Source organism: Microtus pennsylvanicus, chromosome 7 (assembly GCF_037038515.1).
Source record: "Microtus pennsylvanicus isolate mMicPen1 chromosome 7, mMicPen1.hap1, whole genome shotgun sequence".
Lineage (NCBI taxonomy): Eukaryota > Metazoa > Chordata > Mammalia > Rodentia > Cricetidae > Microtus > Microtus pennsylvanicus.
The window spans coordinates 36,287,227-36,575,584 of NC_134585.1; the positions used below are offsets into that span (position 1 = coordinate 36,287,227).

General features: G+C 41.4%; 1 protein-coding gene across 1 annotated transcript; it reads left to right on the forward strand.

The window, feature by feature from the left end:
- The first annotated feature begins 52,971 nt into the window (after positions 1-52,971).
- Positions 52,972-233,962, forward strand: Prim2 (DNA primase subunit 2). Its single transcript, XM_075980517.1, has 14 exons — positions 52,972-53,125; positions 53,689-53,854; positions 55,571-55,674; positions 59,344-59,423; positions 61,022-61,142; positions 83,586-83,681; positions 86,695-86,832; positions 157,787-157,854; positions 175,910-175,982; positions 182,604-182,789; positions 208,568-208,694; positions 213,142-213,224; positions 224,242-224,310; positions 233,373-233,962. Exons 2-14 carry the CDS (start codon positions 53,701-53,703, stop codon positions 233,595-233,597), a joined length of 1,524 nt encoding a protein of 507 aa, XP_075836632.1. The 5' UTR covers positions 52,972-53,125; positions 53,689-53,700; the 3' UTR covers positions 233,598-233,962.
- The last annotated feature ends 54,396 nt before the right edge of the window (positions 233,963-288,358 follow it).

A 288,358-nucleotide genomic window follows, 5' to 3' on the forward strand; every position in this document is an offset into this window, starting at 1 on the left:
CCAAACAGCGCCACTCGCTATGAGTTCATGGGGGTCTATTGCAGTCAAACTACCACAGCGATATAGCTGGGTCACATGGAAGATCCCTTTTCAGCCCTTTGAAAAACCTTCACACTGGCTTCCAGAGGGACTGGAGTCATTTATGTTCCCACCAGTTGTACGTAAGGATTCCTTTGTCTGCATTCTTGCCTGCATTTGTTGTTGTTTTATTAATGCACGCTAATCACAAATAGTACTAGGTCTCATTATGGGACAGTCATTTGTGTATTTAGTATATTTTGACCACATGCCCTATTCTGTAGACTTTTCTGTCCTCCCTCCATTCCTGCTGATGTTTTTCTTCTTCTCAGATATTTCCTCTTCTGTTCTCCCCTTTCTCTCCCTCCCCCAACTCTCTCTCTGTGTGTGTGTGTGTGTTCCATTGAGGTTGATTAGGGTTTCCAACAATAGCATGGGTGACAATCATTTAGAGGAGCATGGCCAGCCTACCAGTGGATATACCTCCAAAGAAGAACTCTCTCTCCCAGCAAACATTAGCTCCCTATTGATACTCAGGGAAGAGGGGACCCTCGTGAGCCCCTCCCTTCCTCCATGTGCAATCTTGACAGGCCTTGTGTACGTTGTACATGTAACTACAGTTGCTGTGGGCTTTGGTGTGTTTTTCCAAGTTCATATGTGACACAAGTTATTCTAAGTCCATAAGGCACAGAAGTTATTCCCTGAAGATCTCTTGGGTGTTTTCACATTTATTTATTGACTGGTTGATTGACAGCCCCCCCCCCCCCCCGTGTGTGTGTGTGTGTGTGTGTGTGTGTGTGTGTAGGTACAAGGGTGCAGGTCTCCTCAGAGGCCAGAAGAGGGAGTGGGCCCCCCTAGGCCTATGGTGGCATGTGGTTGTGTGTCGTGGCCCGTAAGGGTCCAACATAAATTCTCTAATTCCCTAACCCGGCTGGGACGGAGTCGCGAGGAAAAGAACCGACACAGCTTACACCGTCATCATGGAAAAGGCCAGCTTGCCGGTTATTCTCCAAACATTTTATATACCCACACCAAATTGAGCGGGGAGGGGGAAAACCAATTACGCCATCACCTAGGCAACCAGGTGCCTGGGCTCAAGTCACATCCGCATCTAGCAGTCAGGTAGGCCCTGAATTAGCATCTCTATAAGACATCCTTCCAAATTACAAAAGGAAGGAAGCACCAAATATCTGAACTCTTAAGTCATCAGCTTCAGTCAAACATCTCTTCTCAGGTAATCCACATTTTAACAAAAGAAGCTAGGAGCAGGCATCCTGGCCTTTGTTAAGGGCGGAGACAGCTTGTCTGCAGAGCTCTGTGATCAGCTCAGACCAGGCTAATGGCTTTTGTGCCATATCGAAATATGGGCCCACAGTTGTGAACGGTCCTACTTGGGTGTTGAGAACTAAATTCAGGGCCTCTGGAAGGGCAGAGTGTGTCCTAACTGCTGATCCAGCTCTATAGCTCCGAAAGCCTCTTTTCTGTTCTGACAGGTTTTGTTTTGAAGTCTGTTCTCTCAGATATTAGGGTGATGTCACCTGCTCCTTCCTACTTCCATCTGCTTGGATACTTTTTACAACCTTTCATCCTGATGTGGGTGAGGCACATTTGATAGAGATGTGAATTCCTTGGAGGCAAAAAGTAGGTGGATCCTATTTTTGTCCAATCTGCTAGTTTGAATCTTTGGTTTTAGAACTGGGTCCATCAATTTTCTGTTAGCACGGAAAGGTGTGCATTAATTCTGTCATCCTGTTTGTTTTTGTAGTGCTTGGTATTTTCTGGTTCCCCATTTACTTACCTACTGTCCTGGCATTGCTATTTCCAGTAGCATTGAGGGTATGCTTATTGCTTTTTCTGTATTTTTGTCTGGAGAATCCCTTCCATTTTCTGTATTTTCTATAATGCTGACTTAGTAGCCATGAATTCCTTTAGTCTGTTTTTGTCATGGAATTTTTTCTTATATATCATATGTGTATATCTATATATCCATATTATCCCAGTAGATTTTCTTTAAAACACATTTTTACCCAAATGTGTATTGTTCATTTGCCTATGGCCCCAACTCCAAGTAGGTTTTTTTCATGTGACTTAGGATTAGAACTTTGTATTGGTCAGGAAAGAGTAATAACTAGGCACATCGCAAGTTAACACTGGAAACAGATGGTAGGAGCAATTTGAGACTGAGCCAAGCTCTTTGAGTTACAAAGCATCCTTCAGATTCATTTTGCTATTCATAGAGAACGATGAATCACACTATTAACTTACCTAATTGCCCTTAGCTGCAGCTATGAGGTTCAGCTCCACACTCCTTTAGCTTTCATTAAGAAACCATTTACATGAAATGCTGTGTTTTGGAGACACCCTATACTGAGTTAGTGACTTTCGTTCAATATTCATTGGCATTATTTGAAAATAACAGAGCTCATTGGATATACTTCCACTTGCCCAGTACATTTTTCTCTGTAGCTCTACTGTAAATGGTCTCTCTTCCCCTCACATTTGAAGCCATGTTATTGTGCTGTGAAAAAAGACAGGATTAGCTCAGAATAAAAATGAAAGAAAAATAATGAAAACATGTGAATTTGAGAGGCCGTAGACTAACTGCACAGAGCTTAAGTGCTTGGCCTCCAGAAACATTTATAGAATGGATTGACATGCCTGGGGACTGTAAATACGAACATTTTATAATAAGTAACTGTCCAAGCAACCTCTTCCTTTCCTTTTCTGATTCTAGAAAAAATATATTTCTCCCACATATTTTACTAACATTTTTTCTTTGTTATGAAAATTGGGTCAGTTGCGGAACAAGTCTTTTTCTGATCAGATCAGTTGTTCCAACACTTGCTTTGGTCTATAATGAGAGCTAGACTATCCCTAATCCACCAAATCAGGGCAGGCCAGTGGGCCAAACAGGATGTAGACTGTCTCAGGAAAAAAAATTGCTACTGCCAGGATATCAATATTTGGGCTGGAGAGATGACTCTGAGGTTAAGAGCACCTGCTGCTCTTCCAGGAGACCTGGGTTCAGTTCCCAGAACCTACATGGTAGCTTACAACTGTACATAGTTGCAGTCATTTCCAGAGGATCCAACACCCTCTTCTGTCCTCCAGGGAATTTCCTGCATGTCCAAACACCTGAATACATATAAGACCTCTTGGTCCTAGCCCTTTCGTACAGCCTAGAATGCTGGTGACCATTAGAATTACGCTCAATGTCTTTGTGTCTGCATTCCCACAACATTTTCCAATCACATACTACTAGCTCTTTATACATTGGTGGCCGGGCCAGAGACTGGTAGAGATGTTCCTATATAAGTATAATTATCGTATGTACAATGTCCCTGAAAATCATAAGCATATTACAAAATCCATAAGCCTGCAAAGATGTGGAAGAGTATACCATACCTACTTACAAGGATCATGAGAACATCAAGACAAATATGGGAGCTATAGAAGGAATAAGATGCCACCAGATTGGAATGGTCCCTAAGTAGAAGGATGGTATAATTTCTGTTTAGTTTACTGATACCATCTAGTGCCTAAAAAACAATTAATGAATTGTGTCTCCTCCAGTGTGGTAATCCATTACACAGTGCAAGGGTGCTCGAATGCTAAATGAATTACTTTAAAAGCAATTTATCACTCTATACATGAGAAAACTCATACACATTGAATATACAAGCATAGCAAATTCTGAGAGAGATGAACATTGGTGTAAGTACAACAGTAGCCTCTATGATGAGGCCAGTCTCCCCTTTGTCATCTAAAAATTTGCAGTGAAGATCGAAGCCTTCTCTGGGAAAAAACTTACTGTGGTGGTTTAGATGCGATGCCCCCTAATCTTGAGTATTTAAGTATTTGGCCCCTGATAAACTCTTCTCTAACACCTTGGTCATGGTGTTTTATTACAGACATAGAAAAGTAAAAAATGCAGTTACTTTTGGTAAAAAAGTAGTAGAAATGATCACACATCTTCTGCTCTTGAAGCCGTGCCCTGAGTGAACCATGTGCCGCCTCCTTTCCTCTAACCGTTACTCCTGGGTTTGTTACAACCCTTCACTTTGTGAACGAACTCAGATAGATTGTGTATTTCATTAGCCACAGTATTAGAAATGACAAAAAAAAATACTTTAAAACTGGTAAAAATGTGGTGGCCCATTCCTTTAATCCCAGCACGTGGGAAGCAGAGTCAGGAAGATCTCTGAGTTCAAGGCCAGCCTGGTCTGTAGAATGACTTCCAGGACAGCCAGGGCTATACAGAGAAACCCTGTCTCAAAAAAAAAAAAAAACCAAAACAAAACAAAAAAATTTTAAATCTTTGAGATTTGTATAAGTTTTATAACTTTACTATTTACAATATCATAAATTCGATAAATTAGGTAAATTGAAGTACTGTTAAGTATCAGATATAATATTTTAAGTCTTTTTTATTGGTTTTTGAGCCAGGATTTTTCTTTGTAGCCATGGTTATCCTGGAACTCGCTCTGTAGACCAAGCTGGTCTTGAACACCCAGAGATCTGCCCACCTCTGCTTCCCAAGTGCTGGGATTAAAGCATGCACCACCACCAGCTGGCTAAAGTTATGGTTTGATTGACTCTGAATTCTGTACTTTTGAATTACTGCAATAGAATTTTATTTTTATTTTATTGGATATTTTGGTAGCATGTGAGTCTGTACACCATGTGTGTAAATCATATTAGTCTTTCCCTTTCAGGACAAACTAAAAATACCCCACAGAGCCTACGTTCTTTCTGTGTTCAAACCTTATTCTGATGGTAAGTCTAGCTGTGATAAACATCACCTGTCTACCTGGTGTTGGACTCCTTCCTGCTGTTCAGTTACTCTACCCTGTTCATCTTCTTTTCTGAGAAAATCTTGCTATGAAGCCCAGGCTGGCCAGAGCTAACAATCCTCCCTCTTCTGCTTCCCAAGCGCTGCGATACAGACCGCCATATCTGCATGGACAAAGTAATTCTGCTAGAGATAATAAAGGTCTTGGAATTTTTTCTTGAAAAAGCAACTGCCTCACCTTTGTGGTTCTCCAGTTACCATGGCATGCTGTTTCTAAAACTAGACAACCTGCATTTCTCATGCCATGGTAACTGGAGAACCACAAAAGTGAGGCAGTTGCTTTTTCAAGAAAAAATTCCAAGACCTTAATAAATAAATAAATTTAATTAAAAAAAAGAGGAACGATTGGAAAATGTGTACAAAAACCTCTGTCAAATAATGAAATATCACAAAGCCATCTTAGTTTGCTTTCTTCTTTTAAAAAATTATTTTATTTATTTATTTTTCCCCTCCCTTTCTTCCTCCCAGTTCCTCCCTGTAGACGATTACAATGAAGTAGTCCCACGCTAGCCCAGAATGGAATATAATAAAGGGTTCTTTATTTAGGGGTAGACTCACAATCAACAATCCTCTGCAGGAGTGGGGAACAGGAACCAAACCCAGCAGCCAAGGAGACTACACAAAGTTCTACGTCTGTTTCTATAGTACATGTGGCCATGCCCAGAGTGTGCCAGGCTATTGGCTGAAGGAGTTTCCACAGTACCTCCCCACTTCCTCTCCCATGCAGATCCACCCCCTTTCTGTTTCTTACTAGAAAACAGGCTTCTAAGGGACAATAAAATAAGATAAAGCAAAACAACCACATTGGAATATAACAAAACAAAAGGGATTTGATAGAGACGTGTCTTGTAGGGCTGAGCGTTCCCAGGTCTCTCATTCTCTGCATATTGTCTGACCGGTTCTCTGCATTTGTTCCCATCTGCTGCAGGAAGAAGCTTCTCTGAATATGGCTGAGCAAGGCAATGATCTATGAGTATAGAAAATGTCATTAGGAGTATTTTTATCACTACATTTTAAACCAGTATTATTTGGTTTTACTCTAGGTCCCTGGCTATCTAGTCTCAAGTTCTTGGTCACTCAAGCAGTGTGGGTATGTGTTCTATCTCATGGAGTGGATCTTAAACCAAATCAGATATTGGTTGGTTAAGCTTTGTGCTGCCATTGCTCCAGCATATCTTGTAGGCAGGATACTATTGTCAAAGGATTTTTTTTTTTAAAACTTTATTTAACTTTATTTCATGCACATTGGTACAACAATGTCAGATTCTCTGGAACTGGAGTCACAGACAGCTGTGAGCTGCCATGTGGATGCTGGGAATTGAACCCGGGTCCTCTGGAAGAGCAGTCAGTGCTCTTAACCACTGAGCCATCTCACCAGCCCTGTCAAAGGATTTGTAGCTGGGTAGGTGTTGGTGTTTATCTTTCGTCTTTGGTCGTATGCAGAATAACTTCCCACGTCAAGAACACCAGCACGGAGGGGGGAAGTCTCTATGTAGGCACCAGCTCGACTTTTTTAAAAAAATATTTATTTATTTATTATGTATATAATATTCTGTCTGTGTGTCTGCCTGCAGGCCAGAAGAAGGCATCAGATCTCATTTCAGATGGTTGTGAACCACCATGTGGTTGCTGGGAATTGAACTCAGGACCTTTGGAAGAGCAGGCAATGCGCTTAACCGCTGAGCCGTCTCTCCAGCACCCCAGCTTGACTTTTTCATGTTCAATGATTTGTGTAGGTGTTGTCTTTAGCAACAGAGCCTTACCATCAGTTTCTGAAGATAACCTGTAGTTTTGGCAACTACGTAGGTTGATTCCAGGTTCTGGCTATTAAGAATAATGCTGCTATGAACATAGTTGAGGTAGACTGATTCACAGTTTCCTGAGAGCTTTCCATACTGATTTCTAAAGTGGCTGTGCAAATTTGCACTCCCACCAGCAATGGAGGATTATTCTCCTTAGTCTGCATCCTCTCCAGCATAAGCTATCATTGGTTTTTGATCCTCGCCATTCTGATAGGTGTAAGACGGTATATCAGAGCCATTTTGATTTGCATTTCCTTGATGGCTAAGGATAATAAACTGTTCCTTAAGTGTCTTTCAGCCATCTGAGATTCTTTTGTTGAGAATTCTCTGTTTAGAACTGTATCCCATTTTAATTGGATTATTCCTCATATGAATTTTTAAGGAAAAATGTTAATAACAGTTTAAGCTGATGGTAGACTACTCATGGCTACTCACAACTGCAGTCATGTGTATCCTACATCTGCTTTCTCTAGTTATGTCTTTTTAAGTGAGTTGCTTCATGACTTTGTGGCTCAATTGTTCAGTTTTCTTATCTCTGAAACGGAGATAATACTTCCACCTGCCATCGGATTATCCTGAGGACCAGTGATTGGTTTTGCTGAACAGTAGAGGACTGTCAGGAACCTAGTGTGATCTCACTGAGGGGAGTTACTCTGATTTATTTCTATTTCTAGATAATCCCAAGACTTGATCTTTTGTTACCTTCTTTTAATGTCATTCTGTGTTTTCTTTTCTTTTCTTTTCTTTTCTTCTTTTCTTGAGACAAAGTCTCATTCTGAAGTCACTATGTAGTTCAGGCTGGCCTCAAACACTTGCTCTTTCTCCTTGCCTTCGACCTCACATGACCTCAATTTTTCTTGAAGCAGAATTTCTGGAAGCCTTGTCTAAGCCTTCAAGGATTTCCATCCCTGTGGAAATCACCGTGTTGCAACAATTCTTTTCTGTTGATCTTTGCTAATGTCTCAGGAATGTACTGTTTTTCATTTCTCTCTTCCATGGTGTCCCCTGCCCTGACAATACCCAAGAGAACTAAGAGTAGCTGTTTTAGGAATCTGGGAAGTGAGGGAATATGAGTTTTACTTTTATTGGGGGTGGTGTGCTACAGATAAGATTTCAGAGAAAGCAGAACTTTTCTTTCAAAGTCTCAATTTCCTCTGAGCCAGGGCTTGGACCCACTGATGCCAAAATATAAAGCTGGCTCTTTAACTCTTTCTTATAGCCACTAAATTGTGCTTCGTCTGAAATGATTTATTTCTCTGCTACAAATAAACATTTAAAAGCAGCACAGAGTCAGCTGTGTGTGTCCTGCTCTTTGTTTTTCCCACTTAGTCTGCAAAGGAACCAAGAGCAAAGAAGTTTGCCCAACTGGACAGTGTAATTTCAGCCATGTTTGAAGCAGTTGCAAAGAAAGAGCCTACCGGACGTGGCACGCCAGACCAGAACGCTATCTCATGCTGAGAAGCTAGAAGCAACAGAAAAGTCTCGGGTGAGGTGTTAGTGGCACTTACCCTACTCTTTCCTCTGCTGTCTGACTGGGTCTTTGGCTCAATAGGCCAGAAACCCGGAGGACAATTACTCCAATTTATCACTGCCACTACTGGGTCCAACTCTGCATTTCTGAAACCTCTGCTGGCAGGAAAGAGGGCAAGATGACAGGAGCCTGAAGAACTGAGAGTGACCTAGCTGGTGAATCCCGTGTCACTCCCATGTCGCCCACCAACAGCTCCTGGATTTGGGAACCTGAAAGAAAAGCCTATGAATATTGATGATAATGCATGTGAATTGCTTCTAAGTTGTCCACAAACACGTTATTAAGCATACATTATAGTTTTTCTATATTAAGCATACATTATGTAGTATATATATATAATATATATATATATTATATATATAATCAAAGGTGAACTTTAGACTTAAAAGAACATTTGGATCCATTGATCAGGGTCAAAAATAGGTCATGGGCTCTAACGACCTAGAAATGTGAAGCATTCTGCTCATGAGGAGCCTTTTGTGTTGACTTAATACGTAACAAGCCACACACAAAGAGCGCGTATCTCTGGGGCACATTCTGGATTGGATCATCTAAACTGAGTTTGGCTGGGAGGCTAACCAAGGTAGCCCTTTTCTACATTCCTCTCATCTTCCTTCTGAGTCCATCATGGCTGAGAATATGAATAAGAAGAAAGATTGCAATATGCAAGGTCTCATAAGGACTAGACTTGGAGCTGGATCGTTCTTTTCTGCCTCATTCTACTGGTTAAGGCAAGTGAGTTCCAAGGCCAAGGCTACAGTCAAGGAGCCACGCCACCTAGGTCCATCTTCACGTGAGGTAATGGATGCTATGGCATATCACTGCTGTACTGTGTCTTCTTTACCATTTGTCCATTGATGGGCACCTCAGCTGACTCTATATATAACTTGCCTATATATAGACATATATACACCTTCCTAACAAGTAGAGCCATAATCAACAATATGCAGCTCTCTTAATTACATATTTACTTGTATTGCTTTGGGTATATAGCCAGAAGTATACAAGTGGGTCTTCTGGTATTGAGATCATTTCTAAAATGGGTGGACTACTATACAATGGCTCTCTACTTTCCTACAATCACACTGGAGTTTTTTTATATGCTCTTGCCATTAACCATTAAGGCTAGGGAGAGATGGAACCTCAATATTTTTTTTTTTAAAGACAGGGTCTCATTTAGTTCAAGTTGGTTTCAAACTGGCTCTGTGGCAGAGGATGACCTTGAACTTCTGATCCACTTTTCTCCATTTCCCAAGTGCTAGTATTATAGGTGTGCACTACCACACTTACGGTGCCTAGGACTGATCCCAGGGCCTTGGGCTTGCTAGACAAGCGCTCTACCGACTGAGCTGAACGCCCAGCCACTCAGTGCACTTTTGGTTTCCATTTTCCTGATGGCTAAAGACATTAACTTTCTTAAAGAGTTTATTGGTTACTGTTACTTGCTGCTAATTCTTTGTTGCTGCTTGTTCTTTTAGATAAGGTCTAACTTTGTATCTCAGGTTGGATTGGAATGTACTGTGTGTCCAGGCTAGCCTCAAACTTCTAAGGCCTGCCTACCTCAGCATCTTGAGTGCTAAAGTACTTAATTGATTTTCGAGACAGGGTTTCTCCGTACCTTTTGGTTCCTGTCCTGGAACTAGCTCTTGTAGACCAGGCTGGCCTCGACCTCACAGAGATCCACCTGCCTCTGCCTCCCAAGTGCTGGGATTAAAGGCGTGCGCCACCACCGCCCGGCTTAAAGTACTTAATTGAAATGTCTATTTTTCACATGTATTTATTGTACTCTTTGTTTTCTTGATGTCTAATTTTTTAAATTTTTTATACGGTCTGGACATTATTTTCCTGTAGAATGAAATATTTCTCTCTTTATGTGTGCGGTCTCTTCTCTTTGTTGGTTTCCTTGGCTCTGCAGAGGCTTTGAAAGGTCAGGTCATCACATGCTCATTCTTGCTCTTATGATCTGGGCTGTTAGAGTCGTTTTCAGAAAACTCCTGCTATGCCTTCAAGCTGAAATGGTTTCCCCTGTAGGCTTCAAAGTTTCAGGTATTACTTTAAGGTCTTTGATCAGTTTTGGACTGATTTTTCCACGGGGTGCAAGATTACGATCTGCTTTCATTCTTCTACACCCAAATCTCCAATTTTCCATTTGTCGAAGAGGCCATCCCTTCTCTAGTATACTGTTTGGTCTGTATCGAGAATCAGATGCCCCTGGCTGCATGGACTTATTTCTGGGTCCTCTCTTTCACTGGGTCCCAGTATGTCTTATCTTTCTGCCTGTAACATGTTGTGTTTGTTATTTTGTCTCTGCAGTAGAATTGGAAATTGGTTTTTATGATGCATCCAGCATTGTTCTGCCTACTTAAGATTGCTCTGGCTACTGAGGGTATTCTGGGAATGCACATGAATTTTAGGATTTTTTTTTCTAGTTCTGTGAAAAATGTTACTGGAATTTTGAGGCATAAATTATTTTTAAGTTCTAAATGCACAGTAAAAAAATTAGATTTTGGGGGCTGGAGAGATGGTTCAGAGGTTAAAAGCATTTCCTACTCTTCCAAAGGTCCTGAGTTCAATTCCCAGCAATCACATGGTGGCTCACAACCATCTGTAATGAGGTCTGGTGCCCTCTTCTGGCCTGTAGGCATACACGCAGAAAGAATATTGTCTACATAATAAATAAATAAATATTTTTTTTAAAATTAGATTTTTGTTACGTGTCTGAGTGTTTTGCCTGCAGGAATGTTTGTGTACCACATGCATGCCTAGTGTCCAAGGATGCCAGAAGAGGGCCTTGCATCCCAGGAACTGGTGCTACAGTCTTGTGGGTGCTGGGGATTGAAATAGGGTTCTGTGGAAGAGGAACAAGTGTTCTTAACCACTAAGCCATCTCAATAGTCCCCCCACCTTCTTGTGTGACTTCAAGTTACCATGAAGTTGGTCTCCCCAGCACATTTTCACCTCTGAGTTTCTGCTGAAGACATTGGCCTGATTGACAGGTTGCTATGGAAGCTTTCCCCTCCCCAGAAACTTCTCGTAACCCTAGAAGAGGAAAAAACATACAGTGAACCACAGCAGGTACCAATTCTCTGATGAGCACTAGGAAAGAGGCATGCCAGCCTAGCTCCCAGGGTCCAAGCTGGGCATGCTTTTGCTCTAGTCTCTAACAGGGCACTGGACACCAATGGGTCAGATGAGCAGATCCCCTTGAAGAGCACCAAGACAAGTTGTCTCATCAGAATGTGACTGTGGTCTTAGCAGACGTCCTTTGAAGTGAGAACTGCTGTGAGGTAATCCAGGAGTAGTCACTCTGTAATGTCCTAATTTTCCATTAGGTTTTGCATATTCAGTTTATCCTATGCTATGATCCCATTGTTCTTCACTTTATTGTTTTATTGATTCCATTTGTCCGAAGCAGAGAACAAGGAAGAAATACACTGACTTCTCCCTACACACCCTTCATTCAAAGCCTCCTATTGACTAAACTGACCCAGAAGTCAGACCCTGGAGGAAGTGCTTCTTTGTGACACAAAACAGGGCAGAGACCAGACTAGGACAGGGTACACCTATGCTGTCTCTGATGCTGCTTCTGCCTCACCCAGGCACCCTTACACGTGCATGCTGGTGACAGATAGCATTGTTACGACACCTGCACTGGAAGGTGCAAAGGGAGGCTACATTGCTTTCTCCTCTGTTTTGGTCCAGTCTTTCTGGCTTTGATGGTGTCCTTCCATGGTGTAGCTCCTAACATAATGCTAGTTCCACAGATCTGGGACTCAACCCATCTCATAGACCTCGTTGGGAGACACTGTCTTCTATTGCTGGCTTTGAGTGCTTTCATACTTCTTTGTTGATTCCCTTAATCCTGCCCCCGCCGGTATGAGTGCTTGGTTTAAAGGCTTTTCATTGGAGCACTTGGGTTGAACTCCAGAGCCTTGACTGATGCCGGACCTCATGCCTTCCTTCCTTTGCTCCTTGTGAGCATCACTCACCTCTTCCCTTCTGCCTACAACAGTGGAATGACACAGTCAAAAGTCCATGGCTCCAGTGGCAGGCATACAAGGCTCTCCTTTTGATTCAACTGCAGTAATTCCCTGAATTCTGTCTGGGAAAGGTTAAATAGCATCTTTTGTGAATCTCCATATTCTTGCTAGTAAAGTGGAAGTGGGTCTCATGATGGTTTGGTTTATGTAGGAAAATCAGCTCCTGCCCATGTATTCCAGGCCCCCATTGCTGTGCTGACCTAAAACAAGGCCTCACTAAACAGTCTTTCCTTTGTGTTCTGTTTTTCAATGGCATGAATCTCTTTTCTATTTGACTAAAGGAGATTAAGAGCCTTCAAATCATCCCTACTTACTTCTGGATGTTTCTTTAAACAATCTTTCTTTTATAGTCGTTCCAGGCTACTGCCCTGTCATTTTTCTTCTGCCCCAGTTCCCACATATTTATCTTCTGTTTTCAGGGCCACTTTTTTTTTTTTTTTGCCAAGGCTAAAGCTTTCCCAGTGTCATGGCCCATTTGTTGAATGCCAAGGGTGTGGACTTCTGTGCTCCTAAAGATTCTAGTCCTTGGAAGGCCTCCTCGTGACCTAGGTTTGTGGAACTGAATGGAGAACGGCCACCTTGGCTCTGGGTCATCTCAGTTCCAGATATCCTGGGCTTATGCCTAGAATCTGTCATGTCATCTCACACACACACATGTCACCACTCTCTGATTCATTTACCTAATTTACTAAATGTACCAACCATCACAGGATGAAAGGGGCAGGGGCATTCAGAAATCCAGATGTCATCTGGAGATGAGTCAGTGGTTAGTCCAGATGTAGAATAATTCCTACTGCCATGTATGGCATGCAATAGATTCTCAATAAATCTTAAATGCTGTTTTCATGAAAATGGGAAAACCCACATCCTGACATTCAGATAGCACAAATATAAATATTCATACTCATATCTTAGTTTGGGCTACTGTTTGTAGCTTTGCAGCTGATCTGATTCTGGAGTATTAGCACCTGGCCTTTGATCTGTTTTTTGTGCCTGCTCCCTTCTGCTTGAAGTGTGTAAATCTTAAGTGCTTGCTAAAAGGTTCAAAGCCTATGCAAAATTTGGTTGAAGAACTGAGTTCTGTGGCTGTGGCTGAGAATTGCTTTGGCATTTGTCTACTTTGAGGAGCTTAAGATAAGAGGTTTTGCTAAGGTGTAAATTGTATAACAACAAAAAAAAGCCTTTTGCAAAGTTACAGTCCATCAGTTCACCAGAAGCCGACTCCCCTGCAGCTACAAAGGCTAGAATCACCTTAGAGTGACCCTGTTTCTTCTGCGAACCCTCGTGAACTGAACGCCTCATACTGTTGGGTACACGGTGGTCGGTCACACAAAGATGGGGACCGGCCACCAAAGTCCAATAAACCAGAAGCAAACTTTATTCCAGGAAAAAAATTAAAATTAAAAAAATAAATCTCCATGGGGCACAAAAAGCTTATCAGCTAGCTGAGGCCACAGCCAGAGATGGATTTGTAAGGCTAAGGCCAACGCCGGTTTTTTAAAAACTCCTTTTATAGCAAACATTAGGCAATAACAAAAGAGTTTTTACAATCTCAAGGTAAAACTCAGATACAAATTGCCCTTCTTTTCAATTTCCATTATCAGAGTTTTTCAGTTAAACTAGTGTTTGTATTTAATTTATTATCTTCCCTGGTATTCCCAGGCGGTGTTTATTGAAGCCCTGTGCTCGACCCTTTGATGCTGCCAGTTTCACATAGCAGGGATAATGCGTAACCCAGAGGTCACGAATATCCACCTTCTCAAGGTTAACTTAGCTCATATCCGTCATTATTCATGGATGGCCAGGGTGTTATCTTAGGGCTCTCAGTTTGCAGAGAGATGCTTCGGCCTTGTAAACAGAGCTATGGGTTATGAAGCAGAGTAACCCACTGTTAATAGTTAATCCTTAAGGTGCTGAGAAAGCTGTGGATAGCCTGCTCTCATTCTCCTAGGCTTACAACTTTTTATTTTATTGTTTCTTCATTCTTATTTCTGGAATCTGCATTTCTATATTCTTATTTTTGGACTCTTCAGACACAACTATTGCTATGATGAAACACCATGACTGAAAGCAAGTTGGGGAAGAAAGGGTCTATTTGGCTTATCCTTACACATCCATAGTCCATTGCTGAAGGAAGTCATGACGGGAACTCAGACAGGATGAGCACCTGGAGACAGGAGCTGATGCAAGACCATGAAGGGGTCTGCGTACTGTCTTGCTGATCATAACTTGCTCAGTCTATTTATAGAACCCAGGACCGCCATCCCAGGGATGACCCCACCCACAACGGGCTGGGCCCTCTCGCATCAATCACTAATTAAGAAAATGCCCTACAGCTGGATCTTATGGAGGCATTTTTTTTTTACTGAGGCTCCATCCTCTCCGATAACTCTAGCTTGTTTCAAGTTGACATAAATTTAGCCGGCACAGATGGCCGTTCATTATGTTACCCAGACTACCCTGGAACTCGGGAGCTTAAGTGATTTCTTGTCTTAGCTTTCGGAATAGCTCCGACCACAGACAGGTTCAGCATGCTCTACCAGATGGTACAAGGTTTTCAAGGTTTCATTTATATGTCACTTCTTACTGGAAGCCTGGCTTGCTCCCCTTAGCAGGAAAGAATCTCTGCATAAACCAGGTTCCTAGGGCGGTTACAAAGTAGCCAAACAGGGTAGCTTGAAACAGCAGATGTTTATTCTCTCACCTTTCTGGAGGTTCAAAGTTTGAAATTAAGGTGCAGGACCCCTCTTGCCTTTATTAATGGAGTCTGTGTTGTCCCTTGGCTTGGCTTAGAGGTGTTGCACTCCAGCCTCTGGCTCTGCCCTAAGCAGACTGGTGTGTCCGTTTTCACACGATATTGTTACATAAGGATAATAGATCACCTGATTTCAACTTCATTATACCCATGACGACTATTTCTTAGAATAGCTTTTCTTTATTCTTTGACAATGTTATATTCTCACAAGATGTATCTTGATCATACTCACCCTCAACTCTCTCCACCCTTAGAACATCCCTCAACACATCTTCATCCTCCTCCCAGGGTTATGCACGCCCTTTGATTTGTATAGCCCACTGAGTTAAATGTGAGGGGACTTGCAATGTTAACTGAACTCCTTGCCTTGAGCTTGTGCCGGTCTCATGCAGGTACCCACAGCTGCAGTGAGGTCAGCCATGTAATGGGCATACAATGTCCAGAAGACAGCATATTACAGCACTCCTCCCCGTCGTCCAGCTCTTGCCTTCTTTCCACCTCCTGTCCTGCCACATTCCCTGAGCCTTTCAATGTGTGTGAGGCAGTGATGTTGTAGATGTCCCGTTTAGAGCTAACAACTCAATAGTTATTCTCAGAATGTTGACCTGTTATGGACTTCTGTTCTATTGCCCACTGTAGAAAGCGGTTTCTCAGTTAGTATTGAGAGCAATACTAATCTATAAATAAAGAACAAATACTTAGAAGTCAGTTTGACAACTTGTCCATGTAACAAAACAACAGTAGTAGATTCCTTACAACACCTTTGACCCCTGGAGCCAAGGGGTTTTGGCCAGGTTACAGTACCAGGCATGAATTCCCTCTGGCTGAGCACCCTCAAATCCAACCAGAAAGTGATTGGTTACCTGTATAATCTTCATGCCTCAATTGCAACAGCGTCACATCTTGCCAGGCATGTTGGTATTGTAGCATTCTGAGTCAAGGACTGAGAAAGACCACTGATGTCTTTTTCCCCCCATGGCCCTGCATAGCATCTTCCAGCACCGTGAAAGGTAGCTATCAGTGAACAAGTTATCCGGCCACTTCCAGTTTGATTTCTCTTGTAGTCAAAATTCATTGTATATTCAGCAAAATGTGTAGTCAAAATGTGATGTCTCATCTCTAGTTATAGATGGCGACCAAGAGCCTATGTTGTTTCGGGGAGTCTCTTGGGCCTCCCTGACCAGTACGCATGGGGAAATATTGCAAGATGTAGGATTAGAATTTCAACAGATGCTCTTGGGGGATACAATTCATTCCACAAGTTTTCCAGAAGTATTCTAAAATTTAGCAGGTACAGCATTACCTCTCCTTTGACAATTGTCACAAGTAGCTTATTTATCCTCCCCCACACAGTCCAAGAAAAGCAGCAATTCTGGGTTCCCTTTTGTGTCTCTGCTAACACTTAGTAAATGGCTGGGTTGGGACTCCCGCCTCCCTTTTCTGACTCATGGCCAATCTACAGTGATAACACGAGTTTTCTCCCTGGTATGTGCATCAAGAGTTATGCGTGTTTGCTGATCTCTGGGTGATCTTTTTTTTCCCTTAAAAAAGTATATATCAGAAAGATGGGTCTGACACACTGAAACAGCTGCTTACAGTCACTTCAAGTGGTTCAATATTTATTGAAATTGAACAGTGGGATTCATTCTACCAGGGAAGCAATCTTGTTTGTCTCTAGTTTATAGCTCCTTTTTCCTCTTTTATATTTTCAGCATCCTTCTGATGTCCTTGGTGACAGTTGCTATGGAAGTATTTTAGTGTTGCCTACAGTGTTGGATGGTGTGGTACCTGGAGCAGTCATCAATTCAGATTTATGATGATGCCTAAGCTGCAGCTTTAAGTTTTGTGCTAGCTTTCTGGTTTGGTAATTGGTTGTCAGTAGAGAGGCGATAAGCATTTATTTTTCACAGTATGACTTATCACATGAAATTTTTTTATTGTCTTGATGTGTTCCTTTTTGATAAACCCATGTAATCCATTTGATGCCAGCATGTTGAGGTGTGGTTTAAACCAGTGAAAGCTACAATATTGTGTGTGTGTGTGTGCATGTGTGTATAGTGTAGTGTATGCTTATGTGCACATCTGTACTTGTGTGTGCATCTGTGTTTGTGGTGTGTGTAGTGTAGTGTATACTTATGTGTATATCTGCATGTGTGTGTGTATGCGTTTGTGGTGTAGTGTATATTTATGTGCATATCTGCACATGTGTGAGCATGTGTGTGTGTATGTGTAGTGTAGTGTAAACTTATGTGCATATCTGCACTTGTGTGTGTGCATGTGTGTGTGGTGTGTGTGTCTGTGCTGTGTCATGTGTCTTCTTTGATCACACTCCACCTTATTTTTGGAAATATGATCTCTCATTGAGCCTGGATTCTGTCATTTCAGGGAGGCTGGTTGGCCAGTGAGGCCCAGAGTTCTCTGTCTCTGTCCCGGTTCTGGGGTGCAGGCACACATCTACATGCTCAGCTTTTTACATGAGCTCTGAGGATCTGAGCTCAGGCCTTCGTTCTGGCACAGCAAGCTCTCTAGCCACTGAGACATATCCCCAGTCCTAAGCTCAGCCTTTTAAAGATATATAGTTTAAAGAATGAGACTAAATAATGGATAGAATGCTGTGGAATAATCTTCCTCTACTCCTAGAATATGTATTACTCTTATTGGTTAGCCAAGAAGCTGATTGGCCTAGATCAAGGCAGGATAAGTTTAGGCAGGATAATAAAACTGAGCATACTGGGATGAAGAGAGAGAAAGAGAGAGAGAGAGAGAGAGAGAGAGAGAGAGAGAGAGAGAGAGAGAGAGAGAGAGAGATGTAGTAATAAGGAGCGGCGGCGCGGCTGCGTCCCCAACACCCCAGCCGCCTGCTCGGCTAGCTTTTGCGCCGAAATAACAACACACAAACTGTATTCATTTAAACACTGCTTTGGCCCATTCCTATCTAGCCTCTTCTAGGCTAATTCTCACATCCCGATCAACCCATCTCTAATAATCTGTGAGCACCGGTCTTACCGGGAAGATTCTAGCCTAAGTCCATCCTGGGTCGGAGCTGGGGCATGGCGTCTCTCTGAAGCGTCTGCTCCAGAGAGGAGAGCTGCAGAGTCTGCGCTCACTTCCTCTTCCTCCCAGCGTTTTGTTCTGTCTACTCCTCCCACCTATCTTCTAACCAATGAAATGGGCCAAGGCAGTTCCTTTATTAGCCAATGACCTTCCTCCATCAGAGAGAGAGACTTAAGTCAGTTGCCTAGGAAACAGAACATGTAGAAAATGAGGCAATGAGCCATGAACCACATGGCTACGCATAGTTAAGAAATATGAGTTAATTTACATGTAAGAGTTAGCTAGTAACAAGTCAGAGCTATCAGCCAAGCATTTCTAAGCAATATTAAACCTCGGAGTGGTTTTGAGAACTGGCGGATGGACAGAAATGCTCCATCTACAGCAGAAGAAAGGAAACTAAGTTGTCTGGAGTTTTATATCTAGTTTCTTCTATAACATGAGATTAGTAGTAGTCATATATGTCTCATGTACTTGATTGGATTGATATGACTAATGACTGTATTTGTAAGCTGTGCAATGCTATAACAGTGCTCAGAAGTAGCATTCTTTTTTTTCTTAATGATGATGTTTTTAATATATATCACACCTTAGCAACATTGTTTCTCAACCCTCTGCTCTGGTGAGACATTACTTTATACCCTTATTCTGAACTTCCTTGGGTGAGCTTACAATAATAATTATAGATAATAATCAAAGACTCAGCCATGGTTAAACCCTGGGAGACAGCTTGGTTATTTATATTCAAGCTTCCCATGCTTCCCCGCTGATGGACAGAGATAGCTTCTAATCATAGCTTTCTCTATATTGGGTCACTGCCACCACTGCTTTCCCCAACAAAGTAGTTAGCTATACAGGTGAGACACACAGTCACAGAGTGAGTTCTTTGTGTCCCATTGGAGCACTCTGACTCTAGAAGGGTACTTGGGACCTTTGGATTCTGGTCTCACAGGAGTGCTTTGACTCTAAGAAGGTACTTGGGACCTAAGCTTGTTCCTCCTTCTCAGAACACTGCCAAAAGCAATACAATCTACATTGGGGGATAGAACTGGTCTTGGTAAAGTGGCCCCAGAGACTACGAGCCCTCTGAGAGCAATTGTGTTGGAATATGTTGATCCTGAAGGTCAGGAGAGGTCCTGTGATCCAGGCAGCCATTCCCAGCTGTGCAAATGTCCAGAAAGACAAGTATAAGCAGAGTGGGATATGAATGAGCCTGGAGAATCATTGCCTCTCTTGTTGAAACAGAATTGAGACCCGACCACCTCCAGGGCCCATCTTTTAGACAAGGAGAGAAGACAGAAGTACCGGAAGATGTAAATATGGCAGATAGGCATCCACAACTTCAGGCCAAATTCTCTGACTTAGGAAGAAGAATAAGGGATGCCCCAGAGACTCAGTGGCTTGCTGGGGATTCTCACTGAGGATGACGTCAAAAGCGTGTGTTCAACAGCTAGAACTCAGCAGACCAGTACTGTCCACCTCACTCCATGTAACATGACCTTTATCTGGAGGAAATGCATTGCTGGGTATCCTTGACGTCAGGAGTCTTAGGTCAGTTCATTTCCAGGAGGTAGAAAAAGAGAGAAAATCAATTTTTTGATGCATTCTTCAGGTGAGTTTTTTTTAAAACCATGCCTGTGTTTTTAGAGTTTATGTATGATGGCTACTTAGTAACATTTCTAGGAGACATAGCATCCTTACTAACATCTAGAGCCTCAGTCCTGGCTCTGCCTTTCACTCAAGTGTCAATGGGAAGCATCCTCTTCTCCGGGTAAGACCTCAGTAGCCTCTACCGAATCACCACACTGCAGTATTTGCAAGGTCATCAGACTCTGTGTGTTTATCATCCCATCCTTCCACCGTTTTTTTTTTTTTCAGAAGAAGGGAGAAGTTTGATGTTAATTATTAGGCTAATAAGGATTTATTTATTAGGTTGATTTCTTGAATATCTTAATTTTTGAGACAGATGCTTGATTTGCAGTCTTGACCTCTCTCAATCCTCCTGCCTCATCCTCCTGAATGCTGGGAATAGATGCATATCACTGTAGCCAGCTCCAGGTTATTTATTCGATGGAACATCTCTCAGATGCACCTGTAGCCATGTTGGAATGTGCCTTCTATTTTGCTCCTATGAAAATGTTTGTGTTGTTCCCTCTTTGGTTTAATCACCACGCAGCTTTCATCGGTGGCTAACACGCAACCACAAGACGTAAAGGGGAGCCCATACAGGCGTGGGGATGTTGACAGTTCTCAGAATAATTTGGAATACGTTCAGTGATTGACAGGCTTTAGTTTGAACAATGGTCAGTTTGTTCCACAGATGCTCCAGAAGCTGATATCATTGCAACTGAATGGAATTTTTAATAAGTAATCCCTTGCTTGACAGCTCTAGGCATTTTTATGTTGTTGATTCTCTTGAAGAATTTTCAGTTTGCTCATTTGGAACATACTTTGTGAGTTAAATGCAGTGAGTTCCTAGACACTGAGTCATTTTCCAGATTTGAGTACATTTTTCCCCAACTGATGTTCCCCTGCTGGTATTTGTCCAGTTTCTCCAGTGGGCTGTCGGAATACACTTAGCTCCTCATTAACAAATAACAGGCTTCCTGTCCACGAGTAGGAAAATAGGATGAAGTCAGATAATTGATGTTTTAGATGATAAGCAGAGGAGAATTAAAATATGGGCAGTCAGAAACCTCGTTCTCAGATGCAAGATTATTATTAGAAGGAACCTGAATCAATGGCAGATCTAGGAACAAAAGGAAAACCTACAATTTTCGTGGTTTTAAGTAGGATACAGATCCTCTTTACCTTAAATATCATGTAAGTGTGGGATGAGTCAGTTTAAATCAAGAAACTAGGGCTTTGGCGGAGACAACGGCGGGTTCACATGTTTGAGTAATCTCCTCATCGAGTACTGGCCGCAAATTCAAGGTTCTTTCTCTCCTTAGAGTTCAGTATCAAGTCTGTTTCTGCTTCTAGGAAAACAAAACAAAACAGAAAACCTACAGAACCGAGAGTGACTATAACTCCCTTTGCTAAGGGGCTAGCAACATTAACTCTGAAAACACTAGAAGTTTCAGCTTTACCAAGTCAAATCATCAGCCAGACAAATAGTGCAGCTGCAGCTGCTTTATGGGGCTGACCAGAGTGACCGTGGAAAGCCACGCCCGAGTTTAGCTAAGCACAAATCACATAGATTTGATTCAACTGTGTGGCTAGTATATCTCACATGTGGTCTTCATGAATTCCCAAGGAGGGCGGGGGGAGGGGGAGAGCAATTTGTTGCCGTTGAGTTATTTGTCTTAGGTGTATGTACGTATGTGTGCTTGGGAGAGTGCGTGCATATGTGTACATGTGCACGTTAAAGCCAGAGGTTGATGTTTTTCCAGCCATGTTCCACCTTCTCCTCCTTCTCCTACTTTTTCTTCTTCTTGTTCTTCATCATCACCACCACCACCAAGACAAGGTCTTACTTTGTAGCCTTGACTACTCAGACCATGCTGGCTTTGAATTCATAGTGTTCTGCCTATGTTTGCCTTTGGAATGGGATCACAGGCACATGCCACCATGCCTGGCTCCGCATTATTTTTGAATACAGCAGCTCTCACTGAATTTGGAGCTTACTGACTTGGGTAGCAAGCCTCAGAGATCCTCCTGTCTTTGCCTCCCCACCACAGGGATTAAAGACATGTGCCACCCCCAGATTTTTATGTAGGTGCTGGGGATCTGAACTCAGGTCCAAAGCTTGCATGGCATGCACTTTATTGACAAAACCATCTCCCCAGCTCCTGGATTCTTTGTCTTAATTTTACATTTTACTTTGGGTGTGTATGTCCTTTGCTAGATGAACATTTTTACAGGTTACAAATTTTCTTTTCTTTTCTTTGTGTCAGTTTGTATTAATTTCTTTTCTTTAAAAACATTGAAAATTGCCCGGCAGTGGTGGCACACGCTTTTAATCCCAGCACTCAAGAGGCAGAGGCAGGCGGATCTCTGTGAGTTTGAGGACAAGCCTGGTCTACAAGAGCTAGTTCCAGGACAGCTAGAGCTGTTACACAGAGAAACCCTGTCTCGAAAAACCAAAAAAAAAAAAAAAAAGAAAGAAAGAAAAACCCAAAAGGACAAAAACAAAATAAAACAAGAAAGATGTGAACATAGACGTGCTTAACCTTTTTAACAGCTTTGTCTATGAAATGCAAATATCTGAAAATGTTTTTTTAAAGTAATCAGTACTCTACACATAAAATGAAAAAAAAGTAAAATCTATTATCCTCACTAGTTTACCAAGACATTGCTTTATATTATTGGTCGAAAGGTGGTGTTTGTGTGTGTGTGTGTGTGTATGCACACGCACATGCAAATACGAGCACATGCACACTCACATGAGCGTTTGTGTGTATGCTCACACTTGTGCATGCTTTGGAGCAGCTCTTGATGCCCAGAGGCTCAGTTTGCTTGAATCTTATCCTTCCTTCCTTCCTTCCTTCCTTCCTTCCTTCCTTCCTTCCTCCCTCCCTCCCTCCCTCCCTCCCTCATTGTCTTTGTCTCTTCTTTCCTTTGCTCATAAAATGTTCAGTGAAGCTAATCAGCTCTGGAAATGGAGGAAGGATTGCTGTACCACAGCAGAAAACATACAACTTCCAGAATTTTCTCAATCAGTCCCATAATACTGTGTAATAATCATCATACACTAAGCCCTCAAAAAAATCACCACTTAATTTAAGAACCTAAAAGCAGGCATTAATTTCTCACTGGTTTTAATGGGCACTGAATGCTTGAGAATCATTCTTAGCTTGATACTATCAAAATAATCTTGTTAATCATAAAAAGCTGTTGTCATTGGCTTCTCTCTTTAGTTAGACTTGTATATACTGCTTAGCAACTAACATCCTGGGAAAGCAGAGACGATTAAAAATAATCAAAAAAGGAGGCGAAGAGTTGTACGTAGATAAAGGCTAGATAGAGATCAAAGGAAAATGAAGTTCAGTTATGGAAAATGGAGAAGTTATGATTGTACTTAATTGTTGCAAGAGATCTGAGTGTCGTGAGAAACGAAGCCTTTGTCCTGCTGGCTGAACGGGAGGTCACTGTGCTGTATGTAGGAGCCGAGCTCACTGGAGCAGTCTACTCCTGTCTACCCAGCATTGTTCAGGCTTTGAAAACAGAATAAAGCATCCTGCTTTTGCAGTTTAAGCAAGGAGGATTTAGAAGAGCTCGGTGAGCCATGTTGAAGTTGTGTGGGTGGGTAGAAGATTTTATGTAAGCTGTTACTTCATCCACCACAGATAGGGAGGGATGGCATCTGCAGGGACCACCAGAAAGCACTTAATCACCATCCTTCCAAGTCAGGAAGGTAGCCAGAATACCAACTAGATGGTGCTCAAATTACTGTGGATAGTTCTGTGATCTGTGGAATCAAAGATTATAAAATGTTAGAACAAACAACCACAGCACTACCAATTGTAAGCCTTCTTGTTGGGACCACCAGCCCACAAATATCAACACAGAGAGCTACTATTAATTATGAAGGCTTGGCCTTATCACTAGCTCTTATAACTTAAATCAATCTGCTTCTATTAATCTACACTCTGCCACATGGCTCATTACCTCACCTCCGTTCTGCACGTTCTGCTCTTGAGTCTGCTTTCGACATCTGTGCACCTAGATTCTTCCTTCTCTTCCTCTTTCTCCCAGGAAGTCCTGCCTGTTTTCTCCTCTCCAGCTATTGGCCACTCAACACTTTATGAAACCAATCATAGCAACACATCTTCACAAGGTGTACAAATATTCTGTAATGCAACTGAATAGAAAACAGCATGTAATTCAGGCTTTAAGATACAAATAATCCATATGTTGAAAGAACTAATATGGCTTTTGAAATTTTGTGTCATCAAAATATCTTTACTTGGCCCCAAGGTGACCTTTAATCCCAGTTCTCAGTAGGCAGAGGCAGGCAGATCTCTGAGTTTGAGGCCAGCTGATCTACAGAGGGAGTTCCAGGACGGCCAAGGCTACAAATAGAAACCCTGTCTCAAAACATAACAACAACAACAACAATAACAAAATTCTTTGCTTAAAAGGTGGGAGTGGGGTGGGAAGAGTTTCCTCCCATCCAAAATCAACATTCTTAGTAGGAAATTAGATTATAATTAGTATTTTTAAATTTCTCTTTATTATTTTATATGTATGGGGGTTTTGCCTACATGTATATTACAACATGTGTGTCCTAGTGCCTAGGAAGGCCGGGGAGTTAGACCCCTTGGAACTGTAGTTATAGACAGCTGTGAGCTGCTGGGTGCTGGGAATTGAACTCGGGTCCTCTGGAGGAGCAACCAATACACTTAATGCCCGAACCATCTCTCTAGCCTTAGAGTACTTTTTTCTTCCTGAGCTTTAAATGATTTCTAATATATTAGTTAGTGGGGAATAACAAGACTACTCTTTACATTATTCTGCTAGTTAGCCTCAGTTGTCAGCTTGACGCAGCCCGGAGTTATCGGAGGAAGCCAGCAAGTAAGCAGCATCCCTGCATGGTTCCTGCCTCCAGGTTCCTTCCTGGAGGGATTGCTGCCTGGTTCTTTCAAAGGTGGACTGTACTCTGAAGCATAAAGGTAGTGAGCCCTCTTCTCCCAGGCTGCTGTTGGTGTTTATCACAGTGACAGACAGCCAACTAGGAAAATTATCATATTTTTGTTGAGATTTCCCCCACTTTTCCACATGTGAATTTTTAAGAATATCATGTTGAAAATAGAAAAATATAGATTAACCAAATCCGTCAAAGTAGTGATTTTGGAGACAACAGGCAAAAATGAAGCAAGAAAAATGAAATATCAATTCTTGAAGCAAAGAAAGCAAGACTTGAGTGTTTTCAGTGGTACCTTATGCATGCGAGGCACGAGCTCTTCCATCAAGATTCAGTCCATACACGAGAGACCAGGTAAGAGTAGGCCATACAGCTCCTCATGGTTTCCAGACTGCGTAAAGAACGATTTTTAACATAAAGTTCCCAGGTCCGTCATTAAGTGCACTGAAGCGAAAGTTGCCTTCTCTTCTCGCTCGTACTTGTGCAGTCAGCTTCCTAGGGACCACTCATCTCGCAGCAGCTTGGTGCCATTACTAAGGCAGGTCTGACAGAGCTCTGGAAAGATGGTTGCTCCAGTTAGCATTGCTTCACGTGCTCGGCTTGCCTGGTGCAGCTGCCGCTCTTCTCCGGTAGACGTCTGAGCGGGCAGCTGGGGCGCGGGCTCTGTTGGTTGGTGTCTTTGTAGACTTGAGCTTTCTCCCCATTCGTTAACCGGAATCCCCTTTCACTGCTATGAAAAGGCCAACTAAAATGTTCACAGGGATGGTGTCTGCAAAGGCAAGATTACAAACGCACCTACACGTCAACTAGGAAAATGAATTTATCTATGGTCACATAGTTGGATAGTCTACAACAGTGAGGGAGGGAAGTTAAAACCTAAATAGTTGGACCTCTGGCATCTGGCTGTCAACTCAGTGCTCAGGAAGCCAAGGGCGGCAGATTTCTGTGAGTTTGTCTTCAGTTTGGGCTGCATGGTACCTGTCAGGCCAATCAAGGCAACATAGAAAAACTCTGTCTCAAAAAAATTAAGAAAACAAAATCTGTAAACAGTTATATAAAAGAAAGGATTCAGTTAGAATCATAACAGAATTATCTTAATTTGTAAGTTGAAATGCTAGAACAATGACCATGAGGATATAATTTATATTTTTTTTCCGAATGCTTTTTTTTTTCAGATAGCATCTGAATTGGCTTGGAACTCACTACGTAGCCCAGGCTGGACCCAAACTCATGTTAACCCCCCTGCCCCGACCTCCTAAGTGCTGACTTTACAGGTCTGGCTCACTATGACTGGGTAGTTTATCCTTCTTTTTACATATCTCAAAGAAGTAAAAGGAGAATGTTAACCCTCCTGCCCCAACCTCCTAAGTGCTGACTTTACAGGTCTGACTCACTATGACTGGGTAGTTTATCCTTCTTTTTACATATCTCAAAGAAGTGAAAAAGTGAAAGGAGAATGGGGAGGAGCAGGTGGACGAGGAGGAGGAGAATAAGGGAAAACAGAGTGAGGAAGGAAGGGCAGACATGTGCCGGTCAATGTGGAAATACGGAGAGCAGGGCACACAGTTCCAGGAGGAACGCAGGCAGGCAGGAAGCCATGCGAGATTTTGGATGTTTTTGTTCCCTAACGACCTAACACATCAAAGGCTTGTCCCTCAGAATACGGCATTGTCAGGCTCAATGGAAGGATGATCGATTGCAAGGGGAGTGTCCTTGAGTGGCCATCAGAGCCCCGATCCCTTCTCTCTTCATTTCCCAGCCACCGTGGCATAACCACAACTCACTGCCTTGCATTGCCGGTCCAAACCCTAAGCCCGAATAAAACTTTCCCTTATAAAGTTGATGATACGTTATGTCAGAATGGAAGAATGCAAGCTCAGTCACCACTAGTGAGGTGCAATAGTAAGAGGGGAATGCTGGGAGGAGTAATCTGAGGTCAGACTGCTAGGAAGATGAGATGAAACAGAAAGGATGGAGAAGCAGGCTTTTAAATGGGCAGATTCAGCCTGTGTTATTAACCACCGTGTTCCACACTGTTCTAGGATACAGCCATTAACTAAGCAGCCATCAGTTCCTCTCTATGGAGCTTAGACCTCTGAGAGACAATTCTTTTCTGTGTCTAACTTTTCTCTGTGTAAACTTTCCAGCAAGGAACCCCAGAAGGAGAGAAACGGATTTGCTGAGCAAATCTGTGCTGAGTATTTTGTATATGTCACACAGTCCTGAATGATGGAGGTACAGGAGTCCCTGTCATCGAGGAATTCAAAAATCTTGGCTCTGAACAGTTCAGCATGTTGGGGGTATGCACAGGGTCTCCTCGAACCACAGACATGAAGGTGCAATGGTGGGGAATGTTGGAGCCTGCTTCTACTTGGGAATAGAACTAACTGGTGATATTCAAAGTTCACGGTGAGAATTCAGAGCAATCAATTCACTGGCATGCAGTAAAGATTCTGCTTGTGGAGTGCATGCAATATTAGCCTTGTAAGAGTGACATCTCAGACCGTCTTCTTTGTAGCATCATGTTGCTATTAAAACCCCATCCCATAAGAGCTAGCAGGCTGACCAACCCTGCAAGTACTCAGGCCCAGAACCAACATCCATCCCATCTTTGACCTGTTGGAGAATGAAGGGGTGTCACTCCTGTGGGTACAGGTGTAGCACGAATATTAAAAACCCAGAGATAGATATTGGGGTTCAACCTGAAGATCAAAAAAGCAAAGCAGCCAGGCAATGGTGGTACATGCCTTTAATCCCAGCACTCAGGAGGTAGAGGCAGGCAGACCTCTGTGAGTTCGAGGTCAGCCTGGTCTACAAGAGCTAGTTCCAGGACAGGCTCCAAAGCTACAGAGTAATCCTGTCTCAAAAAACAAAACAAACAAACAAAAAACAAACAAAGCAAAGCCACTGGCTCTTACCTCTATCTCAAACCTAAATGGCTATCCTGCCTCCACGAATCCTCAGAATGAGACTGAGTCTTAGACCTTGCTGCTCCCATTTTATATTCCTCTCTAGTGCTGGGATTAAAGTCATGCACCACTACCACCCAGCCTCTAAGGCTAACTAGTGTGGCTGCTGGGATTTGATCCATGGTGTCAAATATCTGACCACGGTGTGCCTAGGTCTTAATGTTCCCTTTTCCATCATGTCTTATAAGACCTGAAGAATACAGTAGGCAAAAGAGAAGTTGTGGGTGAGGGAGTAGCCTCAGCCATCAGAGGGGGTAGGTAGGTGTGCCTAAGCTGGGGATACCTGATTTTTTTATAAACCAAGATCAAAGACAGTCGCCATCAGCTTGGATCAAGAACTCTGAAGAACATCCCTCCCCTGACTGTGATAATTATAGATAATTATACTGATACCATACACTGAATTAAAAAAGAAATAGATCTATGTATTCACTCAGAGGTCATTTTTTTGTACTTTTCCATTGTTGTGTGTGTGTGTTTGGTACTGGAATAGGCAACGTGATAGGGACACTGTGATAGGAACAGTCTGAGGTGCCGACAGAAGTCAGTTCATTGTGTTTACAGTGTTTTCTGCTATCAAGGGAACAAACCTGTGCTCTGTAAAACCTGAAGCCCAGCTCACTAAAGCAGTGGCCCTAGAGGTTTGGCTTCCAAAACGTCTTTCAGTCATGGTTCCCAGCCCTGTTGTAGGAAGGACTCCAGCCTGTGAAGGTTTCCTGTGGTGGAAACCACACATCATAGCTGGGAAATCTTACATCATGCTTTCCAGACTTTTCCCTTTTCTAATTTGGGGAAACCTGCAGTTCTTGGTATAGGGAGACAGAAACCCCTGCTTCACACCCTTCTCGGTTTGCAGATGGGCAGTTGCTTTCCAACTGTGGGGATCTGGCTTAAAGATTTACCAGAGAGGCCTCTTTCTGAATTTTAAACAGAGGGACCTTCTGTAGGTCAGGAACCATCTTGGCATTTTAAAGTTTCTGGGAACTCATGACTTCTGTATCTCTCTACCCCAGGCAGCTACTCACACTTTGGAGAAGTATGTGATTAGATCGGGGCAAATTTCTCTGTGTATAGCATACTAGGGTTGGGAGTAGGTGTTTGTGTGTGTGTGTGTGTAAGCTAGAGAGAAATAAGGAGAACATTCTCACTTTTAAAAGACTGAGGCCTTGCTATGTTTCAGAAGAGAAAATAATATAGAATCCATGTCCTCAAGGACTTCACTGACAAGGGCATAGGACCAGTCAAAACATGAGAAATACTCACAGCAGAGTGTGCTCTTGTGGCAGTGTGACTGGGTGGAGACCTTCTGAATTGAGTCCCGAGGAGAAGACATGGTGAGGGAGGGCACAGGACTGAAGACAGCCTCCATGTATCAGCTGGTTTGTGGGCATAAAGGGGCTTCAGTATAGCTAGACCGGAAGAGGGTAGCAGATGAGGGCATACACTGGAAGCCCCTGCTCACCATGTTAAGAAGCATGAACAGCTGTCAGTGTTCCACAGTCCACAGAGGTGCCAAGGAATATTGAGTAAAATAGCCAACATTTAATACAACGTTTATTTCCATTTAAAACATATCATCACCACCACCACAACCTTCATTTCCTGTGTTTGGAAGTTTTGCCTACATGAGTCTCAGCAACATGTGTTCCTGGTGCCTGTGGAGGCCAGAAGAAGGAATTCTATCTCCTGGAACTGGAGTTACAGATGGTTGTGTGCTGCCATGTGGGTTCTGAGAACAAAACCTGGGTCCTCCGCCAGAACAGTTAGTGCTCTTAACTACTGAGCTGTCTCTGCAGCCCCAGGTGTGTGAAGCATTCTCACGGAAAGACCTTGGAAACGGTAGCACAGCAGGCCAAGAAAGATGAGAACTTGCCTGTACCCTAGAGAAGTCACTTGGGGGATTGTGTAGATATCTTTTTACATGCTTGGGATCACTTTCTATATAAGACGCTACTCTTTAATGTTATCTATCTGTAGCAATATTTTGTTTGTGTTTTATCAAATGAAGCTTGCTGAAGATCAGAGTGCAAAGCTAAATCATTGGAGGCCAGGGAGTGATGGCTCACACCTTTAATCCCAGGGCTTGGGAGGCGAAGTCAGAGGGATCTCTGTTAGTTCAAGGCCTTTCTGGGCTCCACAAGATTGAATCTGTCTCATTGAGAGTCCCCCATCAGTGCCTTGCCTTCTGGTGGATTGAACTCATGAATTCAAGTACCACCTGCTGCTGCTCTGACAAGGCCACCAGCATACAAGCTTTATAGTACTGTTGGACCCTAGAGTCCAATCACCGAGGAGGAGTTGTCCCAAGAGACCACCTCTTACACCACAGCTGATGTAAAAGCATGAGGATTTTATTAATTCTGTCATGACAGGGTCCTTCAGCATTAGAGGCCAGAAAGACCCCAGATAGCTGGTACAGGCTATGTTTAAAGGAAAAAGCCAAAGAAGCAAGGGACGTGTCTGGAGGGTTGTTCTTTGACTATTATGATTGGCTTATTTAAAAGGGCTATTACCAATAATTGGCTGGAGAATGGTTGCTAGGTAAAAGGAAACATCTGAGGGTCACTCTGACCCCTTTTCCAGGGGCTGAGTCAAATCAAGTCTCCGGGAGGCCTCCCACCTGGCATGTACATCAGGAACTGAGTCAACATCTTAAAGGTTATCTTGCCCCAATTTCTGGAGAACATTCACAAAGACTCAGGGAAATGGAAAGTTCCCAACATTTCAGTACATGCATGTGCAGCTGTTAGGTCCTTGGTTCCCAAGGGAGGGAGCACGGAGGTTGAGAGGGTTCAGAAATGGTTTCAGAATTGTCTTAAAGTTTTACAGTACCTCGCCTAGATTATTTTTAAAAAAAGTATTAATTTTGAAATAATTTCATATTCTCATAAGTGTTTCAAAGGCAGTATAAAGAGATGCTGACTATCGAATACTCAGTTTCCCAAATACTTACATCTTCCTTTCTCCCATAGGTCTGTTCCTTTCTTTTTAAAAAATATACCAGTTGTTATTATTTCAAGAGAAATTTGGAGTTGTCTGCTCGCTGGAATGGATAGCACTTCAATGCTGGACTTCTTTGCACAGTCCCAGGCAGAAGCATCACTGCGCTGGAGCAGAGGTTCTCTGGAGTCAGGGTGCTTACCTGGGGAAGTGGGAACCTGGGACCAAAGCAGTATGCTAACAGGGCAGTGCTCTTCCCCTGGAATTCTCAGCATCTTAGCTTGTGTGGGAGCAGCTGTGTCTACTACTTCCCATGAATCCTTACTCAGCCAGACATTGATAAATGGGCTAAGTCTAGTTCCTCATGAGGAAAAAGCCTTCTGTGACTTTGGCCAATTTTGACTCTGAGTTCCACCCAACATTTCCTGACATTACTCAAGACCAAGATGAGGGATGCGAAGATGTAAAACCCTGAGCTGAAACCTCTAGTCCTCACATATTGTCCAAGTAAAACATCAGCTCTACAACGATTAGCCTAGTCGCCCAAGACAGCCTCAGCCTTGCTCGTTCCTTTTGAAAACACGTCAGTGCTCTTTGTTCTACCATGTGCGGTTGCCTGTACGTATTTCTTAACATAGTGTACATTTCTGGGGAGTGGAACTGAGCTCAGGACCTTCCTGTGATGTTTTAAAGCATCTGCTCATCTGAACCTAATTCTTTTTTTTTTAAGGTTTATTTGTTTGTTACATTTACAGTGTTCTGCCTGCAGGCCAGAAGAAGGCACCAGATCTCACTACAGATGGTTGTGAGCCACCATTTGGTTGTTGAGAATTGAACTCAGGTCCTCTGGAAGAGCAGCCGGTGCTCTTGACCACCGAGCCATCTCCCCAGCCCCTGAACTTAATTCTTTGTCTTTGTCCTGGAGGAGCCCTGGTCACTCACAGTTTCAGCTGGTACTTTCATGCTTTAAGACTCTAGGATGCTTTGCAGCTGTCATCTAAATAGTTCCACTTTGGAGAAAGGGGTACCCTCATCCATTGCTGCTGGGAATGCAAACTTGTGCAACCACTCTGGAAAGCAGTGTGGCGGTTTCTCAGGAAATTCGGGATCAACCTACCCCTGGACCCAGCAATACCACTCTTGGGAATATACCCAAGAGAGGCCCTATCATACAACAAAAGTATATGCTCTACTATGTTCATAACAGCATTGTTTGTAATAGCCAGAACCTGGAAACAACCTAGATGCCCTTCAATGGAAGAATGGATGAAGAAAGTATGGAATATATACATATTAGAGTATTACTCAGCAGTAAAAAACAAGGACTTCTTGAATTTTGCGTACAAATGGATGGAAATAGAAAACACTATCCTGAGTGAGGTAAGCCAGACTCAAAAAGAGGAACATGGGATGTGCTCACTCATATTTGGTTTCTAGCCATAAATAAAGGACATTGAGCCTATAATTCGTGATCCTAGAGAAGCTAAATAAGAAGGTGAATCCAAAGACAAACATATAGGCATCCTCCTGAATATTAACCTTCATCAGGCGATGAAAGGAGACAGAGACAGAGACCCACATTGGAGCACCAGACAGAAATCTCAAGGTCCAAATCAGGAGCAAAAGGAGAGGGAGCACGAACAAGGAACTCAGGACCGCGAGGGGTGCACCCACACACTGAGACAATGGGGATGTTCTATCGGGAACTCATCAAGGCCAGCTGGCCTGGGTCTGAAAAAGCCTGGGATAAAACCGGACTTGCTGAACATAGCTGACAATGAGGACTACTGAGAACTCAAGAACAATGGCAATTGGTTTTTGATCCTACTGCACGTACTGGCTTTGGGGAAGCCTAGGCAGTTTGGATGCTCACCTTACTAAACCTGGATGGAGGTGGGTGGTCCTTGGACTTTCCACAGGGCAGGGAACCCTGATTGCTCTTTGAGCTGATGAGGGAGAGGGACTTGATTGGGGGAGGGGGAGGGAATTGGGAGGCGGTGGCGGGGAGGAGGCAGAAATCCTTAATAAATAAATAAATTAAAAAAATAAATAAATGGTTCCACTTCAGTGACTTATATTCATTGCAAATTCCAATGATATTTCCTACATATCCCATTCGTTAGGCGCCACAATGAGTTGTGTCCCACATCACATACATGAATTGAAATCCTAACCCTGGTGCCTCAGAATGCGAGTATCTTTGGAGATAATATTTAATAGGAAAGTTAGGATCAAAATGAAGTTGTATGGATGGGTCCTAGTCTAATATGATGAGTTGTCTTTTAAGAACCCTGAAAGTGACTACTCCTTCTAGTTTCTTGGGCATTTATTTGTTTGTTTGTTTGTTTTGTGGTAGAGTCTCACAGTATAGTTTTGGCTGGTCTGGAACTTACTGTGTAAATCAGGCTTGTCTTGAACTCCTAGAGATTCACCTGCTTCTGCCTTCCAAATGCTGGGCTAAAAGTGTGTGACACCAAGCCCAGCTAATGATTTCCTTGAAAAAAAACATATATTTATTTCATTTTATGTATATGTTTATTACCTTAATCATATGCACACACACTATATGTATGTAGGTGGTCTAGGAGGCCAAGAGAAGGCATTGGAACCCCCAAAACTGGAGTTATAGAAGGTTGTGGGTTCTTCTATGTGGATGCTGAGAACCAAACCTGGGCTCTTTGAAATAGCACCCTGTTAACTGCTGAGCTTCCTCCCTGGGACTTGATATCGTACTTCCAGAATCATAAAAAAGAAGAAAAAGGTCTGTTGTTTAATAACCCAGCACTTGCTATGGCAGCCCAGCTGGCTTCACGGTTACTGCCTGTGGGCTTCTCTATCTATCTGTGCTTTTCTGGTCCTTACTAACTTTCTCTTGGGCATAAGTGAGTGGAGGTCTCTTTCTGCTTTCTTTTAACCCCAATGTCAACCCTGCTATTATTCTTTAGTCCACTTCCATTTGACTCCTAACTTGATAACCTCAGTAAGTTTTCCTCAAAGCCAGTTTGTCCACAGACCTCAGTGTTTGGTTTCTCTTCTATGATGCTCTCTATGCGTGTCCTGAGTGACATTTGTACAGGATGATGGATTATTTGACCCTGGCTTTGCCCAGGTTATTGCTTCTGTAGGGTGCATTCTTTCTTCCTTCCTGTGAGTGATGTTAACTTGTGGATCTGACGGGTCATCTCACTTGACTCTGATCTTTCTTTACTGTCCTGGAACTCGCCACATAGTCCAGGCTGGCCTCAAACTCACAGAGATCCACCTGACTCTGCCTTCTGAGTACTGGGATTACTGAGTTCCGGGATTCTTGACTTCTCTGGTTTCAACCTCCAAAATGGTCTCTCTGCTTTTCTCTTATAGTTGTTATAGTTTAAAACATTACATTTATATTGAGTATCCCCTAGAACCAAAGAGGTACTGTTGTAGCAGTCTTGATCAGGGCCCTGTGGGAAGGCCCCTTATGGAAAACTATTTCCCTGGCCTGGTTGGAAACAACATTTTAAGCTACCCCAAACAGGAAAGAGTTAATCCTGTTGAGCCGGCCACAGCACTTCTCAGGAAGACAGGTTCATGCTAAATGGTTGGGAGGAATAATTATCCCTTTAGTGAAATACTGTATGTTTCCTTCCCTGAATCCCCCCATGCTCTGACACCACCCCTCTTTCTGGTGCAGGGGCTTACAGAACCTTGTCATGTAGCTTTGTAAATCCTTCTGCTTTTCTGAATTGATCAGAAAAAGCCTAACTTTCCCTTTTCTCCTTTCCGTCCCTCATGCTTTCTGTAAGCTTTGGAAGTTATACTCCTCTAAAGCGCCTGTCCCCATCACGTGATGCCCACCACGAGGCTTAACTCGAACAGCACCTGGCCTTTGCTCTTTCCCTACTCCTTCCTCCTCCAGGCAGCCATGGACACATAGAGCTTGCTTGTCCTAGGGATTTTCTTTTAGACTCTATTAAAATTGTCCTCTAGATTCCACCCGAGTCCACTCCTAATTTCTTTAATTAGCAAGACTAAGATCCTCAATGTAATGGTTTAAGTAAAATGCGGCAGGTTCCGGATTGGCAACTGGCAGTGGGCAGCGGGTCCCGAGACCATGGCGGGCCATGAAGGCAGCAGGGTCCCAGGCAGGAAGCCATGTGGCAGGTGAGATGGATAGACACACCATGCAGAGAAAGTGAGTATTTATTTAGTGGGTTATGGAAGGGAAGAGAAAAGGGGTGTTAGGGGAGAAGAGCAAAGAGAGGCACACAGAGAGAGAGAGAGAAACAGTGGGGGGAAAGGGGAAAAAGTGGGGATAGGGGAGAGAGACAGAAGCTGTCTCAGAGAGAGAGAGAGAGAGAGAGAGAGAGAGAGAGAGAGAGAGAGAGGGAGGGAGAGAGAGAGAGAGAGAGAGAGAGAGAGAGAGAGAGAGAGAGAGACTCAGAGTGGAAGCAGAAGAAAGATCCCCTTGCCTCAGTAGTTGATAGGGGGAGGGGAGTGGGAGGGGCTTGTCTCAGACAAGGAGGGCTTGACAGACCATTACACTCAAGAGTAAGTTGATATTTTTAGTTTTGCCTCAGACTTTTGTGCTCTGTGCTTTTAGCATTGTCCTGTTACTTTTTCAGATTCAAATCCAAAGTTAAGAAAATGATATTTAGTTTTATTAAGTATTCCAGGGAAAAAGAGAACAAGCATACACCAGACCTGTAAGGCATGAAGAAAACTCTCTGAGATCATCTGTTGGGAGGAGTTTTTCAATGTAGTTTTTTACTGTTATGAGTTCTGTTTTCACACATGTTAGTAAGCTCCTAAAGGGCCCAGATTTTATATATATATAAATATATTATATATATATAATATTCTGACTGTAGCACATAGTGATAACTTAAGAAATATCATAAAATCCACAAAAGCCAACTCCTAAAAGCACTCTAGCTGGAAAGTCTTCTTGAGTTATTTATCCAGTCTACTTTGCAGAGATGGTTTTGGCTTAGCCAAGAATCAACATTACAGCAACCCTGATCCACCCTCAGATGTGTGCTTTTGTGGACAATAAATTATATCATCAGGTTCTCCATGAGTGACCCTGAAAAACATGGGGGTCACCAATGTGTTTCACTGAGGATAGAGCGTTGAATTGAAAAATAAGAGTTCTATTTGGGAGAAGTTATCAGTGAATGCGTCTTAGAGAGCCAAGACATAAATGTATTGCCCTTAAACATTTGGACTTCAGATAAAACAAACCAGCTGTAATAGTTTCAAGTTTTTGTCTTGAGCAGTTGTGCTTGGATGTTGGACAGTCCTGAAAGCTATTAATCATAGTGTTGAAATGTGTTATTAAAAATTAAAGAGTTCGTTGTTGTTATGGAGATAAAATCCAGGGCCTCCTGGCCCAGCTCCTGTACTCTGGGGTTTTTGGTTTTTATTTTTTATTGTTATTGCCTGTTTGCTTGTTTTTTTTTTTCTTCTGAATAACTCTCTCACTGAATAGCACAAGTTGGATTTGGATTTGTGATTCTCCCGACTCAGTCTCCCAAATGCTGGAATTATAAGCTGATTAAAAAAAATATTACTGTTAATTACCCAGGTCATAATTTCATAGTATAATTGTGTCTAGCTAAAATGACATCAGACATCCAAAATAGATTAAAAATTGGTATTTTCTATCACCCCCTTATCCACATTTTAATAGTAAACTAGTTTTAGGACTCTGGATCTAAATCAGTGGTTTGGGGGTACAAGGCCTTAAAGTCTGTACCCAGCAAACCACACACACACACACACACACACACACACACTCCAATCCACAAAATAAAAATTTGGTATGAATAAACTAAAACTATCATATTATTATAACATTCGTAAAAGCAACAGATTCTCAAGAGTAGAGGAGTAGGGTCTTCAAAGCCAGCCTATTTAGTGAGACCTCGTTTTAAAACAAGACAAAGCAACAAACTAGTAATTTTTTTAAAAAAAGATTTATATTTTAAAAATTATGTGTATGGCTGTGTGTTTGTGTGAGTTGAATATAGGAGCCTACAGAGGCTAGAAGAATGCACTGGATGCCCTGGGCTGGATTTACAGTTAGTTGTCAGCTGCCTGAAATGTCTTCTGGAAATGAACTCAGGTCCTCTGTAAGAGCAGCACATACTTTTAACTGCTGAGAAATGTTTCCACCCCCTAAATTCATAATGTTTATAAATTAGCCAAATATTTCTAGAGGAAGTCCTGGCATAATATGTTGAAATGCCTAATTCACACTTTTCTTGACCCAGTTACTTCAATACAAACAGAGGAAAAGATGCAGAGATATATGTGGGTAGTTCCTGATTGCATTACAGTGTGTAATAGTGAAAATGTGAGCACAGGTTAAGGGCTCATTAGTAAGAAGTTGGCTAAAAAGCACATCCCTTAGAGTCATGCAGTAAAAGTCTTTGGAACCATTAATTAACACGGGGTCTACAGTGTGTTACCACATGAACAGAAGTAGATTTGAAATGGTTTGTAAAGTAGACTCACATGTGTGTATATATAATATTGAAGGACATATATAAATATATACACACATAGACATTAAGCCTTTATGTATACATACTGAAAAAAGCCACAATGAAAAGAACACAAAAATGTCAATAGTTATTTTTAAGTGTCAAGCTGTTTGTTTTTTACTTTATCATATTTTTATGCAACTTTGTTTTTTATACTAAATATATATGACACTCAGAATCTGAAAAAATGAAAGTTTTATTTTTTGTTGAGTAATATGAAAGTTGGATTACATATGTCTGTATGTATGGCCATTCTAGGTTATTTAACTCTTAAATTTTAAGTGCTCTCTTTATATCCATACTTGATTCATTAGCGCATATATATATATATATATATATATATATATATATATATATATATATATATATATGCTTTTTTAGGTTGGATTACCTAGAACTCACTATGGAGCTCAAGTGGGCCTCAAATTATAATCCTCCTTAGGACTGGACTGAGATTATAGCCCTTAATCACCAGATCTGACTTTATTAGCAAGTAATTTTGGCTTTTATATTTTCTCCAGAATTTTTCATGTACTTTATTAATTTAAAGGTAGATGTGGGATTTTAAATAGTACATTAAAATTGTGTGTTAAAAATAATGAAAAGCATTTATTGATCATTCACATGCAACTAAGATATAAATATACAAAATGTTTTTGGAATAAAGGTATAACTTTTATCTCTTGAAGGAATTCTATCAGAACTGATAATGTGGAATTCTCCTCTGTATGCTTTGATTACCATTAATATGTAAAGAAACTGCTTTGGACCTATAGCAGGGCAGAACTTATTTAGGCAGGGAAAACTAAATTGAATGCTGGGAAGAAGGCGGAGTCAGGGAGCTACTGCCCGAGACAGACGTGCTGAAACTTTTCTGGTAGGCTACGACTTCGTGGTGATGCACAGATTAATGAAGATGGGTTAAATTAAGATGTAAGAGTTAGCAAATAAGAAGCTAGAGCTGATGTGGGAGTGTCATATATCAATCTGTTGATTTCATTGGCTAAGCAATAAAGAAACTGCCAGGCCCATTGGATAGGCCCACCCTTAGGTGGGTGGAGTAAACAGAACAGAATGCCGGGAGGAAGAGGAAGTGAGCCCAGACCCGACAGCTCTCCTCTCCGGAGCAGATGCAGGAGAGACGCCATGCTCCAGGCTCCTGGGCAGACACACGCGATGAAGCTCTGAACTAGAATCTTCCCGGTAAGACCGGTGCTCACAGATTATTAGAGATGGGTTGATCGGTATATCAGAATTAGCCAGTAAGGGCTAGAGCTAATTGGCCAAGCAGTGATTAAATGAATACAGTGTCCGTGTAATTATTTCGGGGCATAAGCTAGCCGGGCAGGGCAGGCGGCTGGGGTGTTTGGGGACGCAGCCCCGCCGCCGCCGCCCCATATTACTACAAATGGCGCCCCACGTGATGGACTAAACCCACTTAAAAAACCTGAGAAGGCTTAAAAATAAGGGGGAGAGCGTTTAACACAGATTTTTACTGTTTGTTGGTGGCGTGCTGTAGAGAGATTTTCTGATTCGGCAACAGCAGCAGAAAAAACGCTGTGTCATTTTAAAGCACAGCTCCTTGGGGCTGTGCTGCCAGTGCAAACTCTGGCTTTATGTTTATGTTCCCGCTTGGGATCGGAAGGAGAGTGCTCTGAGACCATGACGATGACTCAGAGCTCCCGGCCTGCTCCTGGGCAGAAGGCAGAATCAGGCTTAGGCAGGCGGAAGAGCATGGCGGATTCCTGCCGCCATACAGGGACGTGTTTTCAGACTGTGCAGTGCTCTGTGCGTCAGATTTGGGTGTAACTTGGATGAAAAGAATTTCTGTGCTGCACGCTCAGTCTCAGAATTAAAGTGCTGAGTGCCGCTCCTACCTGGTAGCCCCAGAGCTAGCACAAAATGGTACGTCCTCCATTTTGAAATTTTCCTGACTCAGCAGCAGGAACAAACCTGTGTTGTTTTAAAATGCCGGCTTTCTGGGCCATCCTGCCAGGGCAAACTCTGACTGTTTGAGGCAGGAGGCCTGGCTACCGAGAGAGGACTTGAGTGTTGTCTGTTGTAGCTCGCTGGCTGGCAGGGACCTTGAAATGCCAGTTGTGGCTATAAACATGGCTACAGCCAGTACCTCAGCCATGAGGCTGGAAAGCTAAGGATCCAGCCGTCAAAGCCATGGCTTTAATTCTACTGATATTGCTTGCTAAATTAAGGACTCATGTGGTCAGAAACAGAGAGAGATACAGTAAAGAGATTCAAAGACAAAGAAAAATTTTAAATGATTTACAGTGTTAAAAATATATACAGACTAAAAGTTAAAATTCTTAAAGTAAACCTCTGTGACTTCAAGGTGTGGTAGCACACGCCTTTAATCCCAGTGCCTAGAAGGCAGAGACGAACAGATCTCTGTGAGTTCAAGGTGTAGTAGTGTACGCCTTTAATCCCAATGCCTGGGAGGCAGAGACAGGCGATCTCTGAGAGTTCAAAGACAGCCTGATCTACAGGTCAAAGATATACGCTCAAAAAGCAAAAAGTTAACCTAGGAATGTCACAGATTAGATTTTTAAGCGCCTAGTGATTTAAAGGCGCAAATCAAAAGTGCTCCTGGATAGTAAAAAATTGTAGATTCACAATAGGACAGATTCAGACCACTAAATGAGTCACACTGTTGGATGAATGTACGTAGGCTTGAGAGAGAGAAGAAAAAGAATATAGAGAATAAAGTTGATGATTAAAAAAAAAAGAGGTAAAGTCTTTAAAGAGACAGAGTACAGATAGTTAAGAGATTAAAAGAAATAAAGAAAAATAAGCTATGTAAAAATGGAAAATTCACAGAGAGTCTGGATTATGTACATTGTGTTTTCTTTAAAATTTTTGACTGTGAAGGAGCTAAGTACAGAGAGACATTTCATTATATGGGCTGCCAAGTGGAACCAGAACGGATATCATGAGGGTATGATTTCAGAATTTGGATCTAAGGACATGATGCTTTGGAAAGGAGTTTCTTATTTTGTTTTCACAGAGGATGAGACCCTGTTCATTTCTTCTATTCCGATTTGGTATGATGGACCACGTCCTCCTGAAGGTTTGCTGTGAACATCTTCAGAAAATTGCTTTGTTCAACTGCCAACTGAGATGAAACTAGCACACAGGTTATACCATGAAAGACCTAATTAACGACGCCCCCATTCAGCAGGAAGCAGTTTGGAGAGAAAAAACTGCACCCATGTTCTCAAAATATGGTTTATAAATGTTCTTTTACATTTAAAGGGGGAAATGATATAGGTATGAATAATTTGCATTAGTATGGATTTTAAGGTCAATTTTGTTATATGTATATGCATATTTCTGCTATTGATTAAGATATTGTGATTGTGTAGTTCATTTAAAAATGTAATGTATAATTAAGAAATATAGATTAGTGGATAATCATCAGTAATAGTCAAGCTTGTAGTCATGTTAGATTTTCTAGATATATAGAGATATATTTTAGATAGACATTCTTCATGCCTTTCAAAGATTACAGAATAGGACATTAAATGTTTTAATCACTGAGGACTTTTCATGACAATGAGACACTCTGCTCCTGGCAGCACCAATCTACTTCAAGAAGAAGATGGGCATCAAAGAGGATCCTTATGGAGTTTGATAGCCATTTGGGCAAGAAACTGCTCTTGCCTGGACTATTGCATAAACTGGACAAAGAGAACCCGCAGAGAGAGGATTGCTGAACTTCCCTAAGGTGAGATGATCTTTTGGGGTTCCTGATTCATGAAAGAGTCTGAGAGACATTCTGCAGGACACAACAGATAGTGACTGAACTGACTTTGAATTTTCCTGCTTTATGGAAATGTCTGTTGGATACCATGGGCCTGCAGGCTGAAGATGGATGCCCCAACGGTACAGAGGAACTTTGGGTGACTGTCCAGGCAGCGAGATGTCTCTGTCATTTCTAGAGTTTTAAAAGTTGCTTTTTTCTTGTTTGCTTAGGTAGTATTGTATCTTTCTGGAGTCTTTGATGGAGTTAAGAATAGTTAGTTATAGTTATAGTTTTCCTTAGTTATGATAAAGATTATTGTAATTTTTACTTGATAACTGTTTTGTTATATGTAATTTTGCTATGTTAAAGTTAAAGCCTTCCTTTTTTTGTTTAAACAGAAAAAGGGGAAGTGATGTGGGAGTGTCATATATCAATCTGTTGATTTCATTGGCTAAGCAATAAAGAAACTGCCAGGCCCATTGGATAGGCCCACCCTTAGGTGGGTGGAGTAAACAGAACAGAATGCCGGGAGGAAGAGGAAGTGAGCCCAGACCCGACAGCTCTCCTCTCCGGAGCAGATGCAGGAGAGACGCCATGCTCCAGGCTCCTGGGCAGACACACGCGATGAAGCTCTGAACTAGAATCTTCCTGGTAAGACCGGTGCTCACAGATTATTAGAGATGGGTTGATCGGTATATCAGAATTAGCCAGTAAGGGCTAGAGCTAATTGGCCAAGCAGTGATTAAATGAATACAGTGTCCGTGTAATTATTTCGGGGGCATAAGCTAGCCGGGCAGGCAGCTGGGGTTTTGGGGACATAGCCCCGCCGAGCTCCCTATTACTACATAGAGCTAATTGACCAAGCAGTGATTTAAATAATATGGTTTCTGTGTGATTATTTTGGGGCTAAGTGGCCGGGGAAAACAATAGGCCTCCTCCTTACAATAAACAAAAATGATGTTTCATCTTCAGTGTTTTGTAACTCTGTTGGTGTTATTGGGTGTCCTAAATAATCTTGAGTCACTTTGATACAGTGATTTTAAATAACATAGTTTTTCACAGAATAAAGCCTTCTGTCCGTAAGCTAATGCATAATAAAAGTTCAGCCATGAAAGCTCCAGTCCCTCAATAAAATAATCACTGATGTAGAAAGTAACTATCTTCTAAGAATATAGTTTTCTAAAATTACTATATGTGGTGGTTTGAAAGAAAATGCCCCCAAAGGGAGTGGCACTATTAGGAGGTGTGGCCTTGTTGGAAAATGGTATGTCACCGTGAGGGCAGGCTTTGAGTATCTTTTTCTCAGGCTTCTCTCAGTGGGATAGTCAGCCAACTTCCTGTTACCTGCAAATGCAGCAGCCTCAGCTCCAGCACCACATCTGCCTGTACATTGCCTGCGTGCTGCCATGGTCTCCTTCATAACCATAATGGACAGAACCCCTGAAGCTAGAAGCGAGTCACCTTTAATTGAATGTTTTCTTTATTAGAGTTACCATGCTCATGGTGTCTCTTCAGAGCAATGAACACCCTAAGACGATATTTGTTAAAATATATTGTTCAACTATATTTGTCGATAATCATTTTAAGTTACTATTTCATGTTTATACTATGAGTGACAGGGTTTACTGTCCATACATTTTATGATTAGGTTAGAAATTCTCAAGCTTGAGTTGAATACTGAGGGTAGTTGGAGTTGATGTGTATCTTTTTTGGCACTGTAATTGTTAGGGTAGTTTTTAATATGCCTTTTAGTTAATTTTTTCATCACTTGACAGAGGCACCTAAGAGAAAATTATTTATTAATCATACCCCAGGTTGAGGTAACATAGTTGTGGGTTTCTGGGCCCATGCTGGGGCGTGTGTATGGCAGAGAATGGGCGTCTTATTATGTAAATCAAAAAGGAGCAGAATCAGCAGTCAGGGCCAGACATAGCCCCTTAGGACACAAGCCCAGTAAGTCACCTCCTTCAGCAAGACAGGAACTTCTCCTATCTTTCAATGATGTATCTAAATTTTAATTTGTCAATGGATTAGATCTTCATCAGTTCAGGCCTTGCATGATCTAGTTGTCTTGGGAAAGTCCCCACAGCACACAACATACAACACACCTTTACTGTATAGCCCAATCAAATTGATAGCTAAGATTAACCATTATATATGTTTACAGTTAACATAACATATAAAAGTCAAATACATTTATAGGCTGCAATATTGTAAAAGCAACACAATATGCGTAACATTAGTTTGCTGGATGATATTTTACTAAAACTGAAGAATGCATATTGAGAATAATAATGAAACGATTTGGTATCTTTTTCACTTGAGGTTTTGCAGTCTGAGCACAGTAGATTATCATTTGAATGACTGTCATTACCATTGTTGGTTATTTATTTAAATGTATACAAAAGCAAATATAGGCCAATCAATATAGCTGTTTACCTGAAAACACAAGGGAAAAAAATCCAATTGAAAAAAAAATTCTCTCATTGTATATTTTGTCATATGTATACTGCTTGCACCTGTGGCAAGTTGGAATATCTAAAGACAGAGATCAAAGCAACACTTCTGCCTCTTAGGCTGGATGGACTGGTTGGGCCCTCTGGATTTCTGAACTATCTACCCATAAGAGCTCCTTTCCTACCACAAATTTCTATTTCAGCTACTGTGAATTTGCAGTTTCTTTACCAAAATATCAGTGATCACAACTGGCTCCAGTATTTGAGTTCCTCTGCATCGGTTTGCATTTCACCAGTGCCTTAGTTTTCTACCTGGGTTCATCTGCAAATTTCCAGACAAGCTTTGACTCGCTAAAAGAAAGGCTAAGAAACTGATGGTTTCTTTTTGAAAGCATTTTGGAATTGAAAATTACAGCTAGATAGAAACTATAGAGAATTAATTTTCTACACCCAAATTGGTGTTGATGACACAAGACAATGATCTAAAGGCATTTTGTTGGGTTATAGTGAAGGTTTGCTGGTTAAGAGACTGGCTAACTCTGTGGAGGACCCACATTAGTTCCCAGCACCCACATGGCAACTCATAACCTCTCTAACTCCAGTTCTATGGTATCTGATTCCCCCTTGGAATCTGACCTTCTTGGGCATCAAGCATGCATACGGCACACAGACACACAGACACACATGCAGGCAAAACACTCATGCATAGAAAAGTAAAATAACTAAAATAAAAAAAACCCATTTTGTCTTTAGACTCTTAAAATCAAGAATATTTAGACATTCTTATCAATATATTGAAAGCTAGACCTTCTCACTTTAGACAATCATCTGGCACTAAAGCAGTTGCTGTCATGGACAGGGGCTCCCACGTAGCACTATTTGGAAATAAAATAGCCTTCCTGATGACACAAGATATATTTTTTTTACTTAAACATTTAAAGCTTACCTTTATAAGTTAAGGAGAATGGACAGGAAAGAAGTGAACACGGTTAAATAGACTCCAGAGAGTTAATTGATCATATAAACAAAGTAGCCTTGAAAACTGTTATGTGTTTTGTAAATGCCAACATCATTATTATTAGAAAAATTATAGTTGGCAAAACCTGGGTTTAGTATTCTCTACCAAATGTTGGATTATATCTGCACAGCAGAAAGGAAATCCCACAGTGAGGGTTGTTAATCAGTGGGCGAAGTCCTCCTCTGCAGAAAGCCCAGCCCAGCCTCTTTCCATCACAAGTGTCCTCAGGAGAAGGCAGTCTTGGCTTTAAGAGTGGCTCATGTGGCCTAGGCAGTATGTGTGGATCAGGAAAAGTCAGCTTTGGTTGAGGAGGGGAAGGAGCCAGTGTCTGTGAAAAAGGCCAGAGCATTTGACTTGGATAGTTGCCCCAGCCTCATGGGTCACACAGGCTTGGAAAGAGAGTGGTGGGTGAGGAGCCCATGCAGGGAAGACCTTGAAGTACATACCACACACTTGGGAAGCATGGGCCTAAATTATTTAACCCCACGGGGAAATTCATTTTCACTGTAGAAGGAAGGAATTTTTTTACCTTGTGTATAATTACTGATGGGTGATGTTTCATTATTCAAAGATGAGAAGTTCAGTAGAGGTGATCCCACCCAAGTCAGGAAGGCAGGCAGGCCCCTTTCCTCTCTGCAGTCAGTACAGACCTTAACATTTACCCTTAACAGTTTATATTTATCAACGTTAGAAAGATTCCTTTTTAGTTCATGGCTTCTATCCCGTGAAAGATTAAGATCATTTCCCCATGAGGAGCACTAACTTTTACTTGTGATAATCAATCAGTCAAGTTGGAATGAAATCTTGGCATCATCACAGCGTCGTATTGATGCCTTCTTCAGTTTCCAAAGCTCAGCCAACCGAAGGAAAATATTTGCTTCAGGAGTTGCCACCGGAAAGCCAACAGCGAGAGTGAAAATACATCTTCGGGGAGGATTACATCATATGGCACACAAGAGCCCATCTGGACCCAGGGATGAATAGGAAGGAGTTCAGTTCAGTTCAGCGGGTCCCTGTGGAGTGTCTGCCTGTGCTAGGGGTGGGATCGAGGCAGAGTGCAAAACCCAGCGAGACTCTCTTTTCCATCTCAGGACCTTGTTGTTTAGGAACGAGACTTGTATTTAAAAATTAAGATATTCAGAGTAGTTTGACATCAAATAGCAGTTCAATGTTGCCAGTGTATGACTGGATTAATGTGAAATGACCCATTCACCTTAGAAGTTCTCCCTGGGGAGGTTACATGGGCAGTGCATCAAAAATGCCACTGGTTCATAAGGTAACACTGGATTCAAGGGTAGCTCTTAGATTTTGTTTTTAAAGGCAGGCTCCACCCCCCCACCCCCCCCCCCCCGCCAAGCCAATTCCTTTGAATGTCACTAAGATGATTTGAGGTAGATGTGTTTTGTACTGTGGGGTATTTATTAAACTTAAATAGAGAAAAGAGTTGTACTAAACATTTAGGAATGAATTGGAGTTACTAAAATCAGGCATTTCTCATATCCTTTGGATGCCGGCAGCACTATTGTAAGATGAATTCTTTCAAAAAGTTAATTCGGTCAGAGATGTGTAGTGTTTGGTGTTATGGTGCCTATGGCAATTATCTCTAAAACGTAGGGTTCAGAAACACTAATATTTAGAGTTATTTGTACTTGGCTAACCCAAAGGCAGAGAAAAAGATTCTGTATTCTTTTCCGTCTCTGATATCTAGAAATAATTCCTCCCCACCAAGTGAATAAGTTTAGTTGTTCCTGTGTTCAGGGCGAGGTTCATCTTATTTCACTATCCCCTTCACCAGAAAGATACTGGCTTAGCTTCAGGATTCTGTTCCCAGCAACACACTTTGCCAATCTGAGGGAGAAGGTTAAATTAATAAATGCATCTGCCTCCCGTACATACCTTCTATATGTAATCAGGGTGCTGAGAGGGTCCAGGCAGGATAAACTGTGTCTCAGAGGCTTAGGTGATCCCTATCAAGTCATGGCTGCAAGGTGTGTGTTTGAGTGTGTGTGTTTGTGTGTGTGTTCATGTCCATCCATCTGTGTGTTTGTGTATGTGTGGTGCTACTGGCAAGAGGAGGAAAGAATTCAGGTCAAGGTGGTGGCCTACTAAAAAGAATCTTTATGCTGTGTCTCCTAAAGGACTCAGAGACAAGACGGACAGATGGAGAGAAGGGATCACTAAATCAGAGAGAGCAGAAATGATTGCTCTGCAAGCCTCCCCACTGAAATCTCAGGAAGCCATTCTCTGAAGTATCACTTTCTTTTACAATATTATGAGATCTTCTTTGTGTCCACTAGGAAGAGAAGCCTGCCCCTTCTCCCGAGAGCAACCAGCGTCTTGAGTCGAATCATTGTCTACCCTTTAGTATGTATTCTTCAATATTACATTGATTAAATCCTTAAGATTTTATATAAATCCTAAATTGTATTGTTAGAGTTCAACACAAGGCAGGTGGCACCACTCAACACTGGCTAACTCAAACATTTGTGTGTGTGTGTGTGCTTGTGCATGTACGTGTGTGTGTGTGTGCGTGTGCGTGCGCATGTGCATGCACGTGTGTGTCTGAGAGGAATAGTTTGGGGACAGCCACAGAAGTCAGTTTGCTCTTGTTACTAGTCTGGTAGAGGGACAGGGGCTATTATCTGATCCAAAGCTGGAGAACCATTTAGTGTCAGCTTACTTGAGACAGGCACTGATGTGTTGAGGGACATAGACAGGCCTGCAGGGAGACACCTCAGGATATGCCAGACTGACCTCAATTCCTTCCCAATTTCCCAGGTCCTTTTGGGAATGAATCTAACTGTGAGCACGTAGCACAGAAAACTGTTTCTATAGCCTGTAAAGTCAGCGCCAGGGAGCAGGGATGCTGTGGTTTCTAGGTGACGAATGGGAAGTGAAGAATGCACAGCATATAAACGTATGTTCCAGTGTCCCGCTCCCATAGGCCTGAGAATCATTCATATTTCCATGCTTACTTCAGCTGTAGTTCATTTGGTAGCATTGTGTTTTATAAGTATATTTCACTGGGCAAAAATACCACAGTTCATTTACCCATTCCCCTAGCAGTGAACCGATTCTGGTGTTTTACTATTTTTTGATGTTCCTATGAATATGCTCGTTAGTGGTTTTTTTTGGAGGGGGGATGTTTAGGATCAAAATTTCTCTAGAAATCTACAGCACTTAGATTAGAATTCTTGAACCGGGCAATCACATTGAGATTGCCAGATGATATGAACTGGATTTTCAAAGTAGTTGCATGAGTTCATCTTTTCCTGAGGCCTGTGGGGGCCTTCTTGACACTGGATATTTTCAGACTTTGTGGTTGTACTGAGCATTTCCATGTCCTGAGTTGCTGGTGTGGTTTGACATGATCTCATATGTTGAGTCATCACTGTCTCCCCTGTCCTGGAAACACTTGTTCAGATTTCCCTCCATTCTTTTCTACTGTGCATTTGTTTATTTACCTACATCTTCGGAGACACAGCCTCAGCGCCTGCAGACTGACCTTCAACTCACTACGTGCGTGCTGGGGATTGAACCCAGGCCTTCATATCTGCCGGATAAGCATTCTGCCAGCTGTGGTGCATCCCTAACTTGATGGTGGGGACAGCCCCTGAGTTTTTCCTTATTAGTTGTATTTGGATAGTAACCCTGTGTTGGTTATAACTTGTCTAATTTTGTGGCTATGAAGATGCACCTATACTTATATTGAAACTTAAGTTCTTTATTCTAATATACCCCAAATAATCAATGAATCCTTTCCACATTCACCCTCATCATCTGCTCTTGGGACTTCTTCACTTTTAGCTGGTGTTTAGAAAGTGGTTGAAAGGTACACAACACAGAACTTGTCATTTTAAGTGTCCATACAGTGGCAGTGTATACATTTGAATTATCATGCAACCATCATCACTCCCCATCTCCAGACCTGCTTTATACTTTTCTTCTTTGCAGATTTACTGTATAGTTAGATGTGTGTGTCTATGCGTGGGCGTGTTCACGTGAGACCAGAGAAGGGGAGTGGCTCTCCTAGGCTAGTGTCACAGGCAGTTGTGGGTGGTCTAACACCCTGCTGGGAACTGAACCTGGACCCCTGCAAGAGCAATGCAAATTTTTTAAGATTTATTTTTATTATTTTGTTTGTCTGCATCTGTGCAGTGTCCATGTGCTTGGTGTCTGAGGAGACAGAGAGCCTCCATGTGGTTGCTGGGAACTGAGCCTGGGTTTTTCACAAGAACAAGAAGTGCCCTTAACTACTGAGCTGACTCTCCAGCCCAGCACACACTCTTAATTGATGAGACCCCCATCTCCAGACTCCTATGCTTTTTGTTAATCTCCCCCTTCTAGTTATGTGAGCTAGCTGTGTCATTCTGAATGACCTCCAACTCGTGGGTATACATCGTCCTAACACTTTAGTCTTCTAAATAGCAGAGACTCTGGTGCATGCCACTGTGCCTGTACCTTTAAGAACCTCTTTGGCGCACAAACATCACAAAGACCATGCATATATTTTTCTGAAAGTCTTATTATTTTGCCTTTCTGGAGTATCTTCAACTAGCTTGAGTTGATGTCAGTGGATAGTAAGAGGTAGACAATAAAATTCTTCTCCCACAGGCAGCCATTTGTCCCAGAGTAATTTAGAATTGCCCATCTTTTCTCCATTGACTAGAGGAGTGGGCCTGTCACAGGCTGGGCTTCTGGGTTCTCTATTCTGTTCAATTAATTTGCTTATTCCTGTTTCAGTAACACAGTATTTTAAATGCTATAAGATTATATCAATCTTTCCGTGGATTCACAGTCCAAAGGCTGTGGGATTCCTAATTTTCTTATCATCTTTGCTTCATATTCATATTTCTATCCAGCCTTTCCCAGACACTCTTTCTGGAATTTCTAAGACTCCACCAAGAACTGTTCATATTCCTCCTCTGGCTGACTTGTTTATTGCTTGGTTTATCTCACATAGTAATTCATATAATTATTTGTTCTTTTCTCTTTCCTACTAGACTATAAAATTTAAGAGGACAGAGATTGGAACTCTTTCATTGGAAAACACTTCTTGGCACTTAGTAGGGCTAACTGACGTTTCCAGAATAAAATTAGCCATCTTGGTATATGGAAGGGCGTTTCTTCCTCCCTGTACTACCTCTTAAGGGTATGTTCCCTCCGGCTCTCTTGACCTTCGCTGGCTAGACTAATGGAAGCAAAGGGAGAAAGAATGGGATGTTTGTTTTTAGATTTCTCTCATAGCCAAACCTCTCTGAAGTAGGAAATGAAGTCAGGAGGGTGGGGAGAGCAGAAGGTGGCCAAGTTCGCCTTCGTTTTTATGGGTCAGGCACCCTGCTGGAAAGGCTTCTTTTCCTGTACTTTCCACAGGGAGCAGCTCTGGCAGGGTGTAGTGATCAGAGATGCTCACTTCGTAAAGAACGTTTGTACACCCTGGGCTTTGGGGAAACACAGCCTAAAGTGGGGAAGAATGTAGATGCGCTCTGACTTACCAAGTATGGCAATGAAACTCTCTACTGTGTAGAGTGCCATAGAGCTGGAGTTCTGGAGTGGTGAAGTCAGCTCAGGGTGAATGCCATCTGGGTTGGACTGTCTGCAGCTGGTATTGTCCAGCACAGGCCCTGAGCGGAGCAGTGACGATTCATGGAAATTATGCTACGGAAGGTGCTCTGTGCTTTATTACAGGAGAAGCTGGGCAGCCAAGTCATTCTGAAAGGAATGTTATATAGTTTTCAGACGAGCACTTGCCGTCTCTAAGGTCAGAGGCGCATTCAATTCAAACCATCTGTTTCCTGCGAAGCCGAACCCAGATCTTTGCTCATAGTCTCGCCAGGACTCATCACCCAGCGATGACTTAGACATCCCTCCAGGACTCATCATCAATCTCCTCCCATAAATATTTATTGAAGGCTCTTGGGATCCAGGAGCCATGGTTCCAGAAGTGGCACGGCAGTCCCTGGTTTTGACTGCTTATGGTTTATCAAAAGTAAAATTGTGTTTGTGTATATATATATTTCTCCCGCTATGAGGTCGGCGTCTGTAGCTTTTTGAGAGTCCTGTTTGCCAGGACTCAGCATTATGTAATCCCTCATTGATGAAATGAATATACGAGAGTGTTCCTTCATTGAAAGCACATCTGAAATGTCCACATCCTTGTGTGTTACTGCTGTGGGGAAGTTGCCCTTTCCATTGCCCCTGGATACAGAAAACAGTTTTTACAGTGTGTAGTGACCCTCACTGATATTAGAAAATAACGATGTTGGTATAGCTGATAGACTCAGACTGCTTTGTTCTCTGAAATCAGATATAGGCTTTGAAGGGGCTGGGGTGAGGGCTCACCACTCAGGAGCACTCCTCTTCTGATGCCAGCCCTACAGGAGCCTGAACTTCAGTCCCGGGGGTCTGATGCCCTCTTCTGGCCTCTGTTGTCACTGCATGCAAGAGGTGCACATCCTTACAAGCTGACAAAACATCTATACACATAAATACATAAACTAAAAACAGGACTGGAGAGACAGCTCAGCCGTTAAAAGATAGGCTCACAACTAAAAACATAAATTAAAAACCAAGGAAAAACCCAGGTTTTTGATATGATGTAAAAACATCTATTACTGGGCTGGAAAGATGGCTCAGTGGTTAAGAGCATTGCCTGTTCTTCCAAAGGTCCTGAGTTCAATTCCCAGCAACTACATGGTGGCTCACAACCATCAGTAATGAGGTCTGGCGCCCTCTTCTGGCCTGCAGATATACACACAGACAGAATATTGTATGCATAATAAATATTTAAAAAAATCTATTACATGACATAATACAATTTTGGTAAGGTTAAATGTTTTTCTACTTCTTTATGAAATAGTCATACAATGACATTAGTTATCTCATATCCTAATTTTGAGATAGGCATTTAAGGGATCATATAAACTGATACATGAAGATAAGTAAAAGCGGCTGTCCAAAAAAGAGCTTAAAATCAACTAGCCTTGACATTCTTAACAAGCCACAAGTGATGGCTATGAACCGTTTGAAACAGGGCACAAAATTGACTCAGAGGTGCATTTCCCTTAGGAGACAATTCACCATATGTTTTAGTAGTTTATGTTCCCAAACCATGAAGACTGGTAGTAGAAGGAAATAAACACATAAAAAGTAAATCTGACATGGTGGCCCATGCTTTAAATTCTAGCACGGGGAGGCAGAAGCAGGTAGATCTTTGCCAGTTTTGCCAGGAAAATTCTCTTGCTGATAGCAATAAACATTTTCATACTTTATAACCGACTACTCCATTAGCTAATTTTGTAGTTTGTGTAAGATTTTTCTCTAATAAATTGATGTTTATTATATTTATAATATTCCCGATGATATTAATCTTTTGTGTTATATTTATGGCAAACCCTTTCTCACTGCACAATAATTTTGTGTAGCTTTTTAGTCGCACAATTTTGTTTTCCTAGTCAGAGCTCTAGATTTTTTTAAAAATTCGTTGTGACTTCACTTAGATTTCTGTGATACCCTTAGACTAGTCATGTAGTCATGTATACCTTCTCTGTTCTGTGCTTCAGTTTCTTTTTTACCCTTTAGAGGTAATTCACAGGTTGGACTTGGTGATGTCAATTGTGTATAAGCCACAGAGGGGAAATGTGTACTCCACTGTCGTATTAGTGGAATCAGGACAGCAAGACGGCTGGCAGAGGGACAGCTACCAGTTAGTCCATCTTCAGTGGGCATTTAGAAGCTTCAAAGTGTTCGACTATACTATGCATCTCAAACGACGACTTCAAGCCTCGTTTCCAGGGCCTCTGCCTGCGGCTTTTGTAAGGGAGACACGCCACCTAGGGGCCACGGCCTCGAACACTGTAGACCGCAGAGGTCTGCGGGGCTCTAAAGCTCCGCGGGAAGGATCCTTCCCATCCCGCCGGCTTCCCTGTGGTCCCCGAGCATTTCTGCTAAATCCTGCAAGTTTCTCCACTCCTTCGAGACCGTGCTCTGATGTTACCCTGCGAGGGGCCGCAGGAGAAACCGAGGGCACCGCACATGGATGCGCAAACGGACATTATTCTTGGAGCTGTTTTCTTAACAGAGAAATGAAGGCAGTATTGCTAACAGAATGAGGGGAAGTCCTAGAGTCCCCGGGACAAAGCCGACCCAGGCAGGCTCTCTCCATCTCTCCGTGCGAAAGCGCGGTGAGAGCGCGGCCCCCTGGATTTCAGTACTTAGTAACACGAACTCTGTCCGCAGTGTGCAAACGTTTGCATTGCAGCACCGAGTCCCAACGCTGTCTCCGTGCACCGAGGGACAGCTTAAGTTCTGGAAAACAAATGAACAGAATCCACAGACATTTGAATTTAAGATATTTAATGCCGGGCGTTGTGGCTCAGCCCATAACTCCTGCACTTGGGGCGCTGAGGCAGGAGGATCGCCATGAATTCCAGGTTATTCCTGGCTGCAGTGGGAGACCCTATCTCAGAAAGATCAAACCTCCGCAAGCAAAACGAAAAACAGAACAAAACTAAACACAAAAAACCAGCAATTAAAAAGTCCTTCTGCGAACAAAATGCACGAAACACGTTGCCCCTTAAGTCGCTCCCACGGATCCCGCGTTGCACTACGGTGGGCCGGACGCCAGGGGGTGGGACCTCTGCGCCACTCTTCCGCTTCCGGTCCCAAATGAACTCTCCCGCCACTGGGAGAGAGCAGCTGTCAGCGCGGTGTTTCCTCCAGTTTGATTGCTGGCTGGCTAACGAAAATCTTGCGGGTTTATTAGGGACGGAGAAAACGTGGAGTTGAAAGTTTGCAAGTTGACCTGGTGGGACCGAGTGACAGGTGATGGTTGGGGGGGGGGCTGAGGGGGTGGGAAGGGACGCGGCCCGGGAAGGCGCCGGAGCCTGGGCGGGAACTTGAGGTACTTTTGAATGTTCTGGAAGGCTGGATTCAAAGGCTAGATTTACAAGTCTGGTCCCCAGAGTTATAAGGTGAGGCATAAGTCTCTCCTCCAGGTAGAATCTACTTTTCTTTCCGTTGACTTAAGGACTGCCCCCAGTAGAACCCCATCTGGTCTTGAGTTCCCAGACGTCCGAGGGTGGCGACCCAAACCAAGTGAGAGGGCAGCATCACTTGACTTCCCTCTTGCTAAAAGGACCACTGGCACCTGCATCTCTCCCCGTTTAACTCCCCCGCTCACTCGCCTCCGTTATTACAGATGAATGTAGAAAATAGGGCCTCGCCTAGGTGTAATCGCTTTTAATGATCTGTGTATGCAGTATTGTATATATGTGTGTGTGTGTACGTACAATGTACGCACATGTCTATTTTGTTGTTTTCAACTCTCCCATCGTTTAAACATTTCCCCCATTACTTAAACATCTTTTTTTTTTCACTGCTTTCAGAAGGTAGCCAAGATGCAGTTCTCAGGAAGGATTCGGAAGAAGCTGCGCTTGGCAGGTGACCAGAGAAATGCTTGTTACCCTCACAGCCTTCAGTTTTACCTCCAGCCACCTTCTGAAAACATATCTTTGACAGAGTTCGAAAGCTTGGCTGTTGATAGACTTAAATGTAAGTGGCATTTAAATTCAAATATTTGTATTCTTGGGGTGCGCAGCTGTCACTGGTGGCAGCGAATGGAGGCAGTTGGTCTTTATTCGGCAGCCGGTTGGATTTGGTTTGCTGTGGAGGATTTGTTTCTTCGTCTGTTCGTGTTCACTGCGGAAGGCACATTGAGTACTACTGTGTCTGGAGGCAGGGACCTTGTGATGACTGTAAAGCAGTTCTCTGTTGAAACTGTATCTACTGTGGAGAGAGGGAGAGAGGGGGATGCAGAATAGAAGTCATGCATCCGATTCCCTTCTGCTTTGGTAGATGGAAAGATTAATGCTCCTGGAGCATAAAAGTGAGAGTAACTAGCTTAGTCTGATTAAGTAAGGCTTCTTAGGGGAGTTGGAATTTGGGCTGGTTCCTGAAGAAATGAGTAGAAGGTAGGAACTTTCCAGCCAAAGAAGTGTCTCTGCAAAGGCGTGGGGCTGTGAGCGAGAGCTGCGGTTTTCAGTGGCCAGTTCAGGGAGTAGTAGAAGTGTGGGGATCGGAAGGTGTATTAGACCGTGCAGGATCTGAGGGTGAGAAGGACGTGGCCACTCAACTGGAGGCCTCTTATCCTTTGTGTGAATGCAGAAAATGAACGAGCTCAACATGGACTGAGACAAATACTAGCACAGTCTTCAGAGTTTATGCTCCCTAATGTTCCTGCTGGAAGGACCAGGAGACGGATATACAGTTAGTTTTTCTTTGAGCAGCAGGGTATGAGCTGCTAACGCAGGAGACAGTGCTCATCACTGTCCAGAGTGAGTGACGGCAAGGGGACAATTGTCATAGGAAGCTTAACAGTGTCAGATGGCTCATAGTGAAGGTGGTGGCTGGAAGGCGTTCCTTGGCTTTGTCACTTAACGGGTGAAGTGGCAAGGGCCCAGTTAAGGTAGTGACGATGGCAATGATAGGAATGGAAAGACTGAGAGCCGGAAAGGAGTCGTGGTGACAGGATTTGTGAGTGGTTAGATGTGAGGAGTGAGTGAGCAGACGCAGGGGGGCTGATGGGCCTGCTGGGGTAGAAACTTCAGATGGAGATGGGGACGGCTGGAAGAGGATAGAGAAGTGGAGAGGATGCGGTTTGGACATCATAGCAGGAGGGAGCCAGAGGAACCTGGGTTTGTGTTCCGGAGGGAATGGAGAAGAGTCTCATTGCTGGTACTAAGGCCTGCCTCCAGGGAGTTTGTGAGGAAGGTTTGCGCGTGGCTTTAGTTGTGGCATCGGCTCAGGATGGCTCCTCTGCTCTGTCACCTCTGCGTCACCAGGGAAGGAAAGCCTATGTCTTGTTCTTTCTCCTCTCCTTCCCATCCTCCTCCTGTGCTGAGTCAAGGTGGACCGAAGACTCTAGACAGCAGAGCTTCTCTTCAGACGGGCACACAGGCCTTTTCACTTCTCAGTGTTGGTGGTGTGGCACAGCTGGAAGGATCATCCCCTGTTTTTCTGTCTTCTCTGGTTGAGACTCTCTGGTCTTAGATTATTTTCTATTTTCAGTGCATTGATGGGGTTTATCCTCTTACAAATGCAATTTATGTAATGTACTTACAGAAAACAAAATTGTTAATACTGTTATGGTCTAAGAACAAATGACTAGAGAATTGCTGTCCATAGGTTTTATCTTTAATTTATGTCTTTTTAAAATTATTTTGGACTTATACTCTCTCTTTTTTTTTTTTTAAAATCTTTCCCCACTAGTACTAAAAACAGTTGAGAATCTTGGTGTGAGCTACGTGAAAGGAACTGAACAATACCAGAGTAAGTTGGAGGCTGAACTTCGAAAACTCAAGTTTTCCTACAGAGTAAGTAACAGAAAGGCATGGAGGGAGAATGGTCCTTTCAGATTGTATATGCTTATGTTACTGAGTGTAAGTTATGGGAAAGGTCTTTTATTAGGCATAGGGTTTCATGAATGTAGTTCAGACCGTTTGGAAGAATAGTCTCTTGAGGTGACTGACATACAGTCCTCACCCTCAGGACTACCATCCTTCTGCCCTGTTCATTTCTCCTTGCAGTACTGTCCTGTGCATTGCACAGGGAGCTTAGTAGCATCCTTGCCTTTTACCCATGGCGGAAGATAGAGGTTGCCTGCATTCTGTGCCATACAGGGTTATGCACGCTGTTTCTTTCTGGTTACTCCAAGAGCTCAGACAGGGCCAGTTTAGAAGGCTTTCCAGAGGAGGGGCTGTTCCACAGTCTCAGCTTTCCTTGACCTTGTGATGTAGTCCGGGTTGGCCCTGCGCTATTGATCCTCAGCCTCTGGAGTGCTGAAGTAGCAGGTGTATAACACCGTATCTGATCTGGATCTGTGTCTTGCCAGATAGCATAACATTTTTATTTTGGGAGGATAATTGCCAACAGCAGGTTGATGGGTCGTCTTGGACAGAAGAGGACAGGAGCCTGGAATTATGAGAGTCTGAATTTATGAGAGATGGGACAATTGAAAAGATATTGGTGTAGACTGAAAAGATTTTAGTGGCTTTTCCCAGGGGGAAATCAGAGAGAGCAGTTACAGTACCCAGGTATCTACTTAGGACAATGTATTAGTTAATTCTTTATGAGTGCCACAGAATAGCTGATGGGATAATTTAAGGGAGGAGATGTTTTACTCGTGGTTTTAGAGGCCATCCTTCATCATAATGGTCCGGGCATGGCAGATTTCATAATGGTGCGAGTGTGCCGTTGTTCCTTACCTCTTGGGGCACACAGAAAGCAGAGAACACAGTCACAACCAGAAGTGGGTGTAGCCTCCTCCCCTAGTGACCTACTGCAGTCAGCGAGGTCCAGTGTCCAAAGGTTCTACAGCTGCCAGACTAACACCCCAGCTGGGGACCGAGTGTTGAAACGCTTGAGTCTGTGGCTGACACGTCGAACGACAGTGCTATTTTAAGGTGTGACATACAGTAAGAGAAGCTAGTCCTGGAACCAAGATGTTGAGATTTGTTCTAGACGTAACTTGGATACAACTGTCATAGTATCGTGTGGACTTCTTAGAGAAGGCATGTTTGGTGGGAGTACAGCTTCCGAGAAGGTTGGAATCAACACGACTAAGTGAGAATGCACTAGGGAAATACTTAGAGAAGGTAATATTAGGGGGACAGGATGAGGAGAATACCAGTTGGAGGAGTCTGGGAAGGAGATAAAGAAGACGCTTCATAAGAAATAAGTGATGAATTGGAATGGTAGTGTCACAGAAGCCAAAGGAGGTTGGCGTTTGAATGATAGTGGCCATATTAATAATGGCAACACAACAGATAACATCAGCTGTTTGTATTATGCTTATTTTGTGCTGAATTTGGCTGTAAGTATATTACTTATATTGGCCAATATAGTTTGTTTTTTGAACTGGGTACTGTTTCCATCCTATTTTATGATGAAGACATTGTTTTCTTATGCTTCATGCTCATACTGGTAAATGGTAGAGCCAGGATTTTTACTGGGGCATTTTGTTTTGTGATGGTATTTTTAATCCCAACAGTTTCAGGAACTTAGTCAGAATCATGTAAGATTAGTTGTACAGTGTACAGTGGAGTGAGCATCGGGCCCTTGGAGATGGGGCAGAAGTCAGAACAGTGGTAGCTGTTGGAGGAGAGTGGTGGTGAGGTGGTGTGGATGCTCATAAGATGTTTAGCTAAAATTGTCAGGGGGAAGTAGGATAGAATATAGATGTTTTAGGGAAAAGAAAAGATGCATATATATATATATATATATATACACACACACACACACACACACACAGATGTACTTAACACATGTGTGTTAATTTTATTTTTTATTTGTGTGAGTGATGTGTGCATGCATGCAGGTGTTCTCACCCGTTTTGCTGCATGTGGATTGGCCAGTGGCTAGAGACTGACACTAGAATGTCTTCCACAATCATTTTTCTACCACGGGCCATCAGAGGCAACAGCAAATAAGTTGGAGGTTTTAGTTATTGGACAAGGAAGGAGAGATGCTGTGTCCATGGAGATGGAAGGGAGGGCAACAGATGCTGTGTCCATGGAGATGGAAGGGAGGGCAACAGATGCTGTGTCCATGGAGATGGAAGGGAGGGCATCAGAAGCTTTGTCCATGGAGCTGGAAGGAAGATGCAGCCTAGCATGTGGATACACAATCTTAATGCTGTTGGGGAAGGCACCAAAATAGGGGCCCTGGTAGCTGGTGAAGACTGAAGCTGCTTTTCCAAGAAGTGAGGAAGGAGATGATTATGTATCAGTTGGCTTTGCTATCTATAGGATGTGCTGCTGATTGAATCTGGAATGTCTCCCATTGGCCCGAGTGTTAAAAAGCTTGGTCCTCAGCTTGGTGTATCTGAAGGGAGGTGAAATCTTTAAGAGGGGAGAGTGAGGCCTAGTGGGAGGTTTTGGTCGTCAAGGCATCTGCTGAAGGGCACAGAGAGACCCCATCTCCTCCACTCTTGGCTGATCCCTACCACTTCGGTGCAGTGAGCAGCTCTGCTTCAGCATCTGCTCCTCCCATGTTATGCTTTGCTGCAGACCTGACAGTAGCAGACTAAATGACTGTACTGCAGTCCTCACATCAGTGAGCCAAGAGTGAACCTTTCTCCTTTTGAATGGCTTATCCCTCCTATTTTATTAGAGTAACTGAAAAGCTGATGAACTTTGTTCTGAAAACTTGTATGACCTCTTAGTTCCTCAGTTTCCTCATCTTTCAAATAAGAGCACAGGAACCTTTATTACACAGTTTTAAGAGTGGTTTGTAGCCGGGCGGGGGTGGCTCACGCCTTTAATCCCAACACTCGGGAGGCAAAGGCAGGCGGATCTCTGTGAGTTCGCGGCCAGCCTGGTCTACAAGAGCTAGTTCCAGGACAGGAACCAAAAGTTACGGAGAAACCCTGTCTTGAAAAATCAAAAAAAAAAAAAAAAAAAAAAGAGTGGTTTGTACATTCAGAATGCCTTGAACAGTACCTATCTATTCCTAGTTAGTGCCAGGCATGGGTTCAGTCTTGCTAATTTGGGCTTGGATAAAATTCATTGGCATTGATCATTGTGTACTTCAGGTTAGAGACTGAATTTTATATTTTGCATTTCTGCAGTAAATTTTTTTCTTTAAAAGTTCTCGGAATTTGGAGATAGAACTTTGGAGTGTGGTTATATATTATAACTTAGAATTAAAATAATTTTTTCTCATACCTAGAACAGTTAAAATGAAAAGAGTTGGGGGTCGAGTTTTAGGACTGACTGAGAAGGTGGATACCCCGGAGTAAGCTGGGAAAATTAGGAGTGGTGATAGGAAGGAAGTAGTTGGGTCTAGCCCAGGAGCTTTCAATGAGACAGTGAGGTTCTCAGTTGTGCATGCTTGTAGTTGAAATACAGTGATAATTATCTGGCAAATCATGTTAAGAATTGTGTTTTGAAGCTTCTTTTACCATTGGCTGTGTTGAATCAGCATGTCTTTACACCCCTTCTCGTTCTGAGACATGAATTTATTTGTGTCGTTTTGTTTTGAAGGAGAACTTAGAAGATGAATATGAGCCACGCAGAAGGGACCATATTTCCCACTTTATTTTGCGCCTTGCATACTGCCAGTCGTGAGTATACCCTTGGTCCTCGCACTCAGATTTGATCTTGGGTTATAAACTGGTTCATGTGAAGTTGGCATGTTTCTGAACTAATAGGAACCCCAGAATGACATTGGGGGAACTAGCATGTCATAGGATGAACATCATTGTGCATTCTTTGAAATAAGTTGGTTTACTAGAAAATGCTGAAAAAATTATTGCAGATTTGCTGGATTAAACCATTTTTATCTGAATGGGAAAGGCTCTAAATTTTGGTATTTAAATTTATAAGGGATTTCATTAGGAAGAGGACTTTTGATACTTTTCCAAGGAAAAAACTGGTAATATTACTAAGAAACATTGATTCAAACATGCACTTGAATTTGATAGAAGTTTTCAAATGTGAGATTAAATTTCAGCTATTTTCATTTGGTAGCTGGTTTCTTGTAACTCAGTGCTGCCACCCAGAGGGAGAAGGAGCTAATTGCTTTTTTTAGTGTAACTTCCCCCCTCTTTCTAATTTTTGGTCAAATATCAGAGCTATGGTTGTTTCTTGTTATTATTACGTTATGGGTTGAGTTTGTTTTTTTTTTTTTTTTTTTTTTTTTTGGTTTTTCGAGATAGGGTTTCTCTGTGGCTTTGGAGCCTGTCCTGGAACTAGCTCTGTAGACCAGGCTGGTCTCGAACTCACAGAGATCCGCCTACATCTGGGTTGAGTATTTTGAATTACTTCTTCTCACAAGATCCTAAGTGATAGCATGTTTGCCTTAAAGCTTGAAACTTAGATTTTTGGCTTTATAGAAAACGTATGATCTACATAGTCACTAAATTGCTGGTAGTCTATGAAAGTCACCTCGAAAAAATCAAATTATACTTTACATGCAGTAGTTATTTTATAATGTAGCATGAATGCCAGCTCTGTGTTTGTCTTATGGATTAGTATATTTTTATTTTTAGCTTTAAAATATTGGAAGTTTAGGGTGGGGATATGGGGAGGGGGTGACCGAGAGGAGAGGGGGGAGGGGAAATTGTGGTTGTGGTTGGTTTATAAAATCAATGAAAAAATATTATTTAATAAAATAAAAGAAGCAAAACCAAAAAAAAATACTGGTTTACTGTGAAGCTTACCCTCTTAGTTGACAAAGTTTGCTCATGTTAACCTGTTCAGAGAAAAAAAAAAAGACTTTTAAGACTTTGGTGTTTACTTGCTATGGACAAAAGCACCTCAGAGAAAGGAGCACCTCACTTCTAGTGTAACGGCCTCTTTGAAAGTTACTTTAAATGCAGTGAGCTTTTTTTTTTTAAACTTTATTTAGTAATTGCACTGGTTTCCTCCAAATATCCTTTTTTGTGTGCTCCTGGGCCTCAGCCCGCATCCATGTGGAAGGTTATGGTTCTCACATTCCGTCTCAGGTGAGAGCGGGTGCACACAGGCGGTGACGCTGTGAACTTCTTCTCTTTACTTCAGAGAGGACGGTCTGCTCTTGACGGCTCTCTTGGTGTCTGACATGCCTTGAATATCCTGTCAGAAAATCTCTTGAATCTGATCATCATTGGGTTTTTTTTTATTGTTTTTATTGAGCCATCATTGGGTTTTTAACTTATATTCATTTCTGTTTCCCTTTCAGGGAAGATCTTAGACGATGGTTTATTCAACAAGAAATGGATCTGCTTCGATTTCGATTCAGCATTTTACCCAAGGATAAAGTTCAGAATTTCTTAAAGGACAGTCATTTGCATTTTGAGGCTGTAAGTGTGTCTATATAAAGATATATATATGTGTATATATATATATAAGTGTGTCTATATAAAGATATATATATGTATGTAAGTGTGTATATATAAAGATAGATATTTTTCTCTACTTTCTCCTCCCTTAGTTTTAGTGAGAATGCATCTTAGTATGTAGTCTATCTATACTTAGGGCAATCTTCATGCCTCTGCGTACTAAGTACTGGGATTGCAGGCATGCCACCATGGTTGACTTTTAAGTATATTTTTATAGTTATTTGAAATTGTTCCCCGGTTATCATCTCCTTTTCTTTTAAGTACCGATATTAGTAAGTTGATCCAGGCTCTTTATGTTCTTTTATTAGGTACCCGGCTCAAAGAATAGCTGACAGCAAGTGATACTTGAAAGCATGTGAGGTCTAGAGAAGGTTGTGTTTCAGTTTGAAAGTCAGCTGTTTGTAACTTCTGATTGGATAGTTTTCAGAAGTCACTTTTGCAGATGAATCTGAGTGAACTACATTTTGCAGTTATGTAAAACAAATGTTTGGGAAATTTAGCATGGAGAAATATTGTGGTCAGAAGTAGAAAATATGTCCCAGGTGGATCTGTGCTGCTGTGAAAGAAAGATTGTCAAGTGGTGTAGGTGGAAGGTCCCTGTCCTGTCTGCAGACTGCTGTGTCATGGCTTCTTACAGATCAGTGCCACCAAGAGGACAGAGGTGCTTGCTTCTTCAGAACTCATTCCTTCTCATTTACTGTTAAAGTTTTGGTCAAATTTGGTTGCATAAGGACGGTCAGCAAACATTTAGTGTCTGCTATGTGCTAGGGAGAGACTTTCTGTAGTTCCTTCTCTTATAAAGTCCCTGCGTGTGTGTGTAGGCCTGGAAGTCGGCACAGGATCAGTGGACCCAAGCCCAGCGCTTCTACTTTTTTTCTTTTAGCTTTGGTCCTTGGTGAAGTCTAGTATTGCTGTATCAACAGTTGATTTATCTTAAACAGTGATTTGTCTTACTTTTGGTCGTGTGTGTGTGTGTGTGTGTGTGTGTGTTTGTGCGTGGGATACGCAACTGAGTGTGGGTGCCCGTGGAGACTAGAGGCATTGCACTCCGGGCATCGTGAGCTGTCTGACTGGAAGGTGCTGGGAATCAAACCCGGGTCCTCTGCTGAACCATCTCTCTAGCCTCAGTTTATCTTTTCTTATTAGAAGTAATTTTGTTTTTTAAACTATTTTGAAATTGCTGGCTTTCTATTGGAAGATTGGAAGAAAAAAATGTCCTTGATCTTGTTTTTTATTCTAGAGTATCTGAACGCATTGCTCTATATGTTTTTAAAAAGTAATGTGTTTAGGAACTGGAGAGATAGTGAAGAGCATTTGCTGCTCTTGCAGAGGACCTGTGTTCGGTCCCAGCACTGACATAAGAGGCTCACAACTGCCCCCAAAACACCAATTCCATGGGATCTGTGCCCTTTTCTGGTCTCCTTGGGCACTAGGCATATATGTGGTCCATGTGTGTGTGTGTCTGTGTGTATATATATATATGTCCCTTTTACATTGAAATGTAGTGACTTCTGGCTGTGGGCTCTGTATCTGGATTCTACAAACTTTGTGTTAGAAGCTTTCTGTAAAATAATTATGTTTGTGCAGAAAAATGTGATGACTTTCTTGTCATTGTTTCCGAAGTAATATAGCTACTTACACCCCGCTTAAATTTATTGTGTTACAAGTAACCCAGTGGTAATGTGAGCGTAAGGGTGGGTATGTGTAGGTTATATGCAAGTAACCGCACTATATCTTCTTTCTTTTCCTTTTGAGACAGGGTTTCTCTGTAGCCCTAGCTATCCTGGAACTAGCTCTGTAGGGCCTTGAATTCTGAGAGCTGCCTGCCTCTGCCTTAGGCATGCACCACCACCATGGTGCATGCCTTTACTGTGTCCTTTTCTATACCCAAGCTTCTGCTGGGTTTGGTGTCTGTAGGGTGGTCCTGGGACCCATTTACTGGGATAACTTGGAAAGCTGCAGCCTGAAGCCCCAGATTCAGCTTGGCTCAATGCCAACTCCAGGTGCTAATGTTTCTTCTGAGACTCAAGGCTTCTGATCTGTAATCATGTGAAATTAATTTGATGTGCACAACAGTGTGAGTTCGTGTGTGAGTGCATGTGTGTGTGCGCGAAGGAGGGAGTGGCGGAGGTTGCACTTTCTCTCCTGTGGTCTGACCCTGGTAAGGAGGTACTTATATTCAGGTGTCGCAGACTAACTAACTTACCCCTCAGGTCCCTGTCAGCCTTTTACTTTAGGTTCATTCCTACACACGTGCATATTATCTTTAGTTTGCTCTGAAGACCTAGTTTGCATTTGAAAACTATTACCCCTAACCAGGGATTGGTATAGACTTGGGGCAGAACCAGGGTTTGAGAACAGTTATGAGCATTTGTCACCTGAGATGGTCTTCTAAGTGGAGACCACGCATCTTGCTGCTTTAGGTGAGGCACACGGAAACGCGAGGGTAGAGATCTACGGGGCTATCACAGTTTCCCGGCACACTGAGAGTCTACCTGGATTTGAAGTGCTTGTGTTCTTGTATGTATTTCTTTGTCTTAATTTCTCTAAGGCTACAGTATTTCCTTCTTCAGCCTCATCTGTAAGACAAGGTGCTTTTATATCAGGAGGAGCTACAGTAACATAAATTACATGCTTACTTTGATAGAGGAACATGTACGAGAATATGAGAAAGGTCTCATTAATTCTTTTGCACAGCCCTTTCTCTTAAATTTTGTTTTATTTAGAGTGCCATGCTGATGTTATTTTTTATTTTTATTTTTTTGCTGATGTTATTTTATTGGGTAAAAATCTGGAAAATGTAAACTGATTCCTGATCTTGTTTCTTACTCTGCACTTTTGATCCATGCAGTGTGGTGATTCTTTTGCTTTTTTGGTTTAAACTTGAGTTTCTAGTGGATAGCAGATTATGAATCTTTGTGACATAGGACATGAAAATGTACAAAAAGAGAAGAACTGGTGTGTTTTATCCTTTCCCTTAATAACGTGAATGTCAAATCAAATGTCTAAGAAGGATTAGAGGTGATGGAGTATTGTAGTCTCCGAGGATTATTTTGGGTTTCTCATAGCTGAGCTGATTGACTTAACCTTGAGTCATAGCACAGGGGACTGAGCATCCTTACACAGGTTCTCGCAGTCAGTAGGGAAAGATCAGCTCCTAGACGGAGGACCCTGTGCTATTGCACTCCAGAGCCAGATAAGTTTGTAATACACTTGGGTGTTTTTAAACTTCTTAAGAAAATTTATTTGACTTGCCAATGGATGTAAAGCCAGGGAACTTTATTACGGTAGCAGAAGTCAGGGACAGTAAAGATAGGAGAGTGTTCTGTGTGCCACAGACTAGATCTAATGCACCTTAGAAAGAGAGCTCGTGCTGTTCGCTTGCCTTTGTGCTCAAGGAGGTGAGAGTTTTTGGGAGAATGCGCATAAGGCAGTAATCTCATGGCTTGACCATCTCAAAACAAGTACACATGCAATTTTGAATGGTTTATTTTTGCTTAAAATGAATTTCTTAATCCCACACCTGGCACTTAGAATTTCTTGACTCTTATTTTGTATATCCTTTTATTTACTTATTTATTTTATTTCAGAAAATGTTTCATGTTACTTTAATGCATTTAAAAAATTTATTTTTTTGTATGTGTAAGCATGTGTGTAGGTACACATGGCGCAGCTCACATGTGAGGGTCAGAGGACAAACTTGAAGGAGTTGGTTCTCTATAACCTAAATCAATAACTTTCCTAGTGATTTCAGTGCAGAGCCCACAGAGCTCTGTTCCTTTTGTGCCTTTTGACACGGTGTGTCTTTGTGAGTACAAATCTAGTGATAAAATCGAGGTGGGACATGCAGATGTTGGAGAAGAGCAGGCAGGAGAATGCTTGCCTTTCTTTAAAAAGTGTTTTGAAAATTAATTTTTATTTTATGTGAGTATGTCTTCATGTATGTCTGTCCACCATGTGTGCAGTGCCTTCAGAGACCAGAAAAGGGCTACAGATCCCCAGGAACTGGAGTTATAGACAGTTCTTAACTATCATGTGGGTGCTGGGAATTGAACCTGTGTCCTTTGGAAGAGTAATCAGTGCTTGTAACTACTGGGTCATTGTGATAGTCCTTTTAAAAATTTTTTTAAATTTAATTAAAAAATTTTTGTATAATATGTTTTGGTTATATTCTTTACTTTTCCCATCCAACTTCATGTTCTTTCTTTCTCTTAAAAAGAGAAAAGAAAGCATACAAAAAAAAAAATCACACACAAAGCCCCCTTTCCTCAAAGCAACAATCAAAATCCCCACAAGGAGCCTGTTTGTGTTGACCACCTCCTCCTGAGCATGAGGCCTGCCCTGTGCTCTGTCACTCCTCGGAAGAAAACTGGCTTTTTCCTTCCAGCAGATATCAGTTGCAAAATAGCTTCTTGGTTAAGAGGTGGGGCTGTGTGCTAACTTCCCTTTCTCCTGTATGCTGGGGTGTACATTTATGTGCCGTGTATGCATGAGCTGGGAACTGACCGAGATCCTCTGCATTGACCATTTCTCCAGTCCCCAGTGTGTCCTTTCTGAAGACAACTCAGCTAACATAGTCCTTTTGTTTGCATAGTGGTCTGTAACATTGGATAATTATATAGAGCAATCTTATTTTATGTGTACTAACTGGGCAGACATACTGTCGATAACCTTTGTTTTGAAGAATAGGGAAAGTGTCTGCCAAACTCTCAGCTAGTTGAGACCTGTTTTTATATGTATGTAATTATGAAAAATCATGACAAGTAGTCCTTTTGGTAATATTTTAGAATTCATAGAATTTGGGTTTTCTTTTTAGAATTACAGAATTAGATTCTCTTCATAAGGTAGTTTTTAAACCTAGAGATTGCCAAAATGTAGAACTTCAAGCTGAATTAATTAATCTTGAAGACTAAAATTAACTTGTGAAAGTCACCTATTTTAACAGTTTTTATGTAGTTTTAAAATATAAAATTCCTAGAGTTACACGTTCGACAACTATGCCTACAACTTGGAAAATACGACTTTAAATTAGTTGAAGTTTCCTGCATACAAGGTAATGTGTATGTATATCTGTGCATAAAAGGATGAAATTAGCCTTACTGAATCTCATCGCTAGCATGAGATATTGTTCATGTTTTCTGAAGCTATTCTGAAATAGATACTGAAGTATATGACATGTTTGCATTTATAATCTTCATAGTCTTTTCCTTTTTCTCCAAGTGCCCTTAAAACTCAATCCTTTTTGGTTGAAGTCTTGTGTCATGGATTAGTCTGAAGTCTAGGTCAGACTGACTCCTTCTAGGTCATTTGGGTGAGACTACGAACCAGGGTCAGGGTCACGCTGTTGGGTGTGATGGTACACCCCCCAGCATAGAGGCAGAGTGGGGAGGAGAACAGCAGGTTGAGACCACCCTGGCTTACACTGAGTGCCAGGGCAGATAAAGTACACCGTGAGACTCTCAAAACAGTGAGAGTTAGGAATATGGCTAAGGGCTTGTAAAAAGTAGGGGCAGGTGAAGATTGTGTTTTCAGTGATCTTTTAGCTAAACTTGGTTACAGAGCACTAGGGTGTAGCTAATAGCTGCAACTATTGGCTTAGAGTTTGTGGTTTTGCTATACTTAGCCTCCAAAGGTGTGTGAGAACAGGCAGCTGTACCCTGTTTTGGTACACCTTCTACTTCTTTACCTGCTGCTGGATGCTAACGCAACTTTCAAGACTTAAGCCTTTCTCTTGCTGTTGATCCTCTTTGGCTTTGTTCTCTTGCTTATCTCTGTTAAGTCCACGATTTTCAGGTTCCAGTTTTGAGCAAGAGAATCCTGTTCTCTATTGGAACTTAACCTTTCACATACTTCAGCTTCTTTGGGTAATCTAATGGTTAAGATCACTTTGTCAATGTTAGGAAAAAAACTATATCCAAACTTGCATGGGGTCCTCATTTCCTAAAGAAAGATGCTAATGACTAAATAGAATCGCATCTGCTAAGACATGTAAGCAGAGGAAGCTAATCTCTGACAGCTAACGTTTACTGCGTCTACTGAGTACCAATCACTTAGCTAAACGCTTTATGGGCTTATATGGTTTAATCCTCCCAACAACTCCATGAGGAGCCTGAAGATAAGGGAGGCTAGAAGTCCCCGCAGCTCCCCCAGGCAGGCTAGTGGATATTTTGAGATATGTAAATCATTAAACACTTAGTAAATATGGATCAGATTTTTTTCTCACAGGTTGTCCTTACCTAGCACCAAAAAAGAAGTGACATTTAAAGTAACAGGGCTCATCAAAAAGAATACGCAAACACAGGTGTGAGATCAGAGATTCACATTAATGTTGGAAATTAAAGCATTAACTGTAATTTTGCTAAAATGCTTCCTTTTAACTAATAATTCTTGTCAGAATTAGAAGCTAAGTATATCAATATACCACAGGTACTTTCCCCAACCTTTGTTTCTATGTGTAACATCGTTGGGGAACCATACAACTTCGTTGTGTAGAATTTCATTTTGTGTGTGAATATGGGTGCGCGCGCGTGTGTGGAAGTCATAGATCAAAGATGGATGCCTTCATTTATTACGTTCCACGTTATTTTTGAGACAGGGTTTCTCACTGGTTCATCTAGCCTGGCGTACAGTCTGATGATAAGGAAATCTGTTTTAAATTATGGAAAAGAACAGAGGATGAGATTAGCTGGATAGAAGGGCAAGGGCATTGTTGGGGGATTTGAGGAGCATGACCAGATCTCTGTGCAGATAACCGCCATGGTGAGACTTGAGAATGCAAAGGAATGGAGAGCTGACGAGGCAGGTTATTTCAGAAGACGTGATTAGTGTCTTAGTATTATGTAGGTAAGGAGGGTTTGTGGACTGAAGAACTGAGAGCTTGAGTCTTGGTGGGCGTGGCCTGAAGACTGGCCCCAGATCTCGGTGCAGAAGATAAGGGTAGTGTGATGCTGTGTGATGCTGGTGGTAGTGGGGATGTAAAAGTAGGAGTGTATTCTTAGGCCAAGATGTGTGTTTGCTTGTGAAAATATTGCTTATGAATGCCAGTAGGCCCGTGGAGATGACAGTGACAGTTCAGAATGCTAGGCTGAGATTAGGAGGTCAAGGGCGAAAGCAGTGGAGCCAAAATCCCACACTGTTTGGGACTTAGAGGAAAGTTTTTGCTTGAAATTAAATGTTCTTATTTGATGAGGCTGAGCGTAGGGAAGTGAGAGGTGATGACACTCAGATTGAATGTATTTCTGACAGGTTTTTTCCCAAGAAGATGGACTTCAAGGAACCTACTTGTATTTCTTTCTTAGTTGCCAGGAACTATTGTGCTCGAGAAGTGTCATTTGGGGGAGCCAGAGTACCGCAGTTACCAGTGGTCTGTTTAGTATAGGAGAGAAAATAACGAGAGGAAGTTCATGCTCTGTAGCTGCATGTGTGTGTGCATGTGCATGTCCTTCTCCTTCCGTAGGAGATGGTTGGAAGGTTATTAAGCAGTAGTGAATTGAATGGAACGGTTAGTGTACATGTACCTCGAAGTTGAACGTTTTACACTTGCAGTTTGGTTGTGCTGTTGCTGATGTCTTAAGAAAGCGCTGTTCTCAGGTGAGTAGGATAAATGTTCGTCACATCACAGCCATAGTGCTCTAACCTAGCCTGCGGGTCCTTGTCTCAGTGAGGCTCGGGTTCAATACTCAGCAGTCCTTATAGTTCTTCTAGTCAGCCAACAGACTGATATTTTCCAAGCGCCTACAGTGGAGTATTGTAAATTGTGTTACAAGTATTGGCACTTGAGTAAGTGCTTAAAATAGTTTGGAAGTGTTTGGTTGATCAGTGAACACCAAAGCTTGGGCTTCTGAGTTCTTCCTCCTTCCCTCTCCCTCCCTTCTTTCTTCTCCCCACCCTTGCCCTTCCTCCTCTCCTCTACCCCTGCCTTCTCCTTCTTTAAGAATGCCAGTTGATTTTATTGTGCTTGAAGTTGACTCTGGAGAGTTGATACAAAAACTAAATCTGTTTTCCTCTAGAGTTTTCTATTAATTTGCCCAGATGGACAGAACTAGCCTAAATTTTATAAAATGCTAGATTTCAAGAAGTAAACATTAATTTTAAATTATATTTCTTGGTTTTTACTGTACATGCTGTAAAATTAGATAATTAATACAGTTTAAAGGAGATAATTAATCAAAATTAAGAGGAATTCTAATTGATGAATTCTGTTTCACCTTTTTAAAACTAAGAAGGATTTGCCTAAATTATGTAAAATGCTAATTAAAGGGCTTAATTTGTTAATCATCTTAGTTTGATTAGAGGCAGATGCTGATTACCTAAGTGGACCTTTCAGAGATGACTTCCATTATTTCTTTTTTTAAATTTTTAAAATTTTTTTATTTATTTATTTATTTAAGATTTCTGCCTCCTCCCTGCCACCGCCTCCCATTTCCCTCCCCCTTCCCCAATCAAGTCCCCCTCCCTGCCCGAAGAGCAATCAGGGTTCCCTGCCCTGTGGGAAGTCTAAGGACCACCCACCTCCATCCAGGTCTAGTAAGGTGAGCATCCAAACTGCCTAGGCTCCCACAAAGCCAGTACATGCAATAGGATCAACAAAAGTATATGCTCAACTATGTTCATAGCAGCATTGTTTGTAATAGCCAGAACCTGGAAAAAACCTAGATGCCCTTCAGTGGAAGAATGGATGAAGAAAGTATGGAATATATACATATTAGAGTACTACTCAGCAGTAAAAAACAATGACTTCTTGAATTTTGCATGCAAATGGACGGAAATAGAAAACACTATCCTGAGTGAGGTAAGCCAGACCCAAAAAGAGGACCATGGGATGTACTCACTCATATTTGGTTTTTAGCCATAAATAAAGGACATTGAGCCTATAATTTGGGATCCTAGAGAAGCTAAATAAGAAGGTGAACCCAAAGAAAAACATATAGGCATCCTCCTGAATATTAACCTTCATCAGGCGATGAAAGGAGACAGAGACAGAGACCCACATTGGAGCACTGGACTGAAATCTCAAGGTCCAAATTAGGAGCAGAAGGAGAGAGAGCACGAGCAAGGAACTCAGGACCGCGAGGGGTGCACCCACACACTGAGACAATGGGGATGTTCTATCGGGAACTCACCAAGGCCAGCTGGCCTGGGTCTGAAAAAGCATGGGATAAAACCGGACTTTTATTATTTCAAATCAACTTATCAAACCAATTAAGACATTAACTTAAGGAATAGCACATACAGTAAGTTACCTGTGTACTGACTATGAGTGTATGGTGTGGCAGGGTTATTCGCAAGTTCTGTGAAGCAAAGACTTGGAGGGTAAACTGCCATTTCCCTAGTCTCAGGTGGGGATGTAGAGTGCTGGCCTAGCATGCCCAGAGTTCAGGGTTCCTTCCCAGGCACCTTCTAAACTGGTGGGTGTTGTACATGCCTGTAATTCTAGTGAGGCCTGGGGTGTGTGTGTGAAGATATGGGGGCACGGCTGGAGGTGGGAGGGTCAAAGGGTCAACACCAGTCTGAGCTACAGAAACAGTTTGAGGTCAAATGGGATACATATAAGACCCTGTCAGGAAGAGCTGAATATTCTCTCTCTCTCTCTCTCTCTCTCTCTCTCTCTCTCTCTCTCTCAAAAACCAAGCTTATTGGATTTCATTAGATTTTCTAGTCTGACCTTTGTAAGTACTGTGGGACTCTGGTTTTCCTATTATAAGACAGAACAGCACAAAGAAGCAAAAGTCATTCTATACATGTTCATTGACAGTGTGCATAGAAGAGGAGGATGCACCATGCGTGCATTCCAGCCTGTCTTTACTGGTGGCCAAGTCATCTCTTACAAAGCAGAAAACAGGTGAGAGTCAATGTGAGCAGTGTCAGTCAAGGAAGCAGGACTGTGAGCCACACTCCAGGTTCCATAGTCTTGGGGTTGGATGCCACTGCTGTGCTGATCAGTTGTTTCTTCGTCCTGATTTGTTTTGCTCATCTGTATGGTAGAGAATACAGAAACATTAACTTGTCAGTTCGAAGGCCATAAAACAGTTTACAAAGCTCTTAGACGCGTGTCTGGTACACAAAGCATATAATAATCTATTATCCATCAACTATTATTTTTTATGGTTCTGACTTTTGCATAACATTTGGGTAACGTGTGTGTGTGTGTGTATGTATGTATGTATAGAACATTGGGTGGAATTCAGTGTGCACTTGAATCTTTTATATGTGCTACAGGTATGTGTATGATAAATTATAAGAACATCGGGAATATAAGCTAATAGAATTTGAAATCCTTCAATCTTCCAGTGACTGAGTATAGATTTTATTTTAACTCTCTCTTCTTTGCATATAGTGAGGGGGTTAAGGATGTATGTGGATGAGTTCTAGACTAATAGCTGGACAGCTGGAGGACCTTGATCATGAGCACTTTTAACTAGGGGACTTTAAGGGTACAAAGGGGGGGCTCATTTAAGGTCAGCTAGGCTTTTATTCTTAGATTATAAAGCAGGTTCCAGTAAGGTAGGATGAGGGTGGCAGAGTGTTACTGGTTCTTTTCTCCGGCAGCTTAGTAACCCATCCATCCAGCTGTCAGTTCTGTACCCAGGTGCCTGTTGAGTGTGTCCCTCTGTTCAGCGTCATCGCTGCTCTTGTAGTTTGGGCTAGTGTAATTAATTTCTCACCCAACCAATTATATACAATGAAGCGAGAGTGTGCATATCTGTTTAACCCCTTCACAGTCCAGTGTGTGTGTGTGTGTGTACACTTGTGGAGGCTAGAGCAGGGTGTTGAGTGTCCTGTTCTATGCCTCTGCACATCATTCCCTTGAGATAGCGCCTGGATTAGTCTGGGTTCTCGGGAGAGAATTTATGGACTGAATTTGTCCCCCCCATATGTATGTATGTATGTATGTATGTATGTATATATGTATATATATTTATTTATTTGAATTGTTTATAGCCTTCAGTCCAACCAATCCAACAATGGCTGGCTGTGAATGGAATCCAGTAGTTGCTCAATCCCATGAGGCTGGGCGTCTTTGCTGGTCTTCTGTAGATGCGGGAATCCTGAAGAAGCAGTCTTCAATGCCAGTGAAGGGATGGATGTTCTGGCAAGGCAAGGGCAAGCTGGCAAAGAAGGAAGCTTCCCCTTTTCTATTGTTCTTATACAGGTTTCCAGCAGAAGGTGGGACTCAGATTAAAGGTGTGTCTGCTTGCCTCAAGGTCTGGATTAAAGGCCTGTGTCTTCCTGTCACAAGAACCGGATCCCAAGTGTGGCCTCCATTTCTGCACTATAGCTCCTTCCAGATATAGTCAGGCTGGTAACCAAGAGTAGCCATCACAGAGCCTCTTGATGAACCTCTAGCTCCCTGGTGACAGCAAACCCAGGCATTCCTGTCTTCAACACCCATCCCCTAATAGTGTTGGTGTTATAGGTGCTTACAGGTCATAGGGCAATGGCTGGCTATTTTTATGTGGGTACCAGGATCTGATTGCAGGTCCTCAGGCTTGTACAGTGAGCGCTCTTGCCTGCAGTATATATACACATCGGACCTGTAAGGTTAAAATAAAAAAGCCTGTCAACATTATGAGACAGAGCACTTCCGAAGGTACTGTTGAGGTTTCTTTGTGTTGGCCATTTCTACAGCCCACGCATCTGACTTCTTCATCACTCTCTTTCAATTCTGTGCACTCCATAGCGACTGCTTTTAGTTTTGGAAATGTTTTGCTCCTTTGATCTTAAATATTCTTCCCTCTGTTTCACCTAATTCTGACTCATTACTCATGCCTTAATTTGCATAGGTTTTCTTTCAGGACACTTGTCTAAGATTGTCTTAGAAATCCGCTTTGTGCTTTTGAGTATTCTGTATTGCTCTGTCACAACTTTCCTGCCAGTGACATCTGTGTCTTCTGAGAGCATGAACCTTGTGTCTTACCTGTTATCAAACACAGTGTCCAACCTATAGGAAGTATGTAATATGTGCCCATTTACCGTAATGGGGATGGAGATGAGTTCCAAACATGTTTGTATTATGCTGATTAAACCTTGCTTATTACAGTCTGGGCCTTTCTGGTGGTCTCTCTCTGGGGGTCGTAATCTGGGCACAACAGTTCTGTTTTATGCAGGTTCCCTAGTTGTCAGTCCAGAGTCAGTGATCTCCCACTAGGTTGGGTCAGCTGATTCTGTGGATTTCCCCATCATGGTCTTGACCCCTTAGTTCATATTATTGCTCCTCCATCGCTTTGTTTGTTCTCTGGGAGCTCGGCCCAGTGGTTAGCTGTGGATCTCTGCATCTATAAAGAAATGTGGTACATTTACACAATGGAGTATTACTCAGTAATAGAAAACAATGACATCTTTAAATTTGCAAGCAAATGGATGGAACTAGACAAAACCATCCTGAGTGATGTAACCCAGACCCAGAAAGACAAATATAGTATGTACTCACTCATACGTGGATACCAGACATAAAGCAAACGATAACCAACCTACAGTCCACAGCCCCAGAGAAGCTAGCACCCTCTTCCAGAAACTCTTAGATGTCTTAAATTAACAAGAGTTATTGGATAGGGCTAGCTGGCTGTTTGGTAGCTGTCAGGTCCTTCCCTTTAGCTGGCTGCTCTTGACTGGAGAATTGTTCTGCGTTCTCCTTGACTGTTATCCTTGCTGTTTTGAACATGGAACAGTGACTCCGAGAAGTTTCCGTCTCACTGCAAGGTTCGTTGCAGCCGAGCCAGTGCTGAACGCCCTAAGTCCTGAGCCAGGAAGCCTTGCCTTGGGTTATGTCTGTTTCAGACATGTCACACCAGGTTTAGAAGACTCTGCTCTGTGCAGGCCAAGCCTCAGTGAGTCCAGGCGACCCAACTCACTCACTCTCCCTCAGGAAAGGACAGCCTTCCATGACTCTGCACACATCCTGTCATTGATGCCGTCCAGGGCTTGTGATTGGTGGGGCCAGAGTGTTTCATGTGTGGCTGTGGATGTGAGCATGAGCTTGCTACATGGTTCTTTTCTGTTTATATTAGCAGACTGTTTTGTATAAGTCTTGCTAAATGAGGTAGGAGATTCACAGTTATGTTGCATGTTATAGAAAATTTACATTAACATGTATATATAGTCTGGGAGACAATATTTTTAAGAAACAACAGGGGAAAATAATTTTGTTCTAGAATGCTTTATCTAGTCTGTGAGTTAAGGAAAGAGAAAAGAAGGTGTTTGTGTGTGCTGGGTTAATCTGGAGTGTAGCATCTCGCTAGCAGAAAGGAGGTAGAATTCTGACAGATGGTGTGTCATCCGTCACCTTCAAGTGCTTGAGGTATTAAAGTGTCAAATTGGGTCAGCAGATAGGACACCATTGTCAGGACAGTAAGACTGGTTCCTAATGTTTTCAGTGTCAGTGTGCACATTTGGACATCTCCAGTATACACTGTCTCCCCTTTGCCCAGGTACAAGACAGAGCTTCTGTTCTATCCATGGGAATTTGAGTACAGTGGAAATGCACATTTAGTAATTCCCAACTTATTAAAATAAATTGACAGAAACTTGATTTATTATAGTTGGTAAGAGAAAGCATTAACAGACTCATTTATTTTTCCTGGCCTTATTTTTCTGTGATCTTTTATTTCATTTTCTATTTTCGTGAATCAATATGGCCGCAGCAGAAATCTCAGTTGATGACACTTTCCATATTTCCTCCTATGTTAGTGAAGTGATACTCGTTAGTGTCCTGATAACTGGTGGGCTTGGGTGACTTCAGATATCATCATGCTTTTCATTAATCAGAATCTTGCTGTCTCTTGTCCAAGAAACTTGAAAATGACCAGCCTGCTCTATAGTTTAAAGACATAGAATCAAGTACAGTCCAACAGTTGTGTACTGGGTGTAGTTGTAAAGATGGGGAAAGAAAATTACTTTCTCTTTCTCTCTCTCTCTTTTTGGAAAACATTTGCCAGTTGGAACCTCAAAGAAGATTGAGTTTGGAAGGTTTTTAATTGTGCACCAAAAGGTTATTGCAGAAGATAGCATAAGGGAGCGTCATAAAGAGGAAAATGAGAAACTCAGTAACAGAAAATGGTGCGGAGAAACAGGCATCCTGCCAGTTGACTGAGATCTTGGAAGAGTTGGGAATTAAAGAAACAGTTACAGTTTTCAAAGACCTAATTTTATTAGTAAACGTGTGAGAATCAACTTCAAGTGACTTGCAAAGCATTCTACCTTTCACTTCAGTTTTCTCTTAAAATATTTATTACAAATTTAATGATATAAGATCAGAGAATTTGTTAATGAATAGTTTATATTAAACTATTGGGATAAAAATGGGGTAAAATGAATTATGATATTGCAGTTTAGTCTCTCAGCTCTTGACATGTGGTTAAATAAATATTCCCAAACAGGATAAAATGTGGGTGTGAGTGTGCAGGCAGGAGATCCAGTAACAGATGTAAATGGGCGCTCGAGCATCAGCTAAGTGGTTAAGAACACTTGTTGCTCTTTCAGAAGACCCAGGTTTGATTCTCAGCACCCAAAACCATTTGTAATTCCAGTTCCAGGGATTATGACTTCCTCTTGTGGCCTGTGTGGGCACATACATAACTACAGGCAAAACACTATATACATCAAATACTATAATAAATAAACATTAAAAACAGAATGTAAGTGGTCCCTTTCATCTACTGAGGAGCCAGGACAGTTATGCAAATAACACATTAGTAACTCAAAAGCATGCGCTTTCCATCAAGGGAACTTATAGGGAAATGCCCACTGTTCTTTACACAAATGCCCTGGTGGCCTTAAGCTGTGGAGTGAGTGAGTCTGTCTGTCTGTCTGTCTGTCTGTCTGTCTGTCTGTCTGTCTGTCTGTCTGTCTATCTATCTATCTATCTATCTATCTATCTATCTATCTATCTATCTACCTAGTCTGTGAGTATTTTGCCTGCATGTCTGTCTGCATCACCTGAGTGCCTGGTGCATGAGGAAGCTAGAAGAGGACTTGTGGAACTGGAGTTACAGAGTGTGTTACCATGTGGGTGCTGGGAATTGAACCCTGGTCCTGTGGAAGAACAGTCAGTGCTCTGAATGACTGAGCCACCTCTCCAGCTTTCTGCTCTTTCTAAACTCTCCTGAAGCTCCTTAGAATATTAGGTTGATTCACTTCTGCTTGATTTAAGCATTCTCAGTGTGAATAGAATTCTTTTTTAAAATTATTCTGCTTAGGTCTCACTAGGCTTCCTAAGTATATAGATGATGTCTTAGAGCTCGGAAAATTCACTGCCATCCTTACATTAAACTTCCTTTTCTTTTGACTGTCTGGGGTTCCAGTGAGATGCTTTATAGATTGCCTTAGTTTTATATCTCATTCTCAGTCTTTCATTTTCTTCTTTCTTCTTGCTAGCAGTGGTTATCTGCTGAGTTACAGATGGCTTCTTGTGAACCGTGATCTTCCAGTGTGATACCTCACTAGTCTGATTAGTTTGCCCTATGCTCAGTGAGATTTTAATTTTGAATATTGTGATTCATAGGAGTTTTTTTTTTTGAGGGGGGTGCTGGAGATTAGACCTCTGCACATACTAGGTACACACTCTACTATTGAGCTATACCTTGAGACTTTTTGGGCTACTTTTAAAATTTATTTTTCTTTTTTATTTATTATCCAAAATGTGTTTGTTGGCATTGTTTTTCACACACTCTGAATCGGGTGCTTTTGGTGCTCATGCTGGTTAGTTTTGGCCAATTTGACATCTATCCAGACATACCTGTGTCTGGCAAGCCTGTAGGCATGACTGTGGGAGACTGATGATTGGTGGGAGTGGGGCCACCCCTGGGCAGATGGCTCTGGGCTATATAAAAGGCAAGCTGAACAAGTCCTGGAAAAGCAAGGCAGAAAGCAACATCCTTCATGGTTCCTGTTTCTGTCTTTTCCAGCCTTGGGCTCCTGCTCTGGCGTCCCTTGATAATGGGCTGCAAGACGTAAGCCAAATAAACCTTTTTCTCCCCAAGTTGCTTTTAGTCAGAATGTTTTAGCAGAGCAACAGAAGGCAAACTAAAAAGCTTTTAGGCTCAAGAGATTGTTTTCAGCTCACTTGATTACTGGGACCCTGGCACACATTGCTCTTCTTGCTCCCCTTACCGCTTGTTCTCAGTCGGGCTCTCCTGTTTCGTGTGTGCCTGCTGTCATGTGCTGTTGGGTCCTAACTTCCTCGGAGGAAGGGGTGAAAAGGCGCGATGCAACGACCAGAGACCCAGGAGACAAGTAGGTTTACAGCAGACTCATTTAACAACAGGAAAAACTAGAACCCTCCCAGTACCCAGGCTGGGTGGCAGTTGATGGGCAGCATCTCATGCTCCTCTCTCATTGGCTAGACACCATCAGGACCTCTGACAGCACCTGCTGCTAGGCACTCAGGAAACACCACTTGGTTGCTCCTTATTGGCTAGGCACAGACAGGACCTTTGACAGCTCCAGGCAGACTCCAGGTTGGCTCCTTTTGGCCTAGTAGGCCCTAAGTTCCTGCAATCATGCAGTGTGCTTACTTTCTTACTTTTACCTTTTTGTGAATTTTCAGGGTGAATCTTATCTCCTCTGAGACAAGTTTTGGCTTCTGAGAATTTTTCCAGCCAGAGACTCATTCACAGTCATCTTCAGGCTCAGGACTGGTCTGCTCATACTGTATAAATGCCATGGTTTCTCTAGGTCTAGCACTTTGTTTTTCTAGAACTTTCCTTTTTCCTAATTGTCTCAGTGTTAAGGCAGCATGTTCTTTCCTCCTGGGATTGGTGATCAGTTGTAGTTTGTTCTTCCCCCAAGGGTCCTTTGGGGTCTCATTTTAATTGTGGAAAGGGTCCCCTTTGTTTAGCAGGCCCTAGTCCTCATCTATTGTCAACCTAGTGAGGCTGGGGACTCTGAAAAGAAGGGAGATGACCCTGTCTGTTGTCTTTAAGGAGAGTGTGGTTTTGTTTCTTCTGAAGTTAGGGTTGTTTGGCCTGGCACTCTAAAGTTTGTAGTTTCAAGATGCTCTTAAACCAGCACACTTTGTAATGGCTTGTCTAGGACTTTTGCTGTTGCAGTGGATACTGTGCTGAGTAACTCAAGATTAGGGCACTGCTTAATGGCCCGCTGGTCATTGTGCTGACCGGGTGTCGCCCTGGCGCTGGTCTCACCAACACCAAGCGTGAAGTGCCTGTGACTTGATGGCCCTCTGGAGCCCCTCTTCTAGCCCTTCTTCCACCCTCTCCCCCATCCCATCTATTAGGAGCAACAATTGTAGTGCTCACTCTGGGCCAGAGTGTTACTGCCTCTGAAACATGGCCCAGCTGTCTATCATATGGTCCTAGTGGAGCCAGGAGTGAAGGAGGAACGAAGATTTGTAAACCCTCTGACTATCACAAAAGCTCAGCAGCATCTCTGTGTACTTTGCTCCTGTAGAAAGTTGCCCAGAGAACTCCCAACGCTGTCCGGGAGTCAGAAGACAGCAAGAGTAGTGGCTTAAGGCATGGGGCCCAGGTTCCAGTGTAGATAACTTTGGCCCTGGTCCTAACTTGCTTCCCGACAGCTTTAGGCTCCCCCACTCCTCCTTGTGCACTTGCTCCAGTCTCCACCTTCCATCCTACTGTGTAGCATCTCTAGGTCTATCGCTACAGTGCCCACCTGAATGCCAGCAGCAGCTGAAGCTTAAAAAAAGATTTGAAACAAATGAAAGCGAATACCCTTTCAAATTGATATAAGTTAATAGGACAGTTATATTGCTTTAGTTGTTTAGCTGCTCATGTGTCTATTAGGCGTGGACGGGTGTTTCAGAGACAGAAATGCGTGTGAAGTCACAGAGGTGAAAGGCATGGCGTGCCACAGGAAGTGCAGCTAAGTTGGTTAACGTGTGAAGGAATACTTTTACTTAAGGATGCTGCTGTTTCATGGCATTGGCCCAGTCAAGGCTTCATAATAGTTAGCTTCCTTTGTGTGCATCTTTCTTAATTACTCCTTCTCTATCTCCATTCCTACCACGTCTTCTCATTCTAGGTTGTTTTACTCTGATTTGTTGTGCTCCTGGTCATCCCGATGTGTTCCTGGGGTAAAGACAATTTTATACTGAAGTTCTCACTGAGTCCTCTGCTGTTGCCTTTGTCCCTCCAACACAGCCAAGCTATTTTTGATGAATACAAAACCAAACCAAAGCCGGGCGGTGGTGGTGCACGCCTTTAATCCCAGCACTCGGGAGGCAGAGGCAGGTGGATCTCTGTGAGTTTGAGACCAGCCTGGTCTACAAGAGCTAGTTCCAGGATAGGCTCCAAAACCACAGAGAAACCCTGTCTCGAAAAACCAAAAAAAAATAAAAATAAAAATAACAAAACCAAACCAAGACAAACCATAAACTAAAACCATCTAGTGAAAATCTTGGTTCTGTTAGGAAGGCAGCATGCAGAGGTGCCAGCTGGGGGGTTGGAGGGGTGTGGGGTGGGAGGATGGGGAGTGTGGGGGAGATCCACCTTTAGGGGAAGAGCTACAAGCAATTCACATCTGCTGATAGAGGGAGAGTTAAGTCTTCCCCAGGGATGACCCTGCTGATTGATTATCCGAGACCAGGTGGCCAGCCCTAGAAATATACATGCAGGCAACACCGGACAGACCCAGCAGGTTGTGTTTATGTGCTTATTCATATATATGCATATGTAACAACAATGATTAAAGAAGGAGTTAAATTTGAGAGGGAGATTGGGGGGGTACATGGGAGGGCTAGGAGGGAGGAGAGGGCGCAAATGGTGTAATTATATTTTAATTAAAACAAAAACCTGTATACTTTGTCTCTATTGTTCTTTTTTAATGGTTCTACTCTATCAATTTTTACTTAGAATCTCTGATAGCAGAAAGCAGAAAGGCAAAACTTAATCTTGTTTTGCTCTTTCAGAGGGTGAGTATATTTTATGATTGCTGTAGGTAATCTCTTTAAGGAGAACTTGAGCAGATGAAACGTGCTCATATTTCCCAGGAGAGAACAGCAGAAAAGACGACCTGCGGGGTTATTTTGGAAATTTGAAATAATCAAGTCAAGTACTTTATACTAGCCAGTAAAGTTTTAGCTAGTCAGTTTGCATTTTTAGTGAGAATTTTCTGTCTTAAGTTTTCGTTGTAACTAAATAGATAACTAAATAGCCTAGGGTATGAATGACAGTGGGTGAACTTAAATATTTTATTAGCTTATTTTATTTTCTGTATTCAGCAGTTTTGTCTGCATTATGTTTCGTACCATATGTATATCTAGAGCCTGAAGAGGTCAAAAGGGATCATTGGATCCACTGCAACTGGAATAATGGATGATTGTGAGCCATAATGTGCGTGCTGGGAACCAGACCTGGGTCCTCTGCAAGAGCAGCATCTTCAGCTCCTGAGTGAATGTTTAATTCACTGAGGAAAATGTGATGTTTATTCATAACAGGAATGACATGGAATTTAGATAAAATGTATTTGATTACTTTGAAAGGGTGCATTACTTCTATCTTTTCTCACGTATTAGGGAGTGAGCTTAGTGCCTGTGGGTGCTGGCAAGAGCTGGCACAGGACTGAATCTTCATATTGTGTTCCTAATCCTATGAGTTCCAGTATAGGAAGATTAGAAAGCTTTCTTCTTTCTGGAGTATAGGTTTTGGTAAAGGAAGTCTTCTTCCATTCTTCAGTCACTTAATGTGGTTATTTTTTAAAGTTCTTGAGTTCATTTTTGGTTGTCTGTTTGGACAAGTCAAGTCTTTTGTAACCATGGTCTTGTTTCTTGAGGCCTCTGAACACTGCTGTGCGCTTCCCTGGCATTTTCTTTCTAAGCAGTTAAGAACTGTTCTGTTTGCTTCTGATATGTTTAGAAGCTAGCATCTTGTCAGGGCAAGAGCCTTACTGTGTGTTCAGTGATAGTGACACCAGTTTCTTTGTTGCTGTCACAAGCCACTATAAAAGAGCAGATTGGTGCACCTGTTCCTAACTTCAGTATGGCAATTTATTTTGGTGTAAAACAGCACAGCTAAGCAGTTGTTATTGTTAATGATGGCGACATCAGCATGCATATTAAATTTCAAATAAGTATAGGCGAAAGGAGGATTTAAAGTGGCTATTCACTCTTGGTCAGGGTCGACGTACCAGATATCAGTTCCCTCCTGTATAGCAGGCCTAAGTCCAGTCAGAAGCTGTTGGTTACCTTTTTAACAGTTACGCCACAGTTGCACCACAGGCCTGTATTGCCAGTCTGATTTTTATTGTGGCTCCGGAAATTTGTAGCAAATGGATGGAACTGAAACAAATTATACAGTGAGGTAACACAGATACACAAAGACATTTTTTGATTTGTGAGTTTGAATTTGGGTATTTGTAGAAACCTGGAAAGTAGGAAGGGGCCCTTATGGGGAACAAGAGGAAAGAGACTTAGGGAAGTGAGTTAGTAAGATACAGTGATGTGAAAAGGAAAAGGGAAATGACGGGGAGAGGACTAGAGCCAGGGCAACAGGCTGGGGTGAAGGGGGTGAGAATTCACACTCAGGATGTCTTCTTTCTTCCTTCCTTCCTTCCTTCCTTCCTTCCTTCCTTCCTTCCTTCCTTCCTTCCTTTCTCTTTTTTTTCCTCTTTTTTTTCTCTTTTTTTTTTCTTTTTCGGAGACTGTTTGGAGCCTGTCCTGGAACTAGCTCTTGTAGACTAGGCTGGCCTCAAACTCATAGAGATCCTCCTACCTCAGCCTCCTGAGTGCTGGGATTAAAAGCATGCGCCACCACTGCCCTGCTGATTTCTTTTTTTAATGGCTGCATAAAATTGCATTAAAATTTCACATTCCATTTGTCCGTTCATCTGGACATCTGGCTGTTCCTATTTCTATTACGATGAGAGCAGTGATGGCCATGGGTGGACATGTGCCTCTGTGGTACGATGTAGGTGTATGCTCAGGAGCAGCACAGCTGGATCACATGGTAGTTTTATTTCTCACTTCTTGAGGCACCTCCATGGTTTGTATTCCTGCTAGTAGTGAGTTAGGTCTCCCACATCCTTGTCACCATTTGTTTTCTTAATCTTACCACTGGAGAGGCTGACAGAATAGTTGAGTGAGGCCAGCCTGAGACACACAAGAAGACACGAGCAAACAGACAAATACATTTAAAGACTGGTGTTTGTTGCTTACTCATGAATGCTGGTTGCTTGTGCCTTACTGTTTGAGGTGTGTGCTACCACTGCTTCTGCTTCTGCAGAGGAGTGGTGATTTCATATGACGTAGACATTTCTCTCAGTACTCATGTGGGTTCCACTTTTATCTTCATTTCTGTACCTTTTTTTTTAAATTGGAAGAGATTTGTTTCGTCCTTTTAAAAGATTTTTTAAAAAATTATGCGTATAGGTGTTTTGCCTGCGTGTATGTCTGTGCATCACGTTTGTGCCTGCGAGGCCAGAATAGGATGTCAGATCCTCTGGAACTGGAGTTACAGAAGATTGTGAGCCACCATGAGGGTCCTAGGAAATGAATCCAGGTCCTCTGGAAGATCCGTCAGTGCTCTTTACTGCAGAGCCCTCTCTCCAGCCCCATCTTCTTTTTGTATAGCAGTTTAGAATTTTTATCTACCTAGAGTTGTCAGTCTTTTGATGAGGATATAATCAACACAAGATAGAAAAATGTTAGTGCCTTGAAAAGTAATATTTTAAGTTTATTGTATGCGACTAAAAATCTGAGAAATAAGCTAAACCATTATTAACTTTAATAGATACTTTAATAAATAGCAGGGTGTAACTCTTGATTTGGTTAGATAATGCTCACATTTAGTCTTTAGTAACTTGATTTTTATTTTAAAATTAGGATCTCAGGTTGTAGCTCAGGTTGGCCATGAACTCATGTCATGGTTCTCAGCCTCCCCATTTCTGAAATGGCAGGTTTTATGTCATGGCTTTAACCTGAACATTTATTTTTTATGGTTCTTTCCCTCTGATCATTGTACTTTCCTTCTCTGTTCTTATTTATTTTTAAAGACTATTTTATGTAGCCCATGCTCATCTTAAACTCATTAAGATAAGAGTGACCTTAAATTTCTGGTCCTCGTGCCTCCACCCCTGTGTGCTGGCATATAAGCATGTCTCCATGCCTGGGCTTATGAACTGCTAGGGACTGAACACAGCTCAGAAGGAAGCACCCCACCAACTGAGCTCCATCTATAGGCCCTTCGTTACTGCTCTTTTTATCTATCTCTTTAGATATTGGCAGGAAAAAACCTTAAAAAATATTAGAGTTAAATTTTCTTCCACATATTGCCTTCCCTAGGGTTAATAATGATTTAGCAATCATTGGAAATGACAAGATAATTAGTATATTAACTTGTTTTTATAAAAGTGTGGAATGTTCTCTACAGTAGGAAATGCTTTATTGGAACTGAAGAATATAAGTTTAAAAGGCTCATAAAATGTGTTTCCTCTTAGATAAGTGATGAAGAGAAGACTCTTCGAGAACAGGATATCACTGCATCCTCGCCAAGCCTAACTGGGGTTAAGTGGGAATCGGAGTCAGTTTATAAGGTATGTAAACATTTATAAAGCGTCATGCTTAGCTTTATCTGCATTTAAAAAATATTTATTTATTATATATACAGTGTTCTTCCTGAATGCCAGAAGAGGGTACTAGATTTCATTATAGATGGTTGTGAGCTACCAGGTGGTTGCTGGGAATTCAATTCAGAACCTCTGGAAGAGCAGCAGGTGCTCTTAACCTCTGAGCCATCTCTCCAGCCCTCTTTCCCTGCATTTTTAACTTACACATTTGGATAGCCCCTCCCACTTCATTGTGTGAATAGATTGTACTCAGGAGACACTCAGTGCTGGGCTACCCTCCACGCAGACATCCTCCTCACCCTTTTGGGGTTCTGGCTGCACCCCAGGCCATTCTGTTGAAGGAAAACCTTAGGGGCTTCGCTTGGGCTCCTGCATGTGCTCTGGGGCTGCCTCCTCTTTTCTATTTGGCTCTAATACTCTTTAATTGGTGCTTTGCTAGAAACTCCTGCAGTTTGACACAAGCTATAGTCATCAGAGAGGAAGGAACCTCAATTGAGAAAACAAAATGCCACCCTGAGCTCCAGCTGTAAGGCATTTTCTTAGTAATGAATCAGGGAGGGTCTAGCCCATTGAGAATGGTGCTATGCCTGGGCTGATGGTCCTGGGTTCTACAAGAAAGCAGGCTGAGTAAGTCATGGGAAACAAGTCAGCAAGCTGTACTCCTCCATGGCCGCTGCATCAGCTCCTACTTTTAGGTTCCTGCCCTGCTTGAGTTTCTGTCCTGACTTCCTTCAGTGATGAACAGCAGTATGGAAGTGCAAGCTGAATAAACCCTATGCTCCCCACCTTGCTCTTTGGTCGTGGTGGTGTCTCAGGAGTAGAAACCCTGAGTAAGACAGCTCTCTAGGCAGGTCTTGGGCTCTTCCACACACTTAGGCTTATGACTTTGTGTGGTCCCGTTGCATCTCAGCTCTGTACTGTGAGCCTATCGCTTTCCTATGGGGATGCCTTCCTGAACCTAGTCCAGCATCTTTGCTGGGTCATCTACATTTCTTCTGTCTTCTCAGCATAGAGACCTTCTTTATGTGAGCCGGCCAGATAACTTGGGAATAAGTAGTTGTGAAGGGGAAGAGGGAAATCTGAAATTAACTGAAAACTTGGTGACTGCCATCTCATAGTTGACCTTGGAAATGATGGACAGTCACAGTAGACTTGGAAGTACACCTTTCTTACTTACCCACTTACTTAATTTTATACACAGGTCCCTCCTTCCCCTTTTATTCAGTTTTTGTTTTTTATTTTTGGTTTTGAGGCAGTGTCTCAGCAAGTTGACCAAGCTGGCCTTACCCAGGCAGGACTTGAATTTGTGATCGTCCTCGTTCAGTCTCCTGAATTGCTTGGATTAAAGATTGAATGCACGACGAAGTCTTGCCTCCACATTAGCTGTCTGTACCTTTTTCTTTTTCTTCACACCGAGCCATCATCCAGCCTCCTCCCAAGCATAGTGTATGAGGATTGGGTCCTTGATTTACAGCACACATAGCCATTGCTGGACCATCACAGCATCTGCTGCTTCTGCCTGGGCATTTTTGTTTGCACTGTACTTACCATAGTAAGCTAGAGGCCTAGACTGTTACAGAAAAAAACACAGCGGGATTATTTAGCTTTTGTCTTCCTTCCTTTCCCCAGGTTTACAGATTTGGGTCCAGATGAATTTATTTCACTCACTAAATCATAAGCCAGTAGTAGACTAGAATAGATTCTAGGCTTGGACTAGAGCTTGCTTCCAAATGCCATCCTCTGCTCTTGCCTGCATTGCACTAACCCTTCTTCCCTATGCCTCTGCTGTGTCTCGTGTACCACCTGTTGCAAACCATAGCACACATGATGCCCTGTGGAGCTGTTTGATATTCCACAAGTCATTTTTCCTGTTCTTAAATAAATTACGAACTCTTTGGGGACAAGAACTATATTGTAGTCATGGAAAGCAGGACATTTGTCGCAGGCGTTCTAGTTAAAAGGCATATGATCACAGACTAGAGACGTAAGTGCCCTACCAGAGGATGCAGGTTTGGTTCCCAGAACTCATATTAGATAGCTCACAGTTGCCAATAAGTCCAGCTTCTGGGGACCCAACACCCTGTCTAGACTCTGGACAGTGTACTAACATGTGCTCATATCCATATACAAACACAACATATATACATAATTTAATAAAATGAAGTAAAAAGCATTTAAATGACACACGATCTGTTGTTCAGAGTGTGAGGTGTCATCATATGCACCAAACTGCAGCCAGGCAGATTTCAGTGTTGCCCAAGACTAGAAACATTTTCATTGCTTCATTTTCAAAAGAATAAAAAAAATATTTTCTAGGATGATGATTTTCACAGTCATCCAAGATCATGTGATGCTTATCTCTTAAATGGTGGGGTAATTCATAGGACTTAATCTTCATTTTATTTTAAAATAAATACTTAAATTCTTAGGGCAGATATTTAACAGCAAAACTGAAGGGTCATTATTTCAACTTCTTGGTGTTGAGAGAAACTCTTGACATATATTTCTCCAGTGAGGGAACAGAAGCTTAGATGAACAGATTGGGAATTAGCTTCAATTACAGCTAATTTTTAGCACTGGATATTTTTAAAGATAAAAATTAGAAGAGTACTATTTGACAACAAATTCTGAACCTGTCATGAGGTGACTATAACATGTCTAAAGACTTTGATGTAGAAGTTTAAAATTTTGTGGTTTATATTTCAGAAATTTGTAGGTTATAACTAAAAGGAAACATTCTTTTTTGACTCTTTTTAAATTATTGTTACTGTCTTTTGAAACATGTACTCTAAAACACTTTTTGTTTACGCCATTAATTCTTCCTAAATGTTAACTGTTTGGTTTTAAGGAATACGTTTTTTATTCTCTTTTCTTTTTGCAGCTTCTGGAACTAATGGGTTTTGTTTGAGTTAACGTTTGAAGCCTCAGGACCTGGTAATAATAGAAACTGATGTGTTTCCCTGTTTCCTTCTGAACCCAGATCCCCTTTGCTGATGCTCTGGACCTGTTCAGAGGAAGGAAGGTCTATTTGGAAGATGGATTTGCTTATGTGCCGCTTAAAGACATCGTGGCCATCATCCTGAACGAGTTCAGAGCCACGCTGTCTAAGGCTCTGGCAGTAAGTGTCCTCTATTATATCTTTATTTGACATCATTATAAATCCCTGGTGACTGTGTTTTGTGCTCCTTTACAGAGTAAGTTAATTTAATTTTCATAGTAACATTTTGATTGCCTGTGATATTGTGTTGTTAATTGTGGAATCCTAGGGTTCTAAAGTGTTAGTTGCCACACATGGTTTTCTTATTGCTTTTTCTGATAGTACTAATAGGTGACTGACTACTAATTATGGCAGCGGTTTCTGTAGGTTATCCATCAAATCATTTCTGCTTATAGATGGACTTTATATGTGGTCCTTAAAAGCAATGTGGCCGTTGGTGGAAATAACTCCTAGATTTCTGTTGTGAATTGCTATAGTTCTATCAGTAGAGGGCATTGTAGAAGCAAATTTTGGTTTTCTTATTTTGTGATGTTGGAAGTTGAAACCTAGGGCCTCGGCTCTCTAGGGAGTCATCTACTGCTGACCTGTGTGCCATCAGCCCTAGGAGAAAGTGCTTATATTTAGGTACTAAAAACAATGATAGGCTACTGCTGAGTAAAAAGCCCAGAATTACGTGACATTCGAAGAGCTATGTTGAGTAAATGACAGCATATTTAGTTTGTTGAAATCTTACTTCAGACTGATGACACTTGACTTTTAATCTAGGTCAGTTTCTTTTATGCTTTTTTGCTCTTAATGTGGAAGAGGACTTCAGGATCGAAGGGCGATCATGAAGCTGTAATGACAGTTGTGTAAGCATATGGTCAACTTTCTTTGTGAGGTAAAATTGTAGTGTTTCTGGTACAAATAATTCTTATTATTGACTCTCTAGGGTCACTTAAGCATGCATCATTCAGTTATTTGGGAAGGCTAAAATATCTACTATTTTTATTTGGTGAGGCAGCTTATGGAAACACCTAACTGGTTTTCCATGAAAATCTGTATGTGTGGGTGTGTGGTGTTAATAATGGAACCAAGGGCCTTGTGTGTGTGCTAACACATCGTCTACTCCTGAATTATACTCTCAGGTCTGAGTAGGTATTTAGCTGTTAATGTTCTTACTTCATCTAATTCCATGCTATATTATAAATATTTATTATGGTTAATGCTCATAAGTTGTTTCCCTGTGATTTACTCTGCCCCACAATGTGCTTATGAATAAGAATAGTGACTCCACCACTATGGACCTATTTGTTTATTGGTTGGCATTCTCTTTGTTCTGTGGTTCTTGTTTCAACCAGTTCTCTGTTTTGGATAGCATTTCTTTGTGTGAAATAGCTACATTCTTTTCAGGACAGTAGACAGCAGTGAATGCTGTCCACTAATGCTCCTGTTCTCCATAGTCACAGAGCCATCACTGTGCGTTTATTTTGCTTATAATTCCATATAACAGTCTACCTTTGAAGGATGTTAGGTCAGGAACTCCAGGAGGGAACCTGCACTCAGAAACTGAAACAAACCACAGGGAATGTTACTTGCTGAGCTAGCCTTCCTATAGCACCCAGGACCACCTGTCTAGTGGTAGCACCACTCTTAGTGAACTGAGCCCTCCACATCAATCATTTGTCAACAAAATGTACCACAGACGTGTTCACAGGCCAGCCTGGTGGGGCATTTTCTTAATCGAGATTCCATTTTCTAAAGTGATTCTATTTTGTGTCAAACTGACATACAACTAGCTAGCACAGTAAAATAAATTTATAGGGGATAGCACTCTTTTCTATAATAACATTAAATGTAAGTGGCTTCAACCCACTGTAGAAAGATGCAAACTCAGAGCTGGATGACAAAACAAGGCCTGACTATGTGCTGACTCCAAGAAAAGCAGGTAGCCAGGAAAGGCACCCAGATACTTAATAGCGAAGAAGGGAAATAAGCTAGCTACTTAGCAAACAGAAAATGTAAATAGGGTGCCATATCTAGTCTTACATAGACAAAGTAAGCCTCAAACCATAACTAATTAGAAGAAATAAAAGGGATAATGCATATTAAAAGAATCAAGAAAATAGAACAATTGCAAACATTTATTCATAAATTATTGGAGTCCCTAATTTTATAAAACAAACACAAAAAGATACAAAAGACCACATAGGTCCTGACACAATAATAATGGGATCTTGAATACTCCACTCTCAAGTTTAGATAGGTCTTCCAAATTAAAAATAAAGAAATTTCAGAGCTAAAATATACTATGAATGAATTGGACTTAACAGAGTAGTCCACCCAACAGATGAGGAATATACATTATAGATATAATAGGATAAAAGGGTAGATTCTTGATTCTACTCTGAAAAGAAAAAGGGAGGATATAGATATCATAAGAAAAAAGGTAGATTATTGAATTCTTTTTCCTATATTCTTACTCCAAAGATTGGGCACCAAATATAGCATGATTAATAAAAACCTAGAGACAGATATTGGGATTCAACCTGAAGACCAGAAAGGCAAAGCAGCTAGCCACTGGCTCTTACCTCTACCTCAGTTTGAAAATGGCAGTCTAGCCTCTAGGAATCCTCAGAATGAGATTGAGCCTGAAACTTGTTTCTTCCCATTTTATGTTCTTCTCTAGGGCTGGGATTAAAGGTTTGCGGCGCTACTGTCCAGCTTCTGTGGCCAACTAGTATGGCTATTGGGATTAAAGATGTGTACCACCACTACCTGATGTGTATGGCTGGTCAGTGCAGCTCTTTTACTCTCTGATCTTCAGGCAAGCTTTATTAAAATACAAATGAAATATCACTAGATTATATTTTTCTTAGCAAAACATGGAACCTTCTCTAAAATTTATCTCATAAGGTACAAATCAAATCTCAAAAATACAAAAAATTGAGATAGTCTATGTCTTCTATTAGACCATCATGCACTATGACTAAAAATTAACATTAAGAGAAACAACAGGGCTGGAGAGATGGCTCAGAGGGTAAGAGCATTGCCTGCTCTTCCAAAGCCCTGAGTTCGATTCCCAGCAACCACATGGTGGCTCACAACCATCTGTAATGAGGTCTGGTGCCCTCTTCTGGCCTGCAGGCATACATGCAGAAAGAATATTGTATACATAATAAATAAATAAAAATATTTAAAAAAAACAACAAAAACCATAAAATACTTGGAGACTAAACAGCAAACGTTTGAATGAATCCAAGAAATGAGAGAGGAAATTAAAACATTCCCAAAGACAAATGATAATGAAAATACATCCTGTTAGAACCTGCATGCCGCCAAGGCAGTCCTAAGAAGAAAGTTTATAGCAATAAGTTTTCATGTTAAAAAGATTTGAGAAATACCAAATAAATAACCCAGCAATGCACCGTAAGACTCTCCCGAAACAAGCAGATGGCCCTGCGCACAGTAGATGCCAAGAAATAATGATTAGAGAAGAAACTGAGTAAAAGAAAACTACACAAAGTCAGCCAAAGAAAGTGTTGGTTCTTTGAAAAAGTTAATAAGACAGACAGTCCTTAACTAACTGATAAAGAAAGAGGGGGAAGACGCAAATTGATCAAATTCGAGATCAAAAGGGTGCCGTTACTGCTGATCTGAATGGATTTCAGAATGTCATTAGAAATTACTATGAAATTAATAATCTGAAAAACTGGATAACCCAGAGTAGAAGAACTTTCCAAGGCATATTGTCTGCCAAAATTAATCCCTGAAGGTATAAAGAACTTAAGCAGCGAAATTGAAGCTTTTAACGAAGACTCCACTAAGCAGGGAAATTGAAACTTTTAACAAAGAGTCTACTTGAAGAAAAGCCCAAGACAAGATGGATTCACTGCTGAATTCTATCAAACTGGCAAGGAAGAACTCATACCAAATGGTTTTTATTATTACATTCAATTAAAGTATCGTATTCACTAGTGTACAATGGTAGCCATTATAAGATGGGAATTAAAAATGGGTATGAGAAGAATAGAAGCAGATGGTAGTCATTTCCTTTGCCATTTTAGTAGATCATCTTGTATATGCCTTCTTTGGAATCATTCCTGGAGAATGCTGGTGTTATTGCTGGGAAGGTGTTTGCAGCAGGGATGTACAACAGAAGTATTTGGGGGGAGAAAGGATTTTGGTGTTGGTTGTGTTGAACTTATGTAATTATGGGGCAGTGATAAATTTGGTTCGGAGTATGTATGTATACATGTATTATATATACGTATTGTATATATCCTCTATACTATATATTAATTAGTCATTATGTTGACATCATTGAATAACAACTAAAACTTAGCAAAAATATTTCTAGGTTTCTGATTCATTAAGTTCACTCACTGGAAACCAGTAAATGCATATTAAAGTTCTTTAAAATCCTAGAGTGCTCCGCACATGAGATGTACATTTAAAGGGGTAGACTTCTGTGAAAAATAGTATTTTAGGAAGTTTTTCTTTTTCTTTTGATTTTATTCTACAGTGCTTTACACAGTTTATATTTTGTCATGGAAATTGATAGGGAAACTTTGACGATTCACTTCTTTCTGGCCTTCTTTGGTTTCCAGAAAATGTTATTAGCATGGATAGCTGGTATTGTGTGAGAGGGTTTTAGAATTGTATGGTATCATCTGTGTATGGTCTTGGTCTTTTTCTTCAGATGTTAGAATACAACTGCTTAATAGAGACCATCTCAGATCAGTCTACTATAACTGGTTATTCTGTAGAGCGTGGGACGAACTGTAAGCATGTTTGTCTGTTCTGGAGGTGTCTGGTGAGGGCCTGCTTCTGGATTGGTGTGTGGTGATTATCTTGTTGTCTTCTCAGATGGTGTGTGTAGGGAGAGAGAAAGGACATGCTCTTGTGCCTTTTTATATAGGGGTTCATGAAGTCTTTATGACCTAATTGTTTTCCAAATGCCAGCAAGTCATTGTCTTATTTACTTTGTGTGATAGGGCTTAGCAGAATTCTGCCTCCTCCTTTTAACATACATGAGTGTAGTATTAGTTTCTTTTTTTAACATAATTTTTTTAACCGAATCTTTGGGTATTTCATATCAAGTACCCCAATTCCACTCATTTCCTAGTCCCTCCATATCTGCCCCCATCCTAGTAACCTCCCCCAAAAGTTAATTTAAAACAAAAAACAACCCCAACCCCCCAAACAAGCAAACAAAAACAAAAAAACCCAAAACAAAACCAAAACCAAAAAGCTCCCAAAAACCAAAAACCAAAAGCATCTTATTGACCCCTTGGGCAATACCTGCTCCTCTATCAGCCACAGTGCTCTGTGCATGAACCGTTCCACTCCTCTATGTTTCCTGCATCTCCATCATGTATCTGTCATAGTGGCATTTGAATTTGGTGTGTCATGCAGTATACCTTTTTGCCCAATCAGCCCACACAGCTTTTCTTGTGGGTGTTTGTCAGGATAGTTCAAGGCCTCTGGTACTTCAACTACAAGGTCTCAGATATCCTGCTGTTGCCCTGAGTCGTGGGGGATGCTGTGGCTTTGAATCCACAGGACCAGCCCCTTCTCATGCTTCAGCAGCTCCTAGATGGGGAAGATGTTGGGGTGAGCCAACTCAAAGTCCTGAATCTGTGCCCTGGTGGTCAGCCTGTTAGCTTTCCCAGATCCAAACCAATATAGCTGGCTCCCCCTTTGGCCGGGTGAGGAGCAGGGCCAGCTCTTCTTGCACCTGAGCCCCCAGGGCCAGCTGTCCCTGCTCTGCCTACACGAGGGGCAGGGCCAGTCCTTCCTCCCCACATACCACAATGCCATCTTAAAAATTATAATACTTTTACAAATTCTTTGAGAATGTCACCCATGTATACAGTGTATACATTTTCATATTCACTCCTCGATGTTTTCTTATATAAGAAGCTTTCTATTTTGTCTATGCATGTTTAATTGCAGAAATATGAATAGCTTCTAGCCTCATGGAGTCTGTCAGTAAAGGACACAGGTCTTTTGCTGCAGGTCTAATGTAGCATCTTGAGCTCAGTGCCTTTTCAGTAGTCTGGTGCCTTTCTTAGGCTCAACCAAACCTCTCGTCTGTATTGCTTTCTGGGATCACTCTCAAGCAGTGTTTCCACGAACATTTTAAATACTTCAGTGACTGTAGGGTAAAGATTATGCTGGAGTTAATTATCTCTAAAGGCCAATGCCATGTCTTATGAAGATTAGCTACCTAGATCTGATGAGTTGCCTGTGAGAACTGTATGTTTGGATGTGATTTTTTGTTGTTAAAAGAAATGAAATCAGGATGGATGCAGTTCAGCTGTGTACGCAATGAGAACAAAGCACCTGCTAATATGCGCCAGATGCCACGTGTAGAGCATTTCTGAGCTCCCAGGGACAGGTATTTCTGACTTCAGAAATCCGACTTTTGTGTTCACTTTTGTGCTTTTCTCTTTCTCCCTTACTCCTCGTGAAGTCAGACAATCCCACACTCCTTTGTAAGAGCTCCTGTTTCTGAGGTTATGTGTCCTATTAAGAGTTATAATTACCCATTTGAAAGCTCCAGTGCAGACTCTTAGGGAGTAATGAATAGTTTTCCACACTGTGCCTTGTTTCTCTTAAGTGTACCGACTAATGCGTATGTGAAACACAGATTTTATTCCCGTTGCCTACTTGTGATGAGAAAGTTTCAGCTGATTCAGTTGCTAGGAAACAGCCGATTACTGAAATAGTTTTGGGAGGGGGTACTTGCAAATCCAATTCTTCGACAGTTCTGCTCTCATGGAACAGAAATGTATTCAGCCACTACAAAGAAAGATGTATCACCTGTTGGGGTTTCAATTTAAAATCTTTCGCACAGGGGAGCTGTACTGTGAAAAGTGTTACAGGATTGATTAAGTGTTGAGGGTGTAATTTTAAAAGAGACTGGACATGAAAAGTAATGATTATGTTCCTGTATGACTGGGTTTCAGTTTTCCGATTCATCATTATGAGAGTAAGAAGAGCTAGAGAGGAGGAAATAAAACCTAGCACACATGGCACACTAGAATTAACATAAAAGAGCTGTATTAATTAAATCAACTTCATAAGATAGAAGTGGGATTGGTCATATAGTAGATTAAATCACCCACATGTCCTTCTTCACTTCGGTTGCTTAATCTGTGCCAGAGGAAGAATATTGAAAAGGAGTGTTTGGTCTTCTTTTATAACTGACAAATTTTTTTTGTAACTATAATTTTATGGTTTTGAACCTAAGGTCTTGTGCATACAAGGAAATCACTGTGCTACTGACTTTTCTCCCTAGCCCCTAGCCAAAGGATATTTATTTTATGTCAAGTCAGTAACTTTTCTTAAGTATTCAGTGTGTGAGGCCAAACCCCTGCTGGGGAGACAGTGTGCCTGGGCTTCCAGGACACAGCAGCAGGGGGGAGGGGCGGGGGAAGGGGAGAGGGGGAGCGATGTGAACAGCTGCTTGCATGGTCAAGTGAGAGAAGAGTGTGTATGAAGTAAAGAGACCACAAATATGATACAGTGACGAACTTGGTTTGAGACTTAGTTGCACAGAGGGCTTCAAAGATGTCAGCTTTGGTTTGAGTTTGGCTTTGTTTTTTGGAAAACAGATTAAAATGTTTCATACTAATTTTAAGTTTGTAAGCCATCCTGTAAAAATTTTGTGAAGTATCAGAATATGTGAAGATAGAACTATATAATTTATATTTTGATAGTATGGTATGTAACATTTAGAACTCATTAATTTCTTTCAAATATTTTCTTAAAATATCACAATATTTCTCTTCCTCCTTTCCTCCCTCCTCTTTCTCTCTTTCTTTCCTTCCTTCCTCCCTGTCTCCCCCTCACTTTCTTTTTCTGAGATAGGTTGTTACTGTGTAGTACAGGCTGTTCTCAACCTGTTATCTTCTTGCCTTAGCATCCTAAGTATGGGTATCACAGGCATGAATAACTCCACCAAACTTAATAGCATTAAATGACTATATTATCTATCACCGAAATATTATGAAATTGTTTATGTCTATGGTCTGCATGTTTGTACATGCACCATGTTCCAGAAGAGGCTCTTGGGTCCCTGTTACTGGATTTATAAATGGTTGTGAGCCACCATGCAGATGCCAGGAACCAAACCTGGGCTCCCAGCAAAAGCAGCCAGAGCTCTTTACCATTGAGCCATGGCCAGCCCCATCACGTATATTTTAGTAACTTACTTTTCCATCTCAATGACACTGGATGTCATCATTTCTACCAGTCACATGCAGTGTTGTATAAACTTCTTATCTAAACTTTGGTCTTTATTTTTGTATGTTCATGTAAATTTAGAGATTATTGAGTCAGAAAGTCTTTTTTGTTGCTTTTTGTTTGTGTATGTACAGGTTAGTGCATACGTGTGGAATCCAGGGGTTGATGTCAGGTGTCTTTTTCAATGACTCTCTACCTCATCTCTGAGACAGGATCTTTCACGGAACCCAGAGCTCACCAATTTGACTAAACTTGGTGGCCAACAAGCCCCAGGAGTCTCTTTTTTTTCTTTCTGCCTTTTCAAGGGCTAGGATTACAGGTGCATGCTGCCCTCCTGACTTTTTGTGTAGGTCTTGAAGTGGGGGCACTCTAAACTCTAGTCCTCATGCTTACACCACAAAGTTTTACCAACTGCTAGCCCAAGTTTAAGTAGTTTAATACACTTGATGCTTTCTGGAGCTACCTTTTCTTTTCTTAAAATTTTTCTTATTGAGCTCTACATTTTTCTCTGCTCCCCCCACCTCTCCCTCCCACTTCAACCCTACCCCACCAGAAATCACTTCCTTGCTTGCAGGAACTCATGAGGGTCCCATGCTCCGAGCAGCTACAAGTATAGAAAAACAAGTTGTTTAACTACAATAAGCAAAAGGTCATAGAAAGTTCAGGGTCTGAGGGTCTACAGCCCCCAACAGCTCCCTCTTTTCTATATAATTAGACCACGCCTGTCTTAGGTTACAGAAGCTCAAATTCACATCTTACCTGTCATCAGGAACACTTGCCTCCACACACAAGGCTTCTATCTTAGGTTGATTGTGACAGGCTCCTGTTTTACCCATCTCTGGCTCACTGGCCTTCTTGTAGCATGTTGACCCATACAGTGACTGGCTGTTTTGCTTTTCTAACCTTCAGTTTGAACCCCAATATCTGTCTCTGGGTTTTTATTAATCATGCTACATTGAAGAGTATGGATGTTGTCTTAGAGTGTAAGTGCTATACAGGTAGTTAGAGATTAGTGTAAGAGCAAGGGTACCGGCTGTAAATGTGCTGATGAGGATCATGGAATATGTGACCAGAGTCTGGAAGAGTTTGGGAAAGTGAAGAGTGCTCTCCAGGATGTGAGTGACTGTTAGGGAGATCTGCTGTGGCAAGGACTGAGATGCACCTGAGCTTCAGCTCAGAGAAGGAATATTAGCAGAGTAGAGATTGTTAGAAAGCAATTTTTCATATTTGCAAAAGATGATCACAGACAATATAAATTTGAAGGTGAATATGCCTAGTATAGTTGAGAACATAGATACAAAGAAATATATTGTTCCTTTCCCAACTTGGTGTTCTTAGTGTTTACTGTACAGCATTATATATTATAAAGTAATATTATAAAATAGTGCCTATTCATTGCATCTAAAATAAGAAATTGAGGAAGAAGTATTTTGTATTAATTTGTAATATAAAACATCGATCATATATAAGAGATTTTTTTTTAAGGTATAAGGCATCATTGCTTGAAGAGTTTTTTTTTTTTTAAGGAAAATTCTGTATGGTGAGAGCTATTTTCTGTTTTATTTTTTTAAGTTTAACTTATTTGCTCATTCTTTGATAGTTTCACATTATATACCCCAAATCTGCTCACCTCCTGGTTTCTCCATATCCTTCCCACCCCTCTGCAGCACCCCCCCCCAAAGAAAACAAAACACAGTAAGCAAGCTAGCAAACAAACAAACCAAACCTAAACAAAAGAAAAAAAACAAGAAAGCTCTTTGTTTCTCCTTCTTTCCTGCCTTTCCAACACCTATTCATTTGTCCTGGTGGCACTGGGGGCCTCTGTGTGTCATACAGTATAGCCTTTTGTCCTATCGGCTTTACTTGCAAATGTTCTGGTACACCATCTTCACTGTATCCTCACCAGAATTCCTCTGGCATATTCTGTGGTTACCCTAGTCTTGGAGATCTGCAGGTATTGTTCCACAGACCAGTCCCCTCACGAGCTCCAGCAGGTCCTATATGGGGTAGAGTCTAGGGTGGGCCAACCCAAGGCCTGGCTGTGGTAACTGAGCTGGGACTTTCCACCTCAGGTGATTGTAGTGTAGCATGAATACTTCATAGGAAAAACTTCTCCAGACAAAGGAGAATAGGAGGTATATAAATAAGTCTTCAACGTGAGTGGATACTAGTGTCATGGCAGTAAGATTCAGTGGGAAATAGCTAGATAGGGGACCATGAAAATGAAAAGAAATTTTAAGGAGGTAGTCCAAGGAGAGAAAGTTTGCATTAGTCAAAGTATTTTTTTTTTTAATTTAAAGAAGCCCAAGTCCAAATTTAAGAAAAAAAAGATGATTAAAGACTAAATTTAGAGTTGGTTGTATCTCCTGTGATCTTATGTTCTTATTAATTTCATCAACTGTTTCATAGTTGCCCCCGTGACCCATGCTCTATAAAGAACAACTTTGGTTTGAAACCCTTTCCATACTTTGGTTTTGCTATGTCCATGAGAGAGAGAGAGGTTTGTCTCTTCCTTTCCAGACATGGTCATCTTTTGTATTTCTGCTTAGACTGAATCTGTAGAGGAGAAGCCCTATATAGATGTTAGGCATGGGCACTCAGTGCTAGATTGTACTTTGAAGTGAATTGTAAGTGAAAGTTTGCATATTGGGAGTCAAAGAACAACAACTTTAGTTCTGGACACGTTTGCCTCACGGTGCCACACAAATGGACACCCGGATGACATCTGACGTGTAGCTGGAAGTCAACCCTAATGTTGAGAAAAGAAGAGAGTGTTGTTCAATGATGTGATGATGTTGGGTTGGACATAAAATAGGGTGAAAGGAGTTGAAGATATACGTCTAGGGGACATTCCTAAGTATGGAGTAGATGGAGGAAGTACAGCTGAAGAAATTGGAAAAGCAATGTGCTGGAAGGATGAAGTGAACTCGGGGTATAGTCTTTGAGAAGATGAAAAAAGTAGCCACTAGTCAGGCTTATTAAGTGCTGTAGAGGAGATGGAGAAGATGGAGCAGAGGCCATTGTGTCCTTGTGACTTTGGGGAAAGCTGTGGAGAAGGAACAAACCTTCTGTCAGGAGGTGACAACTGGAGTAGAGAGACATACTGCAGGGTGTCCACATTTCACTGTGTGCATTCGGAAAGTCAGTCAGGGAGTCTGGAACCAGGGGCACAGCCCTGGCTTTGTCACCTTGTTATGTTTGTCCATTTGGATAACTTCACTGATGTTTAGATTCTTTTGTTTTAATGATCTGACAGCTCTCTAGTGTGGAGAACTTGGGTGAATGTTTTGTGTTACAGTTTTAGTGTTCATTAAGCATTATTGTGTAAGCAGGTGCTAGTGAATCTGATCGTTTGTGGCATCTATTTTTGTTGTTGATGTGACTGTTCTTTGTAAGAATGGTTGTTGTTAATATTTTGACTGTCACATCTTAGACAGACTGTTAAAGAATAGGTATTTCTATTCTGTCTCTCCTCCCGTCTGTCCTAGCCTTTCTTATATACTCTGACTTCATTATTGCCAGAGGAGAAGGCTGAGTACCGACGGGCAGAGCCCCTGCCACTCCAGATTTCATTTTCCTGTAGTTCTGAAGTGCTGTCTTTTACATTTCCATTTTCTCTATTTAGAGAGCCGTCTCTTTGCAGGTGCGATGCTGATAGAATTTATCTGCTGAAAATGAAAGTCTGTGCTCTTGGATCTCTGGCTTCAAAATAATCATCTAGAGTACATACAAGATGTAAGAGGCAGATGAAAGATGCAGAGATGCCAGTCTTAATTTACAAGAGGTTCTTATCAGCAAGACTGGATCATGACTCATACCGTCTTCAAAATGTATCTGGCATTGTTATCTGAGCTATGATATTTCATCAGACATACAACTTGAACTTACAGAACTCTAGTTTTCTTGTTGAATTTATATAGGCAATAACAGATAGTAAATTCAAAAAGTATTTCTTATAAAAGCTTTACATTTGGGCTGGGGCGAAGGCTTTGTTGATACAGTGCTTGCAGTGCAGCCAGTACCCGAGTTCAGATCCCCAGGACGACGATCACAGTGCTGGTGCTGTGGGGACTGGCCAGATAGCCTAGCTCTAGGTTCACTGAGAAACCTACGCAAGTCATTAAGGAAGAGACGTGACGTCAACCTGTGGATCCACATGCGTGCATGCATATATCGACCTGTGGGTCCACGTGCATGTACACGCATGTGCATACACCACCCACATCTGCATCACAGGCACACAGATGCTTTACATTTTTTGGGTAATGTTTAAAAACGAATTCTATTTACCTTCAGTGATGTGGGAGTGTCATATATCAGTCTGTTGATTTCTTTGGCTAAGCAATAAAGAAACTGCTAGGCCCATTTGATAGGCCCACCCTTAGGTGGGTGGAGTAAACAGAACAGAACGCTGGGAGGAAGAGGAAGTGAGGTCACACTTGACAGTTCTCCTCTCGGGAGCAGACGCCTTCAGAGAGACGCCATGCTACCTGCTCCAGGGAAGACGCACGCCATGAAGCTCCGACCCAGGATGGACTTAGGCTAGAATCTTCCCGGTAAGCGCACCTAGGGGCGCTACACAGATGATTAGAAATGGGCTAAATTAATATGTGAGAATTAGCCTAGAAGAGGCTAGATAGAAGTGGGCCAAAGCAGTGTTTAAAAGAATACAGTGTCTGTGTAATTATTTCGGGGCATAAGCTAGCCGGGCAGGCGGCTGGGGTTTTGGGGACATAGCCCCGCTGCCGCTCCCCCTATTACTACACTTCAGCTTGTGGAAAATCTGAACATTATTGCATTTCATGGGAGCTTTAGTTAATGACCACCAGTGGTGGTCTCATTTAAATTTACTTCCTCTTAAATTAGTTTTTTAAATCACTGTTCCATAGATTTGAATGTAGTTACTCTTTATGCAAATGGAAGTTCCTTTCTGTTAGGTAGTTTTTATTGTGACTGAGTTACTTTCCCTTGGAGTGATGAAATAAGTTAATAAATGAAACTTAAAGAAGGAAAGGGTCTTTGGGCCCACAGAAGGCTTCAGTCCATCACAGTGGACAGTACATGGTAGCAGGCAGGGAAGGCATGGAATCAGAAGCAGGAGGCTGGCATAGTGCATCTATGCCCAAGAAGAGGGAGAATGGGGCCATAAAGCCCCAAGGCCTGCTCCTAGTGAGCCACTTCCTCCAACCAGGCTCCACTCCCTAAAGGTTCTGTAGTCTCCCCAAAGGGCACCACCAGCTGGGGACCAGCTGTGCAGACATGAGCTGTGGGGTCAAAGCACGATGGTGACAGAGTCCCAGGCAGCAGACACAATAAAGATGAGAACTGAAGCCCAGCCAGGTCAGCTTTTTCTCATCACATGCCCAGGGAAAAGTGGAAGTTGTCAAGGGTTTGGAATACCTAGCCTGATTTCCATCTTATTTTAATAATTTAACAAAGGTGTTTATAAAGTGAAAAAAATTAATATTCATTTTTTTCTCTTTAGGTAGTTATGTTGACTACTAAAATTTAGAATTTACTTTAGAGAGTTACTATTAAAAAAGACTTTAAAATAGCTTTGTTAGATCTGTCAAAGTTTCAACGGTGATAGTAATGTTTATACTTTTCCTGATGAATTATATTTTTCATGTTGTGTGGCTAGTATACAAATGACATTGTTTTATGCTAAATAAGTTTTTTTCCTAGATGCAGCAGAACTCTGTTTATACTGTGACCTTTTAGAATAAATTGGCAAGTATGTCAGGTTTGCCACGAGGTGGGACGGAAAATGCATTTTCAGGGAGATCGCTGGGCTGCCGCATTTACTTGAAATTTTAAGCAGTGAGATAAAAGACTTTATGTTGAAACATGAATGATGATTAATGAGCAGCATGTCACTCGGAATTCACTGCAGGTGCGGCGTTTCCATGTCAGCTCAGAGCAGCTCCTTGTAGCACAATGGAGGATTTTATAATAAGCACACAAGGTTAAGTGTGCCATGGTAATGGTGGAGCAAAGCAGTAAAAACTCGGCGTCTCTTTTCACTTTGAAATTGACTCCTTAGCCTGTGCAATGGCTGTTTTCCTATCTTCATTAATAGTTTATCTTTGTATTTTTCTGATGACCTATCGCCCTTAAAACATTCCAGGAGCTTCCGACTTAGGAGCTTCTTTTAACAACTTCTCTGTGCTTTCCTATGGCGCCTGTAGTTTTCTGTTACTTTTCAAGTCAGTTTACATATAAACTTCCTTCTGAGCATTGACCTGGACAGTTGAGGTACCTGCAGTGGGTCAGGAAGTTGAAGTTGGGAAGCTTGTGAGAAGCCCTGTCAGCATTCAGGGCGTGAGATGAAGTCATCATCAGTCTCTTGAGGTAGGTTTGTGTGAAGTGCTAACTGACCTGCACTGGGAAAAACCAAGGGAAGCTTCCTATTGTTTCAATACACATTTCTCGCTAACTTAACTTTGAGGGACCAAGGGCTGCCTGGTGGTTTCAGCCCTGAGAATAATAAGCACTGTGATTGCTATGATCAAGGCTAACTACCTGATCATCATGAGGTGGTAAATCGTTTGGTCAGTTCAGGAGCCTAAAAGGTTCCTCTGGTGAGTTGAGTAAGAACGCCCCATAGGCTTATATGTTTGAATGCTTAATCACCAGGGAGTATAACTGTTTGAAAGGATTAGAGAAGGATTAGGAGCTGTGGAGTAAGTATGGTGTTGATGGAGGAAACCTCAAACGCCCCCCTCCCCCACCATGGTCCAGCATGTCTTTCTCTGCTTGCTGTCAGTGGATCAGTATGTAACTCTCATCAGCTGCTCTGGCACCATGTATGCTGCCATGCTCCCATCATGCTTCCTACCATGATGATAATGAACTGTAAGCAATTGAAATGTAAGCAATCCCCCAACTGAGTGCTTCCTTTTAATAAGAGTTACTTTGGTCATGGTGTCTCTTCATAAGAGTAGAAGCCCTAAGACAGTTCTTATCTGAAGATGAAGGTATACCTTTTGATTCTATATCAAGTGCCTTTTATGTGTCTGCGTATGATGATGGAGAGTACATGCCTATAGGTGTGTGTGTGTGTGTGTGCGCGCGCGTGCGCTATGGCACACATGTGGAACTCAGAGGACAACTGGGAGTAGGTTCTCTCCTTTCAGCATAGGTCCTGGGAATTAAAACTCAGGTCCCCAGATTATATGGGAAATGCTTATATCCTCTGCATGATTTCACCAACCCCATTCCATTTTCTATGGTGAAATATCTCTATCTATCTATCTATCTATCTATCTATCTATCTATCTATCTATCTATCTATCTATCAGAGTCTATATGTAGCTTGGGCTGTCTTTGAATTTACTGTGTAGCTGGGGGTGACCTTGAATTTCTGGTTATTTGATTTGGATTGCAATCACTTTATTTATGCCACAGAATTATTTCTTACATTGTGGTTTAATCAGCATTAGATGCATGAAATGTCAGTCAAAGACCAGGCATCTCCAAGCACACGTAACATTTATTCAACACAGTTTAATGTCTCTTTGAAGAGTAGATAGATAATCCTCAAAGGGCGAAAATTATTAATAATCCAAGAGACAAGGAAGACTGTTGTAGGAGGCAGTATTCCCAGGGATCTGAGGGACAGAGTGGCAGAGATGTAAGAGTTGTCCTGTCTGTCTGAAGCCATGTATGTTGTCAGTAGTACATCTCTTCCTCAATGGTCAGGGCCACCATGGTAAAATAGGTGAGAAATCATACTGGCTTGCTTGTGCCTGGGCTCTGGGTGGTGTTAGGCCACATATTAGTTTGCAGTTATGAAGGTGTTTTAAAACTTATGTAGACAGCTAAAGCTCAGCCTTTATTTTCACATAAGAAATATAATAGTTATATATAAAAAGATAGGTAAATTAACTCATGTATAAATATTTACACAGATGTATACTTTACATATACCAAACTCCATAAAATTTAAATGTATAAGTCTCTAATTTATGAAAAAGAATATATCTGTGTAACTACCATCTAGAATAAAATGCAAACATTCCATCTTTTGTAAGTAACTTGTGTACTCTGCCTGAGGCAATCAGTGAGTGATCTTTTGGTGTTTATAGATTAGTTTTGCTTTTTTTTTTTAGGGTTTTATAAACAGAATTTTTCTTAGCCAGCTTCCTGAATAGTTCATTATTTTGTGTGTCTGATTCATTTCTGTATCTAAATAGTATTCCATTGTATGATTTCCCAAAATGAGGAAAGTATTTAAGCAAATACTTTAGAAGGAAGGTATATTGATGTCCTTAAAACTGTAAAGAAGATTCTCAGCATGACTGGTCCTCAAGGAAATGCAAATCAAGCCAAAGTTAGGTGCAGCTATCTATTGGGAATGGCTGAAGTTAAAAATACTCCCAGTCCTAGAGCTAAGAGTTGACAACACGTTATATGCTCTGTGATTGTCAGTGATTTCAAGCTTCCCAATGAAACCATGCTTCTCCATCACTGGGAGGAACCCAGTGATATGGCCTTGTAAAGATCTGGTGTTTGTCTTCAGCATTGTGATTGCTCTTGAGAGCATCAACTATAATGTATACCATCATGATGCCCTGGAAAGGTGGTGGAGCATCTTATGTGATTAAACATGCATTTACTATATAATGTAGCATTCTTATGCCTAGATATTTACTCAAAAGAAATGAAAATATGTGTTTGTAGCAGCTTTATTCTTAATAGCTTCAAACTGGAAGCAATGTAGTATTTCACCAACAGGGAATAGATAAAAACTTTCTGTTGGGTTTTAGAGTTTAGTTTATTTTTTATATTACTCTCATTTGTGTATGTGTGTCAGAGTGGATGCAAGTGTACCATGGTTTGTGTGTGGAGGTTAGATGACAGGCGTCTGGTATTAGTCCTTGCCTTTGCACCATGTGACACAGTGACACAGGTCTGGGGCTCTAAACTCAGGTCATCAGCTTGCCCAGCAAGTGCTATATTCACCCAAACCATTTCCCTGTCCTATTTTTTAATTTTTATGTTTCTTGTTCTCCAGGTTTGTTCATGGCTAATGTAGAAATGTCTAAAATTTTTAGAAATAGCAATATGGAAGAATCAGTAAATCAATACCCGTGTCTGTGTCATGACAAAACTATACTACGGTCCCACTCATTTACTAGACAACCCCCAAATCCCTCCAAAATCACCCCACAAACAAATAAGAAACCAGCAAGTTTTTGTGTGGTGTTTGTGATGTGGGACAAGTCAGAGGAAGCCGGCTGCAAATGTGCTGTGCTCCTGCTCTGGCTTTGAAGACATCTGCCTTCTGACGTGTGTTAGAACCGACGCCTAGGAAACAGGGTTTTGTGACAGCCTGGCGCAAATCAACAGAAACCATATTGCTTTAACTTTTCCTGGGATTTTTTTTTTGTTTGTTTTTGCAACAAAAATAATTTTATGTGGTTGGGGGTCTCCACAACATGAGGAGCTATAGTAAAGATTTGTAGTATTAGGAAGGTTGAAGACCATTGGTCTAGACTGACAAGGAGAAAATATCCATAAAGATGATGTCAGGCTAAAAAAGGCAGGCTTCCAAATTATACACATAAAACAATCCCATTAGCAGTAATACATTATTGCTTGAACATGCATGTATCAGAGAGAAAAGATCCAGGAAGATGCACATCAAATATTTCTTGCAGTTGTATCTTACAGATATAAAGACAATCTTTAGCTCCAATGTATTCTTTTTTTAATTGTTTTTATTCAGCTATATGTTTTTCTCTTCTCCCCTCCCTTCCTCTCCTTTCCCCTTCAACCCTCTCCCATGATCCCCATGCTCCCAATTTACTCAGTAGATCTTTTTCTACTTCGCATATACATTAGATCCATGTATATCTTTTTATTTTACTTTCCATGTAGATCCATGTATGTCTCTCTTAGGTTCTTCTTTGTTGTCTAGGTTCTCTGGGATTGTGATTTGTAGGCTGGTTTTCTTTGCTTTATGTCTAAAAAATACTTATGAGTGAGTGCATATTATATTTGTCTTTCTGGGTCTGAGTCACCTCACTCAATATGATGTTTTTTAGATCTGTCCATTTGCCTGCAAATTTCAAGATGTCATATTTTCCTGCTGTATAGTACTCCATTGTGTAAATATACCACATTTTTCTTATCCATTCTTCGGTTGAGAGGCATTTAGGTTGTTTGTAGGTTCTGGCTATGACAAACAATGCTGCCATGCTCTTAGTTTTGTGTGCTAAGTTTTGTTGTTGTTGTTGTTTTTAATTCTGAGTGTGTACCTGTGTGCATGTCTGTGAGAGTGTGTAGCTCGGAGGACAGCTCATGGAGGTAGTTTTTCCCTTCTGCCATGTGGGTGTGTGGGCTCAGGCAAATGTCACTACCCATGGAGCCGTCTTGCCAACCTTATGCTGTGTTCTGAACTTTTTTTCCAACTTTATACATTTCATAAATATTTGTGGAGATTTTTGAGAACAAATATGTCAAGATTACATTTTAAGGGAAAAAAAAACTTTCCTGGAATTGTATTTTAATTATTCTACTTCTCACCCTCATTGAATAGTGAGAATCTATATCGATATTGTTTGTGTTACAGTTTTTTTGGGATGTTGTAGTTCGTGTATAAAGGACATGATGCTGTCTTGTGTGAACACGCCAAGGGGATGAACCCTGCTCCCGCGTGAGTGCTTTCCTGCAGTGGTCAGGTGGACATGACTCATTGTGTGTTGCCTTGCATTAAGAATATTTTAATTTGAATTTACAAATGTAATTTGGGAGATTAACAGCAAGTTTCAAGCTGTTTTGAGTTAATTTAAATTTTGATGGGAGGCTCAGATAGTGATAATTTCCTAAGGGTATGCTAGGGACCCTGTGGCTGCTTAGACTGTAGAGAGCCTAGATTAAAACTAACTCATGGGGGAGGTAGTTGTAGTGGGCATGTGGCTTAATTTCAGGCATTTATAACTGCTTTTTCTTTAGTAATTCAATGTTTATTTATGCCCTGAAAGTAGTTAAAGTTTCTTTAATGGACAAAAAGTATTAATCCTTTCATTATCTTACTGAGGAAATACAATTTTTGAGGCAAGTTTATAAGAAATTGAATATGAATCAACACCAAGATGAAAGTTGTTATTTTGCCACCTTCATCCCTATCTTATTTCTGAAATCTAATCTAGGAAGACTAAAACTAACAAGCAGAAATGTAGTGTGGGATTGCTCTTGATGTCCCACTCTGTTTACATCATTCCTGTCTCCAGGCAGAGAGACTCTGGAGAAAGAAGCAATGAGGCTGTTGATAATCTTTGCCTAAAGCATTGATTCTCAGCTGTTTTCTTTGTATTTATTCAGATTTCTTCTCCCTGGGAAAGCACACTTATAAGTGTTATGGGGGCGGTGAGATTGTCTGGGGGGGACAACCTAATATTGTAATTTTTAATTTGGGTTTGGAGGGATGAACTGTGCCTGGCAGTGCAGCCTCTAATTGATTATTCACGCTTCCCTACAGAGGCTACGACTTTTCCCTAAAGTCTCTGTCAAGACTTTCTCCTAACGTTTTATTTGGAAATGACTTTAGACTAACACAGATGGTGGTAAACAGTACAGAACATTCCTTCAGTACACGTGGCTTTCCTCAGTCCCATCTTACGTAACTTTGGTGCTGTTAGTAGTAAGCTTTGTCCAGATCTCCCCAGGTTTCAGGTTTTCGTGTCATTTGCAATGGCTCATGTGACTATTCTGTGGCTCCTATTACTACTGCCATCAGCATATAGAGCTTTTGTCCACCCCAGAGGCTTACCACTTCATGGTAACACCCTCTCTCATCCTTGGAGCAGAGCCTGCTCTTTATCTTCATCATTGGGTTAAGGCCAGAGTGCTGTATCCGTGGGATCATGCTGTTGTTAGAGAAGGACAGATATTCAGAGGAAAGTCTTCAAAGGGCTACTGCATTCGTGACTCAACTCTGCATCTAATTAGGACAAATAGAGATTTATAACCAAAGAGCAATGGTGAGACTCAGTGGATCGATTATTATTGAGAGAAACTATCAAGGTTCGCAGTTGGTCTTCCTAGACCAGTTCACAGGATTCTTGCTAAGGACAGGTATTAGTGGTACAGTATTGAGAGCAGAAGATTTCTAGTAAACAGACCCAGCAGGATTCTAAGACTGGACGGAGTGTGTCAAAGGGTGGGGACCCTGTCAGAAAGAGCACTTAGAGGAGCCCTGCTCAGGCCGTGACAAGGAGAGCACTTAGTTACTGTCGTGGTCTGAACTGTGGCATGACCTTTCCTCAACAACTGTATGTTGAAGATCTAATGTTTTGTACCTCAGAATGTGATAACAGTTAGGACAAGGCCTGAAAGAGGATGATTAAGTTAAAATGAGATTCTGTGAAGGGGGTCCTGTTCTAATCTGAATGATGGTTTCTTAGGGAGACAGAGAGACCCAAGGCTGCAAGTGCAGAGGAAAGAAAGGCCATGTGAGAAGGTGGCTGTCTTCTTCTATTTACTCTTAAGAAATCCCAGTTCAGGAGCCTGGGGCATATAAGATCAAGTGCTGGCAGATTCTCGGTCTGCTGATAGTGCTTTTTACTATGCCTTTGTGTGGGTCCTTCTAGGGACCCTTTGTGAAGGGCACTAATGCCATTTATGAGGGCTCCATCCTTATGACCTAATGACTACTGGAGGTTTCTCTTCCTGCCCGTCAGTTCCTGAATAACCACTCTGAGGCTTAATACTAATTACAGAATGTTTGGCCAATGGCTCAGGCTTCTTACTGACTAGCTCTATTTCTGTTAATCTGTGTATTACCACGTAGCCTGCGGCTTACCGGTAATGCTCTGGTATCTTATTCCTCTAGCGATTGTTGGTGTTTTCTTGATTCTGTCTTCTTTTTCCCTGTATCTTTGCTTGGATTTTCCACCTGGCTCTATTCTGCCTGGCTATTGGCCAAATCAACTTCTTTATTAACCAATGATAATTAAAAACATATTCACAGCATACAGAAGGGCATCCCAAATCACTTCTACTACCAGTCACCACCTTGGGGAGGGGTTTAGGATTTCAGCAAATGAATTTTGTGAAGAAATATACATCCAGTTCATTGTAGCAGCCACCTACATGGTAATAAAGAGAGTTTCAGAAGATATCAAGCCAGCAAACACTGAACTTTGGCATGTGTCCTTAGAACTCTTTTTTACTTTTGTTTAAATTTACTTAGATTAGTTTATTTTATACACATGAGAGCCCTGGCTGCTTGATTGTCTGTACCATGTACATGCCTGGTGTCCTTGGAGGCCAGAGGAGGGCATCACAACCCTAGAACTTTAGTTTCAGGTGGTTGTAGGCCACCATGTATTCTGAGAATCAAACGTGGGTCCTCTGGAAGAGCAGCCAGGTTTCTTAACTCTGAGTCATCTCTCCAGCCCTGAGGACTCTGTTGTTTTATTGACATAGTCTTTGATCTTTTAGGTAGCATTATCAAACAAATAAAATATAGTATATAACCTTTTAGGAACATTTAAAAATAATCTAATTCTCCATCTGATGGTGTATTCTAGTTCATTTCATTTCATTGCTGACTAGCACTAAAAATATGTATGTATCTGCATGTTTGTGTGGAGTATGTGTATGGAGGTATAGTTGCTTGCAGAGGCCAGAGAGGGTTTCAGGTCCCCTGGAACTGGAGTTACAAGCCACCAGACTTGGATGCTGAGAACAGAACTGCAGTCCTCTCTAGAGCAATACACACTCTCTAACCTTAGAGCTGTTTCTCCAGCCCCCTGATAAGCATTTCTTCTGTGTGGATGTATAGTGTGGGTGTGTGCATTCATGTGTATATAATTTACTCTCTTGACTTGGCTGCTACTTCGTTTTGTGCATGAAATTGCCATGCCATGAATATTCTTCTTTCTCTAGATAGGAATGTCTTTATTTTACTAGGATGCTCTCTGAAGTAAGATTGAGTTCTGTGGTATCTGGAATGGTGAAGTGTTTAAATTTCTCCTGGCAATGTGTGTGAATTTCAGTTGCTCTGGATTCCCACCAGTGCTTAGTATTATTCATATATATTTAAATATTTATTTGTTATGTATACAATATTCTGTCTGTGTGTATGCCTGCAGGCCAGAAGAGGGCACCAGACCCCATTACAGATGGTTGTGAGCCACCATGTGGTTGGTTGCTGGGAATTGAACTCAGGACCTTTGAAAGAGCAGGTAATGCTCTTAACCTCTGAGCCATTTCTCCAGCCCCTTCATATATATTTAAAACAATATTTCTGTTTATGTTTGTTTTGTTTTTATTGAGCTGTAAATTTTCCCAGTCCCCTTCCCTTCTACCCTTTCCCCTTTTATCCTCTCTTGTGACTCCCACAATACCACTTCACTCAAGAGATCTTGTCTTTTGTTCCTTCCTATTTAGATTCATGTATGTCTCTTAGGGTCCTCTTTGTGGTCTAGTTTTCTGGAGTTGTGGCCTGTGGGCTGTTTTTTCTATGCTTTATGTCTAAAAGCCACTTATGAGTGAATAAATATTATATTTGTTTTTCTGGGTCTGGGTTACCTCACTTAATATGTTTTTTTCCCCCCTAGGTACATCCATTTGCCTACAAATTTCAGGATGTCATTATTATTATTATTTACCGCTGTGTAGTACTCCATTTTCTCTTTCCATTCTTTGGTTGAGGGGCAGATAGGTTGTTTCCAGTTTCTGGCTATTACAAATAATGCTGCTATGAACATAGTTGAGCACATGTCCTTGTGGTATGATCGGGCATCTTTTGGCAATATACCCAATAATGGTATTGCTAGGTAGATTGTTTCCTAATTTTCTGAGAAATTGCCATACTGATTTCTAATGCGTCTGTACAAGTTTGCATGCCCACACAATGGAGGAGCGTTCTCCTTACCTCTCATCCTCTCCAGCATAAACTGTCATCAGTGTTTTTGATTTTGGCCATTCTGACAAGTATAAGATAGAATCTCAGAGTTGTTTTGATTTGCATCTCTCTGATGGCTAAGGATGTTGAGCATTTTCTTTACTGTCTTTCAGTCCTTTGAGATTTGTCTGTTGAGAGTTCTCTGTTTAGGGCTGTACCCATTTTTTTTTTTGTTGTTGAATTATTATTATTTTTTTTTGATGCCAAGTTTCCTGAGTTCTTTGTATATTTTTGAGATTGGCCCTCTGTCCGATGTGGGGGTTGGTGAAGATCTTTTCCCAATCTGCAGGCTGCTGTTAAAACAGTTTTTCTTTGAAACTTTTGTAGGGTTATCTAATTGTGCTGCTGTCTTGTCATGGCTCTAAGCTGTTTCCATGGCTTTCATTTTTATTTCCTTAATGGTCAGCTTTCTGAGCAGCTTTTATTTGCTTGTTTACCATCTCTGTATCCTCACTGGTTGAAGGTATTGTTTCTTATTGGGCTCAAATTTAGAGCTTTGCAAGACTGAATCCCAGCCAGGACATTGAGGTTGGGGATGGGAATAAAAGTTATCATTCCTTGGGAGAATGGGAACATTTAGGGTATTGAAAATTATTAGTTGAGTCACAAATAGCTCTCTAAATAGAGCTCTGCAATTGGGGTCTCTCTTTGGTGTTGTGAATTTTTTTGGAAGAAAATCTGGTACTTGAGTGAGGCATTTATTTTTTACCAGACTGTCAAAATGCTGAGTGTTTCTCAAGGACAATGATAGGAAAACCAATTTCTACCCCTTTACACACTTGCTCATAGTATACTATGGCTTAGGTGGCAAGAAGCTAGTGAAAGCCAAAATCTGGAGCACACTGGATTAAAGTCTATCTATAAATAGGTAATGAAAACAGAAAGCAGTTTCTGTTATTCCTACTCTCTCCATATCTCTCTCTCTGTCTCTGCCTTGCTCCCCCCCACTTTGCCGTGTGTGTATGTGGGGTTGCGGCAGGGGCAGGGGAAAGGCTCTTATGTGTTGGGCTGGTCTTGAAGATTCTTATGCACCTTTGGTGAATGGTTTTATGTCAGCTTGACAGAAGCTAGAAAAGAGAACCTCAATTGAGAAAATGCCTTCACCAGATTGGCCTGTGGGCAAGCTACTGGTGCATTTACTTGATTGATGTGGGAAAGTCCAGCTTACTGTGGGCAATGCCACTTTTGGACTGGTGGTCTTGGTTCTATAAGAAGGTAGGCTGAGTAAGCCATGAGGAGCAGTAAGCCTGTAAGCTAAGCAACACTCCTTCATGGCTTCTGCTTGAGTTTCTGCTTCCAGGCTTCTGCACTGACTTCCTTGAGCTGGAAAACATAGGGTCTGATTCATAGGATTGTGAAGTACTTAGTGTAGTATACCATGACATATGTTGTTATCAGTATAGCCTTCTTTTATAATAACGGTATTGAAAATGCTTAAACCACAGAACAACATCTTCTGTTAGTTGAAAGCTGTGTACTTGGATGAAGTCTCAAGAAAACTCATAAAACTTTACCCCCTAACCTAGTTCTTTCTGTAACAGTAACCGACAAGTGATATAACCCCTGAGCTACGTACATATCAAGGAAGCCTCCTGACCCAACTAGTGCAATCAGTTTTAATTGTTGAGTAAAGGTAATCAAATCTAATCTAATCAGATCAAATCACTTTTAAGTTTTTCCTCCCAGTATACCTTTTTAACTGTTCTCCCTGACCAACCTCGCTTTCTGAAAACATGATGTTATTAGAACAAATTCCAGGGTCTCTGTTCTGCATGAAACTACCTATGGGCCTTAGGGGAGATTAAGCACACTAGAATATGAGACCCAGAATGTTCGGTGTTTTCTGTGTTCTGCTAACTGGCCAGATAGTGGAGGGGAAAGAAACTTTTGATAGCAAATAAATTTGTGTCAGCATTGCAGACTTCCCTGAGGTTTCCTAGTGACAGCAGAGGAACGCCAACAGCAGGCGCTGTGTTGTTTCTAGCTTCCTACTTTGCTGTCCTCTCCTGGGACACTAATCTTTTGCCTGCATTAATTACCCCATTCCTTGTAAACCTCTTCTTAAGCCTTATTTACATGGAATAACCATGTTGGAAATAGCATGATGGGGTGGAATGTTTAGCTTGGTTTTTAACAGTAAGATTGCTTAGCATGTGCCAGGCTCTGGGTTTGATCCTCAGCACCAAAATAAGACAGACAGTAAAATCAGCTTGATCAACCCTAATGGACTTTGAACCCCAAGAAGAGAACAAATAATGGGGCTACTGTACAAAGTGTCCTTGAGCAGTGCAGTGTCTGCTCCTGAGAATCTGGCTTGCAGGCCTGCGGAGCTTCGTGAGCTGCAGAGGAGTGGGTGTCACTGACGTGGCTGAACTTTGCCTCCACTTCACTTCAAAGACTTTCTTCTTCTTTTTTTTTTTTATTGAGAAAAGGAGGAAAAAAACCCCAAGTTTCCACCTCCTCCCAGCCTCCCATTTCCCTCCCCCTCCTCCCGCCCTTTTCCCCCTCCTCCCACCCTTCTCCCCCTCCTCCCACTCTTCTCTCCCTCCTCCCCACCCTTCTCCCCCTCCCCCCACTCCTTTCCCCCTCCCTCTCCAGTCCAAAGAGCAGTCAGGGTTCCCTGCCCTGTGGTAAGTCCTAGGTCCTCCCCCCTCCGTCCATATCTAGGAAGGTGAACATCCAAACTGGCTAGGCTCCCAGGTGCCCAAGCCGAGGTCCCCAGTTAGTTCCTTGGGCAGCTGAGGATAGGGAACCTGAAATGACCCTATCCTAGAGCAATACTGACGAATATCTTGCATATCACCATAGAACCTTCATCTGGTGATGGATGGAGATAGAGACAGAGACCCACACTGGAGCACTGGACTGACTCTTTCTTCTTTATTGCTGAATGAAAGTCTCCTTCTGCCAGGGCTGAAGACAGCCAGATATTAGCGAAAACGGTGGAAATATTGTATTCAGCAACTAGTGACAGCAGGGCAGAGCCGAGCTCCATTTAGACATGTGACAAGGTGGCTCATGCATTTTAAAGATAACTTACTCTTTTAGTGTGCCGATAAACTAGATAACATTTTTTGAGTGCTTACTCACCATTTAAAACATTAGGAATCTTTCAAATGTCTTGATAGATTTCTCTGCTGAGCATTTAGAAAATCAGATTTTGGGAAAATTCAACCATTTTTCATTAATAAAGTTACTCCTACCTCTGCCTTTGTTCAGCCCCCTCTTTTCTTCCTGTTGTCCCCTTTATGGGTTTTGCTCTTTTCTCTTATGCTTTAAATTTCAGAGCTTGCTGAGTTTGCCAGCAGCTATATTGACTGGGTTGTAATTTTTAAAACCATGGGAGCAGCATTATTTTGGTTGAAGGGCATTTAAATGAGTGAAGTGGTGAACAGACCACATCATATTATAAATCTTTATAAAGACCTTAAGTTTCTTCTAGGACACCATGTGATTTGTCAGTTGTCATCCTGTGTGAGTTACAGATATCATCAATCATGAGAGAGAAAAATTCCCATTTAAATGTTTGATCATTTGTCTTAAGAAAATGCAGTTTTCCATTTCTTTTAGAGTCAGAATCTTATAAGCAATAATGAGCTGGAGTCCCGCTGGCAGTGCTGAGCACTGGGGAGTGTTCGTGACTTGTCTTAGATACTGTTGCACAGCCCTCAGGGCCCCGAGCTCTGTCTGCACCAGGCTTCAGTGTGATGCGCAGAGGGATTGCAGTGGAACACCTTTTCCTTTGCTGCATTTTGGCTGAAGGTTCCTCTGCTTTTGTTTTGATAAATAGATCTTTTCTTGCTCTTGATGAGAACTTAAGTGAAAAAGTACAGTGGGCTTTTCTTCTATATGTTCTTCTATTTAATTGAATCACATAAACCCTGTGAGATCTGTCCATATATGTATCTTTAAGAAAAAATATTATTTTGTGAATTGCCTTTTACTTCCTTTAAGATTGTTTCTTGTTACTGGGGTGTGTATAGAAAATAGACACCTTATAATGAATAGCTTTTATAATCTTACCTGTCTAGCGTTAAAGGTTGTCTTGTGATGTCATTATTTTTCATTTGCTCTTAGTCTTTGGTTACTCTGTTCACTTGGCTGTTTTTGCTCAAGTTTTCTTCTAGGAAGCCATTTGAAGAGCATAGATGTGGAATGACTTCTATGCAGTGGTTGGCTCACAGAGGTGCAGAAATGTGCTGTTTCGTGGGACCCAAACTTTTTCAGGGTTGAAATTTTTGAGACTGAAGTGATTGAAAGATGTTTTATTTACTAGCAGCTACAAACATCCAGATTTTCTTGTTGATTTTAATATAGACAGTTCTTCTGTTCTTCCCCCCAGTGCTGGGATTGAATATGGAAGAATTTTAACATCAGTTCTTCTCCCGGTCTCACTCCATTTTTAAACGATATCTTTGGCTACTAGAAGAGGGGTTAGATTGTCTCCTAACAGCGTTATTAGTTGGCAAAAGGTTGGTTTTCAGCCTTGAAGCATCTTCTGTACAATGCTTTAAAATATAACATATTGATGGCAAGAGAAATACTTTGACTTGGTTTAGGATCACATTTGGTTATATATGTTGATTTCCTGTAAACATGTGGGTATGAGTATTCACCTGTGCTTTTGAGTTGAGTTTCCTCAGTGTTTCAAGGATCTCCCATGTTCTTACTAATCTAGTCTTCATGAAATCTCTCAACATCAAGGGCATACTGATGAAGTTTGAATCACTGCCAACTACCAAGATTTTGCCACAGCCGTATTTACTTACAAAACTAATTTGCATCCTAGAAGCCTTGTTTAATTGTGCTTTGTGAAGTTCACTTTATGTTGAATCTTTCTATTATCAAAATTCCTGAGGAAAAATCTTGAAGTAAGGCCTTTCTATTTTCTTCTAAGGCAAAATCCCAATCATACTTCTATGGTGGTTTGAATGAGAATGACCACTGTAGGCTCATGTATTGGAGTTCTTGATCCCCTTTAAGGACTAGGACGTGCGGCCTTATTGAAGGAAGGGTGTCACTGGGGGTGGGATTGAGGTTTCAAAAGCCCACACCATTCCTAGTTAGTGTGCCCTCCTGCGTCTCTCTGACTCTTTGTTTCTCTTTTTCTGCCTTGTGCTCGTGGATCAGATGTTCAGCCCTCAGCTCCAGTGCCATGCCTGCCTCCCTGCATCCATGTTCCCCACCATGATGGTCATGGACTCTGATCCTGGAATTGGAGCTTTAAATCAAATGCTTTCTTTTATAAGTTGCCTTGGTCCGGGTGTTTTTTCCACAAAAAGACACATAGATGGGGTTTGGGGGCAGAAGAGGAGAAAAGGAGAGAAAGATATATCTTTGGGATTGTACGCTTGCGTGCATGCGTGTGTGTGTGTGTGTGTGTGTGTGTGAGTGTGAGAGGGGGGGGGATGTTGGGGAGGAGGGATTGATAACCTCTGTTCTATCCCAACAACTTAGTTGTTTGTAATGCCTTTTCTCTGGCCTTATAGTCCTCACTTATTCTCTCTGTGAGAGAAGGATCACACATTATCCTTAGTATATTTTCTCATTTGCTTAATGAAAGGGAATTTACTGTGAAAGACCTCCCAGTCATGTTGCTTTCCCTGCTGCTTGCTGGCCCTGAAACTGCCCACCACCCCCCTGTTGCCATGACTCTGCACAGATCTCTGTGATGCGTTTTTAACCATGTCAGCCATGATGTTGGCGACTCAACCATGCTGAGGAAAAAAGGAAGATGGGATGAGAAGGAATGGCAGAATATAATTATTTGATAAGTCACCAAGACCAGTCTCACCTCATTACATATTCTTGCAAAATAATTACTTTCAATGACAGGATCTCTCTCGTGTAGCCCAGGCTGTCCTCGACCTTTTTGTGTAGCTGAGGATGGTCATAAACTCTAACCCTCCCGCTTCTACCTTCCACATGCAAGGAGTACTGTGTCAGTTTATTTCATTTATTTTTATTTTTATTCATATTGTCTCCCCAGACCCTTAAAAGTAGGTCTTGATAGTGCCCATGTTGGCCTTGACCTTAAGATCTTCCTGCCTTTGCCTATAAACTTCTGGAATTACACACATGTACTGTCACCTATGCATGTATGTTAGTATGGAGGAGCTTGAACTCCCGAGGAGCTCCCTCATCCTGGAGTTGGTCTTGGCTATTATTTTCACAGAAGAAACATAGAGATCAGATTCATTTCCCAAAGGGTCATTTTCCTGTATTCTGTTGTAGTCCTTGCTTTCTAGAGAGCAGAATGTGGTTCCTCCAGCTCTAGGAACAGCTTTATATGTATGTGCTGCCATTGATGGTCCAGCCTTGATTCCTAAGAGTGGAGTGAGGTTGGGTATTGTTTAACTCCTTGACTGCATCTTCTTCAGGTGCTCTGGCACACACATCTTTTACATGATGCTCAATTTCTTAGCATCAGGGTCTTGGGCAAGAACAATTTATACCCTTAAATGCCTTGTAAAACTGAAGCATGCTGACCCTTTTGATAGAACCCATTTCCTCTGAAGGTACAGTCTCTCTGTGTTGCCCAGCTGACCTCAAGCTCAGCAGTCTCATGCCTGTCTTCTAAGTAGCTAGGATTATAGCCATGCACTAGTGTGCTGAGCTGTGAGTCCTTTTGGGTCTCAAATGTCTGGTATTAAGCTTTTTCCTGCCCCACTTTGGTAAATAACCTTTACTTTTGTTCCAAGTAGTAGAAAACTTGCCTAGAATAGTTTGAACAAGAGCAGTTTTGAGCCAGGCAGAGTACTCCCTTAAGATAACCTAAGCTACAGTGTGAGGCTCTTACAAACAGACAAACAGACAGGCTTAGCAAAAAGAGAAGAACATTTTTGAGGGTGGAATATGATGGACAGTTTAAAGTATTATTCTTGGGTCTAATAATACTTTGGAAGAAATGTTATTTAAGTTGGAATTTTGTGAAGAGTTATTTTAAACTATCCTAAGATCAGATTGAATTTTATGGTTTCATTTTGACCAACAGGGAGTAATTTGGAAAGTAAACAATAATGGGCCGATACATATGTAAATTTCTGGCCTAGAGATGATTATTTAGCCTAAGGTGCTGAATTTATGTCAGAGAATTATGATCAAATAATTTCTCATTAAATCGGTAAACATTTACTAGAAAATGGTTTTAAACAGTTGTCTTGAACAATTAAATAATTTTTAAAAGTTTTTTTAAAGAAATTTTTTAGTATAGTCTTTTTTTATATTTATTTATTTATTATGTATACAATATTCTGTCTGTGTATATGCCTGCAGGCCAGAAGAGGGCATCAGGCCCCATTACAGATGGTTGTGAGCCACCATATGGTTGCTGGGAATTGAACTCAGGACCTTTGGAAGAGCAGGCAATGCTCTTAACCTCCAAGCCATCTCTCCAGCCCCTTTAGTATAGTCTTATATTAAACTTGAGAACCTAAATCTCACTGCAAGGAGAAAGAGGTTATACAATTATGTAAATACAAGCCCATTTCCCTAAAGGAGAACCACACACCTTTTACATGAGGTCAGTCAACACCTCTCTTACAGTTGCTTTCATTGAGCTAATGAATAGATATTTTTATTTTTGAAATACTGCATTTTTTATTGACCTTATTAACAGCACTCTCTATGTGAGTAAATAAATCACGGGGCTGCTGCTAATTCTAAGTGCTTGTAATCGCTAAATAAAGGGTACTGTAGATTCCACATGCTGTAACCTGCACATGGAAGCAATGCCTTTTTTATCATCTGTAACTTTAATGGAAAGAAAATGTTAATTTAGGGTAATGAAATAGACCTCTAAGTATGATTGGTGTATAGACCATTAGGTTAATTAAAATGAGGATATGTATCACTGCTCTGGTGGAGCTACCAGCATGCAGGAGCAGATTCATTTAGTGCTTGAATAGTAAAATTCAGAGCTGGTCTCTCTGAACCTAGATTTACTACAGACGGAGTAAGATCCGTGACAGGGCTTTTCATTTCTGTTTCATTTACCTTCACCTGTCACATACTTGCCATTTTAGAAAGCCTGCCACATAAAGGTGAAAATCTGTACAGTCTTTGAAAAGAGTCAATTGAATTTAAATTCCTTCTGTGCATCATACCAGATGAATTAACTACAAAATAAGACTAAGTTAAGCTATTGTGAAGAACTCTGATTTTGTAATGTGTGGCACTGAAAAGGTTAGCGCTTTAAAAATTTATTGCTTTGATAGATTAATGTGTGTCTCAGTCCCCATCAGAGAGAGGTTTTGTCATTCAGTTAACACAAAAAAACTTACAACAGGCTAAAATGCAGAGAATAGGGCGTCTGTGGCATGCTCAGCCACAGATGGAGCAGCAGTGTCCGTGTCCTGTGTCATCTCCTCTTCGCCCCTGAGGCTCAGGGATTACCATGAAAAAGGAGGTGGAAAGATTGTGAGAACCAGATGTAGGGGAAGACTGGAGCGAAGCAGTGTCTTCTGGACATGGTGGAACCACTGCACCTGTGAGCTCACAGAAGCTGTGGTTGTCTGTACAAGACCTGCACGTGTTCAAGCCAGCCAGTGTTCCAGCGTAGAGCACAGGTGGTCCTGCAAAGACAGCTACTGTTCCAGCGTAGAGCACAGGTGGTCCTGCAAAGCCAGCCAGTGTCCCAGTGTAGAGCACAGGTGGTCCTGCAAAGCCAGCCAGTGTCCCAGCGTAGAGCACAGGTGGTCCTGCAAAGCCAGCCAGTGTCCCAGCGTAGAGCACAGGTGGTCCTGCAAAGCCAGCCAGTGTCCCAGCGTAGAGCACAGGTGGTCCTGCAAAGCCAGCCAGTGTCCCAGTGTAGAGCACAGGTGGTCCTGCAAAGCCAGCCAGTGTCCCAGCGTAGAGCACAGGTGGTCCTGCAAAGCCAGCCAGTGTCCCAGTGTAGAGCACAGGTGGTCCCGCAAAGCCAGCCAGTGTCCCAGTGTAGAGCACAGGTGGTCCCGCAAAGCCAGCCAGTGTCCCAGTGTAGAGCACAGGTGGTCCCGCAAAGACAGCCAGTGTCCCAGTGTAGAGCACAGGTGGTCCTGCAAAGACAGCCAGTGTCCCAGTGTAGAGCACAGGTGGTCCCGCAAAGCCAGCCAGTGTCCCAGTGTAGAGCACAGGTGGTCCTGCAAAGCCAGCCAGTGTCCCAGTGTAGAGCACAGGTGGTCCCGCAAAGACAGCCAGTGTCCCAGTGTAGAGCACAGGTGGTCCCGCAAAGACAGCCAGTGTCCCAGTGTAGAGCACAGGTGGTCCTGCAAAGCCAGCCAGTGTCCCAGTGTAGAGCACAGGTGGTCCCGCAAAGCCAGCCAGTGTCCCAGTGTAGAGCACAGGTGGTCCCGCAAAGCCAGCCAGTGTCCCAGTGTAGAGCACAGGTGGTCCCGCAAAGACAGCCAGTGTCCCAGTGTAGAGCACAGGTGGTCTTGCAAAGCCAGCTACTGTTCCAGTGTAGAGCACAGGTGGTCCTGCAAAGCCAGCCAGTGTCCCAGTGTAGAGCACAGGTGGTCCTGCAAAGACAGCTACTGTTCCAGCGTAGAGCACAGGTGGTCCTGCAGGCTCCCACCCTTAGCCAGGACTCTGCTGACAGCTGATGGCTTCTTGGGGAGGGAGAATCGGTCATCTTTAAGGGTGTAGTCTACACTCTGCAGTATATGAGTAGTCTAGATTATACTTGGTGGGTTTAAAATAAAAGACCATTGTTAGAAGTGAAGGAGTGGCTGGTAGATCTGGGGAGAAGGGGGTGAATATGCTCAAAATCCAATGTATGAATGTATGAAATTCTCAAAGAATTAAAAAAATTATTATATTAAAATATTTACTAGTTTGTAAAAATGCAATTGGGATGACCTGCAATCTTTTAGTTATTAGTTCTTTTCTGTGTCTAATATTTATAAACTAGGTTGAGACTAATTTGGTAGCTTTTTGTTTAGCTGACCAGTTTGTTGGTTGAATTTACTAAAAAATTCAGTGCTTCACTGTGGTATATATTTTATGAAGGAACTCTTGAGTGTTCTTTGATTTTATTTATTTAGTCTTAACTTTTTGGCTTTTGGTTTTTGAGTCTCTATTCTCAGGTGTCATAGTGCAAATGTGGCCAGGAAGCTGCTTCTCAGTGAGAACTTCTGCTTTGGTTAAGAAGGCTTGGCATGTCTTTAAACAGGTACTGAGCTCAGTATGGTCTTGAGTTATCATCCACTTCTGCAGCATATGCCAGCTTAATGTGTCAATTCCTACTTAGGTCTTTTATCCATAATTAGATCATGTTGCCTAATAGCCATCCAACCTCATCTTCCCCATTAGCTTTTTGTCTGCCAAATGGGGATGAGTAAGTAAATGTTCTGTCAAGGGTGTCTGACCTTCTGAGATTACTCTTGTTTACAAAACATGATGGGCCACATTCATAGCTGTCCTGAGACATGTGCAGCCCTCAGGTAAGACCTGTCTATGAGCGACTGTACAGCAAATGATGATAAACCTTAGGATCTGTATGGTCAGTTAAATAAGAACTTGTTCTGTGCCCCATATCTCACGGGCACTTTCTGCCTGTTAGGCTTTCCTTGGAAGACTGTAGAGATTAATAACGGAATCAGCTCCACTGACTTTGCAAATCAAAATTTATGAAGCCGAGCTTCTCTTTTTCTTTGTTCAGGCACTTTGTTTTGAGAAAGTCTTTTTTCTTATTTTTACTGTACTTCTCTGGCTGTTTTCTTGAATTCCTAAATGATATAGAAGATATTTAATGACTTTATATAGAGATATATATTTAATAGTTTTATGATATATAATATTAACTCAGGAGAGCTTGATCCCAGTCATAATTTTAAGCTTATGTTAGGAAGTGAATGCTTACTCTATATATGGATTCACCTTAGAATTTTTAAAAATCATTGACTTAGATATTTAGCAGGTCCTCCCCCTCCCTCTCTTCTCTCTTTCCATTAAGGCTCATTTAGTTTGCATAACAAAAATGAAGGAGTTGGAAAGATGCATTGAACCTGACTGAGTCAGAACATGTTTGCAGTGAAGACAGGTGTTGTACTCTTTCTTGTTTTCAGGATTGTAACCTTTCTTGATATGTCTGTTTCTTTTTTTTTTAATCTTCCATGTTCTCAAGACTTTTGTTTACTTCAGATTTAATTTTGGCATGTGTGCGAGTCTCGGTGCAGTCTTGGCACTGTCATCCGTTCTTGTGTGTGATTCTCAGGGAAATGAATTGGCTTGATTTGTGTGTCAGCTACAACAGTGTGGAACCACCCCCGAGGCCCGTGCTTTCTCACTCATGCTACACGCTTGTCTTGGCTTGGTTGGGGGCTATGTTCTGTGTTGCCTTTATTCTAGAACTTAGGCTGCAGCCATGAAACATTTCTTGGATAAAAAGGTATCAAATTCTGTCTGATTTGTGTGTCTCCTAATCAGAAAGAATATATCACTTTGGCTGACTTTTCATTGATCAATCAAGACCCCTGATTAGTGAAACATTGAAATATACTTCTTCTGTATTTGGTGGGCAGCTCTAAGGAGTATTCGGCTTAGTTGCTCCAGTTACCTCACTTCACCCTTTATTCCCCCCATGGAATATGCACATTCTTTTCATAGGAGACCGTTAGAATGTCTGGCAGGAGGAGTTATGTCTCCACCCTTTAACTCATGTGACTTCTGGTAACTTCTGGTAGGTAAGCTATATGGCTTGCTTGACTCCTAGAATATATGTAGGTCTGAAGTATGCCAGCCTGGAATAGGATCTTTGAATGGAGTAGGTGTGCTATGGCTTGAGTTTTTGTATGTGTCCTCTACCAAGGATACCAAACACCCTAGATAGGGACTTTTCCCTTCACCCGGATCTCTCACAGAGCACACCTGGAGCATCGCTAGCGTCATTTAGCCCTTAACTTTACTGTAATATGAACATTTGCTGTGGCACGCCACTGTGGTTCTAGAGATGATACTAATAGCAAGAGTTGACTCTATACAGCAGTGGCTTTTGGAGTAAGACACCCAGTCTTGATTGTTAACTCTGCTAATTTTGTGACTTGGGGTAAATTTATTTTAGTTTTCTGAGGTTGGGTTTCTTGTGAAATGAAGGTAGTAATGCCTGTCTGACAGTTCTGACATGAAAGTGAAATGGGACGGCTCTAACAAAGTGCTTAGGCTGGCACTCAGTGTACAGTACAGAGGAATTCCCCGTCACTTTCCTCCTTCCCGTCTCAGTTATCTAAACACGTGCTTGTGGAAAAACCTCTAGTAAGCAGTTAACTGTGAGATTAGGGATTGACCAAGATGTCTTCATTGGTGAACCTTTTAGTCCAGTTTTTAAAATGTCCTTCTAATGCAATTTAAGGTGTTCTAATAATGGTTCTTTTCCACAAATGGTAGAATAGTGATGATTAGTTTTATAATTGGCAAGATTACAACATACCTCTGAACCTTTAACCCTTTTAGGATTAAACCCTTTTCTGCTTTTGATTAGTTAGGTTTTATGGGGGGAGGGGCTACTATCATCACCCACAGTCTCCTTCATATAGGTTGGCCTACTGCTCTGGATCAAGAAACACGCACGCACGCACTTGCACACACACACCATGTAAGTGAGGAGAGTGATCGGAGGAGAGAGACAGACACACAGAGAGGAGAGACAGGCAGATGACTGAGAGACTGAGGAGAGGACGTGGAGATTTGCGAGGCCTGTATGAAATCCATAGGCCAGATGGAAATGGAGAAGTTGCCATCTTGAGCCTAGAATTTGTTGGGGAGGCTTCTTTGCCTTCATGGCCAACTTTGGACAAGTTTGAGGATGTGCACTTTTCATAAGATGCCAGGGAGTTCATGTTTCTTCTAGAGTCTCTGGCCAGAATCTGCATAAAATGTCGGTGAGTTTCAGATGCGGCAGTGCCTACTGTTCTCTTGCACTGCACTGAATGAGCTGGCGCTAGAATGGCACATCAGTGATTAGCAATAAAGGTCAGTCTGCAAAAGCACACTGGCTAGAAAGTAAGAAAAGGTTCTGGGAGAACTAAAGTATTATGGATTAAAAATGTTGCTGATAGCAAAAGACAGCTTGGTCAGTGCTTGACTTCAGGAACACGTGCGTCCTATCATCTCTCTGCCTCCTCTTGCTAAGGCAGGCTCTGTGTAGTAGGAGTAGGAGGCTGCTCATTTGTTTCCCATCCACCCAGACCCGAATAATCACACAGAAACTTTATTAGTTACAATACTGTTTGGCCAATGACTCTAGCATATTCCTAGCTAGCCCTTACATCTTAAATTAACCCATTTCTATCAATCTGTGCATTGCCAGAAGTCTGTGTCCTACTGGTAAGGTTCTTAAGGTTCTTGTGTGTCCTTCTCCTTTGGCAGCTACATGTCATCTCCCTGACTCTGCCTATTCTCTATATCTCTTTTCAGATTTCCTGCCCAGCTTCACTCTGCTAAGCCATTGACCAAAACAGCTTTATTCATCAACCAATAAAGCAATACATATACAGAAGGGCAGCTCTGCAAACTGGCGTTTCTTCTGCTTACTAAGGACAGTGATAGGCATGGTTAACTGAGCTAGTAAGTGCGTGACACATGGATGTTCAGTGTACATTATCTTCATGATGGTGGTGAATATGATAGCTTCCATTTTTCAAGCTTAAGTAGATCAAAACAAGTACAGTGTGGTATATGTACATGAGGTTTCTGACTAGCTTGACAAGAATAAGAGGTAAACAAGGTGAAACTCATGCAAGTATGAAAAGCTGAATGTAACAGAAATCTACCTGAAAATTAAGGGAATGAAGAAAATTGTTCTGTGGTCTTTGAGAGTAACTTATCTGTTAATGTTTCAGTTTTGTTCATTTGGATCTAAGGTTTTGGTTTCACCAAGCTTTGTCTTAGAATCTTTGAATTAACGCTGTCTTTTTTTCGCTACTGTTTTATCCTCTTTGATTGTAGGCGGTCGTTCTTGAGAACACAAGGGACAGAAGGGAAATAAGACTGACCTCGTTCTTACCAGCTACCTGAACTCTGAGTAACTTTCATGCCTGGCTCTGTCCTGAGAACATTGGTCAGGGCATCTGCACTTCCCTCTCCTGGCTTTGCTCTCTGTTAGCTGCCCAGACCTTGGTGTTTGCTCTCCATAGTCAGCCTGCAGGAGGGGACCTCTGTGTTGTAAAGTTCCCTTTGTCACCTGAGAGGACCCTCTACCTCCCGGGAGCCGCCATCCCAACCATGTCTTCCTTCTGTGATACAGTTCACTGATGTTCCTCAGTGTGCTGAGAAGTTTCTGCTTCTTCTAATCATGCTTTAAACACAAACTAACTCGGATGTCTGTTCTTTCTTAACACCTGCTTCTTCCTGAAAGTGGAGTCGTCAACAACAACCCAAGAGGGAGCTTCTACTTCATTAAGATTTAGCTGCTTTGGAGAAAAGCTGACAGTTGTTAAACAGCTGTACTCTGACATCCTCTGCCGGGCTCTTCTTTCCTTTCTTGCTCACTGTGATGGAATACCAGTATTGTCTATAGCAAAGCAGGCTTCTGCTCAACAGTAAGAAGCAACTGGCTTTTCCAGGCTTTAGGGCCGCCTGGGACCTTCTGAGTGGCACAGGAGTAGGAAGAGAGGTACTGGGTTGGAACTGGAGAACTGGGTTCTCGTTCTGATTGTGTCACTGATTTCTACCATGGTTTCCTCAACTAGAAAATAAAGGCAATTAGACCAGATGATGTCCTGATTTTTCAGTCTTTAACTCACCCTTGTTTCTGTGAACCAGAACACTGTGTTTAGGAGGGGGAAGGCAGAGGTGCTTTATTTAGTTTTTAATTGTCGGAGATTTCTGAGCTGCCCATGTCTTCACACAAGGCCTCGGAGCATACAGAAGCACTGGGTGCTAAGAACGTCTCCTACTCCCTTGTACTGTGCCTCTCGAGTGAGTTCTGACAACACTTAGAGAAAAGCAGCATGAACTGGCTCAGAGTCCCTTCTGTGTTGTGGTCTCTGCCTCTTTCTTTCAAGTCACATTGCCACTTGGAGGCAGGGTGCCCCTTCTTTGTTCTCTGTGCTCTTTGATGGGCCTGCTGTCTGCTGTCTCTTCTGTGGGATGCTCTTCACTGACTCACCTCTCTCTTCATTCTCCAACTCTTTCCTTCTGTATCACATAGAAGGGACACTCCTCTGACCTGCCTAGTCAGAGGTCTCCTGTCCCTTACACATACTCACAGTACCATAGACTTCTCCCCTGAGCAGCTGCCACAGTCACAATATCATATTTGTGTTGTCATCTGAGCAACCATTTCTTCCCAGGTATTATGTAAGCCCCTTTAGAATGATATGGGTCATGCTCAGCTTTGTGGGTTGTTTGTTTGTTTGCTTTGGCAGTCTTTTGTATTTCTTGTGCCTAAACGTAGTGACAGCACCATTAGTATTCCAAAGATACGAGCACCTCTGGACTTGGAATTAATAATGGTAGTAAGAGGAAGAACCACAAGGGAGCTCGGTGTGCCAGGCACTGCTCTGTCCTATCTCTGTGCATATCATTTTCAAAGTCATCACCACTACAGCTTTGGGGAAATTTTGTACTCCTTGTACATTATTAAGTACTTTAAGTGTTTCTTTAACTTAACTTTAATGGAATACTTGAAGGTGCATATGTTAGCCATAGGCCTCTTGGCCCCTATGCTGTTGTGTGCCAGTGGAAACTCTGAGATGGCACAGAGTCAACCAGAAGGGAACTGTTCGAGTAGAACAGGAGCTGGCGCCTGATTGCATTTCCTCAGATTCTCTGAAAGCAAAAGTTGCTGGCTGTTTTGGGGTCATAATTTACTCAGGGAGAGAGACTCCTGTGGAGTGATACAGGTCATGGGGTAAAGCTTGTCCTGTTTGTTTGTCTGGAGAGGTGACTCTTGTTCCACTCAGACTGGGGGTGTCCCCTTGCAGTTCAGGGTAAGTTGGATTCGGATGCCATTTGGAAGGGGTGTTGTTTTTGCTGTGCTATGCAGTCTTATATTCTGACTGCAGTTGAACCAGCCAGTCAGCCAGTCACAGGGCTGTGGCCAGTGACTTTACTTTTAGCATCTTTTTTGAGCCCATGGATATTAATTAAGTGACCCCAACCTGTCACACGAAGAAGCTGAAGCAGGAGACATGATGACAGGTGAGGTGACTCTGGGCTTTTCTGTCCCTTCAGGTTTTAGTATGCCAATTTTTCATTTGAGGAAATTGAGGATCACTGAAGTTTAGTAACTGAGCCCATGTCTTAACCCATAGCCTGCACTGACAAACAACTGTGCTTTATAGGAGACGATCAAAAGTTTTTGCACATTTGTTGCTTAGAGCTATGGAACACATTGCTAACTCCTTTGTGTCTACTATCAGTGTGGCAGTCTATTTATATTTCACCTCTTAGTTTGGTTATCATGCATTTAACTTCCTAGGAAATATTTTGTGTGTTCAGATCCTCCCTCCTTTTCACAAGTGCAGTCTCTGCTATTATATAAACTGAAAGTGGAAGATACATGCTATTCTTATGTAGCTAGAGTGTGCATACATGATCCATTTGCCCAGTTTTGGAATAGAACACAGCAAAGGTACTAATAGGAGTCCGTTTTTCTGAGGCTATACTGGTGTTTGGAAACAAGTGTCCAGTGTGGGTGATAGACTGTAGAGTCTGTGTTCAGAAACAGTGGCTTTGAGGGTGAAAGACAGGGAATAAGCAATGGCATGTATTTCAGGGTAGTGGAGACAGGTGAATTAATTTAGATCTGTGTTTGGCTTGTTCGAATAGTCTCTTCTATTAGTATTCTTTGATTCTGAATATTTTGTTAAGTACATTTTTCTTTATTTTTTATAAAGAGTCTTTTCTGGTTATATTTGTCAAAAATCATAACTCATAACCCTGAGTAAGACACACTGACTAAAAACTGTGTAGGGTATAGTTGGGAATATAACTCAGTCAGAAATTCCTTGCCTAGCAATCATATATCCTGGATTTGATCTCTGCCTTTGTAAAATGAGCATATTACAGTATAATCATGGGGTTGTTTTTATGGGAAGGTTTTCCTTATGGACGTTCAAAGTCAAGGCTTTGGTTATTTATTGAGAACGTTAACTTTTTGCCCTGTGATTACTTGCTCCACGCTGAACCTCAGATTTGGATGCTAGGCTTATTGGAATATTTGGAAACCTCCAAGCAGAGGTGAAATAGTTTTGAGGCCAGCACACTGACCAATCTGGCAGTGATTTCATCATCAGCAACCTTGTGATTATTATGGGGTATGTTTATGGCTGGCTGTCAGTATTCTCTGTAAAGAGCCTGTTTAACTACTCCTCATCCCAAAGTGAAGAGCCACGAGCCTAAGTTTCTCTCTGGAGAGCTTGTGTGTTTCTGCAGAGTGCAGTGCTTTCTAGAACATTCCCTTTCAGCCTGTGGAAGAAGAGACTTTGAAATGAGAAATGTCATGCAAGGTGAACTATTGGTATTTTCACAGCAGGCAAATTTCACCATCTTTTTGTAAAAACACTATTGAATCACATTTATGGTTCTGTCACCTTTGCAATGAGAACAGATAGTGACATTTAAGCCTAGGAAAATCCAGTCTCTGATATTGACTGTTAATATCAAAAACTTGAAGAAGCAGGTAGAACATTGTGACCTTATGATGGGAATTCTTTAATTAGAGTATACAGATCAGTCAAATATTTGACTTATTGATTTTGGAGAGCCAAACTGTTTGGTATGCAAGGTCAGAGCATAGTCAAGATGTTGCCCTTGGCCCAGGATAAGTGGTCAGTAGGGTCTGGGCCGTGTAGGTAGTTGGCATGTCCACCATTTGATGTGCACCGACAGCAGGTTACTTCATTTATAGACACACATTTAAAGTGTGTGTTTTTAGAGTGGCTTGTTTAGGTAGTATTAACTGATCAAACATATGATTAAAAATATAGCATGTTGGCCTTCTAGCTCATCCCCACTCCTTGTATGTTACTCACTGTCACACGGAAACACTTCTACAAGGAACTCTCAGTGAACACAGTGGGATGGGAAGCAGGTAGGTGATATTCACTATGCTTTCTTTCCTCTTATCTGGTCTGCAGAATTGCTCCTAGTTCTGCAGCATCCTGTTTGCAGGAGCCCCTCCTCCCACCATACAAACTGACTGAAAGACAAAACCCACATGATTGTCTCACCGGATGGAGTCAAGTTGTGACAAAACCAACAACCCTCATGATAAAAGTCCTGGAGAGACTAGGGATACAAGGGACATACCTCAACATAATAAAGGCAATTTACAGTAAGCCCACAGCCAACATCGTCCTAAACAGGGAGAAGCTCAATGCATTTCCACCGAAGTGAGGGGCAAGACAAGCTAGTCCATACCTATTCAGTAAATAAGTGAAGTCCTAGCCAGAGCAGAAAGACAACTGAAGAACATCGAGGGGATACTACATCAAAGGGAGGAAGTTAAAATACCTTTGTTTGCATATATGTTTTTATATATAAAAGATCCTTCTAACTCTAGCAGGAAACTTTACAGCTGATAATATCTTTAGCATCTGGGTATGTTGGTACACAACTTTAATCCCAGCACTTGGGAGGCAGAGACAGTCAGATCTCTGAGCTTAAGGCCAGCCTGTTTTACATGATGAGTTCTAGAACAGCCAGACCTATGTAATAGAGACCCCTTTTCAAAATATGTACACACACACACACACACACACACACACACACACACACACACACACACCTTTTTGATTGGAAGCTTCACCCCAGCTGCTGACATCCTTATTCCCACGGAGTCTGGAATGTTTGGTTGGAAGCTTCACCCCAGCCCCTGCCATCCATGTATCCAAGGAGTCTGGAATGTTTGAGTGGAAAGTTCCATCCTAAGCCCCCTTCCCTGGGAGTTGCCGCAGTCCAGACTCCATCTCTGAGAAAATCCACCAAACGGTAATCCCCCTCCCCAGAGAGGGTCAAGACCACTCCCAAAGGCTATTTAAACTGCCCCCCCCAACAAACACGTGGTCTTTCCATTCTTCCTTTCCCCTCTCCATGGTTTTTCATCTCTGGGTGGCCTTTGGCCACCTGGGAGCACAGACATCCATTAAACCTGGGCCTTTTCTAATCCCATTTGATTTGATATGATTTGGATTATTGTATCGGCGAAGAGATTTATCAGGCCATAAAAAATTTTCATTTGGAGGTCCCACTGAAACAGTGGGGCTGTTTTTCCCACTGGCCCAGGACTACATGTTGGAAAACGCCCTTCTCGCCTGCACCTGCTCTCTGCCAGGCTAAGATTGGCTTCATCTGGGTGAGGTCTGTTGAAGTCATGGACCTGTGCCAGGCGCCCAACCCCACCAGGAGGGCCTGTGGGGCTCCTTCGGGTACTAGACATCCTTCCAAGGAATTCCACGCCTCTCTTTTTGACTCAAAAGTCCGTCACAGTGGATGCATTGTGCTAGGCTTTGAGTCTCGCATCTCGGCATAGACTTGTACGATGGGCACCTGCAACTTGAAGCCAGAAACTCCAATGCCCTTGGGCTGCTTTTTACAAAAAATCCTTTTAAGTTGGCTATCTGACACCGTATGTCCCTTAACGCCTAACGTAAAACAAGCCCCCATAGGCCCATGATTTCTGGATGCTGTGCTCCTGCTTCCCCTCCCTAGCCTCCCTCCCTCCACTTCTCTGTTTATTGTTTGTCTCCATTCCTGGCATTAATCTGGTCATGCTGGGACTCTACAAGGGATCCATTTCCCCATCCTTCCACTCTAAAACAGCATAGGTGTTCTGTCCTTCTGTTTCTGTTCTCCCTTACAGCATCTGCTAATCTGGTCCTTAATAGGACCACCTGCGCTTCCCTTGCTTCTGCCGCCTAAACCAGGATTTTTAAGTTGGTCAGCGGACACAGATTCCTATTTTTTTTCATTTGTCTGCCTGTTAAAATAATGTGGCCAACTATGCTTATTTTATGTCTATAAGTGTATGTGTGCTTGCTTGTTTTAAAATCTGTAAAAATTTCTAACTCCATATTACAACAGCTCTAAAAAATACAAACCCTCAGGTAGCCACCATTTTGACCTCAGCACTATCTTTGGTAAGAGTACCCACGTGTGCTTGACTTACCAAGGAGACTGACCACAGTTAAAAAAAAAGACAACTCATGCTGGCAAGGATGTGGGGTAAGACAAATACTTATTCATTGCTGGTGGGTGGATGTATGAACACATATAGTCACTATGGCTAGTGAAAATATGGTACATTTACACAGCCATTAAAAAATGAAATTATGAAATTCACAGGTAAATGAATGGAGTTTAGAAAAAATCTTCCCAAGTGAGGTGCTGAGACCTAAAAAGCCAAATATCATATGTTTTCTCTTTTCTATGGATGTTTGCATTGACATTATCGAGATATGTGTTGTTCCACTCAGCTTAAGTACCTAGTAAGGAACTTGGGTGGGGGAGAGTGGGTTGGGGAGAAGAGGCTTTCCCAAGGAAGGGGAAACAGAGACAAATGGAAAACTAGAATGGATGATTAAATAAAACAGAGTATAGGAGGGTAGAATAAAGGAGAAATAGGGAGGGACTACTAACACAAAAGACCATTTGAAAAATTGTATGCAAAACCTGTAACTTTAGCATCTCCCTAAAATATAAAATAGCATCTGAAAGGAATCCAAATGGGGTCACCAAATAATAGGGAGACAATGTTGCAACTAGACATTTTATGCCACCAAGTAAACCTCTAGTGCCTGTAATAGTTACATCTTGTTGAGTCATTGGCCAAACAAACATCACAGACTATTGCTAAGGCTATGCTAAGACATTGTTGTCTACAACCTGAAGATAAGGCCCTATCACTGAATATGGAGAAATAGAGGTCCTGTCTAGAAGCTTCACTCATACTAATATTCATGGTGTTGTAAGGACCTTTGCCTGCTACCAGAAGAAAAGGTAGTCATCTACCCAGGTACAAACCCTGTGACCTAGGACAGTAACTTGGGTGCAAGATATACTGGTGCAATAGTGGCTTAAATATCATAGGAGTAACCATCCTCAATTTTTTTTTAAAAGTTTGATTTATGGCCTACTCTCTGGAGATGGTTTTAGCTGTTAAAGTGCCCTAGAGCCTGAGACTAGACAACTTAGGAGTCTATGGGAAAACCTGCTACTATTATTCTGCAAAAGCAGCATTGTAATAAAATGACTGTTAATGATGAACTCGTATACCCATAGATCAGAGAAGGCTCTTCTAGTAGGTGGTTGTCCCCACAGAGACCCTCAACTGGACAATGTTCAGAGAGCAAGAGACTTTGATGCACTAAGTCCTAAATATAATAGCCAGAGGTGATGGTTGACTTCAAGGAAACAGTGTCTTCTAGATACATATGAACCTGGAGAATGTGAATGCATTTATCTCCCCCTTTCTAGTACTTTGAAGGCTAAAATAGATTGAGGTACCTGGATATATTAAAAGACCCTTCAATTTCACTTAAGCTCACCTTAAGAAATAAAAATTTTCTTTAAATAAATAATGGTTAAGAGCACTGGCTGCTCTTCCAGAGGACTCAGGTTCAGTTCATAGCTCCAAAAGGTAGTTTGTGCCTGTGTATAAGAAGTCCAGTTCCTTGAGATTTCTGTCCGGTGCTCCAATGTGGGTCTCTGTCTCTGTCTCCTTTCATTGCCTGATGAAGGTTAATATTCAAATCAGGAGCAGAAGGAGAGAGAGCACGAGCAAGGAACTCAGGACCGCGAGGGGTGCACCCACACACTGAGAGAATGGGGATGTTCTATCGGAAACTCACCAAGGCCAGCTGGCCTGGGTCTGAAAAAGCCTGGGATAAAACCGGACTTGCTGAACATAGCGGACAATGAGGACTACTGAGAACCCAAGAACAATGGCAATGGGTTTTTGATCCTACTGCACGTACTGGCTTTGTGGGAGCCTAGGCAATTTGGATGCTCACCTGGATGGAGGTGGATGGTCCTTGGACTTCCCACAGGGCAGGGAACCCTGATTGCTCTTTGAGCTGACGAGGGAGGGGGACTTTATTGGGGGAGGGGAAGGGAAATGGGAGGCGGTGGCGGGGAAGAGACAGAAATCTTTAATAAGTAAATAAACAAAAAAAAGAAGTCCAGTTCAAGGGGTCCAGTGCCCTCTTCTGGCCTCTGGATGAACTGCATGCAATGGCTCAGACACATGTGGGCAAACGTTCCCACATATAAAATAAAAATTTAAGAAATTTTTGTTCTGATAAGTTTTGTTTGTTTGTTTTAGCAAAGGATAGTCTTCAGGCAATTTCTCCCCAAGCTTAGAGTATGATCTTTTCTGCTCTGGTTGAACAGGGTGTGTAGAGTAAATAGAGCTGCCATGTTTCAGAGTGGGGAAACCTGAAATCCTAGAATTTTGCCTTGGTTACTAAATGTGATTGAGATTTAATACTGAAAAAGATAATAACAAATAATTTATATAACCTTTTGCTAGCAGATGTTAACTAATTTGTTAGGATTAATGTATATAATATACAGTATATAAAGACTTAAAAGCTTTCTCGATTTCAGTTATAATCTGTTGCCTCAGTTTTCCATTTTTATGGTTCACACGGAGATAATGTCAGATATTAGGGATATTAATTTTTCCACTCAGTATATAGTTTTTCTAGCCCTTTGGAGTTTTAAAACTCACCCCTTTTACAGGGAGCATCCGCTTTAGGAAAGGTAAGTGCTTATGGAATTGGGACTGGGACAGAAGTAAATGCATTGTGCAAAGTGTGTCTCAAGCAGAGGTCACAGTGGGAGAATGTCTAAGCACAAAAATGAGAGTGATTTGTGAGCCAGCGGCTACAGAGGAGCAGCTTGTGGGAGGAAGGGTGTAAATGGTGAGTGGAGTGGAGTGGGGTGTGAGAGCAAAACAGACGGACCAGTGACACAGCAGGGAGAGGAGCTTTATCAGCCAAGGAGAGTAGGAGGTCAGAGTAGGAGCCGGCCAGAAAACCAAGGAAGGAGGGAGCCCTTATACCCAGGGCTCCACTCTGCATGCCCCCATCTAAATGGCCACTTGGTTTGCTCGTGTGGAAAGTGGAGTCCTAGCAATGCAGAGTAGGCCAAGTGGATATTCAGTGGATTGCAGCATCGAGAAGTGAGTAAGGTAAACACCAGCTGAAGTAGCTGAATCAGATGATCTTGTTTTCCTTTGAGAAAAGCCAGTTACACAGATTGGTCAGGCGATTTGTGTATCAGTCACAGTTCACTGCATATGTGAAAAGTCGAATTTCACATATGTTATTAAAGATATGAAAGAAAGGATGTCTCTAACCAAAAACTTAAAAGTCACTCGGAAGCAAGTTTTGGTAGCATTCGTTGCAGAGCTGGTTTTCTGGAGGACTGCCACTGTTAGCCCCGTCACCCTGGAAACAGTATAAACCTGCCGATTTTGGAGTCAGCTGCTATTTAGATGGCTTTGGTGTGGATCAGAGGGGAGCTTCAAGGAATATCTCTATCTCTATCTATCTATCTATCTATCTATCTATCTATCTATCTATCTATCTATCTATCTGGAGCTATGGGTTTGCTCTTTGTCGTAGTGGACAGCCACAGTCTGTATGCACAGCAAAGCTCTATCAAGGCTGGCCTTTGCTCCTAAGGGAAGGTCTGGTCTAGAGTCATTTCACGTTTACCCTCCTATTCAGTCATTATCATTTCGTGGCTTCTGACAGGGAACTCTCCATGCTTGTAGAATCCCGCAAAATGGTGCCTCTGTGTCCACCTTCTTGTGTAGTTTTATGCTGGAGCAATTTTACCTAATGTATCATTCAGTTCAGAGAGCAGAGGATTTTAGTCAGTGTGAAATCTTCAAATGCTCACATCTCTGAGTAACTGAGTAATTAAAAATATAAAATAGGCAAATGTGAAAGTTTGGCCTTTTTTTCTATGAATATAACAGGGTGGTGGTGGTGGGGTAGTCAAAGAAAAATTATTTTGCTTAAAATAAAAGCATACTTTAAAAAGTTTGCTTTGGAGAGCAGAAAGTAATTGTATTATAAGTATGTGTAATTATTTGCATCCATTTCCTACCTCTTGGGGATCAAATTGGTTTTCTCCAGGAAAGGCAATTACATGCAGGAGGCCACTTTTTGTTGAATTACTGTGTGTTGCATGCAGCGCACCCCACAAACCTGAAATCAGAGATGTACCGCTATGATTTATAATGGCCATTAATTACGGCTTTGTATTAAAGCCTTTTAGTTTTCTGCATCAGTTAACCTACATTCTCCTTTGAAGAAGAATTACTTGCATTCGGTCTCATGCTAACTAGTGAATCCTGTCTTTTGTATTTCTCAAAGGCCCTGGATGCACTTCTCAACTAGCTTGAAGTGCGATTCCTAGAGTTGTTTAACACTGTGTATTGTTGAGGTAGCTGGGAAGATTCCGTTCTGCTGATGAGAATATAGCCCAGGACATGGCTCAGACTATTAATAAAAAAATCTGCCTACCACGTTTATCATCCTTACAGCACCATTCCTGACTCCATATGCTTCCTAGTTTATAATCTTCAGGTCTCAGCTCCAGCTCCTTAGCTTCCTATGGTCTTACAAAGTGCTCAGGTTGTCTCCCTGAAGAATACAGTGCTGGGTCTGGGGGTTTGTAAAGGGCTCCTGGAATCTAGTGCACAGCAAAGATACAAGAGCTTTTGTGAACTTTCATATGAAAAGCCAGGTTTCTCCTCCCTTTCAGAAGTAAGGAATACCTGTAGCCAAACAAGCATGCACGGCCGGGTTCCAGCCTGCGTCTCTTTGACGGTCTCCTTCTGTATGTGGGGACAAGCAGTTCCCTTTTGTAGAACCACACCGTCCTCAGTTTGATGTGTGTCCAGCTGTGATTTCTTTGTTGACCTCAACTGTTTTACAACTTCGTTAGAGACCTGCTTCTTGGTGCTGCCTTCCTGTGAATGAAGCCACATTTTGACGTAGGAAATGTCCAAAATTGGGATAAGATTTAATCACATATTTCTTACAAGTTACTCACTGAATTCCATTTTCTTGAGAGTTCCTATGCCCGAGAAACAAGTTTTATTATTATTTTTCTCTTCCTCTGTACCTCTCTGGCTCTCCCTCTCTCTTTGTCCTCTTTTTAAAAATATAGCCTAGGCTGGCCTTGAACTCAGTTCCTGTGCCTCTACCTACTGAGTACTGTCCACCTATTAAGAATTATATTAAGCATAGTTTAATCTTGCAAGTTGGACTTAATGCATGTTCTTTACTTCTGTTATTTTGCTATGTTTTATCTGAATATATTTCTAAATATTTTTTAGCAAGTGTTCCTAAATAGTGTAAGGAATTATGAAGGCAGAACAATTATGTTAGTGTAGTTTGAATGTACGCTGTCCAGAATTCAGATGCCATTAACATGATAGTGTTCAGGAGTGTGGCCTCTTAGCATTGGTGAAGGTACATGGGCTCCTCCTGTGCTGATGGATTTGTGCACCTATAAAGTGAGTTGGTATTGTGTGGTGCTATTCCTGGGGAGATGTGAGCAAAATGTCTTCTGACCCCACACAGGTACCCAACATAAAGTCCACCTTGATGAACCAATTAGTTTATTGGGGTTACTAAAAGGAATATGGGTGAAAGGTTATTTACAGGAGCAGAAATGACTCAAAGACAGCTTTAATCAAAGTCTGCCCCAGCATGGGTGACAACTCACAGAAGCTGGGAACACAGAGCACACTGCACAGTCTGCAGGCAGCTCATCAGGGTGGAGGATGTCTTTCCCAGGTGCCTCAGTTGGTATAGCCTCTTTGAGATTTATACTATATTCAACAAGATCCTTCTTGCCATTTCTCCTAGAAATTAATTTAAATATTATAGTAGCCAGCTTTGGAAGTTTTCTAGCTTAAAATGAATAAATGGTGTGTTTTATTGTAGTATTTGAAGGTTGTAGGTTATGATGGGTTTAACAGTTTAGTATCAGCACCAGATTATACAGAAACGTTCAGACACGATAAAGTATTTTGAGCTCAGTGTTGCCTCATGGCACTATCCTATTTCAGTCTCTATAGTTGACGTTAAAGGCAAAGCCTTGTAGTGTCCGTCGACCCTGAGAAGTGTTGGCAGAGAGAACGTGAGTGAATGAGAGACTTTGTACAAGAGAAATTCTACTTAGGATATTTTGAGATACTATTCACCTGTTTCAGTTAGATATGTTATTTAATATTATGCTATCGAAAGCATTCATAATATAGCCACCATTTCCTTCCTTCCTCCCTTCCCCCCTCCATCTCTCTCTCCTTCTCTCTCTTTCCTCAATTTTATTTTTTCTTTATTTGTTTACATCCCAATCCCAGTTTCTTCTCCCTCCTCTCCTCCTGCTCTTTCCCCTTCCTCCCACCCCACCTCCCATCTATCCTTGGGAGGTCAACTAAGTCTGTCCCATCACCTCCTTGAAGCAGGCCCCCCCCCCACCTAGTCTGAGCAAAGGGTCTCTCCAAAGAGAATGGGCTCTACAAAGTCAGTTCATGCATTATGGTTAGATTCTGGTCCCACTGCCAGTGGCCCCATATATGATCCAAGCCACACCCTTGTCACCTGTGTCCAGGGACCTTATTCAGTTCTGTGCAGGTTCCCCTGATGTTAGTCTAGTTTGTCATCTTCCACTAGTTTGGATCATCTAATTTTGTGGGTTTCTCCATCATGGGCTTGAGCCCTTTGTTCATATTACACTCGTCCCTCTGTCTGCCTAGAGCTCAGCCCAGAGGTTAACTATGGGTTTCTACATCGGCTTCCGTCTGTTTCTGGTAGAAGGTGCTAGTTTCTCTGGGGCTGTGGACTGTAGGTTGGTTTTCCTTTGCTTTATGTCTGGTATCCACTTATGAGTGAGTACATACATATTTGTCTTTCTGGGTCTGGGTTACCTCACTCAGGATGGTTTTTTTCTAGTTCTGTCCATTTGCCTGCAAATTTAAGGACATCATTGTTCTTATATTTTACTACCAAATAGTACTCCATTGTGTAAATGTACCACATTTTCCTCATCCATTCTTTGGTTGATGGGCGTTTCAGTTGTTTCCGGGTTCTGGCTTTTACAAATAATGCTGCTGTGAACATACTTGAACAATGTCTTTGTGGTGTGATTGAGCATCTTTTGGGTATATGTCCAAAAGTGGTATCGCTGGGTCCTGAGGTAGATTGATTCCTAATTTTCTGAGAAATTACCATACTGATTTCTACAGCATCTGTACCAGTTTGCACTCCCACCAGCAATGGAGGAGTGTTTCCTTTACTCCACAATCTCTCCAGCATAAGTTGTCATCAGTGTTTTTTATCTTAGCTGTCCTGACAGGAGTAAGATGGAATCTCAGAGTGGTTTTGATTTGCATTTCTTTGATTACTAAGGATGTTGAGCATTTCCTTAAGTGTCTTCCAGCCATTTTAGATTCCTCTGTTGAAAGTTCTCTGTTTAGGTCTATACTCCATTTTTTTTTATTGAATTATTTTTGTTCTTTTGATGACCAATTTATTGAATACTTTGCATATTTTGGAGATCAGACCTCTGTCTGATGTGGGGTTGATAAAGATCCCATTCTGTAGACTGTTGCTTTGTGTTATTACTGTGTCCTCAGTTTCAGGAGGTTCCATTTATTAATTGTTGCTCTCAGTGTCTGTGCTACTGGGGCTATATTTAGGAAGCTGTCTCCTGTGTCAATGCATTTGAGGGTACTTCCCACTTTCTCTTCAATGAGATTCAGTGTGACTGGATTTATGTTGAGGTTTTTCATCCATTTGGACTTGATTTTTGTGTATGGTGATAGACATGAATCTGTTTACATTCTTTTACATGTTGACTTCCAGTTATATAGGCACCATTTGTCGAAGATTTTTTTTTCTGTTTTATATTTTTATCTTATTTGTCAAAAATCAGGTGTTCATAGGTGTATGGGTTAATATCAGGATCTTTGATTCAATTCCATTCGACTACCTGTCTGTTTTTATGCCAATACCAAGATGTTTTTATTACTGTAACTCTAGTAGAGTTTGAAGACAGGGATGGTGTTGCCTCCAGAAGTTCTTTTCTTGTACAGGAATGTTTTGGCTATTCTGTTTTTTTTTTTGTTGTTGTTTCTCCTTATGAAATTTAGTATTGTTCTTTCGAGGTCTGTGAAGAATTGTGCTGGGATTTTGATGGGGATTGCAGAGTCTGTAGATTGCTTTTGGTAAGATTGCCATTTTTACCATGTTAATCCTACCTGTCCGTAACCATTGGAGATCTTTCCATTTTCTGATATCTTCTTCAATTTTTTTCTTCCAGACTTAAATTTCTTGTCATACAGTTCTTTCGTTTCTTTGGTTAGAGTTACCCCAAGATATTTTGTGTTGTTGTGGCTATTGTGAAGGGTGATGTGTCTTTGATTTCTTTCTCAGTCCATTTATCATTCTTATATAGGAGGGCTACTGATTTTTTTGAGTTGATCTTGTATCCTGCCACATTACTAAAGGTGTTTTTCAGCTGTAGGAGTTCTCTGGTAGAATTTTTGGTGTCACTATCATATCATCAGCAAATAATGAAAGTTTGACTTCTTCCTTTCCAATTTTTCTCCCCTTGATCTCCTTTTGTTGTTCTATTGCTCTAGCAGGGCTTTGAGTAGTATATTGAATAGATATAGAGAAAGTGGACGGCTTTGTCTCGTTTCTGATTTTAGTGGAATCACTGTTACTTTTTCTCCATTTTGTTTGATGTTGGCTGTCGGCTTGCTGTATATTGCTTTTATTATGTTTACGAATGTTCCTTGTATCCCCGATTCTTTAAGACCTTTATCATGAAGGGGTGTTGGATAATGTCAAAGACTTTTAATCATGTAATGAGATGATCATGTGTTTTTTTTCTTTCAGCTTGTTTTTATGATGGATTACATTGACAGATTTTTGTATGTTGAACCATCCCTGCATCTCTAGGATGAAGCCTATTTTATCTTGGTGCTTGATTTTTCTGATGTGTTCTTGGAATTCTCTTTCTTTCTTTCTTTCTTTCTTTCTTTCTTTCTTTCTTTCTTTCTTTCTTTCTTTCTTTCTTTCTTTCTTCCAGTTTATTTGGTGTCCTGTAAGTTTCTTGTATTTTTATAGGCACGTCCTTCTTTGGGTTGGACTTCTCCTTCTTCTATTTCTATTATTCTTTTGTTTGGTCTTTTCACGGTGTCCCATATTTCCTGGATATTTCGTGTTAAGCATTTGTTGGATTCAACATTTTCTTTGACCGATGAATCTGTTTTCTCTATTGCATATTCAAGCCTGAGATTTTCTATTCTATCTCTTTTTTTTTTGTTGTTGTTGTTTGTTTTGTTTTTTGAGACAGGGTTTCTCTGTAGCTTTGGTTCCTGTCCTGGAACTAGCTCTTGTTGACCAGGCTGGCCTTGAACTCCCAGAGATCCGCCTGCCTCTGCCTCGGGAGTGCTGGGATTAAAGGTGTGCACCACCGCCGCCTGTCTTCTATCTCTTGTATTTTGTTGTTTATGCTTGCATCTGTGGTTCCTGATTGTTTACCCAAATTTTCCATTTTCAGAATTCCCTCAATTTGTGTTTCCTTATTGTCTCTATTTCAGTTTTTAATCTTTTCTTTTACCTGTTTCATTTCTTTTTCTTGGTTTTCTTTAAGGGATTTGTTGATTCCTTCCAATTTTTTTTTGTCTTTTCTTCCACTTCATTAAGGCAAATTTTTATTTCCTTTTAAGGGCCTTAAGTTTTTTTTTAAGATCATTTTCTTCTGCTTCATCTTTGTTGGGGTCTTCATACTGTTGCAGAGCCACTGTTTCTGGTGGTGCTGTTTATGCTCCTTTGAGTGTATTCTTACCTTGTTGTCTACTCACATCTTCCAATCGGTATAAGTGGAGCCTGTTCTTCTCTCTTCCCTCAGTTGGTGTACTTGGGGGCTATACCTCCATTGAATGCTCTTTCAGGTACAGGCAGAGCAGAGTCTCCTGTGATCTAACTTTCAGGTGCAAGCAGGCCTCTAGGTGGAGCAGGGCTAAGGTTCAGGTGGCTTGCCTCTTCCCTGATGAGTTGGTTGCTAGGGCCTCCTCTGGTGCTCCCTGTTGGGTCAGTCGCTAGGGCCTCCTCTGTCACCATTATATTAATAATACAACACAATTAGTTATGAAATTTAAATTTTCAGGTGTGTACCCATATTATTTTTAAATAAAAACTCAGACAATCCTGATTATGGTTTAAGTTGCACTGGTGTGATGTAAAATGTAATACTACTATGTAAGAAACTGCACAGCAATTTTATTTACTAATTTTCTGATCAGGTGGACTCTTAAGAACCTTGTAAGCTGTGGGTGTGGATGTGTGGCTATATCTCAAGTTCTTCTGGAGAATGAGACAAGAGCATCTGAGGAAAATGGTCACTTGAGTTCAGGAGTTCAAAACTAGTAAGATCTTGTTTTGGAAAAAATTTGTGAAATTTAATTCTTATGTTTTTATTATAATTTTATAAAAAGATACTAGTTTACGGTTGTTTGTAAATAGTACTGAGTGGTGAGCATTACATTTGTATTTACGTAAAGGTAGCATGAAGATAATTCATAGCATTGCATGTAAAGCATGTCTCATTGATGTCCATAGTCAAAGTGTGTCCACTTAAAATCTGCAAATCCCACCAAGTATAGGAATTTATTATTATACAAAGGAAGATGTATAGGGAGTTAAGGCATAGGGAGTTAAATTTGCCAACCATCACTTGAATTCAGCTAGTCCCACTCAAAATGGACCAGTTGTTATTATACCTTTAAAGTTTTTTCATACCTTACCTTCAGTTATGAAATACTGTGTGTGTTTACCAAGTTGTATAAATAAGGATATTGCCTCTTACATGTACATTTTTTGATACACATAAACAAAAGCAGTAGACATTAGTATATTTTACTAATAACATTTAACTTTTACTTAGTAATATGCATTAGTTTTAGCTTGAATTTTGTAAATGAACTTTATTTGGCAAATGTGCCAGAAATTGTCCCGCTTTGGAGTCTATAAATATGCTCTAGAATCTCAGGTACTGGCTGCTGTGTTCTCTGGGGCAAACTGCTAGCGTCTCTGAGAATTTCCCCACCTGTGAAGCAGTTACGTGTTCTTGTGCATCTCTTAATGCCTTGGGGAATGCAGAGCATCAGTTAAATCCCGCCACAATCATTTCTTTCCTGATACTTGTCAGTCACTGATCTAAACTGGAACAGAATCTTACGCAGGAAGAAAGAAAGCACCTTGCAAGTGTGAGGCCTGGAGTTTCAACACCCAGAACACACATAAAAACTGCTGGGGCGTGATGGGCCCTGCAATCCCAGCTCTTGAGAGATACAGATGGGGTTCCTGGGGCAAGCTGGTTTAGTAGATTAGTCAGAATCAGTTAGCTCTGGGTTCAGAGAGAGCTCCACCTCAATAAATGAACACACATGGAGAAATCAACTTCATGTTGCTTGCACAGTCCATGTACATGTAACTGTGCCCCCAGGCAAACACATGCACACATTCATGCATGCCATACACACGCTTCCTTCCCCTCTAAAGTATGCCATCTGATTGAAGGCTGCTGATCCAGAACATTCTGCGTCTATAAAACAGTCTGTTTTTATAAAACAAGCCTTGGGAATTATCCACTGTTGCTTGGTTAATGCGCTGTAATCTGCTAAAAAAAAAGGAAAAGTACCCAAATTAAAATGATTCTTTCAAGAATAACAGGAAAGGTTTCCGATAGACTGCTTTTTATTTTGTAGCTTTTATTAATCTTTAATGACTTTTCTCCTGTCTGAGCATGGAGAACTTGCAGATGTTCCTTGGAGAGTTTCAAAAGATAGACTTGAAAGTGTAATCCACTATGCTCTTATTACTGTTTTGTAGAGGGAAAATCCTCTTCCCTGTCTCTTATAGCTGGATGTGTTGCCAAATCTGCACATAGCCTTTAATGAACATTTTAACATCCTCACAGTACTAATTATGTAGTTAATAGGGCTGAGGAAATATTTAAGTAAGATATTTAAGTGTGTGTGTGTGTGTGTGTGTGTGTGTGACTGCGTGACTGCTCCACTCTGATTTATAAAGCACTTTGCCTGCTGGAAATCCAGCCAGTTTGTAATATTGTTTGCCCTGCTAGATGCCCAGCAAGATACTGAAAAGTTAATGGCTATATATGCAGAGAATGGTAAGTCTGAGGGGAAGCTAAACATAGTAGCTCTTATTAGGCAAGCATAGTAGTTGATGTTACAGACTTGTTGTGCAGAGGACAGAGCGATCCTGTGTGCATGAAGGAGGCAGAGAATGTGTTATGGCAGAAGAGGTGCTTTGGGCTGGATCTGAGGGGTGAGCAGTATTTCTTAAGGTGCCAGTGCAGTGGCAATTGTTAGATGCTTCTGAGAGTGAAAAACCTGTGGACTGAGAGCTGAACTCTAGGTGCTCAGTGTACAGAGAACAGCAGAGGCTGACCTGGAGCTGAGGAGAGAAGGTGAAGAGCAGACTCAGCTGAGAGGCCTGGGAATTGAATGCACTGTGCTTAACTCAGTAGGCCATAGAAAACTGTGACTTTTAAAATTTGGTTTATTTTGAATATACACAAGAAGTTGAATAAGAAGTGTGGTTAGGAGTACTGTATATCATATTCCCAGTTTTTACCATAGGAAATATTATATAATTACCATGTTAAAACTGAGAGATTGACATTGGAAGAACTCATAGAGCTATTTGGAATGTCAGGGTGTTTTTGTTTTCCTTCCTTCCTTCCTTCCTTCCTTCCTTCCTTCCTTCCTTCCTTCCTTCCTTCCTTCCTTCCTTCCTTCCTTCCTTCCTTCCTTCCTTCCTTCCTTGTGTGAAGTTTTACTGCCTTGGTAGATTTGTTTAAACATCTCCACAGGCCTTCCCTTTATGTCACTGCCTTCTATTTCCTCCCTAAGCCCTGCCATCCACTAGTCTGTCCTATATTGCTGACTTTATTTAAAAATATAAAATGAAATTATATGATGTGTAACTTTAGAGAAAATTGAGGTAATCAGAGGAATATAGGGAGTTGTGATGCGGTTCAGAGAGGAGCTCCTTCCATGAGTTTGCCCCATGGTGGCATCTCACACAAGTGATTTCAACCCAGGAAGCTGACACTGCAGTGTGTGTTTATGCAGTTTTGTGCTGCCGTCTCTTGTGTGGACCTGTGTCAGCACCCTATAATATGAATATATAATATAGTGTATTGAAAATGCAGTATTCAATTCAACTCTGTGTAGTCCTACCTATTCTACCCCAGTCCTGTTTCTAAACCCTACCCACAGGGAAGCAGTTTCCCGTTTAACATCATCGCACCCAGAGTGCTGCCTGTCTGGGTTCTACAGCCTGTGACCCTTTAAAATCGGCTCTTGTTTAACATAAGGTCCTCGAGAAACATCGAAGTGGATGTATATATTTTACATCACTGGATCACATTTGTTTGCTTCTTCATCTGTTGAAAGCCATTTTGTTTGTCTTCAGGATTTTTGAAAATATGAATAAAGCTCCCTCAGCATTTGTGCCATATTTTGCACGAATATGTGTACTTCTTGGACATTTGTACTGACAGAGCACTGGTGCTGGGCCATGTGCTGACTACATATTTGCTTTTTAGAGGCATGGCCAAATAGCTTTACTACTTGCATTTCTGCCAGTATCATGTGCTTTCTGAATTCTCGCCAATATTTGGTATCCTTATGCTATTATTTTTCTAATATTTTCTATTCTGATAGGCCTGTATTGATCTCATTATGTTTTAATTTCCTGTCCTTACTGCCTAGTGATATCAAACATATTTTCTCTCAGAGTCTTTTTTAGTTTGTCATACTTTAGATTATTTCTCCCCCAGCTTGGAGCGATGAGAAGGGAAGCAGGATGTAGGGAGATTAATTGGAATGTGTTTAGCTAGTATAGGTAAGGACCTAGAGGGACTACAGTGGTGGCCTGGGTAAGAACAGAAGGGATGACTGGTGTGCACATGAAAGTGGGTGAGAGGAAAGGAGAAAGAAGTGGGATGAGCATATGGCTGTTGAGGGTTGCTGACTGTTACAGGTGACAAAATATTAGCCCACCATTTTCTTAATAGTTTAGAGGAAAATGAAGAGTTGGTTTGTACTGTGGTCATTTTGAGTGCAGGTTGAATGTTTTAGTTTTCCATAAAGACAGTGTTATAAAGAAATGTTATGTCAAAGATTTAAAAGAAAATTTCAGAGCCACCCAAGTGAGTGCATACTATTGAGTCACCTTCTATACTGGAATGAGGTAGAAGTACAATCAGTGCACTGTTGGTCTAAAGTCTGCGTATCTTGAGACTGAGGTGTAAATGAGAAGAATATGTTTGGTTTGATTCTATAGTCTGGCCTGGCTTTGTGGCCCTCCTATGCCTGCCCTCCAGTACATGGGATTATGGAGTGTACCACCACACTCATTATTTTCTTTTTAACACAGGAAAATAAACATGTTTATATAAAGCAAAAAGAGAAGGCAATAGGCACTTGAGAGGTTTAGGAAGCATAGGGAAACAAGGCATGTTATAGCTATGGAGCCCAGTGTCTGATAGACACACACAAGATAAGAGGGCAGGGAACACAGATGCCTTCACACACCAGCTTTGTAAAGATCCCACTTGTTTTTGGTAGATACCTTACAATTTTGTGAACTGTTTGGTATTTCATGTGATAACATTATTGCAATATCTTAGTAGGGCACATTCCACTTTCTGTTGATGGTCTCTTATATTTGATTAAAACATATAAACTGAGGGGCACATGTAGCAAAATAGGAAAAGTCACACTTTTATAGTTAGTACCCTAGTTAGCTGCACCTGTCAGTTGCACACAGCCTAGAGTCGCCAAGGGAGTTTGAATATTTGATTGCCAAGATTACTCTGTGGACGTGTCTGCAGGGCATTGTCTTGGTTGATAGTTGTTTCTAGTCCGCTGTAGTTCTTATTCCTAGGCAGGTGGTCTTAGAGTTGGTTATAAAAGCTAGTTGAAGCTGGGTTTGGTGGTGCATCCCAGCACTTGTAAGACAGAGGCAGGCAGATTTCTATGAGTTCAAAGCCAGCCTGGCCTACAGAGTGAGTTCCAGGACAACTAGAGCTGTCAAATGAGAAACTCTGTCTTGGAGAAAGAAGCAAGCAAGCAAGCTAGTTGAGAAGGACTCAGCAAGCATGCAGGTTTCTCCACAGTTTCAGCTTCAATGCTCTCTTGAATTCCTGCCCTGATTTACTTCACTGATGGATTGTGACCTGGAAGTTTAAGTAAACCCTTTCCTCCCGCAAGCTCCTTTTGGTCAAACTTGAATAGTTAGTATTGTGCTTTTCATCCAGGGGATCTTGTGACTCATATGTTCAAAGTATGTTATCGGAGGAAGCAAAATGTAAAGAATGCATGATGCAGGTATTTTCCTTAGTTGTAATAAGATATATTTAGGGGTAGTGAGTGCTTAAACGACAAATTTTGGAGCTTTTTGTCTATGGTAAGATATTTTGCAACTAACATTGCCTATGGTTCCCCAGTTTCTCTTTTCTAAAAATGTGTAATAAAACATGGAAATGTCAACTATAAAGGATGGCAATTGCTCTGACTTGTCCTTTGCTTGTCTGGCTATCCATCACACAGCATCAAACCTCTTGTGCCAGAAAGTAGAAATAATGTCCTTGGAAAGTAATCAGTCAAATGTGTGTCAAGGTCTTTTAAAGTCTCAACTAGCTGTTTGGTATCAGAAGAAGTTTTACAAATATGCTTTAATAAAATGTTTATTCTTAAGGAAGTGTGTCTCTCAACTTGTTTACTTTATCCCCATTACTTGGTTTTATACTGTGGGTGGATGGGCAAGTAGATAGAATATGTCACAAGGTCCAGAATTTATACCCATGTTGCCTCCAGGAATGTCCAAGGTTTGCTCCATTCTGCCACTAAGAAGGGAATTAATAACTTGTGTTATTAGAATAGCAAGTACATTTTTATAGTATCTCCATTTTTATTAATTATTATTATTATTTTGTCATACTATAGTAGGTAAGGATTCTTTTTAAAACATTTCCAGACCAATATCCCTCCCCCAACTTACCTTAGAATTTATTTATTATTAGACATAAAAATAGAAAAGGGTCATAAACTGAGAACAAGAGATAAGAAAAATAACCTCTTTCTCTAAGAAAATGAAATTTTGTGTGCAGTTTTGATTTACTGAATTGTTACATTGGCATTGAGCTGATTATTGTATTGGTGTCAATGTAATGAGTGCAGACGCTTGGGTATGTGTTACTGGAAAGATCACATGTCACTTTCTGGAGTTTGGAAAGGAGAACAGTGTGCATGTTCAGGTTGCTACTTCAAAATGTGAAACTTTCTGAATATTGTCTTATTACTCAGAAACTTCAAGTTTGATAAAAATCCATTTAATATTGTAGGATGTGAAAACTGAAATCTGAAACACTTACAATTCCAAACATTTTGCTTTAAGATAAAAGGAAGGAAACAGGAAAGGAAGAGATTCTGTCAATCCTTATATGTTTGTTGAAACATTCAAAATATGCAGTTTCAACATACTTGGCCTCTGTGTGGTGAAGTAAGGCCTTTCTGAAAGTCTTATTTAATGGTACGTGATCACACAGGAGTGGAAAGTCTAGATTGTGTCGTATCTTCAACAGAGTACAGTATACTTTGCTATCTTCATTTGTGTATGTGTTGACCTTGGGCATGTGTGTATTGTATGCACACACATGTGTGCTTGTGTAGGCTGGACGTTGATGTTGGTTGCCTTGTCTCTGTTGATGTCTAGTTTAGTTTGGAGACTCTTCATCTCTCACTGAACCTGAGGCACATAGATTCTGCTAGACTGCCTGGCCATATGTGATTAAACCTGGATAGAGGAGTCAGCTCTGTGTGACATGGAAAGGCACAGTGGATTCTGTTTACACTCAACTAAAAACCTTTCGTCATCTCCAAAGACGAGGTCTCCATTAAGGAGTACTCTCTGGGTTAGGTGAGAAAGAGAAGCAGCGAGGGTGCTGAGTCAGTGAGTCCTCCTGCAGGCAGCAACCCTGAACACGAGGATGGGCTTTGTTCTAGTTACCCAAACTGCACATTTGCAATAGCAGTTGAGGTTTTAGCTGCAGGGGAAATAGGAACCCCTCTGAATCCTTTTCAGTTATTTGTTTTTAATCACCCTCCGACTCCCAGTACTTCAAGTGCATTTCAGAGGACTGTGCTTTCTAGAACGCCTGCTTCCAAGGCATTCGTACAAAACTTACGCACCGCCTTGGCTTTCTTTCTAGAATGCCTGCTTCCAAGGCATTCGTACAAATCTTACCACCGCCTTGGCTTTCTTCTCCATTGACCTGTCTCACTTCCGAGTGTTAGTGGAAGTTCACGTCAGAGGGAAATGAGGTTTTATTTTTATTATTATTTTTTTAATATAGATAAGTAAATAAGTAAGTAAATAAATAAATAAATAACGTTAAAGCCTGTATTTACACATACATATCTCTTTACTTTGGTAATTAAATATATCGGTGAGTCCTTTGATGTTAATTTCAAATACTTAATAAGGAACATGTTAGGGATCGGGCAGAGTAGAGTTCAACATTCCGGATGTAGTAAGTACTCTGCCCGTGCAAGTGCCAGTGCAGTGGGAACTTAGACCGCGTATGTGAGCGGGACTGCAGGAATCGTTGACCCTGCTTAGGGAAGATGAATGACATGCACTGTGAAGGTCACTCTTCCCTGGGAAGTCTTTTAGACATTTACCAGACATCTGTAGAGACAGTTGGCATTTCTAGTGCCCAGAATACAACCTGTGTGATTGTTTAGGAAGCTTTATGAGCAACTTCCATCTAATGCAATTTGGCTTAATATTCATGTTTGAGGAACAGTTTAGCTCTGCAAAACTCAGAAAGGGCATTTTACTATGAAATAAGAAATAACAAGTTTATGTTTATGTTAGTATGGTATAGATATTTTAAAAAGATGATGAGTGAAAATGTAATAATGAATTTTAGTTCCTTTAGTATCATTTTACGAATTTATTACATGAGTTAACATCTATAAACAAATGGTTTGTAAAGTCTCTGAGTATAAAGATGTTTTGGGGTGAAACAATGTTAGCTTTATCTCTTAGTCATTGTGATGAATACAATACCCAGACCCAGTGTCATCTTGGCCAACTCTCCATCCTAAATGCATCACCAGGGACTTCTTTGGCAGGGCCCTATAGAATGTGAAAATATAATACTATGATTTTTAAAGTAATAAGGTGTGCAAAATGTACAGGAGAGTAGTCTGCAAAGCTATAGTAGTGACTCCACTTCCACCCAGAGATGGTTCAGAAGCAATGCAGGAGATTTTTCTGTTTAAAGATAGTGGCAGTAGACCGAAGGGAGGCTGTTGCTTTTGTTTTGCTTTGCTGGGGATTGGACCCAGAACTTTGTAGATGCTGGCAGGTGTCCTCCCACTGAGATAGACAGTGAATTAGCCACTAGAGGTTCAGGGACTTTTGGTGTGCCAGTCTGAGGCACTACCCTTTTGGGGAGTGTCTTACATATGGAAAAAGGATGATGGTTACTTGTGTGGTTCTGTCCTTGTTCATAAGAAAAGTCTCAGACAGTTGCAAACTCTTGGTTGATGATAGGAAGAATGGGACAGTCTGAATTCATTTGCCAGATTCTTCTTTTGTTCTTGAGAAGTCTGGTGGTGAGACGAATTGTGAGTAGCTGTTGAATACTGCCCAGTGAGTACCAGGCCCTGAACTTATCCCCAATAGAAAGAAATGAGGAGAGAGAAAGGCAGAAAGAGGGCATCTGAGTTCAGCAGTGGTGAAACTGCTTGCTGTAGAATTCTGAGCCTAAATTAGGAAGTTCCTCTCAAAGTTTTAAGAGTTTTGTGGGGAGAAGTGAGTGCCCCATGTGCGCCCTCTTGTGTGTCTCTGCTATTCTTCCTCTTCCTACTCGAGCACTTGTTTTGTATTTTATAGTCGTGAATGCTAGCAGCACGCTGTGGTGCTCAGGGCAGCCCCTGCTACCCATTTTCTTCTCATACTAGGTCCCGTGACCAAACCCGAGAGCTGGAATATCTGCTTGCATGAGTCCTAGGCTTGCTCCCCTCAGTCTGCGTGTCAGGCAGCCCCCTGGACTGGAAACATCTTGTCACCTCTACAATGCTTACTATTTTTGGAACTTAAACTACTTGGCATGTTTAGGACTCCAATGGAATCTGTTTTGCTTAGCAAGGTTGTTGGCCAGTTTTGGAGCCTTTGTGTGAAAATCGTGTTGGTGGCCAGCAGATAGGGAAATTTCCAGGTTCTGCTGCAGAAGGATAAACCACTCTGATGTGCCGATCTATGAGATAACCTCTTCACAAGCACTGTGAACACCATCGACTCTGGGGGCGTTCGAGTACTAGTTGTTATATCTAGCAAGGAGCAGTCTAACCTGCCAAGGGAGATTATGAGTTGGGAGAACAAACGTGGCCACAGAAGGAAGTAGAAGTAGAACATGGAAGTCCACAGTGTAGGCTCTGCAATTGGGATCCATTGTTGTTATAACAATGTAGTTCAGAAGGACACAGGATTTTCTGTTGCTAAAATCAATGAAGTTAAAAGAGCAGCTGCTTGTAAAAGTTAATTTTCTTTGACATCTGCATTGGTCCCAGTAATAAAAACAATAGCTCTGTTGAACAGCCTGTCTTTTCTAACCCCACATCCTTTTTTCTGTGAAATGTTTGGAAAATTGTTGCCTTTTGGTTTCAGAAAATGAACAATGAATCATGTGATTTTTAAGATCAATGTAAAGTATAATCTATGCATCTTTAACTTAGTAGAAAACATTTTTAGTTGGCGCTCTTAGGAAATAACAGGATGCATAGGGCCATTCCAGACCTGTGAATTGAAGAGCATGTGACAATATTTTAATAAGTATTTTCTATTTTCCTTACTTAAAAATTTAAATTAGATTCTTCTTATCACTTGTAAAGATGCATAATTGCCTCTGTCCTGTTTCAGTGGTACAGACTACTGTTCTGCTTATTTGAATAAACAATGCTAATTGCAGAGCGTGCCTGACTTTGCATCATCCACCTTGGATTTCTGTCTGGGTACTCCTTTGATAGTAGGTATTTTCTTCTCTCTGGAGTTTCATAAGAAAGCAGAAGTGACTGGTAGAGAGGGTAAAGCACCAGAGAACAAAACTGAGCAATATTTCCAAGTGAGCTACGTTTTCTTGTCATTTTTATGTGTTTTAATTTAGCCAGTGTTAGGTGGGCAGTTCGGAGAGGAGGGATTTATTATTTTAAAATGAGCCGCTGTGTTCTTCATTTTCAACTGATTGAACCATTTTTAGTTTTAAAGTGCCTATTGTCCCTTTAAGATCCATTTACTATGTTTGATCATGTGTTTGCTTCTCATTGTTCATGTTCCCTCTTTGTATGTTTATCTTCTGAAAATATGTTCTTTTCACAGGCTCCTTAAGAGCCCCTCAAATTTTCTTGACAAAACATTTTATGTATTTTCATGTGTATGTGAGTGCCCAAATGTTTGTAATACACCATGTGCATGCAGGTATCCTCAGAGGATAGAAGAGGATATGGAAATAGTTACAGACAGCCGCGCGCATCACACACATGTAGTGCCTATGGAGGTCAGAAGAGGGTGCCAGACTCCCAGCACTGGTGTTACAGAGGGTTGTAAGTCCCCATGTAGGTGTTGGGAACTGAACCTGGGTCCTAGCAAAGAGTGGCCAGTGCACTTAAATGCTGAATCAGATCTCTTTAGCCCCTTAGATATATTTTTTTAACATCTAAATTCAACTCTTTCAATTTGTTTGATTGATTGATTCTTTTGAGATAGGCTCTTATGTATGCCAGGTTGTTCTTAAACTTCTGACCTTCCTCCATCAACTTCCCAAGTGCTATGATTAAATGTGGGTCACCATGCCAGCTCTAAAAGGTAATAGAGCCACTGTTTTGCCATTAATACTAATACAGTTGCTTACTTTCCTGATCTTCTTTATGCCCTTTAGTCCCAGAGTTCTGTGATGTACATTTGCTTCATATTCCTCATGTTCATGTCTGCCTTTCTACCACAGCTGTCTTGGCCATAGTTTTGTTGTTCATGTTGAATACCTGTGGGTACTATACTCTTAATTGCTTCCCTTGCTGCTGCTTAAGTTTGCCCTCCTCAGTTCCTTTCACTCCTGGAAAAACAACTGTCCTCCCTTGCCTTAAGTATTTCAAACACAGATGTGTACAGAATAGGATGACAAAGAGCCATGCACTTAGCTCCATGAATCACCCGAAGTTAATGGACAGTCATTGCTTCAGAATGTTCTTAGGACTGAGGAAAGGAAGAGAATGTCACTAAGAAAATATAAACTTTTGTAGTTAACTGTCTGATGTGGGATTCCCCTCTGTATGCTGTGAATTATGTTTTATTACCATTGGTTAATAAAGAAGGTTTCGGCCTATGGCATGGCAGAATAAAGTCAGGTGGGAAATGTGAACAGAGATACAGAGAGAGAATAGGCAGAGTCAAAGAGACACCATGTAGCTGCCAAAGGAGAAAGATGCTTCTGGAATCTTTCTAGTAGGCCACAGCCTCATGGTGATACACAGATGACTAGAAATGGATTAACTTAATATGTAAGAGCTTGCTAGGAATATGCCCAAGTTATTGGCCAAACAGTGTTGTAATGAATATAGTCTCTGTGTGATTATCGGGTCTGAGCAGCTAGGAACAAACCAGAGCCTCCGTTTACCTCTGCCCCTTTTGCTTTTCTCAGATAAATAGGAAATTGCTTTCCATACAAAGGAATTTAAAAACCTACTATTTAATTTAATTCTAAAAGTTACTCTTTCTGTACTGACCAACTTCTATTTTTAGCTGTATTGAAGAGCTTGTATCTAAGTGGAAGGTACACTTACATATTAGCCTGTGTGTTGCATTGCTTTGAGGTTTTGTTCTCATCTGGGAGGTGAGGTGTCAGGGCCTCGCTCTGAAGGTCGAGGTAGGCAGAATGCTCCATCCTCCTGTCTCCACTCCCTAGTGCTGAGATTAGAGCTGTTTACTGTTAAAAAGACATGTGTGCCAAGCATACTTCCTATCCAAGTTTTTCTATTCTTGAGTAAATTAGTCTTCTAATTACTATTTACATTTGAATTTTCATCTGATTCCGTGTCCTTTGCGGGTAGGATGTTCGGAGACAAAATTTTGACTTTCCTTAAGAAAGTTACTGTGTTCCAGAAACCACAACAGTGACACCTTAGAAAGCATATAAATATACCCTTTAAATTCAACACTGGTTTATACACAGAGCCCGTTTCTTCACTTTAATTTATCTGGCCCTATTACAGAGGTGCTGTTACACTGACCCTTACTGTCTGGCATGTGTTTAAGTAGTCTTAGTCTTGTCAGATTTTTAAATAATTTATTTTATTTTTTAAACTTATATGTAAATGGATGTGTCAGTGGGTGGGCCATACACACTTGAGTGCAGATGCCTCAAGTCAGAAGACATCATTGAATCCCCTGAGTTGAATTTTGAGTGGCTTTGTGCCACCTGATTTAAGTTCTGGCAAGTAAACTCAGGACCTCTAGAAGAACAGTAACTGCTCTTAACCTGTGAGCCATCTCCAGGTATATTAAAAAATGTTTTTATTCATTCAGAAAGACATTACACTTTTAATAATGCCTCAGAATGTGTCTTCACTTGATATTTCTCTTTTATTTGTAGCAATTATCTAGTGACCAGAAATTCCCTTTACTCCAAACCAAGAAGACTTAGAGTCAAAGACAAGAACTATGACATGGTAGTTTCTCCATAGTTTATAATGCAGCTTACCTTTCCGTATACTTAGATAAACATATACTGAGATTTTATGAGTTTATACTACACCCATAATTTGAGTTTTGAACCAAAAAACCACAGTTCCGTTGTCTTAGTTAGGGTTTTTATTCCTGTGATGAAACACCAAGACCAAAAAGCAAGTTGGGGAGGAAAGGGTTTATTTGGTTTACACTTCCATTCTGCTTTTCTTCATCAAAGGGAGTCAGGACAGGAACTCACACAGGGCAGGGAGCTGGAGGCAGGAACTGGTGCATAGGCTATGGAAAGGTGCTGCTTCCTGGCTTGCTCCTCATGGCTTGCTTAGCCTGCTTTCTTAGAGAACCCAGGACCACCAGCCTAGGAGTGGTGTCACCCACATGGGCTGGGCCCTCTTCCATCAGTCACTAGAGAAAATGCTGTCCAGCCAGATCTTACGGAGGTATTTTCTTACGTTTCCCATCTCAGGTAACTCTAGTTTGAATGTCAAGTTGACATTAAACTAGCCAGTGCATCCATCTGTGGAGCACTTGTTGTATTTAAAGAAGTCTTTAGATGGCTTATTGAGCTAGAAATGAAAGGGAAGATGTCTGTGGCCCTCTGGATAGTAAGTTGCATTTACTTACAATGGAGTTAGAATGCAAGGCCAACAGGATCATTGCCCAGGGCAGCCTTTCTAACGTACTGCGGGGAAATGTTTAAGAGGGAAGAGCCTCCATAACCTGTGCTGCTGCATGACCGCTGCAACTGTCCTCAGCACTGACGGGAAAGTGGAGGCAGGAGACAAAATGCCTGGGCCTTTGGGGCTTGTGTATGTTGTGGGGAATGAGGGGCAGTGGAGCAATGACTAGGAATGTACTGGGGACGGTGAATGCTGTGAGAATAGAAGACCAGTTGAGATGCCACTTTCCAGGGCTCAGCAGCCTCTGTGGAGGTGGCATGTGAGCCGGATCCCAGATGCTGAGAAGGAATTCTTTGGTCATCTTGACCACTGAAAATGCGGAGATGATGTGAAGCTTGCAGACTGTTGCCTGTCTGCATAAGGCATCACATAAGTGTCTCAGGATCAGGCACAACTCCTGAGTCCTCACAGCCATGTGGGGATGAGTCAAGATTGATGGTGTGGCAGAGAGGAATATTTTGTGCTGTGTGTACAGATCTTTGGTGTTAACCTGATTCTGTATGAGATTTGCTCAATGATACCAATCTTTAAAGATTCATTTTTATTGTTTTTAAAATTATGTGTCTTTTTGTGGATATGTGCGTGTGAATGCTAGTACCCACAGAGACCAGAGGAATGTGAGCTCCTGGAACTGGAGTTGGTTGTGATTGTGGGTGCCAGGAACCAAACTCATGTCCTTTGAGAGGTAAATAGTACATGCAGGTGCCGAGCCATCTCTCTAGCCTGATAGAATTCGTTAAAACAAAATAGACCTAAGAATCACTGAGTCCATTTGTAATTCCCGTAACTTTAGTACTCTAGAGATAAAGCCAGGCGGGTTCCCTCAACTTTGAGACCAAGCCACTGAGGGCTACATAGCGAGACTCTGTCACAAAAAAGCCAAAGGGGAGGGAAATCAGTCACTTGGTAATTTCCCTAGAAATAACACAAAACTTGTTTTGCGTCATTCAATATACTAGGTGTATTCTTCTGTCTAAGGTCTAAGTTATGCTAACTTGTGCGATGGTTTGTCATTTTATCCTCAGCACAGTGGTTGCACCTTAAGCTACTGCTATTTCAGCCAGCAACTGTGAGTCCACAGTTATGGACCTGCTTGCTTCTCTGGCAGCGCCTGGTCACTCAGGCCTCAGCCTGGTGGGAATTCTGTTCCCACAGGCAAGGTAGCTTTACTAAATCTCTGTTGTTCTTTTTATAGATAAGACTCGAGAGTCAAAGTCTGGAGTGAAAATCTGCTAGCTCCGAGGTTGAGTAGCAAACAGCTAACTTTTTTCTGGCACCCTAGCAGCATGACTCTTTGGTGGAGTGGAAGAAACAAAAAGAGTCATGCCGCTCAAAATCCCTCCCTACTACTTTCAGTGCGTCTCTGTATCTCCTCTAGATGTCCTCTAATGCCCTATGATTACTTTCTGTCAATTAGTTGCCTTTTTACCCAAGGTTAATTTTACTTAATTAACACACATGCTAACTCAATGCACAGTGTGATTGGATATCCCCCAACAATGGTTCCTTTAAAGTGGCTGTAATTTGGGATTCATACAGAGCATATTTTTATGTTTTCTATAAAAAAACCCCAAAATTTGTAAATGAAATTTATTAGATTGCTACTTACTTTAACTTGCAGAGAAAAATGCTTAAAATATCTACTAATAAACATCTTGGTCTGATAGTATTTTGCCTTCTGGGAAGGCTGATAACTTCCCAGTTATTTAGTTTTGATTTAGATTTAATTTTCATGAAGGCAAGGATTTGAAAGCCTACCAAATGCAGATAGAGATATGCTTTTTTTTAAAAAAAATTTTTTCATCTATTAATAGAGTGAGGTGCAAGTTCTTGTCAACATTCTGTAGCTAGCTTCTCCATTACACATCTGTTAGTTATTATTGCTGGGGCTGTGGCAGCTTCATGGTAGAATGGGGGAAAGAAACCCAATATAGAAGTTCAGAAGCTTGAAGAGTGTCTGTGAAGCTGGCAGTTCCTTAATGCCAGCCGCAGTAGTCACTTAAAGTCAGCATATGGGTCTACCTCTTTAAGAGTTTAGGGATAGGTCCATTACCATGCTCCTTAACCCAAAACCATGCACTGTGTTTGAAAGTGCTAAATGTTTTGCAAGTTGCAAAGGATAATCTTTGGAAAACATTTTACTCCAGTCTCCAGTTTAGAAGTCATTCTTGGTAGATAGTTGTCCAAATTTTCTTTTCGTTACTGCAATGAGCACCATGGCCAAAAAGCAACTTATTATTGGGGAGGAAAGGGTTTATTCTATATTATAATTTACAGTCAATCAGGGCAGCAACTCAAAACAGGCACCCAGAGACAGAAACTGAAACAGAGGCCGTGGAGGAATCTGCTTACTGGCTTGCTCCCTCTGGCTCCCGGTGTGCTTTCTTACACGACCAGCGTCACAGTAGCCATCAGGAAAATGCCCTTCAGCTCTGCCCGTGCCTCAGTTGCATGAGATGGTTCTTCAGTTGGGGTTCCTTCTTCCCAGGTGGCACAAGTTGACAGCCAAGATTAGCCATTACAGTTAATTAAGTTCCAGGTAGAGAGGCTCAAAATTGAATTGCTCTGCTCCAGAAACCTAACCGTGGTGATCCTCTACTGGCGACTCTCTACCTGGGTTCTTCTTCCACATGTCTTGTGTATCGGGCTGAAACTGGACTCAGCCTCTCGCTTTCAGTTCAGTGTTTCACTAATGTGGCCCCAAAGAAAAATTTTGTAAAATTTTGGGCATGAGATCGTTGGTAATAACTTTAACCTGAAAACCTAAGAGAATTAGCAGATTTTAGTTAGAGAAGAAATCAACTCATAATTTGAAAACTTCAGTCTTTTAGTGTGGGATAAATAAATAAGCAAAAAGGAGGGGTACAGATACAGTCGTGATGGAATGCATTCCTAGTTTAGGGAAAAGGAAGGGGAGAGTGGAATAGGGATGAAGGACAGTTTAAGGAAGCCCCCCATTTGGAGGGAACGGCTGTCTAGGCAATGTGGTATGGCTGAGAGGTGTCTGTTTTCGTTTAGAAAAGATGCTTTAATTAGGAAGCAGGCCATGGAGATTGACAGGTGCTTGCAAAAGTTCAGCCTGTCTGCTCTGTTCTTAGAAAATTGGCTTTTCAAATATCTAGATAGCTTAATTAAGTACTTTTAGAGAATAGCTTTGGATCTGACGTGACATCTCTTTAACAACGAAAGTGGTATTTTGTAGAGGGATTTGACATTAAGGGTTCCATGATAGGATGTGGTGAAGGTTTGCTTATATTATAGAGGTGGATAACTTTTCTGGTGATGACATACTAGACAACATTTTTATGGGCACTAAAAATCTTTTTGTGCTAAAATTGCACCATAATATTGTGTCACAGTATTGTGTTTTATTAATAAGTGTTGATTGTTGACTTATGTGAAATTCAGAATATTTGCTATTCATTACTAGACATTAATTAAGTGATATTACACAGTGTTTTGGTCTTTTTGTTTTGGACCTTTTCTGCCACTGAGTTACAGCCCACTCTAAAACTTACATTAGAATAGTTTAATATTTTAAATTATAGCTCTGTTTTTAATTTACATAGTATAGAGAGTTGCTTTAATAAATTGTTTTCTGTCTTCAGGAACTTTATATGAAAACAGTAGAGCTACCTATGTAATACCAAAGGATGTCTTTTCACCCTTGATTTTTCCAAAGGGTCCCTTCTGTGAATTCTCAAATGGTTTCTTTTTAGTAGAGCTTGGCTTTCAGTTTTGGTCTCCTAGATTAATTTGCAATCATATTTTAGTATTAGATACTTTTAGTTGGTTTTGAGTCTTATTAGATGTTCTTGGTTTTTTACATCATTGTGGTTGTTATTATGGGGGGTGAGGAAGAGAGAGAGAGAGAGAGAGAGAGAGAGAGAGAGAGAGAGAGAGAGAGAGAGAGAGAGAGAGAGGAGAGAATGTGTATTCCAGTTATTTCACTTTCATGATTGCTTGGCCAAAAGTGCAAGTCCCTCTCCTTACTGTCATCATTATCTTAGACTCATACTGTAAAGTTAGGAACTTTTTCCAGTTTTATTTGCAGAGATAATGTGCTTGTGAGTAGAGGCCTTTGGACAAACTCAGAGGACCAGGGCTCAGATGGACAGGGCTCTTTGCTTGCTTCCCCCCTTTCCAGTTCAAAGCCCAGGACCTTATTCTGTGACCTCAAGATGCTGTAGTTACTAGCTTTGTTTTGTTTTCTAAGACAGGCTTTCTCTGGGTAGTACGTGCTGCCTTGAGTTCTCCATCTGCCTGTCCCAGCCTTTCAAGTGCTGGGAATATGTAGTTATGTAATCCTGATGAGTTAGTAATTCCTTGACTTAAGAGCAGAAGTGCCCCTTATGTTTGTGCACTGCCTGCCTGGTTTTCACCCAGCACTCCGGTTGCTTACAGTGTGTCTCTTACCGCTTTACTGACCCTTTTCTCTGTTTCAGCTAACAGCCAGGTCCCTGCCTGCTGTGCAGTCAGATGAGCGACTCCAGCCTCTGCTCAAGCACCTCAGGTAATAGACTTTTTGATGTTAAATCAATTATAATTTTTACTTGCTTGAATTCTGTTAATCAATATGAATACTTGCTATCCTTGACTCTAGAATACTGAGCAAGTTCATTTCATGCAACAAAAATGTATAAATTATTTGTTACATTTAAATCAGGCTGAGTAGAGGTGACCAATTTAATGGAAAAATATAAAATTTATGTGCATTTTACTTAAGCATAAAGGTATACTTTTTTACTTGAAATTTAATGGATGAGGCTTGTTTCTAAATATAAAAATAGCATAGCTTCAGTATTATAAGTAAAGGAAAAATGTGTCATTACTATTTACAAATAATATTTCTTCTTTTTATGCTTTTAAAAAACCCAGTATTGAAACAGTGATTTTATTGAATTTGCTTTTTCCCCTTTATCACAGACATATAAGACTTGCCACTTTATTGAAATTATTCTAAAAAAATCATTCTTAGTGATTACATTAAAATCTTCTATTACAGTTGTGTTATATATATTTATCATTATATTGAAGATACTTAGGCCATTTTTAGTTCTTTTGCCTGCAGTAATATAACTGAAGTGATCCATGGGTGATAGATAATGGCAACCATGCAGGTTAAGCCAACTAAAAGTGTATGAGTCCTACTAATGACCAGACTAAGAATAGGTCATAGCATGAATATTAAAAACCAAGAGACAGATATTGGGGTTCAACTTGAAGATCAGCAAAGCAAAGCAGCCAAGCTACTAGAGAGCTCTTACCTCTATGAAATCTTCAGACTGAAAGAGAGGGAGTTCCTGTCTCATCCCACCTTATATTCCTCTCTAGTGATGGGGTTAAAGGTGTGCATCACCACTGCCTGGCCTCTATGGGATTAAAGGTGTGTGACATCATTGCCTGGCCTGTATGACTGATTGGTGTGGCTGTTTTGCATTCTGATCTTCAGGCAAGCTTTGTTTATTAAAATACAAATGAAACATCACTACAGTGGGGTCATGTCTCCTAAATGTCTCTTGGTGCCCAAGCTCAGGGTGCAGTGTTTTAAAAGACAAAACCCATAATACATCAGTGCTCAAGGCGGGGTCATATCAGTGAGGGTTTGGAGTGGCCTAGTAGCATCTTTATTCTTGCAAAGCTCAGCCGTATTTTTCAGGCACTTCATGACAATTATTTTTGATTTATGCTTCATCTTAGTTATTTTGTTTTTATATTTAAGCTTGTACAAACATCAATTTTTTTTGGTTAATATGTCTGAAATATGGCCAGGGTCACGAATATTCCAAAAAACATTGCCAAGGTGGATGTGGCTGTTGAGGGGTAGAGTGCTGGGAAATGTCCAGGCGGACACAAAAGATTGCGTCAGCTTAGTTACTTCACCATGTGCAAACCCTTGCCCTTATCTGTATTTTAGGCTATTTTATTAGAATAGTCTTTCAGAAGCAGAATTACATTGCCAAAATGTATGGACCACTTTAAAGATTTCAGATGTATGTATTTCTTTTCAAAATGTTGTTCTGCTTAACGTTCTTATACTGCACATGACTACCTGGGCCACTTCAGCCTTGAAAGAGGCAAACAGCCATGAACTGTTGCAGGATAACTTAGTCATAACGATGGCATCTCAGTTCTCATGAAGAATGGCTTTTAGACATTTTATTATCCATTTCTGTTTTATGCTGAGATTAACAATCTGTATTTTTTGCTAAATTATTGATAGCATCTCCTGACTTTATTTGATCTCGGGTACTTAAAAGTATAAGAGCTTGTAACACTGTTATATTTGATACAAGCAGTTCTCTCTAAGTTTTTATTTAGTCTACTTATATTTATATTGTGTAGTCAACGAAAGTATTGTTTCTCTTTAGGGTTTCTAATTTTTAAGTTTTTAAAAGATTTATTTATTGTAGTTTCATTTATATGCAAATTTATGAGTATTTTGCTTTTCTATATGTATCTGTATATATACATATTCCTGCAGTGCATGCAGAGGTCAGAGAGGGTGTCAAATCCCCTGGAACTGGAGTTACCCAAGGTTGTGAGTTTCTGTGTCAGTGTGGGAGCTGAACCCTGGTCCTGTGCAAAAGTAACCAGTGTTCTTACCTGAGCCGTCTTTCGCTTAAGCTTTCTCTTCTCCTTTTTTAGTCAGAAATTTTATTTTTGGTTTTGTTTTTTGTTTTTGTTTTTGTTTTGATTTTTGTTATTTGCTTCCTTTTACCTTTCCTTTTCTCCCTCTGGTTCAGTAGCTTTCGTTTTTTTCACGTAATTGCTTTTGGGGGGTAGGGATGGGAGTGTGATTAAAACTAGTGTTTCCAGAGGTGAGAAACACACATCTTGTACACATTTGTTTCATATCCTAGAGTTATATTCATGGGTCAAGAAACCTAGACCTCAAGTTTGAGTATACTGTTCAGTCTCCTTTTTCTGACCCTTGTAAATCTTTTGATTTTATCTTCAAAGTATCTCTTACTTCACTAGGTTGTGCTCTGCCCTTACTCACGCTTCCCCTCTCTGATAGAGTTCACATCACTGCCAGAGGTGACTATGTTCTTGGCTTTAGCTCTTCTGTCTACACGCCTGTCCCCCTCCCTCAGGCTCCACCCTGTTTCCTTCTGTTTGAAGCCCGGGCTTGGTACTGCCTTGGATGTCCTGCTAGTAAGAACTGTAACCTGGTGAATGGGCAGTTCATGTGTCATGTTTTCTGGTCATGTGGTTCTCTTCTTAGTCTGCCCCAGATGCCTTCCTGTAAATGGAGACTTTGCTTTCATTTCTCAGTTGCCCAGACCAGAATAATCACATAGAAACTATATTAATTACAGCACTGTTTGGCCAATGGCTTAGTTGTAAATTTAGCTAGATCTTAGTATCTTAAATTAACCCATTTCTATTAATCTGTGTATCACCACAAGGCTGTGGCCTACTGGTAAGTTTTCGGTGTCTACCTGACTCCACCTTTTTTCTCCCTACATTCAGTTTAGTTTTCCTGCCTAGCTCTATTCTGCCTTGCTAAAGTATCTTCTTTATTAACCAATGATAATAAAACATATTCACAGTATACAGAGGGGAATATCCCACATCACCTTCCCATAGGTAGTTCCTTTCTCCTAGGCTACCTTCATTGCAGAATTTGATGCTATTCTTGTCTGCCCATTGCCCAGTAACCAGGATAATATCTGTCACTTAGGAAGTACTATGTGCTTTGCAGAGTGATGTTCAAGTTATGCCATTTATGCTTTCTTTTTTCTTCTGAATGAAAATTTTATTTTGTATAAATTAATTTCCCCTGATAATTTTGCTGGTTCAAAATATAAGTCAAAGAGGTTGACTCTTGGTGCTAGTGAATACTTGATTCATGCAATCATGATAGATTCTTCATCTTTCCACCTCAATATGGTAATTGTCACCTAGAATTTAGATTAACTACTGACATCTCTTTGAGTCCTTGAAACTTGCACAGACTGTATATTCGTTTGAGGCTTTTATTCTCCGTGGAGTTCATTCATGACTGGTTGCTAGGCAACCAGGACTGGATGTTGCTTTTTTATTGTTATTAAACCAAATGGCTTCTCATTTTATTACTGTGTCAGAGACATCTGTAGGTAGGGTGGCAGCTGGTGTGCATAGCTTGGCACTTCCTGTTCTACAAAGTAATCCTACAAAATGTATGCCTTTCAAGTTCATTGGATTGTTTTTTGGCTTCAAGCACCATGATCTTCTCTTCTCTTTCTTTTTAAAGGTCAAAGTGGCAAAGAATTGGGCTGAGGGTTTAGATAACTCAGTTGCTGGTGAGCATGAAACCCTGGAGGATGGTCTCTTCAGCAGGACATCAACAGGGTGTGCATGGTAGCACATGCCCTTGGGAGATAGAGTCAGGGTGAGCAGAACCTCAAGGTCACTACTATAGTAAGCTGCAGGCAGATCTAGGATGCATTAGACTCAGTTTAATAAAAAGCATGAGAAGGATGATCACTCGATCTGAGACATTCTAATGGTAATCTTGTTAGGAAAAAATAAATTATCATTGATTTGCGTGCACTTTATAATTTAAGTGTGACCTAGAGGAGATAGACTTTAGAAGGTGTTATTGAAGTCATTATTTGCTCTAACTTTGATGTCTCTAATGATCAAAGATGAAATATGAATAGCATTTGAATTAAATTTGTCAATAAATTTCACTTGGGAGATAATTCAATTACCTGTAAAAGTTGAAGGAGCAGTACAGGGGAATTGCTAAATTATTTTACGGCATTTAGTCACTCAGAATTCATGTAACACTTTGCTAACCTAATAATCTAGGCCAATTCATATATATATATGTATATGTATGTTATGTGCAAAGGATTGACTTTATTTATTTATTTTTTTTGAGACAGGGTTTCTCTTTGTAACAGTCCTGGCTGTCCTGGAACTCTCTCTGTAGATCAGCCTGGCCTCAATCTCACTGAGATCTGCCTGCCTCTGCCTCCTAGATGATGGAATTAAAGGCATGTGTGCACACACACCCCCGACTAGGAGTAACTTTTTGTTGTTTTCTAAGATAGTGTTTCTCTGTAGCTTTGGAACCCATCCTGGAACTAGTTCTTGTAGACCAGGCTGGCCCTTGAACTCAACAGAGATCTGCCTGCCTCTGCCTCCTGAGTGCTGGGATTAAATGTGTGTGCCACCACTGCCCTGTGGTGTTTTTATTTTATGCATATGGTGCTCTATCTGCATGTTCACCTGCATGGATGTGAAGAGGGCATCAGACCCCATTACTGAGGGCTGTGAGCTACCAAGTGGTTACTGGGAATTGAACTCAGGATCTCTGGAAGAGCAGCCAATGCTCTTAACTGCTGAGCAATTTCTCCAGCTCTAGGCTTAACTTTTAATGCATCCAGAATGCATCAAATAGTTATACTGATCTGTTAACATCATTTAAAGTAATGAAATCATCTTCCTTACACTGTATTATCATGTCATATTATTATTAGCTGCTTGTTTGATTCCTGTTCCTAGTGCAGTGCATTGCTTAATACGGACATGTTTCTGTTTACTCTGAAGAGTGCACCGTCACTAACCTTCTGTCAGACAGGCAGCCTCTTAAGAAAGCTTTTTCTAGTAGGCATAGTGAGCAGGCGAATAAGCTCTCATTTTCAAGTCTGAACATTGTGTTGGTATTCACGTGTCAATTGTGGTAAAAATGAAAGTAAATGCTCAGAAATGGTTTAGTAGATTAGGGCTTACACCAGCCAGAGTGTGCGATGCAAACCTTGCTGATGCGAATCACACAAGCGTCGGCTGTTTGCTAGCTCTGCCTCGTCACCTGTTCCAGTCTTTGTCAGTGCCTTGAACTATTTATTTCCTTTTTTTTCATGCATCAACACAAGCTTTTAGCTCACTGATTATTGCAAAGGTCTCTGTAATAAGTTAATGGGATTATTATATTTAAAGTTATTTGGGGTCTGTGTAAGAAATTAATAAATTACATACCTTCAATTTATAACCTTAGAGTTACATTTTTCCATATTTATATCAATGATCATGTGTTCATAAGAATATTTGCGAAAAGTTGACCTTTTGTTAGAAGTTACCCATTGTATTACTCTGATTATGTACAAAAGAGTTACTAGATATGGCCCTGTAGCTACAATATATTTTCTAGGGAGAAAAGAAGCAAAATTTATGAACACATACATGTGCACATATGCCTAATCTAGAGAGAAGGGAAAGTAGAAGGACTCAGGCAAAGCCGTGTGTGCATGTGGATCACTTAGGATTGGAGAGATGGCTCACAGTTAGCTGCATGCACTGCTCTGCAAGAAGACCAGCATTTTGCATCACGTCAGATGGTTCACATCTTCTGTATGTAGCTCCAGCTTCAGGGCATCTGACATCTTCTCCTGGCTTCTGTGGGCACTTGTACTCATGTGCACACACAGAGAGAATTTTAAGAATTAATATTAAAATAATTTAATGCCAATTAGTGTGCTCAGTAAAATATGTAGTTATGTCACATTTGAAAAAGAAAAGACAGAGATAAATTCTTGCTCCCCAGCACAGCCATTGCTGACTTTGTTGTAACCATATGAGTATTTGTATGTTATTATAAAGCCATACTTTAAAACAGGTCTTTCACATAGTGGAAAATTTACAAAGTAGAAATTGATTTTCATGTCTACATATTGTTCAATGGAGGGCAGCTTTATCTTTCGCTTAGCTGCTCTCCTTCTCTTGAATCTTTAGTTTCTGTGTGACCAGGAGAAAGGTACAGTAGAGAAGAAACATTCCTAAATCTCTTGTTCTAGTTTTTTTCTAACATCAATTGGCCTCTAGAAGTAATAAAATCACTTCTCTTCTGCCGGGTCAGTCCAAAGCTCTCACAAAGTGCACAGTGGTGAGGGTGGAGAGAATGGCTTTCTGAAAAGGCCTGGGAGCGCACTGCAGTGCCTGCTGTGACACACTCGTGAGCAGCTGCAGATGAGTTATGTGTTAATCAGTTGACGTTTGTGAGATGCTCTGAACCTGTGCTGTTCCTTCCAGCAGCCAGTAGTCAGACACAGCTACCCAGCACTTGACTACTATACCAGAGGAACTGCATTTTAAAATAGCAGCGCGTTTTCTATTTCCATCCATTTGCATGCAGAATCAAGAAGTCATTGTTTTTTACTGCTGAGTAGTACTCTAATATGTATATATCCCATACTTTCTTCATCCATTCTTCCTTTGAAGGGCATCTAGGTTGTTTCCAGGTTCTGGCTATTACAAACAATGCTGCTATGAACATAGTTGAGCGTATACTTTTATTGTATGATAGGGCATCTCTTGGGTATATTCCCAAGAGTGGTTGATCCTACTGCACGTACTGGCTTTGTAGGAGCCTAGGCAGTTTGGATGCTCACCTTACTAGACCTGGAAGGAGGTGGGAGGTCCTTGGACTTCCCACAAGTCAGGGAACCCGGACTGCTCTTTGGGCTGATGAGGGAGGGGGACTTGATTGGGGGAGGGGGAGGGATATGGGAGGCGGTGGAGGGGAGGAGGCAGAAATCTTTAATAAATTAAAAAAAAGCTTTAACAAAAAAAAAAGAACAATAAAATAAAGTAGCAGGGTGGAGAGTTAGTTAAAACTAGTTAGTTAGTTAGTTAGTATAAAGCGAAGTTAGGTATGGCTTGCTATCAGTGTCTCTGAATGACTCTAGTACTGAAGGCTTGGCCCTCATATAGTGGTGTTCAGAGGCAATGGATCTCAAAGCTTATAACATTGTCAACTACAAAAGCCATTGCTGGGTTTAGTAATTGAATTTATTGTTGGGAGTTGGAAACTCAAGAGATAGGGCCTAGTTAGAGGAAGTAGGTCACTACAAGGATGCCCCAAGAGGCTGTATGTTAGGCCTAGCCCTCATTCTGTATCCCTCTTGGTGTTGTGTGTTTGTGTGCATGGTGTGCTTCTTGGCCACCACAAAGAAAATAGCCTTTCCTCTCACATAGTTCTGTCTCCATGACATTCTGATTCACCTTGGGCCTAAAGCAACAGAGTCAACTCACACTTCTGGAAACATAACCCAGTCTAAGTAGCTTCTGCTGGAAGGTGATTTTTCTGAAGTATTGTCACAGTGGAAAGAAGACTAACATGGGAGCTTGTAAAAGCTACCCTTAAAGGGTTGTGGTAAGACATTTGGGTAACTCACGGTCATGATAGCCGTATAGTAGGGTGGACCTTTACTTGGTGTGGGTTTTGGCTCTTTGCACACCTGAGCTGGTCACCTGTGAAGGGCTATAGCAGAACATGCACAGAGGAGAAATGTGCTTCCTACGTGACTAGCACCCTCCTGCCTCAGCCAAATGCTAAGAAAGATGACAGGTGTGTGACTCCACCCCTGACTGCAAAGTTCGTCGTGGCAACTGTGGAGGTTTAGATGAGAATGGCTCCCATATGTATTTGCTTGTGTAGTCTCCAGTTGTGCATTGTCTGGGAAGGATTAGGAGGTGTAGCCTGTTGGAGTAGATGTGTTCTTGTTGGAGGAGGTGTGTTTTGGGGGGTGGGTTTTTAGGTTTCAAAAGCCCCCCTTCTGCCTCCTTCCACTCTCTTATCCCCCTCCCACCTGCTGCCTATGTTTCAGGATGTACAGCTCTCAGCTACTGCTCCAAAGCTGTGCCTGTCTGCTTCCTGCCATGATAACAACTCTAAACTCTAAACGAGCCACCAATTAAATGCTTTCTGTTGTGCGTTGCCTTGGTCATGGTGTCTCTTCATGTTCTACATAGAACAGTAACCCAAGACAGCCACAGCAACTAGAAGAACAGTCATTTTTAGTTGTTTATGTGGTATTTGTCTAGAATGCAGTCTCTATGAGAGTAAAGAATTTGCTCATCTCGTTTACCTTTGTTTCCTCATTACTTAAAACAGTGGCTGCCATCAGACCCCAGTGACCATGCGAATCTAGTGGATGAGTGAATGAATGAGTGATAGAAAAATTTTAAGCTTTTTTTTAAAAAAATAACTTTTGCCATTTATTCATTCTTCTTTTTTTAAAGTTGCTAAATATTGAGTCTTAATGAGATGGTAGTCTGTTGATGCTATTCTGAGTGTCTACCCCAGAGCTTCACTCATGCTAGCCAAGTGCCTGCCCTACCCCTGAGATGATAATTGGGACCCAAAGTCACAGAGCTTCTCATCATTTCCAAGGGGATGTTCAGCACTTTACCTTAGCAGAGTTCTGTCGTCGTTTTTGTGACTTAAGACTGTTCCATGGACACAGGGCTTTCTAGTCCCATGTGACCATAGAAGACGTGTGCTCTGGGACTTGTGAATCTCAGGGACTTGTATTTAAGTAACAACACTGTTAGGAGTGTGATACCTGAAACAGAACCCTTAGACAGGATCATACTTTATGGCTGTTTAAAGGAAAGTGTGTTGTGTGATTCTTTGAACTGTGATTTTTTTTTAGTAACAATCTCATTAGCTGTCACCACACCTTTTGCCTGACCACCCCACCACTGCTAATATTGAACAAACAAAGCTACACAACTTCCCCAAACATTGTATCCTTAATATATGTGAACAAATATGATGGGATAGTCCTAGACTAATGCCATGGACAGGGTAACAGTTTCATAAACATTCTGTCCTCTGGGAGCTATTTGTAAGGGAACGGAAAGGGTTTTTTTATGTGTTAATTTTATGTGTTAACTGTTGTTGAGACCAGTCTGGTTTAGGGATTGATCTAACTGGGGTGATGGGGAATGAACAAATGACAGACACAGGTACAGAAGAGCTAGGATTGGGTGGGGACCAGCAGTGGTAGTGGAAACGCTATGCTTTTTATTCTGCACAGCACACAGGAGGGGCGGGGATTGGCTGATCTCAGCAGGGGCTCTGTAGGGAGCAGTTCTAGGGGAGGAGGAAGCTGCAGCTGATGGTTTTTGCACACTGGTTTTAACTAAGGGTCAGTCTTTGGCCAACACCTGTACTCCAAGCAGAGGACGACTTTGCTGGTCCCCTGGCCATATGTGGAAGGTTTGATCACTCCTATGGGTCTGAGGCAGTGGGGTCATTGATGTGGCCATTCTCCTGACAATACACTCAGTACTTCATTCTTCCCATCTCTTAGTTTTCATTATTGCCTCCGCAGGCACCCTTTCTTAGTCTTGGGTATCCTGAACCAAACAGTCTGTCTCAGAGCGTCATTCATTACACACCTCCAGAATATGCACCAAGAGCGGAGAGAATATAAGAAACTTACTGGTGGTGTGGGCCATGTGGGTCAGAGAGCAGCTGTACCCGGATAGCACTTACCTGCAGTCTGCGTTCCAGTTTTATTATTGCTACTCCTGCTATCCACAAATGCAGATTATATTGCATATTGTCTGATGATAGTTTTCTGTGGAACCTTTTTAAAAATGAAATTGAGTAAAATTCATGCCAGTGGAAAATAATTTATATTCAATTTTGACAGAGTTTTATTGATTGTGTTCTCATTTGGAATCACTGCCAGGAAAATCACCTGGACTGACACAAGTTAGATACCATTTACTGGGGATTTAGCCTTAGGAAGAATCTCATTTCAGTTTCAGTGGTGACAGCTGCTGAGTGAGTTTTCTCATGATGCCCTTCACAGCAGGAAATGATATGTCCTTACCTTCGGCTTCCCTGATTTTCTGTACACCCAATAAATCTACATTGCAGGGGGATTCCGCTTTCTAAACGTCCGAATAGCCTAGCTTAAGTGATCAGAGTGTTTTTTGTTTTTTTCTTTTACTGTCTAAAGTGGGTAAAACTGTGATTGCACCGTGCAGAGACTCTTGTCTCCTCTCTCTGAAACTGTTTTCCACCTGTGCCATGATGCTTGTGGCTTCATTTGAAAAGGTTAGGCTGGGACTTGTATACTTTTATAGAATAATCCAAGAGATTGCAGTTTATTTTGAAAGATGCTTTAATTTACTTTTTAATGCCCCAAATAAATATAATTGTCTGGTTCACCAAATCAGTTTTGATTACTTTCACTTTCTTTGCTGCTTTCATGTTTTATGTGGTATAAAAAATAATATTAACTCAAGCCTGCCACACGGAGAGAGGTAAGTAGTGGTAACCTGTTTAGGTTCTCTGGACTGGGAAATGCTTGACCGAGACAGGCAATGTATTTTCTATATTATTGTCTTAAGGACTTCAGAATCTCTCTGTTGAGGAAAGACATTCCTGGATGATGGGAGAGAAACCCTTTTACTGTAGCTCCGAATCACACTGGCATCTCATGGTTTCTTACAAACGAAAGAAGGGTGGACCAGACTATCCCAGATCACAAGAAGTACTATCTGGAAGCTTTGTTTTTTTTCCCAAAATGAACCTTAGTTTATTTTACCTCCACAGTAATCCCAATTCAAGATTGCTTAAGGGCAAACTATGCCTACTGTGTCTAATACCTAGTTCCCAAGTAGGTTATTTAAAAACAAGCTCTTTTGCAGTAGACTGAAAGACTCTTTAGATTTTTCTATATTTATAGCTTATGTTGTGCCCATGACTCAGGCATTTTAGTTTGGCAAGTATAAGTGAGGGCAGGCTAGTGACTGTTCTGTAGGTATGCCTACCTAGCCAGCCTTCCAAAGGATCATTTGGCTGTCTCTTGTCATTGTGCACTTGCAGCGTGCCATTAGTAAAAACACAACGGGAATCACATGTATACCTTTATATTGCGCACATGAAGATAATTTTAATGACACCTTCATACCTAAAATATGATTTTAATGTGTAATTGACATGACAAATTATTGGTGAAATATTTTACATTATATCGTTGCAAGATTTGAAATCAATGAATACATTATTCTTATTGTTAAACATCTTAACTGAGAAAAAGACAAATTTAAGTGCTCGACAGTCATTAGTCTGGCAGTTCCTAGCTTATGTGGAAGTTCTTTTTCTTTCTTTTTTTTTTTTAAATGTATGAAGTGAGTAAAACTGATTGTATGAAGTTGAATTCCATTTAAATCTCCTGCATTTGAAGCTGAATGTTACCTTTGGAAATGTCCCAAAAAGTAAATATTGTTTATAATGATAGTTTCTAAAAAAAAAACAACAAAAAAGCTTCCAGATATCATACATCAAAGGACACCTAAATGCTTCTACCTCAAGGTTAAATATTTCTTACAATGGTATAATTAAAAAAATAGATAAAAAAATCATCTTTTAGTATTTGTTGGAAGAGATAAGTAAATGCTAAGAATAGAAAAACAAAACAGTAGTGGAATGGTGAGCTACACCTTAATGAAGGCAGAAGAAAGGGGATCTCTGAGTTCAATGACAGCGTGGTCTACCTTGTGAGACCCCGGCCAGCCAGGACTTTTAACAACAAGAAAACAACCAAGCTTGTTTAGGCGAAGATGATGGCTCCAGTTAGTTGAAAGGCACAGTGATGAAGTCTAGAAATTTCCTGATCTTCATGGCAACCTTTGATGGCACTACCAGGATTCCATTTTAGTCCCTGTCTCTCACAGAGAGAGATAAAACCCACGACTTCAAGATTCTGAGAGCCCTGCTTACTTCCTTGTCTGGGCCTCCAGGGTTGACTGTCACACACAGGAAGAAGACTTGCAGCCACGACCTCACTGTTACAAACCTGTGTTTTCACTCCTTAAAAGGAGAAGATGAATGGAGGCACAATCGTCTTTGAAAAGCTGACTTTTACTGCCTGTTTGTAGTGATGAGGGGTGATGTTCATCTTGTGCTTGCCATCATTGCCACAGCATGGGGAGATTTCCCCCCTCCTCTTAACCAGCTGATCTTGTTGGGAGACCCATAGGTCCACTTTTCTCTGATTTCTGTTTGTTTATTCCAGCTCTTGGTTCCCACATTTTGACAAAAGCCCCCACCAAAGGTCTAAGTGTTCAGTTGTTATGCATGCGCAACCAATAGCACTTATATTTCTGTGCTCTGCCAAGTTCAGAAGGTCCGCCTCTTACTTGGGAGTCTTAGGTGCATGTGTACAGATGTGTTTTCCAGATTTATCACTTTAGATGCTCAATGACTTATTTATTTAGATATTTGTATTTTCTGTAAATTAGATATTTGTATGAGATTTTTGGAAAAACTACTTCATTGTGAATGAGTTATCTGTCTTTTTGTCTCAGTTACTTATCACACCCATATTCCCCAATATTGCATTGATTTAACAGGGTGAAAGGTAGTACCCTATAAACTTGGTTATATAAATATGGGTTTCGGATTGTGATAGTTAATCTTGATTGTCAATTTGACGGAGACAAGTCTCTGGGCCTGCCTGGGAGGGAGTGTCTAGATTAGATTAGCTTGTGCGAATATCTATGAGGAATTATCTCTCCTTAGGTTAACTGAGGTGCTACCAGGAATGCCTGTGGCAACAGTTCTTGGCCTGAGCAGTGTTTCTTGTTTTGTCTTGTAATTTAGTAATTAGGATTTGTTATATAAGGACAAAACTGAGTTGTAGGGAGAAACCTATTTGATTCCAAGTGTCTAATAGCATTCTTAATTAGTTATTTTTGAAACATGGTTTCAGAGTCCTGACTGTCCTGGAATTCATATTGTAGATCAGGCTGACCTCGAACTCACAGATCTGCCTGCCCTTGCCTCCCAAGTGCTGGGATTAAAGGCCTGTGCCACCACCTGGCTTAAAAACATTTTTTAAAGATGAGTTCCTCCTGCATCTTATGCACTGGTCAGTTTTGTTAAGGCAGTGACCAGGTTTATTTTGCTGGCACACAGCACTGTTCCATCTAAGCAAAAGGACACTGTCGTTTTACAGCCCAGTATCTTCAGAACATATTCTAGTACAACCGAGTGGCCATGGAGTCACATCCTTCCTGTTTTTGCTACTTTCTGTGACCCCAGAAAGCTGTTGTACTTCAAGAGTTTTTGTACAGGCTGCTCCAACAAGTAGAAGGTAACTTAGGTATAGAAAGCACAAGTAAACTATTGGAATTCGTAACCTTTACTACTTGTGTTTATGAATGAACCAACTGGTGTATAGTTTGTCTTCTTCCTTTTATATTTATGGCAAATTGGTGATTCAGCTAAGATATAAAAAGAGCCACTTTCAAGATTCTCTGACTAGTTAATGAAACCTTCCTTTTTGTATTTGGCAAGATAATGATTATGGATACAATATGAATTTAGTGAACCATTAAAATAGTTTTTAAAAATCTGTGTTTGGAAGAAATGACACTGTGATATAAAAGGTTAGGAATTAAACAGCTTTTATGCTCACTGATTTTGCCTTGGTTAAAACTGAGCAGTGGTGACCATGAAGCATCCACAGAATGAATATTTTCTGTTGTGTTAGCATGTGTGCCTCCTATTTAAATTATTCCTAACAAATTTTCTGTTATTCAACAATGAAAGAAAAAAAGCATGAATTTGAAAGAAAGCTAGGAGGTAGATATAAGAGTATTTGGAGGGGGGCAAGGGAAGAGGGAAATGATGTAATTATGTTATACTCTCAAAAATTAAAAAAAGGCAAAATTGCTGTTACTATTTCTTTTTATCTAACATCAACATGACATATTTATAAAACGGATGCATTTTTAAAATTCATAAAATAAGAATACACAGAGAGTTACCCAGTGTGGTGTCTGCTTTCATTTAGAAGCATTACGATAATGAAGTCGAGAGCTCTCTGGATATAATAGAGATGTGGCTCGCACTTCTGGGTTACCTGCAACAGTCCCCGTCAGGAGCTTTGGCACTCCATGTAAAAGCCAAAGTTGCTATCTCATGACCTAGTAAGAACTGTAAGGATTTTTATTCTTTGTGGCAGCATTGCTTGCTTGTGTTTTGTTTGTGTCTTGATCTTTGTGTTGCTGTCAGTGCTTCACAATAAGAAAGCAGGAAAGTCAGTCCTGGAAATACTCCAGTGACCTAAGCAATGAAGTTAGTTACTTTTCTCTCTTGGGACCATAATACCCAACACAACTTCACAGGGAACCTTGATTTTGGTGTGTTGGGGACGAGAAGGTAGAGCTCAAGATTCAAGAGCATGTGGGAGAGCGTCTTAGCATCCCCGTGGACCAGGATGCAGACACCCTCAGTAGGGCAGAAAGGTGGGGAGGTAGAGAGGTGGGGAGGTGCAGAGGTGAGGTAGGGAGGTGAAATTGGGAGGTGGGAGGTGAGGTGGGGAGGTGGGTATAACCTTTCAGGTCCATGCTTAGTAGTGTAGTGTACAAATTTCAGTCACCACAGCTGGAGATTGGGCATCAATATCTTTCCATTTATTTGCTTAGTGTTTGTGTGTGTGGAGAGCAGAAGACAGCCTTTATTTCACCATCTGGGTCCCAGAGGTTGAATTCAGGCCATTGGGCTTGAAGACATTTGCCTTCTCACTGGCCTGAGCTGTGGGTGACATTTTACATTCAAGCCAGAGCAGAGTTTTTCAAGATTTCTAACTTACATTTAAATAATTCTTTAATAGTTTACACTTGAAGTTGTTTTATTTCATTAGGTTTTCTCCTTTGAAGGTGAATTTGTATCTTGGACATAAGTAACTCAGCCATAAATTCCCTGTGATACTTGACTTTTCTGTCTTCTCCCTTAAGTTGGATCTATTTCTTTCCTCCCCAGAAAAACCTAAGTCCATCTACTGAGATAAGCCAAGCTTTCACCTTCGCTGGCCTATATGTAGTCTTGCCTTTAGGCAATATTCTTCCCAATAGTTTCTACTGTCCAGTTCCTCTCTTCTCTGCTCATTTCTTCACTCTGCTCTCAACTGTGAACCTGATGATGTCAGTTTGACCCTTGGATATTCTCAAGGTCTTTCATTGCCTACAGAACATGGCTTCCAAGACCTTCCCATCATTTTCTGGATGCAGTAACTTACCCTTTCCATGTCAACTCTGTCTGTCATAACCAGCTTACCCAGTATCTTGTTTATTTATTAGTTAAGACAGAAGAATCCCCTTTTATCACAGATGAGAGGAGAAATCGCATTTCTAATACCCCTTGTTGTCATTCCCTCCAGTGGAGTCCATGTGTAGTCGTATGTGGCTAGTGACCTCCTTTCTGTGTTTTGTGCTTGATGTGTATGCTGTGCTTACCCTCTGTGTAGTTTTTATGTTGTAATTCTCCTTTCCATGGAAATTAGTTGGTGTATTATAATATTTAGAATCATGCATCTTATACAAATGATTTCCATTTTTGGCAAATATATATTCCCCCCACTTCTTCTCACTGGCTTCATCTTTGCTGTGTAGTTCAGATTCCAAGTCCCCTCAGCCCACTAGACTGCTGCGCCCTGCCTGTGTTTCTTTTTTTTTGTATTCTTTTTAACTCATGGTGCTACATTCATCTGACCAAGACAAGTTCCTATGGTGAAGTAATTGTTTGACTGTGTTTTATCAATAGCCATCTATAATTATGTCTGTGTATCACCGCACCACTACTTGTGTATTTGTTAGTTGTTGATTAGAACAGCCCTTTTAGATGATTGGAATCACCATTTTCATTAGTGCATTTGGATACTGAGGTTTGCAGGGGTCAAAGGTGTGGCCTAGTAAAGAGCTGGGTGATGGCTCCTCTAGACTCATACTGACTGCCGTACTGACTGCCTTCTCTCTGTTTACTGGTAAAGGATGCAGTTGCTCTGTTGTACTGGAATACACGTTACTTACTTTAATTAGCACTTTGAATAAGCCATATCATTTACTTTCTATAGCATTTCTAGTCAAGTCTGGCATCCATAATTCCATTTTACAAGTGAGACTGATGACAAAACAGGGTAATTGACTTTACCAGTTGTATAACTAGTGATTTAAAGCATGGAAGAAGAAAGGTCTTCAGACTTGTAGCCTTGTGCTATTTCCATTCCCCTGTGGTGCTTCTTTGTTCTGCTGTAAAATGGGAAAGTAGTTTTTCTATTCCTGTGATTTTACAGAAATAATGGTCTTTTGTGCCCATGTAACACTGTAAAACAGGAGCTGGGGAGATGGTTAAGTTGATAAAGTGCTTGCTGTACAAGCCTGAGGACTGGAGTTTATATCCTAAACATCCATATTAAAAAACAAACAAGCAAACAAACAAACAAACAAAAAAACGTGACCTGCTAGGCATTGTGACCATCTGCAATCCTAGCACTTGGGAAGTGGAGACAAGGACTCCCTAGGGTAAGCTGGCTAGCTGGATCTATCCTGGAATCCCCAGTTTAGTGAGAGACCTTGCTTTAGCAAATAAAGTGGAGAACGATAGATAAAGACACATGACATTACCTCTGGCCTTCACAATCTGTATACACATACCCATGAACACCCTCACACACATGTACCTACATGCACATACACTTTATACACATAAACCTGCCAAAACAGTGTAAATCATTAAGATAACAGCTGTGGGGTTCACGTAGCATGATCTCTGTGTACATCATGTTAATATCCTTGGTGGAATATGCCAGAGCAAATGACACATTACTTCACAGAAGAGGAAGGCTTAGGCTTGATGGTCTTTCTCATGGGGCAGTTGCAACATCCCAACACACTCCTGCAGGCTTGTTTCATAATTCATACCTGTTGTTTAATCAGTAAAATTAGTCAACTGTGGAAACAGCAGCATCTTAAAGAGCACGTGTGTGGTTCTGCAGGAAAAGTCTGTACCTAGTAGATGTGAAATAGAGAATCTGGAGTTCTTTATGATTAGCTTGACTCTTCTCTCCAGGATTTTCTTTAGTTGTAGCTGTATAAATCATGGCTTGACTGTATACATTTTCCTATGCGATCTAGCAAACTGGATGCAATGGGATCTTTGGATATGGATGGTAGCTTTTGTCAAGGATTTGAACAGTTACAAAAGATGAATGGCTTTAGATAGCGTGTATCAACTCGTGTTTCCAGATCTGTAAATGACACCACAGAGGCATTTGTTATAGGAAGAGGATAATAGCATCCAGAAGAAACGGAATGAAGAGACAATTTTGCATTTGACTACATGGCAGACTTGATCCTAACACATTTCTTGTTTCCTCATTTGTTAGTGTAAATTAGGTGTTCTCCCCGAATGGATGTGAGGATTTAATTAGAGAATGTACATGGGGATTCCTTGCACTCTAAGCACTGTTAAATATTTTATCGAATGCCAACTACTACTGTTTATCAGGCCTTTAACAAAATGATTTCGATTTGGATCGTGTCAGCACTGAAGGTAGGGTCCCATCATCCCCATTGGACAGAGAAGGACACGGCATGCCAGTAGGCAGATGAAATGCCTAGAGATCTGTTGTCAAGATTGATTTCTGATCACAGCTTTTCTTTCCTCTTTGCTCTGTTCAGTGTTTTAATAAGGCGTGAGTAAAAGAGATGTAAGTGTTTACTATATGGATTGTGCTTGTGAGAAGTGAAAGCAGTGCCCTGGTGTAGGAATCAGGAAATCCAGGCTGGCACTATATTGTGTATTTCTTGTGAGTAATTCATTGTATGTGACTTATTAGATACACTTGAAGTACTTGGTTTTCTGCTGAGGTTCGTGTGTAAAGTGTTTTTCTTATTATAACTTTGATCTTAGAATAAAAATTCTCTTTGAAGAGATAAAAGTACTTTACAGATCCCATTTTAGTATTTTGTTCTGCTTTGTTTTCCAGTCATTCGTACACTGGCCAAGATTACAGCACCCAGAAGAACACTGGGAAGATTTCCTTAGATCAGATTGATTCGGTAAGCACCAGCCCCTATTAAAGCAGACTGGTTTCAACTAGAGACCCCTGCTGGAAAGACGGAAAGTCTCATATCTTATATATGTGATTTTTTTTTTTATTTTAAATTTTTTTTAATTTTTTTTTTATTGAGAAAAGGAGAAAAAAGTATCCGCCTCCTCCCAGCCTCCCATTTCCCTCCCCCTCCTCCCACCCTTCTCCCCCTCACCCAAATTCCTCTCCCCCTCCCTCTCTAGTCCATAGAGCAGTCAGGGTTCCCTGCCCTGTGGAAAGTCCAAGGTCCGCCCCCCTCCGTCCATGTCTAGGAAGGTGAACATCCAAACTGGCTAGGCTCCCACAAAGCCAGAAAATGAAGTAGGGTCAAAACCCCGTGCCAGCCCTCATTGTTCGCCATGTTCAGAGAGTCCGGTTTTATCCCATGCTTTTTCAGTCACAGTCCAGCTGGCCTTGGTGAGCTCCCAGTAGATCAGCCCCATTGTCTCAGTGGGTGGGTGCACCCTTCGTGGTCCTGACTTCCTTGCTCATGTTCTCCCTCCTTCTGCTCCTCATTGGGACCTTGGGAGCTCAGTCCAGTGCTCCAGTGTGGGTCTCTGTCTTTATCTCCATCCATCACCAGATGAAGGTTCTATGGTGATATGCAAGATATTCGTCAGTATTGCTATAGGATAGGGTCATTTCAGGTTCCCTATCCTCAGCTGCCCAAGGGACTAACTGGGGACATCACCATGGGCTCCTGGGAGCCACTCTAGGGTCAAGTCTCTTGCCAACCCTAAGGTGGCTCCCTTAACTAAGAATTGTGCTTCCGTGCTCCCCTATCCAACCTTCCTTTATCCCAATCCTCCTGTTTCCCCAAGTTCCCCCCCTCCTCCCCTTCTCCCTTTTCTCTCCTCATCTCCCCTTACCCCCATCCCACCCCACCCCCAAGATCCCAATTTTCTCCCCGGCAATTTTGTCTACTTCCCATAGCCAAGAGGATAACTATATGTTTTTCCTTGGGTTCACCTTCTTATTTAGCTTCTTTAGGTTCACCAATTGTAGTCTCCGTGACCCTTATTTATGGCTAGAAACCAATTATGAGTGAGTACATCCCAAGTTCATCTTTTTGGGTCTGGGATACCTCACTCAGGATAGTGTTTTCTATTTCCATCCATTTGCATGCAAAATTCGAGAAGTCATTGTTTTTTACCTCAGCATAGTACTCTACTGTGTATATATTCCATACTTTCTTCATCCATTCTTCCATTGAAGGGCATCTAGGTTGTTTCCAGGTTCTGGCTATTATAAATAATACTGCTATGAACATAGTTGAACAAATGCTTTTGTCATATGATAGGGCATCTCTTGGGTATATTCCCAAGAGTGGTATTGCTGGGTCCAGGGGTAGGTTGATCCAGAATTTCCTGAGAAACTGAAACACTGATTTCCACAGTGGTTGCACAAGATTGCATTCCCACCAGCAATGGATGAGGGTACCCCTTCCTCCACAGCCTCTCCAGCAAAGGCTATCCTTGGTGTTTTTGACTTTAGCCATTCTGACAGGTGTAAGATGATATCTCAAAGTTGTTTTGATTTGCATTTCCCTGATTGCTAAGGAAGTTGAGCATGACCTTAAGTGTCTTTTGGCCATTTGAACTTCTTCTGTTGAGAATTCTCTGTTCAGTTCAGTGCCCCATTTTTTAATTGGGTTAATTAGCATTTTAAAGTCTAGTTTCCTAAGTTCTCTATGTATTTTGGAGATCAGACCTTTGTCTGTTGCGGGGTTGGTGAAGATCTTCTCCCAGTCAGTAGGTTGCCTTTTTGTCTTAGTGACAGTGTCCTTTGCTTTACAGAAGCTTCTCAGTTTTAGTAGGTCCCATTTATTCAATGTTGCCCTTAATGTCTGTGCTGCTGGGGTTATACCTAAGAAGCGATCACCTGTGCCCATCTGTTGTAGGGTATTTCCCACTTTCTCTTCTATCAGGTTCAGTGTGTTCGGGCTGATATTGAGGTCTTTAATCCATTTGGACTTAAGTTTTGTGCATGGTGATAGATATGGGTCTATTTTCATTCTTCTACAGGTTGACATCCAGTTGTGCCAGCATCATTTGTTGAAGATGCTTTCTTTCTTCCATTGTATACTTTTAGCTCCTTTATCTAAAATGAGTTGATCATAGGTTTGTGGGTTAAAATTCGGGTCTTCTATACGATTCCATTGGTCGACTTCTCTGTTTTTATGCCAGTACCACACTGTTTTCATTACTGTAGCTCTGTAATAGAGTTTGAAGTCAGGGATGGTAATGCCTCCAGAAGATCCTTTATTGTATAGGATTGTTTTGGCTATCCTGGGTTTTTTGTTTTTCCATATAAAGTTGATTATTGTCCTCTCCAGATCTGTGAAGAATTTTGATGGGATCTTGATGGGGATTGCATTGAATCTATAAATTGCCTTTGGTAGAATTGCCATTTTTACTATGTTGATCCTCCCAATTTAAGAGCAAGGGATGTCCATCCATTTTCTGGTATCTTCAATTTCTTTCTTCAATGCCTTAAAGTTCTTGTCAAATAGATCTTTCACTTCCTTGGTTAGATTTACCCCAAGATATTTTATGTTGTTTGTGGCTATCGTGAAAGGTGAAGCTTCTCTGATTTCCCTCTCTGCTTCCATATCCTTTGAGTATAGGAGGGCGACTGATTTTTTGGAGTTGATCTTGTATCCTGCCACATTACTAAAGCTGTTTATCAGCTGTAAAAGTTCTTTGGTGGAGTTTTGGGGGTCGCTTATGTACACTATCATATCATCTGCAAATAATGAAAGCTTAACTTCTTCCTTTCCAATTCGAATCCCCTTGATCCCCTTATGTTGTCTTATTGCTATTGCTAGAACTTCAAGCACTATATTGAAGAGGTATGGCGAGAGTGGACAGCCTTGTTGTGTTCCTGAGTTTAGCGGGATGGCTTTGAGTTTCTCTCCGTTTAATTTGATGTTAGCTGTCGGTTTGCTGTATATAGCTTTTATTATATTTAGGTATGACCCTTGTATCCCTAATCTCTCCAATATTTTTATCATAAAGGTGATTTTTTTAATTGTAAGAAAACAAAATTTGTAGGGAAATTGTTTACAATTTTTAAAAAACAATTTGATTATTGGAAAATGGAATTCCTTCAAATAACAGTCATTAAGTGCCATATATGTGTTTACATTTAAATACTCACATTTCGAAAAAGAAAAATGATGCGTATTAGTTAGCTAGAACCATTATAGCAAAATGTTATAGATTGGTGACTTAAATACCAGAGGCTTGAAGCCTAAGCTCTAGGTTTTCTCGGGCCTTTCTCCTTGCTGTATAGACCACTGCTTTCCTGTCTCATGAGATGGTTTCCCCACTGTTGGCCTATATAGCCTGTTCTTTCTCTTTTATGTACAGTAGTCACCTTTTATAATATAATGACATCATACAACTTAATTGCCTCTTTTAGGGATTTCTTTCCAGATGTAGTCAAACTCTGGGTACTGGGTTAAAACTTGAGTATATAAGTGTGGGTGCAGTTACCCAGAACTGTTCACTCGCGCTAACAGAGGTGTTTATCCGCATTAACACATGTTCACATCTGCCTTGTTTTACTTTGCAGTTCCTCATTAGGGTGCTTTGTTGTACTTCAGTCTCCAGAATTTCTTTAATGCTGTAGTATGTGCACTTGATCCCACAAAGAACAAATAAGCCTGCTATAAATAATCTTTATTGACAACTACCATTTTACTTGCAAAAATTAAAAATATAACAGGATTTTAGTGCTGGAATACAAGAATTACATTAAAGTTACCAGAAACCAATCAGAATGTCCAGATTATCTTATGGTGAATTATAATCTAGTACTTGACAGTTAATATGCCCGGAACTGTCTGCACTGCAGAGTTGATTCCAAATTTGCTCTTAAGGTCTCTCATCTTTTAATTCCCTCTAAATAACTATTTAACCTTAATGGCCTCTTATTGCTTTTCCACTTCTCCCCTGACCCAGGGTTTCTCTGCAGCTTTGGAGCCTGTCCTGGAACTCACACTGTAGACCAGGCTGGCCTGAACTCACCGAGATCCACCTGACTCTGCCTCCCAAGTGCTGGAATTAAAGGCATGCGCCACCACCACCAGGCTGCTTTTCCATTTCTCCATGAGTTCACTTTATATTGCATGAATATTTGAAGTTAATAATAGTTATTTCCATTCCTGCCTCTACCCAGGTGTTTCCCCATTCACCAGCAAGTGTGAACTGTGGGAACACCAAGACCTGTACTTACTGATTCATGCAGGGGATGTAAATTGAGCCCATCGGTTGTGCACCAGCCACTGGCTGTGAAGCAGAATGGAGTATAACAGAATGTCTGTTCCTTCCTGGACCTTCCCTGGGTGAAACAGACAGCATAGCAAATGAGCATCGTCCTGTAAAATCACTCGGCAGGGCTGTGCCCAAGACTTAACTTCATTTGGAAGCTCACTGACTCTGTTGCTTTATCCCTATAACACCATGCCATCAGTATTGCTGGTCATGGACTGCACCTTCTAGGTTGTTTTATACTCAAATCTGTATCTGTCAGTGGCACTCTTGTCCCCGTGTCCCTCTTGAAATGGGGACTGTATGGACCTAGTGGCTTTCTCAGAGTACACAACCTCTTCTGAGCCTTCCCTGTTAGGGCTCTAGCTTTCTTAAAGCCCTGGGATCATGACATTGGAAGGATTCGCCCCCAGATGCTGACCTCGCCCCTTATTCTTTGCTGTTTCATTTGCACAGCACTGCATCTGTTGTTGCTGTTCTCTGCAGCATCCCTTATCCTGTCCTTACAGTTCCTGTAAGCTCAGTCTCCACTGTTGTCTTACTGTGGCCAACCCTGTGCACGACTGTCTTCATTTTCAGTCTGTGGACAGCCATTAGGTTCTCTTAAGTGTTCTTCCTGCTTCTGTTCCTGCTGCTTATAGTCCCTGTAGAGTGTAGTAGGCTGAGTTCCCATGAAATCATCAGCATGCCGGTGCTTACGGCCTGCCTTCTGCTTTACCGTGGCTCACTCGCCACGTTCTAGTACTCGCTCTTCATTCCTTGGCTCTCTCACTGTGCTCTAGTATACCATATTCATTCCTTCTTGGAGTTTTTTATTTTCATTACATGAATGGTATTCTTGGATCCTCACGTAAGTAGAATCAAGCTTGAAATCCGTCTTAGTTGAAGTGTGGTTTCCTCAGAGAGTCTTCTGTTCTCAGCATTCTCTCTCCCAGTCACACTCGATCCCACTGCTGCTGTGTTCCCAGAACTTTGACACCATTTTCACCTTCTGATGTCCATGCCCATTGTCTGCACCAGAGTGGAAACTTCTCCAGGAGGGGATCTGTGACCTCTTTCTCTACTGGTAATTGTGAGGGCTGCACACATAATACATGTTCAAATGTTGAGTAAATTCTAGGTGGTTGAGAACAGAGAGGCTGGGGAATTGTAATAAAGGAAGGAGAGGTTGAACTGAAGGACTGCCTGCTGTAACTAGATCACACGAGTGGGTCCTCCAGATGGTGTCAGCAGAGTGGAAATGTGAACAGTGACAAATCAGCCCTCCTGGCTTCTCCAGCTTTTGGTTTATGTCTTTGTTGCCATCCTCATTATTTAAGTTATTATCAGGTTTGGTCTGTGTAACAGGTATAATGGTCAATGTATTGTTCCTTTGCTTAGCTGAAGGAACTGTGGTTTGTCACCTTGTTTTCTAAAATACTGAATAGATTCAGGCATTGGGGATGGTGTGGGCTTACACTAAGGACACTGAACATGTACTATTTTTTTTAATTAAGAAAGAACCAGAGTAGTTATGTGAAAATGAACCAAAAGGCTTTCTGTTCATCCCCCGCAGAAAAAGATACAGGTCTGTGTGGTGCTAACTGCTGAGGATAGAATTTAGTTGCTCTTTACGGAGAGACACTAGATGGCCACTAGAGGGAGCAGCAAAGTCAAACAAAGCAAAGCCTGGTCCTCCTTCTATGGTGAGCTGGCAGGCGTGCCCTGGTGAAACTCACATCCTAGGTGGAAGGATGCATTTGAGGGAGTTAGAGGAAACGAGGTTGAGACTGTGACTGAAGAAAAAAAAATGAATTTAAAAACAAGCAAAGATACTTTGTTTTTGACATTAAAATGTTAAAACCTACATTTTTAAACTATTGGTTAAACATTTATTTTTCTTTGAAATTATTTCTCTTAATTTCATATTCTCCTTTATGTCTAGTTTGTTATGAATCAATTTGCTACTTTGAAGTTATATTTTCAGATCTTTTTCTTAGGAAAATGGAATATTATGTCCACATAAACCCTCTAAGAATATTCAGAGTAGTTTTGTTTGTGATAAAAAGGTGGAAAGGACATAATGCTATCCCGTGAGCAGATGGCTAAACAAACTGCAAGGTCTGTATTCAAGGTCTAGACTGTGCTTGTCATTGACGTTCCCAACGTTGTCACAGGAGAACCTCGAACCAAGTGTGAGGAACTAGCAAGAAGCCAGTCCTCAAACATGCCATACCGTTCTTTATCCCAACTAAATCAAATTTACAACCACAGCAGATATAATAGGGGACCTAGTATGTCTTCACCATTACCTGAACTTGCTTTTTTTCTTATAGCTTTCTACCAAATCCTTCCCACCTTGCATGCGTCAGTTACACAAGGCTTTGAGGGAAAATCACCATCTTCGTCATGGAGGCCGGATGCAGTATGGCCTGTTCTTGAAGGGCATTGGTCTCACTTTGGAACAGGCACTGCAGTTCTGGAAGCAAGAGTTTATCAGAGGGAAGATGGATCCAGACAAGGTAATGCTGAATATGTAGAGCAATAGCAAGTGAGCTTTTGTTAGTATGAAACCAGAAGGTCTGCCTTTAAATTGCGCACCGGAACACAGCTGAAAAGTATCAAAGATGCACGTGTCTTAGTTTATGTAAGAAGAAATTCACATGTTAACCTAGCAATTGCCAAACAAAAGTTTGGGAAAGGTATCTTCTTAAGTAAGCATGTCATCAGTGGGCTGAACTTGCATAATGAAGAATGTTTATATAAGTAAATATCATGTTGTCTCATATTAGCTTTCTAAAGCTGCTGTAACAAAATTCCAAGTTCAATGGCTTAAGCAACAGATACTTAGTTTCTTGTGGTTCTGGAATCTGGAAATCCCAATCAGGGTTTTGGCAAATGTTGCTTCTTCTGAGGCCTGACCCCATGGCTTGAGGTGTGGCCTATTCATGCAGGGTTTTCTCTCTGTGAGTGCCACCGCTGCCGCCACCACTGCCGCCACCACTGCCGCCACCACTGCTGCAAGGACTCCAGTCGCACTGTGTCAACTACACACGTAGCATCTTACTGCACCCTGCTTCCCCTTCTTAAAGACACTCTTGGAATACAGTCGCACTTGGGACTAAAGCTTCAAAATAGGAATTTTAGGGTAACATTACTCAGTATATAACATGTCTTTCGTTATATACTTTATTTAAAAATGTGACTGTCTGTTTGTGTGTGTGTGTGTGTGTGGAGGGGGATGGGTGTGTGTAGGGGGGTGTGCGCCAGAGGTTGAGGTCAGGTGTCTCCCTCTGTTGCTTCCACATTAGTTTTGAAACAAGGTCTTTCGTTGAACCTAGAGCGTGCCATGTCAGCCTGACTGGCTAGCCAGCGAGTCTCCGGGATCTTCCTGTGTGCACCCCTGTAGCACTAGGTTAGATACACACCACCGTTCCCAGCTTTATGTGGTCCCCTACTGTGCATTGAACGTCATCACTGATCATCTCCCTAGCCCCTAGACCTTTCTAATATTGTAAAAAGTTCTTGTCCATCTTGCAGACTTTCTGAGAACAGTCTAGGAACTTTTAAATAATATGACTCAATAAAGCGTTCTTTGAACAGTTTAGAATATTTCTTATACTCCTATTATGTTTGTTTTATTTTAAAGTATTCTAACTATGGAAAGTATGAAAACTGCAGAAAAATTTGCTTGTTTTCCTTCTCCCATTAAGAAGTAATTAGTGTTTAGGTACTCACTTAAATTCAGGTAGCTAACTACTACTTTACTCCACCCCGCTATAAAACTTTTATGGTTTTCCGTGTTAGTAACTAATCTTTGAAAGGTGATTTGAATTTGTTACATAATATTGTAGCATTTAAAGATGATATAATTTGTTCCTATAATTTCAGGTTTTGGACATTTGGTTGTCTGTGTGAGCCATGCGTGTGTACACAGGTCATGTTCACGTGGAGGCCCAAGGTTGATGTTGGGTGTCGTTATTATGCTCCACTTTCTTTACGAGACAGGTTTCTCATGAACCTGGAGCTGGCTTTTTCAGTTTGACTGTCGGGACAGAGAGACTCTGTTCCCTACCACCCCAACGCTGGGATTGCAGGCATTCACTAACTATATCCAACTTAAAAAAATAGTGTATATGTGATTTGTGTGTGGGGTATGTGTGTGTGTGTGTATGTTCTGTGTATGTGTGTGGGTTGTATGCTATGTGGTGTGTGGTATGTGTGGTGTGTATATGTGTGTCTGTGTGTGCACGTGTGTGTGTGGGGGTTGTATGCTATGTGGTGTGGTATGTGTGGTGTGTATATGTGTGTCTGTGTGTGCACGTGTGTGTGTGGGTTGTATACTATGTGGTGTGTGGTATGTGTGGTGTGTATGTGTGTGTGTGTGCACGCATGCATGCATGTGAGTTGTGTGATATTTGTCATAGCACACATGTGGAAGTGAGAGAACAACTGTGATCAACCTGAGATTATAAGGCTGTGGGACAATGCCCTGTACCTGCTGAGACATGCTGACCAGACTGCTTAGTGAACAAAGGAAGGGCAAGTGTTTTATTGATTTCTTACAGTGGGTTAATCTGGTACTTTCCCCTGGCCATGGACACAATTTCAAAAGGATTTTGCCTTCTTGTGAACCAGCATCCTGACTCTAAGGATTGCATTCTTCTGTGGTTCGCATAATCCAGACATACCAAACCCTGCTCTTGACACTGTCACCTTGACAAAATGTTCTCACACTGTGGCTTGACCCAACTCTTATCACAGGGCTGAAGGACTTCCAGTGGCTGAGTTTCTATCCTACACATGTAAAGCTTTTAGAGGTACCAGGGACAGGTGTCAGAGTTAGTTTGCCTTTTGGTCACCCTGTCTCGTATTTGAGAAGGTCCATGCAGCAGCAGCAGCAGCGTAAAGTTTATTTTGAACCCATTTGTTTAATGTTTTTCTTACAAGATTTTTCTTGGCACAATTTAAAATTCGCTGTAAAAAGAAATTAGTCGATAATTTTTAATTTTCACTATAAGACAATGAGAGTTTATATTTTTATTAGCTTATTGATTATAGCAAATGTACTATTTTGACTAAGATTATATTGCACTTAGGTTCTGTTGCTATACAGTCTGCACTCGTAAACAAATGGTCATGTTTTTCTCAGTGTTCTCTTTTCTTACATATACAAAGTATAATCAACTATGGTATGTTAAGTTGTGGTACTCTTTTCAATCTAACAGAACTTTTTGTTAGTCTAAAGAGGTGCAGAAAGGGTTGGCTTACAGTGCTCTCGCAGTACTTTGCTGGATGGATATGGAGAATGTTCTAGCAGAAACTTTAATGAGTGTTGTGCTGGCTAGTTTTATGTCAGTTTGATACAAGCTGGAGTCATCTGAAGGGAGGGAACCTGTTGTGAGGAGCTGCGGGCCTGCTTTTTGTCCCGCCCGGCTCCCGCACGGCTAGCTTTACACCAGAAATAACAACATACAAACTGTATTCTTTTAAACACTGCTTGGCCCACTAGCTCTAGCCTTTTACAGGCTAATTCTCATATTTTGCCTAACCCATTTTTAGTAATCTGTGTAGCACCAGTCTTACCGTGAAAGATTCAGCATGTCTGACCTGGCGGCTTGCTTCATTGCGTCTGTCCGGGAGAGGGGAGCATGGCCTCTGAGCTCACTTCCTCTTCTCCCAGCATTCTGTTCTGTTTACTCCTCCCACTTATGTTTTAACCTATGAGGGCCAAGCAATTTCTTTATTTTTTAACCAATGACCTTCCTCCATCAGGAACCTCAATTGAGAAATGCCTCTGTAAGAGGGGGTTCAACCCAGAAAATGAGCCAACCATTCCTCATCTTGAACAAGCTATCCGTTGCTCAAAACCAGGTGATAGTGTAACTGGGCAGCATGTTTGGGGGCTGAGTATGTGCAAACTCCAGGCTGTTGCACACCTCCCTGTTGGCATTGCTCAGCAGTGACATGTCCCCGTCCACTGTAGCCTTCTCTCACACCTGCCACCACCATTGCACACTGCTCTATTCCTCCACCCTTCCCACCTCTCCGATGCATACATGTCTGTCGTATTGACATTGCATGCCGCAGTGTGTCACACACTATATTTTCTTGCCCAAACAGCTTTACATACAAATATTCATTGCATGAGTCTTTGGTCTGGTTCAAGTTTTCTGGTTTCTGAAGCACCATAAATATTGAACCATTGCCTAGACTCGGCTCGTATATTCCGCTGTTGCCCAGAGTCAGAGTGATGTTGCAACTAGGCAGGGCATCAGGGGCAAGTTCCATGCAAATTCCAGACTGTTGCAGCTCCTGGCTCCCACCCACCTCCCTGCTCTTGATGTCAGCCACCCCCAGGCTTGTCTGGTTTGACCTTTGTGCTTGCAGCCTATGGGCTGCACCACTGTCTTGTGCTCTCCCTCTCTCAGCAAGGCAGGCAGAGCAGGCTGCAGCCACAGTGGTTCCAAGTGAGCCTAGGACAGGCACTATTCAGTAATAACATGTTTCTGCAGAAGCTCCGGCTGCTGCACACCATCCTGTCCTTGGTGCCAGGTGTTGGGCACAACTGTTGTGCTTGTTGACTGTGGGCAGTGAGTGCTGCAGGTTCCGTGCTCGGAGCAGAGGCAGGCCTAAGGCTGGCTCTAGTCAGTATTGACCTGTTTCTATAGGGGCTCCAGGCCATCTCCCTATTGTTGGTGCTGGCCACCCAAGGGCTCATCAGACATGATCTCTGTGATTGTAGCCTGTTGGTTGAGACATGGCATAGATATATAGATATAGAATCTATAGAAAGGTATAAATTCATCATTCTCTGCCGTACATGGCTCTATGCTGCCATCTTTCTTTCCAGTTTCATGAGTCCACTTTTTAAAGCATCTTTCCATAAGACTTGCTTTTTAAAAAAGTTGTTCCAGAGCTACTTGAGGCTCTACAGATGCCTTTTCCTTGTCTGTGTCACCCTCAGGAGCCTCCATGGGTTTCTCAAACTCCTTGGAGCTCAGAGGTGCCTGTTGGTGGCTGCCACCACCTATTTTTTTCTCCCTTAGTTTCAAACTTGTATTAAAGTGTGGAAATAATCCTGAAATGTTTGTTTACTTGGAACTTGGTTATTAAATCGCGCGGTCACTAGAATTAAGGTGAACTGTGTAATTATAAAGAATTCACGGCACAGTACCCTTTCATCCAGTGGTGGGCGTGTCAGTTGCCTTCTGCTTCAGCTGGACATTAGCATAACAGAGCACGTTTAATGGCTGCAATTTTTGGTCCTTGCACACCATATGCAGGGTCAACTACATTCTGTTGTAACCGAGTCAAGGACATTTAGAACTATTTAAAAAGCTTATCTTTTGTCCCAAAATTTAGCAGGCAGTGACATAGGTTAGACTTGAGTTGTTCAACTTATTACCAAAGAAGAAAATATTTTTGCTCATGAGGTGTGACTATACATATCGAGATCTGGGAACAGGGCCTATAGTTTGCGTCTTCAACCCTTCCACATGAAGCTGATGTTCACTAAAGACTGAGAAAAATTGTTTTGTGAACGACCCTTAAAATATTCAAGTTCCTAACTGGCTTATCCAGCAAATAGACACTGCACGTCTTCAGCTCTTCCTTGTTCTGTCTGACTGTGTGGGCAATGTAGGCATAATGATCTGTCCTTCGTCAATAATCCATGCATATATTTAAAGGCTCTACATGCTAGAGCCTAGAAATGCTAAATGAATATGTACAGCACTGTCTCTACTAATGTACTGCTAATGAATCTCCAATATACTCCAGTATTGATCCCATGAACCCTCGGGGAAGCTAGGCCAGACCTGAGTACTCATAGCTCGTTCCCTTTGATTGTAAATAGTGCTTTCTTTTTCCTCTAGAATATTCCCTCAATCATTTCATATGTGCTAAGTGACATGAAAGGGGTTGAGAAGTACCGACCTCAGAGAATGCAGGCTTGGGCTCGGGCATAGTTTTTCTGCTCTATACAAGCTGTGTAACTATATGAGGGTTCTCTAGTGGGAAAGAACGGATAGAATGAATAGGTATTAAAAGGGAACATGTGAGATTGGCCTGCACAGTACTGTCTTGGTAGTCCAACAGTGGCTGTCTCATTCTGGAGAGGCTGAGAACCTAGTAGCTGTTAAATCCCAAGGCTTTATGCTTCAGAAGCCCTAATCTGGTGCTGAGGGCCTAGAGGATTCCCAGAGAACCTTTGGTTTTCAGTCAACATTGGAAGACTAAAAATGCAGAGTTCTCATACCAGCAAAAGAATACCACCATAGCAACAACCGCAGCAAGGTAGATGAACTTGTAGCCAGAGTAAAAGCAAGTGGATATTAAGAGCTTTCTTTTCTTAGCCTCCTTTTGTCTATATTGCTATTAGAAGATGCCACCCACATTTAGGTTGGGTCTTCCAGCTCTGAATAACTTGACCAAGACAGTTCCTCATAGTCTAACACTTCGCTACCAGTTTCCCTCTCTCTTACTCCCTTCAGTTTTGCAGCAGCCAGACACTGAGTTCCTTGCATAGCGTGTGCATTCAGTCACAGCTGCTGCTGAGCGTCTGTGGTCTGTCCAGACCCCTTGTTGGATGTGAGGAAAACCAGCCTCAGTTCCTGATCCCTGAGGTCATCATGTGGGAGGTGGAGGTGTTCGCAAAGGAATTAGCCTGTTCCAAATCTCCCCATCCCTCATCCATAATTATCTATTCTATCTCCCCTACTCAGTGCCTTAAAAAAAATCAAATGAAAAGCAGGTACCTTTAACTTACTTATTTTATTCATACCTTCTGGGGGTTTAATTCATTACCTTATGCATGCTAGGCAAGCCCTTTACTATTGAGCTATGATGCACCCTAGCCCAAGATTCCAACTTCAGTCATTTATTGATGCCAGTGGTACCCTGGGTTAGACTGATGAGGAAATGGAACTGCAGCTAGCTTTTGAGTGGAAGTCAGTCTTGTTAATGTGCCCGATGCTCTTAGGAAGAGATGGCGGTGAATATATAGCTTCTTACGAAAACAATCTGTTAAGATTTCATGGAGTATCTCTTTATTACTTTTATGTATTTATTAAAAATCATCATTATATATGTATATATAAGTATATATATACACACAGACATGTTACTGTTACATGAAGACATTTCAAAAAGGTATTTACTGTATGTTGAGCATATTCTCTTTGTAACTTTATCCTTCCCATTTTCACCCTCCTCCCTCCTATTAATCCCCCATGTTTTCCTAGTTTTGTGTTCATGTATTCTATGCAAACATGATTTGTCTTTATATAAAATCTACGATTATCTCAAATTTGCATCTGTTTTCTTGAAAATTACATAAATTCATTCATTAGTCGAAAGCCAGGTAGACTGGGATCCTTAAGACCAGCTGGGGAGGAGGGTGGAGGAGGTGGGAGGGAGGGAGAGAATATGAATCTGAATGTGAATATGCAGAGAATATGGAATACAAAGTCCTTACTATTTCATTATAACTCTTGAATTACCTTCCAGTTAATTACAAGCTCTTTGAGAGGCATAGACATTTTGATTTTATATTCAAGTAACATTTATTGAGTACTCAAATGTTTTTCATAGCTTAACAAACATGAGTCTCTTGAGTAGGGCAGTGCAGCTTGATTGGGATGGCAGCATAGTGTAGTTGGAGAATGTGAACTTTGGAATCAAACAAGAGTTCAGACTCATCTGCTCATTATAATCTGTGTGCCTTTGTAGAAGTCTGCTCCCAGCTTCAGTTTCTCTTGCCTTGGGTAAGGATAATGGTGGAGTTTATACGGTGATTGTATATAATAATATTCTTCCTATACCACTTATTAACAGTGTCTGTTATTTAGCAGAGAATCTAAATTGCTTGTCCCTAAGTTCCTATTTAATGTGAAATAGAATGTGGTAATAACAGCATGAGAGCAAGCTCAAGAACGAAATAGTATATTCACCCAGGGGACTCAGAGGGCTTCCTGGGGAGGTTAGTATTTGAATTGAGTCCTGAATGATGGTAGTGTGAGCATTAGAATTGGGAGACAGTGTTTCCTGAACCGTGTTTCTATTATAAAGGCTGTTGGTAACATCACAAAGGATCTTGTAAATTGTGTTTTGGCTAAAGACATAAAATCATTACTCAAGTGGATGATTCTTCTGTTCAATCTTTGCAGAAGCTGGATGTTATTAAATCTCAGTGAAAGCATTTCTGCATGGTGCTAAGAAATTCCATGTGGGCTTCTTTGCAGTATCTGTAATGGGGGATGGAAGGTAATTCTTTGAGACAGCGAGCTTCTTCTTAGAGCATCAAATGTCCAAGGAAGGTTGGTGTTTTTCTTGTTGCAGCGAATTCATAGTCTTGCCTTGGCCATGTGTCGGTGTTCTTGTTGTTTGCTTTTAGTCTACAAGTTGTACCTTTCTCAGAAGTGTATCTAAAGAGCTACTTAGTTTATGGTCCCTTCTGAGGGGCTTTACAGAAAGCATCTCTTTCATTGGTAGCAAGGTAGGTTTACTAATGATGATAAACTGAAGAGCTGGGTCAGCAGAGTTCCTAGGACACTTGATGGGCAGACCCTAGATGATACAGATATACTGGTGCTCAGAATCTCTGGGCAGAACAGCACCGTCCTTGGATAGCTGAGGTTTCCGGGACATGACTCAGGTCTTGCTATTCGTTATCTATGTTCTGAATCATATAAATATAGTTCACAGATCATCTCAGGTTTCTAAACCCGAGCTCCTGGTCTGTGGTGTAAATCACCCACTGTGTTTTTTCCAAGTTCATCTCAGGGAATGCATACTCCATTGTTTTGATGGGTTCACCTTCAACCTTGAAGTTTTCAGGCTGTGCCTTTTGTTTAGACCTGTGTAGTCAGAAGTGTGAGTGGTCTGACTCAACCTGAGACGTGTACCACTGCTCTTTTGATAGGGAGCATTTCCCACTTGCTATTGGGAGGTGGTGAAGGCTTCAGACTTGTTAGCAGGAAGTCTTCAGGCCCTGGAGGAGGATAGTGAGAAGCTACCCTTTGCTCCTCTTGGTAGCATTGCTCTTTCAATGCACTGAAGCCCAGGAGCAGGGTGCGTTGGTGAATGCATCACTGACTGGAGCATTCAAACTTTGAACCAAAAGAAGCCTCGCTGTTGGCTGATAATCTCAGGTATTTGCTGTGGCAATGAAAAGCTGACCAGCACAATTACTGTTCCTTCAGTCCCTACAGCCACAGTGCTAGCCTACCCTGCCACTCTTCTCCAGACCATGGTGATAGCTTCATGGCTGAATTGTGGCCTCTTGCCCCAGAGGACTTTATCGGTGTCATCAGAAGCAGAGAAGTAGAAAGGCTACCACAGGCTACTTGTGTTCCTAACAGGAAATTTATAATTTCTACAAGTCCTGGCACTGAACCTTTAATAATATTCCCTCCAACATCCTGCCCCAAATTCTGAGGGAGGTAATTATTTCCCTGATGCACAGTCCATTGACTATGCTATACGAGCATTCCATTAGCACAGCTGATTTGAGTATAGCAGCTTCTTGTTCCAAGTTGTCCTATATATCCTAGATATATTACAAATGCCAAAATAATGAGAATATAATGAAGTGCACTCACTACCAAATGTAACCGATCATAATTCCATAGTTTTAATGATTTAAAGTGCTTCAGGCTTATCACTAGGAACGTCAATTATCATTGCACAGGGAAGGAATTACTGGTTAGTAGAGACTTCAAGTCGAGTTAGTATCAGAAAAAGCAGCCTTTGTCTTCAAAACAAAAAAGATACAGTCTGTTAAACATATCCAGTTACTTTTCCCTAAGAAATTTTTGACTAAAATCTCACTCAGATAATGGATTTGTTTTAGAGTAGTGATGGCTGACAGATTGGCTTTATTTAACACTTGTTAAAAGTAAAGTTCAGCCATTGAGTTCTGCAAACATTTTATTTGACTTAACTTTTAAATTTTATGTTTATTTCCTGACCATGTAGACATGAGGCTGATTTAGTGACAAGTATAATATACTAATGAGAATGTCTTTGAGACATAATTATGTAGACTTAAAGGAGTGATGTAGTTTTAATTATGCCCTTTGGCTAGTGAGCTTGCATATTAAATTCATCCATGTCTTTATGTTTTCCTCTGCAACTTTGCTTTTCTCAGCCCCCAACTTGCTAATCAGCTCAGGTATAACCCAGAGTTATATAAGTTAAGCCAAAGGCTGTCAAAGAATCTGCTCAAATTACTAGCTCAAAACACACCTAAGTTTAGGTTTGGAAAAGAAAATGGCTCCTGGGCCTACAGTGTTCTTTGCCAGGTTTAAGAGGAGGGAACTTGCAGTGTGGTGTTTCCCTTGCTCCCAAGTAAGAAACATCCCTTGGTTGTAATATGTTGAAGCCAGATGTTACATTCCTTCCCTCAAGTTATTTTATTAAAGTTGGGAAAATTTGAAATAAAATAATGGTATTTCAGAATTATAATTTTTGTCTTTGATTTTTTTAACCTATTTACTGTTTTGACGTTTTCTTTCACATGGGCTCTCAGAAACTATGAAATGATTTGTCCATGTTAGTAGAAAATTATGAAACTACCTAGCCTTCCTTGATGAGGGTTTACTTTTGTGAGAAACTAGATTAGGCAGAAATCCTCAGTAAAGTTTAAATGAAAAAAGACAAAAAAAAAACCCTTTATTACTATTTTCCATTTGAAACAGGGTCTCACCTAGGACGTACTAGCTTTGAGTTCACCTTTCTTGCTAAGAATGACCTTGAACTCTTGGTCCACAGGCTGCAGTCTCTCAGTGTCCGGCTAGTGTGAAAATACAGGATTTAAACTAGAGTCGGTGGGCTTTCTTTAGAGGCCAAATAGTAGCTATTTTGGCTCCTGCTGCAGCCGCTCTGCTTCAGTGGCAGGAAGCCAACCACAGGTGGGAGCTGTGTGATTGCATAGGACTTTGTCACCCATAAGCCAGGTGCCCAACTGGATTCAGCTTATGCGCTGGTTGTGGTTTGCCAGCTCCTAATTTAGAACATGGATTTCTAACTCTTTTTCTTTTCAGAATGACATTTGTCTTGTACACGTATGCTGTAGTTGCTTTTAGTCAATGGTCATTATAATAGCTTATGAGACAGGGTGACAATATTTCTTTAAATTTTAGCATGAAAAATTACAAGCAAATGTAAACGCAGATCTCCACTTATCCATCGTATGAAACAATCATCTATCCTTTTCTGACACTAAATTTGTCCTTTATTCTTTTGTTTTAGCTGATTGAAAAAACAAAACAACAACCCCAAAACTTGTTCTAAAATGTGGTTGTGTGGTACTGTGTAGGTCAGAATTCTGTGAAGAAAAGGGGCCAGTCACACACACACAAGTGTAGGGAGGATTGTGCGCAGAGGGAGGGAGTGACTGTGGAGAATTGTGTCATGTGATTATGGAGACTGAACACCACCGGATTCTGCTGTACCGACTAGAGAAAGCCAGTGGTGAAGTTCAGTCTTAGCCCTAGGACAAGTACAGTCCTAGTCAGGACAGCTACTGACAGAAGCAGGACAATGTCCTCCAGGTAGGCTGTGAGGGAGAGTCTATCTGTCTTTCACATTCGGCGTAGGCTTCCACACATAGGATGCTACCCACTCACACTGGAGAGGGAAAGCCACTTTGCCCAGACTGTCAAAACACCCAGACATGCGCAGAAATGCCAGGCACCCCATACTCCAGCTACAAACACACAACATTAGCCGTCATGATTGCACATGCTCATCAGCAGGCTTGCTACACTGCCCCCTTGTTTGTATTTTTAATCTATTAGCTTATAAACGAGCTCGTTCTGTAAATGTTTCATTGTCTGTCTTTGTGTCCGTCTGTGGTGTGTGGTTCTGCTCCCGTTCTCATCTTCCCTCTAAGTAGCTGGTCCTGCCAGGTTCAGCTGTTCCATCAAGAGCCTTTCCTACAAGACTCACTCTCACACTTGCTCTCTGTCACCTGAGGGGCCATACTGATGGCCGTAGCCTGCCTTCACCTTTGCCGTCTCATTTGATGGTTTGGCAATAGCATGGTCTTCTCAAAGCAATGATGCTAATATTTTACTTCTGAGTTTATCAGCCAGAATTTGTCTATAAAAAAACCTTCCCCAGGCTATCCTGAAGATTGATTTCCCCTGAGGTAGAATTCACAAGGAACAGAGGAGTTTTAAATATCACTTATAGATTGGGTTGGGAGCTGAAAAAGTTAGGTTAATTGGCTAAAGTTGCAGGCCTCCTGACTGGTCTAGCAGAACCATCCCAGGATAGACACACAGTGCTCAGTAACAACTCAGTCTGCGTTACTCTGTAAGCTCAGTGAGAATACCGTAGTCTTCATTGGCCCTCTTCTGCTATTCTTTTTTTGGGTAATTAAAAAGGGAATAGATAATTTTATTTAGTAAACTGGAGATAATTTTGGAGGATGAGTGAGTACTTTTGCTTAAATTTGGCTCTGTTAGACCGCAGCTGTCAGCCGACCTTGGACAAATTGCTTAGTCTTACCATAGTCCAGTTTCCTCATCTATGATATGAAGATCCTGATAGTATCTGTCCAAATGACTTGACATAAACATTAAATGAAATTAACACAAGAAAATTGCTTAGACCTGTACCTTGCACACAGTAGATATTCAATATCATCTTATTTTCTGTAGTCAAACAGTCCTATAGTTATGCCTTTAATTCTATGAGCCGTCCACCCCAAGCATTAGAAATATCACAGTAACTGTTAGGAAAGTGATATGGTACTGTTCACGGCTACAGAGGGAGATGTTTGGTCAGCCATGAACTGACAGCATGAAGACAGAAGAGGTAGCATCCACCTAAAGCGTGAGAGCCCCAGAGACTGCATTTCGCTAACCTGTGATTACAGACACGTGTCTTCAGGTTCTAGTTACACCTGCGGGATTATCTAGTAAGCTTATGGATGGTGCTTGAAAGGATGTATGGAAACTGATTGCATTCACGATTTTCTTGTCTTTGAGTCTTATCAGAGAGGTTTGTTGGTTCTGTTTTTGTTTTTTTCATTTGTTGAATCTGAACACTTCCTACTCTGGCAATTTTAAAAGCTGTCAAGTGAATTCCTGTCTGTTCAGCTGGACGTGAATTACTTTATTCTGCACTAGGTGCAAAAGCCAAATGCCTTCCGCCCTGTTTTTCATTCCTTACTTCTTAGAGTACAGATGGCGGTGCTCCATTTAAATCACACTTCTCATCTTTATCTGTTTTGTCTGCGAGGAACTTTTGGAATGTAGTCAGGGTGGTTCCCAGGGCTTTATGAAGCAAAGGCTCTGCTCTCCAGATGAGCTTCGGGGAGGAATGCTGCAGCTGCCGTTCTGCGTTGTCTCTGCACTGCTCTGTCTAAAGCTGAGGACGAAGGGCGCATGAATATTTAGTCTGACCGCTGGAATTTTCCTATTTGTTCCTTTGCAGTTTTTTTATTTCCTTCTATTCAATATATCCATTGATTTTTTTTTTTTTACATCCCTCACCCCCAGCTCCCCTCTTCCCCATGGGTATATGGGTATCAACAAAGCATGGCATATTAAGTTGCAAGTTGCAGTGAGACCAAGTCATCGTGCCCCCTCCCTGTCCCCATTCAAGCTGGGCAAGGCAATCCAGTATGTGGAAAAGGTTACCGGAAGCCAGCCAAAGCGTTAGGGACAGCACTGCTCCCATTGCCAGGACTCCCACAAATAGACCAAGCCACACTGTAAAGGCTTAGGTAGTGCATTCAGGGTTCCTATGAGCCAGGCTAGTGTTTCTGTGGGTTTTCTTGCGGTGTCCTTGACTCCTCTGGCTTCTGTAATTCTTTCTTCCTCTCTTCAGCAGGAGTCTCCGAGCTCTGCCCAGTGTTTGGCTGTGGGTCTGCATCTGTCTCCATCAGTTACTGGATGAAAGCTCTCTGATGACAATTGGGGTAATTGTCGTCCTTTGCTCTTCTTATCTTTTTCTCTGTACTGTGTTAGCAAAGCTCGGCACTGTATTTTTTCTTGAATTACCAAGTATGTTTTGTGCCTTGTTTGAAAGGGAACCTGGGTTATAAATGATTTGTACCATGTATAACCTTTCTGAGAATTTGAAAGAGTTTTGTGTTTGGCCTTGAGAAGTGGAACACTTGCATTTAACACAGTTTTCTAGATGCATAAGTAGGCAGCTAGGCAGCAGTGATACCATTTAGTGTGCTGCGCTCCACATGGGGTAAGTTTGCGATTTTGTCACTGTAAAGGTCAGTGCAGGTTGTTCCCTATCAGTTTCCACCTTACTGTTTGTGTGAAATTGCACCACCTAGACCGAGGAAGGGAGAAGCACCATGTGCAGTAGCTGCGGGTTTGTGCTAATGTTTTAGGGAAGAAAGTATTATTCACCTTAAACACATTTTCCGGGTTATATCCTTATTACATGTCTTGGGGTTTCTGTATTCACAAATGAGCACCACTGTGGTGTTAAAGATAGGATAGAATAAAGCTGTTCTGATCACACTTTTGTATTTCAGTAGGTTACTTTTTCAATAGATTACCTTTTGTCCAGTAAAGGAAAGTGTCTGTAAGATTCTGTTTCATGGCTATTAAGGGGATAGTGAAATGAAGAGCCTGGATACAATGGAAAGGGCCAAACTACAGTGGTATACTCCAGGTGTATCTGTCCAGGTGCTTTGCAAAGATACACAGCCTTTCAACTCTGCCTTACCAGCGAAGCCTAAATGTTAGAAAGAACCCTGAGTCTAAAGCCACAGGACACAGCTAGGCCAGCACCTTGAAAACTCTGAAACGTCTTCCCAGCAAACTAAAGAAATAACATCTCATGTGTGTGGGCAGCTCCAGAGTTAAGTCAGTTTTCTGGGAATGAAGTTCTTCCTGACTTGTGGATGCTGTAGCACCTGGTTTAGAATGAGCCTCAGCAACTCCACGGGTTCACAGTAAGTCACTGCAGTGCTTCTGTTCTGTCACAGTCTTGGTATGACTTTGCTTCCCTGGGGTTTGTCCCGTGTTCTCATTTGGATTTGATGCTATCATCTCAGTTCTGGGCCGGTTCTTGTAAGGGGCAAGGATAACATCTGCCAAGTGTGGAGCAATGTTAGCCATGTGGAGGAGCCTTGTGCACATTAGCTTTGTACTTGCTTGAAAGTTTCTGGTCGTTAGTCTTTGTATGCATCTTAAGATGAGGGGAGGAGGAAGGTTCAATATTAAAAACAGGTAGTGTTGTAGAGAACATTGGGTTTTGGTTTTCTTGTTTAAGTTAATGTACTAATGAGAAATGAGTGAAAAATGTAATATCGAGTTTTCTTTGAAAACAGAATATTGTTGAGGAATGAAGTTTTCTAAGCCCCAAATTTATATTTTTTTCCTTCTTGAATGCTTATTGTCTGTAACTCAGACTTTTTTTGGAAAAAAAAACTTGAATATTTGTAGGAGTAGAAGTAAATCTAATGAAAAAACCTTACATTTTCACATCCGTGTTTAATGTGTAATCGCAAGGTGAATTCATGAGCCGTCAGCTCTCACTTCTGCGCCCTTGCTTTGGTCAGCTCTGTCAGTCTTGCCCGTTCTCTTCTCTAGAATGTGAGAGGGAATTATGTGTGCATGAGAAATCATCTCTTTAGTTTGCTAAGTCATCCCAGCAGCTGCCGAGCCTCGGTGACACATCTAAAGAAAGTGGCAGAGGCTCGTCCGGGAGAGTGCAAGGAGTCAGAGCACGGGGTGTGACAGAGCTCTCTGACTGTGGACAATTGATAATGAAAGCCAAGTGCCGTCGTCTCAGCTCTTCTATTTGATGATCTGAGTAGTAGTTTTCAGTGTTTTGTGACCACAGGCAGACGGCTTTTTTCCACTCGCCATCTTTAATCTAGGCCACCCCAGTGAGTTCTTTTGTCTCCATGGTTTTATAGTATCTGTAAGCAGCATTGTCTTTTATCACTCAGGTAATTTTTCTTTACAAACCTTACAAAATACTTGGGTGCTGAATGTTGAAAAGATGGATTTTTAGGGTTCTGGTATAGGACTGGTGGCTTTGCAGCATGGCCTAGTGAGTTGCCGAGGTTCTTGTCAGCCTGCCTGTGGAACTGCAGGCAGTCGGGGGTAAATCCACTATTCACTGTGTTTTAAAGAAGGAAATTAATTGTCTGATGTTTTCCTGTGTGGAAACCTCATATGCCCACATGACGGCATTTCATTGCAGCTACCAAGTCTACTCTAGGAAAGTCAAATCTCACCCCACTTTTACGGGATGAAAATACTGATGATGAAATACTGTAGGATCTGTGGACAGAGTGGCTTTTGTTTTGTACCTGCACAAGGCAAATCTAAGCATATAACCAGACAATTCTTAATCTACAACTCACACTGTACTGTATTTCAGATCAGTGTATTTGACCTTGAAAGAAGCAATTGGCTGTTAGGTGTTTACTTTTCAATCTGGGAAATGGGAAGAACAATAGTACTTTGAAAGTATTATTGGATATGGTTTCAGTTTCATATTCAGGTTTTAACACATTGATTAATACAATGTTAAAAATAACATTTTCGGGGTCAGTGAGACGGCTCAGCAGGAAAAGGTTCTGCTACCAAGCCTGACCATCTGAGTTTGGTCCAGAGAGCCTCAGGGGGGATGGAGAGAACTGATCTCTGACAGCCTGCCCCGCCCCCTACGCCACGCATGTGCACTGGGACACACATGCACGCGTGCGCGCACATACACACACGCAAATGTAACAAGATATGTCAGGTCCACAGACTCCATGTGAGCGCGGCTTCAGCTGAGTGGTGCAGAGCCCATGATACCCTTCTGCTCAGAGCCACCATTCCTTTATGTATAAGGTGGGGCTGGCTTTCTTTCATGGTGTTAGATTTAAGCAAAATCAATATAAAAGTGTAAAAATATATGTAAAATGCTTCCCTGAACAAAGTAAATGAAGGAGCACCATCATCACAGCTCACAGCGTTGCCGGAAAGTGGCACAGATTTGAACTGTGAATGCCAGCTTATCATTTAGTTTGAGTTCAGTCTCACTATTTCATGACTAATGAGGCGTCATATTCCCACTGGCCATCACGTTTTAGTGAGACATGTCAGGAAAAAGTATAGTCTCTCAGCTTTACAATAAGAAGAATATTTTTTTATTAAAGTTACCATTAACTTGATATCATTTCAATAAATTTTTTGAATATAAGATATTCATATTTGCAGTTTTCTAATAGAATTTTGTGTGAAAAATATCTACTTGATTTATATAATGATAAAACAAAAGGAATGCCCGTATTCCTCAATAAAACTCAAATAAAAATGCATCAAATGCATTTTCTCATTTCTTTTAAAGCCTTTGGATCACTTTCCTTTAGAATGTCTATTATTCCTGTCAAAAGCCCTTTTTTTTTTTTACATAACTTGTGTTTCATTGCATTGCTATTTTGAGTTTTAGGCAGGCAAAATTAGAGGTGACATATCTACTCTACATCATTATTGTGGCAAAGGTCAGTGAGGGAATGTTTAAGTCCATTTTCCCTGTCATCTCCCACCCTGTTACTTAGACAGAACTAAACTGTCAGGAATGTATTCACTTCTGACGTAAGAAATGCAAGGAACCAAAAATATCATTACTAGTTTGCTGCATAGTCTTGAAGACATAAGTTCATAAGCACATTTCGGAGCTCTTCAGAACCTGGGGAATGTGCAACGATTGTTTAAGCCGTCAAGTTGGAGCTGAGTGTTGGTTAATTCTTGTACAACCTGTGAGAGGAGTCCTTATGCACATGGCCTGTGTCTGTGGCAACCTCTTCTGCCTTTCCTGTTGAAATGCCCAGCTTCATGGGCTTTATCATCTGGGAATACTACTTTGTATCTCTAAACAGAATTTTGAAAAAATAAAAAAAATCCATCCTTTTTATTTTCTGCTTTCTTTCTCCAGTGTCTGCTGTCTTTTTCTTTAAGGAAAAAGTTTAATTAATAAACAAGGTGTTGTCAGTGTTATGCAGCAAAAGAAAAAAAGGACAGATTAAGGCTCCTTTTATTTGACTTTGTTGCCTCCCCAAGAGAGTGGAATGGTGTTGAGCAGCAGCCAAAATGTGGAAGTTGAGATTACTTATTTCAGTATTGAATTTTGGCTCAGCCATGGGAGAGAGGTTTGGGTGTAGTGTTCCCATGGTGGAACTGAGGTGACTTCCTTTGCACACTAAGTCACCTTGTTCCCTTCAGGAGCTACACAGTTTGTGCTTCTTGAACAGGCACATAACTTTTTGCTTATGGTACATGATGTTTTCATAACAGAAGGAAGAAACAGAAAATGATGATATGAACCAAGAAAAAATGGAGCGCTGGGAAGTCACTGTGTGTTTACGTGCACACCTACTGAATCTAGTTCATAAAATAGTGGGCATAGGAAACAGGGATGCCCCTGCATAACAAGCCATTATCTACCTGGGTTGGATGTACACAACTCAAGTAGGGATGAACCGAAGCCTTTTAACTGGGTATATTCATGCATAAAACAAACCTGAGGAGCACATGTTGTTAATTGTGAATTGGGTGGTACTGAGAAAAGATAAATTCTCCATCATTTATGGGAAATGTCTCATGTAGTTGTTTGGTGAGGGCCTCATTGCTATTACTCAAGTTTCAAAAGTAATATTGTGGCTATATTTCTTTAGAGACAAATTGATTTGGGGATTATTAGTATTCCGCAAATTACTCTTTAAAGCTGCACATCAAAATATTATTCCTGTAAGTTTACACATGTTGTGTTTCTCATTGTGCTTCTGCTCATTTGTATGCCATAGAGAACATCAGAGGCAGCTGTTGAATTTCAATGAACGTTCATCTGCATATGAAGAGGCTCATAGGCCTGTGATCCCAGAAGCTGTCCAGGCAGAGTCCAATTCTTAGATTTGCAGTTATCCCTAGCTTTCTTTGTCATAGCATCTCACCATTTAAATGATTACATTTGAATTAATGTGAAAGTTATTTTTTTAGGAGCAGCTTTTCTTGAAAACAGAATGGGAAATAATTTCCGTTAATATTGAGTTTATGACACAGTAATCTCAAAACTTACAACAGAAATTTCTATAGCAGAATGGTAATTTGGAACATTATTCATATGCATGTATTTAAAGATAATGTGCTTCATGAAGAGAAGTATTTTATATAATAATATATTGAAATGAACTATTGAGGTAAAATTATAAGCAATTGATTTTTTCTTAGTGTATTCAAGTGTGATGTAGCATAAAGAAACAATTAAAACAGTTATATTAAGGGAAAGAATCCTTTAACATAATTATTTGCTGTAGGAGAATATTTGTATATTTCTATATAGCTGGAAGAAATTAAATAAATCCAGCACAAAACTGAACTTGGTGACTTAGTGAGATAATCATATTATTCTGCTGTCGTAGCTCTAAAATGGTGATCAGACTATGGGGAATGCTGTTGCAGAAGAGTGACTACAATGAGTGAAAACTTTTGATATTTTAAAATAATTCTTTGAGTGTTTCATACAGTGTATTTTGAACACATTCACCACTCCCATCTCCTTTCCTTACCATCCTCCCACCCCTTCCCATTCAGCTTTGAGATGTCCACTTTTTTCTTCTTCTTTCCCCATCAAGTCCAATATGCATTTCCCAGCTAGTCTTGGGGTTGAGGCCTGCCCTGCTGTGTAGTTATTCTGTTAGAGGTCACATTGTTAAAGGAAACTGACACACCTTTTCCCAGTGGCTATCAAATACCAATAATTGCTCAGCCTGGTGGGACTGTGTCCATCTTCATCTGTCTTCATCTCCAGAGTTTGTTCGGCTGGAGCTTCTGAAGGCCTTATAAAATGCTGTCACAATTGGTGTGAGTCTGCATGTTGTACATCTTCCCTTTAGCAAAAGTCCCTCAACTTCGAGGCAGGGGTAGGTGCTCCACAGTCTTTTATGCTCTGCATGTTGATCCGTTTTAGGGGTAGGATCTCTGTGTTAATTGCCAACTACTTCAAGAAGAGCCTTCTCTGATGAGGATTGAGAACTGGCTCTGATTTATGGATATAACAAAAAGTCATTGCATTTCATATGTCCATTTAGAAGAATAATGTATTTGGTTCCTTCCTAGGGTCTATGACCATAGGTTCTTGTCTCTGTTGACAGTGTCGGGTATAGGTTCTATCTCATGGATCAGGCCTTTGTTCCAGTCAGAAAAGTGGTTGGTTGCTCCTATAACATCTGTGCCACTATTACAACAGTGGGCTTATTTTGTCAGGACAGTTGTCGCTTGCAGGGTTCACAGCTGGGTAGGATTGAGGTTTACTTTTCTCTAGCAGTGTTCTCTAGCCAGCTCTAGTAGATGGCAATTAACACAGAGATCCTACCCCTAAAACTGATCAGCATGCAGACACAGCACCTTCCAGCATCATGAACATTAGTCTGTAGGGATGAAGCTTCCAGGTGAGCATGAATTCTGTGAGTCAAGTACGTGCTATCTTTAGTAATAGGAGTTTATTGTCAAGCTCTGGAGATAGCCAGGAGTATTGGCACTCTCCTACTAATAATGTCAGGAAAAGGTCATTTCTGTCTTCATTCAGTGCCTCTGATGCACTAGGCAGAAAGGAGGGAGAGCCTACAGCTGGCAGATAGAGCAAGGACAAGGCATTGACTCTACTCCACTTCTCCACACATTCTTTTTTAAAAAAGATGACACCTTTTAAAGCTCAGTCCCTTAAGAGAGGTTGTAGAATGAGAAAGTATTACATTTTTCATTATTTCAACAACCGGAAATATATGAAACTTGACAATTATATAGATTAAAACAGTGTAATGCAGCAAGTCCATGTGGCCCTGACTGTTATTTATAGAACTATTACTTATGTGCCAAGTAAGTGCAAAAGACACAGAATTTAATGAAATAACAAAATCTCTGTCATTAAGGGGTTTTTGCCCTCAGGGTGTCTCTCCTTGTTCTAGACTTAGTATGTCCTATGCTGACTCTCTACCTCTCCTGAGACAACACAGCACAGGATTTTCAGTCACAACACATCCCAAATCATGTCCAGTATTCTCCTTGCGTGGTGAGCAGAGCCACCCCAAGAGAGACTGTCTGACTCTGCACTGGTTGTCGCCTCCTTCCCTCAGCTTGCTCTCTTAGAGCCCATAAAATAGGCAGTTACGTCTGTAGTGCTAGTGGTAGGTTTTATCTATTGAATTTTTAAATCTACCCAGACATGAAAGTAGAGTTTGGTAGATTGCTAAACACAGCTAAGATATATTTGTTCTTTTTAATATATCGGGACAGGCTCATCTGTGTCTTTTACCACACATGGTAAATAGTTGAGAAGTTTTGCAGTTCAGTGAATAAGCTATGCACAGCCTGGAGGTTCAGTCACTGCTGAGGAACTCTGTACTCAGATATCCGCCAACAGGTAGTTATAGTCAGCTCACTAGTCCTATACAGTCACACGCCAGAGAGTGATATCTTGGCCAGATATGCACTGCGTGTGTGGTAGGAGGTCTTCATAGTGCAGTATTGCTCTCCTTTGTTTGTGGTTGCCAAGTGATAAAAGCATAGCACATATATCTGTGCACAGTTTATAGTACTTGATGATAATTGATTGTTTGCATATTTATATTTACTATATTGACTTACCTGCAACCCCCAGTTTTGGGATCAAACCAGGACCCTGTACATCCTGGGCAAGAACTCTACCACTGAGCTTAGGCTTTACTTTCTATGATAGCTTACTTCTATGTGTTCTCTTACTTATACAGTTATAGCACTGGGGATATAGCCCAGGAGAGAGTGTTCGCCTAGCATGTTCAAGGCCCTGGTATTGATCTTTAGCACTGAACAAAAGCAAATACTAAACTGTAAAAGCACGCCATATTATGACAGCCCCCATACGTTTCCTGCCTCTGGGTTGTGCAAAGACCACACTGATCGACGGTCATTGCACACTATCGTGTAAATATGCACCCACCTAACATACACTTTTCAGACAGCATCTCCATTGATAACGACACATCTGTACTTCAGTGATATAGACAGTGAGAATAGACAGTTACTAAACAGTTTGAAAATTAGCACTTAATGTGAGACTTGATATGAAATACAGGTAATTTTATTATTCATAGTTTAATGTGTGCTTTTTGTGTGTGTCTGGGGGTACACGTGTGAATTTTTTAGTTTGTTCACTAATGCACCACAGACGGAAGCATATTATTATATTCAGCAGTTAGTTTGCCATTTTCTTTGGACATGTTCGTGTTTGACCAACTTAATACTGACATTTTAATCTTAACATTAAATTCCTATGAAAGAATGAAAGATTTATTATGGTGTCCGGAGCAACTGTAATATGAAATAATGGTTTCCTTTAAACGTTTCTAGGGTGGTAAAACTGAAGGAAGAAAAGGCATTTTCCTTCTATCTTTTCCTGTACATGTCACCTGTGTGCAAATCGTTTGAAAGAATAGCATGGCAACATAAATCCAGTGTCTTAATGAGAAACCACACTGATGCTGAGAAGCAAACAGATAACCTGAAGCCAGACAATGAAATTTACATAGCCCTCCCTTGGTAGAGTCATCTTCCTGCATTGCTGAGAACACAATCTGTCAATAATGTGTTGTTTGGTTACAAGACAACAACCGCTTTGTTTTCAGCTTTAATTCAGAACCTTGATCATAATCTACATGAAGTCAGCAACTGGGCTCGTGCCTATAACATACCACTAAGATGGAGAAGAAGCATTTCTCTTCCTTCAAACATTGCATCTTTTTGCAGTGAATCATATCTGTGTGGTTTATGTAAGTAAGTGATGCAGTGCTCTAATTGCAAAGAAAAAACAACACAAATCTGCGCATATAACCATTTTGTACAAGATAGATTTGAATCCTGTAACTAAACGTTTGCACTCATATGCAAGGCATATGCATATAAGGCTCATAGCTTATAGTGACTTTATGTAAACAGACAAATACAATCCCCACTGCTATAAGACAGAAACCATTTTCTTCCTGATACTATGAACTAAAGTGACCAGACAAAGAAAAATAGGGAGACTGTATGGGGAAAGCGGATAGAAGCTAAACATGTGTAAAACGTAGACAGGATGATTCTAACCTAGCAGAAGCTGAGGACAGATACTTTTTAGAAATGTTTGTAAAAGTCATTATTGCTTTATCCCCAAGGAGAAATTCTAATCCTCTTCAGTTTGGTCTCAGCCCATGATCAAAGGTCAACAACTAACCACTCTGCGACTTGTCCTGCTAAGTGGTGACATTTGATAGGTTAGGGCTATTAAGCGCATTTTTCATTTCAGTGATTAAAGCTTATGTTGAGCCTATTAAAATGGCCCAATCCATAGACATTTGTCCTCAGAATCTTAGGAGTGAAATCTGCCTGCATCATGCCTCAGTAGACGGTTACCTGTACCTTCCTGAAGATGGAAACACAGGTTCAGTTTGGATTGTTGGATTGGTGTTTTATGATTGAGGGACCTGATGGCAGTCAGCTCTGAGCTGTGGTACCATAATGTTGGTAAGTTAAAAGCAGAGATGGACAGTAATTAAAGCAATATAAACAGGTTTTCTTTAGGTACTGCTAGAGGAGAGAGAATGTGGTCGTATTATAGAACCGGGCGCAGCACCAGCAAGTGAAGCTCTATAGTCAAAGAGTAAGTAGGTCAGTGGATGTAAAGTTAAGGGAAAGAGATCTCAAGGGTGTGGCCTGGATTAGGAAAGATGAGAGGGAAATCAGACCTTTTGTAAGTTACCTCACTCATTACAAAGCCTGGCATCTCCAACTACCTGATATTTGCTGGGTTGCTTTCATAATGAACCTTACGGGTGGCAAATGGCAACTCTGCCATCCTAGTGTGCCCTGTGCTCACTAATGTGATGAAACCTAGACCTGTCCTGTGCACTCGGGGTTCAGCTTATTGCCCATTACTTGCATCTGTGCAATACTTTTAGTGTTTTGCTTAGTAATTTCACATGAAAATTTACTCTAGAACTCTTTCTTCAAGCTTTCCAGAATATGCATTTTTATCTAAAAGAAGCATGGAAATAAAGTATGACCTTTTATAGACGTTTTCTTCTGACTGTTAGATTCAGAACTCTGAAGATGCCCTTTGGAAATGACTCGTTATGTGTGCTTTGTGGCTTTTCAAGACATAGCAAGTGTTGCCTGGGTGTCATGGAAGAACATTTGATGTACCCTGTGATCCACTTACAGCTTCTGAGAATTTAGTTTTGAAGGCTTGTGAGATTACTGAGTAGTAAAAGCAGGGCATAGTCTAAGATTTTTCTCCTATTATTTAAAGGCTCTTATGGTCTGCCATTTGTTGTAGTCTGACAGTTATTTTAGAAACTTGGTTTTCGTTTTCATAGTTTTTTGTTTTGTTTTTCTAGACAGGGTTTCTCTGTATAACAGTCCTAGTTGACCTGGAACTTGCTTTGTAGACCAGGCTGGCCTGGAACTCACAGAGAGCCACTTGTCTCTACCTCCTATGTTGTGATTAAAGGCATGCATCATCATACCCGGCTGTTCTCATAATTTTTACCAAAATAATTTTGTGAGAAATTTACCTTAACTTACACTCCATCAAGTTGGATTTTACCTAATATTCTGTCACATCGAATATCCCTTTAATCAAACATATTATCAATGGTACATTGTCTGCCCTTGCTTGACCAATGAGTTATGGGCATCACCTAATATAGGAATTAGAAAATTATCAAACATCAGGCCCTGGAAACATTTGATGGGAGTATGAAAATGGGATAATGCCCTTTCAAATGCTGTAGTAGACCAAGGAGTTCCTCCACGTGCAGTGAGTTTATTTTCTTGCGTACTGGATAGCCCAGGAGCAACTGACCACCAAACTGATCAGTACAAAGCAGAGGCTAACAAACCATAAGGTAAACACAGGCAAGCATAATGGAAACCAAATACGCAGAGATGAGAACTATCCTAGAGGGGTATAAGGGCACATAGGGAAATGCCACTGAGGCCTGGAAGAAGAGTCGGCTCGCAACCCCGACCTCCAAGATGAAGTATCTTTTGAAAGAAAGAAGTTACAGCCTAAAATGATATATTAGAACCTATGATTTTGAATATCTTATTACTGAGAAAGAGCAGTATTATGGAAAGAACTTGGAGTTTGGAACCAGACTTTTCTAATTTCGCATGCTTTTCAACTCTGCTATTTATTTAATGTCTATGTTATATTACATTGCCTCATTTCTTTGAACTTTAGTTTCCTCTTGTGTACCATCATAGGGAGACCAGTTATTTGAAATGATCAAATGGGATTGCACTTTTAAAAGCACCCAACAGTATGCCTGGTGGTACCTAAGTGCCTTTCAGTGAATGCTAAGTCCCTTTTCCGCCACTTATCCTATTCATTCCAAAGCCCCTTCCACACCATTATCTTGTTTTATGAACACCACGGCAGGGATTCCAGGTAGGAGGCACCTGCAGTGGCTCATCCACTCGTCAGACATTTGCTGACAGCTTGTTTCCCGGATGGAAATGCGGAGGATGGCATTCAGTATTTTAAGAGGCACTTCATAAGTAGAGTGAGTTAGGATGTTGAATTTAATGGACAGTTTAGGAGGACAGAGAGGCTAGACTGGTTTCCACCTAGTGTAGTCTCTGAAATCAAATCAAGGAGGGAAAATTGATTATTTTCTGTAACAGATTATTCTCACCATTAGTCAGTAAACAGTTGCCCCTTCATGGCTTTGGGCTTTCATATCCTTAGACTCAGTGAACCTCAGATTGAAGTGTTTGGGGGGAAAATTATTGTGTCTGCATTAACCACATATAGATGTTTTTCATTGCTATTATTCCCAAACAATGACAGTGTCACAACTATTCCCATAGCATTTAAATTGTATTACTTACTATAAATAATTTGAAGATCATTTAAAGTAGATGGGAGGCGTAATAAGTTAAATTCAAATATTACACTCAGTTTTGAGCTACTTACATTGACTTGTAGATTTTAGTTATCAGTGGGATTGCTGGAACAATCAGAGATGGGGATGATTATAACCTTAACTTTCTCCTACCTAAGAAGATCTTTATTGTTTCTTTAAAAAGTTTGTTTAGTATGCTGCAGAGACAAGTGGGTAGGGCATTAATAGGAAAACCTTGTTTCCGTGTGTGTGTATGTGTGTTACATTTGTGTCATAAAAAACCCAGGAGATACATAGAGTATGCATGTCCATGAACACTGAATCCCTTAGCTGTTTGGTCTTAGCTGGTGCTGATGCATTACTGTATTGACTGACTTGGTCTCTTCTTTTTTTTCTCAGTTTGATAAAGGTTACGCTTATAATATCCGGCACAGCTTTGGAAAGGAAGGCAAGAGGACAGACTATACGCCTTTCAGTTGCATGAAGATTATCCTGACCAATCCGCCAAGCCAAGGGGATTATCATGGTAAGTGCTTGTGCTGTTTGCCGGGGAATGACTTTTCGCATTGCTGAAGGCCCTAGCTTGTGGTAGCTTCTGTCTGTGTATGTGTCAGGTTGGAGCTCCGTGACAGTGATCTGTCTTATTACTGAGCTCACTCACCTGTGGTCAGCTTGTGCTGGAGCAGGCTTCCCAGTTCTCTTTCACCCACTGTTCCGTGTCTCGTGTTCTGCAAAGGTTTTAGAAGATAAGAGTGTTTTAGAGCTGTTTGTGCTTTTTATTAATGTTCAAAAGGCCATATGCAGAGGAGCAGTGTATTTTTTTCCTTACTCCTGTCATCTAATTAACAGAGACTAAGCAGTTTAACAAGTCCCAGTGTCAAATGTATGTCAGTTTGGTTGAGTTGTTAACACACACACACAAACACACACACACAGATTATAGTAAATTTGAATTTCTAAATTAGGCATAGCAAGAGATTAACAATAATAGAATAATTATAGTGATGTACTATAATAATAACTATATCAGTGTACTGTCCTTGCTTTTATATGATATGAGCTGATATGGTGTATTTTGGTACAGTGAGGCCAATGTGATAGATGTAATCATTGTGATGTAGTATTGGGAAGATCATGTCAGGTGACCCTAGGCCAGCTAGCTCCGATGTTCTGAATGGGTGGATGTCGTGACTAGGTGATAAAAATGTTTGCAGAGACTCAGTATGTGGCAGGTTTTCTTCTTTTTTTTTTATTGGAGGACATTTTTTTATTCGTGTGTGAAAACTATAATAAGTTATCTCTTATTAGTTTGTCAGATTACTAACCCAACATCGTGATCCTTTAGAGGTCATCTGGGAGCTCTTAATGCTGTGTGTTTCCTGAGAATTTCATTCCATCCCTTGTCCTTTTATAACTTTAAAGCCGGGTGTGTTAGTCTAATGTGGGATTCCTCTCTGTATGCTGTGAATATGTTCTGTTAACATTGGTTAATAAAGAAACTGCTTTGGACTGTGTCAGGGAAGAATAGAGCAGAAAAACTAAGCTGATGCAGGGAGAGAGAAGGCAGAGTCAGGGAGGTGCCATGTAGCTGCCAAAGGAGAAAGATGAGGAACCTTACCGGTAGGCCACAACCTCATGGTGATACATAGGTTAATAGAAATGTGTTAATTTAAGATATAATAGCTAATAAGAAGCCTGAGCTAATAGCCCAAACACTGTTGTTATTAATATAGTTTCTGTGTGATTATTCGGGTCTGGGCATCTGGGAAACTAAAGTGCAGTCTCTCTTTACAGTAGTCCAGCACCAAGGAGCTGAGGCAGGAGGATCACTTGAGCTCAGGAGTTCATTGTATGGCATGAGCATTATAATGAGATCTATCTGAAAATAATCATTTAGCAAATTTTTGGAATATTCCACTGCTGATTCTGCCTCAATTTTCTTTCCATTTCCCTATATAGGGGTCTCAACAAGTTTCTTCAGATGTGTGTTTGTTACCCAGTGTTTCCTCCATTCCTTCATCAGCATGTTAGCAAATTCATACCAACTTGTATTTCAATGCAAGTGGCTTTCCCTATTCCTTTACTGTTCTCAGGAAGCTTTTAAAGTCGTTCATGGCTTCATGCTGTAAATTCTTCCATCAGGCATTTTTAGTTCTGGTTTTCAGTGTAGCTTCACAAGAACTCATCTTTTCCTACATTGTACTATGTCTAGATTAGGACCTGTATCAAGTACTGATTTAATGAAATTAAACCAGGTAAGTTTTTATGGCCTTGACAAATCAGATGGTGCTCTGATCAAGGAGCTCGAGTAGTGGACTCAATTTAGGAAATAATAAAAATGCAACTTCAATCTTGCATTTCCATAGTAAGCCAAGTCAGGATGGCCAGGAATATAGTCTTTCATCAAGAAGACCTTAAATTTCAACCCTTCTTGCAAGTATTTTTTATTTCTTGGAGGAATTATTGGTCAGAACTTCCTATTAACAAGGTGGCTGTCACCCTGACTCAGATCATGTTGCCAGAACAGATCATTTTGGGTTTTGAAAGCTTATAGCTTCTTCACAGCACCCTTGACTTTATCACACGCCCGGTAGTACAGTTGCTGCTAGAGGTGGTCTGTCTTCTCTGTGCTGTGCTCTGGTGCTTCCTGAGCACCTCATGAATACTGGTTTATTGTCCATCATCTTCTGGACAAGCCTGCTTTCATCCTCCCTGAAGACTTACTTTGGATGGCATCTTTTCTCCTTAATCAGCTTCCCAGCCTCTTAAGAATTTGGCACTAGCTTCCTCAGGATGTGTAGACTGTCTAGTGATTTTTTTTCATTTAAACGCTGTTTCCGGGTTGGCTTAGTTGTAGGCCCACTATGTGCAAGGCCTTTTGTTTGATCCATAGCTCCATATCAAAGAAGCAAAACAAGACAGAACAACTTCATTTGTCAATTGTTTTAAAGTTTTAAACTGCATTAGGTTCACAGGAAGACTGAACAGAATGTGCTCCTATGTGCCCTCATCCTCACATATGCTAACCTCCTCCATTCTCAGCATCTCTGGCACAGTGACTGGTTACTACATGTTGCTATTGCTCAAAGCCTGGTGCTGAGATTGGGGTTCACTCTTGGTGTCTGTAGTCTATGGGTGGACATCCACATTTTTGACTTTGTGAACATCAGTATGTTTCCTTATGCTTATTTTCAAAATATTCTGTCTATAGAAAATATGAAAAAATTACCCATTATTTCACATTTAATCATGGTTGTTATCAACATTTTAGTCTTTCTCTTAAGTCTAGACAGCTAACTCTTAACTGTTTGCCTCACGTTTTTAAACTTGACATTATTTTATGTTATTAACTAGTCTCTGGAAGATTATTTTAATTTACTGCATAATATATCCTTTAAAAGTAATTTTTAAATCACTTTCCTATTTTTGGACCATTGATTGGGTCTGTGGTTGTGTTGATATATGTATGTGTCTCTGATATATACATGTGTGTGTCTGTGGAGGCCAGAAGTTGATGTTAGGTGCCTTTCTCTATTTTTCTCTACCTTCATTTTTAGACATAGCTTCTCACCGAAGGTAGTCCTGCTGTTTCAGCTGGGCAGAGGCCACTCTTGACTTCCAGGTAGAGGCTGGGTGGGAATCTGGTAATAGTCCATTATCTGGATATATCACAGGTTATTTTTTTCACTTATTAAAGAACATTGTCTTAGTTAGGGTTTCTATTGCTGTGAAGAGACAGTGTGACCACAGCAGCTCTCTTATAAAGGGAAACATTTCATTGAGGTGGCAGCTTACAGTTTATAGGCTCAATCCATTATCATTATGGTTGGGAGCATGGCAACATGCAGGCAGACATGGTGCTGGCTACATCTTGATTGTAAGGCAACAGGAAATGGACTGTGGCACAGAGTGAAGTTTAAGCATAGGAGATCTCAAAGCCTGGCCCCAGAGTGACACATTTGCTTCTACAAGACCATGCCTACTTCAACAGTGCCACACCCTCTCAATAGTGTGTTGAGCCACCCACAGGAGCATGGTCAACCTACCAGGAATGCCAGACACTTTACTATACATTATATGGTATATTTTCTCAAGATGCTTCCTTGTACTCAAATGTATTTTTGTAAATATGTATAAAGGATATGCTATAAATTTTGCAGAATTCATAGTTTATAGAGATCCATAGTTTTACAATGGAGGCTTTATTTATATTTAAATTGTTTGATAAGTGCATTAGTTTGGCTTCTTGGCCCTTTTCCATTATTTTTTCATTCCCTAATTTCCACCAATTATATATAAAATGTGCAGTTACTAGCAGTCAGCTTGTAGATCTATTTTTCAGTGCCTAAATAGTCTCTGTTCTTCTTCATGCAAATATTTTTTATTGTCCATCCTTTTATTTTGCTCATGAAATAAGAGATGAGACAAATATATTATGTGTGACTTTTCTCTGAAGCCATTTCTAATTGTCCACAGTGTTTACTGCCATGATTCTTCAGGGTTCCGGTCTTCAGGAGATAGGCGTAGAATTTATGTCGGAATCTGATTTGATATATTTATGTTTCTTAGAGTTTGGATATTTTTATTTCTATTATATATATCCTTCTCTTTTATGTCATTCTGCAGTATTTTTAGACTACGGAAATGTGAGAGGTAAACTGTTATGCCCACTTTGTGATTTCCTGTTCTGTGAGAGGGTGCCAAGGGTCAGGCTGCTTTCCCTTCCTAGTGAACGGCCATGAGTCTGTGAGTGCTGCGCTGTTATATGTAACTCCTGAACCTGTAGTGTCCTGATACCTGAGCAGCTAAATCCTCCTTTAGATAGAAAGGGAAACAGTTGCACCTATGGGCAATTGAGCTTTTATTAATAAGCTGTTAGACATTAAGAGTGCTTTGGCAGCCTCTCGAGGGTGGCCCTGTGCTGAGTCCTGGTAAATGACCTTGCTGCTGTGTGGTTTGTGTTTTGTTGTCAGGGTGCCCATTCCGTCACAGTGATGCAGAGCTGCTGAAGCAGAAGATGCAGTCCTACAAGATTCCTGCCTCAGGGATCAACCAGGTAGGTCCAGTTCTGCCCAGGATCCTCAGTGATTCTGCAGTAGCTCTATCCTCTTGGATTTGTTTACAGAATGATGCTGTGTACTGCGTCAGGACTCACACCAGACTTCTGCCTTCTGGGTGAATTGATCCAACACCTTGACTTTTCAGGTTCTGAGTCCTTGGAAATCCAGTTCTTCCATTAGCTCGGCGACAGTTTTATTTCCCTTGGTAATAAAAGAACATAGAAATCCCACCCCAACTTATTTTTCTCTGTCAGTTGAGGGCCTCACTTAAAAACATAAATGTTTAATGCATTGAGGTTTATTAGTGAAGCTGAAAATTCATGACAGAGCCTTTCATTTTGGAAAATTGTTTTCTGAGGAAAAAATATACTTTGAAGTCAATGACTGTTCTAGTAGGCTCAGTTGTTGCTAGGTTTAATCTGTGTAAGTCTGATGGTAGCTTATTAGGTCTAGTACTTTTTCAAATACTTTGTTTTGTTAAGAATTTAACTAAAAATGCATGAATTGTTAACTAAATATTTAAGAGAATGCATCTTTTAGTAAGTCTATCTTTTAAAAAATTCCATGGTGTTGTTAGAACCTCTGTCCGCAATGTGATTCTGACTTGCCTTGGGTTCTACAATAGCTGACTGAGTCTATCGTTCCTGGCCCCAGAAGAAGCTGGGACATCAAAGTCATTGAACATTCTTAAAAAAACATTGTTTTTTTTTTTTATTTGAAGAATATCAATGTACTGGGAAAACCCTACTGTCTAATTGATTCAGCTTATCTTGTAAAGTTTTTAAGCAATGCTTAACAAAGGAGACTGTCTATAGCCAATCGAGTCTGGAAAGCACTTTCTGTAAGAGCTGATCACAAGATGAGGACTTAATAGAAAGTCATGAATTCGAATCATGAATGCATAAATAAAAGGCAGGAGTGTATAAGGTCATTGGCTTTCAAGTGAAAGGACTAGTACATGAGCAGTGATGGGCAACTTAGAAGAAGTGGTTGGTTTGGGAGTTGAATTTTCGAAGTAAAGAATTTGAGTGGCAAAGAGGAGGTGGTTTTGCATCCAAATAGAGAACCTAGGGCACTTTCTAGTTACAATTATGAGTTGGAAAGACCATAAGAACGCTGAGGAGTTGTAGGTGTGACATGCCACTAGTACATAACTAGTTGACTGGTAGTGATGTCTGAAGTTAAAGTCAGCTTTTCCAAGACCAGGGTGTTATGGGAGAAGCAGGGTGGAGTAAAAGCCAAAACGGAATCCTGGCTAATGCTTACCAGAGGTTAAGAGGAAGTAGGATAAAGTCTGAACAGAAATGGGAACACAGGGAGGACACCATGAAGAAAGAAAAAACTTTTGAATTATAGGCATAGATGAGGGAAAAGAACTCCAAGTCAATGACATAGATCAGATCTTCAACAAGATCATAGAAGAAAATGTCCCCCAAACTAAGGAAAGACACGCTCACACAGATATAAGAAATACCCAGAACACCAAATAGACAAAACCATAAAAGAAAATTCCCACACCATATCAGAGTTAAACACTAACTATACATAACAAAGAAAGTATAGTGAAAAGTTCAAGGGGAAAAAAAAACAAGTCACATACAAAAAAAAAATCCATTAGAGCTACAGCTGACTTCTCATTGGAAACTTTGAAAGCTAGAAGATCCTGAAGGAATACATTCCAAATCCTAAAAGACTTATGATGACCAGCCTAGATTAATATACCCAGCAAAACTATCTGCCACAATTGAAGAAGAAACACATTAAAAATATTCCATGACATAAACAAACACACACACTCAACAAACCGAAAGAAAATATAAGAAGCAGTATTTCAGGCTAAAGAGAGGAGTGAAGATAGCAGAATAACTTTAAAAAGAAATATGAGGCTATAATTATTTTAAAAAATACCACTAAGAACACAAACAAAACCAGCAAAAATCAGCAACACAATGATGACAACACACACACTTCAACAATAGCTATAAATACCAGTGGTCACAGTTCTCCAGTCAAGACAAGGAAGATTGAATAAATTAAAAAATAAAACAAAAACAGAGTCATTTTGATTTGCATTTCCCTGATGGCTAAGGATGTTGAGCAATTCCTTGAGTGTCTTTTGGCCATTTGAGATTCTTCTGTTGAGAATTCTCTGTTTAGATCTGTACCCAATTTTTAATTGGACTATTTGGTGTTTTAATGTCTAGTTTCTTGAGTTCTTATATAGTTCAAAGATCAGTCCTCTGTCCAATGTGGGATTGGTGACAATCTTTTCCCATTGAGTTGACTGCCTTTCTGTCTTATTGGCATGTTCTTTTCCTTATAGAAGCTTCTCAGTTTCAGAAATTAATTATTAATTATTTATTTATTAATTGTTGCTCTCAGTGCCCGTGCTTCTGGTGTTACATTTAGGAAGTGCTCTCCTGTGCCTATGCATTCAAGGCTACTTCCCTCTTTCTCTTCAGTGTGGCTGAATTTAATGTTGAGGTTTTTGATCCATTTGGACTTGAGTTTTATGCATGGTGATAGGTATGGATCTATTTTCATTCTTCTACATGTTGACATCCAGTTATGCCAGCACCATTTGTTGAAGATGCTTTCTTTTGTCCATTGTATAATTTTAGCTTCTTTGTCAAAAACAGCTGACCTGAGCTAGTGGGAGATTGCTGTTTCTGGACTGATAGCGGAAGACCTGCATAGGTCCTAACTAGGCCCTCTGAATGTGGGTGACAGTTGTGTGGCTTAGGCAGTCTGTAGGACCATGGCAGTGGGACCAGGGTTTATCCCTAGTGCTTAAACTGACTTTTTGGAGCCCATTCGTTTTGGAGGGATATTTTGCTCAGCCAAAATATAGGGAGGAGGACCTTGGTCCTGCCTCAAAGTGATGTGACAGACTTTTGTTCTCTCTCCATGGGAAGCCTCACCCTCTTTGAGGAGTGGATGGGGGTTGGAGTGGGGGAAAAATGTGTGGAACGGGACAAGGGGAAGGAGTGGGAACTGGGATAGGTATGTAAAATGAGAAAAGATTATTTAAAAATTATAATTGATTAATTAAAGCAAAACAAAATAAAACAAAACAAAAATCCCAGAATCCATTTACCTGTTGTCTACAAGAAACACACTTAGTTTTAAAGATAAGTACCTCCTTGGAATAAATGATGCATAAAGTACTCTAAATGGGACCAGGAAGCAAGTAGGCACCACTACCCTAATATCTGAGAAAATAGACTCTAAACTATAATCAAAAGAAATAAGAAGGGATATTTGATTGTATCAAGAGAAGGATTAATCAAAAGACATTACTGTCTCAAACATAATATATGCACCAAACTCTGGGCACACAGTTTTATAAAATATATACTACTGGATTTAAAAAACAGATTGATATCAATGCATTAATCATAGATGATTTCAATAACCCGCTTTCTCCAGTAGACAGATTATCTAGGTAGAAAATAAACAGAGATACATTAGAATTAATTGATATTATGCATCAAATGGATTTAACAGATATCTACAGAATATTCTACCCCAACACAATGAATATCCTACTTAGCAGCACATGGAGCCTTTTCTAAAATAGACCACATCCTGGGACACAAGACAAATCTTTTTTTCACTTCAAAAAGAGTGAAATCACTTCTTATATCCTAAATGACTATGTTCTAGTAAAAATTAAAATTGAAAGCAAACAGGGCTGGGGAGATGGCTCAGCGGTTAAGAGCACTGCCTGCTCTTCCAAAGGTCCTGAGTTCAATTCCCAGCAGCCACATGGTGGCTCACGACCATCTGTAATGAGATCTGGTGCTCTCTTCTGTCTTCTGGCCTGCAGGCATACATGCAGACAGAATACTGAGAATACTGTACACATAATAAATAAATAAAAAATTCTAAAAAAAGCAAACAAATATTTAACAACTTCATAAACTCATGGAGATTAAACAGCTCATTACTTATAACTGGCTAATTAAGCCTGTTTGGGTGCCAGATATGGCTAACTGGGTGGCCAGCCTCTAGTCACACCCAGGTAATTCTGGATTAAACCAAACTAACATATTTGACAAGAGACTCCCAGAGATATTACCACTAGGATTTATGAGCTAAAATTCCACTAAACATTGTAGAAAAGCCTGGAGTAGCTGTGAGGACCCCACACAGATGAGCCCAAGCAGAGCCCAGGGAGGGAGGCTAGGTCTGATGAGAAGGCCTGGATTGTGCAGATTAGTATGTGATCCTTCTCTGGCGGGCGCTGGAATGCAGGGTTGGGTTGGCTTTTAGGAGTGACGCTGGTGGCTGTGTAGGCTCTTGTAAGGGAAAATCAGGAAGCCTATTATAAGAGAGAGAATGATGGGGCTGAGCAGTAGAGAGGAAAGGGGAAATTTAAAGATATTTGGAAGTAAAATCAGCTCAGAACTGTATTTATAAACAATAAAAAATAAGTCTAGTAAAATGCTTGACATGGGATGTTCTTAAGCAAATGAAAGTGTATTTTCAAGAGGGGAAACCTGGCCTTAGTCTCTCTGGTGAAGATCACAGCAGAGGTCCGAGGTTTCTACTGATTGTGCCATGCCAGGCATGTGAGAAACAGAGAGCTCTATGTGCAGATGTGTCCCGTACTTCATACCTCTGCCGAGCATTTCTTTCACTTTGAAATAAGGAAGCTCAGAAATGGAGTGGAAAATCTTTGCGGGCTAGTTTTGGACAGTTGAACTTTTAAAGAAGAATCAAGGCTGTTCTTGCTTCTACATTAAGACAGACGACCTTGAACTAGAGACACACTAGCGTCTGTCTAATTGGTGGGTGCAGCATATGTAGCTGTGCCTGTGCACTCCACCCGTCACCAGAGCCAAGGGTGGGCAGGTGGCTGCTTCCTGCTGCCAAGCCATCCTTGAGCATCTTTGGCAGGCACTGGAGTAAACGGTGGCAGGAAGCGGCACCTGCTCTCCAAGTTAGACTTGGAGCGTGTGCTGTGCACTGATATTTATGTTTGTTTCTGTTGTTGTGTGGCATTTCCCTCGGGTGTTGGAGACTGTCATACATGTTGATTGACTGGCAAAGATCAGTCTGATAGATCACAGTCATTCAAATCATAAAAACAGTTATTTATCTTTAAAGACATCTTGGTTATGCCCCTTCATTAGAATTCCTTCCCAGGTGTGGTGGCGTGTGTCTGTAAGACCAGCACTTGGGAGGCTTGAAGCAGAAGGGCCATGAACTTGAAGCTAGCCTGGGCTACATAGACTGTGACAGCCTGCACAACCCCTGCCCAGGTTCATAGCAGAGAGATCCAAGCACTAAGAAGGGGAAGTGAACACAAAGTCCCACCCCTAACCAAGAAGCTATTTGCAATTGGCATCTGCTGGGAAAGGGGAAATCCACCTTCTCCAGTAGTGTCTCACTGGAAAGATCAGCTATACTCCAGGATAGGTACCATGCCCAGGAGTACTCAGCCAATGCAACACAGACTCTGTGTAGCTTTTTGGGGTGGTGGTGGTATTTTTTCTTTGTTTGTTTGTTTTTCATTTGTTTGGTGAGGGAGACAGGGGAGAGAGACACACAAGAACGTGAAGTTATATGGGTAGGGAGAAGACCAGGGAGGAGTTGAAGGAGGAGGAAACATGATCAAAATATATTATATAAAAGAAATTTAAATAAAAGGATAATGATAAAAAGAGTAGGAAATAGTAATTCTCTTAGCGAAATAACCAGTAACTTGTCTCGAGGATGAAGTATAATTAATTTCCTTTACTAAACATAGTGAATACAAATTGATGAACTTTTTTGTGAAGATGAAAAGATAAATTATTTTATTTTTAAAAGTTTAGAATTCTTCTTGGTGGATTTTAGTACCTAATAGAGAATGACTAAAATTCGAGGGGAAAATCAAGGAATATACATAACATTACATAGTCCTTCTGCGCTAGTAAGAGCCAAGCTGCCAAATGATGCTCCTGCATCTCAATTTTACTCTAAATATTGGTATGAAAAACTAAATTTACTACTGTTTCCGAAATATTCTTAGCTCTTCATGCAATGTTTTCTTTGATAATTTTATGTTTTCAAAATTGATGTGATTGTTTAGTTTAGCTTTTTTTTTTCTTTCTGGAGCATGATTAGAAAATTTGTTAGGCAGGCCTCAGAGTTGCCTGTGCCTTATTTCCCTTGGCCTTGGGGGTGCTGTCCTTTGGAAATAGTGCTGTCTGGAAGAGGAAGTAGGGTTTGCTGGGGTCTTTCAGAATGGAGCAGGAGGATTGAAGAGTCCTTGCCATTGCTGTTAGAGGGCCCTCTGGGGGCTGCAGCAGCCACAGCACAGGAGCAGCAGACTGCAGACTCCGTGGTTCTTTCCTCATTTCCCCACCTGGTTCACTCTTCTCACTGGCTCCTCCACATTGTCTTCTTGACCTGAGTTCCTGCCTTTGTGTGGTTTGTGTTTCCCTGAGCCCTCTGTTTCTTATTCTTACTCTAGGTTCGTCTCTGCTGCTATCCTTGGAAGCACACATCTGGGTATGCTTTCAGTGTTTGCACAAGCCTAGCCTCATTGTGGTGAGCACCTTGGAAAGGACCAGCAGTTCTTAGAACCCCATGGCACTGAGCTGCTATGGCTTTTGAGTCTTTCTGGCTTCCTTTCTTGTCTTATGGTAGCTTCCTTTCATTTCTGTCATCCTTAACAGAAGCCAGCTGATGGGACTTCACTATCTTGGACCTTCATCCTTCCAAATTGTAAGCTAATGACCCTTTATTAACTCAAGTACCCAATTCTGAGCATTTGTTATGGGAACATAAAGTGAGCTAATCAAGGGAGTGATCTCTTCGTGGTCTTCAGACTCGATGCTGGAGAAGTAGCACTGTTAAGTTGCTGCCTCCTTCTTTCCCCTACTTTCCCCTTTGGAACACTTTGATTCTGGCCCAAACTCTGTTCCTGAAAGTCTGCCTTTCTTGGATTCTGGTATTTACTGAATTGTGCTTTTTATCACAAATTAGAGTATTTGGGGCATATCTTGATTTTCCTTTCATTTCTAACTTTATATTTCCTGCCTTGGAGTCATTCTGTCCAAAAGCAGGTTGTTTCAGTGCCCATCTTGTCTTAATACAATGTTTAATGTTTGTATCAGGAATTCCACAAAATTAAGAGCAAACCTACATCAAGTTGCACTACACAGGCAAATGCTAGTACTTCAGAACCACTTGTAAAATTTCTGAAGTCAGCAGAGTGGGCCTACACACACAATGTTAGCATTATAGCTCTATAACTGTGCTGTTGTTCAAAATCCATTCAACTAGCAGTGTTTAGTGACTGGTATATGTTATTGGGCGTATTTTATATTTATTTTATATAAGAAATAAATGTCAATATATAAGAAACAGCTGAACCAAGAGGGAGTGGAAAGATCGTCAGAGCCACAGGACCAGGAAGTTGGCTGCAAGGCTGTGTCGTTTGTATTGGACAGGGAAGCTGCACTCATGAAACCTTAATAGTATGGCTGCCTAAACAAGACCTGAACAATGTCAACACTAGTTGACGTGCCAGTGTTGATGGAGGAGATCTCACAAGTCCCCAACCCTAGATGAAAGGCTACAGGCAGTTAATGATTGCTGAAAGAGGGAGAATCAGTCTTCCCCAAGATGGCCTGCCTAATTGGTTTATCCAATGCCAAGTGTCAGCCCTAAGAGCATATACATATAAACAACAGTAAATGCACTGAGCAGATTGTATTGGTAGATTTAAAGGTATGTATACATAAAGCAGTCATAATCAAAGAAAAGAGAGCACAGTGCAGATAATCCATGGAAGTAGGAGGTGGGTTAGAGTTAGGGCAGGAGCAGTGGGAGTCAGGAGCAGGATAGGGTATTAGAAGACTGAAGAAGACCAAGTGTGGCACATGTACGTATCAAGTGTCGTGATGAAACCCTTTAGTTTGTACAGTTAGTAAGTGAAAGTGGAAAGGCTTTATATGTGCCTTGAGGCCTGTTGTTGAAGAGTTCTTACCATTCTCTTAGAATTTTTTTTTTAAAACCTAGTTTATGATATTTAGGAAGTGTAGTAATAGGGGCGGCGGGGCTGCGTCCCCAACACCCCAGCCGCCTGCTCGGCTAGCTTATGCCCCGAAATAATTACACAGACACTGTATTCATTTAAACACCTCTTGGCTCATTTCTACCTAGCCTCTTCTAGGCTAACTCTCGCACCTGGACTAGCCCATTTCTTATCATCTGTATAGCACCGGTCTTACCGGGAAGATTCTAGCCTAAGTCCATCCTGGGTCAGAGCTTCATAGCGTGCATCTTCCCTAGAGCAGGGAGCATGGCGTCTATCTGAGGCGTCTGCTCCAGAGAGGAGAGCTGTCGAGTCTGACCTCACTTCCTCTTCCTCCCAGCGTTTTGTTCTGTCTACTCCTCCCACCTATCTTCTAACCAATGAAATGGGCCAAGGCAGTTCCTTTATTATCCAATGACCTTCCTCCATCAAGGAAGTGGTTGGGAATTGAGGATGAGTAGTGCATTGTTTAGAAGCTCAGAATTGACTCTGATCGGGCATTTTCATGGAAAGTGTCTGACTCTTAGGAAACGCTTAATCTCCGAGTCTGAGTACTTCCCACTCCTCCTCTGTTGTCCTCCTGGTGGGGTCCGCTGGGCAGCCCACAGTCTGCTGACCCTAGTCTGCACTTGACAGTGAGTCTGGCACGAGTGAGGCAGTTCATCACCTGCCTTCCTGCATTCTTACAATATAGATCATAGTCTGGACTCTTAGCAATTGTGCTCTTTGGTCGGTTGACATTTTCTTTTTAATTTTAAAAACATGTAAGTTGTTTCTATGTTCCTCTATGGAATGCTAGATTAAGCTGCACATGATTTCTTAATTCTTTTCAAAATTGATCCTGTCCCTAATGAGACCTTCAGCAGCTTTATTTGAACAGGATGTTCTTGTCTGAAGTGAAGATAGCATCCCAACTGCCCCAGAGCAGAGCACGCTCTCTGTCCCTCAGAGTTCTCCTTGGCTCGCTCCTCTCTCCCCACACTCATGTATTCTCTTTTAACCTCCTCTGCTTCATCTCCTTCATTCTAAGTTTGTCAGTTTTTCTTGCCAGAAAACAAAAAGAAAACCCACTATTGCTTGTTTTCATCATCTCTTCACAGTTATACTCTTGTTGTCTCAAACATGCTGTAGTATGACTAGTAAAATAGTCGTCTATGTAATATAGATGGCTGCATGATTTCAAGACAAAATATTTTTGTTAAAAAAGAGCCGCCTCCATAGAGTGGAGGTAGAAACAGCTGTGTTCTTAAACCACCAACGTTTTCAGTTAAGTCTGTGTTTCTCATAGTCTGTGTCTTCCTTGTCAGCTCACCTGTGTCTAGCCACTTCTGCCAGATGGTTTAACCGACACCGTGACATAACCCAGGCTCACCTGGGAAGCGTCTTAAAGAAGGGTTGTCTGGATCAGGCTGGTCTGTGGGGCTCGTGTATGGGGTTATTGCAATTGTTAGTTGATATCAGAAGACCAAGCCAGTTGTGACCAGCACCATTGTTTTGATTTTACATAAAAGGAACATAAATATACCACATAGTTCAGCTTTATTTCTGTGAATTTATTTTGTCTTCAGTTAATTTATGGGATCAGATCTTAAATCTGTGTTTGAAGTCTTCTTTGAAATGACAGTTTATATATGTCAATCTGTTGTGTTTGTTATCCAGTAATTAGCCTCAAGTTCATCACTGCACAGCTTTAATGGCTGTTGGACAAGCATTGGGGTATAAGCTCAAAGTGTTGGCATTATTTACAAAATTTTATGTATTGATTTATGTATTGTCATTTATTTTTAATGAATTTATTTTTCATTTTTCTCTAATTGAGGAAAAATGGGTCATGGAGGTAGATGGAATCCTGGGTTCTGTGACAGGTTGATATTTACACAAATCTTTTAGATTGAAGTTAATTGAAAGTGGTATGAAATTTGTATCTACGACAACCAGAGGAAAGCAGTCCCTTAGCAGATTTTTGCTGGTGCCTGATGCCCCTTCTGCAGCTATAATTTTCTTATGTTCTGTCAAAACTGTAAAGCAGTATTCCCTGATGGGGATAGCAAGAATTCAAGACTGTTCCTTTCTTTGATGGCAGGAAGGTTAGCCTTTTGAAAGGCAGTACAAATTAACAATTTTCTAGAATTCTACTTTCTTTCATTTTGGTTATCTCTTAATTCCAGCATTTTTCTGTGCTTGATAAATGGGTCAAATATGTGTGTTCTATTTATTTGGAAGTGGCGGAAGGCAGTGACACTTTATAAGTTTCAGCTACCATTGTGCTCCGCTGATAAGGATGGGTGCTTAGGCCTCCTGAAGAGATTACATGAACTACAGTTGGAAGGAAAATTGTATTTACAAAAGATAGGATGGCGTCCCTAATAGATGCTCAGAATAGGCTATTCACTCTGCATTAAGCTGAGTTTTACTAGAAGTAACTATATTACGGAAAAGACAATCTGATTGCAGATAAGTTGTTGCCTCTCTATGCTGGTCCAGAGGGTTTTGACTCATTTTTTCCTGATGTGTTCACAGCGGTGTTTAGTGTTTCATCTGTATAAACAGGTAATGTGTAAGTAAGTCTAAAGAATGTCTTTTATTGCTTCATGCCTCTGCTATTAGATTAGTAGATTTATAGATACACGGTTTTACAAAGATGGGCCACATGATATGCCGACAGTACCATCAAAGTCAGAGTGCCAGGATCTGCTCTCGTCTTCCTGTCAAAGTAATGTTATTAAAATCCCTGGTGCCAGGTCAGAAGGATCACTTGCTATCACTTGCCATCTGTGTTTTACTGCTGAGCTAAACCATTCCTGGATAATCACAACACCATTGCAGTGCCCAGGCTGCAGAAGCACAGCATGCTACATGGTTTATGCACTGAGTTTCCTTTTCGAATGGAGCTTATGAGAAGGCCAACAACTGTGACCACAGTGGCTGAGAAGAAACTTAACTTGTCTTTTTTCTTTCTCCCTTTTCCCCATTCATTTTAGATTTTGGATTTAGTAAAGGGGACTCATTACCAGGTAGCCTGTCAGAAGTACTTCGAGATGACACATAATGTAAGTACATTGTGTAAATTTGCAGGTTGATGTGTGTGCTTGTTACTCTGTGTTTTCCTTGGTGCTCTTTGTTGTAGCAGTGAATGTCACTCTCCATAGTTCAACACAAAAGAGATTTATTACGTGGTATTAAGCAACTTACAAGATTTATAAAAGCACCAAAGAGCTGAGCTGGGTCCTAGAGAAGGAGAAATAGTCCGAGGGAGATGCCTGCCATACTGCACCCACCACTCCGGTCTAGGTTCAGGAACCAAGATTGGTGAGATTTTTGGTTTGAAAAAAAAATAAAAGGATTTATTATGTCTGTCACAACACTGCAAAAGCTACCATAGAAAATATATAAGTAGTCATAGCTGATTTTACAGAACTTTGTGAAGCGGGTCAAAGTTGACCTATAGTCCTTAATTTAGTTTGCCAATCCCTGAGCTGGGTTAGATCTGGGGCCTTGGCCATAGCTGTCGAGATGAACCAGCATCCTTTTCCATCCTCCATGAAGAAAGTCTGGTATATTTGTGGCTGCCACTTGATAGTAATTTAATCTGCCTCCCAGGTTTTATATTTTGCATGATAGAACCATGGTTTACATGTGGATTGGAATTGCAAGGGATTCAAAGAAATGTGACCATTATCTTGCTCGCTTCCTTGGTACGGAAGCTCCTAAAGGATAATTGAGGGGAGCGCTGAGCGAGGTTTGAAATACAGAAACCAGGAATCACAGACTCAAGAGGCCTGCAGTGATTAGATAAATCACCCAGAAAGGTGAAGTTGCTACAGTTCGGAGAAGCATGCCACAAACTCTGGTGCACTGAAGAATTATGCACGGCTTGAGGCTTTCACGCGAGCAGAACTGACAGCTCTATGCAGCCAACAGAAAACATCTGTAGGGCAGAATCAGCCCACGGGGCCCTCATTCTCAGGCGCTAATTTGAATGTGGCTCCCTAACCTGGGACACATGTCTAAGAATGGGCATTGGAGGCCTGTCTGCCTCTTAAAATAGTTCGCCACTGAGTGCTCGCGTGCACAGCGGTGGGCTGTGATTCTACCCCGAGTCTCCCCACAAAGACACTACATTTGTCATTCATCACTGGGTGCGCGTGTGCATTGCGGTGGGCTGTGATTCTACCCCACAAACACACTGCATTTGTTGAGTCATTATCAGCTACTGCGCTAAACTTTATATTCATATTTTTATTTGGTCATCAAAAGATGACTTTTACAATGTTGGCTATGTGATTGCTTAATTTCTTTCTAAGTGTTCATAGGGAAATTGTCTTATCAATGGTTAAAATGACAAATGATATGAGCCTTTGGGGAACCCTTAAGGCACCGCAAACATATCACTAAGTTCACTGAGCACACTGGCTCCTTTGAGCCCTACAGCAAGTCCTATTGTACCCTATTAATGAATACAGCACAGAGACCCTGAGCAGCCTGGGTAAGTTCTTGTTGGAATGTAACTGAGATTTGGACCTGGGCTGTTTAAGTCCTCAAAAGCTGGTAGCCTAGTCTTGTTCTGTACCTGTCCTAGATCTGGAAGAATGTCAGCTGAGGTGGTTCTAGACAGGAAATGTGAAACACTGAGGCACTGGTAAGGTTAGATGATCTAACTCATAAACTATGGTTTATGTATGGAAAACTGTGGATCCAGGGGACTCACTCAACCTGCCTCAATTGGTTGAAGGAACATCTAGTGCTAGAGATGGGCCTACCATGACTCTTCTACATCTAGTTGGAAAATATTGCCCTTATTTTTTAAACAGCTTATTCTTATAAAATTTTAAATATTCGTCATAAGAAAAATTAATAAGCAACAACAAAGTTTCATAAATTTGATCATGACAGGCCCTGCGCCAGCCTCCTGTGTCTGGGCTTCTTAGCACCAGCCTTGAATGCCTTGCCGCATGAGGACTTGTATGGCACTGTTTCTGGGAAGAGGTGAACAAGCATTTATTCACCAAGCTAGGAAACCAACAGCAGACCAATATATAGATTCCACCAGTCCAGCTTGGTGAATCAGTGAATTTTCCTGGGGTTGCTTTACAGGGGTGGGAATGATTCAAAGATAGATGCATCACCAGAGCCCACCTCAGCATGGGTGACAGCTCACAAAAGCTGGAACTCTAGCACATACTGCACAGCCTGCATGCAGCTCGGCAGGTTAGAGTGTGTCCTTTCCAGGTGCCCCATTTGGTCTGGGCCTTTTTTAGGTACCTTGGCTGGTCTTTATCTCTGCCTGTCAGCTTGGTTTCTCGGCCTCTTCCAGGAATCTCAGCTTCTCTGAGAGTTTCTGATAACAGCTTATATCCACTTAGAGAGGGCCTAGTGAATCTGGTTGGTTTCAGGGACTTCCTGAAGCTATTAAATTGTTTACTTCCAAAGTTTAAGGAGCTTCCTGCAGGATGGAATATTTCACCTCCCTTAAACAACTTTGTCTTAAGGAGCTACCCATTTAGAACCTTCTGTTGTGCACTCCCCTTCCCCCTTAGAATCTCCTGTTTGCGCCCCCACCCTGTTAGAGCACCTTACTGTGCATCCCTTCCCCTTAGAACACCCTGCTGTGCACCCCTCCCCCTTAGAACACCCTGCTGTGCACCCCTTCCCCCAGAACACCCTGCTGTGCACCCATTCCCCCAGAACACCCTGCTGTGCACCCCTTTCCCTTAGAACACCCTGCTGTGCACCCCTTCTCCTTAGAACACCCTGCTGTGCACCCCTTCTCCTTAGAACACCCTGCTGTGCACCCCTTCTCCTTAGAACACCCTGCTGTGCACCCCTTCTCCTTAGAACACCCTGCTGTGCACCCCTTCTCCTTAGAACACCCTGCTGTGCACCCCTTCTCCTTAGAACACCCTGCTGTGCACCCATTCCCCCTTAGAACACCCTGCTGTGCACCCCTTCTCCTTAGAACACCCTGCTGTGCACCCCTTCCCCCTTAGAACACCCTGCTGTGCACCCTTCCCCCAGAACACCCTGCTGTGCACCCCTTTCCCTTAGAACACCCTGCTGTGCACCCCTTCTCCCTTAGAAACCCTGCTGTGCACCGCCACCTTGGCATCCTTGTCTCACAAGCTCCCCCAGCATGGAAGAGGAAACTGTTACATGACAGGACAGCATTTTTTACTTTGCTCTCAACAATTTGTGGACCCTTTAATTAAGAAGCTTCCGAACTTTCAAAACGTGGGATTCTCTAGCTAAGCTTTAATTTCAATAATTAAATTAGGCTTAAAGTTGAGTTATACTAAGTTATTCCCCCTTCCTTATCCCATGTTTGTTTTGCTTTTTAGTATAGCTCAGACTGCCCTCAGAATCATTCTGTAGCCCATTCATGACCTTGAATCCTCACCCTCTACCTTTACCTTCGGGGATATTAGGCAAGCACTGTACCAAGTGAGCCACACCCCAGTCTAGTGAATTCTCAAGTGTGCTTTTGTGGTATCCAATACAACTAGGGCTATAATTTGCCGGTTTCAAACCTAGCCTTGGTTCACTCAAGATGTGTATCAAAACCCTTTCAAACATGGAAGTAGTGTAGCTTATACTGCATCTGAGTACCTGTATTCATTAGATCTATTACTATAGATCTGTAGATGTGGATAGCTTCACTTATTATTTTTCTGGTGTAAAAATAGAGTCTATTTTTATTACCTACTTTCTGCCATCCTGTCTCCCTCCCCACTAAACCTCTGGGTTCATTTTCCAGGCCTGGGTGATGAAATTCACTTAAATGCAAGTTTTGGAAATGAACTCGTTAATTGATACCATTTGCAGCAGCGCTGTGATAGCTCCATATGGCTGTGTGGTAACACCAGCTGCCTCATTACACGCTGTCATTGCAAACCTCTTGATTAAAGCCCGAGTACCCCATAGGTAAAACAGTATTGCTTCCATTCTTCAGGTCTATATTCGCTGTGGCAGAAATATGAGACCTACATTTGTGTGAAGGTCATCAGGTGGAATGTATTGATTCCTTCAGTGGGTGTCAACAGCTGACCTACTGATAGCTGTCTGCCTCAGTGTTTGTAAGGGTCAGTGTCCAAAACAGTTATATATAGCTGTCCCCATCATTTGCATTCTTGAATGCTTTGACTGTAAGTGGAAACACTAGACCTTGTTTAATCTCTGAGTTTTAATTGAAAATGGTTTCTTTAGAAATCGATCCCTTTGAATATTGATTGTAGACTTATTTTCCAAGTAGTTGAGCATAATTTTTCCTCAGCATATAAATTGCTACAAAAGTCTTGTGAAAACCTATCATACATTTTCTGAAGTCTTAAATGGAATACACGAAATGCGCTTAAGTGTCTTTACTCTTATGGGGTCATCCTTACCCAGCAGTTGACATCTGGACGAGAAGCTGCACCCGCCAGCACGCCTCATTTAGGACCCATCACAGCTTCCTAACTCATTTCTCCAGAGTCCACACACGTCCCGCCCACGTCTCCTCCTCACACAGCAGGGGGTTCTGTAAATTAAAAAAAAATAATGATAACTTTATTCTTTTGGGAAGTCTACCTCATTTTTAATCAACTTACCTTTCTTGACTCTTAAAACATTTGGTTTGTATTTTTGGTTGTGAGCCCAGCCTTTAACGGCTGAGCCATCTCTCCAGCCCTAGAGTTAGATTATTTTTGTAAGAAGCTTTTTTTTTTTTTAAAAAATAGACTATAAATAATCTTTAAAGGAGCAGGAGAGATGGCTCAGCTGTTAAGAACACTGGTGGTTTTTGCAGGGGACCCAGGTTTGGTTGTCCGTACCTACGTGGCACTCACAACAGTCTGTAACTAACTGCATTCCTTGGTTATCTGTTGCCTTCTTTGGAGAGTGCTTGCATACATGCAGGCAAAACACTCATATGCATAAAATAAAAAATTCTTTAAAAAATAACAATTAAAGCCAAGTTTTATACAATTTTCATTGCCAGTTTATTTGACCTTGCATACAACTTCAGAGAAATGTCAGTGCCCTAGTCAAAAGGCCTGGATTCATTTTTCTTGTGTTTAATCCCATCTGTATGTGGTATTGTTTATAGAAAGACATTTTAATGTGCAGTGTGTTGAGCAGGCTTCCCTCCCCATTCTCACCCTCTTGTTCCTCTTGACAGTTTCATTTTTCCTTTCGTGCCAGACACACAGACACGATTTTGGTGCCTGTGTAAAATCTAAGGACCACAAATGAGGGGAAAGAGGATGTTTATCTTTTTCAGACTGACTTAATTTTCTTACTATGATTATCTCCACTTGTATCCATTTTCCTGCAAATGATGCCTGAAAGTATTCCCTTGTGTGTATATACCACATTTTCTTTATCCATTCCCTGGTTGCTGGATGGCTAGGTTGTCCCATAACTTTCCTATTGTGCATAGTGCTTTAGTAAACAGTGATGTTCAACTTATTTCTATGATATGTTGATTTCAGAAATGTTTAAACTTCTCGTGAGACATTCCACGTTTTTCAGGAATTGGGTGTAATCAGATAAAGAAGTTCACAAATTATACCATTGTTAATAATATTACAAATTTACCAAAAAACATTGAGGAAACACAAGTTAAGCAGCCCCACTGTTAAAAAGATAAAGATTTTTTTTCTTGGCGATCTGTGTAATAATTCTTAAACCTGGATATAAACAGCCAGTCACTTAGCACAGTAATGGTCCTACAGTTCTGGCCCAGTGTGGATTAACCGACTAAAGAACCAGGACACTTAGAGGTGCCGACTTAGCAGGAAACCCCCTTTTTTTCTGGCACATGTTCCACCGCTGAGTTTGTTCTGAGTCACGGCAACTTCTTTTCTCACTACCAGCCCGGATCAACCCACCATAAGATTACATATAGATCTAATCACACTCATCTCTTCCCTTGTGCCTAGAGAACTATGTCAGGCAGACCCTGGCTTCCTGAGGTCTCTGAGGTCTGGTCCCTGCCAGTCTTTATAACCTTGTTTCTTCTTATCTCTTTATGTGCCTTTTATACCAGGCCGTGGGAACCCCTTGCTCCTTGTGCCACTCCCCCTTTGCTCTGTACTTGTGCAGCTCCTGTGCTGGCCGCTTCCCCGTCCCAGCCTCTTGCCCTCTCCATCTTGCCAGCCCGCCTCAAAGAGCACTTCCCACAAAGCTTCCTTTGGTCTGCCTCGCCAGAGTGATGGCCTTCATCTGTAACCCCTGCACTTCCAGTTTCTGGAAATGATTTTTCAGCTTATGAATTACCGGGTTGTGATTTTTCTTTAGCTTTAATTTTAGTCAAATGTATTCTTGTGTTCTGGAAAACTACTGATTATAACACAGCCACATATACAGTAAGGCATGAAATATATGACTGACCGGTTCTGGGCTCAACTCCGTAAATATTTATGAGATACCTATTTTGTACAAGCCAGTTCAAGACAGAGTGAAGTGTTTAAAATGGTAAAAGCCAAAAATGGGGACACAAACCTGTACCTCAGCTACTCAGGAGCCTGAAGCAGGAGAATTACAACTCAAGGCCAGCCAGGCTAACACAGCAGAAATATAGAGACACTATCTTTAATAAATAAATGGATGAATAGTAAGATAAATAAAAAGATATAGCATAATGGTTTCTGATCTGAAAATGTCACAAGCAAAGTGGTGTCTTCTGTTACTGCTAACTGCAGATGAGTGCCAGGCTGTGTTTCATAGAAGCAGTAGTCTGACCCAGTGGTTGAGTATGAAGAAAGGAACTTGAAGACTCATATTGGAAAAGAAAGTTTCCCTGTTAGATTATGCCACATGTTTGAGGAATCACTAAAACAAGAGACTGCAGTTCTCAGGAATGACTGTTGTATATGGACACAATACTTTGACCTTGGCTTAAGGACAGTCATTCATAGCCCATCCTTGGTAGTCTTCACTTGGGCACAATCCTTAACCTCCCGTTTCAGTTGCATTACCTAAAAATCCTGGAAAATATGGACACTCTAGCTGAGTGCACGGCAGAGAGTGTGTCTGTGACACCTGGCCCATGGGGGCATAAGTGCTTGCTGCTGTGTCTGTGACACCTGGCCCATGGGGGGGCAGTAAGTGCTTGCTGCTGTGTCTGTGACACCTGGCCCATGGGGGGGCAGTAAGTGCTTGCTGCTGTGTCTGTGACACCTGGCCCGTGGGGGGGGGGCAGTAAGTGCTTGCTGCTGTGTCTGTGGCACCTGGCCCATGGGGGGGCAGTAAGTGCTTGCTGCTGTGTCTGTGACACCTGGCCCGTGGGGGGGGGGCAGTAAGTGCTTGCTGCTGTGTCTGTGACACCTGGCCCGTGGGGGGGGGCAGTAAGTGCTTGCTGCTGTGTCTGTGACACCTGGCCCATGGGGGGGGCATAAGTGCTTGCTGTTGTGTCTGTGGCACCTGGTGCATAGGGGGGGGCATAAGTGCTTGCTGCTGTGTCTGTGACACCTGGCGCATGGGGGGCAGTAAGTGCTTGCTGCTGTATCTGTGACACCTGGCCCATGGGGGGGGCAGTAAGTGCTTGCTGCTGTGTCTGTGACACCTGGCCCATGGGGGGGGCAGTAAGTGCTTGCTGCTGTGTCTGTGACACCTGGCCCATGGGGGGGGGCATAAGTGCTTGCTGCTGTGTCTGTGACACCTGGCCCATGGGGGGGGGGGCAGTAAGTGCTTGCTGCTGTGTCTGTGACACCTGGCCCATGGGGGGGGCAGTAAGTGCTTGCTGCTGTGTCTGTGACACCTGGCCCGTGGGGGGGGCAGTAAGTGCTTGCTGCTGTGTCTGTGACACCTGGCCCATGGGGGCATAAGTGCTTGCTGCTGTGTCTGTGACACCTGGCCCATGGGGGGGGCAGTAAGTGCTTGCTGCTGTGTCTGTGACACCTGGCCCATGGGGGGGGGCAGTAAGTGCTTGCTGCTGTGTCTGTGACACCTGGCCCATGGGGGGGCAGTAAGTGCTTGCTGCTGTGTCTGTGACACCTGGCCCATGGGGGGGGGCAGTAAGTGCTTGCTGCTGTGTCTGTGACACCTGGCCCATGGGGGGGGGGCAGTAAGTGCTTGCTGCTGTGTCTGTGGCACCTGGCGCATGGGGGGGGGCAGTAAGTGCTTGCTGCTATTAAGAAAACTCTTTTTCTTTACCATCAGTAAACTTTAGGGTCAAAATCTGGGAATGATATTCTTTGCTCCTTTATTTCCAGTGTACTAAAGGTGCATAACAGCCGGGCGGTGGTGGCGCACGCCTTTAATCCCGTCACTCGGGAGGCAGAGATAGGCGGATCTCTGTGAGTTCGAGACCAGCCTGGTCTACAAGAGCTCGTTCCAGGACAGGCTCCAAAACCACAGAGAAACCCTGTCTCGAAAAACCAAAAAAAAAAAAAAAAAGGTGCATAACAATGAGCAATGTGAGATAATACTCATTCAGTATTTGAGGAGAAGAAGAAGCATAAACTACTAGGTTCCCACTGAGTCACAGTTAAAATTTAAAAAGAAGATTTCCTCCAACAGGACAGATCACAGGATGCCCCAAATTAACATGGAGAAGTTACACTAAGTAAGACTGCTTGTTCGGCCTTCTAATTATACCAAATGAGATTACATATACCAGACCTAAGCCCTGAAGTACACTGGCCCCAGGGACCAGTATCAAAGTGATCAAAGTGATTTTATACCACTTTGAAAAGCTTGGTCGGAAATGTGCTAAGCCTTTTGCTTAGGGCTAGGGAAGCAGTACCCTGTGCATGGACTGAGCATACACCTGTACTAGCCCCGGTGTCTGTGGGCTTCAGTGGGTGCCCCACTGAGTGAAGTGGGTAAATAGTGGACTGCATGTTTCAGATGGTTATAGCTGGGATCCACATCAGGGATTTTCAGCTGTGGGTGAGGGTGGAGACAGCCTTTGAAGCTTTATTTCTAGCGTTGCTGTGTGCTAATGTGGTTTAAATTTGCTTCCTTACTTGGACTTTCCACAGGGCAGGGAACCCTGACTGCTCTTTGGACTGGAGAGGGAGGGGGAGAGGAGTGGGGGAGGGGAGAAGGATGGGAGGAGGGGGAAACTTTTTTTTTCCTTTTCTCAATAAAAAAAAATAAAATATAAAAAAAATAAATTTGCTTCCTTGGGCAGGTGGACGATTGTGGCTTTTCTTTGAATCATCCAAATCAGTTCTTCCTTGAAAGCCAGCGGATCCTAACTGGTGGCAAAGACATCAAGAAGGAATTCAGCCAGCCAGAAACTCCTCAGCCCAAAGCCAGCGTCCAGAAGACCAGGGATGCATCGTCTGCCTTGGCCTCTCTAAACTCGTCCCTGGAAATGGAGCTGGAGGACCTAGAAGATTGTTTTAGTAATTGATGTGGCCACTTCAGTGCACCTTTCCCAGAGCTAATGCATTCCTGTTTGTAAGGTTTGCTTTTGTAAAGCCCTCCTGTTGAACAACTTTCTCTACCTACCCACTCCATGTACAGACATCTGTTAGCAGAGCAGGTTGCTTCTACCTTATTTTTGACATGATGGTAAAAGACAGTGTTCTATTGAAATCTTTCATTGAATATTTTGATTTGAATCCTGTTTCAGAAAATTAAAACAGAACTTAGTGACTAAAGTTCTGAGGCAGCAAATACAACTAAAACCAGCTTTTAAAGTTTCACATATTAGAATTCTGACCCAGTCCTCTTTTGGAGCATTTTTGCTAATAAATATGAACACATGTATGACTATATCTGTGTGATTGGGAGTCCTGTTTCACAGCAAGTTAGTCATTACTTCTTATTTGAAATGGTCTTTGAAATACTCATACTGTCGATCGGTATGGGGAGCAGAGGAGGCTCCGAGTGAATGCATAGGAGTGGATAAAGTCCTGCGTGAATGTGCATGGTTGACATGGGCACAGCCACGGCAAGGACACCAATGCCCGAAACTCATGAGAATGGCAAAGCCTTCCTCTGGTCTGAGTGGGAATGCTGACAGTGTGCGCAAAAAAATTCCCAAGCCCAGCTTCCTCGTCTGGGGCATCTGCTGTCCTATGGAGACCGCCTACCGAGACCAGCTAAACTGCTCCTCACTTTGGACTCACGAAAAACTTTCCGGTTGAGGCTGCAGTTGATGCACTCCATCTAAGCAAGCCCAGTCTCCCCAGCCCCAAGTTTTCTGCATACGCATCTCTGCTCTACCCTTTCTTCATTCCCTCATTGCCCCAGACAGCTTTCACCAATGAAGATTAGAAACGCTTTCTTTTTTCCATGGCCTGTTACTCATTGTCAGCAGGAGAGTTCCTCCCGTGAGCGGCAGCAGACTCCCCGAAATGAACGGGGACTGGAGAGACAGAATTCCTGTAGTTACTTGCTCAGGGACAGGCCGTTAGGTAAGTAATAGTGTTCTGCATCTCAGCCTTTACCCACTGGCTTCTTACTAAAGCAAAGAGGTTAAAGTCTAAGGTATGATTACCAAATGATTTGGTAGCTAGTGTTTTTTTCACTGCGAGCAGTGGGGCTTACAGACAGCAAATGAATGCAGTTCCTGGTCCTAGCTTGCTTCTGGCAAGGAGGTGAGGTGGGCCCGGACAGCCCATGAGAACAGTATTCATCAGAGCCATCTTCTGGGTGCCTGACTCCCCCCTGCATTCCCACTTACCCAGAGGAGCTGGGACTTTTATATAAGAGAAAGGGTTATTTTCAACTGTGCGGAAAATATGAGCCCGTTAATCTGTTTCAGTCTTTTCTTTTGGTAAGGGGGTACTTGTCTTTTTCTTTGGAAAAGAATCTAAATTGAAAAGACATTGAATTTAGAAAATGGGGCTGTTTGGAGTACCACGTTTCAATCTTATGATGTGCTGTATCCTTATGAAAGAATAGAAAAAGGAGCAGAGACCTATTGGTACAGTGCTCCATGGAGCTGTTTTTAACCACAGAATTAGGTTAGCTTTAGAACACTAAACGTCCAAACGTAGGTCTCATGTAGTGCCGTAAGGGGACATTGAACACAAACAACCTCATGTAGTTCAATGAGGAATCTTAGTCTCCGTAGGTGACAGTGCTATGTGGGGCTATCTTTTGCTGGTGCCTCATGTCCTCACGGGAGGCAGAAGGATAAGGCCATGGACAGAATGGCAGACCTGTCTTAGTGCCTTTTTTTTAAATGACAGCTTCAAGAATGTATGTCCTCTTGAATGTCTTATATGTCTCTAGTCAGATTTCTGAATAACACTAGATCTCAGCTGCAGTATCCCAGTAAGAGGCTGTCTTTTACGCAGAAGAATATGTAGAATTTGTGAAGTTTGCAGATCAAGAGTATAGAAGTCAGAGGCAAAACAAAAAGATAGAAATTAATATCTTTTACTGCTGCTTTAGAAGGTTGGAAAAAGCAATTCATTTTTTCTGTGCTTCATGGGTCTCAACAGTTTTGATTTGTTTTCTTGAAGGCAGGCTTGTTTGAATTGGATGATGTAGAAGGAACCCAAAATGAAAAGAAAAAAAAGATGGTGGCCTCTCCAAAAAGCAGATGGTGAAAAAGTCTGAGTATTCCACATTGTTACTGTGAAAAAAAAATAAGGCCATGTAGCTCTTACCAGGTGAAACAGTTAAATGAAAAGAAGTTGGGGTTCTTGTCGCTGTTGGAGCGATGGCATTGCTGATGGAGATACTACTGGGTTTCGTTTATGTCGCTCTGTAGTCTTCATCCCGCCCACAGGATACAAGGCTGTTGGTTGTCATGCACATTAAAGAACATTAGAAGAGTTCAGGTATTAGGACTTATTGTAACATTATAGTCGTCAGAGATCAGTTACAGACTTTAACTGTGTTGGAGATGGAATAAAGCATTGGGGAAGGTCTTTACTTCATACAGATTTATAACGAGCTGAGGGTCAAGCCATGCAAGGGTGTTTGCTCACCCTATCCTGCTTCTACACTGACGCTCCGTGCCACACATGCAAATTTCTGTTGTGTTTTGCCGAGAAGGACACGGGTTTAAGCTTGGAAGATGAAAGGAGACAACTCTAAAGTTCTCATTGGGTTAGTCTGCCGTCTGCAGATTTAATCAAGGTCTTCCCCAGGCATCAGCTTGGCATTAAATGTAAGTGCCCATTAAAGTGAGAGTTTGACAGCCGTTCTGCTTGTGACGCTCTTTGCAGCTGGTCGGGAGACGGTGTTGAGAAGCCTCCAGCCACTGTGGTGATTAAATTCATTCCTTAACTGCTTTCCTTATGGTGGCCAAGGATGGGGAGAGAAGGTGAACAGGCTTGTCTTCCCTGTGGATGCCAGGGTAAACGGGGGGGGGAGGGTTAGGGGACAGGGGTCTCTGTGTCACAGTGATAAACACCCCGGCTGACAAATGAGTGACTCGGGGAACTCATTTCAGGGACATTGTTTGATTTGTCTCACTTTGAGCACAGACTGCACCAGGGTGGAAGTTGTGTTTTCCGCAGTCCAACGTGAAGGGTTTAGTTATCCTGCTCCTAAAAACCGTACGCATCATTTGGGGGTGGACCTCCAGTGGTACATTGTGGGCGCAGTGTTTTCTCACACGTTAACTAGCTTGTATTCAGGTAATCAGTATTTACCCAAAGCGTCTGGCCGCCTTCTCAGTGTTGAGTCCTTTTTTGGCAGGGCTTTGCCCTCATCTACGCCTTCCCGCCATAATTGGCATTGTAGACAATTAGCTTTGTGACTCTATGGAAATCATGTCACCTGTAGGAAATTATCTTCCCACTTATCTGACCTTCCTGCCAAAGGCAATACTATTTCCCGTTATTAGATTTGCTTTCTCTCCGGCAAGCTCTTTTTGTCTGCTGCTTCCTGACATTTCATTTTATCCAGGAATTGTCACTGCAGCACCTCATCAACAGCTAAAGATTATGTCTGTATACGAAGCGGCTATATTTCCCCCGAGCCTGCCTTTGCAGTTGCTGGTTTTGAACACTGATGACAAGGCAGTGAAATAATATTGCTAATAAATGCATGATAGGGTTTCCAGTTTACGGTAATAGGATTATGGAACTCTTTAAGGTTTTGACTTATTTTATGTTCACACTGAAAGCATAGAAAGGAAATAAATTCAGCAAACTATGCACGCAAGGCTCTTTGTAACACAGGAACGAGTCATCACATACTTTGCTGACTACCTCCATGCACGTGGTACATTTATTTTTAGCCTCCGCTCGTGCCATAGAGGGTAACGAGATTACTCATTTCAGAAAGATGTTGGGATGCATACTTCTCTTTGATCTTCCCTATCAACTAATTAGAGACTTATTTAATAATCTGGTGCCACCCTTAGCCTTTGGTTTTCTGTAGAGTTCCTGCCTTGCCCTTGAGTCACTCCCCCAGTCTCCCTGAGTGAATCTGTCTACTCCCGTGGTATTAGTTCCCGTATATGTGCATGTGATTTCCACTTCTTAACCGCTGAGCACAGACCCAGCCATTCAACTACCTGTTGTACATCTTTATTAGGAGATCCCACAAATGTCTCATACCTAATGTATCTAAAACCAGGCCTGTTTTCTTCCTAAGCCCACTTCTTTCTCCTTCCCCCAGCCACCATACATCCAGGTCCTCCTGAGATTCTGTTTCAGTATCAGAATTGTCTTAATGTCTTAACCAGTGGGTCACACCTGGGGCAGGTTTGCTTTAGGACCTATTTGGCGATACTTGGGATGTTTTTGGAGCTTGCAGCTGGCAGGGTCCTGCTCGTGTTACTTAAGGGCTGGAGATCTAGGAGACTGCTAAGCATCCTACAAGCTATTCGTCCACAACCCAAAATGTCTGGCTTGAAATGTTTGTGACATTATGACTGGGGATCCTTGTTCTAAAGTTTCCCCTCTCTATCCTCTCTACATTGAACTGCACTAAACTCTCCTACTACTATTAGCAGCATATATACCGAGTACCCAGAATTGTTGTGCGTCTCACTGTGAGCTCAAAACAGTCCTAATTATTAGAATTTTGAATATGAGCACACACACAAGCCTTTACTGTACTCAATGATTTTATAGTCCAATGAAAGGGAACATGAGTAATGGATGATTAATTTTCTGACTATGAAAATACCCGTGTAATGTTAGGTGATCTAATGAAATAGCATCTTATATCTGATTCTGGTCCCCTTTCCATATCTTTCCTCAATATGTAACCTAAGTACTTTTCTTATCAAGCGTTCTTCTTCCCAGGACTCCCTATCCCCTTTATCAGGAAATACAGTTGCCAGTTGCTTTGTGCAGGGGTTTTCTTAGATACCCTCACCTGCCTCTCTGTTCCCATATTGTTTTCTCTCATTCTGTAATCCATTGCCGTGATTCAGGCCTTCTGGGTCAGCCTCTTTCGCACCCACAGGACTTTATACTCTCTAACCACATGCAGACTCCATGTCACATTTAAGCCAGCTGATATATGTTTATGTGATATATGATATGTTTATATATTATATACTATATGTTTATATTATATATACATGCACATGTACAAACCCACACTCAGACATCCATATGCAAATATTTTTTTTTAAAAAGAATGAACTTTGACTCCCAAGTAAAGCCACCATTGGCTGTGACCTTGTCACCTTCCCCTGGCGGCCTGTGAAATGGAGGATAATTGCATCCATTTGCGGCATTGTTGGGTAGGTGTTATTATGTGCACAGCACAAAAGATGCTGAGGAGTGGAAACAGGAAGTGTTAGCTGCTGCAATTTGATGGTGATCCCTTCCAGGAAACGCCACGCATGGCTCCTCCCTGTTTTGAGGGGTCGAGTGACACCCCAGCAGGGTGACAAAGGTTCACAGGGTACTGCTCGTTCTTAAATGGAGGAATGGAGGCAACAAGAGCCTCGCTGTTGAGGAAGCAGCTGTACATTTGTCTTGGGGTTATCATGCATTCATGACTTGCCTGAGAAAGTGATAGCTCTCCACCTGGTACTCAGTTTCCAAGCACTTAAATAGCTAAGAAGTTTGGAACGGTCTCATCATGTAACCCAGGCTGGCTTTAAGCCAGCAGTCAGCCTCCCGAATACTGAATTGTAGGTGTCTGCCACCGTGCCCAGGCTCAGCGTCCTTCACGGTAGATTATCACTATGGCACTTCCGCAGCAGGGTAAGAAGAGCAGCCATCTGCATTTCCTGTAAAACGGAGAATCTGAGAACGAAGTTCCCTGCTCTGGGGTGTAGACTGACTTATGCTCTGACTCCTGGCCTGCGCATTTTCTTTCATGCTTGACTTTCATACTGAGGCCTCCAACTAGCCGCCTTGGCCAGGGAGCTCACGTGCAGGCCTCTGTGAGACAGTCTTTGCTACTATCTTGGGAAAGTTGCTTGAGCTTCTAGCTTCAACTTTTTCAGTTGAGAGAAGAAATCATAGAACAGTATCAAAAACTTTTTATGTTAAGCCTGACTCATGGTATATTCAAAGAATGTTGTTAGCTGTTATTATAGAAATCTACTAATTTTTGCTTGCAGGACTTATCTAAATAAAGTTTTCAAGCTGTAGTAATTATTTTATACAAGAATAAGAGTCATGTTTTGATTTAATTGAAATTAATAGTCATGTAATAATTTGTTCCCAGAATGAAAATTCTAGACCACTTAGCCCTTAAGCTAAGGAATTTGTATTGCCAGACTTCCAAACTTAGAGTCCTTGGTATCACTAGAGACGGTATAAGAGATGTGGAGCCAGAGTGGCTCACAAAGACACGGTGAATATGATGATGTGTGGTCTGCTAGTTTCTCAGAGATGTTTAGCATCATCTCTGCTAAGCTCGGAAATTTGTGCTATCTTGTCTGCATTGTGGTATCTTCCCTATTCTCTCAGCTCAATCCTGAAGGGGCAAGGAAACCAGTCTCTCATGAGAAGGGATCTGGGGAGTTAGAGACCAGGGAGAGTAGCTTCCCATTTTTTCTTGGTGTCCTGCTTGGTCCTCTGTGACGTGGTGGCTGATGTCAGTGCTGTCAAGAAGCTGGAAACAGCGCTGTATGAAGCAAACTCTTAAATCTCTCTAGAAGCTAGATCTGTGCATGAAAATAAGAACTAGGAGTTATACATAGCTTCTGTCTTTACCCAAACTAGGCTGCACAAGACAGAAGGAAATAGAGAATGACTCAGTCTGCTTATTTTTCAGAGGTGAACCAGCCTGCTTGTGAAGGTATCAATAGTTGTTGAAACAAAGTCAGTGAGGGAAATGCCCCTATTCCTGCCACTTCCACTAGATGAATGTACCCCACTTAGGTCCTTGTTCCGTTCCTTCAAGTCTAACAACGGGCATTTATTCAACCTCTAAAGCAGTGAAGTAGAGACTGTATGCTGTGGATCCTGCTGCCTCTCTCGTAACTACTCAGTTCTATTATTACAATGAAAAGCAGCCATATAAAAGCCATGGATAAATTAATGTGACTATTTTGAGCATGAATTGGGCCAGATTTGACCTGTGGGAAACGATTTGTCAATGCCTGACCTAGATGAAGAGCAAAATGTTTGAGGGATACAAATGAACAAAAGTGACTAACACTCTAATATGTACACCCTTTCAGAATAGAAAGTATGACTTCAAACCTTCTTTCAAGAAACAGATCCAGATGGTTCCACTGGCAAATTCTGTCCAATGTTGAAACAAATAGTACCAAATTCTACACAAAACAGGAAAATGATGACTGGAACTTCCCAACATAGGTTCTTTTTTTATTTATTGATTGATTTTTATTGAGCTCTACATTTTTCTCTGTTTCCCTCCCCGCTTCTCCCTTCCCCTTCAACCCTCTCCCATGGTCCCCATGCTACCACTTTACTCGGGAGATCTTGTCTTTTTCTACTCCCCATGTAGATTAGATCCATGAATGTCTCTCTTAGGGTCCTCTTTGTTGTCTAGGTTCTCTGGGATTGGAATTTGTAGGTTTTTTTTTTTTTTTGCTTTATGTTTAAAAACCACTTATGAGTGAGTACATATGATACGATTGTAAGGTCAGTATTATGTGCAAATATCAGTGTATCTTACCATGTTAGCCAAGAGGAAAAACACGATCATTTAATAGAGAGTAAGCGTTTGACAAAGCAACATCTGTCCATGATTAAATTCTTGGTAAACAGAAAACAGAGACTACCAAAGGCATTGATGAACATCACTGTGAAGAGAGCTGTTTTCTCCTCGGGGAAGGACCTAATAAACTGCAGACCTGATCTTAGTGCTGAGCCCATGATGGACGTTTCCAGGCCATAAATGGAGCCTCTGCAGTCACATTGGCCTGATGTTTCAGGACCGTCACTCAGCTTCAGACAGCACCATGTGGAAAAAGAATCCAAGCACTGGGGTGTTATAGGTCAGAGAAGGAAGCACAGATTTTTGGCCATAGAATTCAGTGCCAGGCCCACCATCGGGGAGACCCAGCATTCTGCAGAGCCCAATGTCCCTGGCGCTAAGCCAGTGCTCAAACATGAAGTCCCGAAACCTGCTCTGGTGTCGCATGGGGTCCCAAAGGGACATTTGTATTCTCACCAGTACTGCCTCTGGTCACCTGCAATTGTCTTGGCCGTGAATATGCTTGAGCACCAGGCAAGCATAGCAGTATGGGCCCGGCTCCTGCTGGGGAGCCGCATGTGTCTGAGCCCTACACGTATTCAGCCTTGTAGTACCAAGGCCAAATAATAAGGCAGATTCCCAGCGCACCTGAGCAAGGCTGCTGACTATAGGCTTTGGGGGATGAACTAGCTCTAGATACTTACCTAAACAGTCTTGAGTGACAAGGTTAAAGTTGTGACAAACAACTCCCTCTGCAAACACAGTGAGTACAAAGACCACAGACTCAGGGCAGACCCCATTTGGGGGTACCAACAGATGAAACAGCCTCGAAAAATAAACAGCCTGTGTGGAATTTCTGGAAGGATGGGTAAAAAGAGATACATGATCACGACTGTATTGTCAGCAATGGTGGATTTAAGACCACAGGCCAGTCTGGGCTGCATGGACCCTGGGTCGGAAATGGAAACAAAACCCAAACCCAGATTGTGAAGACTGGAAGGTGAGGTCTCACTGCCTGCTAAAAAACACCATGAACTTTCAGGGAGCTGTGACTCACCAAAAGGGCAAAGTAAAACTCCAGGGATTGAACGATTGACTGTCTAAGTAGACAAAATGAACTTTCAGAAGCAGGAGAAAGTTTAGTTTTAAGAAAGACTTGATAGAGATGGATGAAACTCGCAAAGAAAAAAAAAATCACATAAACGTCCTCATAGCCGGGCCATCAAAGATGACTCAGTGGGTAAAGAACTATCGCACAAGCCTGCAGACCTGAGTTCAACCCCCCAGAACCCACATAAGGGGGGCTGGAAAGTGGCGACTCCACAAAGTTGTCCCTAGACTGTGGCATGCCCTCTTCACAATAATAATTGTTTTAAAAAAAAGTCCTCATACTGGAAAGTACAGCGAAAGGAATAAAAAGCGTCTAGACGTTATCCCTAGCCGTCTAGGTGAAAGAGAAGAATCAGCACAAAAATAGGCCTCTTGAAAGCACATTCGGAGAAGAAAAGTGGAAAAGGAAAGAGACAGCTTCTGGGAACTTTGACACTGCATTAAAAAAGCAAATATCTTGAGGTTACGTGACATACCAAGGAAATAGAACGCTTGTTCAGAGACACGACAGAGAATGTCCCAAATCCCAGAATGTGATGAAGATATCCAGGGGAAATGCAGTTAAAGGTCAGCAGTCACATTCAACTCAACCAAGTCCACCTCAAGATATAATCGGGCTTTCAAAATACAGAGAGGAGTCTCCGAGGAGGAGAAAAGAAATAACGTGTCTTAATTTACCTGACGGCAGAGCTCAGCAGAAACCTTATCAGCCAGGAAGGAGCGGGCTGACATAAACTATTAACAGGTGTGGGGATGGGAATGTAGAGGACACCTTCCAAGCAAGAATGCTGTATTCACAGAAGCCTATATTTACAGAAAAATCCAGAATGCCCTATATTGTAAACATAGCAACCAAATCTTTATAGCTAAGTACAAAGACTAAAATCAATTTGAAAATAACTATGCTAAGAGATAGGTAAGATAATGTTGAAAATAGAACAATTATTCAAAATACATGGAGTGATAGACATTGTGTGTGTGTGTGTGTGTGTGTGTGTGTGTGTGTAGGGATGTATAATAGTGTACATGGGGGTGGTTGGAGGATAGTTTGCAGGAATTGGTTCTCTCCTTTGACCGTGTGGTTTTGGGACCAAACAGGTTGTTACGCTTTGTGACAAGTAACTTTAAAATGCACAGAGACATTTTATGGACTCATAATGTATGTTTTAATTATTAATTTCCCTGTCTTTTTGGTGGTTTTCCTTCTCTACTTATGATCAATATTAATTTTCCTCCCATTGTCATAAGCTTATTGGAATGACAAAGCAAAACCTATAATAGGCACACTGAAAATAATGAGGCATGCAAATAAACAGAAAAAAAATGTAACATCAATAGACAGCTACAAGAAATGAAAAAATAATAGAAAAAAAGTACAAGAACAAAGCTAGAACACAAGGGACAAATGACAATCATAGAGAGAAGGGAGGTTGCTTGTTTGTCCTGGCTGCCCGGCAGCATAGACCCAAAACAATCACACAGAAACTGTATTAATTAGATCACTGCTTGGTCCATTAGCTCTAGCTTCTTATTGGCTAATTCTTATATATTAATTTAACCCATTTCTATTAATCTCTGTATCGCCACGTGACAGTGGCTTACCGGATAAAGTTCCAGTGTCTGTCTCTGGTGGCTCCAAGGCTTCTCTCTGACTCCACCCTTCTTTCTCCCAGCATTCAGCCTAACTTTCCCTGCCTAGCTCTGTTCCTCCCTGCCATAGACTCAAAGCAGTTCTTTATTCATTAACCAATAAAAGCAACACATAGACAGAAGGACCTCCCATACCAGACAATAGTAAAATCTAGCCTATCAAAGTAACTGGTTTGAATCTCCTAATTAAAAAAAAAAAAAGATACTGAAAGAAGAGGAATAAAAGACCCTACCAAGCATTGTTTAACTGTTGTTTTTGAAAAAACCTGACATCTTTGGACATGTGTGAGGAATACTGGAAATTTGGAAGAATCTATTTCAAATAAATGGAACACAGAGTGGTGCAAGAATAACCATGCTTACTCTAGACAGAGGAGTGCAAGGGTAACCACGCTTACTCTAGACAGAGGAGTGCAAGGGTAACCATGCTTACTCTAGACAGAGGAGTGCAAGGGTAACCACGCTTACTCTAGACAGAGGGGTGCAAGGGTAACCATGCTTACTCTAGACAGAGGGGTGCAAGGGTAACCACGCTTACTCTAGACAGAGGGTGCAAGGGTAACCACGCTTACTCTAGACAGAGGGGTGCAAGGGTAACCACGCTTACTCTAGACAGAGGGTGCAAGGGTAACCACGCTTACCCTAGACAGAGGGGTGCAAGGGTAACCACGCTTACCCTAGACAGAGGGGTGCAAGGGTAACCACGCTTACCCTAGACAGAGGGGTGCAAGGGTAACCATGCTTACCCTAGACAAAAGTAGACTGCACATAAAGGCAGTTTAAAAAGGAAGCAGGGTGGGTTACTGTATAATGATAAAGGAACCAGTCAGCAAAAGAAATTATGTTTTTAGGTACCTTTACTATGGAATCACCTACATATACAAAGCAAATATAACAAACCTACAGTGAAAGATGGGCCCAATACAGTGATGATAGGAGAAGGAATTTAATGTGCCGGAATGGTGAAACCCAGCACTCATTTCCTTCTCCGCAGAGAAACACCAGAGTGAAGCACCTGTAACTGCATTTGGAAGGAAAATGTTGACGAGAGAGTGGAACCTTGTAAGATTCAGACAATAGTATAGAAAAAGAAGAGATCTGTACGTCCTGGCAATTGCCACACCAGCCTCTGTCTCCCAGCCCACAGAGAGGGAGACTCCTTTGTAGAGTAACAGTGAATGAGAAATCCCCAGCACTGTGTCAACAAGGCTGCTGGCCGGCCTAGCTATGGGACAGTTTCAGTCTGTGCTGGCTTGCTGCTCAGGTACACAGCCTGAAATCTGTACGGTCTTTGCTTTGGAAAAGGCTGCCCCAGCATCTCTGTGGTTCCCCCGGCTACTCTGTCCAGAAGCCTTCTGGAGACATATGACAGTTCTGAACTGGTACTGCTCTGTGGGTCAGGAACCCCTGCAGATTCTCAGATCTGGGATTCCACAGAAATTTATTGCACGGGCTCTGTGAGTGGCTGTAGGGGACAATTGTGTGGCTCAGAGGGGAACAGAGGCCACCATTCTGGGAAGCCAGGAGATATTAGGTGCTCTGACTTTGCTATCAAAGGTCAGCGACAAGTGTGGCAATATCATCACCAGATTGACAGGAACCTATGTAGTTTCCACCTCCCCCATCCACTGTGGGTGCCTATTGTTGCCAGGCTAGGGGCAGGGCAGAGGTGAGGCCATGGCCCCTACTGGTGTCCCACTGCCGGTGCATTCTGAGATCCTGTGTGGTTCTAGAACTGTAGCTTCTGCTCGACACCTAGATGCTATGCTCAAAGGGCAGCAGGTGTGCACTGCTGTCTGGATCTGCAGAAAAGAGTGCCACAGTTATCACTGCTGTCCTGGACCTGTTGTCTTCATTCCAGTTCCTATTGCTGCGATAAAATACCATAGTCAAAAGTAACCTGGGGAGGAAAGGATCGATTTCACCTCCTCTCTTATAAGTCCACCACTGGGGGAAGCCAGGGCAGGAAGCTGGAGGTGGGAACTGCCAGAGAGGCCATGGAAGGGTGCTGCTTACTGGCTTGCTCCTCATGACTTGCTCAGCCTGCTTTCTTATAGAACCCAAGACCACCTGCCCAGGAGTGGCACCGCCCACCATGGGCTGGACCCTCCCCCATCAATCACTAATTAAGAAAATTACCTGTAGGTCTGCCTACAGTCCGATCTTAGAAAGATTTTCTCAGTTGAGTTCCCCTCCTTTCAGATGGCTCTATCTTGTATCAAGTTGACGTACGAACTAGCCAGCATATCTGTCACTTCAGAGCTGGCTTGGCCACCAAAGAGGGGCTGCTTCAGATCCTATGGTGTCAGCGTCTGAGCCACTGCTTGTTTAAAGGAGAACTTCAGCCTCCTCAGCACTGTTGTGGCTCCCAGTACCAGAGTGCCTTGGTCATAGCAGAGTTAGAGTTTACACGGCCCATAACCTGCATCGCCCCATTGGAGCCGTCGTTCCCATCATAGAAGTTAGTAAGCCATAAGCCCTCTGCACATCAAGACCCACACTTCCTCCTGGGTATACCACACCCTCCTAAGCTGATAGTGTCCCTAACTGCAGGAACCACAAAGAAAGAGGTCCCTCCAACTCCACAGTGTTTAAGAACTATGTTCAACCCAAGAAATTAAGAAACTTCACTGTGGTACCTAAATGGAAATACAGCCCAATGCATAGAAAGCTGTCATTCTTGAGACATAGTTTCTGAAAAACTGCACTCAGAAGGTTGCTTCCTAACAGTGGGAGAGATTATGAACTCATTAGAGGCACAAACCTTAGAATATTTTTCTAGACACAGACACCTGCCCCCAAGTCAATACGGATGAAATGAGTAAAGAACTTAAAAGGATGCGAATGAGAAGTTGAGCAACAAAGCTCTGAAAGGACGGGTGGAAGACTTGGAAATGAAGTCATTGTAAACAAACAACAAGGCACTGAAGCCTCACACCAGATCAAGTGGAAGGATGGGTGGAAGACTTGGAAATGAAGTCATTGTAAACAAACAACAAGGCACTGAAGCCTCACACCAGATCAAGTGGAAGAAAGAATTTGTGAAATGAAGGTGAGTCCTTCAAAATGTCCTAGTAACACCACACACACACACGAGAACAAGAAATATGAAAAGAGTTGGAGCACTCAAGATAACTGAGGTACCATGAAATGAACAAACTTCTACATCTCTAGATACCCAAGGGGCCCTATATAGAAAAAGGATTCGCTAGAGCATATTGTCAAATTGTCACAAGTGTATGGAAAGGGATAAATTGTAGGCTCTGCCATATAAAAGCGCTGTCACATTTAATAGTATCCCTGTGGCACTAAGAGCAAATTTCGCAGCACAAACCCAATGGCCAGGAGGGAGTGGGATGACGTAGTCTAAGACCTAGAGGAAAGTGACCGTCAGCCCCAATACAGTATCCGTCATGGCTGTCCTCCAGCAACGAAGGACACACAAAGGCCTGCCTACGCAAGCGTACGTGAGGGAAACATGGCAACCAGAATGGCCTTGGCAAAGATGCTTATGAGAGTTCTGCATTCAGAAGTAAAGGAAAGGTAGCTACCAGAATAAAGACAAGTGACACTACAAATCCTATCAGAACAGCAGATATCTAAAATAAAAATATAAAAGTATTGGTACAGAAAGTCGCTAAGATGAATATAAGAAAAAGAGCTAATATGACAGAAAGGACAACAAAGGTTATAATAGTTCAAAACGAACAAAATCCAGGATTTATGGTCACAGTCATCGTGTACTGGTCATAACTACCATGCCAATGGAAGGACTGTGTATTCTGGTGAAGAAACTGACTGGAAGAGATTATAAGAGGACAAGACCACGTGATGAATGACACCAGGAAAAGCGTACTGAATCTGAAAGTGGACATATATAAATGTCATTCCAAGAAAACACATGCAGAAATTGAGCAGAAACATCTGCACTGAACATCTCATAACATGGGCTTGAAGACAAAAGCTATGGGAACTCAAAGATGTCGCCATACAATGAGCGAGGGATCTACTCAGTAAGATAGGATGGAAGTCTCAGGAAGATAGAATGGGAGTAAGTCTCTAAGACTGAATATCTGAGAGCCCATGGTTATGTGCTCTAAAAAGATAAGTGGCTTCCAATATAAGGTAGAGGAACATCAACACCCTGCTTTAATCAAAGGACCCACTTTTTAAAAACTGAGAAATAAAAACAAGTGCACCATGACGTAAACATCTTTTAAAAAATTCACTCACAACATCAAAAAGATTATTCGCTATAATCAAGCAGGACTCATCCCGAGTAAGAGAACAATTCAACCAAAACAAGTTAAGGAATCTGATAATCCACATCAGTACTTCAGAGGACAATACCATATGGCATCTTTGTACTTGTAGAAAAGCATTCTACAAAGTCATCAATATTGAAGGCGAACCCTTTGAACAAACTGACATAGTTTACACACATTGGCAAAATAAAAGACCAGCCCTAAGAAGCTCAGAACAGCACCAAACTGAAACGAGAAGACCTGAACACTCTCCGAGACATGAAGCTTGACAAGACACAAAGATAACCGCGTTCGCTGCTCACTTAGCATAATTCTGGGTATTCTAGACAGAGCGGTTGTGCTGGAGAGAGAGAAACAAAGGGCATGCAGATGGGAGAGTAGAAGGCAGAATGTTACTGCTTCCAGACATTATCTACCACATAGACAACTACAACACCCAATGACGCACTAAAATTTACTTGAATTAACATAGTGAGTTAGCCAAGTTGCAAGACATAAACATCGACAGACAGAAACTAAAAAGATTTCTATGCATTACGGGCAAAATGGATGAAAAAAATCAAGAAAGCAATATAATTACAGTAGCTACGAAACAGTTGTATGTCATTGCGATTCTAAACATATCTGTACCACAGGGAGACTCAGTTTGATGGAACCAATACTATAAAGTTACAGTATAAAGTTACAGTCGAGGAGATGCCAAGATCTCGAATCATTGAAGAACTAATCATGATTCTGAGAAAATGGAAACAGTAGGAGTATCCTTCATCTGATTAATAAATGAAGTATAATGCCCATATGGGTTGCAATGCCGTAAAACTTGAATGTCATAGAAAAAATGAAAATGTATCACTTGTGTTAATAAATACAATTGAGAATCATTATGTTAAAGTAAACATGCTTAGGAAAGCAAGTTCTGCATGGTATCATCCACACGTGGAATTGAAGGAAACGATAACAACAGATGACCTCATAGCATTGGAAAGTAGAACAGTGGTTCCCAGAGGCTGCAGAGAGTGGGAGCAGAGGGAGGCTAAGCCGGCATTGAGAAAGGTCTGGTGTGTGCTTAGGCAGTACCGTACTATAGATAGCAAAACATGCCACGAGCCTCTGACATTCAGACAGATTTTCAGTTGTCAACCAAAAGAGATGATAAATAATTTAGATGTTATATTTAACCTGAACTAAATAGTATGCAGTGTAAACGTGTATCAAAACATTTCACGGGACTCCATTAATATGTGTATTTTATATATCAACTAAAACTAATTTTCAATATTTTTAATGATGTGTGTATGTGTGTGGGTTTGTGTACAGGAGGGCAGTGCCTCTCCTGGAGTGGAAATTACAGGGTGTTCATTAGCCCCAGGTGTGTGCTCATAGGCCAAATTCAGGTTTTCTGGAAAGGCAGTATGCACTTTTAGCCGCTGAACCAACTCTCAGCTATTTTAAAATAAAAAAAATAAGATTTTGAAAGGCTAAGTTTCTCAAGACATTTATGCTGGCTCACTGTGTTAAGTTACACTACGGTTAAGCCCTGTCTGACAGTTCGGCCCTACAGTATATTGAAATTGAACTGTTTATAGGAATCACTTATCCAATTTGTTTTTCAGTTAAACCAAAGAGCATGCTCTAGGACCCTGAAATCTGACTTAAAGTCATTTAAATTCTCTAAGAAGTTCACCACGTAACAACAGCCCGTGAACATCTTGAGAAAGTCATGCAGCAGTGGCTTTATGTTAATGGTCCATGTGCCAAAGCAGAATACGAATGACCATGAGCCACTTCGTTGAGCGGGTGTACTAGTCCTGTGGACTGCCAAGGAGTCTAAGCAAGAGGTCGCTCACCAGATTGCTTACACTGGGGTGAAGGTCTCATTAGCAGTACATCTCCGAGAGCTTTTACCAGCCAATGCGTCCCCTCAAAAAATGAAGAAAACCAGAACTGAAGGTTGCCTTTGGGAGAACAGTTTGTTTGAGATAACAATCAGTGACAAGCTTCTTACAGCACAAGTTCCTTATAATATATTGCTTAGGTTCAGAGTATCACATCCTTCCATGAAGCAGTAATATGTAAATCTAATGGTGGACAGAGCATCTTTTATTGCAGGCTATGAAGGTCAGCCCAATAAATCTAATTAATTATAAAAACACAATGACTGCCATTACATAGTGGGTGAAAGTCCTCGGAGCCATCTTCAATCCTTCCTTCCTCTCATGACCTATATCCATCCAAGTGGTTTCTACCATCGAAGTACATCTACAATGTGATCATTGTCAGTCATGCCCACTGTTTCCATGGTCTTAACGATTCATTCCTCAGTTATTATGATACCTTTTCACTGGTATAATCCTTTCCTAAATTAGTTGAACATCTAATGGCAACTCTAGAAAAAATGTGATCAAAAATTTGCTCATACATAGTGAAGTACCAAACTTAAAAACTATTTTTCTAAGTCTCTCTTTCTAAAGAAGAGAAAAGCAGTTAGAGATAGAGGGAGGCCAGTGGGCCAAATCCAACTGCTTCTTTTTGTTAATGAACTTTTACTTCATTCACACAGCTGTGTGCTTTAATTTACATATAGCCTCCAGAATTAATTGCAAAGAGAACACACACATGTAACGTGAATCATATAGGTGTGTATGTATAAGATATACATATACGAGATGAGAAATGCAGGAAGTCAAACAAAAGCATCACCAACAGAATGGATCAAGGGTAAGGACAGAAGGTAAGTGCTTGAAAACGGAACAGGAAGTTGAGCATTCAGACAGTGACAAAGATTAATTAATAAGAAAATACAAACAGAACATTCACACCTGACCAGCCAAAATTATAAATCAAGATTATACAGGAAATTTGAACACTCGTGAGAGTGCTATAACATTGATATAGGAGCAGTAATTTAGAACTTTCCAACCCAAACAAGTCCAGGCTCAGATAGATTCACCACTGAATTCTACCAGACCTTTTCTAAAGCATCACTTTTTCTATTTTTGGGGACTACAATATAATTACACAACTTTCTCTTTTCTTTTCCTCCCTTCAACTGTCCCATATACTCCTCGTTCCCTTTCAAATTCATGCACTCTTTTTATTAATTGCTGCTATGTGCATATTTGCATATATGTGTACATACATACATATGGACTTACATATACACACATACATGCATATTCCTAAATACATAAAGGCAGCATGCTCCGTCTATATAATGTTATTTGTATATATGCTTTCAGGGCTAAACATTTGGTAACAGTTGGTGTGCTCTTTCCTGGGAAAGACTATTTCTCCAGCTCTCAGCATTCCTTAGTCGCATCTCGTTTTTGGTGTAAGGTTGAGGTCTTGTGTGTTTCCCTCATCCACGGTACCATGTCTGTGGTAGTTGTCCTTGGTTTCGGTACACCTGTTGGTGAGACTTTATGGGTGTAGCTTATTCCATTATGAGGAGATACAATCTCACAGAAAACTCCCTGATCTGGGTCTTACTCTCTTTCTATCCCACTTTTTGCAATATTCCTTGAGTCTTAGGCACAGACGTTGTTTTGCAAATGTGTCTATTGGGACTGGGATCCTCAACTCTGCATTTTGGCTTCTGGCTTTTGAAGTGGTTTCTGTCTGTTGCTAGGAGACATTTCCTTGATAAGAGGGTGAAGACCACACTCATCTGTGAACATAAGAAAAAATAAATAGAATGTAGTTAGGAATTTGGGCTAGTTTAATAAAATGGTAGTTGTAGGTTCTCTTCAATAATCTTCACTAGCTCTGGGTAGTTGCCTAGACTTTAAGTACCATGCACAATTTCCCCATTGAGTGAGTTTTAAGTCCAATTAGACAGTGGTTGGTTACCACCAAAATCTGTGCCACTACTGCCTCCGTAGAGTTATCTTGTCATGCTGCTCTTGTGGATGGGACTCTTGGTTGTTCCTCCCCACCTTTGAAACCTTTCATGATGCGTCTGGTACTATGAAAGCTATTCCTGAGGGAGCAGGCTTTCAGATCAGTTTCAGCTAGGTGTGGTGTCTGATGTGTTTCTGTGATAAAACACCCTGATGAGAGAATCTGGGTAGAGAACGGGCTTATTCAGCTTTACAGTTCCAGGTTGTTCGCCATTGTAAAGAAAGTCAAAGAGGAATTTGAAGGAACTAATTACGTCCATAGTCAACAGTAGAGAGAATTTAGCATGCATGCTTACTCCTTAGTCCCTTCTCCATACTTAGGCAGCCCTGGACCGCATGTCTAGTGAATGTTGCTCCTTCTGTTGACTGGGTCTTTCTGTTTCAATTAACAATCAAGACAGTCTGCCCAGGTCAATCTGATATAGGCAATCTCTCATTGAGACTTTTCCCAGGTGATTTTAACTTATATCAAATTGATATCTAGAACTAACTGTCCCAGGAGTGTTACTTCTGTATTGACAATCTTCATGGAAAACTATAATTGTTCTGGGGTTCCTTTCTTCTCAACTGATAAGAGGCTTCAGATTTCAAGGTAAGAATCTCCTGTCCCTTATCTTGTCCCGATAATTTTCCCTGAGTATTTTGCTCTAATACACCAAGCCACGGTAACAAGAATGGCAGGCAAATGGCACAAAAACAGATACATAAATCAATGAAAGGAAATGGAATATGTAGACATAAACTTACACATGTATAATCACTTGACTTGACAAAGATGCCAAGAAAATACCTTGAAGACAGCATCTTTAATGCATGGCGCTGGGATCACTGGCCAACCATATGTAGACGAATAAAAGTGGATTTTTATTTCTCACCCTACACAGAAATCAACTTCAAGTAAATAAAAGAATTTAACCTAAGACTAAAACTTCAAAACTGTTAAAAGAAAAAGTTGTGAAACATTCAAAAGTAGGCAAGGACTTTCTAAATAGGACTCCAGTTGCTCAGGAAATGTGAACAATCACTGAAGTGGGCCTCATGAAATTAAAAAGGATCTGTACCACCAAGTAAAGAGATACCTTACAGAATGGGTGAAGATCTGTGCCAGCTATACAAAGGATAGAAGATTAATGTCTATAACATGCAGAAAAATTTTAAAAAACTAAATATCAGTGACTCAAGCCACAGAATCAACCAATTGTCCAATAAAATGAAGAGTCTAATAAAATTTCAAAAGATGAAAGACATATAGTCAATAAATACATGAAACAATGTTAACCTCACTGGGCATTGAAAAAGTCACAATAAAGATAAAATGGAAATTCCATGGACCCAATCAAAATGGTAGTGATTTCAAAAATAATCACAGCAAATGCTAACAAAGACGTGAGCAGAAGGGAAGAACCTTCATAGACTGCTGGTGGGGATGTAAGCTAGTCCAGCCGCTGAGGAAATCAGTATGGAGGCGTCTCCAAAATCTAAAACAGGTCACCACATGACCCAGCTACCACTCTTGGATATCTTATCCAAAGGACTCCAGTCATTGTTAGATCATGAACCTGTAACTTAGCAGGATGCCAGTCCCGCTAAGAAATCAGATCTCCAGCCTGGAGAAATCAGGCTCCAGTGTCCTGTAGTTTGTTCTTTGATACAATGACATTTCTTACTATGGCACAGATCTTGGGTGGATGGGGGGACAAAGTCCAGCCCCACAAGGATATAAAAGTCAGAATATCTGCTTTGTTTGGAGGATTTCTGTGCAAACCTGGTCTTTCCTCCCCTGCCATGCTGTCCATGACAACTGTCTCTCCTAATGTTTCTATAATGTCTATAATGCTCGTCAAACCTCAAGGCTTGTTCATGCTGCCTCTCCCAGGATGCATGATCCCGCTCCACTTGATGCTCTTCCACCTCAAGTCTCAATCACACCCCCTGCGGTTGAGAGAATCTCCTAGAAAAGCTAAATTATGAAGGGAAATTTCAGGTCAGCTCTTTTCCCGAACCTGCTCTTCTGATTTCTGAAAAACATATCATGGAGATGCCTGCACATCCGTGTTTACTGCAACACTATTCAAAATAGCCAAGGTGTGGAAGCAGCCAAGATTTCCAACAACAGGGGAGTGGATAAAGAAAATGCAGCATAGATATACAGTGACATTGTTTAATTGTAAAGAACAAGGTTATGCCATTTGCAGGTAAATGGATGCAAATGGAGACAGACATACGAATTAATCCAGTCTCAGAAAAGGAAATATTACATGTATTCTTTGTCATATGTGGTTTCTAGGTTTTACACACACACACACACACACACACACACACACACACACACACACCACGGAAGTAGAAGAGGAACTACTAGGGGGCAATAGGGAGACTAATGGGAAGGAGAGCAGGAAAAGAGGATGAGCGACGGTAAGGGGAAAGATACACCACTTCTAATGTAGATGGTTGGGAATGCAAGGCAGTGCCCTAAGTGACGAATGCACACCTCTAAAATTAAAAGGGCAGAAATAAGTAAAATTAGGGAGTTAACATTTTCTTTGCATCCAAATCTTACCAGTCCATAAACGATATATCACATTTTAGTGAGACTTTGTCAGCCTCCACTCCACCGTGTAAGTCATATCAGTGTTCGCTCCTCTCCTTTGTCTCCCGCTTTTAAGAGGGAACAAATTTCAAATTATGTCTTGAAATGCTAAACTCCGCTGCTTCTCCAAGCGTGGTACATGGTTTAGTGAGGTCATATTGTACCCATCCTACTATGTAAATTTCATATACAGATGATTGCTTCTTAAATGTATTTTACTATCTCCTCTTACATATTCAATTATAAGTATGTGTTAGCCTAATTTGAAGAAAGTGGTTTTTCTCTCCAAAAGGTATTTCTTCATTACCTGAGTTCCCTACTATTTTTCAACATGTCTGTTCCAGGATCATATTTTAAAACACAGATTTCATCACAATTATAAATAATCTTTTAAAATGCATGCTTTTATACACCTTTATAGAAAGTTAGCTTACTATTTACAGTATTCGTTGTGAAATATTACTCTAAATCGACAATGATAGATTCACAGATGAAAGACTGACAGATGGCATATGATGGAAATGCCATACTTGATATATACATGGTAGATAAATGATAGATGGATATATAAATAATAGATATGTAGATATATGGATAAATACATACATAAAGACTAAAAGTGCTATAATAAATCCATATGTGTAGTTTTGTGGGCTCATTGCAGCTGCCTGTTGTGTGATCCCTTTTTCCAGGGCGGGGCAGGGGATGAGAAGGAGGCAACTGCACAGGCTCTGAGAGATTCCAATACAGAAACTCTTTATTGTAAAAAGGTGTGTGTGGGGGGGATTATATGATTAGGGAAATTAAGCTGCCACAACCAATTTCTGGTTGGTCCTTTGGAAACTGTTGGTCGCTGCTGGTGTGTTGCGATTGCCTAGGAAGCATGCATCATTAGTTACCATACTTTTGTATGGCCTGCTGACACGTTGTCTTGGCCAGTTTTGCTTGCTCATTGTGAGTTTGTATGTGCTTGTTTGTGCTTGTGCTAGAGCCCTGCCTTATATCTGTATGTTTTTCAGATAAGGAAACCCATAGTTCGTCAGAAATCAAAGACAGGATTTGAAAGCAGCAGGAGAAAGGAAGAACACCACATATGGGGGTGCACTGGTAGAATGAGACAGTGGTGGATCAAGAATGGGATGTTTTCAACGTGCTTAGGAATAATTGCCAACTAAGAGTCCTGTGTGCATCAAAATTGTCCTTCAGAAACAAAAGTAGAGAAATATTTTACAAACAAACAACCACAGAGGGAATTCATCACCACCAGATCTATTTTGTAAGAAATATTTTAAAGAAAGTTTCTAAATATGGAATAAAATAAAATAAATAATAACTTAAAACTATATAGAAGTATAAAACACTATAAAATGTGTAAAAGTATAAAATACAGTAAAAGTAAATGTGTAGTCAAATTCAAAATACTTGCCCCACAACTGTCCCAAGGCAGCCCTTCTTCCATGCCTGGCTGGATGGCATCTGTGTGAGTCCCTTCAGCCTCCCACTACACCAGAAGTCAGGACCACAGTGCTGGGCAAAGAGTGTGTGTGGTGGTGGTGGTGGTGGTGGTGGGCATTAGGGTTGCCACAGTGGTTAGAGGAAGGAAAAGCACATTCAGGAGCCATGCTGTGCTCTTAATAAGTGTATAAGATTGATAAGGCTTCAAAACAACACCAGTCCAGGACTTTACAGAGATCATCGTGAGACCCTCCACATTGGTCTGTCTGCTACAATGCCCTGTTCTGTTCCTCAAGGTGCTTCCCTAAAGTGATCTCACTAAAATGCAAATCAAAACACCTTACCGTGGTGTTTAAAATTCAATGACCTTCTGTTAGCAACAGTATAAAATTATAACTGCTTAGCATGACTTCGAAGGGCCTTCATCACTGAGCCCTGACTACCCGTGTTACTGAAAGTGGGTAATTATGCAAATCTAGTCTTGTTCCTCTGGAAGCCCCTTGTAAATATAATCAAGCACTATTAATACTGCGCTGTGTTAGGGGACCATTTGTCTGCTTTTTGTCTTTTAGAAGAATAGAATGTTTTCTACATTTCATAGTTATAGAAAAGCAGAGAAGGGCACTGAAAAATACTGCCGGGCTTTGTTACATCTTAATGCCTTGATTCATTTCCTTCAGATGTATTTTCTTCATAAATAGGTCATTGCAGATGACTTGGGACTTCTCCCCATCTACAGAGGGAGATGCCTGCTGAATTATTTTGCCTATCATTTTATATTTTAGATACAACCTTCCTCTCTCCATAAACGTATTCCCTTTTGTGCTGTATAATCTTGAGCTTAGTGCAAGTGGTGCGATATGGCGAATATCTTGAAACTTGCTCATTTGCTCAAGACTTTTGAAATCTATCCAGGTTAATGTACAAAACTTGAATTCTCAAGCTTTATTTAAACTTTCCACTCTGTGAACATAACCGTCACACATTTATACCACCTTCCATTGTTGGATCTTTGCAGTTTTCCTTCATGCATATGAGACTAGAGTAAACATTTTGTGGACATCACCCGCACACATGTAGGAGGATTTTCCTATGCTATATAACCAAGAGTGGAATTGCTAGTAGAAAAAAAATGCATAGGTTAAACTTTCATATGTACTTTTCTCCAAAATTTCTTTGTAATAATGTACTATAAAGTTTCCTCCATATATGATAGAATCTTGACCCTGCTAGCCTAAAGCCTAAGAACAAATATAGCCCAAGTACAAATACATAGCCACACTCAAGACAAGGTTCTTAGAAGCTTTATGAAGTTTGTACAAGCACCTTACAGCGATTTGGTGTATATTTAATTACAACACCTATAGGACCTATTACATAGCAGTGTGTGTGTGAATGTTTGATCCTCTAAGCAAGAGCAATATTACATAGCTGGGCTATCAATCTCTAGCTCCTTCCCTCTGGGCAATCTGGGATTGGTGGGTTTCTGAAAGACTGGTGCTCTTCTGAGACAGGTGCTAGAAGCCATTTCTGTTCATTCTTACAGCCCCCTCAATAAACATCTATTGCCTCCTGTAGCATGAGGGCCTGCTCATTGGGGTTTTTGTCCTGCCCAGTTTCCACAGCTGGCAAGTCCCCCCAAAAATCACACAGAGGTCTCCATAAGTTATAAACTAAATGGCCCATTAGCTCAGGCTTTTTATTAGTTCTTATAACTCATATTAGCTCATTATTCTAGTATATGTTAGCCACATGGCTGGGTACCTTTTTCAGCAGGGTAGATCACATCTTGCTTCTTCCATGGTCTTGGCTGGACTAGGGAAAGTGCTTCCTTCTTCCCAGAATACTCCTGTTCTCATCGCCCCATCTCTACTTCCTGTCTAGTTTTCCCACCTATACTTCCTACCTGGCTACTGACCAATCAGCATTTATTTAAAACATGATTGACAGAATACAGACAATTCTCCCATACCAAACCTCACTGTAGTATTTATCAGTTGCTAAGCAATTACTTCTTGACAAGTACTGTGTCTTTCTAAGATTGTCAGTGCACCTCAGTTAATACTTGATGTTATTTAAGCTAATAAGTTATTATATGTGTATATATTTATTTTATCATAATATATATGTATATTATATTACTGTGTATATATTTATATATTATAGTATAATATATAATGATATATCACAATAAAATACATTATGTATTTAGTATAAGATACACAATACTTATTATTTATATATTATATAATATGTCTATATCATTGCATAATAATAACAACATACATATATTATGTGTTTTATATACATCATTTATTTTGTTTTATATATATGAATGTTTTACATGCATGTAAGTCTGTGCCCTATGCGTGTGCCTATGTCTGCAGAGACCAGAAGAGTGTGTCCAGAAACTGGAGTTAAGAGCAGTTGTGAGCTGTCACATAGATGCTGGGAATCAAACACAGGTCTTCTGAAAGAGCTGCCAGTGCTCTTAACTACTGAGCAATTTCTTCAGTGCATAATCAGTTAAAGAAAAAATGTTTTCACACAATATATTTTGATCATATTCATTTCCCTCCTTTAACTCCTCCCAGATGCACTCCACCATCTTCCCTCCCTCCCTCCCTCCCTCCCTCCCTCCCTCCCTCCCTCCCTCCCTCCCCAACTTCATAGTCGTTCTCTCTCTCTACCTCTCAAAAAACAAGCAAACAACACAATCAGACAAAAATACCGAAACAAAGTTTAAAAAAATGGTGTCTGTTGTGTGCTAGCCAACTCTTCCTGGGCATGGATGGGGCTTGTCCTGCAATGTGGTTGATACATACCCTGCCTCTCTATTGGGGGAAACTGATTTCCCTTTCCCAGCAGGTATTAACTGCAGAGAGTTTCTTGGTTTAGGGTGGAACTTTGTTTAGTTATCTTAAAGACTTATTTTTCTCTTCCATTTCTGAAGGGACAGCAGCGGGTGCCACCCTTCCCAGGGGAACAAATCAACTTTGTTTCCAGGTGAGCCCCAAACAGGATTTCTGCGGCATGGTAGGCAAAGCTCTGTTCTTTTTTACACCATAAGCTCTTCCCGTGTAAGCCAGAGGAGGCCTTGCTGACTCGCGCGATCACGGGGCCTGGCCAGGGCTGTCAGTGTGCTCCATCATGCTGATTTGTTGTGGCATTGGGGTGGGTGACCCTGCAGTGTGCCTTCGATGCTCCATTAGTCTGAGCTGAGAGCTCCGTTGGTTTTTCACTCAGCGACTATATTTTCCTAATGTGCCTTCACCAAACTCCGATATCATTTCGTTCTCAATATCATTTCAGTTACACCTAAAACAGCCTTCATTGCATTTTGGAGGCTTTTTGAGATGAAAAGTTATTTATTTCTGTATTTCGCTGACTTTTCTTTCTTTCTTTTTCCTGCTTTTTTCCCCCTTTGTGACTTAAAGACCCTGAGTATTTTGTTTGGTCTGTTATCTGACTGAGGGGCAGCCTTGTTCTGTTAAGTCCTCTCTCGGTTTATTCTTGGGTTTCCACTATTAATTAGCAAACTCATTTCCTGATGGCCACAGTGAGGTTAGAATAAGTGTGCCCATCTAGATATCCAGCAAGCTCAAAGTGTTCAAAGCAGTAACCGGGGACCAATTCTATTCTGATAAACTCCATTAATAGGAAAACATAGATCAAATCTTATGGCCTTAGTCAGCGAGTTTCATCTTATAAAACTCTCAGCTGAACCACAGTTGTACTTTGGCGGTTTAGCTCAAAGTAACGGTTTTGTTTTGCTCAAGGGTCAGAAAATCGAATCTGTATTCCGTGAGTCAGGCTTGCCGTGGAGAGGGCCACCTTTACCTGGCTGTCTGGAAGGCCTATGAGTCTTGGGAACATGGTGGGTTTTAATGCAGAGCCACGAGTTCCATGGGGCATTAATTCTGCTTCATTGCTTGCCCATTTGAACTGGGAAAGTGCCGCTGAATACATTATCCTTTGAGGCCTCAGGTCCCACGTTCATTCATTGCCATTTCAAGGTCAGTGCTCTCCTGTGCAACCATCATTTCCATACCGGAGCACAAGGGGAGTGCACTGCTATTGTTTTCCATTTGATGGTCTCCCAGATAACGCCGGGGCTTCACCATCTTTAGGAAGTTTGAGGGGGGAATATTCAGTCACACTGTGAACCATGAGTTTGCATTTGCATTAATTAAATAAAATTAACCGTGGGTCACCTGCGTTAGCAACTAGTTGACAGAAAGTAGTAGTGGAGCACCAGAGGGTACCTGGGAGAGATGGAGAGACACAGGAAGTAGTAGGGTGGGGTTTGGAGTGGCACAGCTTTTCGTGGTTTGATGAGGTGGAAGCATAGATCTTCTGGGATGAAAGCGAGGAGAGAGTGTTAGCTAATTGCTACCCTGCCTTTCTGAGCTTGCAGGTTTTCACCTCAGCCTTTGAATCTCGAGTCTTATTCCTAATTAGAATAATAGAGATTAGTTAAAGCTACCTTTAGTAGGAGCAACAAGGGCCTTGCCTGCAGGAGCAGAATTCTCACTAGGCTGCAGCCCGAGTGGCGTGGCCCTGCTACTGCAGAATTGCAATTGCTGGCTGAAATAGCAGTAGATTAAGGTGTAGCCACTGTGTTGGAGTTAAACCAATAAAAATTATCATTTCTTTTTAATATGGGAAAGGTCATTGTGTACAGCACAGCAGAGTTATACTTTTACAGAGAAACATGACCACTATATTCCAGGGATACTCTGGGTTAGATAGAGGCCTGGCTTTCTAGTGATTTACAATGATCACTGTAAATTTGTTTTTCTTAAAGAAACTACTTTCAGTTCAAAGATATTACAGTGATCTGCAGTTATTCTGGGGCCCTACGAATTGTGCTCTCTTTCATGCGGCTGTCCTTGGGTCATTCTTGAGTAGATCACAGCCTCTACCTGCAAAGGGGGATTGTCAAAGAGGGGTTTTCACTTTTATTGGGCATCTCCCTTTCAGTGATTTGGGCTACCCCTTGGTAAAACTACTGTATTTCCTTCTATATTTTTGAAATAAAGGATATTATGTTATAGATACTGCCAATAAGTAAGCTAGAGTATAAATGACTAAGGGTTGAATTTTTCTATACTGCGAAAATGGAAAACACATGTCAGCAAATGCTAAGTGGAGACAGAGGTGTGTATGAATGAATCTGGGGGCTAGGAAAATTCAGGTTTTCTGTGAGAAGATCTGATCTGAACTTCATCTGTATAGGAAATACATGGATATGCTACAGAGAATAATGATATGTCTATGAGTCCAGGTTTGCTTTATGAATAATAATTATGGACTGGGTATATAGAAATATATTAACTTTTATTCTTATTTTCATTTTGCTAATCATCTTTCCAAATACCCCAGTAGTATGATAAAATTGTAATTAAGCTCAGTGACCCAACCTTACTCATAAAATTCATTGTATTAGCCTCAATTCCACCAATTACTGGTTGACAAGCCTTTTAACGGTTGTACAATGGCACAGGAATGGGCATATTGACAGAGGAGTTTCACAAAAAGTCCATTTAGCAACACCACAATAGTTGAGTCTCCCCTATAGCCTATGACCTCTCCAATTATTGTTTTTAAGAAGGTTTAGAGGCTTGAATCCTCTTCAATGGACCAGGTTTCAAAGACAGTCCAGAAAACGTTTGGTTACCTCCAAACAGTCATGCCATGTTTGTACCAATGGGCACATCTTGCATTATAGGTCAGTACTGAAGCATGTTGGATTCAGTGCTGGCTAAGAACATGGATGTCTTTTCCTCCCCAGTAGCCTGCATAGCACTTTCTGACACTATGAAAGACAGCCAGTGGGAACGAGATTTCCACGTCAGCTCCGGATTGATTTTTCTATGTCCTGCAGACAAGGCACATTGTGTATTCAGCAACAGGAGCTTACTACCTAGTTATGATGGACAACCAAAAGCAATGGTAATTGCCTGTAATATTCTAGGGGCTCCTGGGAACTCCATGAACAATAATTCATTGGCAGATATATTATGACTATATGTCTAAAGCTGAGATTTTTGTTTAATAACCCATGTCTTCTAGAGGAATATTGTCTACACAGGAAGTAGCCTCTGTCTAACCCCCTTTAAAAAATGTGTGTCTGTGCACTTTCATGAGTGTAGTTACTAGATTTACAAATAATGGGTCTCCATAAGGCTTTTTTGGACCTTGCTATTTTTGCTTAGCTTACCCCCACCTTCTCCTCTACCTATATCCCCTCACCCCAACCCTGCTTAAGCCTTTAATCTGAAGTAACTCCTACTTTTGTATTGTTTCTGTTTGACTATCTTATCTCCCCCTGAGCATTTGAGGGTTCTCCCCTCTTCCCTCTCATGGGCCCTTTCTGGCTTCCTGATGCCTACAGATACTCTCATCTTTTTCTAAGTTTGGGAAAATTTCCGTTATGAGTCTTTTTAAAATTTTGTTCTTCGAGGATTTTGTATGATGTGTTTTAATCATATTCATCCCTCGCTGAACTCCTCCTAAATCATCTCCACTTCCCTATCCACCCAACTCTGTGTCTCCACCCCCCCATCATATCCTATTTGTGCTGCCCAAATATTCTTGGATAGACTTGGATGTGTGTCTTTCCACTAGAGTGTGGTCAGTTCAACAGGGGCAGCGTTCTTAAAGAATGCTGGTTTTCTCTCTCCCCTCAGCTTGCTGTTGCCAATAGCCCCTCACCTAAGAGTGGGGCTTATGTCTACCTTCTTGTGGATGTCTCATCCGGCTCGAACTGGCATCAGTTTTGTACTTGCTGTCACGATTGCCGTGAGTTCATACGTACAGCTGCCCTGCTGTAGCGTGAGGACCTTATATCCTTGTAGTCATTTACCCACTGTGCCTGGATCTTCCAGTCTTTCTGTTTTTTCTTTTGCAAGGATCCCTGGGCCTCATGGAGAGGGCTATGATATAGATGTCCCACTTAGGGCCTAACATTCGACAGTCTCTTGTTCTCTGCACTTTGGCTAGTTGTACGTCTGTGTGTTAGTCACTTTCTACTGCGGAGAGAAACTTTTCTAATGATGATCGAGAGATGCATGAATCTGAATAGAAAGATGAGTCATGAGGACTTGATTTGATACTATGCCCACTTAGGAAAATAATGTTCTCTGCTAGGGCCTACCACTTACCTAGCCACAGTTTCTTGGCCCAACAGTGGTGCCAGGTATTAATTTCATCTAAGCACAAAATACAGGGAGGGTATTGAAAGCTGAGACAGGGAGAGAGAGAGAGAGAGAGAGAGAGAGAGAGAGAGAGAGAGAGAGAGAGAGAGATTTGTCTTTTAAAATTCTTTTGAAAAATGTTTTCTATTCCTTTAGTATTAGATTATTTTCTTTCTTCTATGCCAACTATCTATAGATTTGGTCCTTTTAGAGTATTGGTTATATCCTGAAACTCCCACCAGTTCCTTGTTACTATTTTATCTTTGTCCTTGCTGGATGGCACCCCTCCTTCCACCTCACCATGAAGCACAGACATTGGTCTCCCTTTGATCTGTCCTATTGCTGTAAGGAGGGTTATTTTTTTGTCCTTTTCCATTTTCTTTCTTTCTTTTCTTTTTTAAAACTTGCGTTACTATGTTTTTCATTTCTAATATTTCAGATTATTTTTCTTCAGTATTTCTGTCTCTTTCATCTTATCCACTGTCTTCCTGGTTTTCATTCAGCTGTTTGTGTCTTTGAACTTTATTTATAAGTATTTTCTGTCTGGGATCTCATCTAATTTACTCACATTAGATGCCTTGATTGTAGAGTTAATAAGATTTGGAAAAGCTATGTCGTCTTTTTTCCCTTCATGTTTCTTATGCTACAGAGTTGAGACTGATGCATCTAATGGTATTTTGTTGCTTAGCTTAGTCTTGTTATCAGTCAGATTCTTTCAGTTGACATAGTTTCAGTGTTCAAGTGGGATTTGAGTGTGTAGTTCAGAACACAATTCCTCATTCTGAGAGCCCAGAGTGCCTGCTGTAAGCTCTGTTATTCCCTGAGTAGAATGTTTACTGGGAGAGCACTATATAGATGGTGTCCTAGCCAATAGAAAGCAATTAATTTCCATAACTGTTGGAGCACAAACAACCGAGGTTATAATGAGTATACCTGATTAGTCAATAAGATTAGGAATGGGAGGAAAGCAGGGAAATTAAGTATTAGATCGACTTTGATAAGACAAAAAATTGAAGGGAATGAAGTGGCAGAGAGGGGACTAGGATGCTGTTAGGGTTCACATATTTTAGTTATTGTGATAGCTCTGGAAAGTTACAATTAAGAAGTGAAGAGATGAGGCAGTCAGGATGAGAGAGAGAAGAAAAAGACAAGAATAAGAGGTGGTGGATACAGTATGTGGCCCAAGACTACAGTAGAGTATAATCTACAGCAAGTGGAGTAGACAAAAACCCCAGTTCTAAAAACCAAATGAGCAATGCAAATGAGCACAGGCAAGAGTGGAAGTTGAGTAATAGGAAATATTTGGGAATACTTGCAGGCTGCATTGCTGGCACAGCTGTGCCAAGAGGAAAGGTGACCTCTCTGACTCAAACAGGTGCCACATGGTGCTGTGTTTGCCATAATCACAGGTTCCAGGAACTTTTTTCATGATCGTCTGCAATCCGACCCTGCGTCTTCTCCCCTTCATCTTTTCCGAAGCGTCTATCTCTTTATTTTATTAACTGAAGCTATCGTGAATGGGACTTTCCTCCCTGAAGATCTGTTATTTATGCATAGAAAAGTTACTGAATTTCATGTTTATTTTCTGTCCTGTTCTTTTCCTGAAAGTGTTTATTATGTAAAAGTTTTCTGGTGGAATCTTTATAGACCTTTAAATGTAGGATCATTTTATTTGCACATATGAATACTTTGACCCTTTCTCCTATCTGAATTTTTCCTTCTTGCCTATTGTTCTAAGACTTTGAGCACCATGTTTACTGAAAGGTGAGAGTGAACACCATTGTCACTATTAATTTAAGAAGAAATACTTCCATTCCCCACCGAGTATTGACTCTCCAGATGCCTTTGTCAGTGAAGTATATTTCTTAGTGTCAACAGATCGTTGATTCTGATTTTTAACAACTAACATGGCGTGTTTATTGATGAATTGAGGCTATTTCCATTTAAAGTTATTATGTCCAAATGATTCATATTTCCTGTAATTTAGCCAGTTGTTTTTCTAGTGGATCAGATCATCATTCTTACTTTCTTCCCATTTAGTATTAAGGGTCTCCTGGTTTATTGTATTTATCCTTCATTCATTTATTTCTCTTGTGAAATTTATTTTTTCTTGAGCTCTCACAACTGGGAATGGTTTCTTTTTATGCAATGGACAATAGCCTTTATACTGGAAAGAGAAAGGGCAGAAACATGGGGTGGAAAAAGAAAGGAAGGGTAAAAAGAAAAACAAAAGAACAAGATTGCTTAATAATGGAAAATATATGGACAAAATCAGGTGGATATAAGAGGGGTGTTAAAAATAAAACCAAACATGTTTTAATGTAATAAAGGGAAAATTCTAGTAAAGATGTAGTAAAAATATCACACAAGACAGAGGAAGTCAACAACCTACAGATGAAGCATTGGGGCAGCTTACTTTCGGGTCTTTGGCACTTGGAGAGTTCCAATTGGACGCCCGGAAGGTAGGCGCTTTGCTGAACTGAGGGACTCTTGTCTTCACCCTGGTTTGGTTTGGTGCTGAAGCTGTGTAGGACAAGTGTACAATGTTACCAGAGCCAGCTTCACATTCGTAGCTCATTTTCTTTGTGGATAACAAGTTTCCCTGCCAGCCACACTTCGCTTTGCAGTCTGTCAGAGGTTTCAGAGGCCGAATCCACGCAGTAGCGAATGCTCTAACTAGGAGGGGTCTCGTGTGTGCTCAAAGTGGGGGACTCGGCCGCAACAATGTGATCTGTACTGGCCTGGGACCTGTCTATACTTTCCCAATCCTCCACGAACTGAGGTCTAGCGTGCATTCCCGCCTGCGTTGTTCATCTATCATTTGTTATTTATTTAAATGCTTGACATTCTGACTGGGGTGACATAGAAACTCAATATGGTTTTTCTTCCTTCATTTTACTTTTGTGAATGGATGTTTTGCCCACATGTATGTGTGTGCACCACGGGTACGCAATGTCTATGAAGGTCAGAAAAGGGCACCAGATAACCTGTAGTAACAATGCTTGTGATCCACCCTGTGGGTGCTATAAATCAAACCTAGGCTCTCTGGAAGAGCAGTCAGTGCTTTCAGCCCTGACCCATCTCTCCAGCCCCTCAATCTAATTGATTTACATATCTCTGATAGCTAGTGACTATTTCTTTTCACGTGTGTGCTGGGCGTTATTTTCTATTCTTCGAGAACTGGCTGTTCAATTTCTGAACCCATTGATTAGGCTGTTCGATTTCTAGCAAAGTCCTTTGTGTATACCAAATGTTAATCCTATATCTGGGACGTGCCTAAAATTTCCTCTCATCTTGTAGGCTGCCTTTTCACTGGATTGCCTGTTTAACTTGTAGTGCAGAAATCTTTAAAATCACTTAATTAAAGACTTGCTTATAGTTTCAGCACGTGTGTTGTATTCTTCTTCACAAAGATATCCGGTGCTCTCTGTACATTTGTTAGAGGCCAACTTTTCTCTAACATGTGCTTCTGGCTCTGGTGTCTTTGTAAAAATACATGTGGTTGTAGATTCATGTATTTGTATCTCAGTCTTGTGTTCTATTCCATTGATCGACACATTTGGTTTTGTACCAATCTCGTGTTCTTTTTTAAACCTTGACTTCCCTGTGATGGACTGTGATCTCAAGTATGAGCTAAAATAAGCCATTTTTTTTTTGTCAGTATGTTTCCACTCAGCAACAGAAATGAAGGTAGCAAGGAAGTGGGTTCATTGCTGGGAAGATTCTTATTATGTAGGGTTTATGCATTGGACCGTTTTTGTATAAAGAATATGGGCACATTTGCTACAATGAAAAAGTCATTGAATGCTGGAAGTGAAAGGCTGGAAAAGATTTCGTTTCTGTGCCAGGCCCTTTTGGTTCCTTGAACTACACCCCAGCCCCTAGGATGAACTGAAGGCTACAGAAGAGCTGAAGGCCGCCCCCAGCCCCCACCCCAGCCCCCAGATAAGCTGAAGGCCATAGGACCCCTCTTTAGGGGAAGTATTAGCTAATGGAGAAACCTAAGTTACATACAGTTGCTGACTGCAACCCATTCCCCAACCAAACTTGCTCTATTAGCTGGGTAATATCATCTGGGCAATATTTCAAGCAGGCCCTGTGGTTAGCACAGGGTCAGCAGATGTGTGGAGGACATAACCGGGGGAGGGGGGCTGTTGCTATGCTTCTTAGATACCAATAGCCTATCAGGAACTAACAGCTGAGCTTTACCTCACCTTTAGCCAATTGTGATATAGGATACGTAATTTTGTATTTTGAGACTGTAACCTTTGTGGTTTTTGTTTTTTATAAATCCCCTACAAGAGTAGACGGGGTCCTTCTCCCTCCATCTGCTGTGTCAGACTGGAAGGCAGAGGACCCGTGATAGCCCGTACTTAATAAATGAATCCTTGCTTTTGCATTTGGAAGTGTGGCTCCATGGTGGTCTTCTTGAGGGTGCTAGTATTCAGGTGCAACAGAGGCAGGTCTTAATGGGCCATTTTAGTGGGAACGAAGAAGGTAAGAGTGCTGAAGAAATGTGAATAGTTGAGGACCAGCTCATGGGGTTTTAGAGGGGAGTAAAGACTTAGGAACTAAGTCAAGACTTAGGCCTGTTCATGTGGTACCTAGACTAAGATTCTGTATATGCTGATCATGCTGAAGCTTAAGAAACAGTTGTGCTTGTCAAAGGCATTGGTACCACTGAAGTAGGACCCCTTGTACTTAATTGGGCAGTTGGAAAGTGTTTCCTTTAGATCAGCACACAAGAGCCAACAACTACTTCCCATTGTGGAAATCTAATAATAAACAATAGCCACCTCTTATATGTCAATCATTTTGGGGAGTAAAGAGATATTGATATTATGATGTGCACTAACATAGCTAGTTACTATGGCCAAGACATAAAGGAAGAATGTGAATGCAGAGTAAGTCCAGTGGCTAATGGCTTGACCGAGAAAAGTAGTAGGGGAAAGGGAATGGAAGTTTTACCGGTGGGCAGGGTCTAGGCTGCATGTATCCTGTAATATTTCTTGGAGACAATGAATAAGTAGGTCTTGCTTTTTTTTGTTCCAACTGCTATTCTGTTTTATTGGTTACTTTTTTATTGGTGTGATAAAACACCAATGACCGAGTCAACTTGCAGAAGGAAAAGTTTGTGTTGTGCATGTGCAGAGGGAGAAGAGGCCACCATGGCAGGTAGCAGGGCAACAAGAGCAGGGATGTTGGCTGAAGCAGCAGCTGAGAGCTCACATCTCAAACCACAGTCAGGAAGCAAGGCGAGCTAACTAGAAATGGCACAAGGCTTTTGAAACCTCAAAGTCCACTCTCAGTTACGGACTTGCTTTAGCAAGGCCACACCTCCTAATCCTCCCATCAACTTGGGACCAAGGGTTCAAATACCTGAGACTTATGGGGAACATCTTGTTCAAACAATCACACCCATTCCTCTTCACTGGGTAATTTAGACCATTAATAGTCAGAGGTATTATGGATAAACATATGTTAATTCTTGCCATTTTGTTTATCTTGGGGTGTCCAGTGGTTTCTTGTTCTTGGCCTCCTATCCAAACAATTGAAATTAAGGGTTCATACAGATTTGCAAAAATAGCATGACAGTTCTATTTAAAGCAAAATAAGAGTGAAGATTAGCTTGGCACCTGAGTGAGGACCCTGAAATGACCCAGTTATTGTCTGGGGCTTCTTTTTATGGAGTTCAAAAGAAGGAGGATTTTGGCTAGTAAGAGGCATCTCATGGGCTGATTTTTGTTTTGATTGATAGATTAGGTCACATGATCACTTTTCTACTATCCATTTATTCCCCTCAATGAATCTTAATCATATACATGCCCAACTATGCAGCATCATAAGATGGCCAAAGTTTTGCCTTACTGCACATGTACCCCCAAACAGTTCAGGCTGGACCAACCTTTCTATCCTTTATGTGCTGATACATTGGGCATATGTTTTAACAGAAAATGTTGAAGTTGGTCAATGATGGAGGAAGAGATGCTTATTCCATTGTTCAGAGAGGAGTGTACATCCTAGTGTGTTGAGCATCCAAGATTTGAGAATTAGAATCCCTTTTCTTTCTGTTTTTAATATTATTAGAATACTACTGGCTTTTGTTTGATTAGTTCTGCCAAGATGTCTTTCCCATACTCTTTTTTGCTTGCTCTGGCTTTAATATAAAAGTGTGTGTGTGTGTGTGTGTGTGTGACTCTCCAAGCAGAGAACTGGATTCTTTGGCCGCCACTTCACAATGGGCCCTACAGACATACCTCAATGGCTTTTGCTGCTTGCTCTTTTGTTTCAAACTCCACAAAGGCAAATCCCTTTGGAGCCCCAGTAGACTTGTAATGTGGAATACCATTGCCACATTTCCCAAATACTCTTTCAATCCAGCTATGGGTAACATTTTTGGGAAGTAACTCCTGTATAAATCAAAGTGTCATGAACAGTTTACGCATTTTAAAATTCTACATTTTATCAATAAAAAATTAGAATTAAAAAAAATATAAAAGTGTGTATGTATGTGTGTGAGTGTGTCTGTCTGTCTGTCTGTCTGTCTATCTGTGGCATTGTTTATCAACCCAGGACTTTCTGTGTACTGGACAAGCAGTGAATTGGCATTCTTGGCAATGACCGCTACATTATCTGCTTTTGTTGTATACAGAATAGAGGTACATTTTTGAAAAAATTATTAATTTGAACTTATTTCTCATTTTGTAGTAAAATTTAATCCACATACTTATATTTTCATCCCCAAATATTTATACTACTTTATTTATGGCATTGTCTATGCATTGTTTTTCCTGTTTTCTTTTTCTTACATTTTGATTTTATGTGCTTTGAATTTATGGCTTTAATTGTTTTTCTCTCATACCTTTCATGTAAGTTACTCATTCTATTTTTGTTATATTTGAAGTGATGGTAGTAGTTAGTCAACATCTCAGTGTCCTCCCCAACTTTGAAAGGCCTTCTTAACACACTTTAGCTTTAATCAATTACCTCATTTTATATTTAAGTTTTCTTCAATATTCAGGATATGTCACATTTTAAACTCCACAAATTAGATACTAATTCGTAAGGATGTATTTTAAATTTATCACCATGGTTACCAGTGTCTGTTCACTCTTCTTCCTAAAATCTCAAGATTTTAAAACTTTTTAAAACTTAATTCTTTGCAGTGTTCCTTCTAGAAGTTCCTCCAATGAAAATCTATGATGGCTGATTTTTTCAGTGATTGCTTATTTGAAATGAATGGATTTTTATTCTGCGTGCAATTCTGGATCAGTAGTTATCTTCCCGCTGCGTATTGGACCTAGTCTGTCTCTTTTGACTTCACCTTTGGGTACCGAGAAGTCGGCTGTCAGCAGACTTGTTATTTCTTTGAGGGCTAGCCCTCCATTGTATTCCTGAGTCTTAAAGATCTTTTTCTGGCATTTTGTTGCTGTAGCTTCATCTTACTGAGCAGGTATTATACTAGTTGCCCTACCCAGTCTTGCTTTTCAACAATTACAGGATACTCAATTATTATATATAACCTCTTCTCTATCCTGTCTTTTTGAAAGAAATGCTGAATATGCATAAAATATCTTCTTTTATATTCTACTTTTCTCCTTAATGAACTCTTTAGATCTATTTCTCTTTTTTTCTGCATCCAATTTTCTTTTGACCAGCTGCACTGAATTTTTATTTTACTGTTCATGGTTATAATTTCTTTACCTGCATAAATTCTATGAGGATGTGGTTTTTCTTATTTTGGGTACCCTAAGGTTATTAGAGGCCTGGGGACACTTTAATTTCTCATTTTGGGGTACCTGATACCATAAAATATTTTATCAACTTTTAATGCATAAGCAGGCGATGTTATGAATTCTTAATTTCTGTCTTCCACTAGATAAATTTCTACAAATCTTATATTTTTGTAACCTGGACTGGATATTCCTCAGAATGTTTTAAGTAGTGTCTTGCATTTTTGTTACCAAATTTACCTTTAATAAGATTTTTGGTACTTAGTTTTATAATAGCAACTAGAAAAATAACCAATTGCTTTCTCATTCCCAGGGAAAGGTAACAGACACACAGACCTCAGGGATATGCTATAACAACACTGAATAGAATGCTTGCAACTAAAAGAGAATCAAATTGTACTGTAATTACATTGTCTTAACTCCATATCGTAGTTAGGGTTTCTGTGGCTATGAAAAGACACTATGATCATGGCAACTCTTATGAAGAAAAAACATTAATTTGGGTGGTTTATAGTTCCAGAGGTTTAGTCTGTTACCATCATGGCAGGACATGGCAACAAGCAGGCTGACATGCTGCTGGAGAAGGAGTTGAAAGTGGAGAAGGAGCTCCATCTTGATCCCACAGGCAACAGGAAGTGGACTGAGTTCCACACTGGGTATAGTTTTAGCATAGGAAACCTAAAAGCCCACCCCTTCAGCAACACACTTCCTCCAACAAGGCCAGATGTACTCCACCAAAGCCACACCTCCTAACAGTGCCACTGCTTTTGGAGGTCATTTTCTTTCAAACTACTATATTCTACTCCCTGGCCCCAAAGGCTTGTAGCTATATTATAATGCAAACATGCACTCTGTCCAACTTCAAAATCCCCATAGTATATAACAGTCTCAAATTTATTTCAAAGTCTAAAGTTCAAAGTCTCTCTTAAGATTCATGCAATCCCTTAACTGTAATCCCCTATAAAAATTAAAATAAAAAGCAGATCACATACTTCCAACATAATGGAACAGGATATACATTATTATTTCAGAATGTAGGGAAGGAGGAATGGTGAGGAAATACTGGAAGAAAACAAGACCAAAAACAGCTAGCAAACTTCAAACTCTGCATTTTCATGTCTGATGTCAAAGCACACTTTAGATCTCCAACTCTGTTTACTTCTGTCAACATATTTTTTCTCTTGGACTGGTTCCACTCCCTGTTATCAGCTCCCCTTAACAGATATCCCAGGTCTCTGGCATCTCCAACATCTTGAAGTCTCCAAGGTAGTCCAAGCTTCAACTTCAGAGCTTCACACAATGGCCTCCCTAGGCCCCCATTCAGGGACACCTCTGACACATGCATGGTCTCAGGGACTTTTTTTAGTCATGGAGAGAGATTCCATAGCCCCTTTCTCTTATACTTGACTCTCAAGTGTCCGAAGCTGCTTGCTGGGCTGGAACATGCCCCCCCCCCCTTGTACAATTACATCCTCACTAGCTTTCTGGTTTCTATTATTTCATTCACTGCCTAACCGTGGCCATCCTTGTTGGTTTAATCTTAATCCGAGCTGCTGCGCTGGCACGAAGAACTCCAATCAGACCAGATTAGATTGAATTAAAATGCCTGTGTTTAATAAACACAACACTCTCGGGTGAACCAAGACAGCATGGCGGGGAGAAAAAAAAACATACAAGCCCGAAACTGCATGTTCCTTTTTCTGGTGTGAGCCTAAATGGCCTGTGGGAGTGGTCCTGACCCTCTCTGGGGTGGGGTCAGTGCCTGGCAGGCTGGGATGTGGAGTCAGGACTGGGGCAACTCCCAGGCCAGGGGCTTCCGATCATCCCAGACTTCTTGGATATAGGGGTGTTAGAGGGCTGGGGTGACACCCCAACTTAATATTACAGTCCTGGAACTTGTTCTATAGTTCAGGCTGGTCTTGATCTCAGAGATCTTTGAATTACATCGTCACCAGCTTTCTGTTTTTGATGGTTTCATTCACTGCCTAAGTGAGGCTGTTCTGGAACTGGCTCTGTAGACCAGTCTGGCCTCCAACTCAGAGATCCACAGCCTCTGTTTTTCCAGTGCTGGGATTAAAGGTATGCACCACCACACCCTACTCTAAGCTTTTGAAAAATCCTTTTCACAAGTTGGAAACTTTGGGTGGGATCTTGCCTTGAGGTCACCTTTCCATTCCCTTTATTCCGTTCCCTTTATTCTGTTCCTTAATCGATCTATCTCCTTGAACACAGAATTTAGTTCCATTTCACTTCCTTTTCTCCTCCAATTGTACATTTTATAGTTTGCCCTTCTCAGAATACTCCTTTTTATTATAAAACAGAGTTACCACTAATACCCACGTGACAGTCTATACTAATCTATTTTGAAATTTCCATTGCCAACGGAATGAATCCATATTGCTTCACTATGTCTTCAGACAGACTCTTTAGATAGGGACAAAAAGCAACCACATTCTTCACAAAACACAAGAGTGATTTCTAGGCAAAATGCTAAAATTCTTCTCTTCTGAAACCCCCTGATTCAGGCACACACATTTCAAATCACCCTCAGCACCACCGTCTTCCATGCTCCTACTAGAACGGCTTCATGTGTTCAACTGCTTTTTTAATCTAGAGTTTTAAGGTCCATCTTCCTTTAAACAAAAACATGGTTCCCGGTACCAATTCCTGTCTTAGTTAGGATTTTATTGTTGTGAAGAGACACCTTGACCATGACAGCAAGTCTTTTTTATTTCTTTTTAAAAAGCTTTTATTGATTCTTTGTGGATTTCACACCATGAATTCAGATATCCTTTATCTCCTTGTTTCCTCAAATTTGCCCTCTGCCCTTGCAACCTTCCCCACAAACAAAACCAAATTTAAAAGGAAACCAAAAACCAAAGCCAACCAACTAAACAAAGACACACATATGTACACAGAGACAGAGAGATGGAAAGGCAGAGACACAGAGAGAATAATCTTGTCATGGAAGCTTTAGTGCCCATTGAGCCACACCTTTTACCCTTTAGTCCATTCATCTTTACTCGCAAGTGTTCATTGCCAGGAGTCATTGGTCTGGCTCAAGGCCTCTGGCTTCTGCTCCACCATCAACAATGGGCTTTCACTGGGGCTCCTCGTGGATATCCTGTTGTTGTCCTGTGTTGTGGAGATCCTGCAGTTTTGGTTCATCTCTTTCACCTGCTCCAACAGTTCATCGATGAGGTGGATGTTGGAGTGGGACAACTCATAGACCTGGCTCTGGGCCTGGGTGGTAGCTGGGTTGGCAGCTCGCCAGCTTCCCTCATCATGACTACCCAGGTGAGCTCTCCAGCACTGCCTAGGTTACCTCACCCAATGCAGCCTGCAGCAAGGGCCAGGACAAGGTCTCCTGCGCTCAGGACCTCAGATCCAGGCCACCCACACTCACGCCACCAGGACTGGCTCTAGGGAGTAACTCTTATAAAGGAAAAACATTTAATTTGGGTGGCTTACATTTTCAGAGGGTTAGTTCATTATCAATCATCATGGTGAGACATGGTGGCGTGCAGGCAGACATGGTGCTGGAGCAGGAGCCGAGAGTTGTGCATCCTGACCCATAGGCAACAGGAAGTGATCTGAGATACTGGGCATATATAAGACCTCAAAGCCCATCTCCACAGTGACACACTTCCTCCAACAAAGCCACACCTCCAAATAGTACCCCTCCCTTTGGGAGCTGTTTTCTTTCAGACCACTACACTCCACAAACTGTGGAAGTACACAATAGCTAAGTTTTCACTATTCTTCACAACCAAAGTTAAAATTAAAAGCTCAGTCTTCTATTTGTCTTCTGTGGTATATGGTCAGAATAAATAAGTTGTGGGAACTTCTTCATGTTTTGTGCCCTTGCTCTCTGTGATGAATGTACATTGTCTATGTTCTGCAAATCTCTCCTTTGGGGTGCTGATCGGCATGCACCTATAATGACTGTGGTGGCAATTATTAATTGCAGTGCACATGACCCAAGCCTGGCTGAGGTCATGGTCCCCACCTCTTGTTCCATAGGGGCAGTACAAGGGCAGATAATCTGGGGAAACCTCATCAGATTAGCTTTGTGGGCTCTGGGCAAAGAGGTTCTGTCTCTCATTTTTGGGTTATAGACACCCCTGGGGAAGCTTATGTTTGTCAGTGGAGTGGGCCATTGTGAAAAGCAAACAAGAAAAGAGGAAAAAGAGGTGTAAGCAGTCATTCCGGCAGCAGCATCTGAGGCTTACCATCCAGATGTTCCGGCAGGGAATAGTAGAGTCTCAAGGTTGTCAATTCAATCAATCCAGGCAAATAAAGCATTTCTTTTTTTCAAGGCTTCAAATAAAAGTTATTTAGAATTAAACATGAGAGATGCAACACAAGAAAGCTCCTTTGTAGATTACTTTTTAAGAACCTTAAAAATTTAAAGATATGATTTATTATTTTAAGGGTGTTTTGCTTGCATTTGCGCCTGTGCACTGTGTGTGCAGTGCCCACAGGGGCCAGAGAGGGCATCAGGTCACCTGGTACTAGAGCTATAAATGGCTATGGGCCACCATGAGGAATGGTGGGTTCTTGGAATGGAACCAGGGATCTCTGGAAGTAGTCAGGGTTCTTAACTGCTGAGCCACCTCTCCAGTCCCACAAGAGAAAAGTTTTATTCTAAACTTTCTGATTGAAATCTTTGAGACGGGCATGACATTTTCAGTTGTCAGTCACATCCATGGCCTCCAGGCTGTACAAATTGTATGATTTGGTTGAATACTCAAGTTTGAAATCAATAATATTTCCATTCTTTGTGCTTTAGAAAAAATTTAAAAGCACATTATTATTCTCCAGTCCATAATTATTCAATTAATTAGGTTTTTCTTATAAAATATTTTTTAGATTAAAACAATAATTTACTTTGCACAGATCTAAAAACAGATAGAAGCCATCCATTTTCTCCAATGTTAATGGAAAAAATAAAAAAGGCCTGAGACAAATGAACAAATGCCCTGAAAGGAAAACATGGGGTGAAAGCTCCTACTCTGTTCTCATTCCTAAGGTGTTTTAAAAACTTATTTATTTAGCAGGTGTGTGTGTGCGTGTGTGTGTGTGTGTGTGTGTGTGAGTGAATTGCGTGTGTGCACACGTGTGTGTGTGTGTGTGTGTATACATGTGTGCATCCCTGAAACAGCACACTTGTAGATGTCAGAGGACTATTTGTGGGAGTTGGTTTCCCCTTCCATCATGTTGGTAACTCAGGCCAGTAGGCTTTACCAAAAGCACCTTTACCTTCTGAGCTATTTTATTGCCCCCCCCCTTTTAAAACAACAACAACAAGCTTTTCTTTTGTTGTTGCTATTACTCCAAAGTTTTAATCTTATTCCCAAGTTTAGTACTAAGAACATAAAAACAGAAGTTAAAAACTTAAGAGTGAGCATAGATTATTTGTAGAAGAGCTACAAATAAATTTACACTAAATGACTAAATTGCACAGCAGCCATATGCTACCAGAGCTGAGCCCCATGGCCATTCCCATGAGGACGATAACAAGAGCTGCCTTCCACTCTCCTTACAGGGTGCTGAACTAATTGATACCACGCGAATGTGGCTAGTACAGTTTGGGAACTGATTAGGACGTAACTGCTTGGAATTAGAACTTTACTTGTTTAGGGGAACCCATCCAAACAACAAACTAAATCTCCGGGTAGTACAAGAGAATAGAAAAGAATAAAAATACAGTGAATGTTTGAGAGGACTGTGGTCAATTACTGTACGATCAGATGCTTTTAAAATAATAACAGCTCAGATAAACAGTTTGACATACTTTCAAATACGCTTTTTGAGATGATTTTTTTTAAAAAAATCACTTTTATACTAAACATTTAGTGCATTAGAATAAACTGAGATATTAAAATTCAAATCCTTCAGCCTCTGAAGGGCACTGTTTCAATTCAAATTAATAGTTCTTTTTAAAGCCAATCTCTACTTATTTTGAGAGTCTAAATCCTGAAAAGTCATATAAAAGGTACAAAGAAATTACCCAGCGCTTGTCCTTCCTAGTAAATCCCTCTTCCTCAAAAGTGCATGTCAGAGAATTCTATTAGTGCACAACAAAGAGGCAGCCTAGCTGGTGTGGCGTTGCCTCCCCACTCGGTGACACTTTCCGCGGCATTCTTGAGGCTATCTCATTTGAGACTTTGGAACAGCTGCCAAGTTCTTCCTCTCTCCTGTAAACAAGGCTGTCACTCAAGAGGCATTCCCGTGCCGAGTCAGGGAATGAGGGTTAATGGCTTTGGAAATGGAAAACAGAACAGCCATCAAAAGGACTTTTAATACCAGGAGAATTATCGGGAAATAACGGAATCAAATGAAATAAGAATATAAATAGACCGTGGTACAAGCTGCATTTTGTTAAAGGTTTCATATCCGTCGTGTTACCTGGGAAGAGTAATAAAAGGAAATAAAATAGATTGGAAATGGTTACCCTTGAGAAGTTATTTCTGAGTTTTTGGCAGGGTTCCCCCGTGGCTGCTGATGCCGATATAGTGTGTCTCATTCTAACTTTCTTTTCAGCTTCAATTCTACTTTACAAGCAGGCCTTCTGATAGCTTTTTTTTCTCCCTTAGAATGTCTTTGATTTGTCATTTAGTATAGTGGTTAAAGAAATGAGTCGAGCTTCTGTATCTAGGGAGATCCTGACATTTTTAGGTTTCTGATGGGTGACCTTCTATGGTCAAATATTCTCGGAGGACCCTAGAGCACTTACTTTTGGGGGAAGAGCCGGTTCCATCTAAATATGACGGTGGAGGGCACAGGATTTTAGAAGACCGGAGAAGGACTTTCAGGAAGGACGCCTCCTCGTATAAACAGCTGGTGAAACCGTGTAGAGTGACTTTGTGTTATTGCATTTAATTAAACTTCATGAGGACAGGTCACAATGCACCTTTTTTACCAAAGACTGGCCAGATTGTTATAAAGCTCTTTTGTTTTTATAGATAACAACCCAAAGTAGTTCAATGAGTCTCATATGGTATTATTGTTATAAATTCAATCCATACGGGTAGAGACTAACATATTTAGAATTCTGCTTCTAGGATAAAGAAGACATTACTTTTCAGTTTATAGTCTAGATAAGGGTGGAGGCACAATGGACAAGTATATTTATAATGATAATGTAAAAATTGATTTTTTTAAAAAAGAATAAGAAAGAATCTGGTAAGGTGATTAGATTATATTTAATTACATATAGGAAAGATAATAAAACCTGGCATAGTGACATACACTTGCAATCTCAAGATTTGGGAGGCTGAGGCAGGGGACTGTAAATTCAAAGCCAGTCTGGGTTGTACAGTGAGACCCTGGTTCGATAGTAACAGAGGGACTGGGGAAAGGTTGGTTTCTCTCTAGTCACGAGGACCTCAGTTTGAATGTCCAGCATCAGCATCCAGGTAAAAAGCCCAGTATGGCAGTCTGTACTTCAAGCATCTGTCAATCAAGCATTTGAGTGGTGGAGCTAGGGGGATCCAGAGAGCGTGCTGGCCAGACAGCCTAGGAGCAGCTGGGTCAGTGAAAGCTCCTGTCTCAAGAAGACTGGACAGAGCATAATAACAACAGACACCTGATGTCCTTCTCTGGCCTCCACAAGTGCAGGCACAGGTGCTCCCACCTGTGTAGGAGAGTTGCCAGGTGAGTTAGACATGTGGACTCACCTTCAGAAGAGTGAAGCTGTAGAACTCTGTCACGTGGCAATAGATAGCTAAATATGTTCTCTGTCCTCTCTGAGTTGCCTCAGATTTGTGACTCTGTCAGTGTTTGTACTCCAGACTAGTGATTGTAAAGCAGAAAGGACTGTGACCTGCTCCAGCAAGTGCCTGGCTGGGGTGCACGTAGCACGTGCTGGAGAGGACTATTGCAGAGCACAGGGTGTTAGGGCTCCACAGAGCAGTCACCCCAACTTATCCACGTACCACTGAAAGTTAGGTCACATTTTTGAGCTATACGTGGTAGATCTCCAAGAACATTTCTTACTATTGAAAAAAAAAAAAGCAAAAAGAAGGAAAAGACCAGCTTGGTCAGCTTATGTCCTAAGCTTTGTTTCCATAGACGGGGAAAGGGGCCAGCACAATAATTATGTATACTCTTAACTGGTTTTTTTTCTGGTGGATGAGTGATTTACTAAGGAGAACTCTCTGCGCATGTACTAGGAAATCAACCCTAGAGAACAGAGTCCAAACCATGAGTAAAGAAGATTCAAGCCGACATTGGACTAGGTCAACTGGCAGATATCAGTTATTATATTCAGGCTACTTGTTGTTTTCAAAGATGTACTGATATTAATTATAAATATATCTAACTACTGAGTTATAACTCATGATAAAATTCTCATGTAAAATCGTATTATTTAACATTTTAAAATACAGTCCGAAGGTTGAGAATTTTAGAGACATGTCAACCTCCACAAGAGATCTTCACACCATTAACAGCCACTCCTGGCGACCCCTTCTCCCGCAAGAGAGAGCGCTTACCTACTTCGCACTTGATAAACCTGTCTTTCAGGAACATTTCTTAGAGACTGGGTCATTCAGTAGGTCTTCTTTTGTGATTAGCTCCTTTTAGTTAGCTTATGTTTGTTGTTTATGCATGCTGTTCTTGTGTATCTGTACGTGGTGTATGTGTACACACACAGGTGTTTAGAGGTCAGAGGTCATTGCGAGGTGACTTACCCAATCACCTATATTTTGAGACTGGGCCTCTCCCTGGATCTGGAGCTCACCAGTTGCCTTGGCTAGCTGGCCAGTGGGCTCCCAGAACCCCTCGCTTCCCGCTTCAGCAGTACAGGGATTACGGGCATGTGCTGCCATCTAGTTTTTCACACGTGTGCTGCAGATCTGAACTCGGGTCCTCATGCCTCCTAGCAAACACTTTGCTCACTGAGCCATCTCCCTTTTCATCACCCATTCTATGTACACACCATGTTTTATTTATCCAGTCAATAGAAGATGGATATGGGGACTGCTTGTGCCTTTTGCCTATTATATATAATATGGTTATGGAATTCATCTTTGAGTCTTCATGTAGACTTCTGTCTTCATTTCTCCTGGGTATGGACCTAGGAGTAGAACAGCTCATACAGAAACATTACAAGAAAAATGTCAAACTGTGTTCCAAAGCACCAGCGCCATTTTCAGTCCTCTGGCAATGAGCTGTGCTCCGAGGTCATCATAGTTGACCGTTGGTCTTTCGGAGTCAGTCACACAGTGACTGTAAAGTGCTATTACCTAGTAGCTAATAATGTGCAGTATTTTCCCCATGCTTATTGGCCATTTGAATATAACCTTTGGACTATGTCTTCTGAAACATAGTCCATTTTATTCATTTAAAAACTGTGTTTTTTGTTCTTGTAATTTTGGAGCGCTAAGAAGTGATTACTCAGTCATATACAAGCCTTTTATATGTGGTGCAATAAAATGTAAGCTTATGGTTCACTCGTATGTACTCCTTGGCAATTAGAAAAGTCAAAGGGGCCCGGGGTGGCCTGGTTTTAAATTCTCCTCTTCTCTCTACTCCTAGAAGTAAGGTGTCACCGTCAAGTAACCCTGGCGTAGGTAAAGCAGAAATAATTCCTGTTTTTACCTGAGTAGTGGATTTCAGGTCCATGTCAAGTCACAGACTTATTTACAGAAACAAGGGTGTTCTCTTATGGAAGTTCAGGGACTATCATCCCCTCCTAACACTACAGAGTCAGCCTTCTCCAGCGCTGGCTCATTCGTGCTGTACCCAAACATATCCCTAAGTGAATCTGTGAGTCAGGTGCCCTTTTTTCCTGGGTTCTAATGTGACTACTTCATGTGATGTATTAATGTGATTAATATACTCAATTCCATTTGTTCCCTGTTTATGTTGGGCCATGTTTGGGACTCTAGAATGAAAAGTCATAAATTATAGCCAGCGGGATGACTCAGTGAGTAGATATGCCTGCTGCCAGGTCTAATGGTTTGAACTCAGTTCCTAGGACCCATTCTGAAAGAGCCAACTCCTTCAAGTTCTTCTCTAAGCTCCATTTGTGTTCTGTGGCATGTGAATAATACACACACAATTTTTTGAGACAGTGTCTTACTATGTAGCCCTGGCTGTGATTACTGGCAGAGATCCGCCCGCCTCCGCCTCTGGAACTCTGGGATTAAAGGTGTGGGCCACCACATCTGGAAACGAGTAGTTTCCATTTCTCACCATTGTATTTGTTGGGCTCATAGCATAAAAGTCCTGCAGATTTCCAGAGAAACCAGGAACGTTAAGCTCACAGGTTGTCTTTCCAATGGGAAGGATGAAAAACCATCCAGAAAGCTGGGAATTGGACGTGATTAATGGCCTGGTGGTTTGTGTTATTTGTTGGGCTAGACCATATTATGTTCCTACAACCTGGACTAGAGGCAGTTATTAATCTAAATGACCCCTACATCCTGGGGATCCCTTAGCTCCCCCAATCAGGACTGGAAATACCTAATAGTCTAAATGACCCTTACATTATCTGTAGGGGCTCCGCCAAGGTCCCACAACCAGGAGCAGTGGTGGCTAATAGACCAAATGACCTTTATGCTATATGCATAACTGAGACCAGGCCAGACCCTTCCCTAGGCCCTTTAGCTAGTATGGGTAGCCGATCTTCAGAACCCATCTTCTTGGAATAAATTACATGCACCCTGCGTCATGTTTTGATATAACTACACCTTCTTATGCACCAGGGCTTGTATTATACCAGGGACCTTTCTCCAGACTGTACTGTGTTTTAAATACACTGACAGTGAACCTCCTGGCGTCAGACTCCCTGAAATCTTGGTCCAGGGTGAGGTCAGTCTGAGCTGAGTTTTCGTTCTCACCTCTCTGCAGTTCACTTCCTTGTCTGTCGTGACCACCTGCACGCTTCCCCTCATACATTCTCATTTCAGGGCTCTGGAGCTTTGGATATTGGTAGCCCAAATGTCTACTAAGAATGATCTGGGATAAGTTTGGTGGGAGCAGCGAATGGGTGAGAGAGTTGCTCCAATGGTCTTGTGGAGCTGTCAGGATTGCTTCCTGTGGCTGCTGCAAGGAGTTGCTAGGTAATGAGGTAGTGATGGTTCCCAGGATGGAGATGTAGTAAGAGTTCTCTCTGTTCTGTGAAAGTGAGTTCTGCTGTCATTTCCCTTTTTATTTTATAAATAGTCACCTTCTCTCTCTCTCTCTCTCTCTCTCTCTCTCTCTCTCTCTCTCTCTCTCTCTTCTCTCTCTCTCTCTCTTGCTGTGTTGCTAAAAACTAGAATTCATGGGGAAAGTCAGACATTTTGAAGTGCATGAGCTAAGACAAATAGATTGGTAGACGTATTCTCCATCAAAGTAATTATGTTTGATAGGTTTCTCTAAGGCATTAACCTCAAAGGTGCCTTCAGATGTCTTCAGGTTATAGCATCCTTAGAGGAAGAAGCGGTTGATGGGCTAAGAAATTCTAGGAACAAGAGGGAGGGACTCTTTGAAATTCCACTTTGTACTGAATCACTGGGGAACAGTGGGGACGTCACCCTGCCGTCTCTGCTTCACTTTTGTTGTCTGCGCATAGGAGCAGGAGTTTCCTGGGTGGCTTGCAAATTCTTCCTGCTGCAGAAGTGTTAAATACTTCCTCATGGAAAAACACAGACAGGGCAAGAAAGGGCTAAAAAATAAACCCAGTCCTCGCTTTGCAGCCCAGAAGAAAAACTTCATTTGGTGTTTTTCTGTTGAGCCTCGGTTTTTCTTTGTATCTTCAACCATCCTTTAGCAATGACTTCCTTAGGCCCTTAAGCTAGCACAGGGAGCTACAGACGTCAACATGGCCTCTGATGAGAGGGGCCAGGTGGGTCTGGCTTCTGGATGACTTCTGCCACACCCACCTGGCCAGGGAGTTGACTCTTGTCAATAACAATGTTTGCTTATAAAAAGAGAGCTGGTTGACTGGGGGGAGGGGGGAGGACATCATGTCTTAGTTAGGGTTTCTTTTGCTGTGGAGGGACATCATGACCATGGCACCTCTTATAATGGAAAATATTTAATTGGGGTTGGCTTACGGTTCCAGAGGTTACTTCATTGCTGTTGTGACAGGAAGCATGGTGGTATGTAGGCAGATATGGTGCTGGAGAAGGAGCCAAGAGTTCTATATCTGGATCAGCAGTCAGCTGAAGAAAGAGTGAGTCACTGGGCCTGGCTTGAATTTCTAAAACCTTGAAGCCCAACCCCAGTGACACACTTCTTCCAACAAAGCCATATCTCCTAACAGTGAGTGTTACTTCCTTTGGGCCTATGGGAGCCATTTTTTATTTTATTAAAGCCACCACAGGGAACAAAGGGAATTTTAGTAGTATATTTTCTTGCACATTTGACTTCATATAATGCACACATATGACATATTCTGAAAGAAAATATAATGTAACATGTTAAATATAGAGATATAAGTAACAGTTTAAAAAGTAGACATTTCAGGTAGAAATCCAATGTCAAGAAGAATTCCAAAACCCAGTATGCAGTTTTATATTCTTAAAGTCACCAGGGAAAGAGGACTAAATCAATATTTGGGTACATAAAATCCTTCTTCTTGTGATACCCTGGATTAATGAACAAAGTCTGGAGGAGACTAAGTACACTAAGTATCCATACTGCAGGCTTCCTCGCTGAACATACTAAGACATTCTGAGTTACCTTTTCCACCACAATGAAGCTTTTCTAATTTGAGCTATTTTGCTATCTTCATAATGTGTTTCTGGACTAATGGGCGGCTTTTGAGATCGAGTTCTTGCCTGACTTTTGCATGCTTTTGTCTCTTGGCTCGTTAGGTCATACACAATAGCACTTGACTATCACTTATTGGCCGAGTACATAATTTCTGTAATCTGTGTGTATGATGTGAATACATGCAGCTCTGGAGCTTGGCTAGGCTTTGTAATTACACATGGTAGATCACACAGTTGCCCAATAAATCATTTCAGTGGCTACATGAGGCGTTCCCCATCCACCTCTTGCCCCTGTACTTATTTATCTCAGTAGTTTGCGTTTTACTTTTTGGTTTGAACAGAGAATACATCTGACCCCCAGGAAATGCACTTAATATAGGTATATAGGTCCTTTGTGTTTATTTTTATAAGTCTCTTTTATAGCTTTGGACAAATAGATATTTTGCTACTTACTGCTTTCTCATTTTATTGAGGATTGATAGGAATTATCAGGAATTTAGAAGCTACAGGGTTATAAATGAAATTGCCTCTGCAGATGTGCACTTCCTGAATACAGTTGCCTTAGCAATACTAAAACTGGCTTGGTTTTGGTGTATTTATGGTTTACATATTCCTCCTCTTCCATTTCTGTCTTTTAAAACAATGTTTTCTTGTGTATGCATGTGCTTGCAAGGGGGTGCACAGATGGGGGACGTGTGTGCATGTGTGTAGAGGGCAGCCTCAGGTGTCATTCCCCAGGTGCTGCCCTCTTGTGAGGGGGTGCACAGATGGGGGACATGTGTGCATGTGTGTAGAGGGCAGCCTCAGGTGTCATTCCCCAGGTGCGGCCCTCTTTTTCGTTCCAAAGTCAATTAAATTGTACTTCAATGAAGAATATAAAATAAATGTGATATAAATTATCATGTTTTTAAAAACCATTTCAAGAAAGAGGACAGGACAACTTAAAAACAGAAATGTTCAGCTTTGAAGAGGCAGCTGGTCCTATAAGCTCTCTGCTTTGGCACTAGGTCTCTCACCAGGCTGGAACTGGACCCTGTCTCTCCCCTCCTAGTACTGAGATGACTAGTGCCCACCATCACACTTGGCCTTTACTTCTCTCTCTCTTTCTCTCTCCTCATTTGTTAGTTTGTTGTTGTTGTTGTTCTTTTTCTTCCTCTTCTTCCTCTCCTCCTCCCCCTCTCCCCCCTCCCTCTCCCTCCCCCTCCCTCTCCCTCCCCTTCCCTCTCCCCTTCCCCCTCCCCCTCTTCTTCTTCTTCTTCTTCAGAAAAAAAAACAAACAACATGAATGTGGAACTTTGATTCAGGTTTTTGTGCTTGTAAACGCTTTATCAACTTAGCCTTTTTCCCAGTTGCCTACATTCCCTCTTCTTTTGAGACAAGTTCTTGCTGTTCAGGTTAGACTCAAACTTGTGAGATCCTTCAACCTCAGCCTCCCAAGAGTTGGGATTAGAGGTCTGGAGCAACATGCCAGGTTTGGTCTCCCTTTTGACCAACCTTTCTGGTTGTGCCCTGCCTGTCTTCCTCAGGCATTTCTGCTCTGTCTCTCTGTCTTTTACTTCTTCTGTTCTGTCTCACAGCTCTGCCAAATGGAGGCCGGGAAGCTAATTGTCTGGAAACATCTTGATGCAATTAGGGAAAAGAAGATTCTATTGTTCCTGATTTCTGAGTTGTTTTCTTCCCCCAAATTGTGCAGTTGATTAAATCATGCACCTGATCTCTCTGTTCTTAAAACAGACACTTACTTAATGGGATGCAGCAATCAAACAAAATCCCTTCCTATTATATTTTTGGAAACATTTTTCATGGTAAAAATAGCAAGTATGAACCAAATTGCCCAAGATATAAAGGTTAAGTTTAGAGAATATTATAAACCGAAAGATAACATTCTATTTTCCAGGCAAACAGAGAGATTATTGCCATAGAGTACTCTAATACTCACCCTCACTTCCTGATTTGTATGGTAATTGTTTTTTCCCCTTCCCCATAGTTTCTTTTGCATGTATTCCCACAAACTATAGTTTTCTGTTTTAAAATTTATATAAATGTAGTTTGTAAATGTTGGGCCTGGCTTTTTACGGATCATATCTGTGGCAGGAACAGTAGCAAATTCAAAGGAAGGATTTTACAAGGATCACAGGCAAACTGTGAACAAGATTAAAAGATTAAAGGCCAATTGAAGGATCGAGAAGGGATATTGGAGGACTCCCCAGCTACCCACCATGAGGAGTGGGGAGTCTTCGCTGTCACACACACCTGAAGGGTCCCAAGGAGGGAAAGGATTCATGCGGAGGCAGCTTGCTGTTGTTGTGGGTAGGTATTGGTAGAGGAATGGTGTCATAACCAGCAACATTCTGAAAAGGCAACACAGATTGGCCTGTATGCAAATCTGTGGTGCATTTCCTCAACTGGTGGTTGATATGGGAAGGCCCAGCTCACTATGGGTAGGAGGGGCCCTGGGAAGGTGATTCTGGGCTATACAAGAAACCAAGCTGAAAAAGCTGTGAGGAACAGGCTAGTAAGAAGTTTTCCTCCATGGTCTCTGAACCTGAGTCCAGGTTCCTGCCTTGACTTCTCTTCATGATGGACTATAATAAGACAAAATAAACCCTTTCCTCTCCAGCTTGCTTTTGGTCTTGGTGTTTATCACAGCAACAGAGAGCAAACTAGAATTGAAATCGGTATTAGAGACTGGCTATTTCTGTGGCAGACCTGGCTGTGCTATTATGGGAGGATTTTGAGGGATTTGGGCACTTGGGCTATAAAAGCTTTTGTGTTCAGGGATTAATGAAATGTTGAGGGGACTTGGAAGATCATGCTGAGAGCAGCACAGATGCTGGAGGCTGGGCTTGTAAAGTTTCAGAGCAAAGTTTGAGTATTCGCTCAACAAACTCTGTGATTATAAAAAACCAGTCTAACTGAGGTGAAATCTGAGAGTATTGGCTTAGGGTCAATGTAGTAATAAGGGCGGCTGGGCTGCGTCCCCAGCCTGGCTAGCTTATGCCAGAAATAACAACACACAAACTGTATTCATTTAATCACTGCTTGGCCCATTTCTATCTAGCCTCTTCTAGGCTAATTCTCACATATTAATTTAGCCCGTTTCTAATCATCTGTGTAGCGCCCCTAGGTGCACTTACTGGGAAGATTCTAGCCTATGTCCATCCTGGGTCGGAGCTTCATCGTGTGCGTCTGCCTGGGAGCTGGGAGCATGGTGTCTCTCTGAGGCGTCTGCTCCCGAGAGGAGAGCTGTGGAGTCTGAGCTCACTTCCTCTTCCTCCCAGTGTTCTGTTCTGTTTACTCCTCCCACATATCTTCTAACCAATGAGGGCCAAGCAGTTTCTTTTTATTTAACCAATGACCTTCCTCCATCAGGTCAATATACAGAAACTGTGTTTTGGAGGTGGCCAAGGCTGAATCTCATGTTGGCAAACCAATAGTTGTGAAATATTATTTTAACTGGACAAAGATGCGTTACATTTGTATATGCTGTAGAATATTACTTTATCTGTGTAAAGATGTGTTACATTTGTTTATGCTGTATTTGTTTAATGGTGTAAGGATGTGTGTTTAGTTATAATGATGAAAAGATGTGTTGCTGTTTCACCTTGCCTGCCTAAGGCACTTGATTGGTCTATTAAGAAGATGAATGGCCAATAGCTAGACAGAAAGAAGATAGACAGGGCCAGTGGGCAGAGAATGAATAGGAGGAGAAATCTAGGTTCAAGAAGAATGAGAGGAAGAGGGAGGAGGGAACAAGAGAGGAAGGGAGGGACATACCCAGGGCCAGAAGCCAGGCAGCCATCAGTCAGACATGAGAAGCAGTGAAAGTAAGATATACAAAAGGAAAGAAAGGTAGAAACGAAACAAAACAAAAACCTTGAGGCGAAGCATAAATGAAGAGAAACAAGTTTTAGAGCTAGTGGGATAAGCATAAGATAGGGCCGAACATTCATAACTAAGAAGACTCCATGTTGTGAACTGTGAGATGGTTGGTGGCCCAAAACAAACCCTGGTAGAAACAGGAGTGTGTAAGAGTCTCCCGGGTGGTACTGGTTTTGGTGACATATAAGTCCCAGGAGTGAAAGGGTCATAGAGAACAGCTGAGACTTGGAACCATGAGGCAAGGTCAGAGTTTCTGAAGAGAGGATAGGATGTCATCGTAGTTGCAGCGTACTGGAGGATTTTTTGAGACATCTGTCAGGGACACCAGCTGCTTTGGGGTGGAGCTGGTCTGAGCTTATAAAAACGTTATATGTATTGTGGGTGGTACAGTCGGAAGAAGTCCGTTGTACTGTTTTTGTTGTTTGTTTGTTTTGTCAACTGTCACAAGCTAGAGCCATTTACAAAGAGGTTTTGAGAAAATTCCTCCAACAGACTGGTCTGTAGGTAGTCTGTGGAACATTTGCTTAATTAATGACTGATGTTGGAGAGCCCAGCCCACGGTGAGGAGTGCCACCCTGAGTGAGTAGTTCTGGGTTGTATAAGAAATCAAATTGAGCAATCCGTGGGGAGC

Coding starts and splice junctions, on each gene's coding strand:
- Prim2 (XM_075980517.1), top strand. CDS start 53,701: ATGCAGTTCTCAGGAAGGATTCGGAAGAAGCTGCGCTTGGCAGGTGAC. Junction 53,855..55,570: donor GGCTGTTGATAGACTTAAAT/GTAAGTGGCATT, acceptor TTTCCCCACTAG/TACTAAAAACAGTTGAGAAT. Junction 83,682..86,694: donor AATCGGAGTCAGTTTATAAG/GTATGTAAACAT, acceptor TTCTGAACCCAG/ATCCCCTTTGCTGATGCTCT.